The sequence below is a fragment of the Malaya genurostris genome, chromosome 3 (assembly GCF_030247185.1).
Source record: "Malaya genurostris strain Urasoe2022 chromosome 3, Malgen_1.1, whole genome shotgun sequence".
Lineage (NCBI taxonomy): Eukaryota > Metazoa > Arthropoda > Insecta > Diptera > Culicidae > Malaya > Malaya genurostris.
In genome coordinates, this window is record NC_080572.1 from 274,083,411 (window position 1) to 274,371,768 (window position 288,358).

General features: G+C 37.5%; 14 protein-coding genes across 24 annotated transcripts; 5 read left to right on the forward strand and 9 right to left on the reverse strand.

Annotated features, from left to right (window-relative positions):
• Positions 1 to 7,318: 7,318 nt before the first annotated feature.
• Positions 7,319 to 10,174, reverse strand: LOC131437363 (uncharacterized). The gene is made up of 4 exons (XM_058606644.1): positions 9,829 to 10,174; positions 9,574 to 9,766; positions 8,722 to 9,519; positions 7,319 to 8,663 (listed from the first exon to the last, which is right to left on the reverse strand). The coding sequence occupies exons 1-4, from the start codon at positions 9,973 to 9,975 to the stop codon at positions 7,492 to 7,494; spliced, it is 2,310 nt and encodes a 769-aa protein (XP_058462627.1). The 5' UTR covers positions 9,976 to 10,174; the 3' UTR covers positions 7,319 to 7,491.
• Positions 10,175 to 16,151: 5,977 nt separating this feature from the next.
• On the reverse strand, positions 16,152 to 17,017 carry LOC131438569 (uncharacterized). The gene is made up of 3 exons (XM_058608671.1): positions 16,709 to 17,017; positions 16,438 to 16,643; positions 16,152 to 16,379 (listed from the first exon to the last, which is right to left on the reverse strand). Exons 1-3 carry the CDS (start codon positions 16,897 to 16,899, stop codon positions 16,201 to 16,203), a joined length of 576 nt encoding a protein of 191 aa, XP_058464654.1. The 5' UTR covers positions 16,900 to 17,017; the 3' UTR covers positions 16,152 to 16,200.
• Positions 17,018 to 17,237: 220 nt separating this feature from the next.
• Positions 17,238 to 18,438, reverse strand: LOC131438568 (nurim homolog). Its single transcript, XM_058608670.1, has 3 exons — positions 17,978 to 18,438; positions 17,613 to 17,917; positions 17,238 to 17,549 (listed from the first exon to the last, which is right to left on the reverse strand). Exons 1-3 carry the CDS (start codon positions 18,302 to 18,304, stop codon positions 17,414 to 17,416), a joined length of 768 nt encoding a protein of 255 aa, XP_058464653.1. The 5' UTR covers positions 18,305 to 18,438; the 3' UTR covers positions 17,238 to 17,413.
• A 5,416-nt stretch (positions 18,439 to 23,854) lies between these two features.
• LOC131439308 (epsin-1) lies at positions 23,855 to 68,359 on the forward strand. 10 transcript variants are annotated; one of them, XM_058610183.1, is made up of 13 exons: positions 23,855 to 24,006; positions 45,565 to 46,025; positions 46,376 to 46,458; positions 46,540 to 47,001; positions 47,063 to 47,268; positions 47,336 to 47,489; positions 47,554 to 47,829; positions 47,891 to 48,025; positions 48,100 to 48,229; positions 48,292 to 48,554; positions 57,467 to 57,559; positions 57,641 to 57,988; positions 66,645 to 68,359. In XM_058610183.1, coding segments are annotated over exons 2-13 (2,217 nt in total). In that variant the 5' UTR covers positions 23,855 to 24,006; positions 45,565 to 46,024; the 3' UTR covers positions 66,711 to 68,359. The 10 variants fall into 10 exon arrangements, 8 of the variants coding, with proteins under 8 accessions (XP_058466166.1, XP_058466165.1, XP_058466164.1 ...); XM_058610182.1 differs by having other exon boundaries at positions 23,857 to 24,826; XR_009231099.1 differs by lacking the exons at positions 23,855 to 24,006; positions 57,641 to 57,988 and adding exons at positions 36,759 to 37,256; positions 58,306 to 58,406.
• Positions 68,360 to 77,358: 8,999 nt separating this feature from the next.
• LOC131437378 (membrane-bound alkaline phosphatase-like) lies at positions 77,359 to 88,073 on the reverse strand. The gene is made up of 3 exons (XM_058606676.1): positions 87,748 to 88,073; positions 87,372 to 87,673; positions 77,359 to 78,651 (listed from the first exon to the last, which is right to left on the reverse strand). Exons 1-3 carry the CDS (start codon positions 87,857 to 87,859, stop codon positions 77,452 to 77,454), a joined length of 1,614 nt encoding a protein of 537 aa, XP_058462659.1. The 5' UTR covers positions 87,860 to 88,073; the 3' UTR covers positions 77,359 to 77,451.
• Positions 88,074 to 97,180: 9,107 nt separating this feature from the next.
• On the forward strand, positions 97,181 to 107,703 carry LOC131435544 (importin-7). The gene is made up of 10 exons (XM_058603553.1): positions 97,181 to 97,561; positions 98,133 to 99,043; positions 99,111 to 100,146; positions 100,215 to 100,346; positions 104,788 to 104,964; positions 105,039 to 105,175; positions 105,239 to 105,563; positions 105,634 to 105,790; positions 105,861 to 106,004; positions 106,072 to 107,703. Exons 1-10 carry the CDS (start codon positions 97,478 to 97,480, stop codon positions 106,125 to 106,127), a joined length of 3,159 nt encoding a protein of 1,052 aa, XP_058459536.1. The 5' UTR covers positions 97,181 to 97,477; the 3' UTR covers positions 106,128 to 107,703.
• A 7,849-nt stretch (positions 107,704 to 115,552) lies between these two features.
• LOC131434626 (rho GTPase-activating protein 68F) lies at positions 115,553 to 175,573 on the reverse strand. Of its 2 annotated transcripts, none has more exons than XM_058601538.1 (9): positions 175,389 to 175,573; positions 174,548 to 175,046; positions 160,908 to 161,072; positions 154,197 to 154,282; positions 153,977 to 154,122; positions 134,135 to 134,297; positions 117,648 to 117,802; positions 117,359 to 117,561; positions 115,553 to 117,301 (listed from the first exon to the last, which is right to left on the reverse strand). In XM_058601538.1, the coding sequence occupies exons 2-9, from the start codon at positions 174,597 to 174,599 to the stop codon at positions 116,787 to 116,789; spliced, it is 1,485 nt and encodes a 494-aa protein (XP_058457521.1). In that variant the 5' UTR covers positions 174,600 to 175,046; positions 175,389 to 175,573; the 3' UTR covers positions 115,553 to 116,786. The 2 variants fall into 2 exon arrangements, with proteins under 2 accessions (XP_058457521.1, XP_058457522.1); XM_058601539.1 differs by having other exon boundaries at positions 175,166 to 175,573.
• Positions 175,574 to 183,398: 7,825 nt separating this feature from the next.
• LOC131437778 (NADH dehydrogenase [ubiquinone] 1 beta subcomplex subunit 5, mitochondrial) lies at positions 183,399 to 184,247 on the forward strand. The gene is made up of 2 exons (XM_058607342.1): positions 183,399 to 183,558; positions 183,698 to 184,247. Exons 1-2 carry the CDS (start codon positions 183,462 to 183,464, stop codon positions 184,165 to 184,167), a joined length of 567 nt encoding a protein of 188 aa, XP_058463325.1. The 5' UTR covers positions 183,399 to 183,461; the 3' UTR covers positions 184,168 to 184,247.
• A 17-nt stretch (positions 184,248 to 184,264) lies between these two features.
• LOC131437779 (autophagy protein 12-like) lies at positions 184,265 to 185,000 on the reverse strand. Its single transcript, XM_058607344.1, has 3 exons — positions 184,754 to 185,000; positions 184,558 to 184,694; positions 184,265 to 184,501 (listed from the first exon to the last, which is right to left on the reverse strand). The coding sequence occupies exons 1-3, from the start codon at positions 184,857 to 184,859 to the stop codon at positions 184,379 to 184,381; spliced, it is 366 nt and encodes a 121-aa protein (XP_058463327.1). The 5' UTR covers positions 184,860 to 185,000; the 3' UTR covers positions 184,265 to 184,378.
• A 5,538-nt stretch (positions 185,001 to 190,538) lies between these two features.
• Positions 190,539 to 191,810, reverse strand: LOC131435705 (protein YIPF1). Its single transcript, XM_058603856.1, has 5 exons — positions 191,587 to 191,810; positions 191,325 to 191,521; positions 191,060 to 191,251; positions 190,903 to 190,995; positions 190,539 to 190,835 (listed from the first exon to the last, which is right to left on the reverse strand). The coding sequence occupies exons 1-5, from the start codon at positions 191,720 to 191,722 to the stop codon at positions 190,566 to 190,568; spliced, it is 888 nt and encodes a 295-aa protein (XP_058459839.1). The 5' UTR covers positions 191,723 to 191,810; the 3' UTR covers positions 190,539 to 190,565.
• Positions 191,811 to 197,556: 5,746 nt separating this feature from the next.
• On the forward strand, positions 197,557 to 198,161 carry LOC131438309 (probable protein BRICK1-B). The gene is made up of 2 exons (XM_058608218.1): positions 197,557 to 197,797; positions 197,887 to 198,161. The coding sequence occupies exons 1-2, from the start codon at positions 197,680 to 197,682 to the stop codon at positions 197,994 to 197,996; spliced, it is 228 nt and encodes a 75-aa protein (XP_058464201.1). The 5' UTR covers positions 197,557 to 197,679; the 3' UTR covers positions 197,997 to 198,161.
• Positions 198,162 to 198,349: 188 nt separating this feature from the next.
• Positions 198,350 to 199,532, reverse strand: LOC131438308 (transcription factor Ouib-like). Its single transcript, XM_058608217.1, has 2 exons — positions 199,167 to 199,532; positions 198,350 to 199,106 (listed from the first exon to the last, which is right to left on the reverse strand). The coding sequence occupies exons 1-2, from the start codon at positions 199,302 to 199,304 to the stop codon at positions 198,474 to 198,476; spliced, it is 771 nt and encodes a 256-aa protein (XP_058464200.1). The 5' UTR covers positions 199,305 to 199,532; the 3' UTR covers positions 198,350 to 198,473.
• A 1,952-nt stretch (positions 199,533 to 201,484) lies between these two features.
• LOC131437680 (zinc finger protein 345-like) lies at positions 201,485 to 204,518 on the forward strand. Its single transcript, XM_058607183.1, has 2 exons — positions 201,485 to 201,703; positions 201,761 to 204,518. The coding sequence occupies exons 1-2, from the start codon at positions 201,566 to 201,568 to the stop codon at positions 204,125 to 204,127; spliced, it is 2,505 nt and encodes an 834-aa protein (XP_058463166.1). The 5' UTR covers positions 201,485 to 201,565; the 3' UTR covers positions 204,128 to 204,518.
• A 13,689-nt stretch (positions 204,519 to 218,207) lies between these two features.
• On the reverse strand, positions 218,208 to 261,530 carry LOC131436943 (uncharacterized). The gene is made up of 3 exons (XM_058605945.1): positions 261,106 to 261,530; positions 218,927 to 219,529; positions 218,208 to 218,866 (listed from the first exon to the last, which is right to left on the reverse strand). The coding sequence occupies exons 1-3, from the start codon at positions 261,108 to 261,110 to the stop codon at positions 218,524 to 218,526; spliced, it is 951 nt and encodes a 316-aa protein (XP_058461928.1). The 5' UTR covers positions 261,111 to 261,530; the 3' UTR covers positions 218,208 to 218,523.
• Between the last annotated feature and the right edge of the window lie 26,828 nt (positions 261,531 to 288,358).

A 288,358-nucleotide genomic window follows, 5' to 3' on the forward strand; every position in this document is an offset into this window, starting at 1 on the left:
TTCGTTTCTCTAGGCTTCGGTTGAATACCGACACTACATATTTCGGGGGTTTTGCTGAAAACCACAAATTACTGAAAGGACAAATGAAAGAAAGAACACAATTTTGAAACTACTGTTCCGCTTATGTCATTGACTGGACATGGATTTCGTTGAGAGTGACAGTAATTTCTTGTCATTTTCGTCTATTTTGAGTCAATGAAAATGACTTTTATTAGCTCTGGCGGTGAGGCAGTCGGTCACCAGAATGGTTGCCAGGCATATTTTGCCCGCTGGCAGCGTTTAGTCAGCCGTCTAGCAGCCATGCCCATGCGGGTATCTGTAAAATTGATTTATTTTCGGAAGTGAAAAAGTAAAAACATAACCTGACCTCGAGAAAATTGTACGAAAATCACTCATTTCTTTATAACTCCTGTAACTTCCTGATGGTAAGCAAGATATTCAATATATAAACTTTTAAAGCAACTTAAAGTCCATATTTCTCGGGTAATTTTTCGAAAGGTCGTATAAGCAAGTGATAGTTTCTTTTTAATCACTCTCTCTTTCGATTATTGTGATGTGATTAAAAAGATTTTCGTTGATATCACTATTCTGTTTGAAAGTCGAAAGTTTCGGGTATCATTTCATGCAAAGAGTTGAGTGATAAACGTGAAAACCGCTTGGTTAATAATAGAAGAGAAAGTAAACTAAGAGAAACTGTCACTTGCTTATACGCCCTATTCAAAAATTAAATTATTCACTTATCAACAGATCACCACTTTGATAATAGTTTAAAATGTTACATTATCTTGTATGGAGGCACCCTACGTTGATTGAAAATGACAAAAACTATAATGCCGCAAGTCCTATTGATTCACTAATCAATAAAACATCAAATTGGAAGATCAAAAAATTTAGTATATTTGTCATTTGAACCACCCTACGCGCACTGAGCAATTTCAGAAAGGTTCAGCTTCTGTTCATCGGCGAATTTATTCATTACGTATTTGGCAAAGGATTGAGATTTAACGGCAGTGCAAATTCATTGCCTTTCGCAAGGCAAGAAAAGAAAAGAGGAAATCCATATCGGAATGTGTTTGTTTCAAATGTGTCAGTGGAAGTAAGCTGAAACTGAATTAATTTTTCTCAGGCAGTTTTAAGGAAAACGGAAGAGTTTTAGACTACGATTTTCGCTTTTCTTGAATTGCAATTTTAAGCAGAATGAACTGATTGGTTTATTTTTCAACCATTTGAAAGAATGAATATTATGTTAGTAATGACAATTTTTTTGTTAGCCATTCTTCTAAATTGCTTTGATTTTTGCAGAAGGATGCATGCCACAGTTACATGGTTTCTCAGCAGAGGGCTGGTTCAAACACTGCGCAAAACTGCGCTCCTGTTACTTCTATATATCAAATTCATGCTAAATAGCGTTTAATCGGGTTTAATCTAATTATACCATGTGAGTAAATCAACCCTGGAATTAAAACAAACTCTTTTGTCTCCATAATCAATATTCAGAATGTATTATTTTGTTTGCTAAATTTGCATATTGTTATTGCGTATTGTCGGAAATCCATTTGAATATCGTCATCTGGTAATAAACATCGTTGCAAGACTGACAATTGTGACAATGATAATTCAAAATGATGTGTGAATTTAGCATAACTATACAGCAAATGCCATTTCGAACTCATATTGCAATTTAGGTTAAAAAGCTAAATAGAGGCAATTTTTCGCAAAAAAGGTTTTGAGATTGCATTAGATATTTCTAGAACATACATAATAAAAGTCATTGGAAATTTTTTAACGGTACCACGTGCCCAGAGCCGTAGCAATTCAGTTTTTCGTGGGGGGGCAAATTTTTTAGATTAAATTTAACGTATATTAAAAAAAAGCTGCATTACATGCGTATCAAACAATCTAGATAGCAATTTGAGGCACCATATGCCTGCATATTGTACGCGACGAACGTCACTCACTGACAGCGTTTTCAAGTAAACCCTCTAAGATCACTCTGAGAGTGGTTTCGGATTCATTTCTGAGCAGGTTTCAGCAGCCATGAAAATGACAGATCGTTTCATAAAAAACGATGCCATTCTCACAGCTATCGATACAGCAAATGAGATGGATTTGGAAAAGCTGCAGCCTTTGACCGAGTTAGGCATCAAATTGCCAAATGAAATTGAGCTAAAAATTGCCAAAGAATACATTGATAAAATTCGTGCAAAAAATGAGAAATTGAACAATTTGAAGAGGCCGATAGATAAAAAAATTAAGACTGTAATACTGACAGAGCTGTATAAGGTGTGCCAAGGAATGGAAAACGTATACAACCTTTTTGCAACCATTGAAACTTTTCCGTCCGGAACGGCAGTATGCGAATCATCATTTTCGGCATTGACACGGATCATGCGGCCTCAACGTATTAGCATGTCCACTGATAGATTAAACAATTTATCGTTTCTGGCATTCGAGCACAAGCGACTGGATTTTTTAGACGTGGACACAGAAAAATACGTGGTGAGGCGGAAACCGCGTGGTGGGGCAAAGCCCCCCCTTGCCCCCTAGGTTGCTACGGCTCTGCACGTGCCCATGTCTGATTCAGCTCAAGTTTAAAATGCACCTTTTATGAGTAACTCATTAGGTTTTTTACCGTCACTGCTAACCTCAATCGGATGAACACTTTTTGACAGTCCAGCAGTACTGTTTGTAAACAGAAATTTCTTTTGTTTGTTTATTGACAAACTAGATCAGACCATTTACGGTCCGTATCGCATAAATAAAGTTTTAAAACATTTGTTCACGATTGAATGCGGTTCATTTTTTATATTTATTAAATAAAAGTGACTAGTTGCAAAGTGTAAAGATGATTGTTTTAGATGTGCTCTTCGATGCTTTCGCAAGTCTGCGAGAATTTCAAAAGTCTGCACAACAAAAAATGTCTGCAGCACTATACCCCAAATCTGCAGATTTACAGACAAATCTGCAGACCTGGCATCTCTGCTGAACTGTCAAGGATGAATACTTGTTCATTTGTATCGTCACGATAAAAAAACCTAATAAGCGTACGTGGAGGAGTGCGAGCATTATAGAATTAGGTTTTGCACGATGACCACTCGAATGAACTACAGATGAACTGCCGATGAATCAATTTCATCTTTTGACAGCTATCAGTGGTTTGTTTACATATCTGTTAACACGTATTCAAATTAGAATGAACGCAATGATTACATAAACAAACCACTGATAGCTGTCAAAACTGATTCATGTTGTTCATTTTTGTGAGGTTATTTATACTTATAAATGATCGCTTTTACTTCACCAATATTTATATGTATAAAGAAACACAAATATTTGCACACATGCGTACGTATATTAATACATATATACATATATAAGTTACGTAAATGGAGGTTTGGGTGTATTAGGTTTTGCACGAACATAACATAACCACACCAAAATGAACAGAATGAATCAATTTTGACAGCTATCAGTGGTTTGTTTATGTGTTCATTGCGTTCATTCGAATTTGAATACGTGTTAATAGATATGTAAACAAACCACTGATAGCTGTCATAAGGTGAACTTGATTCATTGGCAGTTCATTGGTAGTTCATTCGAGTGGTCATCGTGCAAAACCTAATACGTCTCGCATTCTCTCGAGAATGTGCTGCATGCACTGGGTTCTCGCTCTATTAGATTTTTTATCGTGACGTCACAAATGAACAAGAGTTCATCCTTGACAGTTCAGCGGTACTGTTTACAAACAAGCTTAAACAAAAATCGAAGAGCACATCTAAAACAATCATCTCTACACTTTGCAACTAGTCACTTTTATTTAATAAATATCAAAAACGAACCGTATTCAATCGTGAACAAATGTTTTAAAACTTTATTTAGCCGATACAGACCGTAAATGGTCTGATCCAATTTGTCAATAAACAAACAAAAGAAATTTCTGTTTACAAACAGTACTGCTGAACTGTCAAAATGTGTTCATACGATTGATGTTAGCAATGACGGTAAAAAACCTAATTAGGTTGTGCACGAATTTGGCATAACCTCACAAAATGAACAGAATGAACTTTTTTTTTGACAGTCGACGTGTATTTGTTTACAGTTTAAAAGTCATCAGAGGTTAATCGTTTGAATGTAAAAATTGCAAGTCGCCTCCAGTGTTGGTGATTGCCGATAATTTGACAGAAGCTGCTATATTGCTATCTATATTGTATACAACATTTTCAATCCGGTAGAAGATGCTACAAGAACTCGAGTGTCTCAATGCATGAACCTTGGGAGAATTTTGCTACATTTCTTCGCTCCACTTCATACTCTGAGTATTTCACGCCCTTAAAAATATTAGTCTGATAATGATCGATTCTGTGTGGACTTCCCCAAGAGAGAATCGCAAGTTGACAATTAGAGTTTTTACCGTCACTGCGAACCTCAATCGGATGAACACATTTTGACGGTTCTGCAGTACTGTTTGTAAACAGAGATTTTTTTGTTTGTTTGTTGCCAAATTGGTTAAAACAATTTACGGTCCATATCGCCTAAATAAAGTTTTAAAACATTTGTTCACGATTGAATACGGTTCGTTTTTGAGATTTGTTAAATAAAAGTGACTATTTGCAAAGTGTAAAGATGATTGTTTGAGATGTGTTCTTCGATTTTTGGTTAAACTTGTTTGTAAACAGTACCGCTGAACTGTCAAGGATGAATGCTTGTTCATTTGTGTCGTCGCGATATAAAATCTAATTATCGCAGAAAATCGAATCGATGGTTCAACTTGATGATTCTAATACTAGGTTGCAATATTTCAAATCACTTGTGTGGAGCATTCACAGACATTTTCATAGACATAACTTATACAAAGGTTATATGCACATAGTTAAAATAAGCAGCAATAGTAAAATGATTCTATCGCAATTATCAACTGCCTGTATAGAATCGGATCGCGAAACGAGAATAAAAGGCTATCCGCATTAGGCCAACCCAACCGATCCGAGCTCTCCGGTGTCTCCTTTTTTCTTCTTCGGCTATGGCTGAGCTGCACATCCAGCTGTGTGCATGTGCAGCTCAGCCATAGCCGAAGCAGAGAAAAAGTCCAAGCCGGAGAGCTCGGATCGGTCGGATCGGCCTAATGCGGATAGCCTTCAAGCGACCGTTTGTTGCTTCAGAGAGGATCCCCACAGCAGCGTGCTAACCTTTGATTCTCAGAAATGTCATCGAAAGAAATTCGCTCTCGCACGGGTGTCGATTCTATGTTAAATGAGCCGGGTTTTTTGTTGTTGCGATGATTTCCGTCTCTCTTTGATGGCACTGATTCAATCGTGTGAAAAGTTGCCAGTGAACGTTCTTTGATACGATAAAAGCCATCCTTGGTCGCCTCACATTAAACAGATTTATACAAATACTGTTTGACAGTTAGTTTTCACGGTAGTCAGTACAGGTCCGCCATCTAACTATTTTTCAACTAGCGGTTATTTCGACATTGGTAACCTTAATGTCACTTCTGATTTGACAGAAACTTATTTTTATCCTTCCGTTGAACGAAAATGGTTGTGTATACGCTTGAGAAACGCGTGAAAATAGTGCAGTTTTACTTTGAAAATCATGGTAATGTTGCGGAATGTGTGCCAAAAATCTCTTCTCGGATGAGGCACATTTTCATCTCGGCGGGTATGTTAATAAGCAAAATTGTCGCATTTGAGGCACGGAAAACCGCGCACCCTGGCGGCATCATTGGGCCATTTTTCTTCGAAAATTTGGACACCATTTGGTTCCAACAAGACGGCACTCCGTGCCACACAGCCAACGCTACGATCGATCTTCTGCGCACAGTCTTCGAAGATCGAATTATCAGTCGAAATTCGGATGTCGTTTGGCCGCCTCGTAGCTGTGATTTGACGCCGTTAAAATATTATCTTTGGGGGGCTGCCAAAGAAAAGTATTATGTGGACCAGCCAGAGACAATTCAAACCTTGCAGGACAACATTCGTGCAGCCATAGCTGAAATAAAGCTGCATACAATCGAAAATGTACTAAAAAAAACTGGACCGACCGTATGGCAGACTGCAAGGCCAACCGAGGCAGTCATTTGAATGACATTATATTCCACAATTAACCGGAAGGATTGTACTTTTATATGAAAATTATTGGAAGATAATTTTACCATACGGACGGTATGGTTTATACAGTTCTCGGCGACTATTAAGATTTACCGTATCAATTGTATATTGTGCTTGAAGAAAAAAATCAGAAGCGACGTCTCTCTCGCCTGATAAAATCCCTCCAGCGAAGTTCATTGTACACCAATGCTATGTAGACTGCCATGCAATACATTAATCATTCATAATTATTCGAAATTTCACTACCTCGTAACATTCAGTCTCAAACCCATTGATTCCTAAACATACATTATCAACTTAAAGTGCATACAGAAAGTGATACTCCTTTGTTACGTGCTCCGTTAGTGGAGGCAAGAAAATTTATTCATTTATGTTAAAGCACGTGGTTCATAATCAAGCCAACAAAGTATACATGATGTAACATGGTTCTATCAGTTGATGAATAGCAAATGACAGTTCAACTGACGTCGCTTGGAATCGTCGCTGCGCTAGACTGTCCAGCGAATTGCAGGTTAGTGCTGCTGCGACAATATCTATTTACAGAATTATGTAATAAAAACTTGCGTAAAACTGTTCGTCCAGTAAAAGTTTGCCTAATTGTTGTAAAATGAAATTCAAGTACCGAAATATTGGTTATTTTTATTGATTACCGGATGTTTTCGTCAAAAAACTTACCGAACATCGGAATCGAATCTTATTGTGTAGTTTACGTGCGAACAAAATTTCCTTTTTCTTTTCAATGGACTGTTTTTCAAGAATTGGACTGTAATATGAGAAAAGCATAAAAATTTTAAATTGCTCATCGGTACAAATATTCTAACGCATACGGTTAATAAAGGCAATGCCTCGGGTGTTACATCCCTCTTCTGTAAAAGTTCACAATTCTGTTTGAATAGACTTTTAGCGTACACGAGAACATTGCATGTTTAGTATTACGATCCTACTGACAAAGATCCTACTCAATCCAATTTTCAATTCAAATTTCAGACTCCAAGGAAGATTTTTAGATAATTTTGTCGACTTTATGCGTATCCGACGACTGAACTACATGAACCTCCGGCGAGCGACCGCAACTAGGTTGAAGCCGGGTATAAATAAAAGATATAAAAAAACTACATGAACCTCTACCAACGAAAAAAAAAGACGACTTCTGAAACAGACACAAATAAATAAACTCGAACAACATTTTTAAGTGTTTTATTGTTTTGAGAAATACTGCAACGTGATCGTATTGTCAAATTATAACATTGAAGTGGTAACCAGCTCTGAACACACTACAGATAAAAAGATAGCATTCAAATAGTAGTCCATCACAGATGGACCGATAAAAAAGCGGCGAAAACATAAAACAATATAAAATAAAAATCAGTCTACATCAGTATCACTCGAAATCGCTATCGAACCCACTGGGGGACACCAGAATACGAGTATATCGCTGAGCAATCCTTTCCTGGAAGCATTTCTTTCTCGGAGAAGTTTTCCGTGCACTAGCACCCGATGGAGCGGACCTTCGCCAGTGAACATTCGACGTCGATGCCTGTCCACAATCTCCATCATCTTTGAACCAATTTTCCAACTTTTTTCGCTTAAAGCCAGTAGTGCGTTCGCTGCTTCCACCGCTCTTCGTCGTCGAAGATAGCCGGCTCGCTTCCCGGGTCGGTGTCCTCGGAGATGACGAGTTACGACTACTTCTCGAGAGCCAACCTTGCGGCGTCGTTGTGGACCCCGAAGATGAAGGTGTTTTTTTCGTAACAACTTTTTTCGTTGCACTCTTTGGTGTACGCATTTCCGGTTGTGAGTCAATGATTTCGATGGGATCGTCATTGATTCGATACTCTCCGACGAACTGTATCTCTTGCGAACAACACTTCAACGGTGACATGCAGTCTCTTTCGGGATCGAAACGAACTATGTTTCCAAACGCATTGTTATCGGTAATTTCGAAAACATTGTCCGTACGATTGGGACTACCCTTCCGTTCGGTTACAGTAGTTTCATCGGCGAAAATATCGTTAGTAGAATCGTCTATCGTTGGGTCTTCCCGTTCTGCATGCATTGTGGCATGCAATAATTTTGAAATCGGTGTACTAGAGTTACTTTTAGCAAACTTTGGCATTGCTGCTGGCTCTGCGGGTTGTTCGAAACAAGCAGGACTTTTAAGCAGTAAATCCATCAGGGAATCCTGAGAGTTATTCTTCACAGTCTCGTCGGCTTCCTCGTCACTATCACTAAACAAATCCGGCGATTTTTCTCTGGCCGCTTCGTTTGTACTAGCACTAGAAATCACAATCGGATTCAAGTCACCATTTTCTTTCGAGACTATCTCCACGTCGGTCGATGACGAAGAAGGTGACAATACACGAAATAGTCTACTGATTGAGTAGCAGTATTTCTCTTCCGTTACGGGTTGGTCCCCTTCCGACTGCCCACATGCTAGGGCTTGGCCAAATTCCAAAAAGCCTTCCGAATCGGTTTGATTTTCCGTTGCTTGAGAAGATCGTTCGGTTTCGGGAATTTCTATGTTTTCATTCGCAGGTTGTTGAGGAACATTAGCTGAAATAAAAAAAATAATATAAGCACAAACCGTACGATTTTAATAAAATCAGATCACCTGTAGATTCATGGCCAGGCGATATCCGAGTATCTTCTATCGTTGATTTAGTCTCAGAGTCCGAAACCTCTAACTTAGGCATCTCATCCGTACTATGTTCTTCTAAATCAAACAGTGGTTCACTGTCTGTTGGATTCAAAGCCACGGCATTCACCTCATCATCTTCCTCCTGCCGAACATCATCCGTAGTGCTACGTGTAACATCCCCAACGATAGCCTCATTCAGTCTGCAATCTTGTTGTACACTTAAATCCTCATCGAATTGGAACAGTTGATTGCTGTCACTTTTAGTGACAACCAAGCTAGGCTGCATATCATCTAACTGGCATTGCACATCGAGGCCACTGGCGATCTTCCACGAAGCAAAGTTCGCTCCAAATTCTGCCTTGTCCATTAGAGGGAGATAATGTTTGTAATGACACCGAAATCTTCGTAGCAAAATGCTTCTTGTTAGAAAGAACAGTTTGATTCTTTCAGACTTTAACAAACATCTGCTAGCGGTGAGAGTTTCATCTAAAAACATATCTACAGCGTCTTTCACGTTTCTATTCGCACATAATTTCAATCGTGCAGTCAGACAAGATAAATCATCCAACAGATCGTGTGAAAAGAGGAATATTTTTTTAGATGTAGGCAGTTCTGAAATACCCACAATTTGGGAGTATTTTGTTGGCACAGCTTTGGTTTCATCGATTATCACAACCAGATATTGCCTTTGATCCGACATCAAACAGTCCAAATGTTTTTCTAAGTCGTCAAAAGTTACCAAGACAATTTGATGTTTCTCCAAAGCATTTTCTGAAAATAAATAATTTGCTTATGTGTCAACTTTTAGAAACGAAATCTACTTACCGTCCACCGATAGTATCCCGACATGGAACTTTGTCAGCATCTCCAAATGATACATCCAGTGATGTACTCGATTTAGACCGCTGCATACTACAATACTTTTATCAGCATGGTCAGTGGTTACCGCTGATAAGTAGCCGATGGCTTGATGAATTTTTCCCAAACCTGATTCATCATTTAGGATAACTCCTTTGTTCTGTATTCGAAGCAAACGTTTGTCAGAAACACTGTCCAAAATTAACTATTTCATGTACTTACATGTTTTAAAGCTTGATGAATAAATCGAATACCTTCTAGCTGGTGACTAGTCAGATATTGCACAATAGAATCAGGCACTTCCGTCTTTTGGTCTAGCTTCAGAGATTCTCTGAAAGCATATTTACTCGTAGCTTCCGTGTGCTGCATGACACCGACGTGGTTGTTAAATTGAAAAAATATTCAAAAAAAAACTCATGAAACAGACAACATAACTGATTTCCAAGAATAAGGGATACTAAAACGAACTGACTTCAGTAAAAACACAAATATAGACGTATAACTTCACATGTCGGCAAAAATTTTCAAATTTTAAATTTTAGTGCGGGAAATTCGCGATCTGCTTCGTGGAATGTTTACAAACATTGAAGAGAACAGTGATGCCAGGTCAAATTTTTAAATGTCTGCAAAATGCGCAATGCTCCGAAGTGCTCCATATTTTATATTTAGCATACAAAAAACAACCGAATCATTTGAAAATGATTGCAACTTTTGCAAACTATCTGCAAAGAAACTTCTGTAATCTACAGGTGTGGAAGTATCAGAAGAACTTACAAGAAATCAGAAGATTTACAACCAAATCTTCAATTCTGGCATCTCTGGAACAGAATGATGTATGAGTCATTCCGCACCGGGAGGGAACGACGAAAACGGTATTTAAATGGCATGGTTACACTGAAAAAAGTGCATACGCCTAATCTAAGACAAGACCTGACATCTGGGGGGGCTGCTTTTGTTCCAAAATGGACCAGTTTCTGATTGGCTGATTTTGATGTTGCTACCTGCACATTGTGAAAAGAAAAAACTTTTGCAGGGTACGCGAGCAATGATGCCAAGTATAAAGAATATCAGAAAACAAGTTAAAATTATTAAAATGTATAATTTTAGCTCACCAATGAAAATGAAAATTTTCGGAGAATGTTTCACTTTTTTTCAATCTCATTGGTAATAAATGTTTATAGTGGAAACACTGTGTAATTAAAATAGACATCAAGCCGTTTTTCTGTTTAGTGAATTAAAGTGTAACCAAAAAAGATATGTTAAATTAGTGTAAACTCGAAAGTGTGTTCAGTTTTACGAGAAGAATGAACTGTTGTGTTCCACACTGTGGTCGCATTAAGCATTTCTATCCAAACCTGACTTTTTCCGGTTTCCAAAAGATCCGGTAATACGTCAACAATGGATTCGATTTTTCGTTCAACATGAGATATTTCGTGTTTTGTCATCAAAGCTCAATTAATTGTTTTTAAGCATTAATATATAATAAAGAAATGCATTCACCAAAACATGTTTTATGTTTATTTCAAATCAAAAACCTAAAGTCTAAAAATTTAAATGTAATATTTTTTTTCCTATCATAGTTACTAAAAAATCTGTAAATATGGCTACACTGTAGCCGATACGCTGGTGTTTATTCCACAGGGCGAAAATGACGAGAAGGATGATTCGGAAGGAAGAATAAGAAGCCAGTTGTCAGGTCTTGTCTTAGCGCCTAATCCCACATTATCGAAATCTCGGTTAATTTTTCAAAGGGGCGTATAAGCAAGTGACAGTTTCTCTTTGTTTACTTTCTCTTCTATTAATTACCAAGCGGTTTCCACGTTTATCACTCAACTCTTTGCATGAAATGATACCCGAAACTTTCGACTTCAAACAGAATAGTGATATTAAAGAAAATCTTTTTAATCACATCACAATAATCGAAAGAGAGAGTGATAAAAGAGAAACTGTCACTTGCCCTTTTGAAAAATTAACCGAGAAATGAAGGAATGACCCACACCCTCTCAGCAGGCGGTTCTATTTTGCCCACATTATCGAAATGACGGAATGAGCAATGAATTCTTACTCGACTGCATGATTTTTTAGTGCTCGATCAGCTCAGTGCTAGAATTTTCGCCTGAGTTGGCTGCTCGATCAATCTGATTGACAGTGACATTATAAATGTCATTGAATATTCGCTCATTTTATGAATGTGTTAGTGTGAAATTTAAGTGACTTAAGCCATTTCACTACACTCCAGCTAGAGGAATGGATGATGCTGACTAAGGTAGGCCGTTTTGTTAATTTCCAGCGAGTTTCAATAGTTTATGTTGGGATTCTAAGAAGAACTGGTTATTTACTAGTTCTGTATATCCGAAAAACATGAAGATTCAAATTTGTATATTCAGTTATATAATGTTTTCGTTTAAAAATTAACTGAAAATCAGCACGAAAACGTGCAAAATCAGGAAAAAAAGAAGAAGAAGACGAATTGACAATTCAGTCCGCATCTTCTCACTCAATTCCGAATCAACCGGTTGTAGGCGAACCGGTTCATTCGGAATCGGTTGTTGCACTGGAGTTGGAATTGATTCGGAATCCATTATGATTTCCACATGAAATTCCGAATGAAAATTTCTCGCCGATTCAGAATTGATTCGGAATCCATTCGGATCTGATAATGTGGGTGTTGGCCGTTGAGCGCTTGTTGAACGACATACTGCACGAAATATTCGTTCAGTTTTCTGGAACGGTTTGTTGTTTTTTCTCTTGCAAAATAGTATAAAAAGTAGGTGTTACCTTTATATAGGAACAAAATTTGTTGTTATTCTACTTGAAGTAGAAGTATTGTACAGGTATGTAGTGTTAGTTTAAAAAAAATAAGTGGAAAAAACTTCAGAAATTCTTCAGTCCCAACTGTGATCCAACTCCTGATGTTAAAAATGGCTCAACAATAGACCTCTGTCTGCCGGGTTTGTTGAACGAAAAATATGGTATCCTGCTCAACAGTCTGTTTCAAAATCGGCAAACGAAGGTCTCGTGTTAGCCTCCCGTTGAACGATTAATTGGATGTTCATTAGATCAACGATCCAACGTATTGGACCGTTGAACGTTTTTTTAAGAGGGCGGAAATCATAAATGAATTCCGAATCAATTGCAACTCCAACGCAACAACCGATTCCGAATGAATTTCGCCTACAACCGGTTGATTCGGAAATCTGTCGGAATCGAGTGAGAAGATGCGGACTGAGTTGTCAATTTGTTTTCTTTTTATTCTTTTCCGTTTTTGTTTATTTTCGCGCTGATTTTCAGTTTTTTCTAAATAAAAAAATCATATAACTGATATATTTAAATTTAAATCTTCAAGTTTTTCGGATATACACACTAAGATTCCATTCCGTTGTTCGGTAATTTTTTTGATGAAAACTTTCGGTAATCAATAGAAATTACCGATATTTCGGCACATGAACGTTATTTTACAAAAATTATGCAAATTTTTACCGGACGATCAGTGTTACGCAAGTTTTCAAAAACGAATGCTGTAAATAGATATACAATTCATACGGTAAATCTGAATAGTCGCCGAGTACGGTAAAACTCTACCGTCCGTATGGTAAAATAATTTTCCAATAACCGAACTTCTGTAAATACTGATTGTCGTGAAAACTAACTGTCGAACAATTGATAAAATGTTCAGTAAGAGTCTTTTTATAAACCAAACGAAAAAAATCTTGAAGAGTTCATCGAATGGATTGAGGTACAGGTGCTAAAATTTTTGAAACATTAGAATGACTAAAAGCTTTTTGTTTACTTATAGGCAGAAAATAATTTTGTATCACTTGTCCACTTGCTGCCTACACAAATCGTTCGAGGGTAATTTCTGGTGGACTCGACGGATTGTGCAGTGTTTTGGAAGGTGGAATAAAACCATAGCCACAACAGGTGGGAATTAAATTAAAAATTCAATTTTCTTCATTCATTTTTGTGAACATGTGTTATTTTTTGAAATCCGAAAATAAAAGAATTTTCACCAAAGGAAAACAAACAAACAACAAATTACCGAACAATCAGTTAGATCTATTTGGTTTACAGTTTACGGTAATTAGTTTGACAGTTCAGCAATTAAAAATTACCGAATTCTGCGAAATTTTCTAAGTGTGTACAGACCTAGTAAATAACTAGTTGTTTTAGAATTCCAGCATAAATTGTTGAAATTCGCTGGGAATGCACCAAAAAGTCCTACCTTAGTCAGCATCATCCATTACTCTAGCTGGAGTGTAATAAAATATACACTAACACAATCGTAAAATGAGCGAAAATTCAATGACATTTATATTGTCACGGGTTGATCGAGCACCCAACTCAGGCGAAAATTCTAGCACTAAACCGATTGAGCACTGAAAAATCGAGTAGTCGAGTAAGAATTCATTACTCATTTCGATAATGTGAGGCCTAGTTCAACACTCCCACATTATCAGATCCGAATGGATTCCGAATGGATTCCGAATGGATTCCGAACGGATTCCGAATCAATTCCGAATCGGCGAGAAATTTTCATTCGGAATTTCATGTGGAAATCATAATGAATTCCGAATCAATTCCAACTCCAGTGCAACAACCGATTCCGAATGAATTTCGCCTACAACCGGTTGATTCGGAAATCAATCGGAATTGAGTGAGAAGATGCGGACTGAATTGTCAATTTGTCTTCTTCTTCTTCTTTCCCGATTTTGCACGTTTTCGTGCTGACTTTCAGTTTATTTTTAAATGAAAACATTACATAACTGATTATACACATTGAAATCTTCATGTTTTTCGGATATACAGAACTAGTAAATAACCAGTTCTTCTTAGAATTCCAACATAAACTGTTGAAATTCGCTGGAAATTAACAAAACGGCCTCCCTTAGTCAGAATCATCCATTCCTCTAGCTGGAGTGTAATGAAATGGCTTAAGTCGCCTAAATTTTACACTAACACATTCATAAAATGAGCGAATATTCAATGACATTTATAATGTCACTGTCAATCAGGTTGATCGAGCAGCCAACTCAGGCGAAAATTCTAGCACTGAACCGATCGAGCACTGAAAAATCATGCAGTCGAGTAAAAATTCATTACGCATTCCGTCATTTCGATAATGTGGGTTGGGGAACATTTCGGTAGTAACATGTGATTAGGGCATATCGCATGATAGGCCCTTGCAAATGTTGCAAAATATAATGCTCATTGCTTGGCTACAACCTTCATTTACACAATAATCGATACAATTTCGTAGATAGAAGCCCAGTCTACGAAATTGTGTGCAATATGCTTGAATTTCATGTTTAAAACTTGAGTAATGAGCATTATTTTTCGTAACTTTCAAAAGAGCATAACGCACGATATGACCTAATCCCATGTTAGTACCGATTTTACAATGCATGTAATTAATTTTGACGGTGATGGAGCTTGACTGTGACGGATGGTGACGGACCGTCTGAATCAAGTCCCTGCTAGGCCGCCATGTTTTCGTGACATCATCTTTTCCGCAAAGACGAAAACAACGAAGAGTTCGTTGTTGCTAAATATCTGTGATATTTAGCTGTGAAAGTTGATTTTTTTTATGTTTGATTATAAATGTAATATCGTTATGAAACGTGCGCTGCCAAATTGTAATACTGACTTTAACAATCAATGAAGTGTTGTATTTTACCTCATTTTGTTTACTTTGCTCCCACTGACTTGCTAGCTTTGATGGCCCCGAAGGACTGAGATGTTGGTTACGATAGCACTAGCTGGAGCGCCTTATTGTTGCCACCGGGCTGGTCTGAATCGTACTTATAATAGAACATGTCCCTATCAGCTTGGAGCGGAATCAATCTTCAGTTCAGCAACGCCATCTCACAACGCCATTCAACATATCATGTCAATTGATGGGTGCGCAGGGTTGCTATTTTGGCGCACACAAATTTGACATTTCTCTCCGCTACTTCGTTGTACGAAATTCAAGGCGGACGCGCCTGGGGGCGCCATGCTCGTGTTGCCAATGATTTGTTCGGGAAATGTGAGAGCTTGATATCTTGTTAATATGATGTCGTTGTATATGCAAATCTGTGTTTCAAAATGAAATGGATACCATAAAATAAATATACTACATTTAGGGGTTTATACAAAAACGCATATTTCGTTTCGATTTCTTCGCGTTTCGCCTTCGGCTCATCAGTGCTTAACGCAGTTCAAATTGAACTGCCACCTCCGCCTAGCAGTGCCATATCCTATCTGACGTCTAGGGTGGAAACGAGTGACGACAGACTACTGGCCGCCGCATAAATTTTGTGAACTTTGATATTATTTACAAAAACCAATTAAATGATGTATCAATTGCTCTTTTGTTCTGATTCCTGAACTGGATGGCCAAAAGCTGGTAACTAGAAGAATTTGCTGTAAATACTATAGTAAATTTAAAAGATTCCTTATCGTTGCACACACGAACTGAATCGAATGTTATATGAAACTTGGCTTTGGGGGCTTCGATGCCAAGGATGATTTTCAGAAAAAAATGTAAAATTTACAAACATCTGCATTACTTTATTGAAATAACGAATGTAAAAATAGAACATTACCATCTAAAAATTAATTAAAATTCTTTGAGAAATGTTTCGTCAAATTGTCCATTATCGCTGTTCGCTGGAACTCTACCTCTCTGCGACAGAATCGTCCGAACAAAAACGGACACTGATACAGCACTGTTTCCTGGCAAAAGGTATCCAGCTCGTTATGATAGGATATTTTAAAATCACCCTTCGAGTTTACTGTAAAGAAAATCGTAGTAGAAAAAAAATGCACCCCATCCTATGGTAAAGATCTTACAGCAGAACAGTCCCAACAGAAAGCATGTTTTGTGTGTGGAAGCTACGGAGTACTGACCACCTTCCAACTCCGGTAACTTCCGTACTGAATAGTGACCAACGGCAGTGTTACTGGTGTACGGCCAATGTGAAAGTCGTTCTCTATATTCAACCGAATATTTCCAGTGATCCAGGTTTCCGTGATCAGCAAGTATCTTAAAATCGAGTCTGAAATGAATGAATTCGTCAGTTTTTTTTAAGAACAAGCAACTTTAAAAAGGCATTATACTTACATAGTGGGATTAAGTTTCTTCATTTTGCTGAAATCAGCAATATATTCCCAAACGATCTCCGGTTTTGTACGGCGTATAATTGTGTTAATTTGATACTCGTTGTACGACGATGAAAGTAGATAATACACTACTAGTGAACAAACGGCAACTAGAACAAAACGGCGACGAGCCCAACGTGAAAATGGTAACATTTTTTTGGTATCAAGTTTTAGTCTAAATAAACGGGAACAATTTTAAATTTAATGAAATGATATCAAGCTATCAACGTACAGAGATCTCTGTTCAATTACTGTATCCTACTGACGCTTTTTCTTTCGCTTCCTGTATAGGAGATATCATTGCTTAGTACTCACACCCGCAATTCGTCAGTTTTTGAATAAACACAGAGAGGAAGATGCGAGAGAATGAAAATAAAGCCATTCACATATGTTAATCATCTGAGCAATTCTGTTGTGCAGCTTCATGGACGCGCTCATCAGAATAAACAATTTTCGAGATTTCAAGCAGAAGCACATTTTATGAAATTGTTTTCTCATTAACTTTTTTATTCGCCTTAATGATATTATTTATTCTGGCACATGAAAATGAATATTTTAAGTACAAGGAAATGAAAAAAATAAATTAGCGTTTTGTTTCCACGGCAGTGTTTAGATAAAACTTTTAATATGAATTAAATAGGAAAACTCTAAATGCTGATGTTTTACTTTATTTGTCAACGCCTGCCAACTCTGCTTTCTTGCGTGATAATTGGAATTTCTGGTATTCCAAATCAGTACGGTTGGTGTTCCATGAGAGATACATGTACGCCGTCCACACGATTGCCAACAAAAGTCGATCCAAGCTGTTATAAAAGAACCAATTGAAGATATAACTTCAAAACAAAATGAAGAAATATGTATTTTACCTCATACTATTTGTGATCCACAATACAACGGATAGACCTACGAAGGAAGGATGCCGAAGTCTTTCGTAGAAGCTACGAAGCTCCCGTGATTTATAGCTCATGGGAGGAGCCAAGTCGTTAATATCGTAGTAGATTTGCTTCAAACCAATCATTTCTGGTAAATCCATCAGCAGGCTTCCTCCGTAGATAACCACCCACGATAGAATGTGAGCGGATACAAACGTCCACCATAGTGAAGGGCTTTTGTCCACATCTATATGCCAGACCTGGTAGGATTGGGTCGTTTTCCAGTTCTTTAGCAAAATCTGCAAACAAGCAAAGCTAATTGAGATGTTCAATATTTTAAGTGATGACATCATTTATACCAATAAACAGTACGCGGATGCTATGTTGTAGATGCTTCGTTCGGCCAGTTCAAGTCCCAACTTACGCCAGATGGTTTTAACTGTTTCCAGCTTCATGAAACTATGTTGTATTACAAACAGAACAATCCAAATTGAATTGAATAGCAACGAGAAAAGCGTTGCTTTCAAGAGCGAGTGATCGCTCATTAAATTTTCCATCAGAACATGTTTAAAATCTCGTTGGACTGGAGTGGCCAAAAATACGCCTAGTTTACCAACAGAATAAAACACCGAAAGGAACGAAAGCAGTGATATGATGAAACACACGATTTGACGAAAAGAGAGCATTTTTATCACACTTAGTTATTCGATTCTACAATAATTGTATAAAACATTCAAACAAAAAGTTGATTTACAATTTCAGAATCTATAGAACGCTACACTTAATCCATATAATATAAGCGTCGATCGGAACTATTTAAATAAACAGAATCAGAGATGCCAGGTAAAAATTTCAAATATCTGCAGACAGGGTCTGTAAATCTGAAAAAAAAATCTGCAGTTAGCAAGTATGTCTTGCTGGCTGCAATTTCTTTATAAAGTATGACACGCAAAACTAACTTAGAGCGACCAAAAAAAAAAAAAAAGGTCTCGGAAATTACAAAAGTCTGTAAATATAGACGAAAGTCTGCGATAATTTCCCAAGTCTGCAAAAATCTGCGAGAATTTCAAAAGTCTGCAAAAGTCTGCACAACAAAAAATGTCTGCAGCACTATACCCCAAATCTGCAGATTTACAGACAAATCTGCAGACCTGGCATCTCTGAACAGAATACAAAATCACGATGTTTAATACATCGTAATACAAAATAGAGCTGTGCCCTGAATTCATCGCAGCAGACCGGGTTGCCAATGACCAGATTTACCTATACATGACAGATTTGTCTCATTTCGACAGACGCGCTACCACACCAGATCTTTTGGCAAATTTCACCTGATTTTCAAATTTTATGACTATGAAATACCAGTTTTCTCATAAATCGTTAAATCGTTTAAAATCGTCCATAAATAAAATAAGAAGAAATTAAGTATCTGTAAGGAAATTGGACCAACATGTAATTATATTAATATTGCTCAAGTAGAGTTAAACTTTACGCCTGTTAGGGCTTCAAGTTGCCATGCACGAGATTTTAATTTACTGACGAATTGATGACGAGACGTGGAGAAACAAATACAGCTTTCTTCTGTTTATAAAGATGAAGCCAGATATTACCAAACTTTTTTTTCTGAAAGAACCAGATTTTAATTTTTTAGCACTTGACATCCCCCGTCCCATTATAAATCATGTAAAAATTAGTTAACAAATCGGTAAGGGCCCCTGAGACAAGACAAGACATTATCAGTTCGGAATGAATTCCGAATCAAATCCGAATGTGCGAAAAATTTTCATTCAGAATTTCATATGGAATTCAGCATGAAATCCGAATCAATGCAAAATCCAGTGCAACAACCGATTGCGAATGAATTTCGCCTCCACCCGGTGATTCAGAAATCTATCGGAATTGAGTGAGAAGATGCGGACTGAATTGTCATTTCGCTTTCTTCTTATTCTTTCCCGATTTTGCACGTTTTCGTGCTGATTTTCAATAAATTTTCAAATAAAAAATTTATATAACTGATTTATATAAATTTTTTTGAAATATATTCCAATATTCAAGTTTTTCGGATACAGAGAACTAGTAAATAACCAGTTCTTCTTAGAATTCCAGCATAAACTGTTGAAATTCGCTGGAAATTAACGAAAAGGCATACCTCTGTCAGCCTCATCCATTCCTATATCTGAAATGCAGGGATGCCAGGTCATTTTTTCAAAAATCTGTGATCAAACCCAAAACCTGTGACCGTTTTCCGTACTCCAATAGCAGTTCGAAATCAATTTGGTGAGCAAAAAAAAAAAAGGTCTCACTACCAACACGCTCTGTACCTTTTTCCTCAACCGCTCTGTAGTTTTTGTTGCTAAACTGTGCTCGATTTCCAAAATCTGTGAAAATCTGTGATTTATTCAAGAATCTGTGAAAATCTGTGATCATTTTCAGAAATCTGTGAAAATCTATGTCAGTTTTAAAATCTGTGCAGAAAATTCAAAATCTGTGAAACATAGATTAATCTGTGAACCTGACATCCCTGCTGAAATGTAATGAAATGGCGTAAGTCGCCCAACTTTTACACTACACATGATGCTAGCGTGCAAATTATTTTCAGTGTAAAGTCATTTCGATAATGTGGGTAATGTCATTCTAAAACGATCAATAAGATAATAATGTAAAAAGAACTTTTAGTATAATATTGATGAATATTTAATACATGTTAACACATGTATCACTATCATAAACACAAGCATCTTATGGGTTCTTAAACATATCACACACCATTTCCATTAGAACTTCTGTGTCCGTATAAATATCTAACACGATTTTATGCGAAAAAATAAACATAAAACCTAATTCAAAATTTCATAATATATTATTTTTTTAAATCTAGAAACGTGTGCAACCATATATTTGATAACAACACATAAATAATTATTTTTTACTAAAGTTTGTAAACTTTAATCACTCCAAAATAGCCTCCTGGGGTGTCAATCGACGTTTTGGTATAAAACTTTGAAAGAATATATACTGAAAGTTCGAATTATTCAAGGTCGAATGACAAGAAGAAGTTTAACTAAAGGTCGAAAACCGAATGTGTGAAATGGTCGGATGCGAGAAAAAGTTGAAATGACATAACGTCAAATATAACCATAAGTCGAATGCAACAAACATAAGGTCGAGTACTTCATAAAGCCGAATATGACGGAAGGTATAATACAATAAAAAGACGAACGCTGGATGTGTTACATTGCACATATTTGCTGAATATCAACTGTAATGTTAGCTGTTGAACCAAATTTATCTCCATAGACACGGCTTTAAAACAAAGCGAAAGCAAATTTCATTGATTTGATAAATTGAAATATTAGTGGTTTATTATTGTCATTTCATTCAAAAATACCAAGATTTAGCATTTTGTAGCAAAAAAAATATCTCAAATATCGTTTCTTGACTCCGGGAATAATTGAAATAGGGTACTTCAGTACTTTAAAAATTGGACAGAAATTGCCGATTTTTCATGGATTTACCTTCACCCGCACTGACCAGCATCAATCATAGTAACCCATGAGTCAGCAGACAAAATATGACAGCTCTATCAGTCGAACTCTAACCGTGATAAACCACCGTGGGAAAGAAAATTGGACAGAAATTGCCGATTTATCATGGATTTACCTTCACCCGCACTGACCAGCATAAATCATAGTAACCCATGAGTCAGCAGACAAAATTTGACAGCTCTATCAGTCGAACTCTAATAGTGATGGCAAAAACAATGAAGCATTTCCTCTCAGAAGTGTGCACGTTCAAAGAACGGCGAACCGCCGTGTCGAAAACGGTCATCGTTTCCAGCTGCACCCGTTCCAGTATCTATAACATCTTGGCACAACAATCTGAGATTCGAAAGAAAGTCCGGTTCGGGACGGCCAACGAACCGGAGCGACAAAAAGCTCTAAAGGAAACTGAAGAGGAAAACCGAGGGAAAAGTGGTTAAATCGCTGCGTTTGGCCGGGAGGTCGGTGTAACCGGCCAAACAGTGAAAAAGTACCTGGCAAACATGAACATATATCCATATGAATCGGCCAGTATTAGTCGAAACTTGTTTTCGTTCGGCACGTCAGGAAAGACTTAGCACTTCGATGCTTATTACAAGTGTATTGCAGATAGCAATAACTTTACGTCTGCTTAGCGGTTCAAATTGAACTGTTTAAGTTTGCAGTGAGCAGTTCAATTTGAACTGCTCTGCACTAATGAGTCCAAGACGAAACGTAAAGATAATGAACATATATGTCAGTAAGCGGAAGTCGCATCCACTGGTTTCGGAGCTGCAGGCATTGACGCAGTGGCAGTGGCTGAATAAGATGGTCAACTCGATTATCCCGGCGAATCACGACGTGGCCTACCGGAGGTTACGTCGTTCATCAGGAAATACCATGAGGGCGAAAACGAGGCGTTTCGACCGAATCTAGCGTCGTCCCACTACTCGAAGCGATCGTTGGAGGAGATGGAGCGGCTGAATATCGATGTGATATCCAAATTGGCGAACCCGACCAATGTTCCTCTTACAGCTGCGTCTCTTTTCTAAACCAACCTGAAGCATGAAACCTACTCTAACAATATAGTCGAGAAATTGATACACAAAACGAAGAAAGAACTCAAAACCATGCCTACACACATGGTCAATGTTTCGGTTGACTGCCGAAAGGTCGCTAGCAAGGGCGTATAATTTTTGTGTAAGTCAGCTAAAGTCATTACCTTCCATGGAAGATTTATCAAGAGCAATTATTTGTCTTAATTTTTTTTATGACCATGCTAAAAAAGTTATTTTTTTAATGCAAACGTTAATCGATTTTAATGAATTTCGTCTCGAATATTAATTCTTCTAGTTCCATGGGATGCTGACTTTCGCACGTCCCATGGAACTGCAAGGTGAGATGTATTTACAATTTCAAACTGTCATTTAGATCAACGATTTGAAGTACGGAAAAATTCTATTAAATTTTGCTCTAAACTGTTTCAATAGACTTTCCTGTTTTTATTAGGGATTCAATCAAATGATTATTGATATCAGGTGTACAACTTTGCTTCCGCCGTTTTTTCCCAAAATTAAAAGCTTTATTGCGAAAAAGTGTTTACAGATGTATTATTCAAAGTATTGTCCGTCGCTAGCGACAACTTTCTCCCATATTTCCGGAAATTTTCGGATCCCGGCTCGAAGGAGTCCTCTTTTGACGCTATCCATGAAGCAATCCATTTTTACAACTGTTCGAATGATTGAAATGGTTGACCTGCCAGGCCGTGTGCCATCGAACGGAATAGGTGGAAGTCAGAAGGGGCGACATCTGGGGAATACGGCGGGTGGGGTAAGACTTCCCATTTCAGCGTTTCCAGGTACTTTTTGACCACCTTTACGACGTGAGGCCGAGCATTGTCGTGTTGGAGGATGACTTTGTCATGTCGCTCTTGATATTGTGGACGCTTTTCTTTTAGCGCGCGACTAAGGCGCATCAGTTGCGTTCGGTAGCGACCTCCTGTGATGGTTTCACCCGGTTTTAAGAGCTCGTAGTAAATCACACCGAGCTGATCCCACCAAATTGAAGGTTTTTTCTTTTCCACCACCATGTTTGTCTTCGACATCGAATTTATCATTTTTAAAACGTTGAAACCCCTCCCGACACGTTCTTTTACTCAGAGCAGCATCACCGTAAATTTCTGAGAGCATTCGATGCGCTTCAGCTGCATTTTTTTCGAATTGTAACAGAAAAGTGAAAGTTCCCGCAAATGGCGAGAATTGGGCACATGAACAGACATTTTCGAGCGTGAATAATACGAAAACAAGAACAACTGTCACTGAAACGACAATGAAAATTTGTTAGTCACACACTCACTTTAAAGGCATTATCATCTATGTATTTTAACCAGCCTCAGCCGTTGTACACCTGATACAGTTGACAGACGAGGTATTTTCTCAAGAGCTGAAAAAGATTTACATTTTAATAACATTAATAACTCTTTCGCACGATGTTTTTATCAATTTTGGACCAAAAGGCTTTTGAATGAAATCGCATTTGTTACAGTTCACCGATTCAAGCTCCAATGAATAACCAACACTTCTGGCATCTCTGCTGCAAACACTTTTGAAAAGTCATCGGGCTTTCCTTCCTTCACTTCGGGAACAAGCTTATAAACGTTGATAGTAGTGGTGCGGACGAAAGGGTTCCGCTATCTATTATTCCTTCAAATTTGCTGTATTAATCATTCACTCAACGTTTGAGGCGAAGGAAGAGTTTCCCGAATACCGTTTGTTTTGCGGTGCAAAAGTGTTTTAAAATTGTAAAGTAGTGTCCCGTACTGTTCCAATTGTCATCTCTGCGGTACTGGTGTTCAAAATTACGCATCAAAGGTGAAAAATTCCTCGCAAAATAGGCGATTTTTTTTTTGGTTCATTGTGTTCGCATTTGAAAAAGTGGGTTGAAAAATTTCTGCATTGTGGGCTGGAGGTGGATTTTTTCCGCTTTCATCGCCGTCATCATTAGTGCATTGTTGCCAGGCTTTTGAAGTTATTTTTTTTTTGTTGAACGAATTGAAAATATTCGAATTGATTGGTGAACAACCTGATGCGTGTTTACGTTCCAAGGTGATGTTTTGTTCTATTTGATTGAAATTGTGATCAATTGGGAAAAAAAATTCCATCGCTAACGCTGTGCAGCTGCCAGTCGGATAACACTGATTCCGTAGTGTCAGAGGTGTTTAATGCGTGTGGTTAGTACCTTAGTGTGGGTGTTTCAAGCATTCATGTTTACATACTGTAAATGAAACGTCAAACAGGGTACCGCTAAGTTGGTGTTTGTGCGTACAGTTCGTTACCCATTGCTCAATGAAAAAGACCCGTTTCCTGAGCTAGCCAGTGTTACGTGTTGTAAATAGTTCCTACGCACAGTGTACCGTGAGTAATTACGAGGACAGCGACGTAAAAAGAATAAGTGACATTTATTATAAAACTTAAATACTGAAAACGTAAAGCGGTTTTAATGGATTCTATAAGTACTGAAGTCATGTGTTGATAGATTAGTTATCTATACTTATATTGTGTATATTTCTGCAAGTGCCATTCGATAGATTCGAGGAATTCGCTGTGTGTAAATTGCGGAACAATTACACAGATCATTGTTTTATAGTATCTGCAGCTTTTTATCTATGTAACTCCTGTTCAAATTTTTTTGGTAAGTTTCATGTATTCGGATAAAAATGATTAGCGACAGAACTGCCAAAAATTCCTCCATATTATATTGTTTCCTTGGTCAGCGCTGGTTGAGGGAAAGTGACATACGAGGTTCAATGAAGGTTCAAAGACAAATTAGTCATGATTGAAAGTAAGAGCCTTCGGATACAATTTCCGGTTCTGATTTTCATTTCCAATAACTGAGTTCCTAATCTATCGCCAATCATTGCAGGAAGTCTCGAGCCTGCTGGTCACGTTCCAGTGTGTCCTCGCGCATGAATTTTGCATTCTTTTAAACACAGGAACATCACCTGAACAACTTTAAGCGAGAAACGAAAGGCCTTGAAAAGCAGTTCGACAATGCAATGATGGAAGTAGACTGTAATGAACTTGTTGAAGTTTGCTTTCCTAAGCCTGAAAGCAAACACAAACTCTGCTGGGACTGACTTGTGAACAATGATTTCTTAGGTATGTTTCGCTGGATCCACTCTTCGCGAAATCGGCTCAAAGGAAGATTCATAAACCTGGTGCAGATTTGGTATGCATGCAACAAATCACGATTGATTCAGAAAACTGTTTGTGAATTATGCCTTTTTATTTTGAATACATTTTACAGCATCTACTGAAAATTCGATATTTCTAAGATCAGTTATCATTTTTTTGTCACGATTATCAGTTCGTTAATACTGATAATCTCCTGTAGATATTAGAGTCGACTGCACTCAATTTAGGCACCAAACACGATTGGTCTTGTTATTATTTTAATAATGAACTTTCATGGCAAATTGTTCGGTAAAAATAGCTCCGCAAATGGTTGTTGGACCGAATGTCACCGGCTGTTTTGTTTTCACAAATTGCTGTTTTTTAAACGCAACCGGATTGGAATGCAGATTGTTGTGTTATTGGAGAGCTTGTGCCATGTAAATTTGAAGACGTAAGATGTGGAACTGCAATTCGCATTTTACAACCATAACGCATCATAGCGTATAATTTTCTTTCTTTTCCACTCCCTTTTATGCTTATTTTTTGCGTTAAGTCTGTTTTTCCGCACACACAAACAAAAAATAACATGCTTGATGTAGAAGGCAAAGGCACGGCAATAAAAATAACTTTCCATCTCGGGGAAAGGAAAGGCAAAGGGATTCAAATGAAGGCGAAATCTTCGACGACTCCGAAGATACTGCGATAGATCAGTGGCGCGTTAGGTTATCAGCTTCCGGTGGCGCCAAGAGGATATGTTATGCTGAGACGCAGTCTAGACTTGTCGTTTGAAATTCTTTGACCCTCCCGCCAGATGCGACGTGACCTGGCGAGTGTTATTTTCCAGTCATTTATTTATTTCGTTAGTTGCAAAAGCGACGTTCGTTGCTATGAATAACAAAAATTTTGCTATAATGTGCTGACGCGAAATTTAATATTCTAATTTGTGTGTGATTTGTAAAAATTAGTCCACAAAAAATGAAAATGACAACGTGTTCATAATACGCGTGTGATATTTGTAATAGCCTAATTTCTGAAGAAATGTTTTTCAAAAGCATAGTTCTTATATTTCAATCTCTAGAAAGCCGGTTGCCGAGAAAGTAATAAAGAGTTATTGTACAGTGCTTTTCGAAAGAACAGCGGCGCGAATTTTTTTTCGAGAACAGCATCGTAAATTAGCATTCGTATTTGTTCTCAGTGATTTTTTTTCAACAGTTATTTATTTCATATGACTGGAATTTTTTAAAACAATAATAACAGTTTGAAAGAAAAAGTAACAAGTCTGAAAATTAAAAAAAAGCTTATAAATGGCGTGTTCGAAATAATAGCACCATGAACCGAAAAAAACTATCCAAAGTTATCTGATAACGATAAAATAATTACTTTTTCTCAAGGGTGATGTTTTTGCTGGTATCTTTTTGGCAACACGGTTTTTGATAGGTCACGTGTGAGTCGTGTCTTGTATTTTTGTCAAACTTGTTCGTGAAATACCGGCCGATATGAGGGAGAGAGTGTGCCAAAATTGAACCCTGTCCAACGAATCGTCATTTCATTGCTCACTCTCACAATTTAGCTCAAATATAGCGATATCGGAAGCCTCAGAGAGAGCGGTCAAAAATTTCAAAACACAACTCACAACGATTTCTTGGAGATGGCTGAACCGATTTTAATTAGCTTATATTCAAATAAAGAGTTCTAGGTCTCTAGTCCCATATGATCCCATTTAATTTCATCAAGATCCAATATCATTACATTATCTGGAAATACAGAGAGACGAGTATTGAAAATTTTAATTCGTCATCAGAAATGACGATGAACAACAGGAAAATCTTCTTAGCAGCTACTTCAAAATTGAGCTTTTATAAATTTCTCGCAGAAGACTTAAGCGATTTTTATAAATGAAAGGATGTATGCAAAGGTCTTGAGGTTTCATAGATTTATATTCTGTTTAAATCGAATGTAAATTTCAGCTCCGGAACGGGATAAGGATATCATATATGTTTATGTTTCCTTATTGTCTTGTTTCCTTACCTCGAAATGAGTGAACCAAACGAACAAAAGCCGACACGAAAGAATACAATTGTTGTTGACTTCAGGCAGTGCAAAATTCGACCTTCGATACGAGAACTTGAAGGTTTGCTTAAGGAGCAAATGCAGCTGGACATTAAACGTGTGCATTTACTTCAATGCAATAAGACAAATAATGTTGTTTACATCCAGTTTTATAAAGAGTTGGATGCAATTCAATTCGCAAAAGAAAACAATAATGTGCCTTATGTGGAGCACGAAAACATTAAGTACAACATTCCAGTATATATGGAAGATAGTGCTATAGAAGTGCGTGTGCATGATCTTCACTCAAGCGTCACCGATTCTTATATTCGCAAAACTATGTCCCAATACGGAGTGATTCTCTCTATCGCAAAAGTAAGGAGAAAAAACTTATTCCCCGGTATTCTAAATGGCGTACGTTTATTACGCATACACTTGAAGAGGACTATACCTTCTTATGTGATTTTCGGTCAAGATACAAGAATTCCGTGCAAATCACTTGTTACCTATGACAATCAGATGGCCACATGTCAATATTACCAAAAAGCTGTTCACTACGGTAAGCCATGTGATAAACTGGACAAGGAGACAACTACACCAAAGGACAACGGTACTTCCTTCACACCAATCCTAAGCAACCCCAGTACACCTATGACAGTCACCCTTCAAAGAAACCATCTAACGTATCCCCTATAGAACAAAGTACACCAGCTGCAGTTAACAACTTACCCTCCAACCAACCAGCAATTGCAACCAATGTACAACAAGGTGCATCTACAGCAACTAGCAACGAAAAGAAGACAGAAATCGACAACAATACCATCGATGCGGCAATGGATGACGAGACGAACCACGAACGAAGTTCCCTGGAAATGGAAGCTCCTGTCCCCCTAGAAAAAGGGTGACAACGAGATCCAACTCAAAAAAAAAATTTATTTAAAAAATCGGCTCAATCGGCCACGTAAAGCTTGTACGCAAATAGTCCAGAATAAAAATGTCTTTTAAATAAAAAAAAACAACCTGATGATGCGATATTTTTTGAGATTATCTACATTCAACCACTTCGAATGACGGCAATTGACTGCATAGGTCATTCACGATTTCGCCTGGGTTGGCGGTTCAATGCATACGGCCCTGGTCTTACAAGCCAGTTGTCATATGTTCGAGCCCCGACCTGGAAGGATTTATAGTATCAGTAGGATCGTAGTACTAGCCATGTAATGATTCTGTACGCTAAGAATCGGCTGCGAAGTCTGTTAAAACAGAAAGACCAAATTCCACAAAAGGAATGTAATACCAAGACTTTGCTTTGATGTTTGTGTCATCCTTGCTTTGACTCGTGAAGAACAGAAAAGTCTTCCTAACGCGCAACAAAACTATTCCAATTTGTAGGTCATAGTTGATGGTCTACATATTAACATAGGCGGTTTCTGGTTTCTTGTTACGGAAGAAACGGTCAGAACTCCAGAATGGATGGAACGCATGCGATTCTTTCATGTATCGGTGCGTTGTCTCGAAAACACGTTTTTTTCAGTTATCACATTTATACTTGCTGTCGTTGGTGTTTTTCCGTTTTCATGGCCTTTCCGCCCGGATAATCTATAATGTATAATAATTTCCAACTGAAACCAACAGTCCAAGTACGAATCTAATCACCATAACCGAAAACGCTTCCGAAGTGTACTCGCGTTCTTCTTTTTAGTCCTGAATATGAATATTCACCACTCAGCAGCAGGATTCACTGTTTTTTCAAGAACGAAAATCAGTATGCCTTTCTCATATAGAAGGGTTATGCAATCACTGCGAAAACCGAACTATAATTTGAAGTGATGAGAACTCTGTGGAACTTTGTTCAATACTGTTCTTAAATATAGGGCTTGTCTGCTGGACAGATTAAATCAGTGGTTCCCAAACTTTTTTGGTCGAATGCCCACTTTACATACATTATTATTCCTACTACCCACCAAAATTAAGAAGAAGGGTAAGAAAACAGACAACAGCGAGACATCATATCTAACATATCATTGCCGAGCCGGTGGGTCAAAGAGAGATTCGATTGGTATGATTGATAGGTGTTTGATTACTGACTGTCATATGTCAAGTTTTTTTTCACTGGCGAGTCTTTTTAGTTGTGTTTTATCACATCCGAAGTAGTTCAATTGGTAGAACGATTTCCCCGGATCGAAGAAGGTTGTGAATTAAGAACTGTCTTCGGGAATTGATTTCACTCGGTTTCGTATTTCGTTATTTTCATTTTGTCAGTCATGTTTCTAGTCTGTTTTTTCGATGGGAAATGCATCAAAGCTGAATATTGGGTACGTTACCATGCAAAGTGTGACTTTGGCATATGTGGCCACGACTGTGTATTTTTCCTATCTGCGGAAAAGCTTTTCTAAAAATTTGGTGTAAGATTAAGACAAAAATAACTGGTAGTTTCATACAACCTAGTTTTCACAACTAATTCCACATCATCCGACATAACAGCTAAACGTCAGTAACTTAAATTTGCAAATCACTTCACTTATAATGTATGTGGTGCAAACGTTGAATAACTTTGACTTCGTAATTGAGTCGATCTTCACATCTTTACAAACAGGGATATCTATATTTAAGATACAGTCAAAAATCAGTTCGGGTTTACATCTCATCCAAGTCAGTCGACAAACAAAACCGCTTACGTTGGGGACAGAAGAAACCAAGTACAGTATTGTGTAGTGAACAATAGACCTCGAAAATGAGTGAACCAAACGAACAGAAGCTACCGTCGGTACGAAAGAATACAATTATTGTTGACTTCAGACAGTGCAAAATTCGACCTTCGATACGAGAACTTGAAGGTTTGCTTAAGGAGCAAATGAATCTTGACATTAAACGTGTGCATTTACTCCAATGCAATAAGACCAATAATGTTGTTTATATCCAGTTCTATAAAGAGTTGGATGCAATTCAATTCGCTAAAGACAATAATAATGTGCACTATGTGGAGCATGAAAATATCAAGTACAACATTCCAGTATATATGGAAGATAGTGCTATAGAAGTGCGTGTGCATGATCTTCCCTCAAGCGTCAACGGTTCTTATATTCGCAAAACTATGTCCCAATACGGAGAGATTCTCTCTATCGAAGATGAAAAGTGGAGGAATTTTTTCCCCGGTATTCTAAATGGCGTACGTTTGTTACGCATGCGCTTGAGGAGGCCTATACCTTCTTATGTGACATTCGGTCAGGATACAAGAATACCGTGCAAATCACTTGTTACCTATGACAATCAGATGGCCACGTGTCAACATTGCCAAAAAGCTGTTCACTACGGTAAGCCATGTGATAAACCGGACAAGGAGACAACTATACCAAAGGACAACGGTGCTTCCTTCACACCAACCCCAAGCAACCCCAGTACACCTGTGACAGTCACCAACAACAGCGAAGTATCCCCTTCGACGAAACCATCCAACGTAACCCCTATAGAACAAAGTACACCAGCTGCAGTTAACAACTTACCATCCAACCAACCAGCAACTGCAAACAATGTACAACAATGCGCATCTATAGCAACTAGCCACGAAATCAACAACAATACCACCGATGCGGCAATGGATGACGAGACGAACAACGAACGAAGTGCCCCTCTATCCTCGCAGGAGGAAAATGGAAGCTCCTCTCCCCCTAGAAAAAGGGTGACAACGAGATCCAATACAAAAAAAATCTTTTATTTAAAAACTCAGCTAAATCGGCCACGTAAAGCTTGTACGCAAATAGGCCTGAATAAAATATCTTTTAAATAAAAAAAAAAATACAGTCAAAAATAAAGTCACTGAGAGAACTTTAAATGAGCGCAGTATTTCTAAAGATCTCCATCTTTAGTCTGTCGATGGACGAGATACGGATTGTGTAAACTTTTCATGTTGCGTTTGAACTTCAAAAGTGCACGTGAAGCTTTAAAGTTTTTGATTAAATTAAATGACCCGCTTTGCGATTGAAAGTTGATTTTGTTTTTATGTTTACTGTTTCATTTCGATATTTGCTTCTTGATTTTTGAGATGGCGTCGAAGCAAGAGTAGCAACGTGTCAAAATTTTGCTCGTCCATCACGAAAATCCAAACTACTCGCACACATAGTAGTCTAAATTGAATGATGCGGAAAAACTGGAGGGGTTGAAATCGAATGCCGAATTTAGCGAAATTATCGGAAAGAGTGACTCCAACTTCTCGATCGGAACTCCAACTTCTTCATCCAAGATTTCGCAAACAAACTGGGTCTAGAACCGTGCATCGGTGTCAGCAGGACTGTCGACTTACAAGAATGAGATAACATACAAATCATGCAATTAACAAATCAAGTTATACATACAGGCTAGGATGATGAAACCTACATGAAGACTTTCAGATTTTTAGGGACTTCCTGAACAGGAATATTCAACGACTACTGAAAGAGAGATTTTCAAATACCTCGAGGCAAATAAATATTGCGTATGACGAGCTATCAGTTCTAGATGACTAGATGAGCCACATTCATTACATCAAATGATGTCAAAACGTACCAAATTTTGGTCTCGTGATTCGCGAACAAACCCTAAATAACTATGTAGAGTTTCAATTCCCTTGAAAATTGTTTCAAACGCTAACGCTAACTCATAGATCTTGTTTGCAGCGTTAGCGTAATAATTTTACTTTATTTTTATCGTTAGCAGAATAATCTTACTTTATATTTTACCGTTCAATAGTTTCCTGTTCCGGAAGTTATGAAAATAGTGGTCGAAAGTTCTAAAATGGAACTCAATTAAATGACCCCGAAATTGTTAGGTCGTTTTTTTTTTTCACAAAACGAGATTTAAATGAGCCGGAACTGGAACCGGAATTCAGATCCAAATGAAATTCAGGAATTTTGTATAAGACTGTAAGACCTTTCATTTGAATCTAAGTTTGTAAAAATCGGTTCAACCATCTCCAAAAAAAGTGAGTGACAATATTTGTCACACGCACATCCATACACACAGACATTTGATCAGTTCGTCGAGCTGAGTCGAATGGTATATAACATTCGGCCCTCCGGGCTTCGGTTAAAAAGTCGGTTTCGCAGTGATTGTATAACCTTTCTATATGAGATAGTGAATAAGGTAAAACTTTCGTATGGTTACTCTTCGCAGGGACTGTTTTTCTTATCAAAATTTAAAGGTGCTATCACATAATCACACATGCAAGAAATATTCGGGACTGTTCAAGAAACTAAGCCTCATGGATTGATGGCCAATCGAGCCGACTTTGTCTATACTGGTCCCTTGTCTAATATTTCAAGACGGAGCTCACGCCGAGTTCTTAGATATGACTGGGCCGATATTGATAAACTTCGATTCAAATGAAAGATGTTATGTTTCTACACCAAACTCCTGATCCGGATAAAAGATCTGACATTCTGTTTCGGGATCACGAGGTGACGAGGGTTTAAACTTTCAATCTTAAAGGTTCAAAAAATCTCCTAAATTGGGCGTTAAGCTACATAGCCAAAAATATTTACAGGTGACGCAAATCCACATGATACAATTCATAAGAACGTAATTCGTAAAATTACTGAGTTGTAGACTGAAGAATAGTTCAAAAAGTATCAAACATACCACGCTTTTCCAGCAAACGTGTTTCGGAACCTAATAATATGTCAGAGTGTGTTAGATATGTGTCAGATTTACTCTAAAAATAGAATTTTTGAAGCTCGCATATGTCGGTCTCAGAAGATGTAAATTTACACGAATTTTTCTAGGGGTGTAGCTCAATTTGTAATTTATGTTTAACGTTCGTATATTTTTCTAACGAAAAACATTATATTTCATTATATTCCAGTGCGTAACAGTGAATAAAAAACAAAAGCAGATAGTTTTATCAATGACTGAATGAAAATATTGGAGAAGCCAAATGAAGGAATGAACTCACAGAACCAATTATTTTTTTTGATGATACGCTCAGAGACAGGACCTGCGTTCTTATGCAATCCGTGCATACGCGTTACCATTTCTCCACCCTAAGCTGTGATAGACACGGCTCTACCACAAGACTGGTTCTGGTAAGCGTACATTGAACATGGTCTAAATAAGAGGCTCCCAAACTATTTTGGGTCATGGACCCCTTTACTAAAATTAACTTAGGCCTCAGACCGCCATCAACAAATTCCTTTGAAAATTCAATTTCTTGCTTTTTTAATATTGATGTAAAATACTTCCCAATTTCTGCGGATGGTCAAACAAACACAACTTTTTTAACGTAAATATTTCAAATAACAACTTATATCAAACAATAGGGGGTCGATTTCTAGAAATCGTTGACCCCCATAGTCAGTTTACGTTTACGTCGACCCCCGCAAAATGGATATCGATCCAAAAGGGTCTATATCGAACAATTTAGGAACCCTTGGTCTAAATCCAAGCAGCCTCACGACCGGTATCATATATCCAAACATCTCTGTTCAGACAACAAAAACTAGTCTTCTCGCTCTCTGCCTGTTCTTCCGCTCAACCAACCACTGGATAGAAGAGTAGAGTTCAATTATGTAATGTAATGATCAGAATGTACTGTAGAAAATCGAGAAAATCGGGAAAACCGGAAAAAAGTCGGGAATTTGGTTTCACTGGGAGAAACCGGGAAAAACCGGGAATTATATTGCAAAACCGGGAAAAATATTACTAGCCGCAATCTGTGTAACGGTTTTCAGCACCATGGTTTTCCTGATTCAACAAGTGAAAAGTAGGAAGCAGTACTCAATTTTGCGATTGAGCGAGAAGTGTAGAAACAGCAATTTTCAATCAATATGAAAACAGTGCTTTCTTAGTTGTTTTCTAAAACAGCACAATGAAAGCTCATAATGAAAATAATGGAATTAAATATACAAAACACTTGAATTTATCAAAAATTCTTTGGAGCTTTTATGTTTTTAAGTTTGCTAATGATTGCCCTAGTTTCATCATGTTTTGTCTCAGTAATGTGATCTTAAAACAATACATGTGTTATGCTTATAATTTTTTGAGATGTTGATTTCAACAGAACTCACAAAATTGAAGAAGTTGTCGACTTCGACCTTATCCATCGTTTACAGGGAGTATTTGACTCCTTCTTGAAGAGCTGAAACGGGATTCTGAGGACTTGTAAAGAACCTTAGAAAGGTTTAGAATATGGTTTGATTCGTTCATAGATGAATTCCTTCGTAGCATCACAAGAATGTTGATATCGATGTCGATGAAGGAACAGTTGAAGTTTGTTGATGATAGGAGTGTTCTGAGGTGACAGAACATAGAACTAATTCAATTAATCAATACTTTATTTGAAATTCTAAATGTTGTTAATAGATGGTAGCGTACTACAAATGTGACATTGATCTTCTAGAACCAGATCAATCGTAAAATGGTTTCTTGTAGGAGATAAACTAGTTGGGCTATTTGGAAATAAAACTGGTTAAAAAGCAGCGAAGAGTTCATTATGAAGATCTCGTTTTTCTATTGTAGTTATTTTACTGGGTACTCCACGAGAGGTGCTTCAACCATAATTTAAAACCCTATTGAGAAAAGAAAATAGATCTTGTGCGTTTTTGCAAATCTCCCGATCAACATATGGTATCTGAATTATTTCTCTGTTTGATACTTGTTAGAAAATTTTGATATTTTAACTACTAAGGAGACCCGACTTATATCAGCACTTGCTACTAAAACATCTTTTTGTTATAAACTTGTTACGGCTTGTTGATCGGGATTTCTCACTATGATTCGGGGAGTCAAACTTATTTTAATGACGAAGCATTGAATAATAATTCAATAACCGATGTGTTGAAAAGTGCATCTCATGTGCATCAGATTAGAAAGTAAAAAGGAACCTGAAAAACGACAGCCCAACATCAGGTGGCTTGGTGGAAATCTTCAATTGATTCGATTTGACCAGAATCAATCCAAAATACAAAACGGAAGTCAATCGTTATTAGTCATAACCAAGCGTCACATTTGCAGCAATGAAATACGACTGCAGAGTATTTTTATCCATCGAAGCCCGGCAAAATGAAACAATGTGGATCGAGAAGACGGTTGCTATTTGCTTGATTCGACGCTCGAATATCAGTTTCTTCTTTGCTGTCTGTTGACTTTTGATAACGATAAGATAAATTTCATGATAGTGACTAACCGAGGACATCAGGTGGAAACCGACTTCACACCAAGCACTACGATTTTATAGTTTATAAGAAATTGACGTAGTGAAGTGTAAAAAAAACACAACCATCGATAGTGGCTCTTCGATAGTGCCATCGTTTCCCCCCCTTAGTGTTTCAAGTATAGAACAGTAAGGATAATCCACTTATAATCGTCTCAGCTCCCTTACGTTAGCGAATATCTTTTGTTGAGGGAGCGAAACGTGAAACCTAGTCACGAGTTGTTTCTAGCAAATACTAGACCATAACCTATCCGCCTTATCGAAGGGCCTTTCGAATGCCACTTCCGATCGGTTATTACACCATTGACGAGTCTGTAAAATTGACCACTCATTGTGCCTTTTGTCATATCGATTTTCGCCCACATCAAAGACGAAATCGATACCGCATTGGTTATATTTTTTTGCTTTTTGCGGAATGCGTCTAAATGCGCCAGCCACCCCCATAAGTGTGACAGTGGAAGTTCATGCTGGCTCAGCCAATTACAAGTACGAACATTCAATTAAGTGATGCCAGACTGTCACTTCGTTCGAACGGGGTTCTTTCCAACCATTCCAATTATATCGGAAGTTGCATTTTTGGTATTTGAAATGGAAACAATCTAGATCAGATGTTTTAAGAAAATGTCTACTGGAATATTGTAAATCTGTTGGTATAACAAAAATGAGGAGGTTTCATGCCTGCTGAAGAAAGAGATTAGAAAATGTCAGTTTTAGTAGGCTTTTCTCTGGTCCTAATAAACTAATCATTAAATCGAAAAGTACCTAGAATGTAAAACTGTAACTATTTTGCTTAGAAAGAATTTTTCGTTTCTTCGCATTTTTTCGATCTGGCATCTCTTCACACATTGCAAAACGTGCACATATCGTCATTAGTTCGACAAACGCAGCATTTGTGGGACTTCTTTCGCCATAGGCGATAGCAAGTGTGCCTTCAGTTCGCTCCGCAACGAAGAAAATTGCGACACTATTCGTAACTGCATTATGAGTGTTTGCATCTATTCGATTTATTTTTTCAATGATATTTGAATATTTGCACACTTTCGCAATTCGGTTGAATTTTATCAATTTGTTTTGTGTGTTATGTTCAATCATTTCACACGGATCTGTTAATTCTAAATTTTCTGGTTAAGTCACTAAAACAATACTTTACGTTATGCAATCTGCTTTGGCTGTAGCGAAGACACGCCAAATCCGAAGGTGTTTCAAACAGCCCGCCACTAATTGGATTTGCTATGCGGCACCGGACAAGGCCGTTTTTTCCGCCACGGTCCAACCTTGCCAGTCCGATTTGACCTATCCAACGGGACGCTTTTGGTTTTCCCGTGCGGTCGATTGCCTAATCTTAAATTGAGGTCGCAAAAATCGCCATCGATCGGATCGTGCAAATCGAATCCAGTTGTCTGTGCCGGAGTGATGGTTGTTTCTGTGATGAAAGATCATGTGATTTAATTTGATAATTAGTTGAAAAAAAAATACACAAAAGGTTGAGCAGGAAACAAAAAGTGCCAAAGACACATTCCGTTCGAACGGAAAGATATTTTTGAATATTTGAGTGCAGAAAAGTAGGGCACAAAAGATAACATCCAGTTTGTTTTGTTTACGCCGATGCCTTACAGTTACGCGTTCTTATCGACGTTCGGCTTATTGTTGTGCACTGACGTGATAAAAGTGTGAACGAGAAACTCCAACAGCTTTCATCTCGTACCATTATATACCTGTGAGTTGACCGAAATAATTATCGCGGAATAATTATAGATTAATTATTTTCCGCAAAATGCTGAATTCATGAACGCTTGTGCTATACGCTAGAACTGATTTGTATCTCCATAACTCGCTCCAAATTTCCAAATATGCTGTCAGAAAGTGACATTATTTATTTTATTTGAGTATAATATTTAATATTCCTAATGCAAATTGTGAGGCTTGGGAACTTGTTGGAAATCTCAAAGTAATATCCAAGTAAGTTCTAAATCGTTGGTCTTGAGAAAGAACCCACTCATAAATGACTCTCCCTTGTTTGGGTACCTTTATTTCCTGGAAAGGAAAAGTGAATAATTTGGCCAAAATTGGTGCACTTGATGAGAATTGTATAGCACCTCCAGTTGAAAAACACTTCGCATATTGTTCAGACTGTTTGTTCAACCATTATAAGCTGGATACACAGTTTTAGCGAATCGGGCTTACTGAAGATGTTCGTGCTTGTGAAAATGCATCCACAATAGAAATGTGAAGTATAATCTAGTAGCCACCTTCCAAGCCTGATGTCCCGCCGTGAAGGCACTGTTTTCTGTTCCATGTCGTAAAAGGCCACTAAAACGGGCTAAGCTCGCAAGTCAAAGTGTATTTCCGTGCCGATGACTGAATGGCAACAGGAGCCTGAAAAATGTAGTCGTAAACAAAAAAATTTGTGGGTTTCACCCTTGCGAAGCACCAAACTTCCTCGTCACAGTAAGACTGACTGATTGAAGGGATATACAGAAAGTATGTCCTTTTTTTCGGAATATTTGCCGTATCACCGGTATTCGCCGAGCAATGACTTCATATTCATATTATACAAGGTGGCAAGTGACTGGGAATAACGGGAAAAAATCGGGAGAAATTCGGGAATTCTAGTGAAAAACCGGGAAGAATATTACTAGTTCAAATATGAGTATCAGTTGTTAGCATCATAATTTTTTTGATGTGGAACACATCTTTATTTTCTATATAGGGGTGCAAATTAGAAACTCAAGGAAAAATACACGTAGAAATGTGGTCAGGTTTTAAACACTCACAGCTCAGTATATTTTGTATCAATTATTAATATTATTTCATCGTTTGATTGGAAATATTTCTAAGATTCGATTTGAATGTATCAAGCCACGTATTTTCAATTATAAATGATTGAAATTTTGATTAGTAGCGAGCAGTGTCCTATTTTGTCTGCTAAAAATCTCCGGCATATCGGATTTCCCTGCCATAGACGACGGTTTTGAAGGAGTAAGCGGTATATCAAAGGGAAAGCATCGCTGATTGGTCAATGGATGCAAAAGCGAAGCTGTTGGAAGCACGCGAATCTATAAATAGAAGCAAAATTATAGCTAACGTTTCAGTCCTACGCGTAGCATGCCAGAGGTAGGTTGTTGCTAGACAGCAAGACAAAAAGTGCCATAAAACGATTTGAAGCTTTTATTGGTATGCACGCTCGGATGAAATTCCATGTTATATCGTTTCGCCTGAGAAATCGACAACTACCTCAGGGTAAATGTTGAGTGCGTAAGATTAATTTCTAATTTATATAAGATGGACTCGATTGATAATGAGACGAAGACGAGAGATGAGACGATTAATCGCTTCAACTGAAATCGCAGAATGGTAGAGAAACTTAATGCTATAGAAATAACTGCTTGCTTACAAAACTTGAATACACGCTTGACGAAGAGCAGGTTTCAAAGTCCGTATCGCAAGTATGTACAAAGATATAATTGCATACATTTGGGATATTGGTGTAATTTCGTCGGCTATAAAACAAACAATTTTCGGTGTTGGTTCCCAATCAAGATAAATCTAGACAGACTTTCGTGCAATTGCGGATTCAAAAGTGTGACGATTGATTGAACTGTTTGATTGTAGATCATTAGAAATTTTGGTTGCCTTATTCCACATCAATGGCTCGAACAACCCCATGGGGCTGATCTTTGTAGTTTTTCAATTTCATTGGAAATTGAGCCAACGCCCCATGTTTCGCTTTAAAAGCAGCTTTAAATCAATCAGGAAGCATCGGAGTTCTCTTAGTTGTTATCAATAACAGCACAATGATAGCTCATTTTGAAAAATAATGTGGATTTTTATTCAATTTTTCAATAAGTATTCAACACACTTGCAAAATAGATGGCAAAATCTCAAGGAAACATCGAGAAAATTTTAAATAAAATTATTTAAAATTCTTAGCAGCCTTCACGTCTTTAAGATTGCTAATGATGATCATCTTGAGGCAATACTTGTGTTTGCACATATTTGTGTGAGATTTCAATAGGACTCATAAAATTGAAAAACTATTCCATAGTGGGATCACAAGAACGTTGATATGAATGTAGATGAAGGAGAATTGATTGTAATTTGAGCTTTTGGAATTGATAGACTACTAACTTTAATAATATAATGATTTAAATTATGTTTGGACTTGGAAAAAATCTCAAAATTCCAGAAAGTCGAGTTAAAAAAAATTATGGTACTAAATCTCGACGTTTCGTCAATTCTAAGACTTTGGGCATAAAAAAAATACGGATGTGTAATGTCAGAGACATAACTGGATGTCGTGAATACGAATAAACTTGACACTCTTTCTTTATACTTCCGATTATCAATTAGTTGATCTATTGTGAGAATTGGGCAAGCTTTCCCCTTCACAACTAGAATCTGAAACGATACACCTAAACTAAAGTACAGATTAGTTACATTGAACATTCTGACATACAATTAATTATTACCAAATAACCAGTATAGTTCTTTTATGATAATATATGGAGAGTGACGAGTTGAGCTCGAATCTATTCTGAGTCGGTGCTATGCATTTTATATCAGCAGAAAATTCTACTACAAACTACAACTCGTTGAAAAATGGGCCGTATACAGTATAGTGATGAAAAATTTCACATAATTCTTTGGGTATACAATTACGGTTCTAAATAACAACATATAAAATTTTGATGTCGATTATTACATTTTGGATTTAAATATTACAGTGAAAGAAACTATCACAGGCCAGTACCGGATTAATTACTGGAATTCAGAAGGGCCAAATTATGTAATCCTTAAAGATATTAAACACTGTTTGGATATAAACGGGTTCGAACACTGTTGCGAATTTGGCACTGCAAAAACTGCACAAAGCTAATCAAATTCTCTCAGTTTTGCACTACACTACACGAGCTGAATTGAGCGCAATGATTAGTACAACAACTCTTCTGAAGACAACTTTTCCGTAGAACGTTTCACAAAAAAGTTAGAACAAAAAAAGTGAATTTTCAGGAGCCACCCTACTTTTATTCGGGAAAATTGATGTAACTCGATCAAATGAAAAGCTAGAGAGGTGCTTTTTTCAGTAAAGTTGCTCAACATAAAATTTTCTACAACTTTATTGTACAACAAAATCATTTTTGAGTTCAATTAAGAAAGTTAGATTCCAGATTTCAATCTAAATGAGGACCACCCTAGTAACATTTTTCATCAAAAGGAGCGCCATTTGATTACAAACAACTTTTGTGAAGACACCAACTACAAAAAACTAATATTTAATAGTGAAAATATTTTTGTCACGCTAATTTCCCGTTTCGGACCATAGTGCACTAATGGTTTTAATTACCGATTTACAACGAAGCAATCTTTATACTTCTTTGGATAAAATTTGGAGCCATTAGAAGGGCTGATTTTGCATAACGTTCCCCCTCCCATTGTTGTCCATTTTTCGTTGCATTTTGCTACAATGCAAACGACCAGTAGCAGGATGATGCAATCGATCTTTTTTGAAGGGAAACTGGCACGACCTGAGCGTTTCACGCTTTATACTTGGTTTATTCTTACTAATGTTGGTGGGAGAAATTCATCTCGACATCCAGTTCTTCTGAAGTACTAGAAGAAATGAATAACCTTTTATACTCTAAACTGATATGTGCTTGACTACCTCAAAATCGTCGTCCGGGTGCGAAAAAAGGCAAGCAAATGTGATGAATTTTCCTCATTATTTCCAAAAGTTTTAGTTCATCTGAGGGTATCGGTCATTGAAAAGACGTGCTATAATTTAAACAGCGTATGGCCGTATCACAATTTATTGGACCATGGCCGAAATCCTGACAATGACAATATTGTGTTAGATTCGCTGTGCCATCATGCCGTTTATAATTTTCCCACCGAACTGAGGAACAAAGAGAGCACTGTACAAAATGCTTTGAATTTGCAGGCATAGATATTTGTTGGTTTTCCAGATTGCCAAGCGTTCGGGATTGTTGCTCCTTATTGATTTATTTTCAATCATATGTCTACCAAAAAATAATAAAAACGTGTGCGCTTGGAAGAAATCGGTTACGTGTTATCAAAACGCCTAGATGACAAGAAAAAAGCTTTATGCTTTTCTTATATGCACTACTAATAATGAATATTTCCTATTTATACATCGAGATGCCCAAAAATAACTTCAATCCTCAATTAGCGAGTCTATTATAATGTTCTTGTTTTGACATGGGATTTCTGTTTAAAGCTTAAATTAAAGTAATATTAAAAAACTAAACAGAGGCGATTTGAGCCTACTCCAAAAACCCGGAATTTTTATCTCGCAAACCGGGATCGGTGATTGCAATTTCTATTCAGGAAATTTCATATATCCCTTAGGTGATTTTTCTTCAATATCGAAAGTCCGATTTAGCTCAAATTTTGCATAGGGACTTTTTTCGAGGTATTTAAGCTTTTGCGCATTACCGCTTTACGAAATTAGAGATGACCCCGAAATATTAGACGATCTGAGTCGAATGATTGCCTTTCTATAGAGATAAACGAAAAATTTTTAATCATATGTCGGATGTATTGAAACTGTCAATTTGTCCACGTGTTACATATCACCAGAGATGCCAGCTAAACAATAGGTTTAGCTAGCAAAAACAAAAAGATCGCGCCAATTTTCAAAAGTTTGTGATTTCTGACGAATGTCTGCAAACAATCGAAGTTTCAAAAGTCCGTGAAAAGTCTTCAGACGAAAAAAGGTATGCAGGTTAGCTACGAAATTCGATAATTTACCGACAAATTTGCAGATTTGGTATCTCTGCATGTCACTGACAACTTTTCACGATTTGTCGAAAAAAAATGGGGTGCCGGTAACCGAAATCGGTAGACATTTTGAAAATTACGAAAAAATACTTTGGTTTCGAAAATTTTAATGGCATCCGGTATTGAATCACGAAATAGATCGATTTCACCTCATAAATATTCACACAGACGCTTGTACTTTTTGTTGCGTTTAAAACAAATTTTAATTGCGTGAAAATCAACACAAAAGTTTTTTATGACTTTTATTTTATAGTATCATAAATTAAAAAGCATCAATCCTTTTTAATTTATGATACTATGAAAAAGTCATAAAAAACTTTTGTGTTGATTTTCACGCATTTAAAATTTGTTTTAAACGCAGCAAAAAGTACAAGCGTCTGTTCGCTTTGGTATTCGGCACAAAAAGAACGTGCTGCTTTTACACACACATGACATTTGTCGGAATGACACTATCTGCTTTCTGTCAAAAGTTACAGTGGGATGCCGGCAACCGAACACCTTCCCCTAATAATTTGATTCTGTACATCGCCAAACGAAACACATCAACTCTCATGCGTCAGGAAATGTATTCAGCAATTCATAACAATATTTTGACTTCTGTGAATAACCTACGATTGAAAACCACTAGAAAAAAGCTTGACGCGTTTCAGCTTTTCTCAACCACGACATTCTTAAGATACACTAAACTCTCTTTTACGCAGTTTTTATGCGTTTTTACGCGACTTTTTTGCACGGATTTCCGAAGTTACGCGGTTTTTATGTGAGATTTCAAAGTTATGCGTTTTTTTTTGTCGTGAATACGACTTACTTTACTATGGGGCGCCTTTTCGAAATTTACCCTGTGATAAGTTTTTGATCGTGAATATCTCCTGTTGTGTCTAATGAATCAACATAATTCTTGCGTACAAGAGCATCCATATAAAAGTTGAGTGGTTCATTTTTCCTACCATTTTCTGAGCAACTGTTCTCGAAACAAGACACACGAGAGCAACATCGAGGACCTGTCGTCTCACTGTTTCCCGTTCTGCGAACAGGAAAGGAATTTTAGCAAAGGGACTGTCCGTACACCGCTGCCAGTAGCAGGTATAAAATAAAATGTGATGTGAGAAATAGCGTCATTTAAGTTAAAGCAGCTACTCTGAACGCAAGAGACACCGTCAGTACGATGGCACCGAAAACCGGTAGAAAGACAGCCAAAAAGTCCAGCAAGGCCCATTCAAAGCACTTTTAAGTGCTAAAGATCATCCTAAAGAACTAGTTGAATTTTGTCGCTTTCCAATCATTTTCTGAGCAACTGTTACCGAAACAAGACACACACGAGAACCATCTCAGATCTCAATATTTTCTACCAAAAGATTCATCAAGATGGAAATTAAAATAATTTGTACCGTCACTAACACATTCAATTACGAACGGCAATGCGAAAGCGAAGGTGATGATGTTGAACACATCTTCATACTAGTATAGGGTCTTGTGAAAATATGCCATGCGAAACAGGGTTGCCATAAATACAGATTAATCTGTATTATTATTATTTTTATTAATATTATTATTATCATTATTAGTATTAAAATTACTCTCGCATACCGAAGATCGTCGATAATTCCAGACCAGGCCATTGCAATGGTCTCGTACTGAAATTTCGAAATGCAATTGTCTCGTACTGATATCTTCGAACTTCATAGCTTCAATAAAAATAAACTACAGCAAATTAAAAAGGAATTGTTTCAAGTTTGGAATAGTTGCTGTTCAATGTAACTAATCTGTACTTTAATGTAGGTGCATCGCTTCAAACTCTTAGTGAAAAAGGAGAAAGCTTGCACAATTCATACAATCAATCAACTAACTGATAGTCGGAAAAGTGATGGGAGCGTGTCAGTTTTTTCGTATTCACGACATCCAGTTATGTCTCTGACATTACCCATCCGCCTTTTTGTTTTGTTTTAGAAATGCATGAAACGTCGAGATCTTGTGCAACCCGATTTTGTTTTTAATTCTCTGACACTTAGATTTTTTCAAAAACCTATTCTTCGAGATTACACCAGCTGCCGAATTCCGGTCACAAAATTTCTTGAAAGAAAAAAAAAATGCAAAGAGATTTCGCCTATTTTCTTTATTTAGAATTCCCGTCAAGTTCAGGAAGAATGTTTTTTGATACTTTAAAAAAGAAAAAGAAAATATTTTTTTCATCACCATTTTTGCGAAACAAATCCAGAAAGATAATTCTCTTAGAGATAAAATTCAGTAAAACTATAAAAAATATTACGTAGCAGCTATAGCGGTATTCTTTGTACATTCTCTGCTCCTGTATACCTACAACTAACTGAATTTTCCTCAGATACATTCATCGTACTTAAGAACGAGCGCCAGCTAGAATCGGGGATGTCTCATCAAGCATTAAAACTCTTTCTTATGGAAATACTATTGCACAAAGAACACGTCCAATGATCATACGTAATAAATTTTTGTTAGTTTTACAGAATTTCATCTCTAAAAGAAAAGAAATTCCTTTCTAAATTTCTATCACAAATATGTTGAAGAAAAAATTATTTTCTTTTTCTTTTTCAAGTATCAAAAAAATTCTTCTTGAACAGAAAACCCTTCCAGATCGAAGGTCGAACATATGGCTACTGGTTTGTAAGACAAGCGTCCTATTCATTTAATCACCAAACCAAAACAAAGAAACGAATTGGCGATACCAGAAGCCAGTAAGATTTGTTAGGTCGAACTTATGCTAAAAATATTATCCTATCGTTTGTATAGTGTGCTTCAACTTGTCATTTAACAAACGGTCCTTTTCAGGACCTTCAATTTGTTGCGCTATTATAAGTTTTTCTTCTTAATCAAATTACTCTCTGACATGTTTTCACTTTTATTACTCTCACGCGAGTTACAAATACATCATCCGTAAAAATGTTGGCCTTGAAAAGTTGGCTTGTAATAAAAGTAAAGAAAGAGCATAATTACGGCTGTAGTCCGGTATACTACAGTTTCCGCCTTTCTCAATACCTTTAGCTATGTATCATTTTAGGAGTCTCTCTTCGAACACGGCAGTTATGTTATTGAGTCATCGCTCGAATGTATTCAACAGCTTTAAACGTATTCATGTCATTTCTCGGTTATGTCTCTGATATTACCCATCCATCCTTTTTTCAACAAACCTTAAACAACTATCACATTTCAGCAGTGCGGATTTTAAACTATTTCTTTTTTTTATCTAATTTCAGTGCTGGGTACAACATTACCAATAGAATTTGTTACATTTTCGATGCTGCTAATAATAGTGTGCAAACATAAGAGCGCTTATTGAAATAGTGGCAATGCTCAGTTGTAACGTCGATTAAAACTTTCTGTAGGCTGAGTGTCTAAGTGTCTACTCTAAAAAAAATTGTTTTCAACTCCTGAAAGATCGTCACGGTCGTGTTTGAAAAGGATCCAATATCTACTTGTAATAAGGCAAACGATCACTTTCCGTAACAACTGAATAAAACAAAAGCCGCTTTTGGAACCAACACAAAACTGTAGCAAATCAATCATACGCATCATTGTCCCTTCCTTCCTACCTACCAACCACGTAATCAGCTCGATCGCCGGTATTTAGAGTAACTGTAACTGAGAGTCAAACTGCATCCGCTCTACCATCATTATTCTTCGAGTAGGCCAAGTAGCAGCAATCATTGAGTCACGAGTAAGTTGTAACATTTTAGTTTTGCTCCAATTCAACTCCCAATGTATTGCTCATCATTCCAAATCCTTTCGATCACACATTGGAAACTGTTTGAAAGTCATTGACGCTAGCTTTAACGACTTAAGCTCGATTCACAACGTTCCGTACGAAAACGGAAACGTAACGTCAGCATTAGTTGAATGCTATTTTCATTGGAGACGTTTACGTTTTATTTGACGTGCGGTACGTGTGAATACGATCACGATGATGACGTACGTTGACATTCCGTTGACGTTGTTGATGTATTGTCTGAATCGTGCTTCAAAGTTAGAATACACAAATTAAACTTGTACGCCTTCCATCTGTTCCAGTGAAACGAAACGATACGCAAATGAACGTGGCCGGCATACGCAGGAACATCAAAAACCTTGCACACAACTATTCCGATGCCCAGGTACTGCCAACCTAATCGAGGCTACGACCGGAAGTCCCATTGTCTAATGTTTTTTTCTTCGTTCTTTTACTTTCATTCAAGATCAAAGTTCGCGAGGCAACCTCCAACGATCCATGGGGTCCCTCGTCGACGATCATGGCGGAGATTGCCGATCTGACGTACAACGTAGTGGCATTCTCGGAAATTATGCAGATGATCTGGAAGCGGACGAACGATCACGGCAAGAACTGGCGCCACGTCTACAAAGCACTACTGCTGCTGGAGTATTTAATTAAAACGGGTACGGAAAAGGTGGCACAACAGTGTAAGGAGAATATTTATGCCATTCAGACACTGAATGATTTCCAGTACATGGAAGAAGGTAAGGATCAGGGAATGCACGTTCGCGAAAAGGCGAAGCAATTGGTCCAGCTGTTGAAGGATGACGAACGGTTGAAAAACGAACGTGCGAGGGCACTGAAAGCCAAGGAACGGTTTGCTCGAACGGCCAGCGGATTCGGGTCGGACGGATCGATCGACGGACCAATACAGAAAGATTCACGTGTTAGTATTCGATTGTGGGAAAGTTGATCGGGTGTTTCTAAAAAGTTTGGTTTTCTTACAGCCGCCTAACTGGGGTGAGGGTGAACCAGTTGGAAAGCCAGCTTCAGATATTGAATTCGTCAGACCACAGACCGTCGGAGAGGAAGAATTACAATTACAACTTGCTATGGCAATGTCTCGGGAAGAAGCCGAACAGGAAGAACAGAAACGAAGGAGTGATGATGTTCGGTTGCAGCTAGCACTCAGTCAGAGTGAACAGGACTTTAAGTATGACCTTTAGTTTAGGCTGTGTGTGTGTTTAACGTTTCGTTCATTGGATACTGTTCTGTTGTAGAAAAGATACTCCCAAACAATCCGACAGTGCCCTGGTCGATTTGCTAGATATTTCATTCGGTGCAACCAGTATCTCCAGTCCACTACATCAACCTGGACCCTCGAATAGCAGTGATCCGTGGGGTTTGCCGGTTGCTGGTGGATCAAGACCACAGGTTACCCTAGACATTTTATCTCAATTTCACTGAATTTAGCCTAAATTCATTCGCCCCTTTTCAGACTACTGATCCTTGGTCAAGAACTTCATCGCCACCGGTCGTAGATCCGTGGTTGAACAGCGCCTCCGCGTTGCCACCACCGACATCTAAGCTTCCAATGATGACTGGTGCGGTTGGCGGCTTAGACGCGTGGGCTCCGGTGCGAACACAATCCCCTTCGGTGACGTCCGGTTCGTCGGTGGAAGGTTGGCTTCAAAATGGTGCAGGAGCAACAGCACCTCTTGCTACTAATGGAAATGTTGATCCATGGTTGAACAAATCGACCAATCCTAGCGCGGTGAGGCGGCGCTTTATTGCACAGACTTAGTCAATGTTGAAATTGTTTTTTTTTTTCGTAGCCTGTGACTGATGCGTGGCAACCAAAACGAACAACACCAGTGCCTACGGCTGATCCCTGGCAGCCAAGTTCAAACAACATAACCAAACAAGATCCTTGGGCGCCAGTGGCTGGAAGTACTGACGGAGCTTTTGCTGTAAGTCACCGATGTGCTCTGTATTGATGCTTCATGATCAAATAACATCAACGATTTTTCTTTTCTTCATCCAGCTACCCGCAACTCGACCGTCTCCCGTGGGAGCCATCACCTCGCCGACCTCAGATCTTGATGAGTTCGACATTATTACTAAGAGAAGCAACACTATCAATAACACTGTGAACAACAATCTAAACAACAACGGTATATCGATGACAGATTGTGAATGGTCCGCTCCGTTCCTAACTCTGTTCCATTGTTTCTAGTAGGTTCCCTATTGGACGATTTGGATCCACTATCGTCGAGCAACACCTCCAGTTCGGCTAGTAATTCAGCATCAGCACCAGCAGCAGCAGCGAAGAAAACTCCAGCATCGTTCCTAGGCGAAAACTCCTCGTTGGTGAATTTGGACAACCTGATCAAGCCCGTCTCGACGACTGCGGGCGGTCCCAGCGGTGCAACAGCCTACAATCCATTCGGGGAATCTGCTCCGGTTCAGAAAAATCTATTCCAACAAAATCAACCCCAGGTAAGATGATGATCCATTTGTTTTGACTTTTCTGTATAGAGGTAGGAAATTTAGAATTCTGAGTAAGAAACCCGTACTAAAAGCGGCCAGGTTTTGAGCATCGTCAGCCACTATCGTGGCTTTCCCTAACAGGGACGATACTTTCGTACCCATTAGTTCGTTCTGCATTTCGCATAGCACAGACGCAAATATTTAAGACCCGGTTAGCGGTTCAATGCATAGTGCGCTGGTCTCACAAGCCAGTTGTTGTATAGTAGAGGTCCGACCAGGAAGGATTCTTAGTGTCAATAGGATCGTACTTCTAGCTATGCAATGATTCTGTACACTAGGAATCGGCTGCTAAGTCTGTTGAAACAGAAAGGCCAAATTCCACAAAAGGAATGTAATGCTAAAGCTTTGCCTTTCATTGCGCTTCACAGAACCAGAATTAATAATTGCTACCAATTTGCTCTCCGTGCGGTTCGTTAAAGATGCAGTGCACAAGTGGATGATTTGTGAATTTATTCTGTGTGACGTTTGTTTGGCACAAGAGACAGTCGTTTTTATCTGAATTCTTGTGATTCTTCTCTTTTGAGGTCTTGATCAATACCGCTCATCACTAAAACTAACAATCGAAATGGTCTTTATCAAGGCATCCTAAAAACTGTACTCGAAAGATTTACAAAAGACTAAAATGATCACAAAAAAAAATTCTAGGTGGGATATTTTTGAAACTTTATTTTTGCAAAGTTGGTTTATTCCTCCTAGGGTGAATGTCCGCTCATTGGGCTCAACACAACCCATCAACTTCTGTGCAACACTTGCGCAAACTTTCTTACACATTTTCATTCACTCTTTTATCAAATCGTTGTCTTTTTGAAAACAATTCACAATCGACCAGAATGTTTCCCCATTGCGCAAAGTTCTAGAGAGTTTGGCGGATTCGCCTCCTTCGGTACAAAACCAACATCGTTAGCTTCGAACCACTCAATAACCGGTTTCGCGCAGTGGCAAGATACCAGATCCCGCCAAAATTGAGCGTCACCATTGTTGGTTCGGAGAAAGTACTACAAGCACTTCTAGAGGCTTTATATATTCAGCTGTATGCAGTTGATGCACCCAGAGATCATCTGCCTCACCTAGAATTACTTGGAAAATTATTAGCCCATTCTTTTTCCGAACCTTCTCCGGAAAGTCCAGGCGGGACATACCGACGAAAACCTCCAGGCCGGGGATCTGCTTGGTGTCCGCTTTAATATTTGCTTATTGGGCGAACGCGACGGATGAATTTACCGTTTTGGCCCTCCTCGTGCAAATCCCTCGTATTTCTCTAATTTTTTAAACTAGCAACACTGCCCATACTCACATATAAGTCCCATATCGATTTTCGTCAATTTTGAGTTCGTTTGAGGAATGAAATCTATCCTCAACATACTGTCTGAAATTGCAATCAAAGTTCAAAGTTGAGTTCAATAATTTCATTTGTTGCAATATTGGAATAGCAAAGGTGTATTATCGATATTTCATGTAATAATACCATGATTTGGAATTAGGTGACACAATGAATCAAAAAAATGGGAAATAAAATTTTTATCGTCTTTTTCTCGACTCGACATGCCGATATGCAAGTATGGGCAGAACACAAGTTGATAAATTATTTATTTTGAATAACAGTTACAATAACCTTGGTTAGTACATGTTGAAGACTTGAGGAATGTAAACAGGAAAAAGGTTGGATATTGAACTGATATTTTCACCTTAGTGCAACTGGATCATACGGAAAGTACAGATTCAAATTTTAACTCCAGTACTTCGAATATAAATCCAATGATTCGCTTGCATCTGGAATGCTTAGGCTTCCGGTGATGCCGACAATTCGGTATGTTCGTTAAGTGGTTCGAATGGAAAGGATTGGGCGGCCAGATGACCGACATAACAAACCTAAGCTTCATACTCTGAACTTGTGTGGGCATTAGAATGGGACAATATTGGGATTTCAGCTCCACCGAGCTTTTCGTGTTCCTTTTCGGACCCATAGAAACTATGTAAATTTTTAGATCGATCTGTGAAACTATACTTTCGCGCTCAAGGTTTAAAGTTTACATGGGATTTAGTTTAGGAAACCTGATTCTTTACAAAAGAAACGTCTGGAGATCACCTTATACTTACCTAACAGTTATAGACCTAGGGTGTCCTTTGCTGTATCAAGCATACGTCTCCACATAACTCGGTCCATGGCTGCTCGTCGCCAGCCACTCAAGGCACGGATGCTTCTTAGATCACCCTCCACTTGATCGATCCATCTTGCTCGCTGCGCTCCTCTTCTTCTTATACCAGTCGGATTAGATTCAAGAACCATTTTCACTGGGCTGTCGTCCGACATCCTTATGACATGCCCAGCCCATTATAGACGTCTGATTTTAGCTGTCCGTACGATGGGTGGTTCTCCTAGCAGCTGTTGCAATTCGTGATTCATACGCCGTCTCCACGTTCCGTCTTCCATCTGCACTCCGCCATAGATGGTCCTCAGTACCTTTCTTTCGAAAACACTGAGGGCGCGTTGGTCCTCTGCCAGCATAGTGCAGGTCTCGTGGCCATAGAGAACAACCGGTCTAATGAGCGTTTTTTAGATGGTCAATTTCGTGCGGTGGCGTAGTTTTCTCGATCGGAGGGTTTTTCTATCATCACTCTATCCATCGTTGCTTTGACCAATCGCGTCAGTTTATCCGGGAAACCGTATTCGTGCATGATCTGCCATAGCTGTTCTCGATCGATTGTGTCGTATGCCGCTTTGAAGTCAATGAATAGGTGATGCGTGGGTACGTTGTATACACGACACTTCTGGAGTACTTGTCTTATCGCGAATATCCGTAGTGGCGCGGGTTCCAGTAAATCCCGCTTGGTATGTCCCTACGAATTCCTTAGCTATTGGTGATAGACGACGGCAAAGGATTTGGGAGAGTACCTTGTAGGCGGCGTTCAGCAATGTGATTGCGCGGTAATTGCCACAGTCTAGCTTATCGCCGTTTTTGTAGACGGGACATACCACTCCATCCATTCATTCCTGCTGTAGAATCTCCTCCTCCCAAATCCTAGAAATCATCCAGTGCAGCGCTCTAGCCAGTGCCTCTCCTCCATGTTTGAGCAGCTCTCCTGGCAACTGGTCATCGCCCGCGGCTTTGTTGTTCCTGAGCTTGCCGATCTCCTCACTTATCTCCGACAGATCAGGGGCTGGGAATCTGTCGTCGGCTGAGCGTGCTGCACCCAGATTGATTCCTGTACCGTTCTCTGTATCTTGTGCTTCGCCATTCAGATGTTCGTCATAGTACTGCTTCCACCTGTCGATCACCTCACGTTCGTTCGTGAGAAGGTTACCACTGGTAGGGTAACAAAGGTATTTTGGCCACTTCATATATTTTGGCCCACCTAACAAACTTTATCGATTTCATCGGATTTTATCGATGTTAAGTAACTCATTTTGCATCAATTTGAAGCTAATCACATTAAATTACCTTTTGCGGAAGGGGTTTTTAAAGATATTACAATATTTGGTGGATATTTTTATAAAGTGGGCCAAAATAAAATCAATCCTAAAGTGGGCCAAAATACCTCTGTTACCCTATCTCTGCACATTTCGGCCTGTGGCGTGAGATCACCTTATAGACTCTAGAAATCAGCACATGTGTTATTTTCGTAGGAACTTCGAAGAAAAAAACCTTTGAAGACCGCAAACCAATCCGACATTTGTAGATACAATTATTAAAGGAAAACTGACACAAGGTCCGAACAAATTATAATTCCTCAATATACCTAGCACAACTGCTGCTAGTAGTTACGCGGTTTTTTCACGCGAATTTCCGAAGTTACCCGGTTTTCTTGATTTGTCTTGGAAATGCATAAAACGTCGATATTAGATTTTATTCCGAATATTTTTTTCAGCCATTTGGGGGTCAAAGGTGCACGACATCCTGGAAAGAGCGACAAATATCATATCATACTGTTTGTATCGGCAGGACTTAGCTCTGGTCGTCACAAGCTCCCACCTCATACCTACCCGGTGTCAAATGATGACTGGTGACTCCTGTTTTTAGCAGAATGAGGAGGTGCGGAGTATTAGCAAGCGGTGGGACAGAGTGCAACTGTTGATAAGGAGCTACCATATTACTATAGATGTCTCGATTATCAACCCACTTTGTGACTCTTACTAATATTCTTAACGTGGGAAGTGTGCAATACGTTCATAAATTTTATATTATTACTAGTAACTATCCTATTGCCCTAAGCTTTGGATGATGAACTACAGGGCGCGTATCTTCGCTTGTTATTCAGAATAAGGGCGATTATGTCATCTGGATTGATCACGGAGTGGACATGACTAGTACTGCTTGAAATTGATAATAGGCCATTGGGTGGTTTCAGGCATTCTTATGCCTGGAATTGGTCACCAATTTGAATTATCTTGATCCAATTGAGATGAGTGTTCATCCCGGTTCAGTATGTCGTTCGTATCGGATTGTTTCGAACGAGGGAGGCATTTTGTGTTCTGTGCTCGATCGAGTCCGAGTTTTCCATACAAAAGCATCACTCGATCGAGTTACAGAGTTTGAACTTTTGCATTCGTGAACTTTTGCACTTTCCGATCCGGTTCGATATCGGTACTTATACAAATTGCATTGACGGCGAAACTGATTCGGCCAGAAGCGAGGGCATTCGCCCTTGTTCTGAATGGCGACGTGTCGTTTTTTCGACCGTATTTCATTCGTATTCCTAATAACGCTAGCAAAATCAAAGGTAACTAGGATTCGACCGAACCATATTCGATCGAAAAACTGATGCGTCCAAGGGGAGAGTCGCTTAACACAAACTATATTGTGCCTCTAAAAAAACACGTGATATACTGTTAGTCTAAGTGTGCCACGCTATGTCCCATGAAACAGCTACTTGTCAAAACTGAGCCCTTTGTGTGCCGCAACGGTGCAACTGTATGAAAACGAAAGTGCCAATATTGATAAATGCACCAACGCATTGTGTTAATGTGTGATTGGCACATTGTTCTAAGCGTCCTCCCCTTGGATGCGTCGTTGTTCAGAATAAGAGCGATTAAAGCAATCGTGCCATTGTGCACATACTTGCCCTTATTCTGAATAGCGTCGTGTCGTTTTTTCCCTCGTATTTCATTTGTATTCCCCATAACGCTAGCAAAATCAAAGGTAGATATGATTCGATCGAATCACATTCGATCGAAAAATCGATGCGTCGTTGTTCGGAGTAGGGGCGACTGTGACTTCCCTGGCCAATCTAGTGTTGAATTCGCATCCTTACCTTACATTATATAATTCAACAAACCTACTAACTATTTTTATTATTAATATAGTTCCATACGCTTTATTTTCAGCCATAAACACAGTAGTTAGTAGTAGTTAGTAAACTTCTAAATGCTAAATTTCCCTATTCATCTCCACTATCCCTAACCTAATGTATCTGAAACCAGTGGGACTCAGAGCAGCGCCTGCTGGTGGATGAAGCCGGTGTGCTATACGGTCTAGTGCATATCAACGGTCAGGCTTTAGTAGGCTCACAACCAGCTTGTAGTGAACCTCACTCAAGCAGATGGGCGGACACGGTCTGCCAGGTTGTGGGCTGACAAATTACAATTACAATTACAATTACAATATTTTTTTCAGCCATTTCTGTGACACTTCGATTTTTTTTCAACAAATTTAGAGGATTGTATGCAAAACACGACCGATCACGATTACATTAAAAATGAAATAATTCCGAGGTATCCATAATAAATACAAAAATAAAGATGGTGGTGGATTCACTAAACAGTGACAAATTACAAACTTACTCTACTTTTAGTGTTTAGATTTTTTGCGAATGATCAAATGGACAATTAGATTTTTTCAGAACAATTGATTCTACTCTATTTTGATGCCTTCAACAAATTTTTACATTTGAAAATTTCTGGAAAATATCCTTTAAATGAAAGTCAATTATGATGATTTCAAAGTTACTTAAAAGATCAATTTTGGATACGAACAACCTCAAGATATAAATCTGAACAAATGAAACGATTTTATGTCATAATAATTTTCAAGACAGAGAACGTATAAACTTTATTATTTTGTAAACAGCGATTAGAGAAGATTTCATATATATATTGATCGAAAAATGTGAATGTGAAAAATGTGAACAACCGTCAACCAATAAACTCAGTAATAGTGTAATTTTAATGATTCTTAAAAAGCGTCGATAATCTTCGGAAAGCAAAGCAAAGTCCTGGCATTACATTCCTTTTGTGGAATTTGGCATTTCTGTTTCAACAGACTTCGCAGCCGATTCTTAGTGTACAGAATCATTGCATGGCTAGTACTATGGATCCTACTGACACTAAGAATCCTTCCAGGTCGGGGCTCGAACATACGACAACTGGCTTGTAAGACCAGCGTCCTATGCATTGAACCGCCAACCCGGATCTTCGGAAAGTGTCTGCAAATAGAATCGTAGCAATACGAGGAAGAAAATATGTGACAGAAACCGCAGAACATATTTACTTTAATTGATTTTCACTTTTGCATATTTAAAAACCAATGCATACGCAACGTAATTCCTTAATTTTGTTAATTCATATTGTAACTTGATTTTATTAATACATGAATGAACATTGCCATAGTTACAACGCATGTAGTGATAAGACGCTTGTTGTTGCAAATGATAATTTCACTGAAACTGGCGGTGACCCGAGTCTACTAAGGATTCAAATGATACATGTAAAATTGTTTTGTGCAATAGTTCATACTGCGTAAATCGGACGAGAGTTTGACATCATTCACTGGGACTGTCATTGGCTCGAACCAATTTTTCCATGGTATGTAATTGAAATACTTAAACGACGATACCGCATAAGTTTAAGTTAAATGTTTCCGAATCGGTTGGTAGTTAATTATATGAATTCATCAACAAATTACTGAGTTAGAATTCTGAATTTTTGGAACTGAATTCTTGTCTGGACCTTAATTTCAGTTCCAGAATTCAGTTTGCACATTCAGATCTAAGTTCGGAATTCATTTCCGAAATTAATTTGATTAAGAATCAAAATCCTGCTCTCAGTTCCAGATTTTGGATTTCAGATTCAAGCTCTGAAACTTCCAGAACTCTGGAACTCAATACTGGCCTTTGATTCGAGGTACTAAATTTTTGATCTGGATTCTTGATATGAAAAAGAAACCTATTCTTGTATTCTTCAGAACTGATCTTTAGAATTGGATTTTGGATCTGGATTCTGGTCTAAACTTAACACGTCAACTACGCAGGCTAGATTCAGATTTTGTATATTTTACTTGGTAAACATGTTTGAAAACTTTGATATCGAGTTGTTTGTGGTTATCTCATACTACTGGAAATTCGATCACAATTTGCTAATCATGTCTTCGTTGACGTGGAGAAATAATTAAGTTGATTCGTTGAAAAAACAAGAGAAATTCACGACCTCCATTTGAAACTGAATGATTGATTCTTGAACTGGATTCTATATCAGAAACTGAATTCTAGATCTGGAACTGGAACTATATTCAGGAACTGAATTCTTGATACTGGAAACTCTACTTGAATAACCGTCATCGCGGGTACGAGAAGGCAAATACTTGTAATGAGGTTTCCTCTATGATACTCGTTGAGACCATACATTTCAGAGAACTTTAATTTTCAACTATTTGTGGTTATGTCATACTACGAAAAATTTCATAAATTATTGATCAAATTTCCGATGGCATGTAGTAAAAATTATGATGCCACGTTAGATATAACAAGAGATATTAACAATCAAAAACTTATCACTATCTCAGAGGGTAAACTTTGAAAAGGCGCACCATAGTATAGTGCGATGTATTCACGTAAAAAAATTCTTTAGTTCGGCGGTTTTTTTACGTGGTACGTATCTTCCGTACTTTTTAGTTTTAAAAAATAGGTTTTAGTTGTCTTCGATATTATTTTAGAGAAACTCAAAATCAGAAACTTTGTCGAAGACCTAAACTCTTTATCTCACCCTAGGCATCTTAAGATTCAGAGCACGTGACCTCGATTAAACAATTCGTGTCGTAGAAATCTTCAATTGTTCTTCGCGCCTTTAATTTTAAATTACTGTTGGGAAATTTAAAATTAAAGGCGCACGACTATTTTAAATTGTGTATTTATTCTGGGGCTCCTTGGTTAGTTCATAGCAACTTAAAGAGTGTTGTTCGAATAGATTATTTTCATCATTATAAAGATGTCGCTAAATTTTCGGTAATTGACATTAAATCGTCAACGGACAATTTAAGTGCTACTTTTTATTCGGAACGCCTAGCCGTGTCGTCGATTGAATGTTTACATTTCTCCAGTTCGAACGAAATCTGGAGCCTTCCTCTTGATGGAGCCAATTAATGTCCGCACAGTATAAACGGACACCCATTCAGCATAAGTTTTTGTGGACAAATTGTTAATTTTCAAGCATTATTCGATATCATTGTGGGGGATGTGACGAATGGTTCTGTTTTCAGGCTTCAACTACAAATCGATTGCCAAATCATGGCCTTCTTCGTGAACTTCCTTGGCAAGGATGTTTGATGGATTGGTATTGTGTCTTCTGGTCACATCTCGAGTTGGCTTTAACGCACCTTAAAACCCTGCTGTTAAACTGACGATATCTGGCATCAATTTTTTGTTAGATCCGCTGATTCCTTTCCACCATCAGATTTAACTTGCAGGTTTTTGAGTACTCGACAAACTGTTGTTTTCTGCATCTTCAGCACGTTAGCCAGTTTCGGACCGAATCACTCTGGATTTTATAATTTCTGATTTTATTACAAGTATCAAAAAGAGAAATAGTCTAGATACGATATATTGATCGGGTTGTACGACTATTTCTTTAATGTTTTTTTTTTCTTTTGTAGGTACCGTCCATAAACCAGCTGAAACAATCACCCTTCCCGGTGACACTAAACCAAGACCCATGGGCACCGGTTAACCCAGCAGCAGCGGCGCAAGTAAGTATAGCCCAAAACCGTATGACTAATAACTAATAATTGTACTAAATAATTCGAATACACCACTGCATGTCTGCTAAGTATGGGGAAAATGAAATTATCTTCGGAATAAACCCGTCTACCAATGACAGTAGCTCTCCGGTCGACCTGCTCGATCAAACTGATGTTAACAATAACAATGTCGCTATTGATGTTTCTGATAAAAATAATAAAGCCTCGATGGACATTGAGGAAAATAATACAATTTTTACTGATACTATTCCACCGTCTACGCACGGACCCTGTGACGTACCACTAGAACTTGGTGCTGTCCCAAAAGCGCTTAACGCTTATCCGACGCTGTGCAACAATCCGGAAATAAATTATCTTTATGACTTCGGCTTTGCCGTTGATGATCGATGTGATACTAATGATTTCAAGACTAACCATGTGAGTGAGCGTGCAAAATAGTGAGCAAAATAATAGTATCCAGTCGCTTGGCCCACACACAGACATGACTCTTCGATGCAAATGCTAAACAAAATAAGCTAGATTTTTTTTTCCTAACATACACTTCTATTTACTCTATTACGTATTTTTTCCATGCCGCTCAACAACTACTACAACTACTACACCCTGTAATGTTTACCCTATCCTACACTCATCATCACATCATTACTGCCCTCGAAAACTGTCGAAACCGCTCTCGCCGGTTCTGTTATCATCTGTGCTTGGATCTGTGGTGATAAATGCATTACTAATGCTAGCAGCCTTTGGGTGCCTGGACGCTAAAATAAAGTCTAACCAAAATTGTGCTGGAAGTTAGCCGAAGTGATAGCGTCTAGTAGCCTACTATGTACGGTCTCTGGTAATACTTGTTGTTTAGCTATTTATGTTGTCACTTGTTTTTGGTTTTTCTCACTACATTGTCATCGCTTTTATTATTTCAACTTATTTCAACTCACATCTAACATCAGTAGAAAACTTTTCCTGTGTAAAAAATAGCAAATTGAGTTCGATAATATCATATAAAATAGGAATATAAGTCGGAAACTGGGTACTCATGCTCATTCATTCATTCATTTATAAAAAGAGTATGTCGATAGATGTTGTGACACTTCAAATTGAACGGCTATAGTTATCGGAATGAACTAAATTTTGGCATATTTTCTTAGGCGTTGTAAACGTTAAATTTTGGACAATTTTTTTCACTGTAGATCTTGAATTATTTCACGAATAATTGAAATGTTTTACTTATATGACAGTTATAATTCTTCACTTTAGTTCGTGGTATATATTCCAGTAAAATGACGTTGGTACGCGATCTTAATTAGAACTACCGAAAAAATACCGTGTTTTGTGTTTGCAAATCATTTGATCAGCGCTTGACTGTGGATTTGCAGGTTGTAAGTAAAATATATAGAAGGGTAAGCTACCGACAAATAGACAAGATGGTAGCCATTATTGAGGTAAAATCCCAATCATTCTGTGCGAAATATTACCCAAATTTTCGAAGAAGTATAAAATTTGGCAGGTCATATGTAGTTGCGGTCGAAAATCTAAAAGTTTTGTTTCTACAGGTACTATCAATAACGATTTGTACGAGATAGTTCTGTTTTTTGGCTAGAATTGGCTTCTTGTCATTATGTGAAATTCGTCCTGGAATGGTTTCTGATACAAGAGGTCAAATGCATGCCAAAAGCAGCCACCAAACTCTTCTGATCTTCCCCCAACACAGAAATACTGGGCTCTAGTTAACCGGAAACTCTTCGCAACTGAGAAGAAAGCAACTGGTACCGATGATGAATTTTACAGGAGATGAAGAATCGTCACCGCGGCGATCCCTATTCTGTATTTCGATCGAATCGGATTATTCTGATGGAATGTGAAAATTTGCATTCTGTACTTCGATGGAGTGATGTTTTTGTATGGAAAACTCGAGCGAGACTCAGAATCGGGGAAACGGATTCGACGGAATCCTTGTCGTTCACCATACAAACTGACTGAGGATCTGGCGGTTTTTAGTAAAAACTTCCAAAACAGTTCCAAAAGACGATGGGGGATTGATAATGAAAAGAAGGATTCACGGACATTCGAAAGCCAATTAGAAGAAAATCACAGTGAATTATTCGCTGCTGAGAACTCAAAACGACAAGTTCTACGTAGCGTAGATCCGAATATCCCTTTCTAAGTAAGGAGTGTATCGAAAATAAGCTATCCACAAATTTTGCTTTCAAATTATGATAAAAAACTATATTTTATTCAAACTAAAAATTGATCCTTTGTTGTACGAGCTTAAACTTGAGCATAATGAAAACCGGATGAAATTTAAATTATTCCTTCACGAATTTTCGATCGAACGCTCTTCATCAAGTTCCGGACAAGTGTTGCATCGCATTTTTTTGGACGCTTGAGCCCAATTTTTTTGTGAGCTCCTGCATGTTCCCAACTGCTTACCAGTCTTCTTGAAGATCCTCTTCACGATTACCCAGTAACGTTCGATGGATCGGAGCTGAGGGCAATTTGGTGGATTGATATTTTTCTCAACGAAATTTACACCTTTTTCCACAAGCCAATTGAGAGTGGTCTTGTCATAGTGAGCCGACGCTAAATCCTGCCAAAACAGTGGAGGTGTACTATGCTTCTTATATAAAGGCAGCAATGTCTTCTGGAGACACTCAGAACGATAGATTTCTGCATTTATAGTTCCGGTAGTGGTTGACTTCAAACCACAGGAACATATTGCTTGTCATACCAGTAACACATGGAGTCCCGAGACTAACAATGGAAACAACATGTTTTTTGCAACATTTTTTTTTATTCATCAACATAATCACCTTTTAGGGTGATAGAATGGTTCCAACGTTTTTCCAATTTTTCAATACCATGTTTATAGAAAAATTTATCTTTCGCTTCAAAATAAGCTTCAGTTTCAGTGATGACCTCCTCATTTGAGCAAAATCTTTTTCCCTGGAGCATTTTTTAAGATCAGCAAAGAGCCAGTAGTCACTGGGGGCTAAATCTGGCGAGTATGAGGGGTGGGGAAGCAGATCAAAGCCCAATTCGTTCAATTTAAGCTGCTTTTTGAATCATCGACTCGTTGCTGTTTTTGTTCCATCGAAACCAATCGCGGCAACCACTTGGAAAAAACCTTGTTCATGCTCAATTTTTCATGAAGGATCGTAAATACACTTCCATATGATATCTGTGTCATCTCAGCAATCTCACGGAGCTTCACTTTACGATCTTTCATTATAATTTTTGTCACTTCACTCACATTTTCCGGTGTAACGGCTTCCACAGGTCTACCCGAGCGTTCCGCGTCATTTCTGTCGGTACGACCACGTTAAAACTCGGCGAACCACCGACAAATCGTTGCTTTTGATGGACAAGAGTCCGGATAACATTTTTCAATCCATTGTTTCGCTTGCACGGTGTTTTTACCCATTAAAAACATTGTTTTACCAAAACACGAAACTCGGTTTTTTCCATTTTTTAAACAAACTACAAAACGACTTTACTCCAACCTCGGTAACTCAGCTGTTTCTGGTCGGATCGACTTAAAGTTTTGACCCGTTTCAAGCAAAGGTTAGTACTCTAGAAAGACGTGGTTACTGGTTTACTACGAGCGCCATCTCTGCTTTAGTCTCGGGACTTATTGATCCATGTGTTACCTTTCGACCGAACGACGACAGTAAAGTATTGTGGACCTGGAAGGGTTGTTGAGTCCTTCTTTACACAAGTCTCATCGTCCATCAAAATGCATGCATCCGGACACTGCAAAAGACGCGAATACAATTTCCGGGCCGTTGTTGCTGCTCGCTTCTTCTGTTCTACACTTTGTTTCGAGATTTTCTGCTTCATGTAGGTCTTCAGATGATTTCGCCTCTTGATACGCTGAATCATTCCGACACTCGTTCCTGCTTTTTGGCCAAATCACGTATTGACATTGGTTTGTTCTTCATGATTAGAGTTACCACTTTCTGGTCCAGTTTCGGGTTTGAAGCACCGGGTTTTCTGCCTCTTCCTGGTAGCTCATCCAAAGAATTGGGTTCCCCAAACTTATTAATGATGGTTTTAACACTGGCATGATGAATTCCAAACCGCTTCGCCAATTTTCGCACCCTTCTGACTAGCCATGTGTCCAGAACCTTAATTTTCACTTCCTTTTCAATACGCGACATTTTGAAAACGCACAATTTCAACCGAACAAACAAGTAAACAAAAAAAATGCTGACATCCAAACGCACAGCATGCTGTGATTTGAGCATAAAAACCACCTATTTGTGATGCGTACAAGACAAATGTATGCGGATAGCTTATTTTCGATACACTCCTTATGCGTAGTTTAACGATTCTTCAATCATAGTTTGGCGAACGGTTTCAGCAGAAGGTTGTCTATCACTGATTTTTGTTGACTGTTGCCAGTTTTCTCTTCCCCCAAGACTTTTCTCAAGTTAAAAACGGCAAAAAATCGTGGTAATTGACTCCACAGATGGTGAAAAGATGGAGAAGGCGAAAAGTAAGAAAAAATTAGTTACATCATAAAGATCTAATTATTTCCGAAGAAGATGGTGAATTGCACTAACAATGCAGGGAAATCAATTCGAGATTGCAACAAATCTGCCACGAAAACTGCCCTGGAGAAATCTCGGCGAACAGATAACAGGTCTAGATCGATTAGTTTACAGCGTTCCTGATAGCTTGGAAGGTTGTTAGGAGGTTGTCTCTCCAAGGAAGACTACGAAGAGCAAAGTGAAGAAATTTACACTGAATAGCTTCGATGCGTTGGATGTTCAGTTGATAATATATGCTTTTAAAGTTGTTTGTGATACGATAGATGAAACCAAGTGTCTTGGAAGCCTTAGAGATAATATATTCGACGTGATCCTTGAAACTAAGTTCAGAATCCAACAAGACTCCCAGATCCTGCACAGTCGATTCTCGCTTGAGGACAGTTTCGGAAAAAGCATAGTTAAATACTACGGTTGTGCGTTTGCGAGTAAAAGAGATCACGGAACATTCTGATGGGTTCAATACCCATAATTTTAAGCATTGTACCGAAAGGTTCAAATCTTTCAAATAAAGTAAGAATAAAAAGGGTCCAAGATGGCTGCCTTGAGGTACCCCGGAGTGAGCTCCAAAAGGTGCAGCTGTGCAGTATCCGATTTACCTATCATACTATGACCAACCAGGTACGAATGCAACCAATTCAAAAAAAGATCCATTGAATCCAAGTCTGTCAAGTTTTACAATGGCTATTTGGTGATTTATTGCTGGTTTCCGTCCCAATATCATACGCAGAAGTAACAGGAGCGCAGGCTATCAATACGCCAATTCAAACAAACCTTTCAAACAATAACACAAAAAATAGCTTGTCAACTTCGAGATTTAGAGTTTTGTGGATGCTTGTTTCATGAATGAAAATCTCGGAAGTGGAAGTGATTTTCTTAGAAAATCTCGAACTAATTTTTTAACGAATGATAATGAAATGAACTTTTTCTGATCATGATTGTCCCAACAGCTATATCATTCAGAGTGGTATGAAACACTTTACTGCTCGATATGAAGGAGAGTTGAAAAGATTGGGAAATCCGATGGCTCCAGAGACTAGTTCTTTAACTCTAGAACTGAAGGAGAGGAAAGAAATTTCATTGGCTCAATAGGTGTCGATCGGACATAGGTTCATAACAGATCGGCTGAAAAGTTCGTATCGTTTCTACGAGAGGGCGCCACTAGAATTAAATCCATACCATTTTCAGTTAGTACCAACCTTCAAAAGATACGTGTATAAATTTGACAGCTGTCTGATTATTAGTTTGTGAGATATTGCATTTTGAGTGAAGCTACTTTTGTTATTGTGAAAAAAATGAAAAAAAAGGCGGGTGGGTAATGTCAGAGACATAACTGGATGTCGTGAATACGAAAACAACTGACATGTTCCTTAACACTTCCGAATATCAATTAGTTGATCAATTGTATGAATTATGCAAGCATTCCCCTTTTACACATTTTTCGCAAAAACAAAGAAGGCTTCACTCGATTTCGATTACTGTGAATTTCACACATCGAAAAGTGCACAAATCTAACCAAACTGTTCTAGATTTGCACTGAACTGAGGATATTTCCCTTCGATTTGCGAACAACAAATCCTAATAGTTCCTTAGAAAACTTTTAGAGCCATTAGAACGGCTGATTTTGTGTAATGCTCTCCCCCGTTGCTTTTTCACCAATGCAAACAAATGACTGGCAGCTGTGACGTAATCGCTCTTGTCGGAAGCGGAACTAGCTTTGCAAACTACACAAAATAGATCCGCTCGCAGTGGCGAAAGAATCCAAACTGATCCAATTTTTGTTGAGAGGCTTGTTTTTACCTGATTTCGTTTGTAGCTTTTTCACTAATGGGCGGTCCTAACGGCTATAAAAATAGCCGCATACAGAATTTTTATGTCGATCTTTTCATTTCGGATTTGCATTTCATTGAAAGAAACTATCCGGATACTGTACGGGATTCATTCCTGCCTTTCAGAAGGACCAAATTGTGGAACTCACTACGATATTAAACACTGTTCGGAACATTTTCTCGAACAATTTGTTGTACAGCAGCAGATATTTTGTTCTCTTCCTCAGAACGCGTTCTGATTGGCTGGTGTTGCCATGGGTCAAATGAAACAGTGTTTTCAATAGTGTACTATTGAAATACTTCAATGCTTTTGCTATATACGTTTAAGTTGAAAAATTTCGATTCTTTTGGCAGTTAGATTATATAAATCCTTTCACAGATCACTGAGCTATGAGCTTTAAAAATACGAGAAAGGCAAACGCACCTTATGAATTATTCTCTTTGATACTCGTTTATACCAAACATTTCAGAAAAGTTTAATTTTGAATTATTTGAGATTATGTCACACCACTGCGAATTTTATCATAAAATTGTGATCATATTTACGATGGCATGTAGCAAAAATTATGTTGATTCGTTAGATACAACAAGAGATATTCACGATCAAAAACTTATCACTCTCTCAGAGGGTAAATTTTGAAAAGGCACCCCATAGTAAAGTAAATCGTATTCACGACAAAAAGGAATTTCGTGTGTTGATGAAACACTACTTTTTGATGAAAAAAAGTGCCGCCGATACCAAAAAATGGCTTGATGAATGTTATCCAGACTCTGCACCGGGCGAAGCAACAATTCGTAAGTGGTTTGCAAAATTTCGTACTGGTCATATGAGCACCGAAGACGATGAACGCAGTGGACGTCCAAAAGAGGCTGTTACCGATGAAAACGTGAAAAAAATCCACAAAATGATTTTCAATGACCGTAAAGTGAAGTTGATCGAGATAACTGACACCCTAAAGATATCAAAGGAACGTGTTGGACATATTATTCACGAATATTTGGATATGAGAAAGCTTTGTGCAAAATGGGTGCCGCGTGAGCTCACAATCGATCAAAAACAACAACGAATTGATGATTCTGAGCAGTGTTTGGAGCTGTTATATCGAAATAAAACCGATTTTTTTCGTCGATATATAACAATGGACGAAACATGGCTCCATCACTTCACTCCGGAGTCCAATCGACAGTCAGCTGAGTGGACTGCACGCGATGAACCGAACCCAAAGCGTGGAAAGACTCAACAATCGGCTTGTAAGGTTATGGCGTCTGTATTTTGGGATTCGCATTGTATAATTTTCATCGACTACCTTGAAAAGGGAAAAACCATCAACAGTGACTATTATATAGCGTTATTAGAGCGTTTGAAGGACGAAATTTAAAAAAACGGCCTCATTTGAAGAAGAAAAAAGTTTTGTTTCATCAAGACAATGCACCGTGTCACAAGTCGATGAAAACCATGCTGAAATTGAACGAATTGGGCTTCGAATTGCTCCCTCATCCACCGTATTCTCCAGATTTGGCCCCCAGTGACTTTTTCCTGTTCTCAGACCTCAAGAGAATGCTCGCTGGTAAAAAAATTAGAAGCAATGAAGAGGTTTTCGCTCGACAAATCGTACTACAAAAATGGTATCGAAAAGTTGGAAGATCGCTATAATCGCTGTATCGCCTCTGATGGCAATTATGTTGAATAATAAAAACGAATTTTGGCAAAAAAATGTGTGTTTCTATTAAACGATGCGAACTTTTCAGCCGAACTGTTATGTTCATGTTTTCAGCACAAAATCTACAGATTTGGCCGCATACCACGGCTTTGGAAAAGTAAGATGCAGTCCAATCTTTCCGGAACTATTTGATCGTGCTTTCACCGTTTTTTTTTGAGACACTTAGTTTTGAAAATTCACCATTTATGATTTATTTGGTCTCTGTTTGCTACAAGTGCATATGGCTTGCCAAAACAAGGTGCTTCGTAGCGAGCATCGACAAGTTCTTTCGTTTGAGACAATTACCCACCACAAATTTATTGTTACACGTGAAATATTTCTGTCCCTATAACAGCTTAAAACCTTCATCATCGTTTCGACAGCACTCTGCTGGTTTCCGTCCCAATTTGGGAAGTGCTGAACGTTTCTTAATCCAGAATGTATTGTTTGTCCCTCTGGACTGTCTGATTCTGTTTGAAATAGGACTCTCTGGATTTATTTGTGCGATGTTCCCGGTTTTGGCAAGTAGCTGACACGCTCCTGTTCCTGAAACCTTTGGAAAAATGTTGACACGATTGAATAGAGTATCATCAGCCATCAGTTTGCACAAAGCACGATCACTCAGGATTTGGTGTTTGCGGGAAAAGCATCCATTTCTGCCATTTCGGCCGGAATCTCACTGACAACTGCACAGTTGAGCGAACGTAAACAATACACTGTAAAAGGGAACTAAACGAAATTTTGGTTTATTTCAGTTTGGCATGAAAACTGTTTGTAAGTGTCACAATAAATATCGACTCGCCCTTCATTCATTGGTAACATTAGAATGCTTAAAATTGAACCTTACTCATATTTATATTTATGTTTCAAATAATGTCACATTAGCTTTACAATAACGATTAAGCTGCTCGTTTTCGCCTGAAGTAGTTTAATATTGTTTTTAACCCCGTTTCAATCTTTTTTTTCTCCTACCTACTAAAACACATAAATCCTGTTTTTGCAGAACAACGTTAACAACAACAGTACTCCTTGGATGAACCCACAATCATCGAATCCATTCCTATCGTAAGATTTAGCTAATCAATTGTTCAGCTTACTACAAGAAAAATCTTTCACAATGGTGGTAAATTAATTGGAACAACGTAGAGCAGACTCGGGTAAAAAAAACCAGAAGGCGTATACTTACTCATCCTCTCGAACACCGGAAAACTCGGATAATTCTCCGCCCGATTGATCAACGAAATTATTCAGTATACGCCCGAATCAACTCAATTGTGTAGATGAACAAATAACAAATTGTAGAAACGAAAAAAAACGCGTCATTTCTTCGAGGTCTTTGACTGACTGATAGCCATAGCCAAGATGAATTACCAAAATACACACCCATCCGAACAGCTGATAACTAGAACTAGAATAAAACAAGATCAAACATGCCTTATTAAATGTCTAATGGAAAATTGCTGAACAGGACCTGTTGAATGCTAATTCAATAGCCAAGCTAGCTACTAATTGAAGCGTAAAACTGAAGAGCTAAGTATAAAGGGGTTACCTAAATTTGTAGATTTGGTATTAATACGGTCGTAGATTTTTCCCACACGGTAAAAAAGGTAAACCAAATTTTGAGCGATTTTGTATGAAACAAAAAAAACAAAACATTGGTGTAATAAAGTATATTGCGTAAATGTGATAGCTGTTACCACACTTTTTTTTTAAATGAAAAATCTGAAATTGCAAACGCGCACAGTGGAACTAAATTTCAATTTCACGAACCTAGCATTTTGGCTCTTAATGGTAAAATAATGGCATAGATAGTTCGTAAAATTGTACATCGAAATAAATTTTGAAATGCCGTCATACAATATTGGAAAACATTTGCTACTGGGACCGCTTTGTGGAACTCGAAATGAATCGGTTTGTTTTTTTGTTGTACGATCCCTTGTTCGAAAAAGTCGTATCGATGTCAATTTATTTTTGAATTCATCCAATAGTCAATCATTAAAAGATGGTTTCAAGGATCACCGTAAATCAGTTTACTAGAAGTGTAAAATATAACGACAGCTTTTCAGCGTGACGCGAGGTAGGGATTGTAACCAGCGGGTAAAACAAATGAAGAAGTATGGTAACAATAACTTTACGCGATTCAAACGGCTAATTGTGCATAAATGGAATGCTTCGTCTAGTATTATCGTCGATTTGGAGCTTTATTCGAAAGGATTATAGAGCAAGCAAAATGCACTTTAGCTCAATGCGCGTTCCAAGAACACAGGTTAAGTGATAAAGTATTGTCTCTATTACACGGACGGAATAAATCAAATCACATTTTCAATTTTTCATATGGGGAAAAACAACAAACAAGATTTGATCATATTTATTCTAAATAATATATTATCAACCTTATAAATGAAAACAAGATGGATCCGAAATGATAATATATAATATTTTTGTTAAGCTTGTGTATTAACTAATGATAGTTTGAAAAATATTTTGCAAAACCTAATCCAGGAAAAGATACAAAATTTTTGCTAGGAGCTTCTCTATTTGACCACAAACATGAGTTGAACAACGGAAAGAGGTAATATTTTCTCTACATTTAAGTTAACAACATTTCTGTGGAACACTGATGCGAAACTTGTATAGAAAGAACAATGTTTATATAGAATGGCAGAATAAAATTATATACATATATATTTTTTAAATAAACTGACTTGATTTCAATAACCCCACTGTGTTTTTGTTCTCTCTATCGAAACTCAATTGGCGAGATATCATGTTACTGTGTTTTTGTTCTCTCTATCGAAACTCAATTGGCGAGGTATCATGTTACTGTACAGTGCATTGTTCTCAATGTCACAAGTCATCCTAAATCGGATACTGGAGAAGAACGACGTTACTTACCTCCGGTAGCAGGTGGGATTTCGTTGTGTAAAACAGGCTCCGTACCATCTTTGTGCAGATCAATGAATTTCAAAAGGAGCAGTTCCAGAAATGTACTGAAAAGTCATTAGGCTTCCATACTTCTAATAAAATGAAGCCTTGCACATGTCTTCAATATGACAACTCTATCTTTTTTCACAAATGAAAGGATCAATCCGATTCAATAGTGACTATTAAAAAAGGGCGAATGATTGGTGGTATGCACTTTTTTCTTATCACTGTAGCTTGGTGTCGAAGCAAAAGCACTAGAAAATCGATTGAACACTCTGAAAAAGGATACATTAAAAACAAAAGGTCAAATAGTTTTTCAAAAATTGAAAAAATAACGAATGTATGTTTCATACTTTTGAAACACTTACTTTTCCCTGAATTGAATTGAACCGATTTCCTCAAACTCTCCCAACTAACCAAAAGTTCGGATAAAAGGGACTGGTTTGGCTTAAGCAGCTATCAAAGTTCATCAATAGCATTCTAAGCAGCCCATATTTGAAGTAATTATCCACACTTGAAGGTTCACGCGACGCAGCCGAACGAACTTCTAAGCTGCTTCTAGAATACATTGTTCAGCTTCTATGCAGCAAGAAAGTTCACGCGGAACTTGTTCTGTACTTCGAACTGTCAAAAATTGCAACGTGTTTTCTTAAGCAGCTAGAAAGTTCACGCGGAACTTGATCTGCACTTTCAAATTCTCGAAAGTCCCGCGTGTACTTTCAAGCAGCACGAAAGTGGATTTTTTAAGTAATTGTGGAACTTTTGGTTGCCTGGGATGTATAACAAATGTAAACTTTGCAATCCTTTTTTCAGTCAGTGTAGGACGAGATCTGTCAAATGAGATTGATTTAAATCACCTCTCAGTAGATCCGTTTTTGTTGATGACCCGTATTCCGCCTACTAAATGCTATACTCTGTCTGACAAATGGTCTTCTGATACCATTTTTCCTATGGCGAGTAAAGTGCAATAATAAAAGGTTTCTTCTGGTGAGAAATTATTAATAGGCTGCTACTGAATTTTATCCGGATCCGACTTCCAGTTCCGAAACTACAGGAGGAAGTATTTTTTTCTTTCTCATATAGAAAGGTTATGCAATAGTTTGTTTCGAAATGCTTGGACTTTCAGCAGAACAACGTCGAAAAATTGTGTACAAATGGTGCACAGAACGCGGACTGTCACTGAGAAAGATAGCAAAAATGGAAGGAGTAAGTGAAAAAGCCATGCGAAATGCAATCAGGAAGTTCGGCGAGGATAACACTTTTGAGGATAAACCGAAAACGGGTCGAAAAAAGGGTCCTGCTAACCCTCAGTAGGATAAACGTATACTGAAGGCGTTCGAGCAAAAGAAGGAGATTTCAGTTCGGGATGTGGCCAAAAAAGTGGGCACTTCGAAGTCAAATGTTCTTCGTGCTAAAGAACGCTTGAATCTTCGAACTTATAAGAAGCAGAAACAACCAAAACGTAGTCCGAAACAAGAAGCATCGATCAGGCCGAGGGTTCGAAAGCTGTTTAATACGATTTTTTCTGGAAATTTGAACTGCATATTCATGGACGTCGAAACCTACGTGAAAATCGATTACAAATTCTTGCCGGGACCACAATATTATACGGTGCGAGAAGGGCAAGTGTTAAACTAGTCCGAGACATCGATTGAAGTCGAAAAATTTGGTAAGAAAGCTATGGTCTGGCAAGCAATTTGTAGCTGCGGTAAGATTTCGAAACCCTTCATCACCACTGCTTCAATGAACAGCGAAATATACACAAGGAATGTTTACAAAAACGACTTCTACCCATGATTTGAAGCCACAAGGATCCTGTTGTCTTCTGGCCAAATCTTGCTTCTTGCCACTACTCGAAATCAACGGTAGAATTGTATACTACCAAAAATGTCACTTTCTTCCCAATCCACCAAATTGCCCACAAATTCGACTAACTGGAGAATTTTGGGCATTAACGAAGGCACATCTTAGGAAACATGTCTCGGTAGCCGAAACCATTCAACAGTTCGGAAAAGATTGGAAAAAGTGTCAAATCTTATCGCCAAGAAGTATGTACGGAATTTAATGAGGAACGTTCGCAAGAAGGTGGGCCAGCTAATCTTCAATGGCTAAGTAGCAAATGTTGTGAATAATATTCTATTGTTGTAGTTTAATATTATCAGTATATCGAATAAAAATTGAATATCTAACATTTGTGAATTATTTAAAGCGAAATCAAAGTACGTCCATACTTTCTGCGACAGTCTTTAGAGGATTAAGTGTGTTTCAAATTGTCATTCAAAGAGACGATACAGAAAACGAAAAATCATATACATTGGGCTCAATACAGTTTACAGTTTGAAAAGGTTATGCTAGTTTCTGTTCAAATAAAGTTTCTTGTTTTTATTCAAGAATCGACAAAAATCTTTTTGAAGAATCCCTTTATAATGTTTATGAAACCATTTGTAACATGCAAAAAGCATCATCAATTTAATTCTATACACTGTAGATATGAATCCACATTCGTTGTCAATTTTATTGATGTGAATTAAAAAGTAAAGAAGTTAAAGCTGAAATAAGGTATTTGTTCCAGCTTCAAGTTTAAAAAGTCATAAATTTACTTAAAGTGACCATTCTCCTAGAAGTAACCGTTTTCGAGATATTTAAACTTGAAATTCAAACATTTTCAATGAGTACAGTTATTCTGAAGAGTGCAATTCAACAAGAATCGGAGTTCTTGTCTACATATTTCGAGGGGCAGCTACCACAAACTAACAGATAGGACACTCAAATTGGATTCTTTATTCATTTTAATGGTCATATCGAATATTTCTTTAGTTGAGACAGTACTCGCATATGTCATGATGGCGACACGTTACCCTATCGAAAATAATCAGTCTGTCACTTAGATTGTGTGTGTTTTTTTTTTCATTCATCAACAGAGTTGCCATTCATACAGAATTATCTGTAATGTACTGATTTGTATACGTCCGTGCGGATTTCATGCTGGATACAGATTCAATACGTATTGCCAAAACTAAATACAGAATTGTGCCTACTTCTCATCCTCCAACGCAATACAAAATCGAACCCATGTTTTGTAACGATATTTACTTGCTTCTGGCCTGTCACCACTTAATTTCGGGTGAAAAATAACAACGCAATCAAAAATTGACTAGATGACTACAAGATCATTACATCGCACCCGATAATGAACATTCCGTGCGAAAAACTGCATAAACCAATAAATATCACAGCTATTTTAATACCACAAACCATTAATCGGTTTCACGTACCTAAGAAGTCGTTTTTCTAAACAACGTTGAAGAAAATAAATTGTTGTCTTCAAACAACGTTAAAAAAGTTAAATATATGATCAACATAATCAACCAACAATGTATTGCGACGATTCGTTTTCAAATATTATACAAAGCTTGATAAAATCAGGCATCCCTGCAATCAGCTGATCTGTGTTGACAAACAGGGGAAATCAACTAGTAAAAAAAAAAAACTTTTACATAGCGCAAGGGGTAAACCGATAAAAAATATTTCGCGCAGTTCAATATAGGTAGAACCTAAGACAAGACCTGACATCTGGGGGGGCTGCTTTCGTTCCAAAATGGACCAGTTTCTGATTGGCTGATTTTGATGTTTCCACCTGCACATTGTGAAAAGAAAAAACTTTTGCAGGGTACGCGAGCAATGATGCCAAGTATAAAGAAAATCAGAAAACAAATTTATTAAAATGTATAATTTTAGCTCACCAATGAAAATGAGAATTTTCGGAAAATGTTTCACTTTTTTTTAATCTCATTGGTAATAAATGTTTATAGTGGCAAGACTGTGTATTTAAAATAGACATCAAGCCGTTTTTCTGTTTAGTGAATTAAAGTGTAACCAAAAAAGATTTGTTAAATTAGTGTAAACTCGAAAGTGCGTTTAGTTTTACGAGAAGTATGAACTGTTGTGTTCCACACTGTGGTCGCATTAAGCATTTCTATCCAAACCTGACTTTTTCCGGTTTCCAAAAGATCCGGTAATACGTCAACAATGGATTCAATTTTTTTCAACATAAGATATTTCGTGTTTTGTCATCAAAGCTCAATTAATTGTTTTAAGCATTAATATATAATAAAGAAATGCATTCACCAAAACATGATTTATGTTTATTTCAAATCAAAAACCTAAAGTCTAAAAATTTAAATGTAATATTTTTTTCCTAGCATAGTTATTAAAAAAATCTGTAAACATGACTACACTGTAGCCGATACGTTGGTATTTATTCCACAGGGCGAAAATGACGAGAAGGATGATTCGGAAGGAAGAATAAGAAGCCAGTTGTCAGGTCTTGTCTTAGGGTAGAACTAGTGCCCGCGAAAATTTATTTTCAGAAGAATTTACTGTCTGTTAGTCTGTGGTAAAACCTCACCAAAAATAAAAATCGAACATGCCACGGAAAGTCACTAAAATATTAATGATCGAATTTTTTTACCCGATTCTAACATGTTACCAGGCACGTATCTAGAGGGGGGCCCGAGGGGTCCTAGCCCCTCTCGAAATCCTAAATGCAAACAAAAAAATAATTAATGAAGCGCTGTTGATCCTGCAGATTACACCGTAAGATAGTGGTTTTAAGAGTTTCATTATGGTCAAAACTCTACTACCATCAACAGTGTCAAAACTACATGTAATGAAGGTTGAAACTAGGGCAAAAATAACGACAATAATAATAATACATAACATTGTGCTGGATGATTGGAAAGATTTTGCAAACGAAAAAGATATCCCGAATAGATTTGAAACTAAAAAGGCGGACGCATGCCCACTTCTAATACATGTTTGGCTGGATTCATTGTTATACACCAGTGAAAAGAATGATTATCCGAAAATGGACTGAAAGAGACAAAGGAGGCTCAATGGATCGGAAAGATCCACCTTGTTCACCTGATTTGGCTTCCTAGAATTATTATCTGTTCCCTAACCTCAAATCATCTCTAAGAAATCGATATGAGTTTCGTTTTGGAATTTTAGACCGCTACAGCCAAAGTAAGTTTGTATGGTCAGCAACTAATATAAACTACAAATTTAGAAGATGTTTTTCGTTCTTCACAAATCGGAATTAGTTAGCTATCTTCGATCACCTTGCAAAATCTATCACATCATTATGAAGTCTTGTAATGTAATGAAATGTACACAGAAAAAATTATAAATTTAACAGGTGACATTATTCTACAAACTTAACTTTTCAAATGACGCAATATTCCACTCGTACAGAATTTTACAGGCTCCGAATGTAATTTTCACTCGGCTACCAAGTGCCGCTGTATGGACTTATATGTATCTATTATTCATCAAGCAGATATGCTTTGACGTGCTTTTTGATCTGATAGTTCTTGGTTCAAGTCGCACTGTTGCTATCGATCTTTTGTTTTTTATTTCATTCGAATTCAAACCATGCAATTTTCAACAATCGTGACAACCATGTAACAATTTTACATGTTCTTGAACACAAACCAATTTTATTCAAATGTTCAATAATGAAACTTCCAAATGAAAAAGCACTGTCTGTTAAAAACATGAGTATTCAATCGCGAGCTCATAAACGTATATAACAGTTTGAGATTTCGAGCACTCAAAGCTCTGTATTTCTGTAACCAGAAGCCGGATTCGGATGAAACCTTTCATTTGAATTCATCCTCTCATCGTGAAAATAATCTCAGGTAAATCTATGTGTGTTCTGTTTTGAAATTTTTAATCACTACTTCCGGAACTGAAAACCGGAGAACCGTCAAAGTCAATTCGTTTTCACATCTCATCCAAGTCAGTCGATAAAACAAAACCGCTTACGTTCGGGCCAGAAGAAACCAAGTACAGTATTGTGTAGTGAACAATAGAACGACCTCGAAATGAGTGAACCAAACGAACAAAAGCTACCGCTGACACAAAAGAATACAATTGTTGTTGACTTCAGGTAGTGCAAAATTCGACCGTCGATACGAGAACTTGAAAGTTTACTTAAGGAGCAAACGCATCTTGACATTAAACGTGTGCATTTACTTCAATGCAATAAGACGAATAATGTTTTTTTTTTTTTTTGTTTCAATTATAGAGGCTTTAACATTAATGTCATTCACCTCTTCGGGCCAGAAAAACTTTCTGACCCTATGTGCGGGGTTGGAAATCGAACCCAGGCGGGCTGCGTGAAAGGCATTGACTTACCCATCACGCTATACCCGTCCCCACGAATAATGTTGTTTACATCCAGTTTTATAAAGAGTTGGATGCAATTCAATTCGCAAAAGACAATAACAATGTGCACTATGTGGAGCACGAAAATATTAAGTACAACATTCCAGTATATATGGATGATAGTGCTATAGAAGTGCGTGTGCATGATCTTCACTCAAGCGTCACCGAATCTTATATTCGCAAAACTATGTCCCAATACGGAGAGATTCTCTCTATCGAAAAAGAAAATTGGAAGAACTTTTTCCCCGGTATTCTAAAAGACGTACGTTTGCTACGCATGCTCTTGAGGAGGCGTATACCTTCTTATGTGACTTTCGTTCAGGAAACAAGAATTCCGTGCAAATTACTTGTTACCTATGACAATCGGATGGCCACATGTCAATATTGCCAAAAAGCTGTCTACTACGGTAAGCCATGAGATAAACTAGACAAGGAGACAACTACACCAAAAGACAACGGTGCTTCCTTCACACCAACCCCAAGCAACCCCAGTACACCTGTGACAGCCACCAACAACAATGAAGCCACCAACCCTCCAACGAATCCATCATCATTCCCTATAGAACAAAGTACACCAGCTGCAGTTAACAACTTACCCTCCAACCAACCAGCAACTGCAATCAATGTACAACAAGGCGCATCTACAGTAACTAGCAACGAAAAGAACACGGAAATCGACAACAATTCCATCGATGCGGCAATGGGTGACGAGACGAATCACGAACAAAGTGCCCCTCAATCCTCCCAGGAGGGAAATGGAAGCTCCTCTCCCCCTAGAAAAAGGGTGACAACGAGATCCAACTCTAAAAAAAATATTTAAAAAATCGGCTCAATCGGCCACGTAAAGCTTGTACGCAAATAGGCCTGAATAAAAATATCTTTTAAATGAAAAAAACCGTCAAATTTTATAAAATAACCAGCTTATATAACCTTGAAATTGAAACAGTTTTAAATCAAGTAGAGAAATATTTTCAAATTTTTTTGCATCGTTACTTCTAAAGCCGATTTGAACTTTTCAATACGCATCACTCTGTATTTCCTTACCTAGAAGTTTGATCTCGATTAAATCAAATAACACCTTTCATTTGAATATAAGTTCGTGAATTAGGCCAAGTAATATCTGAGAAATCAATATAAGTTCCGTTTCAATGTTTTTGATCGCTTTTTCCTGTGCTTCCGGAACTGGCAAAGTCAACTGGTCCCTCCCGAAATAAAATCCTGGGTACGGGCCTGCATGTTATTGTATGTTAGTATTCGATTCGTGGGAAAAAATATAAAAAACCAACATTTTTTTCAATTCATCAAGTAAAATCAGAAAATTATCACCATTACTTAGTTAGAAGCTCGTCGCTTATGCAATACAGCGATCGTAGAATGTATCTACTTATTTATTTATTTCGTCAAGCAAATGTAGACTACATATAAATTGTTAACAATGTTTACTTACGTACTACGCATTATTTCTACGACAAAGGTTTGATTTTTGGACAGAGTAAAGTCAATATGTTTGCAGTATTGATTGTAGTGGCGCATTATTCACCAAATTATTTCAAAATGTTGTTCGAATGATGCTTTGTATTATGCAAAACATTGAAAGTATTTGGCCAGGTGTACAAGGAATGTCGGATTGTTTTGCGTCGATATATGACAATGGATGAAATATGGATCCATTACTGGACTACTGACTATTTACTGATCTCAAAATAATGCTCGTCGGTAAGAAATTCAATTTAAATAAAGAAGCATTTACTGAATCGAGTAGTTTCAGAAGCGTTGATATGACTATATTGCAAGCAAGCAAGTCGACCGAAATTTGACCTGGTCAAGACAAAAGCGAATAATCGTCCGGGATGGAAGTTTTTTTTTCAAGGGTCCTATGCACCGAGGGTACACAGTATACATAAGTAAGTGAGTAAATATTCGCCTGCGGTTTAATATCAAACCAAACATAAGTGGGGCAAGAGCAAATGGCAAACTTATGTAAATTGACTAATCGAGATGCGGGTTATAATAGTACAAAACCAGCATGATTACCAGTTCAAGTACAAATCTATGTTTTATCTATCGCTTCATGATGTAACCTATTATGGAGGCTTGTCTCTTCCACACTTCGGGTGATGATGTTTGCCATTATTTTAGATAAGGCTTTTGTTTTTTTGCAAACGTTTGCAATTTGCGAAGCAATTCGAACTTTAGGTATCTATGGCTGGGTGTATAATAAATAGCAGAAAAATTACTGCGTTTGGAAGCTCATGAGAACAATTATCAACATTACCATGAAATACAAATAGTTCAGAAGCACTGTCCGAAAGATTCGTCCGTCATTACACGAAGACTATCGTTGTCGGAGTAACACCTGTAACTTAGCCACAGAAAATTAAAGTGGTGGTCGCATGATAGATACCGTCGCAACGATGCACAGAAATGTAGATGTACCTGAAAATCAAATAATTTCAACACCTGCGCTCCTGTATAGAAAACAAAGACGTAGTCCTACGTCAGAATACGTACGTTGAGACTATGCTATCGTTAGCATTGTCAAAACGATAATAAAAACAGTAGAATTTTGAAATCTTGAAATTATATTTTCAACTAAAGCAAAACATCAACAAATTAAAACACCCATAAAATCTCATCGTAAAAAAAAACACACACACTTAACCCTTACACGCCGTCAATCCATCCCCGATACACGCCGCATACCCGATCAAATGCGGAATCACATTTTGCTCGTACATGCCACTGAAAAGATGCGACCACGGTCCGTAGGCGAACAGAGCTACATCATCTCCGCCGTGGGTCTCGTACTTCATAGGAACTAGTTTCGGATATTGGAACTCTTTATCTGTCACCATATCGTCGGAGAATTTCTGCACATCCCCATTCTCGTCCAGTGAGGGGCCTCCGGGACCGTTGGCATATGATAAAGTCGTATAGGTTTTCTTATGTTTGGCGGAAGTGCTAACCCCTAATATGTCGTGACCGCGTTTCGAGTAACCAGCCAATGTCATGGTGTGGGAATGATCTGCCGTGACAACGATTAACGTATCAATCGGATTGGTCAGCTGTGTTGCCAGCAAAACGGCATCCGAGAACTGAATCGTTTCATCTAGGGACTTACGCGCCTTGGTTTCATGATGAGCTAAATCGATTTTACCACCTTCGACAAAAAGTACATAACCATTGGAATGTTTTTCTAGAGTTTTGATAGCCGCATAAGTCATATCGCTCAGAGAAGGATCTTCCTGGTGGTTGCTATCCATATTATATTTGAGGTGGTCTGGTTGAAACAATCCCATCAGGTATTCGGTTTCGTTGAAATTCACACCTACTAATTCTTGCCGGTTTGTGACATACCGCGCCGAGCCGAGTGGTTTACTGTAGTACCATTCTGAGATCAGATTTACTCCGTCCTTCCGTTGACCGGATTTTCCCGTTGGATCCTTTTCGCTGTTGGGGATAAATTTACGCCGTCCGCCTCCCAGAATGACCTTGAAGTTCCTGCCCGGATCACTTCTTACCAATTGGGCAGCAATGTCTTGACACTGAGAGGGATTTTCTTGCTTCGAGCTCACGTCGGCATCGCATTCCCAATCCCGATTTGCCACGTGCGCATACGTGCCGGCTGGGCTTGCGTGCGTCACCCGCGTGGTCGTAACGATTCCGGTCGCCTTGCCGGCCGCCTGTGCCCAGCTCATTATCGAATCGACGTGATTCAGTGGGTTGTTGCTCCCGGCACAGTTATTGTAGTTCACCGCAGCCGTCACACCGATTGTGGCGTAGTTGGCCTTCACCCCACACAAATAAGCGGTTGCCGAACAAGCCGAATCCGCAACCTGCCTGTCCACGCAGTACGTCTGTTGGATAGAAGAAAAAAACGGAAGGAATCAAAAACAATCGTTTATTGAATGGTTTGTCGGGCAAGTGTTCGCTTCGGTATTCGATGGTAAGCAGGTTACTAGCTTACCCTAAACCACCAGGGGCGGTGTAATCTAAGATATTAAATAAAACTGATAATTTTCAATCACAGCACGTACACATGCTGGTTGAAACCTTGGAATTGAAATTTTAGGCATGAGTGAAGGAAATTTGTTTATATTTTTCGATTTGGTTGGATGAATGTTTTTCCAGAGCACGATAGTAAAACGGATATGCAGCTAACTCGGAACAAACGGCTAAAATACATAAATAAATTTTTAATACAACTCGAGTAATCAGTTCTTCCGTATTCAAAACGTACTGATTGAATACATTGTTTTGCCTTTCTCATTGAGAAAAGCGCATGTAAGTACTTCTGTTTTAATAAAGGGTGATTTTTTTGATGGTATCTTTTTGGCAACACTGTTTTTGACAGATCATGCGTGAATCGTGTCTTGTGTCACTGTCAAACTTGTTCAGTTTGGTCTATAATTTAATCATGAATAGGCGCTGGCAAAGTTGGAGGAAGATTCACTTTTCTATCGGAAAATTGTGTTCAGCGACGAAGTTCATTTCTGGTTGAATTGATACGTCAACAGTAAACCTGCCGCATGTGGAGTGAAGACCAGCCAAAAGCATTGCAAGAGCTACCAATTCATCGCAAAAAATTCACTGTTTCGTGTGGATTATGGGACGATGGCATTATTTGTGTAATACCTGCCTATATGTTGGAGTGAGTGTGCAAAAATTGAACCTTGCGCATGGACCATCTAAAACGGAGCCGCGGCAAACATTGCACAGTGGTCCGGATCCACAATTTAGGGGGACAAAAACATTTGTGGCTTAGCCTTATACTTTAGAGCTATGATGTCTTCGGAACAAATGATCAGTGAAAGATAAGCCATATTTTGAAGCATATGGTATTAGGGTGGTTCTAATTATTAGGGTGATCCAAAAATTATTTTCCGTATGTGTTGAGATAGAGGACTGCATCCTTCGGCAAAATTGTACACGGAACGACCGAAATTAGCTCTGCGCCTAATTCGTATTACTGTTTTTGAATTAGTTGATTTCAACAACAAAATTTCCAAAATAACTATAAAATTAGTTAAAATTTAGAATTTACTGTGCTGAAAAAAACTCTTATTTTTAGAGAATGTGTTTAGTTGGTTAATATTCTGGACACAAACCAGCAATATTTCAATCCAACACGAAATTCTCATTGACAACTAATTTCGTTATTAAAATCAGAAACTTTGATTCTATTTATCTATCACCGTCATTACTGAAGGACAGCAGTGTCAAAGCAAAACAATCCATTAAAAAGCTAAAAGGGACAGTCTTGTTGAAACTGCTCGCAAATTGTTTAGATGTTTTTCGCATGTGCTACGATATATCCCTATATAAATTTCTAAACCGATATGTAAAAATGACGTAAACTGTTAGTGGAAAGTGTATTTATTCAGAATTTGTGCGCAGTTGAAGCGATTGTGGGTAATAATGTTTTTACGCGAAACAGTGAAGTGACTTTCGAATGTTGCACTCTAATTGTATACGTCAAAAGATGTTTTTTTGTATCTTCTCATTCCGGGCTACGCCTTCCGGTGTACTACTTGTATTCGGTTTTTGTTTTCCGAGTGCTTAAAGTTTTCAGTGAGAGAGTCGATTTCGCGAAGTCGAATGAAGAAAACAGCGATTTAGAAGTAAAATTTTCAAAAATAAGTTTATGTTTTGCTTATGTCTTTTTCTCCAATACAACATCGTATTTATACCTGCAAATATAGAAAAGATAACCGCGACTGAATTTTTTTTCGGTCGTAGTGTGCCATCTAGTGGCTAGTAGTCATTACGGTGCCATATAGCGCCATATAGCTGCTAATTGCAGAAACCAATTCAACCATTTATGTTGGTTGAAAACAACGTTTTATTTCTCTAATTCAACTAAAAAATTAGTTGAATGGATATGAAGCGTGCCTTAGCTAAGAAATGACAGCACGTTTAATTGGTGAATTCAACTAAAAAAAATAGCCATTTCAACAAATATTTTATTATTATTAAGAGAATTAGAATTAAAAAATCTAAATTAGCAAAAGTAAGATTTTTTTAGTTGTCTCAAAAAATAACTAACTAAAATCAGAAAATCAACTAATTTTTTCGCCAAAATGCTAATTTCGGTCTTTCCGTGTAGGAAAACTTATATCAAGCAACTTTGCCGAAAACACTATTGTAGTATCTCTAACGGTTTTAGTGTTACAGCTATTTTAATAGATCAACTTAGGGTGTTCCTAAAAAAATCTGATTTTTTGCTCTAGCTTTCTTAATATTCACTTCTCGATTTTGGTGTCTTTGAAAATCTTTTAGAGTTTGTTGAAACCAATTTTTTCATGACTAGCGCATTCAGGTAGCGTTTTCTGAACCGAAGTTATGAGCAAAACTAGTTCAAAAACAGATCATTTTTAAACTGCTATATCTAACATTGGAGCAAACGAAAAAAAAATCGGTTTGTTTCATTTGATAGAAAATACTTTCGAGCATGTTTATAGAAAAAATGGCGGAGGAGATGTTTTTTTAAATTTTTTAAATTGTGTTCAAACATTGGGTTTTTTCATTGAAAAATGCCCTTTCATGTAAGACATTTATTAGCTATACATATTAAAATAAGGTATTGCTGTCTTCTAGCGTGTTAAAATTAAAAATGTTAATTCAGCTGCATAATCGGGAAGATGGTGTACACTCACGTTGATTGTTACTCTATTCGATAATGCTATTACAGGATCAGACGTTAAAAGAAATCGTTTGAATACATCCTCTAGATTCACTAAACGATTGAAGTTCTGCGAATGGAACTGCCTATACTTGCGAATTGATTTATTTCGACTCTCTTGCACTTCCTTACTGTACATACCAATAGGAAGCAAAGCATGTTTTATAATTGCAGTCCCATGCACCAGAAGTTTATGCACGGTTGGCGACAGAGCATACCATCCATACAGCTCCACAAAACGAATTCTCCTGGAAAGCAGGTACCGAAATCTTCACATTGCTGTTTATCAACGTTAAGATTATAAAAAACCGTTCAAGTATATTTCCATTTAACTCGATGATTTGCGCTACTGTGTTATATTCTTTGAAAAATCTACGGGTCCAGATACCATCATTCGAGTTGCCGCCTCCAGGTAATGGTTCACCAATGCTAGACCCTGTCAGCTTGGAGCGAAATCAATCTTCAGTATAGGAACGCCATCACACGGCATCACATTCAACATATCATGTCAATTGTGTGGATGCGCAGTGCTGCTATTTTGGGGCGCAAGATTTTGACGTTGAAGTAGGGAAGCTACTTCAATGTACGAGATTCGATGCGGACTCACCTGAGGGCACCATGCTCGCAAAAAAGGATGTTTCCAATGATTTATTCTGGAAATGTGCGAGCTGGATATCTTGTTAATATGATGTCTTTGATAATACGTAACCCTAGCCGCTCTTTTAATGCCGTTAGAATATTTGTCTCTTGCTCCTTGACATGCTGATTTTGTCGGGACACGCGCCATGTCGGTTTCTCAATGTGCAAACAATAACTCACTTTTAGCCAAAGTTCCATAGATCGAATCATTGCGTGCAGAAGCGAAATTCCAAATTGATATTTGTTTGGATTATTCTCATTTGTTTCAGTTCTTGAAAAATTCAGAGCTTTTCCTGAGCGCTTGCATATGTACCAAGCTTGGGAGTGTATGCCTGTTATGTCGTTTAACACTTTCGTATCGTTCAGGCAGAACACTAGCTTCGTTGATACAAATACTTTCCCCAGTACTGTGGGAGGAAGCTCTGCAATTTCTGCATTTACTTTGTCCACTTCCTGCTGTTAGTTCCGTGTTTTCCTTTTGAAAGATTATTATTCTGGGCAGCAAAGGGAAACAGATGAAGGATAATTGTTGTTCCAGATTATCCAGCATTCTTGCTCAACAATCAATCGCAAGAGAACCAAACAGATAGCAAATATTGTACAGTAAGGAAGCGCAAGAGAGTCGAAATAAATCAAATCGCAAGTATAGGCAGCTCCATCCGCAGAACTTCAATCGTTTAGTGAATCTAGAGGATGTATTCAAACGATTTCTTTTAACGTCTGATCCTGTAATAGCATTATCGAATAGAGTAACAATCAACGTGAGTGTACACCATCTTCCCGATTATGCAGCTGAATTAACATTTTTAATTTTAACACGCTAGAAGACAGCAATACCTTATTTTAATATGTATAGCTAATAAATGTCTTACATGAAAGGGCATTTTTCAATGAAAAAACCCAATGTTTGAACACAATTTAAAAAATTTTAAAAAATATCTCCTCCGCCATTCTTTCTATAAACATGCTCGAAAGTATTTTCTATCAAATGAAACAAACCGATTTTTTTTTCGTTTGCTCCAATGTTTGATATAGCAGTTTAAAAATGATCTGTTTTTGAACTAGTTTTGCTCATAACTTCGGTTCAGAAAACGCTACCTGAATGCGCTGGTCATGAAAAAATTGGTTTCAACAAACTCTTAAAGATATTCAAAGACACCAAAATCGAGAAGTGAATATTAAGAAAGCTAGAGCAAAAAAACTGATTTTTTTAGGAACACCCTAAGTTGATCTATTAAAATAGCTGTAACACTAGAACCGTTAGAGATACTACAATAGTGTTTTCGGCAAAGTTGCTTGATATAAGTTTTCCTACAATTTTGCCGAAGGATGCAGTCCTCTATCTCAACACATACGGAAAATAATTTTTGGATCACCCTAATAATTAGAACCGCCCTAATAACATATGCTTCAAAATATGGCTTATCTTTCACTGATCATTTGTTCCGAAGACATCATAGCTCTAAAGTATAAGGCTAAGCCACAAATGTTTTTGTCCCCCTAAATTGTGGATCCGGACCACTGTGCATTGGCATGAAATCATCTTCAAACATTAAATTATTTTGATAATTCTACTTATTCCGTTCGATCTCGTCGAGCTGAGTCGAATGGTACAAAACACCATGGATCTCTGAGGCTCCGTTCGAAAGTCGATTTTCCAGTAAAAAAAGCGAACTGCATTGTCAATTTGTTTTCTTCTTCTACTAGTTAAATTCGAATGAAAATTTCATATAACTGATTATAAAAATTTAAATCTTCAAGTTTTTCGGATATGTAAAACTGGTAAATGACCAAAATTCCAGCTGTATATTAACAAAAAGGCCTATCTTGGTCAGCATCGTCCATTCATTTGGCTGGAGTGTAATAAAATGGCGTAAGTCGCTTGGATTTTTCAACAAAGTGAACGAAAATTTAATAACTCTTATTATACCACTGTCAACCGGGTTGGTCGAGCACTCAGGAATGAGCACGTGTTTTTTTTTCTTGTCGTAGGACTTGTGTAGGACTAAGGGTGAGAATTCAAAATACGGAAAACAAAACCGCACAAACCCACTTGTACGCGACGGGCAGATTTCCCCCAGACGGCTCTGCCAGAATTCCGACAAAAATCTGGCAACAATGCAACAACCGTTTCTGGCAGAGAATTTCGCCTAGCGGTTATTAACGGTTCTTTTCTGTCGGATTCTTGCCATACAAGATTGGCAGAACCGTTTTGAATCGGTTCTACATTTTAAGCGTTTCGGTTTTATTTTTTCAATTTTTTTTCAAATTGTTCCCAAATAAAGAATCAAACGCTACATCAGTAAAGCTCTGGAAGGCTTGAATTGTAGAAAAATGCATACAAATCATACATCAAATTGATTGTCCAAAGTGTGTGAAACTCAAAAACTACATGAATTTTCAAAATTTGGCAATATATAAGCAAGAAAACCAACACCATTAGTAGCACCACAAATAAATGAGTCACAAACTTGTATTTAGTGCCTAAAACTGAGCAGGCCATGTATCTCAGCCAGAGCTGCTATATGTCACTATCAACTAGCAACTTACTGGACTGCTGCCAACCTGGCTCTTCAAATCACCATATGTTGAGTGTCTGAGATCCGATCTGTCAGAACTTAAAATCTCTTCATATTACACTCACCAGGACGCTCATTGATTGCCGATGCGATTGATATTCTCCTGTCACTGCTTGATTACGATGTGACTAAATATTAATCAAACAGCATACACATTGAATTATATTCATTTACTCCAATAAACTCCGAAGTCCGATAACTTTTTGCGAAGAACAATGCACTATGTTTATGTTAGTACTCTCATTGAATGTTTTTACTGCAACATGGAATAGGAGAATGGGAGGGAAAACAAAAAAGTCGCCTGTCTTTGATTGAGTATACTTCTACTTGGTCATAGAACTATCGCGTATCTCATTTGACAGTCACTTTCGCCGTACCGATTACAGTTGCCGATGATTTTAGTCAGTCTGTCAAGGTCATTTGACATGACTGACAAATTGCAACTCTGATCTCAGCTCTACAATGGAAAGCGATAATTCTAAGGGTATGTTCAGGAGTGTTCTAGTTCTAGATGCATAATTTATGCCAGTTTTGAAATTTGAATCTAGAATTTATAACAAAATAAACTGGCAGCTTCAGCAGCATTTTATATGTGTTTCAAATATAAAAAAAATAGAACGATAGCATATACCAGTTTTAAATTTGACAGTAGAACTGTTCGAATAAATAAAACTAATACGGTTTGCTGGGGATACGTTTGTTTCAGTTTCAGTTATGTTATGGACCACCCATATGAATCTTGCAGCTGCTGAGTTTGCTCTTAACTTGTAAGACAAATGTACTGAACTATATTTTTGTTGTCAGTTGGACTATGGCACGCAACGTGAAAAAAATCCACAAAATGATTTTCAATGACCGTAAAGTGAAGTTGATCGAGATAGCTGACACCCTAAAGATATGAAAGGAACGTGTTGGACATATTATTCACGAATATTTGGATATGAGAAAGCTTTGTGTAAAATGGGTGCCGCGTGAGCTCACAATCGATCAAAAACAACAACGAATTGATGATTCTGAGCAGTGTTTGGAGCTGTTATATCGAAATAAAACCGATTTTTTTCGTCGATATATAACAATGGACGAAACATGGTTCCATCACTTCACTCCGGAGTCCAATCGACAGTCAGCTGAGTGGACTGCACGCGATGAACCGAACCCAAAGCGTGGAAAGACTCAACAATCGGCCGGTAAGGTTATGGCGTCTGTATTTTGGGATTCGCATGGTATAATTTTCAACGACTACCTTGAAAAGGGAAAAACCATCAACAGTGACTATTATAAAGCGTTTGAAGTACGAAATTTTAAAAAAAACGGTCTCATATGAAGAAGAAAAAAGTTTTGTTTCATCAAGACAATGCACCGTGTCACAAGTCGATGAAAACCATGCTGAAATTGAACGAATTGGGCTTCGAATTGCTCCCTCATCCACCGTATTCTCCAGATTTGGCCCCCAGTGACTTTTTCCTGTTCTCAGACCTCAAGAGAATGCTCGCTGGTAAAAAATTTAGAAGCAATGAAGAGGTAATCGCTGAAACTGAGGCCTATTTTGAGGCAAAGGACAAATCCTACTACAAAAATGGTATCGAAAAGTTGGAAGATCGCTATAATCGCTGTATCGCCTCTGATGGCAATTATGTTGAATAATAAAAACGAATTTTGACAAAAAAATGTGTGTTTCTATTAAACGATACGAACTTTTCAGCCGAACTGTTATTTCATTCGCCCATTCGCATTTATCAAAAATAATAATGGATCGAAATTACATTATCAGTTCAAGCAGAGATTTGAACGAAGAGTATGCGTTTTGCGATCTTCATTCATAGACAACTGACATTACTTGAAAATAACAAATTTGTTCAACTAACTGATTATGCGAAAATAATAGATGAATTATCTGAATGAAAAACTTTTAGTGGAAGAATTAGAATTTTCTAATGGGAGGGTTCTCCGTGCCGTGAACTTCTGGATGCCAGATTTGAACATTTGTCTTAATAATACCGATTTTCAAAGAAAGTGACAGATATTTTTTCACGTCGGAAAATTGTAACATAATTTGAATTGTTATTAACATTTTCCGGCTATTTTTGTAAGAGGTGTAACAAAAGAACGGCATCTAATGAGATCACCTGAAATTTTAGGATCACAAATTAAGCATACCGATTTGATCATTCGTTTCAAAACTGATTTTTTTTATTTTATTGTGACTATTTATTCAAAATTTCTTTGAACGAATCAATTCACAATCGAATGTGTAAAAACTGAATAAAACTCAGTCGTTGCGAAGAAGCTTGATGAGAATCATAGAAACTGTCATTAGAAATTGTATGATAATTTTCTCAAGTACAAATGTTTGGCAACAACGCCGGCAGGCATGAAATTCCAAACAATTAATCGAACGTGTCGTTTGAGTCAATTAGTTTTGATTCAATATTTAAACGCTCTAAAGATTATCGTTGCAATCAACGTAACGAAACGAAAGAATAACAAATGAACTTTCGTTTCAGATTAAAACCATTCAATTGTTCTTTACTACATGCGGTATCCATCGGTTGCAGCAATATTCGCAGTCAGTTACAATCTCACACGCGAATGATCTGGTTCAATGCCAATGTCATTGAATATTGAACGGAGAGAAACCAGCAGTCACCATATTAAATTTTTTTTTCATCCTACTAACCTTGATTAAACCAACATCAGGAAACTCCTCGAAGGAAAGGCGCGACTCTTCGCCTGGTTGGCCTTCCATCTGGCCAAGGTACATACGGCTGGCGGCAAGTGTCGTGATGGACATGCCATCCCCGAGAAAGAAGATTACATTTTTGGCTACATTTCGATTGGTTCGTTTGAGCAGTTGTTCTTTTAGTCTAAGCTGCGCTCCTACTTTCCAAAACTGAGCGGTATTCTCGTAGTCCGAAGCGGTAATCACACGTTTCTGGCGCGCTTTTTCCCCTTTCACAGAACTAACCGGCGGTGGATGAACTGCATCGAATAAATAGAATTGTTATATCCAAACAAAAAATTAAAAACACTCCATAAAAAGCAGTGAGCCATACTTTCATCATCAATTCCTGCGACGTAATCGAGAAATGCTTGGGTTCGTAATCCGAGAGCACAACTTACAATTATCGATAGAACAAAACAGACACTGATCACTGGGAGGTACATTGTTATCACAAAGGCATTTATAATCTTATTGAAACCGGCTCACGCTCAACAGGCGTCTGGGGGCTGATCGATCGCACCTCTCTGATGGCTAATTGCTTCCGATTAGAGTAGAGCAGCCGTTACTGCCTGTACCGAGTCGAGTCGAGTCGAGGGAGGGAGAAGTGATTGTGCTATGAAAGATATGAAGTACTCCGGAGTCCTAGCACTGTGTGATCGACTGTGATCGCGTCTATGGCAATTCTTTTATATAGTGGCACAGGTCGACCCTCTCTCCCACACCACTCAATCTTCAATAATGAAGGAGCAGAACAAATTAAAATAATTATTTATGCATCACAAGTAATTCTCAAAAACCATAACCCGCAGATTTTTAATGTGCATTTGAGTACTCGAGTTTACACAAAAAAAACTGTACCAGCAAAATTTTGCGCCGGTCAAAACATGTGCTGAGTGGATTTCGGTTGAATCTCTCTTAAAATAGGGGATTTTCTCTGAGATCACTTGAAAGCCATATCCAGATGATATTCCCCAATATAAACAGTGAGTACAGGGGGTAAATCAAACAACAAATGCTTGATTTTTTCACATACTCAAAGTTTTTAGTTAATATTTCATCGAGCTTTCCAAGAACAAGTGGACTAGTGTTTATTTTTCTAAAGGTTTCTACCTTGTGATGAAACGCTTGTAAAGTTATTCTTTGTAAATTGTAAATTTCTTAACACTAGCCTTGGTAGGCTCGCGAAGAATATGATCGCCATAGCCATGCTCGTCTCCAAGTGAGCTGAACAATGAATTATATAATGGGTGATTTTTAAAAGGTATATGATTTCTAAAAAACACAACAAATTTGAGAAAATAAAATCGATAGAACGATCAATAAAATTTAATGTTTGAAGATGATTTCATGCAAATGTTGGCGCGGATCCGCTTTAGATGGTCCATGCGCAATGTCAAATTTTTGGCACATTTTCTGCAATATATCGGCCGATATTCCACGAATAAATGTTTCAATATTGTCCTCCCGTGTGTCAATCGTAGCTGATTTATCCCTAGGACAGGACCTGACAATTGTTAATCCACTTTTAGGACCAATTTCGGACCAGCTCGTGATTGGTTGAAATTGACATAAGCAAGTACAAGTTGTTGAAATCAATATTACTGCAGGGTGGTAGAAAAAGTGTTGTCAGTATCGTCGGTAACAGTGTAGCTTGATATTGGATATTTTATTTTTCGGATCATCTTTTCAAAATTATTAATTTCAATAAGATTTAAGTTCAATTTGTTTTTAAGTCTTGTTAATGTGGAAAGTATACGAGTACATTTAACATCACTGGATGATACAATGAGAAAGCCTGAAATCACGAAGTGTGATATGGACGGATACTTCTGTATGTTATTATTTTTCTCAAATAGAATATGTTGAATACTAACAGTTAGTTAACAAAACTGCAAGAATTAATTACCCAAAATTGAGTGTTTTAGAAAAATTTTATTAAGCTGTTTCAACTAAACGTTTTCTTCAAAATAAACATCTGATCAAAATGAATCCACAGCTATATTTTTGACCGATATAATATTTGTCTAAGTGTTTTCAAATGATAAATAATTGCATGCTATAAGGGGAGAAAGTTTTCAGAATGAATAATTATTTCTACTGGCAACAGTGATCGCGAGGAATTTATTATTTACAGCAGGGAGCAACCGGAATAAGAAGAAAAATATTTTTTTGGAAAAAGAAGCCAGTTGTCTGGTCCTGTCCTAGGTTTATCCCTAAAACAAGACCTGACAACTGGGGGGACTGCTTTTATTCTAAAATGGACCAGATGTTGCTACCCGCACATTGTGAAAAGAAAAAAACTTTTGCAGGGTACGCGAGCAATGATGCCAAGTATAAAGAAAATCAGAAAACAAGTTTATAGGTATGTATAATTTTAGCTCACCAATGAAAATGAAAATTTTCAGAGAATGTTTCACTTTTTTCAATCTCATTTGTAATAAATGTATATAGTGGCAGCACAGTGGAATTAAAATAAGCATCAAGCCGTTTTTCATTTTAGTGAATTAAAGTGTAACAAAAAAGATTTGTTAAATTAATATATACTCGAAAGTGTGTTTAGTTTTACGAGTAGAATGAACTGTTGTGTTCCACACTATGGTCGCACTGAGCATTTCTATCCAAACTTAACTTTTTCCGGTTTCCAAAAGATCCGATAATACACAATGGATTCGATTTTGCGTTCAAGATGAGATATTTCGTGTTTTGTTATCAAAGCTCAATTAATTGTTTCTAAGCGTTAATAGGGCAACGGCTCCCTATTTCATCTGAGCTCCTATTTCCATCTCAACTCTTTACCTCACAACTTTGAACATGAATAATATTTTACAACCTACCGAAAGCAAACTGTGAAATGTTTTAAAATCATTTGAAAAGCTATTGTCACACTTTCCTATTGAAAGAAATGGTTTTAAATTCTTCGGTGATAGTTTTTTTCATAAAAAATAAACTCACTTTTCAATTTAGGACACATTTTCGTCTCAAGATTTACAGTTCGTCATGTTTCTGAATATCTACTAATCGAATCGTCTCAAAACATGATCACTATTTCGCATAATTACACTACCATTGAATGCTGGATGACTTCATAATTAGTTATGTTCACTTGCCACTTGTTTAGTTAACGATTAAAAACTTCAAAAAATACCCGACAAGCAATAAAAGTCTTCGAAAATATGAGATGAAAGTTTTTCACTTCGTTCACTTGATTGTGCTTTGTTTTCATCTCATTTGGTTTCGCAAAGTTGCCAAGTTATCTCACAATGTTACAAAACAAAAATTGTTTATCTTCTTCAAATTCTCATAAAAAGTATGTTTTTGGTATCCGTGACATTAGTTTAATTATATTATTGATATTAATATTTCAATAAAACTGTTTCAGCTTCGAATATTACCAGAAAGAACGTGTTAAATACTAATGAAATAACCATTGTGGCAAATCTAGTAGCACTGGTTTCATTCCGCTATACGCCAACATAACGCTGTGAAGTGTGTGTGTGTTTCATCGGCTGTGCACAGAGATGCCAGATATTTTCATAGAAAATATGTATTACTTTGCATAGAAAGTCTATATCTGTTCTATTTGTTTTCACTAATAAAATGATGTTAAAAGATAGTTCTTTAGATCTCCGTAAGCCATTGCCCCATTAATTAGATAATTCAAGGAGTAAATTTTTTACCAATAATAATAATGTGGAAAAATCCTGGTGGGTACGGTTGTATCGTTTGAGTAGTATATCAGGCAGCGGTGAGGCAGTCGGTCACCAGAATGTCTGCCCAGCCATATTTTTCATAGCTGGCAGCGTTTAGTCAGCCATCTGGCAGCCATGCGTATGTGGGTGAGAGTGTAATAGTGGAATATTTTGTTTTGATTGCTGTCGCCATTGCTAATTTATAGGATGAATAAAAGATCAACGATAGGATGGATAAAAATCCATTGAGATGAAATTAGGAGCAGAGTAGTGAAAACATCATTAGTGTTTTTAGATGTTTTATAAATATTAGTTGAATTTTCAAGAGATGTGAATCAATTCTCAACGTGGAGCAAAGCGAATGAATCAGTAATATGAAATAATTACATTGATTTTAGTGGCTAAATCGGGGTTTGAAGGCGATGTCCTTACAAATGAGATGAAATAGGGAGCCCTTACCCTATATAATAAAAAATGCATTCACCAAAACATTTTTCATGTTTATTTCAAATCAAAAACCGAGTCTAAAAATTTAAATTAAATATTTTTTTTTCTTAGCATAGAGTTACTAAAAAATGTGTAAGTATGGCTACATTGTAGCCTATACTTTAGTATTTATTCCACAGGGCAAAAATGACGAGAAGGATGATTCGGAATGTCTTAGGTTTATCCTTGTAGAAATGTGCCCTAACATGACGAACAAGAAATAGTCCAAGGGCGTTTACACGATCTAGGCGTCCAATTGACGTACCCAAAACGTAAGATAAACTGTTCACCGAACGCAGCTCTCGATTTGGTCATTGTTTCGCTTGCCGTGTGGGATGTGGCACTGTCTTGTTGAAACCATATGTCAGGCATGTCCAATTCTTCCATTTTGGGAAATATTTAAGCGAAAATGCAAAAAAAAAACAAAGAATTCATATAAATTTGGGTAAAGCTGTTTAAAATTGAAAAGGTTATGCTAATGTATACCCTCTTTCCCAAGTTTCATCAATATAATATTCTGATAATTTCTGATTTATATCGTTTATTTATCCCCGGTTTTAACCTTCTGATGATTTGTTAAATTGTACAATTAATCATTTACTGAGCTTCAGAGAAACAAATATTTTGTGAATTTACATCGACACATACATCGACATCATGCACACATTTGGAGCAGGTAATAACATAAAGTTACTTTGCAATTTTGTACGTTTCAATATAATTTAATCGCAAAACTAAGCATTAAATTAAAGATACAGTTCTATTCATTAAAAATGCAATGCAATTATATTTAGTTTTACATCGATGTTGGTTTTCAATCAAACTGTCAATGTCATGAAAATTTCATTATTTCTTTCTGTGTTGCCAGTAAATAACAAATATCCCGAAATCAGCAATGTGTTCGAACAGTGAGTTAGCTAGTACCATAAATTAAATAAACATAGATTTCCCACTGTACGGTGGCACTAACAGCACCTCTAGTGAGAAACGGGTGTACTTTTTTCCATTAGCTACTGTGGTTATATTAAATGCGCAGGCAACTTTATGCATGCATTTTAGGAGCATTCATGCACCCATTTCCCACCAGACGGCGCTTTTGGTGTCACGGGTTGCTCACCTACAGTACCATTACACTGGGGAATCTATGTTTATTTTATTTATGCTTTTACCGACAATCTGCGAAACTCTCGCCATCTAATGTCATATGTCAATTTTACATCCCACCACGTCACCATTTCTTGAGGAACTAGAAAAAAAACACGAATTGTGTGAGGGAAAGGATTTCGATATTTCACAAAAAGATACGTGAAGAAGATTCAACGGTCTACCGAGTAAGTGAAATTAAAAAGTATGTATGCACTTTTCCCAGGTGGTAGTGATCGAAATGTGCACACTTAAACCCAATTCTCGAGCTCGGTAAATTAACATACCGAAACAAATCGGCAACACACAATTTCACTGATTGCTAAGTAATTAATATTATGAATTCCGAGATTCGTTAAGTTGATTTACAGATATTTTGGCAAATTACATCTCCGAGATTTGGCAAAATCTTCTGCTGAACTCATCGGTGATTAATAAATATCCCGAGATTAGCAAATGCGTTTGCCGAAATTTTGAAGTATGTGTTAGCTTTTGCCGAAATTTGGCAACACATCTGTCATTTACGTTCTACATTTCCGCTTGGCACTACGCAGTTTTATCTGACAAAATGGTTCGGAGAAAATTTCTGGTGATCACAAGAAAAAAATGGAATTGGTTCGAAAAGAAGACGGGAGAATCTACAATCTATTCAGAAAGTATAGTAACTGTAAGTTATTGTTGATTATTTATGGAAAGCTATCTTACAGATCCTTCTTTCCCTGTCGGAAAGTTGTTATAGGTTATGTCGAAGTATTTCAACGGCGTGTCAACCAACATATTCGGCGCTTAGTGTGTGAGGACAAGTAATGTAATGTATATTTTTTGTGTGTTCATACGGAAATGAAATGAATTCTTGACCCCCAATTGATTTTTTACAATAAAATAAAAACCCTTCTCAATCCACCTAGTGGTGTGATAATGCCTTTCTCTTCAGATCTCGAACCTTCTTAGTCCACTTAGTGGAATTTTCATATATCGGTAGTAACATGTGATTAGGGCATATCGCACGATAGGCCCCTGCGAATGTTACAAAATATAATGATCATTTCTCGGTTCTACAACCACCATTTACACAATAATCGATATAATCTCGTAGATAGAAGCCCAATCTACGAAATTGTGCGCAATATACTTGAATTTCATGTTTAAAACTTGAGTAATGAGCATTATTTTTCGTAACTTTCAAAAGGGCATATCGCACGATATGCCCTAATCACATGTTAGTACCGATATCTTGAAAAACCACCATAGGGTTGGGTGGGGGTGCATGAAATTTTCGAAATCGAAAAAAAAATTTTGATGCCAAAAGTCTCAGAATTGCATGAAACGTCGAGATTTAGTGTCATCTCGAAAAAATGTTTTTTGAAAAAATCGATTTTTGGGACAATATCAAAAATTTTTCAGTCCCAGAAAGTCGATTTTTTGAAAAAAAATTATATTTTAGATAACACTAAATCTCGACGTTTCATGCAATTTTAAGATTTATGGCATCAAAAAAAACATTCCATTTCGGAGTACTCCCCCCTATGGTGATTTTTCAAGATCGAAAATTTTCAAACTTTAACCGCTGGGCAGCACCCCTTATCCATGTCCGATTTATCTCGAATTTTGCATGAGGACTTTTTTCGAATGCTTGAAATTTTTAACAATAGCGCTTTACGAAATTAGAGGTGATTCCAAAATATTGGCACCTTTATATACATTAGAGCGATAAAAAACAACGTGTTTTGTCGGTTACGTCACTTATACAATCATATCTCCGGAACCAAAAGCCAGAGCCATTTGATCTTTGCACTTGATCAATGGCCCGATAGTAGCTTTGAAATGAGCATAAGTTTGTTAAAATCGGTTCAGCTATCTCTGAGAAAATTGAGCGCGTATAAATATCTTCGAAACGTGCACACACTCACAGACATTTACCGATCTCGTCGAACTGAGTCGAATGATATATAACATTATGGGTCTCCGAGGCTCCGTTCAAAAGTCGGTTTTCCAAGCAATTCTAATACCTTTCTATAGAGAAAGGCAGAACGTATTATTTGTTTACTTTCAATTGCTGAAGGTTCAGTAGTTAGTAAATCTCACATCGTTTCTTTTTCCGAGCATTAGGTAATGGTTATGCCGAACAGATAGTAAACTTTTTTACTGAAAATTTCGGTAATAACTGACGTTTACCGAGACTCCGCGGTTTTATCTTTTGCCGAGATGATTACCGAAGACATCATTATTTTTGAGATTTTTTTAAAGAATTATCGTGCAACAAAATAAATTCGAATGTTTTTGCATGATAAAAAGCATCATTCAAACAACATTTTGTGATTTTATCGTGGAAAAATATTGAGAAATAAGCCGGTGAAGAGGTATTTTTGAGAACGCTTCCTTAAAAACCTGATTTGCGGTGTCCACTGTATCTCAGCCACAGACTAATCAGAAGTCCACAAATCAAAGCAGCATAGATAGAGTAAAAATTTTCTAGACCAAAACGTTTCTGTTTGATTTTGTGATTTTTTTTTAGGTTTTCAAAGTGAAAACTACGATTTTTGACGAAAAAATCTGCCATTTTGTAGCTGTAAAACCTCCCAAAAGTAACAAACAACGAAAAGAAAAACGTTGGGGTCTGGTTTTATATATGTAGAGAGTGTGAGCAAAATTTGATAAAAATTGGTGCAGTAGTTTTTGAATGACGATGGACACGGACTTTCGAAACCTGCTTTCGAGAAAAACGCGTTTAAAGATTTTTATATATAAAATCAATGGAAACAATTCATTATCCAAGGAAGCCCGCAGGGTTTAAGATTTTCAAAAAATAATTTATTTGCTTTTATAATTTGTTATAAAAGAATGTTTTGTCAAGTTTTTAGGTCGATCGAAGCAGAAATCTTGGGCATGTGCGCCGAGCTTTTGCTTCTTCGTAGAATGAGACAGCCATAGATAAAGGTCCATAACTTCCAAAGTTTCGTTCCAATAGGCTAGAAAATTTCACAGAATATTCTTGAAATGTTCTACTATAAGAAAATATAAAGAAAATAATAAATGATTTTTCAAAAATGTTAGACCCTACCCGCCCCTTAACTAATCAGAAAGATAATGGAGGGAAACGTTAACCACTTAGTCGTTTGACAATTCTGCTGTCCGAAAACAATGCTTCATTTTTTCATAATGGCATGTTTGATGCATTGTGTCTTTTGTATAATTTGTGAAAAAAGTCTAAGTATGCGTTTTGTTGATTTTTTACTTTATATTTAGGAGTAATAATTTCTTTAAAAGAAAAACAAGAGTTAATGGCTATGAGAACTCCACCTCTAGATATTTTTTCTGACTCTTTCCTCGCAGCTACTTTCAGTTCCTAGGATTACGCCGAAAGGGGAGGTTATTAAGTTTCGATGAATTTCTTTCATTTTGGCCGTGCTTTTCATGTGGTTGAAATTTTGGCTGCATACCAAAATTTTAGTCACATTTTGTCTAGGCAAAGAAAATTTTGAGGATGTGAGAATTGGCATATTATCGCAAAACTGAAATGTAGAGGCGCTGCTTGTTTAGAGATGATACTTTCAGCAAGAGCTGTCAAATCGGTAGGAAAATTTCTAATTACTCCACCTTTTCAACGATTTCTTTTGAAAACGGGCAAATTCATTTGAAAAATCGTAGTAGAAGTTGAGGAAAAAGTTTTTACTCTGAGGTGGTAATGTTGATCTTAGTTCATTGTGCGAAATCTACCGTTCATTCAGAATAGAGCATTAAACTTGGTTTGATGCCATTTTTCAAATGCCTGGAAATAACAAATAAAGTATCCAAAATAAATTGTACTCGATCGCTATACATTCTAGTCCTTGAGAAATCATCATTACACTAGTTTCTGTATTAAAAATGTTGATCCGAAAAAAACCTAACCTTACCCAATTTCACACATTTCTGAAGATTTTCCATGTTTAATCGTAGTTTACACTAACAAAAGGAGTAGTAATCACTTTGAAATCAATTATCTTCTACTCCGAGTGTACTTTTATTGCTGATATCTATTCGTACTATTGAATAAACGATAAAAATGTTGCAAATCACTACTGCCGATATGAAAATTTCCGAAAAAATCCTCCTTTTCTTGGTTCCATTTTTCATTGGCAGATGTCGCTACCGGTAAATCAGCTTTGCGACAATGTGCCAATACTTATTTTACTAATTTCTGGGTCTAATCCACCGTCAAAGGGTCATTAGTTCCGAAAATTCGACTGATAGATGCGGGTCGTTATTAGATATTGTATTTTATTTGTGTTGAACGTGCATGTTTTACAAGAAAATATTTTATATTTGCAGTAATTTCAATCAAGCGTTAACGCAGTTGGAAAGATGGATTTAGCAACATATTCCCGGCATTTGGCAAATGTGTATATGTGTTGCCCTGTGTCAAAATTATCGTAACAGTGTGTGCGTAAATTGCGAGCAAAATTTTCGCCGTCTATCAAAAAACCACACCATCGCCGATTTGTTCGCAGTGTGTGAATCACGGCAGTCTTTAAAGTTTTTCGTCCTAGCGCGGAAGTGTAGACGAAACTAAGTTCCGCGTGTGTCACTGGAAGTGCTAAATAAGTGCACACAGCGTTTCAAACGGACTGAAATCGAAGATAGGGATTTTGTGTGGCACGGCAGTGGTTTAAGCCTAGTGTGCGCTATTGTTTACCGCGTGCAGTGCGGATATTGTGTATCGGAACGAACCACCGAACAGCGGTAAAAAATTAGCAAACAAAGATGGATAACGCCAAGATCTGCGAATTACTGCGGGCCACAATCGAGCCCAACCAACGACTCCAGGCGGAAGAACAATTAAATCAGGTAAAGCACCACCCGAAACCATGTGCTCTGCCATTTGCACGGGCGGATTCGAAGTTTCGCTGTTCTACCACTTTCCGGAGCGTCAAAACATTGTTGCTCCCCTATCGGTACGCTATTCGGCCCTCTAAACGCTACAAATTCCGAGCAATTTCGCTTCTGCTCCGTCGAATTAGCATGCACAGTGAAGGGGCATTGTTGCAAATTGTTAATCATGTTTCGTATTTCTGGCCATTTTTTTTGTCATCCTTGTTCGGTCGTTGTGTGCCGATGTGTTGGTGTGATTGCGTGACAGACCAACTTGGTTATTTTGACGTTGCGGTTTGCGTGACGCACAGTGTTGCCAATCAATTTGATTGACGGGATGGGATGGGATCATGCTTTCGTTTATCAACGAATTTGTATTATTTTCCAGTTGTTATTTATCCGATTGCATTCGATTTATAAAACAAACCGTTGAATGTTAATCGAAAATTATGATGTTTGATGAATTTATCGCAGTTAAACAGAAGTTGGTTAATCTGATGAGAATTTTTCGACTTTAACGACTAAAATGTGTTTCACAATCTTTCAGGTCCATAAAATCATTGGCTTTCTGCCGAGTCTGCTGCAGGTGATCATGCAAAATGATGTGGACAACCCTGTTCGCCAGGCCGGTGCCATCTATCTGAAGAATTTGATTACCAGTAGCTGGCAGGACCGGGAAGCGGAAACCGGCAATCCGATTCCGTTCTCCATTCACGAACAGGATCGTGCGATGATTCGGGACACGATCGTCGAAGCCATCGTGCTCGCCCCGGACATAATTCGAGTACAGCTGTGTGTCTGTATTAACAACATTATCAAGAATGACTTCCCCGGACGGTGGACCCAGGTGGTGGACAAAATAAGCATTTATCTGCAAAATCGAGATGTCAATGGATGGAACGGAGCTCTTCTGTGTATGTATCAGCTGGTGAAAAACTACGAGTACAAAAAATCGGCTGAGAGAGCTCCCCTGACGGAGGCCATGAATTTGTTACTACCTCAGATGTACAACCTGATGTTGAACGTAATCAATGATCCATCCGAGCAGAGCGTTCTAATGCAGAAACAAATTTTGAAAATTTACTACGCCCTCACACAATATGCTCTGCCGTTGGAGGTAATCACGAAGGAAATCTTCTCCAACTGGATGGAAATTTGCCGTCAGATCCTGGACCGTCCGGCACCCGATTCCGCTCACATCGACGAAGACGAAAGGCCGGAGATGCCCTGGTGGAAGGTGAAGAAATGGGCCTCGCACATCGTTCTCCGAATGTTTGAACGCTACGGCAGTCCGGGGAACGTTGTCTCAAAAGACTACAACGAATTTGCTGACTGGTTCCTGCAGACATTCACCAGTGGACTGCTCAATGTGCTGTTAAAAATTTTAGATCAGTATCGAAACAAAATCTACGTTTCCCCGCGGGTGATGACCGACACGCTCAACTACATCAAACACGCGTAAGTATAAACGAGCCGAAGATGATGGTTCCAAGCCGAAAATTATTTTCCATTCCACAATTCGCAGTGTCTCCCATGCTCACTCGTGGAAAATGTTGAAACCGCACTTCATCGCCATCATCCAGGACGTCATTTTCCCGCTGATGTCATACTCGGAAGCCGACGAAGAACTGTGGGAGGCCGACCCGATCGAGTACATTCGCCAGAAGTTCGATGTGTTCGATGATTATACCACTCCAGTTCCGGCTGCTGAGACGCTCCTGCACAATTGCTGCAAAACACGGAAAGGTGTCCTACCTCAGGTCATGCAGATCATCATGCAAATAATCAATGCGCCGAATCTGAACGCCAAACAAAAGGATGGTGCTCTGCATATGGTCGGTTCGCTAGCCGATGTGCTGCTGAAGAAAAAGATTTTTAAGGAACAGGTCGAAAATTTGATAATGCAGTACGTGTTTCCGGAGTTCAATAGTCCACATGGTCACCTGCGTGCTCGAGCCTGCTGGGTTTTACACTATTTCAGTGAAATCAAGTTGAAAAATCAACAAGTTTTGGCGGAAATTATGCGACTTACCTCGTCTGCGCTGCTGAACGACAAAGAGCTTCCCGTCAAGGTGGAAGCGGCGGTTGCCTTACAAATGTTCCTCATTTCACAGGACAACGCGTCCAAGTACTTGGAAAATCAGATCAAGGAAGTAACCATGGAACTGCTGAAGATAATCCGCGAAACCGAGAACGAAGATCTAACCAACGTGCTGCAGAAAATTGTGTGCACCTACTCGGATCAGTTGCTTCCGATTGCGGTTGATATCTGTCAACATTTGGCCACCACGTTCAGTCAGGTGCTGGAGGCGGATGAAAATTCCGACGAGCGGGCAATCACGGCTATGGGGCTGCTGAACACGATGGAAACGCTTCTGAGCGTAATGGAAGAACACCCGCAAGTGATGCTGTCGCTGCACCCGATCGTCCTGCAAGTCGTCGGTCACGTCCTGCAGCACAACGTGAACGAATTCTACGAGGAAGCCTTTTCACTGGTGTACGATCTGACCTCCAAATCGATATCGCCCGACATGTGGAAGTTACTTGAGATTATCTATCAGGTTGGACGGTTTTCTAACAATTGAAAAAAATTTCCAACAACTAAAATATTGATTGTTTTTATTTTCAGCTATTCCAGAAGGATGGAATCGACTACTTCGTAGACATGATGCCAGCCCTACACAATTACATAACTGTCGATACACCTGCATTTTTGTCGAATCAGAATCACGTCCTCGCCATGTTCAATATGTGCAAAACGGTAATTAGTTAACGATCAGCATAAAACATTAATTCAAAGGAACTTATATGAACAGCTAGCATCTTGGGGTTGTTCAAACTTATGATGTGGAACAAGTCAATCAAATTTGACTTCGACTCTTCAGTGCGTAGCAATTTATGATGAACTGCTAGCACGACCTGACAGCTCAACATAAACCGCTTGGCTGGCGTAAAGTTAATGCTACTTGCAAAAAACTTTTTACTATTACATCGGAGTGTAATGTCTAAACTGACGTCTCGGACGAAACAAGTTTCGGCTTGCTAGCCGTATAGATTGTGTTAATTTGAAGAAAAAAAGAAAATTTTTTTTACCCCCAAATTTATGCTTGGTACTCATATCCATTTTGATTTGATTTTCTTAGTTCAATAGTAACAAACAGTTCTCATAATTCATTATTGATGTGCAATCGTAAAAGCGCAATCACTAATGGCTTCGATCGATAAGGATACGGATGTGATACGAAACTTTCAGTTTACGTATAAATATTCGATGAACAACGTAACGCGGATGCAATTATTTTTATTGCAAAAGTTGTTGCTTGCTCACGTGTCTTGATATTCAACAACTTTACGCCAAACTTGTGTTCAAAATTTTGCATGTATGTGGCTATAATTACTGCATTAGAAGTCGCTTCCGTGTTGGCGATTCAATGCATAGGGCACTGGTCTTATAAACCAGTGGTCGTAAAATGCTTTTCGAGTGTAAAATGAAATGGTAACCATCGAATTTCACAAATTTTAAAAATTTGTTATATTTTCAAGATTGAAAATTTTTCAAAGTTTTTAATACTTTGGAACACATCTCAATACATTTCAAATAGTTAAAAATCATCGATAATCGAAAACTCAAATTAGAGCCGCAACTCTCCATTTATAATTCTGGCCGGAGAGAATTTTGGTTATCGAGTTAATGTGCATGCCTATTCATTCAAACTTGCTCACTACCAACAGCGAAGACAATAAAGGCACTTGAAGTTGAGCAAGCAAAACTTCACATGACTAGGTACGACTGACGAGGACATTTGATATGCAATGTTCAAACTCACTCATCAAATATTTAAAAATGGAAAATAGGCAATGAACTGTAATAGGCTATCTAGGATTATGTACCTAAAGGTAGGATTTAATTTTTTTTGTTTCGATTGTAGAGGTTTTAATCTTAAGGACGTTCACCTCTTCGGACCAAAAAAACTTTCTAACCCTATGTGCGTCCCCAGGATTTAATTGAGCTTTAAATTCTGATTATCAAGCTTCTCGCGAAAATATTTTAAATTATATGATTTGATCAACAACTCGGGATTTTAGGAAGTTACAAACTACAATTACTAATATCTAGGTTTTGGAATAATCATTCACCGGTGAATGAATATATAGATTCCATTGCATTATGAACGAACAATTCCACCACTCACAATGAGGACGTCTTTCCATCCAAAAAGAACCACACAAACAAAACGCTAGTGGAAGCAAATATATTCCACATATGCACAGATGGTACAGCGTGCTGGTATTAGAGTCTTCATGAAGCACAGAAGCCGTGAATAGAATATTCTCTCTCGTAGTCTGAACGTCGTTCTTCTCACAAAACAATTCATATTAAGCAAACTCTCTTCACGGGGCTAGGAAGTGATAAAGATTATATATTCAGTTTTCGCTAACAGACTGATGACTGGCTCTCCGAACGTGAACGGCTGTTTATGATGAATTTATGCCACTAAAACTGTTGCATATCACTTATTTAATTCGTGTCAAGTTAGTAGAGGTAAGAAATAAGTAGCCGGAGCGAAGGATTTTATTTATTTATTTGTCGTCAAACTATACTATACTGCTATCGATATCATTGTCGTCAACCAGTTCGGCCGCGTTTTTAATTTGCTCCAAGAGCCGCGGTGCGCGAGTTTATTTTTTTGCTTTTTAATCAAAACAGTATTGCTTTTAGTTTATTATTCACTGTGACCTGCGAAATTTGTGCTTTGGATACCACCGTCGACTCGGTTATGTGGACATGTGTTGGATGCCCACGAAAATTTCACGCCACCTGTGTTGGAGTGTCTATTCAGCGGGGTTCACTGCGGAGAAGGGATAGAAGTGTTATTGACGTAAACTCTTATATACTGCCGTGCTGTGAGTACTGTCAAGAGCTTGTTAATGCAAAAATGGACCGCGATAGACTAGTTGAACAACAAAAGCTTCTTGAACGTCAACTTCATTCAAACACGGAAGTTGTGCATAAACTTTCGATGCAACAAGAGAAGCCAAGCTTAGTTCGTGAGGCTATAGATGCCCAAAAAATATTGCTTACGACTATAAAAAATGAATTGATTTCAATAAACAAAAATATCAGCTTGACCGGCAGTGTTGTTGCCATTAAAAACCATGTCCCCTCATTGTTCGATACAGCAATGAAGGAAAACGTGTACAATGACTTAAAAAAACTGACTTCCGAATTATCATCTGAGTTACGTGATATGAATAACGAGCTAAACCATATCAACCAGCTATCTCTTGATACTGCGGCCAGCTGCACCATGAACGTAAGTTCGACATTGGCCATTGACATTCTTGACGAAATCAAGTCTTTGTCAGTACATTTGGTAGCAGCGAAGAAAATGGGCAAATACCAGTGTCCAATGCCTCAGGCCTCAGTTTGGCGGCAGAATTATGCAAAGTAGATAATTCTGGATGGCGCTTTCTTGGCGCTAAAAAAGTATGGAAATCGGACTGGAGTGACTACGATGCGCGAGAATCTAGAAGACTACATCAGCAGAAACAAGTTGCAAAAGCTAGAAGTCACGAAAAGCAAAAAAAGTTATTCAAGAATTTGAAAATGGACAAAACTGTATACAACAGCAGCAACAATTTAAGAAATCATAGTAATTACAATGAGAATTGCAATATTCGTGGCACATGTTATCCTAGTAATGATCATCTAATACGAAGACAACCCAACAGACAGAGTGCTTCTTGCTGCTGCGAAATACCGCTTTTCCAAACCGTTTGCAAATAATAGACCAACCATTCAATTCCAAAGAGGTGAGATATTGAATCCATATCCAGCGAATGACTCACGACGATCGCCGCTACGATGCAACCCGATGAGTCTAAAAGGTGCGTCAGCTACTTTGTACGGCGCGCTCAATTCTCAGCACTGTTGTTTTCGTCGTCATTGACACACCCCTTAGGAGAAGAAAACGACGACAACTCTATTGATTATAATGCTTATCCAAATGCTGCACAATTTAATAAGTCATCATTGGAGGTCATAGTTTATGGCCAGAATTTTAATAGAATGAAAAGTGCGTTGAAAATGACTGAAATTTGTAATAAAATATTAAGTAGTTCTTATGCAATAATCTTAGCTACAGAAACAAGCTGGGATAAAAGTGTTAGGAATGAAGAAGTTTTCGGCAATAATTACAATGTGTTCAGAGATGATCGCAATTTACAAATGTCTGATAAGAGATCGGGTGGTGGAGTACTAATTGCTATTTTTACAAAATTTAATGCTGAGATCATAACCACTAGAAAAATTAAAGAATTCGAGCACGTGTCGGTGAAAACTCGTCTGGCAGAGGAAACACATATTTTCTGCTCAGTGTATTTTCCCCCAAACAACACCCGTAAAGAAATATATGAAAAGTTTTTCCAGATTGCTGAAGAAATCAAAACTAACCTTCCTTCCGAAGTGAAAGTACACATTTATGTTGACTTCAACCAACGTGACATTGACTTTTTCCCAGACTCTGAAAATGAGAGCATCCTACTAACAGCTCGACAGTTATGTCTGACATTACCCACCCGCCTTTTTGTATGCCAAATATCTTACAAATGCATGTAACACCCAGATCTGGTGTAATCTAAAAAAAATGAAAATGCAAATTTTTCAAGTGTCAGAGTGCCTTAAAAAAATGTCGGTATAACACCAGATCTCGTCGTCTCATGCATTTTTAGGACAAAACAAGAAAACCGCGTAGCTTCGGAAATCCGCGTAAAAAAACGCATAAAAACAACGTTAAAAAGACAAAAAAGGTGTCTTGTACTACGAGCTTCTCAAACCAGAGGAAATACTACTTGCTACCAACAACAATTGATGAAATTGAACTAAATTTTGCTCGAAAAACGACCAGAATGCTTCACAATATATGAGAAAGTCATCGCCGCAATTACAGAAAACGGGTTAAAAACTTCATTTCTGAACTCAAATGGGAACTTTCACCTCACCCGCCACGATTCCCAGACTTGGCCCCTTCCGACTATCATTTGTTTACATCGTTGTCTCACGCGCTTACTGAGCAGCACTTCGAAATGGTTTCAAGACCCAAAGAACAGTGTTGTGAAGAATCCCGTAATAATATATATGAAAATATGAATAATTTGTGCAAGGTTAGATGGATTAAAACAAGTTTTTTGTTTCTCTCTAGATATTGACAGGCAACACCACGGAGGAGGCAGAATGCAGTGCCGCTAAGCTGCTCGAGGTCATCATCCTTCAATGCAAAGGTCGTATCGATGAGTGCATTCCGAGCTTCGTTGAAATGGCACTCACTCGGCTGACACGAGAAGTTAAAACATCCGAACTCCGGACAATGTGTTTGCAGGTGAGTGTCTCTGTTCGAGTGGAGAAGGATAAGTTGTGACAAAGGTGTCATAAAACCGTGTTTTTTTCTGGCAGGTCGTCATAGCCGCTCTTTACTACAACCCGCAACTGTTACTGCAAGTTCTTGAAAAAATCCCTCTTCCGGTCAGTAACGAATCGATTGCATCGCACTTTATCAAACAATGGATACACGATTCCGATTGTTTCCTAGGGTGAGTTGAACATTTTGCTTTAAAAAACGTTACCGAACTGATAATGTTAACAAAACTTCACAGAATTCACGATCGTAAACTGTGTGTGATTGGACTGTGCACGTTGATTTCGCTCGGAGACGGCAAACCGGCGGTGTTGAGTGACCTGAGTGAAATGATCATTCCGACGCTGATACTGATATTCGACGGGCTGAAACGTGCGTACGCGGCCCGTGCGGCCGAGGGCGAAGAGGAAGAAAGTGAGGACGACGATGACGACCTGGAGGACGGCATTTCCAGTGACGAAGACGAAGTAGACGAAATGGGACCGTCGTATTTCGAGCGAGTGGCCAAAATGGCTCAGGATAAAGCCACCGAGCAGGGTTTCGAGTTGAGCGCCACAATTAAGGTGTGTAATGAATATCGATTGCTCTTTCTCAATTCCTCAAGGCGCCTAACAGGAAATGATTAAATTCTAGGATGCTGATTCGGACGATGAAGACGACGACGATGATGATGACGACTCTGGTGACGAAATGGATGAAACGGCACTAGAAGGATTCACCACTCCGCTAGACGACGATGATAACCCAGAGTGTGTGGATGAATATATCGCATTTCAGGAAGTGATGACCAGTAAGTTTTATTAGTTTCTTACTGCAATTGACACTTCTCTCGTCGTTTTTTTTTTCCTGTATTTCGACAGATTTACCCAATGCCGATCCAAACTGGTACAACATGCTTACCAGAAACCTGAAACCGGACGAAGCGAAAGCATTGCAAGAAATTCTCGTACTTGCCGAACAGAAGAAGGCGGCAAAACGTTCCAAGGAGATTGAAAACAGTGGAGGTGTGACAAACAGTTTGTCTGTTCACGACTTCGGTTTAATTTTTTCTAAAATTTTCTCATTTTGCAGGATACCAATTCACGCAGCATCAGATTCCAAGTTCGTTCAACTTTAGCGGTCAATAGTAAAAAAGCAAACCGAACAGCGCAGCGACAAGAGAAACGAATCTTTTTTTTTTAAACGAAAAGAGGTTGAAACTATAAAACTGTACATTAGGTCGATACACAATTTTAGGGAAAAAAGCAGAAGAAAGTATAATCGCTAGGTTTACTAGGAACATATTGTATTTTTGTCTTTAAAGAAGAACAAGAACAAAAAAACCATCACTACATTGGTTAGAAAATTATAACACATAACAAATTTGCAGAAAAAAAAGGGGAACCGGATAGCGGAACCGAGCTGAAGGTTGACATGCGTTGTTAAACAAAAAGAGAAAAAAAAGGAAAGTGTCGTTTTATTGCGTCAACACATCAACTAAAAATGCAAGAAATAGTTATGCAAACTTTTGAGGAAAAAGAAAAAAATCAAATCGCTTCGGAAGCACATGTTGACACATGTTTTGTTTTGTTCTTATGTGTTATGACTGTTCGAGTTGTGTTGAGCCAAACAAAAAAAAATAGCATCGGAATGGATAAGTGTAATAACCAAGCATGTGCATGAATTCAGGGATAAGCTTGCATTAGGCAGCACACACACACACACTTTTTGACGCAAGGCATTGAATATGTATTTATTTGAAAGTTTACACACCGAAACCGACCAAAACGACCGAGCACCCCCGGTTCGTCGAACGGAACCTTTCATTCGGAAACATTCAAAATTCTAATTGTATTCTACGTACGTTCGGTACCTGTGTCTCTGTACCAGTGGAAAGGATTTTTTTTTCCCCTTTCAATCAGTGAAATCTTCAAATTAACCCAGTCTAATTTATTACAACACCTGATTCGACCAGATAAAAAAAATGTCTTGTTTTATTACTATAAGAGATATCGCCTTGTCTTTCCCTGAAAGAAATTACGAAACGATCGTACTGCCGAAGGACACCCGAAAGTATAAGGTAAGGCCACATTTAAATCTAGCCATAGTATATTAGGCATCAATTTATTTTGTCAAGACGTAACTGTGTGGCAGAGACGTACCTAGGACAATTTGCGCCCGAGGTTGAATATGATTCGCCACCCCATCGTGGGAAGGATAGCTGCTTTTGTCCAAGATTTTCGATTTTTTTATAGTAGTAATTAGAGTGCCTATAACCAGAGTGACGACAGCTGTTCGTTTGGAATGACAGTTTCCAGTTCCAAACAAGCAAACGACCTGTCAATCACAATCACCTCGATTCTGTATTTCGATCGAATGCGAAATTTTGCATTCTGTTGCTCGATCGAAGTCGAGTTTTCCATACAAAAGCATCACTCGATCGAATTACAGAATGCAATTTTTTACATTCGTTCGAATAAATCCGACTCGATCGAAATACAGAATAGGGGTGAATGTAAAGCTTACGACACTGGATTAAATGTTTCGAATCTCGACCATTGCGACCGGAACACGTCACTACCCTAATGATAATACCCTAGTTTTAAGTTAGTCGTTAATCAAGATTAGAAAATACCCTCGGCATCTTAGAGCTTTAGCAGTGTGCCTTTAAATATATTATTATTGAATAAAAAAAATAAATGTTTCGAATTGTTGCCAACATCATGGACGATAAGTTGTCACTCCGGGTATAGACCCTCTAGTTGTAATATGTTGTTTATATTGAGAGAGTTCTCTCTTCACGAGAACCCAATATCGCATGATAGGTTGCAACTCCGGGCAGGTAAATGGATTTATGCCATTACACCAACATCTTTGGCGTAGTGACAAGATGCCAAATTATATCAGAATTGCGATGGAGTGTCATGGCTGTAAAGGAAAGGTAACAATCTCTTCTTTAGGCATTCTTTACGATATGTTTCCTTGTTGAACGTTCCGGTAATGATGAAGCTTTGGCTTGCTCGATTGCCTACCAAATCAAACAGTTTTGGAGGAAGTTTGCTTGTTTCTTTGTCTTGAAATGTTCCTCTATGCTTTTCCGTTGCATGGCAGTATGAAAAGACATTCCATATTATCACACAGAAAAACTTCGTCAAATATTCGCGATACAACTTGCAAGCCGTCACATTGGCCCTTATTCTGCGAGTCGAGTGACGTGACTCGACAAATCTCACCTCACTGTCACATGACTGTAGTCACCCTATTCTAGGAGTCGACTCGGGTGACGTGACAGGTTCATTCTATGGTGAGTGAGATGGTGAACCTCAAGTGACGAACGATTCATTTCCCAAACGTCAAAACGAGTGGGAAATGTTGCCGGTTGTGAGGTTAATTTTGGAAATGTTGCCGGTTGTGAGGTTCAAATTTTCTCGATATAAATTTTTAGTGTTGAATTTGTTTTCGGATTCCGGTTTATTTTTTTCGAATCACGAGTTCCGTTGCCGTTAGTTAGTATGAATTGCCGTTAGTTGGTATGAATAATTAATGTCGATAATCCTGGAAATCGCTACAAGTTACTGGCCTTAATATATTTCTGAATCGTTTGCAACGATCGGTCTTATTTGCAAAGTACGCTTCTGAGGAGCGATATATCAACTGTATAATTTGTTTATTTGATTTAAATTAGGTATTAAGTTTACCTACATTGCAGTCCAGACCACTGTCACTCACTCGAATAAAATGCTTACCGGTGGACAAAGACCCGTTGTAACATTCTTGTTCAAGTTGAAAGGATCGTACAGGATTCCTAATTGTATTCTTCCCAGCTAATCTCTCAACAATATCGAGTAGTTAATAATGGCTGTGGTTTAGGCAAGGACGAGTCCAATTAAAGTGTTGGTTTGATTATGGTACAGTGTGCTGGTATTAGAGTCTTCATGAGGCACAGATGCCCTGAGTATAATTTTCTATCTCGTTATCTGAACATCCTTCCTCTCACAAAATAATTCATACCAAGCCACTATGCTGAAGATTGAATATTCAGTTTTCGACTGACTGATGATTGGCTTTTAACGGTCAAATGTTTCTGAGAGTTTCGAATGACTTTGGGCCACATAAACTGTTGCATATCATTTATTTAATTCGTGTCAAATTAATACTGGGTAAGAATTCTTAGTTACACTTAAATATTATATATAGTAGCAGGAGCACAGAATAAGCGATGACGATTTGGCGATCTCAGAAAATACTTAGCATTAGCATTAGCATTAGAGACCGCCCGTGTGTTGCTACTCCGTTATTGATCTGGACCGATTGAGATTGCAAAATGATTTTTTGAAGTAACATGTTTGGGAATAACACATTGTTTCACACTGTGCAAACTGTATTGAACCATGCATGCTGATCAATACCGACGCCGGCCACGTCCGAATGCAGATCTACTTGGGAGGGAAAGGATTGTTAGTTCGATGCATGTTGCTACTAGGAACAGAGGAATCCTCTGCATTCCCACATGCATCACAGGAGAGGATACTTTGTTAGTAAATGTTTTAATAATGTTATCATGTGTTTATTGCTCTGGGTAGCCGGCTACCAAGAATGTTTTAAAGTATTATGGTTTTATGTGTTACTTTGTGCTGGCAATATAATGCACGAAACAGTCAATCTCCGAAATTGACAAAACTCCGGACAGCCGGCTGTCGAGTATGCAGTCACTACCTTTCGCGTTTTTTAGTCATGCAAAAAAAACACATGCGGATTGATAAAAAAAAAGGTATCATCTCACTGCTAGGTGGATTAAACACGTTTTTTATAAATGAAACTACGTGATACAAAACAAATGAGCGAATAGGATTTAGACAAAAAAGTTGATTCATTGCATTGAAATATTCTAAACAGTTATTATAAAATCATTTTAAATCACCAAACAAAGGTCGACAGATTTCACACGCGTCTTGATTCTTTATTATTTCGGCTTTATTATTTTGATTATTTATTAAAATTATTAATTGGTTATATTAGTTGATCTGGGCAGCCGACTACCGAGAAAAATATTAATTTACTGTTTGAAATATTAATATTAAGTGTTTTTTACTATGTATTCAATATACCGATATATGTTATCTCTGTTATTAACTTTGTAATAGAAACGGATTTGCGCAATGGTTGATTTTTATCATTCATTTTATAATCCTGAAAGACAATCAATAACATGGAAGAAGAAATCATTCCTAATAAAACTTTTCTCCGAAGCTAGACGGAAATTGATAGGTTGAATAAAGAGATGATTTAGTAAAATAGAGCAATCAGAAGTAAAACATTGAAAATATCTGATAACTGAAAGGAAAAAGAAACTCCTGCAATTGTCGCCTTTTACGACATGGAAGCAGGAACCCAGTGGATCTATTCTTGGTTCATTTTTTTCCGCCGGATTCCACACGGCATCTAGGCTGGTACAGTCCGGAGAGAGCTAATAGGTACTATCAATCTCCTAGTGGACCCCAGCCCAAGATTTGGCGATCTCAGAAAATACTGCAAACAAACTAGCACTTTGTCTGCTAGCTACTCGAGAGAAATCAACTCCTGCACTCCTGCTACTTCTACAAAATCAAATTCCTGCTAAATAACTTTTAGTTGGGTTTAATCGAAATAGTGCATGAGACTAAATCAACAGTCTGGATGAAAAATAAATATATAATGATTAATATTCAGCATGGAATATTTTGTACATTTTTGCAAATTTAGACCTTAATAAAAAGTTTTATGGTCTGCCGTTGACTTTTTTTTATGTCACTTCGGGTTCTAGAACAACAGGGCAAGTGTGTTTAAAATGTATTCTTCCATGTAGAGCAAAATGCAAAAAAGACAAACTTCTGTAAACTTGCCTTAAAGCTTTTTATAAATTATATAGGTTGTGCTATATGCTTAAACAACTTTCCTTGTTCAAAATTCAAAGCTTTTTTTTCCTTAGTAACATTTATGAAAACATGAGTTATATGAGAAAAGCATCATTACACCACATTATGTGGGTTAAAACAGTTTTTTTACAATAATCTGTGCTTTCGCGCATTTCGTGAGTATTAGTCCTTTCATCCCAAAGTGTTATGAGCCTAGTCCATCGTGCTCATAAAGTTGTATATAATAATTTTACAGCTCAATCTCTCTTCTAATTCTCTGGAAGTATACATTTATCCTAATGTATGAGAATTGAATTGTTCATAGGAAATCTAAAATGTAACAACCTAATTGGTACAATTAATTTTGTTGTTTAATAACAACATCAAACCATGTTAAAAAAGTCAAAGATTTGAAATTATCTAAGATTTTTCGGTTAATATTCCTCCTGTCACTTGCTTTACCGGTACCGACTTTGAAACTCACTGCGTAGTGACTCTTGTCACCCAGATTCGACTGCAAGAATACGGTGAGTGTTCATTGAAATTCACCCTGGTGACTTTTGTCACTTCATTCGACTGTCAGAATCGCGTGACTCGGGTGACTCGACTTATCTCACCTCACTCGACTCGCAGAATAAGGGCCATTCTGTTTATCATAAATACAGAATCGGGGTGTATACCTTGCCGGTGCTTGAATGCAGAGCCGTAGTGAGATTTCTCATCGACGGGCGATTCATCCCCGACGTCATGAAGGTGCACACTTACCGCAGTGCCAACATTGATTCTGACCACTATCTTATCGCGGTTTGTATGCGCTCAAAACTATCGACGATGCACAACACTCGTCGCACAGGTGCGTACGTTCGTACTGCAGAGGTGATCGACAGATTGAAGCAGTACTATGACGAGCATCTGAATGGCGAAGCACAAGATACAGAGAACGGTACAGGAATCAATCTGGGTGCAGCACGCTCAGCCGACGACAGATTCCCAGCCCCTGATCTGTCGGAGATAAGTGAGGAGATCGGCAAGCTCAGGAACAACAAAGCCGCGGGTAATGACCAGACAAGCTGCTTAAACATGGAAGAGAAGCTCTGGCTAGAGCGCTGGACTGGATGATTTCTAAGATGTGGGAGGCGGAGATTCTACCGCAGGGATAAAAATCCGTCTACCAAAAAGGATAATAAGCTCGATTGTTGCAATTATCGCGCAATCGCATTGCTTAACGCCGCCTACAAGGCACTCTCCCAAACCCTTTGCCGTCGTCTATCACCAATAGCTAAGAAATTCGTAGGGCCGTACCAAGCGGGATTTACCCGGAGCCGGCGCCACTACGGATCACATATTCGCGATAAGACAAATATTCCAGAAGTGTCGTGAATACAACGTACCCACGCATCACCTATTCATTGATTACAAAGCGGCATACGACACAATCGATCGAGAACAGCTATGGTAGATAATGCCCGAATACGGTTTCCCGGATAAACTGACGCAATTGGTCAAAGCAACGATGGATAGAGTGATGTGCTACGTCCGAGTATCTGGGACGCTCTCGACTCCCTTCGAATCTCGGAGAGGGCTACGGCAAGGTGATGGACTCTCTTGTATCTTGTTCAATATTACCTTGGAGGGTGTGATTCGAAGAGCGAGGATCGAAACGAGTGGCATGATCTTCCGAAAGTCCGTACAACTTTTTGGCTTCGCTGACGATATTGATATTGTGACACGTAACCTTGAGAAGATGACGGAAACCTACATCGGACTGAAAGCTGAAGCTAGGCCATAAATGCGTCAAAAACAAAATACATGAGAGGAAAATGCTCTAGAGAAGAAACACTACGCCTCCCACCACGAATATTGATAGACAGTGACGATATCGAAGCGTGTATTTGGGCTCACTGATGACCGCCAATAATGACACTAGCAGAGAAATTCAGAGACGTATTTTGGCAAGAAATCGTGCGTACTTTGGACTCAGAAAAACCCTTCGATCAAGAAAAGGCCACGAGACCTGGACTATGTTGGCAGAGGACCAACGCGCCCTTAGTGTTTTCGAAAGAAAGGTGCTGAGGACCATCTATGGCGGAGTGCAGATGGAAGACAGAACGTGGAGAAGGCGTATGAATCACGAATTGCAGCATCTGCTATCGAACGGACAGCGTAAATCGGACGTCTACGATGGGCTGAGCATGTCATAAGAATGTCGGACGACAGCCCAGTGAAAATGGTTCTTGAATCTAATCCGACTGAAACAAGAAGAAGAGGAGCGCAGCGAGCAAGGGTGATCGATCAAGTGCGGGGTGATCTCAGAAGCATCCGTGCATTGAGTGGCTGGCGACGAGCAGTCATGGACCGAGTTATGTGGAGATGTATGCTTGATACAGCAAAGGATACCCCAAAGCTGTTAGGAAAGGTAGGTAAGTACGTCGAAAAATAGACATATTTTCTGTCCTTGCCTTTAATTAGTCTAACTGTGACACGTAGTTTTTAGCTCCGCAAGGGCAAAGCCCACGAATGATCCGTTTACGACACCCTTTGTTTGGCTCCTGCAGTCATTCAGCCTTCACGTCGATCGATTCGAAATATTTCGATCGAATGTGCAATTTCCGTTCTGCATTCCGTTCGAGTTGGGTATGAACTCGAATTTCGACGATCGACTTGCGTACGTATTAGTTATTTTCGATTTAGAATCATTCTAATTTGTTTATACAAGTGTGACGGTTTCTTTTACTAAGAAATTAATAATATAAATAATATAGAACGTGTAAGTAGTGTTGACAGCTTTGATAGTTAGTGTTCGAAATTTCAACTGTTCACGAACGAGAGTCGATCGAATCATACAAGTCGAACGGAATGAAGAATTCAAAATTCGAACTCGAACGAAAGTGAAGATTCGTTCGTATCACAAATCCGTCGGATTGCAGAATCGGGGTAATTGGCTCGAAAATACACCTTGACTTGCGAGCTCCCCCTTTAGTGGCCTTTTACGACATGGAACAGGAAACCAGTGGATTAATTCTTGGTTGAAATATTTCCGCAGGATGCCACACGGCTTACCTGTTTGGTGGACTTATAGCACCGGGGCAGGTGGACCGTAGAGCCATTAATTTATCATTTCATTTCAAATCAATTGTTTTACAATCGAAAACAAAGTTGTTTGAAATCGGTCAAACTGTTTGCCCGTTCCACTTCCAAAAATACTCTCATGACCATCTTTAACGTGTAAAAAGTGCATGTGCCAAGTTTGCTGCTATTTTACCGAGTTGTTTCGGAGTTATGCCGAAACATACAAATTTTGTGTCTGTAGATCTTCCTTTTTAGAGACACTTGTTACCTTTCCACGCGTATAAATATCCATACGATCATCACTGAGTTCGTCAAAAAAAAATCGAGTGTCCCTGCTAGGAACACTTAGTACATCTCTCCTTATGGCCACCTCTGAAGCGCAAGAAGTGCCTGTGCCTGGGAGTTCTTCATATATGTACAGATTTTTTCTAGAAGATAATTTCTGACACGAATTTGGGCTGATAATTTCTGGCACAAGTTCATTCAGCTTGATTCGGTTAGTTCACAAATGCGGGTTTTAGCTCGACAACATTTCCGATACCCAGACAGAAGTATCAGCGAAAATACATTTGAACTTAATCATTGGTCACTTTCTGGAGATAATAGAACAATGTGGATAGACAAAAACTGCGAAAATTGAGCGGAGAAAAAAAAGCGTTTTGTTGGTTACGTCTCCGGATCCGGAAGCGACAGTCGATTGGTTTTTGAATTTGATTCACAACCCAAAAATAGTTTTCCAACTAAGCCTAAGTTTGTTAAAATCGGTTCAGTCCTCTCTGAGAAAATCGAGCGGAGAGAAGTCTCCGGAGCTCCGATCAAAAGTTTGAATTTTCAGCAAATACATTTCCTTTCTATAGAAAAATTCAAAATAATTACGAAGCGCAATGAAAACAAAGAAGGTGATCGATAGCAGTGTTGGTACACTGAGGTTTATTTTTACGCGGGGGATACGTACCACGTAAACAAAAACCGCGTAACTTCGGGAATTCGCGTAAAAAACCGCAAAACTAAAGAAAAAAAAATTGTTGTTCTCAAATGTCTTAGAAATGCATGAAATATCCAGATCTAGTGAAAACTCAAAAAAAAATTTTTTTTTGAGAAATTCGACTTCGAGACTTAGAGAATTTTAGACCGGGTAACTTCGGAAATCCGCGTAGAAAAAAATCGCCAAATGGAAAAAAAATTATGCCAAATGTCTTAGAAGATTACACCAGATCTCGACGTTTCTAAGACAAAATATGAAAACCGCGTAATTTGGAAGATACGTGTAACTTCGAAAATCCGCGTGAAAAAACCCGCGTAACTTCGGAAATCCGCGTAAAAAAAGCCACGTAAAAAGAAACCACATTAAAAAAAACCGCGTAAAACACCAGTGTATTATTATTGTGGATTGTTGACAAGGAAGTGTTGCAATTTTCTTGATACCGGTGAAAAAGAATTTCCATTTCGAGGCGGATATTTATAAGGTTGCTATGTTACTGAATAATTTTCGCAGTTCAAAGAAATGTTTTCCATGGCAACCGAGAAACACCTCCTCGACTGTGTATTTCGATACACAAAGAAAATGGTAGAATTATTGTCATCATTACAGTGAGAAAAAATAATCAATGTTTTACATACTTCATTCAACCGCTTTTTATTTTTAATTTTTTTTTAGTAAAATCTCTGTACATGATTTCTGAGTAATATTTTCAGCGCTCATTGCCCCCCAAAAAACTTCAACGGTTAACTATAACTTGCCACATATAATGTAATTCGTTTTAGCAAACGATGTTTGAGAATCTATTCGTCTTTTCGCATCTTGCTGTCGTTATTTGTTTTTTCTTTCTTTTCTGCAGCACCGCTAAGTATATATTACGTGTTCTCCAATTTTATTTGGTTGTTATTTCAATAAAACAAAGAGATACCGGACTAGAAGCGGAAAATACCAAGATACAATGGGTTTTGAGTTCTGACAATCGTGTGACACTATTTTACGGCGGAGTACAATAGTATAGTGATAGTTTGGAACTGGTTAAAATGTTTTTTTTTTGTTTTTCTAATTGAGCTAATAATCCTACTGAAATTGATATATTCCCAGACTGTTTGTTTTCGCTTCGAATCGATTTTTCATAAGAGGTATGAAATTATTTCACTTGTTGATGGTTGATAGATGGACGCGAACCTCCCGTACCTGCTGTGTCTCCGTCACTTAGCAAGAATTGAGTTTTTTTTCAAAATTCCATTTACTAACAAATTTCCTTCACCATATTTATCAAACGGGGAAAGCGTACGTGTTAGACATGCAGGCAGATGTGGACAGAGTTTTCCTGTATGATCGTTTTGGCGCACCAGGATGTCCGCAGACATAATGATGACAGATGCCTGAGACCGATTCAACAATTTTTTTGTTTGTTTCTATTTTAAACCCATTCTTTGGTTTTGATCCGCTGGTCGTGATTTCAAACGTGTGCAGACTCGGCTGCGTATATATAAATTATTCAAAACATCCTTAACAATTTACTGTAATAATGACTATTAATGTTTCACTTATGATTATTAGTTACACTGCTTAAAACTCTCATTTTCACACACATCTGCAGACACATATCCTGAAAAAACTGGTCACTGTTTTATCACTATAACACGAGAGAATGTTCTGTTTGAGAGTACACACAAGTAGTCAGTGTCACATCGGGAGGTGAAACTTCATTAAACCAGAATATGGACAGGAAACAAACTACTTGTGCGTCTTCCATTAAAATGTATACATCCAGGAACGGACCAGCGCAAATGCACATCACATGCCTCAACGATAAAATCATTTAAAAAAAAAGAAACGAACTAAACTTAAATCAGCCGCTGTTAATCGTAGCCTCCATCTTTTTTGTTGATATCCACAAAATAGATATCATCCTGATGCTGCAGAACGTAATCGATGAAGGCATTGATCGGTCCGATCTCATCCAACGACATCTGTGCCTGCTTGGGCCACACCAGATTGGGACCGAACACGATCGCCAGATTCGACGACGTCATCTTGTTGAAATCTTTCCGCTCCATGATCTTCCCCAGGAACTCGACGATGTACTTGAACAGTTCGTAGTTTTCCTCCGGTAGTTTCTCGCGCAGAATTTGCTTCACGTTCCGCGATCGTTGCTCCTCGGTGGTCCACTCGGTAAACTGAACGATATCTTCGTACAGCTCGTAGGTGAGTAGCGGTTCCTCCAGTTCGCGCAAAAACGTTTTCAGTAGCGCAGCCGCCACGTGAGTGTCTTCGTTCGTCAGATTCACCTCTTCGCCTTGGTTAATCTTTTCACGCAATTCTTTTATTCGGGTATAGTTGCCCGATCGCCGGAAGATGCCTTCGGTATCGATAACTGCAAAAGGAAAAAGGAATTAGAATGAGCCGAAAGTAAACGGATCAGATTACCTACCGTCTGAGAGCGACAGATGATCGACACATTTGCGCACGATCGGTGGAATGCAGTTGAGGCAGGCACTGTTCTCGATGATGAACTTCAGGGAAACACCGAACTGGTTCGTTTTCGGGATGTGTTCCATCGAACGGCTACTCTTCAGACTAGATTTGCTACCTCGCAGCGTGTACCGGGTGCTGTTGTTAATTTTCTCATCGAATCTGTTTCGTGGTTGGTGGGAAGAAGAAACATGGATGTCAATGGTTAACAAACAGACTTGTCACTGCCGCATATGAAGGGAACTTACTCTCGCACAGTGTCCGGCACTTTGAGCGCTTGTAAACCTAATGACTGCTTCAGCTCATCCAGGCTGGACGTGTAGATGAGCTTGCTCTTGAACTTTTCGCTGATGACCGGTCTGAAGAAAAACCATACCATTTTGATGAAGGTCGTTGGATGTACCTGGAAGAAAATCACAAAGACAAAATTGCCGTAAACTATGTTTTTAAAGGCCAGATTCTACCAAAAGTTTTACTATATCGTAGATGAAATATATTATAAAGTCAAATGTCTCTACCGGGCGAACAATGGATAGAGAGAGAGATAGATCCTTGAGTGTTGTAAAACTTTTTTTTGCCGTCGAATGCACGTGGTCTACATGCACGGGGCGATGTTGCATCGATTTGTACTGCATCTTCAAAGTAGCTTAATAGCAGAAATCGAGTCCTGTCTATGAGGGACATTTTTTTTTGGCAAGTTGTATTTTTATTTTTTCAATCTCTTACCTATTCGGTATTTATCACAATCAAGTTTTACTACTAGGTATGGAAGTAGCATAGCGAAAAGAGTTTATTTAGAATTTCAATAAATATATCTCGCTATATTGCTTTTCTATTTTGACACTTGTTCGAATCAAGTTCAAATAAAATGGTTCGAGTTTACTTTTAGTCACCAGTGACTGTTTTAGTGTAAAAACCTTATCGAGGCATAAATTTGAGAACTTTAAACAACTCAATCGAAAGGGCATAGCATTACCAGAATAGCAGAGTACTTTACTATCCATCCGTACAAAACAATTGATTTGTCATACTGAAGACGTGTGCAAAATTTCATCCAAATTGGAGCAAGTCGATCACAATTTTGAAACCTTTTCGGCTGTTAATTTCTGAAGTTGAACAAATGAGAACAAGTAGTAGAGAAGAGCGGAATCGAGTGGGGTAAAAACAAATAATTAAGGAAAACTCGAATCAAAGAGAAAGGAAAAATCGCAGTAGGCGTGCGCATAGGATGTGAAAACAAATGTTTCGCTCCCGTTGAAGTTTTCGAAATGGATACGAATGTTTTTGTCGCAAAATTGAATTCTGGCTGATTGATGAAGTGATTGTGGTAAACATAGACCAGCGAGTGAGTTCTAGTGATTGCGAAGTACCGATGAGTTCATTCCAGGTGGAATTAAAACATTTTGAAAATATGAAAAACAATAAATTCATCTTACCGAAATTTCTTTCAAAATTTCAAACACACGGGTAAACTACAATATTTCTAATAATTTTTTTCACCAGCATAATAAGGGTCTTGGTATAAGGTCTGGGATTCGCACAACGTAAGCGTAAAAATCGAGTTTTAAAACAAACAAACATCGTGATTCAATGCACAAACCGAATTAGAAAACTACGAGGATCAGCCCCATGGGGTTGTTCGAGCTATTGATTTGGAACAAAGCAACCCAAATTTCTAATGATCGACATTTTCAATCAAGCATTTCAAGCTAAAATATGAATGTTACAAACCAATTTCTCCCTTCAACAAAAACAATGATCTCTGTTTGATTTGAATCAAAATTTTGGTTCAACCAAACGAAAAATAAATTTGTTCAGGCTAAGTTTATTGTTGAAATAAACTAACTATTTATGCATGTCAACCAAAGTTGAGTTAATGTTATCGGCAATGTCCTTGTTGACTCAATCCTGCTATACCTTTTGATGAGGAATAAACTTGGTTCAATTGATCTATGATCTTATTTGTGTAATGGTACAACTAAATTTACTATTTAAACGGATCATATTAGTTTCATATAAACCAGAGAAATTTTTATCGCGCGCATAAACCAAAGCAGTCTTTCATTTCCTAGGAGGTTTTCAACAATTCAAGTGTACGTATTAATAATTAGGAATAATTTAGAAATTTGTATATCATTACATAACACATTTTCTTTACATAAATTATTTGATGACGAATCTTTATTTTGGCCGGACTGATGGAGCATCGAACCGATTTGTGGAATGTGAATGACGAAAGGTCTTAAAAATTTTCAAAATGGAAAATAATTGTTTTTTCAGGAATTTTAAAACGAATACAAATATAAATAAAAGTGGTATCAAAAACTACCTTGTAAATTTTTAGTTTGAAAGAAATCATTTTATTCTTAAAAACAAACAAAAATGTATGATTTCAACAAACAAAAGCGTTAGTTGAAATAGCTAAATTTAAGGTAATTTATTTCAACTAAAATTTTTGTGAATTTAAACCGCAACAATTCTGAACTTTATCTAAAGTTCGTTCATTCATAACAAGTTTTTCAAATTGAATTCACTGTGAAATTGTTTGTCAAGAAATTGACAGGAACGCACAAGTAAAATATTTGTTGTTTTTATCAAAATGTCGTTCCAAACAAACTAGCTCACTGAGTAAAATTGATTATCATGTTTAGTAGTTTCAAGCAGCAATGTTTTCTGAATCAAACCAGATTTTCTTTTGTCACTATTTTAACAAAAAAAAAATAGTGGCGTGAACCCAAATTCGGTTATATTTACAATTTTTTTCTCTGTGTGTATAAGTAAAGTAAGTTGAAGTAAAAAAATTCAATGAGAGTAACAGATCGGCTGAAAAGTTCGTATCGTTTCTATGAGAGGGAGCCACTAGAATTAAATCCATACCATTTTCAGTTAGTACCAACCTTCAAAAGATACGTGTATAAATTTGACAGCTGTCTGATTATTAGTTTGTGAGATGTTGCATTTTGAGTGAAGCTACTTTTGTTATTGTGAAAAAAATGGAAAAAAAGGAATTTCGTGTGTTGATGAAACACTACTTTTTGATGAAAAAAAGTGCCGCCGATACCAAAAAATGGCTTGATAAGTGTTATCCAGACTCTGCACCGGGCGAAGCAACAATTCGTAAGTGGTTTGCAAAATTTCGTACTAGTCATATGAGCACCGAAGACGATGAACGCAGTGGACGTCCAAAAGAGGCTGTTACCGATGAAAACGTGAAAAAAATCCACAAAATGATTTTCAATGACCGTAAAGTGAAGTTGATCGAGATAGCTGACACCCTAAAGATATCAAAGGAACGTGTTGGACATATTATTCACGAATATTTGGATATGAGAAAGCTTTGTGCAAAATGGGTGCCGCGTGAGCTTACAATCGATCAAAAACAACAACGAATTGATGATACAGCAGAAGAAGAAAAAAGTTCTGTTTCATCAAGACAATGCACCGTGTCACAAGTCGATGAAAACCATGCTGAAATTGAACGAATTGGGCTTCGAATTGCTCCCTCATCCACCGTATTCTCCAGATTTGGCCCCCAGTGACTTTTTCCTGTTCTCAGACCTCAAGAGAATGCTCGCTGGTAAAAAATTTAGAAGCAATGAAGAGGTAATCGCTGAAACTGAGGCCTATTTTGAGGCAAAGGACAAATCGTACTACAAAAACGGCATCGAAAAGTTGGAAGATCGCTATAATCGCTGTATCGCCTCTAATGGCAATTATGTTGAATAATAAAAACGAATTTTGGCAAAAAAATGTGTGTATCTATTAAACGATACGAACTTTTCAGCCGAACTGTTACTAACATAAACATAAATTGATAAAGTTCATTGTTCTTTGCAAAAAGTCATCGGACTTCAAAGTTTATTGGTGTAAATTGATTGATTTCAATGTTTATACTGCTTGATTAATATTTAGGCACATCGTAATCAAGTAGTGACAGGAGAAATGAAGATAACATCAATCGCATCGGCAATCAACGAGCGTCCTGGTGAGTGTAATATCAAGAGAATTAAAGTTAAGACAGATTGGCTCTCAGACACTCAATATATGATGATTGGTCGAGCCTGGTTGGCAGCAGTTCAGTGACATAAGCTTTCCAATGTTCGTCGTGCAAAGTTGCCAGTTGATAGTGACATTTAGCAGCTCTGTTCGAAATATTAAAAATAAAAACTGAAAGAGGGAACAATTTATATTTATTTTGTAACTGATGTTTCAGTTATCATGACTGGTTTAGCTTTCATCCATTATCTTGAGCCAATTCGAATGTCTACATGAACACACTTGAGAAAAACGAATGAAGGACGGGATGATGCTCATTCGGTGCATATGCGAAGGGTGTGTGTTAGAATGTGAAGTTTACTGCGATAGAGTGCTCGTCAGTGTGTGCACACATTCGATTTCAAATGAAATGAATGAAGTTTTACCAAATACAAATTATTATTTGTATTTGGTTTTACAGCACTGCTTGCGATACGGATTTCGATATTTAAGCTTCTCTTCGCCAAGCACGTATTCAAGTTTTGTATGCACGCAGTTATTTTTATATTTTCACTACCATTCTGCGATTTGAGTTGAAGCGATAAACTTTTTCTCGTTATTAATCGAGTTCATCTTGTATAAATTAGAAATTAGTCTTGAATACTCAAAATGTACCCTTGGGTAGTTGCAAGATACCAATTAAAGCTTCAAATCGTTTTATAGCGCTTTCTGTTTTGCTGTCTAGCAACGACCTACCTCTGGCATGCTACGCGCAGGACTGAAACGTTAGCTATGATTTCGCTTATATTTATAGATTCGCGTGCCTCCAACAGCTTCGCTTTTACATTGATTGACAAATCAGAGCGATGCTTTCCTACTGATAATATCAATTTGATATATTGCTCTTGAACGTCTTCTACGTTAGGGAAATCCGGTATGCCGGAGATTTTTAGCAGACAAAATAGAACACTGCTAGCTATTAATCAACATTTCAATTATATATAATTTAAAATAGATGGCTATGAACATTCAAATCAATACGTAGAAATTGGTGAAATAATATTACTGATAGAAACTAAACTGACTGAGCTGTAAGTGTTCAAAAACTGATCACATTTCTACTTGTATTTACTATTGAATTTGCACTCCTATATAGAAAACAAAGATGTGACCCACATCAAAGCTCGCCAACAAAGGACACACCTAGTCCGTCACCGTAAGTATCGATAACTTTTCGGTTCCATTTCATTTAGTTTCTCTTTTTCCAAATACCTTTCATTATTTACCCTGGGTACTACAAAACCTTGAGATAGATTGAATGATGCAGTCACGGTCCCAGGGCTTGTATGTATCCTTACTCAATGGAGAAGGATGCACACTAATGGTGCATGGGTGATGTCTGACAAAAAGAGGCACAATACACAATACATGGATATGTTCCCTATTCTGAGTATGCCGAACTTGTCAGACATTGCTCATGCTAGAACAAATACTACGCTTTGATCTATGTAAGAGAAGCGATCTACTAATATTTTTTTTTCTTTTTGCCTTTCTCATATAGAAAGGTTATGCAATTACTATGAAAACCTTTCTTTGAACCGAGGCCCGGATGGTCGAGTGGCATATACCATTCGACTCAGTTCGTCGAGTACGCAAAATATCTGTATGTGTGTATGCGTGTGTATGTAACATTTTTTTGCACTCACTTTTCTCGGAGATGGCTGAACCGGTTCTCACAAACTTAGATTCAAATGTAATGAGATAATTGTCCCATACAAAGTTCCTGAGTTTTATTTTGATCCGACTTCCGGTTCCGAAATTACAGGGTGATTAGTGAAAAAAATCCTATTTCAAACTACTTCCTTACTTTTCTCAAAAATGGCGTGATCGATTTTTACAATCTTGAAATCAAATAAAAGTTCCCATAGTCCCGAATAAAACACCCAAATTTCATCCGGATCTGACTTCCGGTTCCGAAATTATAGGGTAAAATGTGTTAAAAATTTGATACCGTCACTTAAACAGGCGAAACAAAAAAACGCAAAAAAAACTTCTAATCTGGTCTCAAAACTACACAAATTGGTAGCCATTATCAGTAGGCAACTAAAAAAAAACGATTTCGGCTATCCTGATTCTCGGTCTCCAGTCCCGGAAGTACCGGAAATAGTGGTCATATATTCCAAAATGGATCTCACTCACTTTTCTCAGCGATGGTTTGACCGATTTCCACAAACTTAAATTCAAATGAAAGGTCTCACGGTCCCATAAGGAATTCCTGAATTTCATTCGGACTTCCGGTTCCGGAGTTATAGGGTAAAGTGTGTAAAATTTCGTACACCATCACTTAAACAGGCGAAACAAAAACTGTAAAAAAATTTCTAAACTGGACTCAAAACCAATATTCTCAATCTTAAGGTCAAATGAGAGGTTTTATGGTCGTGCCAAAAATTACTGCATATTTTCGGATACAACAAAAATTTAAATCGTCGTCGCGAGCAAAGCACTGTTACATTCTGTATGTTAAACTAGCTAATCCACAAACAATCCCTTGGTTTCTTTCAAAAATCGAAGCGAAGCATTTTGAATCCACCACTGAGTACATTCGTTACTATCACTCAATTCTATACTAATGCTCCACTCACTCACCAATCATACATACATTTTTTTCCACTTTCAAGATTGTAGATTGAGTGCATTTTTTTTTATTTTATTTATGAAATTTTTGATATATTCTCATGAGTAACATCGACAAAGATAGAAACCATCAGAGCAGATTAGAAAAGTTAATGTTTAAATTTGTTTGTTTATTCGAAGCAGGAAAAAGCCCGGTGGAATTAGTTTCTTGTTCTCCAACAGGTACAAAGCCTCCTCTTCTTTAGAATCAGCAGATTACAATGATACATTTCACTTAAACATAGTATTTCTAAACTAATTATAACTAATTAGATAGTGACCCTAGGAACAATTTCTTGACGTTTCGTGATAGATTAAAGTCGAATGAATTGGAACATTGGTTGAATATACGGCACATGCTGGAAAAAGCCTCATTATACCCATAATTAGTTCTAATATAGGGGATCCTAAGAAAAGACGAGTATCGAAGATTACGGCGATGGATATCTATTTGTAAAAGCTGTAAGAACTCGGAGCAATCTATTCTTGATTGGAGGAGATCTGCCACAGAAGTAGCCTTGCTAGCATCGCGACGAACAGATAACAAATCGAGATCGATCAGTTTGCATGGTAACTTGGAAGGTCTCAAGGGTATCTCCAAGGAAGCCGACGCAGAGCGAATCGAACAAATTTCCGTTGGATTGCTTCAATGCGTTGGATATCCAGGGTTGTTACGAAAAATTTCAAAATCAAAACGCGCAAAATCCGCGCGAAGTCAAAAACTAAAACGCGCTAAATCCGCGCGAAATTGAGAACTGAAACGCGCGATGTTCGAGTGAAGCGTTAGACAACTATTTATATGCAGGTGATAATTTCCGCAGAACTTGAAAATTCACTTAAATATAATTAAAAAATCTGCATAAGTTTGTCATATGAATGCAATAAATAAGTCATACAACACGTCACTTCGAGAAACCCCATGAAAATAATTGCATTTTTATTTTACATCTTTTTCGATGTTCTTAGTTAATTAATAAAAAATAAAAATGGTTACAATTGTGATATTGAAAGAAGTTAAACAGATTTCAGCGAAGACACTTTTTTTTGTTTCAACATCTTGCTCGGCAAGCATTTCCTTCTTGGTAAGAAGAATTTTAAGGTAGACCACATCAGGGTGACATGATTTACTCTTTTTAATTTCAGTTTCAATTATAATAGAGCCTTCTCCTGTTGTCAGATTTTACTCTAAATGTCATGCTTCTCCTCCTTATCTTTTGCTCTTTTATTTGGATCAGGAAAAAGTCCACTAAAGGTAGTTTCTGTCAAATTTGTTCTCCAGCAGGCATAAAACCTCCTCATCTTTTGCATCAATAGATTACAATCCTACAAATAATATGTTTTCCTTAAATCTAGTGCTTCTATAGCAACTAAATCAAATGAGACAATAACATGAGGAACGATTTCCTGATAACATTACGTGATAAATGAAAGTCGAAAGAATTGTAACATTTATTAAATATGCGTCACATGCTACCAATAGGCTCGTTATATCCATAACATAGGGAATTCGAAGAAAAAAATAGAATCGAAGATTACGAATGTCTAATTGTAACAATTGCAATTACTCTGAGCAATCGATCTGCGACTGAAGTAGGTCTGCCACAAAACTAGCCTTACAAACATCTCGATGGACAAATAATAAATCGAGACCAATCAGTTTGCAGCGGTCATGGTAACTCGGTAAGTTTAATGGATATATTCATGGAAGACGTCGGAGAGCTAATAAGACAAATTTGTGTTGAATCGCTTCAATGCGTTGGATATCGTTTTGGTAATAAGGTGACCAGATAACCGCAGTATATTCGAGTTGAGTGAACTAAAGAGCAATACGGAGCTTACAAGCAATGTACATCAGAGATTTTTTTAGTAACGCGAATAATGCATCCTAAAAGCTTAGAGGTTTAGAACATAGTAAGCTCTATGTGCTCTTTAAAAGTTAACTTGGATTTCAAAAGAACACCCAGGTCCTTAACAAACGATGCGCGTTCGAGAACAGTTTGTGAAATATTATAGTCGGACTTGAATACAGAATTTGTGCTACTAAAAGAGATGACGGAGCATTTATTAGCATTTAAAACCATTTTGAAATATGAAAGTCATCGGCAAACGATAGTTTCATACACTTGATCGAAAAATTTGGATCGTTGAGATACAATAAAATTAATAACTGTCCAAGGTGACTTCCTTGAGGAACTCCTGAGGTAACAGCAAATGGTGAGGTTGTATAGGCTCCTATTTCCACTATCATTTCATTACCAGTTGGATATGATCGAAGCGAATTCAAAAATGATCCGTTTAATCCCAGTCTCAAGTAGATTGACTTGGAGATCATTATGTGATGATTGATTTTGTCGAACGCAGCAGCGAAATCGATGTATATAGAATCTACTTGTAGTCGTCGTTGTAAAGAAGGTATGATGAAGGAAGTGTAGATTACTAAATTTGGGGAAGGATTGGAATACTATACCCTTGTTCACATAGGATTTCTTCCATATTTCAGAAAAAATTGCAGAACGCAAAGAACAATTGAAAATGTTGGATAGTGGAACCAACAAACTATTAGAACAATTTCTTATCACCACGGATGGAATCCCAGAACTTCTTCGTTTCTTTTTTTGTCAGACTTCGCTTCGTAAACCTGTCGTGCAAATTTTGCTTTAAGAATGCGATTTTTATCATAATCAAAATTTGTGACCATATTATTGAAGAATAGTATTTCATTTATTACGTTCTTTGCATTATTGAATGTGTTTTCACTGACACGATATCTTCCATCAGACATCAAAACCCTTGAGTCATTCAGTAATAGCCGTTCAACCGAGAAGGTTGTGTATAGAAGCGTACAGTTTAACAACGCTGGTTAGTTTACACGCGTTAAATACGACAACGGTTGAACTACAGGTAGAGACCTGTTGGCAGCAGCCGTTAAAACGTAAAATCGTGCTGCATAAGAGAGCCCTAGTGCTGGGCCAAGCTGGTGAAGGAAACAACAAAGGGCGTTTCCCAAGCTCTACCCAGGCCACAATATACAGCCGCAAGTGCTGAGCAGGAGAGTGCAAAGGCACATTGAAGAAGAAGAGTGCAAAGGCACACAGAAGCAGGAGAGTGCAAAAGCACACCGGTGCGAAGACACTTCGGTGCAGAAGCATATCGGTGCGGAGCACAAGGAAGAAGGAGACAAGACAACTCGGTCTTTCCACTGCCATACAACACGCAGGTATACACCGGTGACCTGCGCTGGTTGCAGCTGGCGAAGACAAAAGTAAATCGGAAATCGAGTGGTGCTGGATGTCAGGTAGCAGTAGCATCACATCCAACAATCAGCATCCAACAAGAACATCTAGAGCAACGAGGATCTACACGGCAGTGCAACGGAGATAGACAACAATTTCAAGGTAGAAGTTTTTTCTTTTCCTTTTGATTGAGTACTGTGTAGTGTTGGTTTCATTTTTCATTTTAAAGTTTGTTTAAAAATTTTAATGTGATGGATGAATCCATGGATGTAAATCCTAGCATGAATCCTATACCCCCACGAACGAAAAAATATCAGGAGAGCTCTTCTGGGCCTTGGATAGTCTTTTTTAGACGTATATCAAAGCCATTAAACATTTACCAAATTTCTAAAGGTTTGACATCACGATACTCTTCAATCAAAGAGATCATAAAAGTAAATAACGATAAAATTCGTGTTGTGGTAAATAATTTGAAACACGCGAATGATATTGTCTCTTCGGAACATTTCATTAAAGAGTATAAAGTTTACATACCCTCCAAAGATGTCGAAATTGACGGTGTTGTTACCGAAGCGAGTCTTTCGGTAGATGATTTACTCAAGCATGGTGTTGGTCGTTTCAAGAACTCTATGCTTGAGGGTGTGAAAATACTGGAGTGCAAACAACTGTACTCAGTAGTTTATGAAGAGGGAAAAAAAGTTTATCGCCCATCAGACTCGTTTCGAGTGACATTTGCCGGATCTGCGTTGCCGTCCCATGTCTATGTCGATAAAATTCGCCTCCCTGTTCGGCTTTTTGTTCCAAATGTAATGAATTGTACGAACTGCAAAAAATTCGGCCACACAGCTACTTACTGTAGTAATAAACCAAAATGTATTAAGTGTGAAGGGCCTCATAAAGATAATGATTGCAACAAGGAAATTGAAAAATGTATTTAATGTGGGAATAGTCCTCATGATGATATTTCAGTATGCACTGCATTTAAAGTGCACAAAGACAAAATTAAGCTTTCTTTAAAAGCACGGTCTAAGCGCACATATGCAGAAATGCTTAAAACGGTCATTGATGTCCCCCCTTTGGAAACCGAAAACGGGTTTTCAAATCTAGAGGAAACAGAGGACTCTGACTCTGACGAAAATAGTGAAGGTAATTCGTTTATCACTACCCAAGGGTCAGTTAAGAGAAAGAAGTCTTCTTCCAAATTACCAAAAAAGACACCTAAAGTTTCATCTTCAAAAAAAGATCCCCGTGTTAAACAAAAAAAGTCAAAACCAAAGACTGTGCCTCCTGGTTTGTCAAATTCACAAACCAATCCAGGATCTAGCACAGAAAAAGGTAATAATCCTGTGGGCTCCATTTCACAGCCACCAACAGGATTACTGAAGTTTTCGGAAATTGTTGAATGGATTTTCTCAGCATTCAATATATCTGAACCCTTAAAGACCCTCATAATGGCATTCCTTCCAATAGCTAGAAATTTTTTGAAGCAGTTATCAGCTCAATGGCCAATTGTCTCAGGTTTTGTATCTTTTGATGGATAATTTATCACCCGCCGCAAATGATACAATCACTGTCCTGCAGTGGAATTGTCGAAGCATCATGCCAAAACTTGATTCATTTAAAATTTTATTGCATAGTCAAAAATGTGATGTATTTGCTTTATGCGAAACATGGCTTACTTCAAACATAGCTTTAAATTTCAATGATTTTAACATTATACGTCTCGATAGAGACTCTCCGTATGGTGGAGTGCTTTTGGGAATTAAGAAATGCTGTTCCTTTTATAGATTAAACATCCCTTCAACTTCTAGTATAGAAGTTGTTGCTTGCCAAATAAACATTAAAGGCAAAGATATTTGCATAGCTTCGGTTTATATTCCTCCAAAAGCACAAGTTGGACAGCGACAGCTTAATGAAATGGTTGAAGCCCTTCCTGCTCCACGATTGATTCTGGGGGATTTAAATTCGCACGGAATGATGTGGGGTTCCGTTTACAATGATAGCAGATCATCTTTAATACAAAACATTTGTGACAATTTTAGCATGACGGTATTAAATATGGGTAGCATGACACGGATCCCAAGACCTCCGGCACGCCCAAGTGCATTAGATCTATCTCTTTGCTCAACATCAATTCGACTAGATTGCACCTGGAAAATATTGCCTGATTTACACGGTAGCGATCATTTACCAATCATCATCTCAATTAGCTGTAACAAATGTATTGCTAATTCAGCTAGTATTCCATATGATTTGACAAAAAATATCGACTGGATTAAATACCAAAGTAGAATCTCTAGTATTTTGAATTCAATGGAAGAGCTCCCTCCACTTGAAGAATATGACTTCCTCATTTGTTCGATTCTGGAGGCAGCAGAACAATCCCAAACTAAACGCTTTCCTGGGCCAACGACTAACAGAAGGCCTCCCAACCCCTGGTGGGACAAAGAGTGCTCAGAGGCTAAACTCGCAAAACAAAATGCTTGCAAGACGTTTCTAAAACGGGGAGGAGGAACTCCTCAGAATTTTGAAAAACTTATGTTTTAGAAACCAAGTACAAGAGCATACTTCGAGCCAAAAAATGTAGCTATTGGAGACATTTTGTCGAAGGTTTGTCAAGAGAAACCTCAATGAGCACTCTTTGGAATACGGCCAGACGAATGAGGAATCGTAACGTGGGCAATGAGAGTGATGAATACTCGAACCGATGGATATTTGACTTTGCTAGGAAAGTTTGCCCAGATTCTGTTCCTACGCAAAGCATTATACGGGAATCTCCTCCAAATAATGGTTTTATTAATAACCCATTTTCAATGATGGAATTTTCTATAGCACTCTTGTCTTGTAACAATAACGCCCCTGGGTTGGACAGAATTAAATTCAACTTGGTGAAGAATCTGCCCGACCTCGCAAAAAGACGTTTGTTGGAATTGTTCAACAAGTTTCTTGAGCAAAATATTGTTCCGCCTGACTGGAGACAAGTGAAAGTTATCGCCATTCAAAAGCCGGGGAAACCAGCTTCCAATCACAACTCATATAGACCCATTGCGATGTTGTCCTGCATCAGAAAATTGTTCGAAAAAATTATTCTACGACGTCTCGACACTTGGGTCGAGACGAACGGTTTGTTGTCAGATACTCAGTTTGGCTTCCGTAGAAATAAAGGGACGAATGATTGCCTTGCATTACTTTCGTCTGACATCCAAATTGCCTTCGCTCAAAAGCAACAAATGGCATCTGTATTTTTAGACATTAAAGGAGCATTTGATTCAGTTTCCATTGATGTTCTTTCAGACAAGCTCCACCAACATGAACTTCCAGCGGTTATAAATAATTATTTGCACAACCTTTTGTCAGAGAAGTGCATGTATTTTTCACATGGCGATTTGGCAACATTCAGAATTAGCAACATGGGTCTCCCGCAAGGCTCATGCCTCAGTCCGCTCCTCTATAATTTTTACGTGAATGACATTGACAGCTGTCTAGTAACCCCATGTACACTAAGGCAATTGGCAGATGATGGCGTGGTTTCAGTTACTGGGCCCAAAGCTATTGATCTGCATAAACCATTGCAAGATACCTTAGATAACTTGTTTGTTTGGGCTGTTCATCTTGGTATCGAATTCTCTGCGGAGAAAACAGAGTTAGTCGTCTTTTCAAGAAAGCATGATCCCGCGCAGCTTCAGCTCCATATGATGGGAAGAATGATCCAACAGGTCTTAACTTTTAAATACCTCGGGGTGTGGTTCGATTCCAAATGCACGTGGGGAGGACACATTAGGTATCTGATAACGAAATGCCAACAAAGAGTAAATTTTCTTCGAACAATAACAGGATCTTGGTGGGGTTCTCATCCGCAAGATCTAATAAAATTGTATCAAACAACGATACTTTCAGTGATGGAATATGGATGCGTTTGTTTTCGTTCCGCTGCAAACTCTCATATTATCAAACTTGAGCGAATTCAGTACCGTTGTTTGCGAATTGCCTTAGGCTGCATGCACTCGACACATACAATGAGTCTTGAAGTTCTGGCGGGAGTTCTTCCATTAAAAGATCGATTTTGGGAGCTTTCATCACGCCTGCTAATAAGATGTGAGGTGCTGAATCCCATGGTAATTAATAATTTCGAACGACTAGTCGAGCTTCGATCTCAAACAAAATTTATGACAGTATATTTTAACCATATGTCACAGGAAATCAACCCTTCAAGATATATTCCTATCCGTGTCAGCATCCTAAGTGCCCCTGACTCAACTTTATTTTTCGATACATCCATGCAGCGTGAAGTGCGTGGAATCCCGGATCATCTACGCTCGACGGAAATCCCAAAAATTTTTTCAAGTAAGTTCAGGCATATTGACTCTGAGAAAATGTTTTACACGGACGGATCGCGAATTGAAGAAGCGACAGGGTTTGGTATGTTCAACAATAATGTTTCGGCCTCATTCAAGCTTCAAGAACCTGCATCTGTTTATATAGCAGAGCTAGCAGCAGTTCATTATAGTTTGAGTGTAATCGTCACATTATCTCCAAACCATTATTTCCTCTTCACAGATAGTCTGAGTGCAATTGAAGCCATTCGCTCAATCGCTGCTGGCAAAAATGAACCGTTTTTCTTGGGTAAAATAAAACAGTGTCTGAACGACATATTGAATAATAATTATCTAATCACTATAGGTCCCGGCTCATTGCTCCATTCCAGGCAATGAAAGAGCCGATAATTTAGCCAAACGTGGTGCTATTGAGGGTGAAATTTATGAGCGACCGATTGCTTTCAACGAATTCTATAGTTCGTCTCGCCAAAGAACACTTGCCAGCTGGTAAGCATCTTGGGATAGAGATGATCTGGGTCGGTGGATGCACTCAATTATTCCGAAAATATCGACAAAGGCATGGTTCAGGGAACTGGATGTGAGTAGGGATTTCATTCGTGTGATGTCCAGACTCATGTCCAATCACTACACGTTAGATGCACATCTCCTTCGAATTGGGCTCTCCGAGACTAATCATTGTGCTTGCGGAGAAGGTTATCGGGATATTGATCATGTCGTTTGGACATGCGTGGAGTATCGTGATGTCAGATCTCAACTAATAAATTCTTTGCGTACCCAAGGTAAACTATCCAATATCCCAGTTCGAGACATTCTTGCTTGTCGTGACCTTTCATACATGAAACTTATTTATCATTTCATAAAGAAAATTGGAGTTTCAATTTAATAAAGGCCCCTTTTAAGACTTAGTTCTGATTTCAGCTGCGTCCATGAGTTCAACCAATAGCTAAATTAGAATAAAAATTATGTAATGATACAAACAAACTCGAAACAGTTTATGAAATTATCAACAAAATGTCTGAAAATAACAGCTTATTTTATAATTTATAGAAGTTAATCGTTTGGTTCAAATAATATTTCCGAGTAGATTTCATAATTAATGACGAGTTACCTAAGATGATATTTAAGCTATAAGAGAATATGTTTTAATAAATTCAAAACGTTGTGACTATGTTAGAATTAAATTAGGATAAGAATATTATGTAAAAGTGATGCTACGGCGAAGAAAAACTTATGTAAACTGCCTTAAGAAATAAACGTATTTATGGAAAAAAAACCCCTTGAGTGCGAAAATCTTTCGATTTCTGCATTGGAATGGGAAAACGCAATCACATATATCGAAAAGTTTTTGTAATTCCTGGTAACATCTCTGTTGAAATACTAACTTGTATCACTCGAGTTCGAAGAGCATAAAATCTAAATTTTGTCCACTGAACATTTTCTAGAACCGCCTTCTAGTAACTCACAAGCATAAAAAATTTGCAAAGAACTTTTTTTATTCGAACAAATGATTCACAAATATGAAATGATGTTTTTTTTAATTCGCGCGAAATCCGCGCCATAGCATTAAAATCTTAGCAGAAACCGCGCTAAATCCACGAAAATCGCGAAATTCACGAAAACCGCGAAATTCACGAAAACCGCGAAATTCGCGCGATCATAACAACCCTGGATATCGTTTTGGTAGTACGGTGACCAGACAACCGAGGCGTATTCGAGCGTAGAGCGAACTAATGCACAAAATAATGCTTTCAAGCAATGTACATTATCTTCCCTCATAAGTCTTTTCTTAAACCAAACAATAATCACGTTATCGAATTGAATGGCTTAGAATTGACATGGTCTGATCAAACAAAATATGTAGGTTTAACTTATGGCAAAAAACTAACTTTCAAGGATAATATAGATGAAATCCAAGAAAAGTGTTCAAAGGTAGCTATGATTAAATGTTAATATCATTTTATAAACAGAAATTCTAAGATATGTCTTAAGAACAGCCATGCTTAATGTAGTGCCAATTTGGTCAGTTGTTGTTCCAACAGTAAGAAAACGCTTCAAAGGATTCGGAACAAAATTTTGAAAATGATTTTGAAGCGTCCTCCCTGGTTAAGTACAAATGAGTTACATAGACTCACAAATATAGAGCCATTCGAAGTAAAGTCACATAATATCATAAGCATATTCCGACAAAAAATTGTGACAATCTTCAATTGAATCAATATCACAGAAATCCGGAAACAAATGATGTCTTAATTGTAATAACCGAATCATGTACACGAGGCTCGTGCCACTATTCCTACTTTCGAAACGTGCGAATTACGAAACTTGATCACAAATAGCACTTGAAATTCAGATTCAGAAAAACTTTGACGGAAGCGAATGGTTTTGGCGACCGATACGCCTACTATGATTTGTTTTTTTTTTCTTTTCAATTTTCATCTGATTTCCGAGGAACACGAGGCTTTGTTGAATCATCAATTGACAATTTTTTGAGTAATGAACATTCAAATAAACACTTACCACGTATAGCTTCTTAAGGTTCTTTTTGAAACTTCGATCCAGTTCTTTGTAAGAGTTCCACAGAAACTGCAGCGATGGTTTGCTATTATCCTTCATGCCTTGGTGAAAGTACGCAATGATATAATCATTCTGGACAAATTCTTCCATCGACTTGATGATAAAACTGTTTGGATGATAAAAAATTGAAAGAAAATGTGTGCCACTTATTTGTTTTATTCGGAAGGGTTTCCTATCTACGTTACACACCTATTATTAAAAAAAACCTATGATACAACAGTATAAAATCGTTACAAAAGAAAACAGGTACACTGAATCACAATTTAAATTTGGTACACTTGTTAATCGCACAAGTCACTGTCTTATAACTCTCTGAACGGTTGCTCTGCTCGAACTGTGAATCGAGATCGTTTAGGCACGGAGGACAAGCTCACACACAGTTCTGTTCGGTCACGGATGACGAAATTAGTAGCGTCGCGGTGGGAGAGACACACACACATCGACACATCAACGAGAAAAATACGATACCACAATATAGAAAGTCGGAAAACGGGAAAATCCCACACGCGTTGTCTCCTGTATCAGAGCCTAGCCAGCGTTGAGATGCTGCACGCGATCATTTCAAGGGATGGTCGGTTTTACAGGCAGGATGGAAACGTAAAACAAAACTTGGAATTTTTGAAAACTGCAGTTCGGCTGCACGCGAAAAATGTAATTTTCGTAATTTGTTAACTGAAAGGAACATCCCCAAGTCGGTCATGATCCAATGAGTGAGCAAACGATTCCACTCAGGTACATCAACTTGAAAGCGTACCAGGAGAGCACGGACGTGGGAGGATCTTCGGAATCAATTTCCACTTACTCTGTTCAGTTCGGATTAGCCGAACAGTACAACCACCAAATAACACTGATTATCACACACCCGTTTATTTTAATGCGATTACGCAAAACATAGACAGGGAGAAAAGTTTACCGGAGGGCAACCGCTTAATTTCGTTTCCTGCTGACAGACTTACGGTTGTAGAGTGGCCCTCTCCGTGCCAAGTGTTTACCTTTTTTTTTTTGTTTCGAGGAAGTTTGATTTTCTTGCGAAACGCGTCAAATGAGAGTGTTGAACGCCGGTCCACCATCATGGCATCGGAAAATTTGCGCATCTGTTTTGCGTCTTCTCCGTACTGCTGCTGTCCGGTGTCCGTTAGTTGGCCGCCGGGATTCGCGGAAAAATGGTTGAAATCACGAACAGTTGGTTGGGAAGTGAAGACACAGTTCCGATATCGGGGTCAAGATTCTAGTAGGGACAGCTGCTCAGAACAGACGTGTGCCGGCGAATGTAAACAGTTGTTTTCGATCAAATTTACATGGGTAATTCCCGTGTTTACGTTGGACTGCGTTGAAACTGCGCGAATTAGTTCAAAAGTAACGGGTGATGGGTTCGCACGAACGATTTATTTTACAAACGATAAAGAAAAATTACAAAACTCAATCCCGTTGGTTTACGGTTTACGAATGGTTTTTCTTTGAAAAAGGTAAATTTGTTTTATTTGATTGATATTGGTTGAACAATAGTACCGAAATAGATCTGATCGCTAAGCCATAGTATTGCGCAAAGTTGCGGATTGATATTTTCAGCAACTGAAAATGTGTTACCACCAATGATTTGTTTTAGTCTTGCTCAAACTTAGAGCCGTCTTGAGCTAGTTTTGAATTTGATCAGTATCAAACGGGGAAATCAGATTGAAAAAAATGACATGCGAATACAACTATGTGATGAAAATCTCGAAAATGATACCGCAGAGACGGAACTCGAACCCGTAGCTAGCTCTTCACCGGGGAAATTGTTTTACCAATTAAAGTGTCCTACCTTTGAAAACACATGAAGAGATGACCCAATTGATTAGAAGAACCAAGCATGCTTATCTATGGTGGCTCAATATAGACAATTGTAAATATTTTGACTTTTCGAAATATTATTTTTAACTAATTGGTGAATCAATAGTAAACAAAATTTTTTTTTTGGCATTTTTGGTGGGCGTACGGATATTATATATGGAAAATTATGAAATTTTGGACTACTGCCAAGTAGTCTGATTGATGAATCAATAGAAGTTCGAATTAAATAAATTTGCATACTTTATGTGAATGTAGGTAGAGTGGCTCAATGTGAAAAATTGCAAATTTTTATTTTTTTGCTTTATATAAAAATATGGGAATATTTTACCTTTTACTAATTTAATGTTTAATTGATAGCAATTGGAATATTAGAATTTTAAGCATTTTTTTCGGTGGTAACGCAGCTTTATATGAGAAATTGTGAGTTGTTTTGGCAAATTGGATGCTGTATTGTTTAATATATCAATAGTAGTGGTGGTGAACCATAGGATTTAAACATGCAAACATTTTTTTTGCTTATCAACTGAAATAGAATATAAGTTTTGATGCTGTAGGTAGGCATGTTATCGAACCATAAATAATAAAACTACGCATCGAATGGAGCTCAATTGACCTTCGCCGATGGTCTGCCAACTGAATGGTTTGGAATATATTGCTCCGCCGAACAGCAAGCGAACTTTACCGTAAACCTAATGCACAGCTTTTGCATATTTTTGCTAGGAAAATATTTTGAACAAATATGTACAAAGCATTGGTGTTTGGTGTTTTTTACCACTACTGGTATGGAATTGGAAATAGTATAAAAATTACTATTTTCTATATTAAGCCATACAGCACTCGCTGAGAATATTCAAAATTAACTAACTTTAATTGCAATTAATGCACTAATGAACATAGCATCGAACATGCAAAAGTCAAAATGTTCATATTGAACCACCGCTCGCTAAAAACGTCCAAAATCATCAAATTCTACCTGCTCATCAATGATGATTCTCTCATCAATTGAACATTAAAACAGCATAAATCAAAATATTTTCAAATTTTTATATTAAACCCCCCTACGATCGCTGGAAATTCTCAACATTATCTTATTTGAACTGCTATTGATTCACCAATCAATAGAGCATCGAAATGACATGATTCAAAATATTTTCCATATACAGGTTACGCTCGTTGAAAATGCCTGAAATAACTTAATTTTATTTGCTATTTGAAAAAGTAAAAATAATTCCCTTTTTTCTATTGAGCCACTCTACGTTTACTGAAAATGTCTAAATTATAGTCAAAAAGTTTACTAATTTTACATATTCAGCCACCATACACTCGCTGAAAATGTTCCAAATTATTCAATTCTTATTGTTATTGATTCTATAACTAAAAACCATAAAATTTGCAAAAGATCAAATACTTACTATTTTCCATATCGAGCCACCCTACGCACACTGATAATGTCCAAAATAATGCCATTTCAATTGCTTTTGATCGTTTTATCAATCGAGCAAAGAATTTTTTTTGTGCTGATCACGTGTGCATTGATAATTTCAAAACCAGGATGCGAGACTTGAAATCAACAAAGCATCGTATCGAACGCAGTTTACTCGACCCTCGCCGATGGTCCGCCAACCGAACGGTTCGAGACAGATTGCTTTGTCGAACACCAAGCACAGAACACCTTCGCATTAAACGAGGGAATAGTTTTCGAACCTATCGCATGCTTACGCTCGGTGAACATTTTTGAGTAAATTTGCAGAAGCATCGGCGTTCGGTTCGCAATTTACCACCACTGCCATCAACTAATGGCGGAACATGCAAGGAACGACCGAAATTAGCTCTGCACCTAATTTGTATTACTGTTTTTGAATTAATTGATCTTAACAACAAAATTTCCAAAATAACTATAAAATTAGTAACAATTAAGAATTTACTTTGCTGAAAAAAACTCTTATTCTTAGAGAATATGATTAGTTGGCGAATATTCTGGACACAAACCAGCAATATTTCAATACAACACGAAATTCTCATTGACAACTAATTTTGTTATTATAATCAGAAAATTTGTTTCTATTTATCTATCACCATCATTGCTGAAGGACAGTACAAAGAAAACAAAAATGAAATTGGTTTTATTAAAAAGTTTATTAGACAAAAACTCTTAAGAAGTGTCAAAGCAAAACAATCCATTAAAAAGCTAAAAGGGACAGTCTTGTTGAAACAGTTTGAATATTGTTTAGATGTTTTCCGCATGCGTTACGATATTTTTTTTTTTATTCAATATTATAATATAATTTTAAGGCACACTGCTCAAGCTCTAAGATGCCAAGGATATTTACTAATCTTAATTACGACTATATTAAAACTAGAATAGTATCATTATGTAATGCCGGTGAATTGGATATTGCATGAGGGTCTTCCATATGGCGTTTGCAAATATCCATGTTGGCCGCATCCTTCGGTCCGTGTGGGTCCGCGGGAAACACCCCCAGGCTACGAAGGCCTGGCGGGTGGCCCGCATGCTGGTTTTCGACTGGAGCGGTCTTCCCTGGACGATGATGGTGATGTTACGGAAGAGATGAAGAAAAAAAAAAGTAAATATTGTGGAAACGGGGTAAAACAGGGGGTGTGGGGACAAAATGTCTGAAAACGATAGAGATCTAATTAGTTGCCATCGAGATGGTGAAGAGACAGGGAAGGGGGAACGAAAAAGTTAGTGACAAAAAAAAGATCTTGTTAGTTCCAATGAAGATGGTGGACAGGGACGGGGATCGAGAGAATCGGGCGGATGTCAGTGTCGAACCTGTAGGTGGAGTTTATACTTTCTGAACGAGGATAAACACATTACACTTGTATATCAATGTGTTTAAGGTACTGGTATATGAGAAGCATATATGAACTATCCCGACTCGCCAACACATCACGAACCGGAACCTCAGGCGGTCTACCTCGGGCCCTAAGGGATTCCAGTAGCTTCGACCTGGCGTCACGATACTCTACGCACGACCACACGACATGCTCGATGTCCTGATAACCGTCGCCACAGGTGCAGAGACCGCTCTCCGCAAGCCCAACACGCCGGAGATGTGCGTTGAAGGTGTAGTGATTTGACATGAGCCGCGACATAACACGAATGAAATCGCGACTCACGTTCATCCCCCTGAACCAAGGTTTCGTCGATACCCTAGGGATAATGGAATGTAGCCATCGTCCCAGTTCGCCATTGCTCCATGAAGTTTGCCAACTTTCGAGAGTTTTCTGACGAGAGATACTGAAAAATTCATTGAAGCAGATTGGTCTTTCATAAATATCACCTTCTAATGCGCCCACTTTAGCCAATGAGTCTGCCTTTTCATTGCCCGGAATGGAACAATGCGAAGGGACCCAGACTAACGATATTAAATAAGACCGTTCAGATAAAGTACTCAAATGTTCCCGTATTTTCCCCAGGAAATATGGGGGACACTTTCCTGGCTTCATTGCCCGGAGAGCTTCTATTGAGCTTAGACTGTCCGTGACAATGAAATAATGGTCTTTGGGCAAGGTTTCAATGATCTCGAGGGTGTACTGAATAGCAGCTAATTCTGCGACGTAAACTGAAGCCGGATCACTGAGTTTGTAAGAAGCGGTGATGTTTTGATTGAAGATGCCGAAGCCTGTGGACCTGTCGATGTTTGATCCGTCAGTGTAAAACACCTTTTCACAGTTGACTGTTCTAAATTTATTATAGAAAATATTTGGGGCCACTTGAGGGCGCACGTGATCCGGAATTCCATGAATTTCTTCTCTCATGGATGTGTCGAAAAACACAGTAGAATCAGAAGTATCCAAGAAATGAGCACGGTTGGAAACAAACGAAGAAGGATTAATATTCTGAGCCATGTAATCAAAATACAAGGACATCAAACGGGTCTGAGAATTGAGCTCGACAAGCCTTTCGAAGTTTTCAATCACCATCGGATTCAAGATATCGCATCGGATAAGCAATCGATATGAGAGATCCCAGAATCGATTTTTCAACGGTAATACGCCCGCGAGCACTTCGAGACTCATCGTATGAGTCGACTGCATGCAACCTAAGGCAATACGCAAACAACGATACTGAATTCTTTCCAGTTTAATGAAATGGGTGTTCGCGGCGGATCGGAAGCAGAAGCATCCATATTCCATTACGGACAATATCGTTGTTTAGTACAGCCTGATCAGGTCTCCTGGGTTTGCACCCCACCAAGTTCCGGTTATTGTGCGAAGAAAATTGATTCTCTGCTGGCATTTTTGTTTCAGATACCTAATGTGACATCCCCAGTTGCCTTTGGAATCGAACCAGACCCCGAGATATTTAAATGTGAAGACCTGAGCTATGGTTTCACCCCCTAGTTGAAGCTGTAGTTGCGCAGGTTCTCGCTTCCTTGAAAATACAACCAGCTCAGTTTTCTCCGTAGAGAACTCGATACCCATTTGAAAAGCCCATGTCGACAAGTTGTCGAGGGTATCTTGCAATGGTCCTTGGAGATCGGCAGCTTTGGGTCCTATAATAGACACAACGCTGTCGTCGGCAAGTTGTCTTAGCGTGCAAGATGTGTTGATACATTCATCAATGTTGTTTACGTAAAAGTTGTATAAAAGGGGGCTTAAGCATGAGCCCTGAGGAAGACCCATGTAACTGAATCGTATTGTCGACAAATCACCATGCGCGAAATACATGTATTTCTCGGACAACAGATTATACAAAAAGTTATTCAAAATTGGTGAAAGACCTTGCTGATGCAGCTTCTCAGATAGGATGTTTATGGAAACTGAATCAAAAGCCCCCTTGATGTCTAGGAAAACTGACGCCATTTGTTCTTTACGAGCAAATGCCATTTGAATTTCGGTTGAGAGCAACGCAAGACAATCGTTCGTTCCTTTGCCCCTGCGGAAGCCGAATTGTGTATCTGAAAGTAAGCCATTAGTCTCGACCCAATTGTCTAGACGAAACAGAATCATTTTTTCGAACAATTTCCGGATACAGGAAAGCATAGCAATCGGCCGATACGAATTGTGATCGGAGGCTGGTTTCCCTGGTTTTTGAATGGCGATAACTCTTACTTGTCTCCAGTCATGTGGGACAATATTATCCTCAAGAAGTCTATTGAATAAATTCAATAAGCGCCTTTTGGCAGAGTCAGGCAAATTTTTCAACAAGTTGAATTTGATTTTGTCTAACCCCGGAGCTTTATTGTTACACGATAAAAGCGCAAGTGAGAACTCGACCATCGAAAAAGGTGTTTCGTTTCTGTTAGATGAGGCGACGCGCATGATCGTCTGTTCCGGAGCAGAGTCAGGACATACTTTTTTAGCGAAATCGAATATCCAGCGGTTAGAATATTCCTCGCTTTCGTTCGTGGTGTTTTTGTTGCGCATTCGTCGGGCTGTGTTCCAAAGAGTACTCATTGATGTTTCTCTCGATAATCCGTCTACGAATCGACGCCAATAACCGCTTTTCTTCGCTTTAATCAAGCTTTTCATCTTAGCGTCTAATGCCGCGTAGTTTCTAAAATTATCAGGTGTTCCGTTTTTCCTAAACTCGATAAATGATGAAGTTCTCTCCGCGTTTAATTCCGAGCACTCTTTGTCCCACCACGGGTTGGGAGGACGGATGTTAGTTTTCGCGCCGGGTACACGTTTCGTCTGAGCTTGAATCGCGGTGTCGAGAATCAAGCCAGCCAAAAACGTGTACTCTTCCTCCGGAGGAAGTTCTTGTGTTGTTTCTAGTTTCTCAGATATCGAATTTGTGTAGCATTTCCAATCAATATTTCGTGTGAGGTCATACGAAACATTGATTGTCTCCGATGGTCTTAATCCATAGGCGATTGAAATCACGATAGGCAGATGATCGCTACCGTGGGGATCAGGGATCACCTTCCACGTGCAGTCCAACCGTAGCGATGTCGAGCAAAGGGATAAATCCAGCGCACTTGGTCTTGCTGGCGGTGCAGGAATTCGTGTCATTTCTCCCGTATTCAAGATTGTCATATTGAAGTTGTCGCAGATATCAAGGATCATAGCTGATCTGTTATCGTCGTGAAGACAACCCCATCCCGTACCATGAGAGTTAAAGTCTCCTAAAACCAACTTCGGTGCGGGAAGGAGCTCAATGATATCACTGGGTCGCTGATGCCCAACCAAGGCTCTTGGTGGAATATATATGGAAGCAATGCAAAGGTCCTTGCCTTTGATTGTAACATGACATGCGACAACTTCAATACCTGGTATCGATGGGAGGTTAATGCGATAGAAAGAATAGCACTTTTTGATCCCTAAAAGTACTCCTCCATAGGGATCATCTCGATCCAGACGAATAATGTTAAAATCGTGGAAGTTTAAGGGTATTTCAGAAGTTAGCCAAGTTTCGCACAATGCAAATGCGTCACATTTCAGATTATTTACTAGAAATTTGAAAGGATCTATTTTTGGGATGATACTTCTACAATTCCACTGTATAACAGTGATTGTATCCGTGACCTCGGTGGGTGACTTAGCCATCGAAGGATACGATCGCTGAAAGAAGGGGCCATTTTGCAGTCAACTGCTTCAAGAATGTTTCAACTGTAGGAATAAAAGCCATTATCAGGCTTTTAAGAGGTTCAGAAATATTGAAAGTAGACATGATCCAGTCCACAATATCAGAGAATTTAACAAACCCAGTATTTGGTAAATTCTCTGACTGATCTTTAGGGACTTTCGGGGGTTTTGAAGTCCCAGGAAGTGATGGAAATTCTTGCTCGGAATTTAATTTTCCAAGGCCTGGAGCTTTTTTCTCTGGTTTTTTGCCATCACTACCAGTTGTTGTAATTTTTCGAGACCCATCAGAGGACATCTTCGAACCCTTACTAGGGAGCTTTTGAGAGGATTTATTTCTTCTCTTTCTAATTGATGAGCTATGAGGGACAGCCGAAGATGTACCTTCGAGGGGGTCATCATATTCGCTCTCGTCAGTTGACAAGTAAGCGTAAGGATTTTCGGTAGGTGGCGTAGCACATTTCAACATTTCCGCAAATGAGCGTTTGGAATGTTGCTTGAGTGAACGCTTCATTTTATCCTTACGCAATTTATACACGGGACAATCAGAGAGGTCATGCGGCCCCTCCTTACAGTAGAGACACTTTTCATTGTCTCCACTGCAGGAGTTATCCGCATGACTCCCTCCACACTTTATACACCGGGATTTATTGCAACAATGGGATGCTGTATGTCCCAATTGTTTGCAATTGGTGCAGTTCATGACCCGCGGTACATAAAGACGAACAGGTAAACGAGCTCGGTCCAGGAGGACGTAATTAGGCAAAGCCGAGCCAGCGAAAGTCACCCGATACGAGTCTGATGGGATATAGGACTTAATCCCATGCTCAGCGGTCGATACTGAACGCAATTGCTTGCAGTCCAGTATCTTAACGTTCTTGAGTAGGGGGTTTTTAAATCCGCCTGCCCCATGCTTAAGAACGTCCTCGCAAGTCAGACTCGGATCGGTGATCACGCCGTCTATCTCGACTTCGCGAGCTGGTACGTATACGCGATACTCCCGCGTGAAATTCTCACTTTGAACGATCTCATTAGCCTGTTTTGCACTGGCTAACAAGACCCTAAGCTTGTCCGGGCGTACTTTTTCAATTTTTTGTACAGTATTGTATCGCGAGGACAGGTCATTAGAAAGTTTTAGAAGGTTCAGTTTTTTACCATTCGCTTTGGTCCGGATGTAAACCGCATACGGTCCGGCCGAGAGTGCAAGCCCATCGGGATAGCTTCTAATGCGCGATTTATTGCCATCTGAAGCATCCATCTGATCATCAAGGGGAAGGTCAGGCAATTTGATATCGCCTGTCATGTCACGGACTTGTGTCCGTGCGGTCAGATTCGGGGTGCAATTGAAGTGGTATTAAACAACAGAGAAAATAAAGTTTTACTTAGCTTAAGCTCCAAAACAGTGAACGGCTGCCAATACCCAGTCCGAGGCAATGGGTAAATATTCCTTCCAGTAGAGTGCAAAAAACCTCTTTCAGGAAAAAGCACTTTTTTTTTGTCTCTCACTACACTGTCCAATGAAACGTTTCTCTTATTATCACTATATATATTTATCACTGTTCCTAATGTACAACGATATATACGCAGCGCCCAGCGCTGGCGCTGGCTAACGGTACCGCACGCAGTGCTGCTTCACACAAGCTCACAGTCGGCCTTGAGAACGGATTAATTCGAATTATCACTGATGCAAACAATAGAATACGGAATGACCTTGATAACGGAATAAAACAATTCACCACGCGATTGGAGAAAGCCGAATTTACGTCCGATCGATCCGATAGTCACGGCACGAATGATGCGTTACGATATATCCATATATCAATTTCAAAACCGATATGTAAAAATGATGTAAATTGTTTGTGGAAAGAGTGCTCAAAGTTTTCAGTGAGAGAGTCGATTTCGCGAAGTCGAATGAAGAAAACAGCGATTTAGAAGAAAAATGTTCAAAAAGAAGTTTTTGTTTCGCTTATGTCTTTTTCTCCAATACAACATCGTATTCATATCTGTCAATGTAGAAAAGATAACCGCGACTGAAATTTTTTTCGGTAGTAGTGTGCCATCTAGTGGCTAGTAGTCATTACGGTTTTATCGTTTTTTCGGTGACAGAGCGCCATATAGCTGCAAATTGCAGAAACCAATTCAACCATTTATGTTGGTTGAAAACAACGTTTTATTTCTTTTTTTTTAGTTGAATGGATATGAAGTGTGTCTTAGCTAAGAAATGACAGCTGAATTCAACTAAAGGAACAGCCATTTCAACAAATATTTTATTATTATTAGGGGAATCAGAATTAAAAATCTAAATTAGCAAAAGTAAGATTTTTTTGGTTGTCTCAAAAAATAACTAACTTAAATCAGAAAATCAACTAATTTTTTCGCCAAAATGCTGATTTCGGTCTTTCCGTGTGCTAACATGTACTTTGATGTATCGAAGATACGCTCTAGAAGGAAGAATGAAAATCAAATTTTTATGTTTCGACTGAACACGTTCTGAATTTTAATAAGATTTAAAATTCTGTTCGCAGTTCGTGTTCACACTTCATCCAACACAGTCGAAAACCACTTAAGGTCCAGACGACAGAAACAAAGACTATGCAGCGTAGTGAACAATAGAGCATACGAAATGGGAAAATACGACTTGCAAAAGTCTGAAACTTGGCCTTCAAGACCAATTTCAATTTTTATTGATTCCAAGCGCTGCAAAGTTAGACCAGCAGCAAACGAAATTGAAATCTTACTTAAAGAACGAATGCAACGTTAACGATGGTAGTGAGATTCAATTTAACAAGGCTTCTAACTCTGTGTACATTATGTTTAAACTTGGACGAGATGAAGTTGCACTCGCTTCGATAACAACGAGGTGCACAGTGTCGAGTATGACAATGTTAAGACAATCGTCCAAGTACCAAGCATTTTTTCAAAGGTCTGTATGTTTTTGGTTTTGGCAAATTTTTAAAGATTTCCATCGAAATTTTCCGAAAACCAACCGCGCGCATGGTACTTGGACGATGGCATTAAAAACAAAATCCCGGTACGTGGTTAATGGTTCCATAGAAGCGCGTGAACATGACTTTCCCCTGCAGGTCAGTGGTCATTTCGTTTGAGAAAATATGTCGCAGTACGGAGAAATTCTTTCCATCGAAAGGAAAATATGGGGGAATTTTTTCCCCGGTATCCGGAATGGCGTGCGAGTGGTACGATTTCATCTTACGTGATTCTTGTTCAAGGTGGAAGACATCCCTTCTAATACGCTGATGACCTATGAGAATCAGCTGATTACATGTAAGTTTTGTGAACAACCCTGTGCGGTAAACTCTGCACTGAAACTGCGAAAATAACATCTTTAACCAAAGCCAAGGACAACCGTTCAGGAACGGTAACTAGTGAACCAAGTACTTTTGTTCCAAAAACGCTTTCACCTTCGAACCAACTAGCAACTGCAGTCAATGTACAGCAAGGCACATCACAACAACCAGAAGAAAACGGGAATGACTCACAATAATACGTTTGACAACAACAATAACACCGACGATGCGGCAATGGATGACAAGGAGAGCCATGCACAAAGTGCCCCTCAATCCTCGTTGGGTGAAAATGAAAGCTTCTCTCCCCCCAAGAAAAAGGGTGACAACGAGATCCAATATTGAAAATAATATTTTGATTTGAAAAATGGCCCATCGGCCACGTAAAGCTTGTAAGAAATTAGGCCTGATTCAAATTCAAAAAAGTGTGTGTGTGTGTGTGTGTGTGTGTGTGTGTGTGTGTGTGTGTGTGTGTGTGTGTGTGTGTGTGTGTGTGTGTGTGTGTGTGTGTGTGTGTGTGTGTGTGTGTGTGTGTGTGTGTGTGTGTGTGTGTGTGTGTGTGTGTGTGTGTGTGTGTGTGTGTGTGTGCACTTTAAGAAGATATTTGAACGCGCTCAATTTTCTCAGAGTTGGCTTAGCCGATTTCAACAAACTTGGGCTCGTTTGAAAGCTACTGTCGGGCCATTGATCAAGTTCGAAGATCAAATGGTTGTGACTTTTGGTTCCAGATATATTTTTTAGATTAGCATCACTGTTCTCATACAAATAGGCAACGCAAATGTCAAGCACTAGTTTGGAAAAATGATGCTGACTGTGTGACATAAACAATGAAGCATGCTTTTGTGAACTACTCGAATCAATCTGAATCAATTGGTGTCAAAATTGGTATCCGAAATTATTTAATAAAAGTATGAAATATATTTTCATGAGACTGTTATGAAAAAAGAGAAAGGGATTATCACACCACTAGGTGGATTAAGGAGCGTTTTTTCAGTAGGTCTGATTACTCTATTGTCTGAAAGTTGTTTGGAAAGTGTAAAGTGACGTCTCTACTCAGTATTATTTGGTAAATCATCATTATTAGGTTAACTCCAGAACAACACTCCAATTCTCTTTAGAGATGAGGAGCATTTTTGGTTGAATAAATACGACAAAAATCAAATTTGACGTATTTGGAGCAAAGGTAATCTATCCTTATTTCAATACAAAACCATGATCCATGAATTTTTGTTGCCATATCTTCAAAATATGGATGTGAACGAAATGCGGTTTCAACAGGATGGTGCCACTTGTCATACTGCGACCGAAAAAAGAGAAAGTAAAATGTGCAAAATGAATAAAAAAGGGGCACTCGAATTTCTCCGAAAACAAGCTTAAGTTCAAATGTATGGGCTTTCAATCCCGCATAACCCTACCGATTTTTATCCGGAAACGACATCCAGTTTTGGAATAACAGGTTGATAAGTATAAACATTTAAATTTCAGGAGCGTGTTTTTATGCATGGCAAGGAAAAATCGAGGCCAATATAATACATTCAAATAGCCGTATAATTTTTCATTTATTAGGCAGCAGGGCTTGCATATTGAAGCAACGAATATGAACGAAAGGGTTTCACTATCTGTGCTATTCACACACATTCGTATGTCAGGTAGAATTCACAGCGCAACCCAAGCCAGGAGAGCTGCTTCGTTCGTTCATTAGTTCATGAATATGCCCGCTTGCTGAGACCTATGCTTCATGAGGTTAGCATTTGATGAATGGTTCTCATATTGTAGATGCCTATGAGGAAACTAGTTTCATAGCTTTTAGTTCCGATGAATATTAATTTAAAGAACATTGCTTTTAGTGTTTCTAGGATATGTACACAGTGTAAACTGCCAAGAAACAAATGGATCGTTTTGAAATGGGCTCAAATGCAAAATTTCTGCTATAAAATGTTTAAAGTCTGTTTGAAATGTGATCAAATTTGGTCTTGGAATGCGAACATTATGTTAAAAATGATTTCTGTAAACCTACTTTTTAAAAATAAACCGTAAACATTGCCTATATGACGTTGCTTCGCGTCTTGTAGCACACCGTGAGGCATGGTCTTCTTTCTCGTACAATACTAACGAGAGTGAACCCTTCATTTCATTACATTGTCATAGATTGCTTAGTTCATGTGTTAACTGAGAATGAGAGCACAGACAATTTACTTGGCAAGGGGAATTGGTCTGCTCAGTAGCATATACTCTCACGCATCCAGTTTCTCTCTAATATAGGTCTCTCATTCAGCTATGTCAAGCAAAGTGTTCACCGCAGATATTTTTTGTTGCTTCGTTCGTTTGAGGATTCACAATACAAGCCCTGTTAGGCAGGTATGGTTAGTTTATGATCAAATACAATTTTTGTTCCCGGTTACGGAGGTACCGGAAAAGTGCTTCTGTGCTCTTCATACGAATTTCATACGAATATCACATTGTTTTCCACATAGATTTCAATTGAAACACAGTTGACCAAATCAAGTGTTTTGCACACACATTTGGGCTCTACTTATTTTCATTAGGAAAAGAAGTGTTTAACACATGTAGTTCGATTCAATAGCAAAACACTTCACATCCAAAGGAAAAACACATCAAAGCTAAGTGAAAAATAATCTGATCTGGCATCTTAATGAATTTGCACATGAAATCTTCAAACAAACCGCTTTGGTTATGTATTGAAATGAAAAATCATATTAAATTGAAGTGCTATTCACATTACATATGATCCTACAAATTTTTATCAGTGTAGTACCAATTAATTGTGGAGCTTTCATGTCTTCAAAAGAAATTTGTTTCAAAAGGTTCGCTTATTTTTACAAACATCACGAGAATGCATGTTTTTAGAAAAGTTGTAGGCCTTATTAAAAAACGTGATTAATCCACCTAGCAGTGAGATGATACCTTTTTTTATCAATACGCATGTGTTTTTGCATGGATATTCTTAGGTGTTTTAGTTCTCATGACATTATTTTAATTATCGTCGTTTTAAACGACAAATTGAGATTTTAATCACTCATTACCCTGTAATGCCGAAACTGCAAAACATATCGAATTTCAATCTTAGCGTGTGACAATCGATTGAACATTCCATGAGATGTCGAAGTAAGTTCCACTTTAGAGTTTTTCGTCATTATTTATGGTACTTCCAGAGCCGGTATTCAGGAATTAGCATAGCCCAAAATGATTCGAATGGCCATAAATTATTACGCCAAACAATTTACATGAAATTTATAAACTCATCATCTGTAATTCCAGAATCGGATAAAATTCACCGATTTTGTATGGGACCTTAAGTCCTGTAATATTTGTTTATGAAGTTCGATTTGGTCTTTTTTGAGAAAATGATTGAGCTTTGAGAATCGATTCGATACTGGAATCGGAATTCTAAAATCGGTGTAGCCGAAATCAGTTAAATTCACCTGAGGATTGTGTAGACATCTTTGAGAAATTGTAGTGCGAATTAAAATTTGGGGGTACATTCCGAATCCAAAAACGAATACCGTTCAAACTAATATAAATTTATTTGGTAATCGACTATCCAAATCTGCACCTGATTAATTTATGTGAAATGGACATTTTTATACTAATCACCCTGCATTTTCTAAATCAGAAGTCGGATCTAAAAAGTAAGAGGTTTTATAGGATTTTAAGACCTCTCATTTGAATCATAGATGATTCTTAGATTTCATTAGAATCTTAGATCGGTTCAGCCATCTACGAGAAAAATTAATTGCATTATTTTAATTTCGTTTCACATATCATCCTGTGGTTCCGCAATCAGAAGTCGGATTCAAACGTAATTCAGGAACCTTGTTTGGGAGTATACGACTTTTCATATGAATCTGAGTTTGTAGAAAACGGTTTAACCATCTCCGAGAAAATTGAGTGAAATTATTTGTCACACACGCATTTGCTGTTCTCGACTAACTGAGTCGTATGGTATATGGAAGTCATGTTCTTCCAGCATTTATTGCTGTAAATAGTTTAAATCAATATAATTATGGAATTACTTCCAACTCGATAATGCTGGTATCATCTGGTTTACATATGCCATATTCGAAAGATTATGTTGCCAAAAATGAATCGTGCTAAAATTGGTCCGAGGCAAATTGTCATAAAAAAGGATGCTGTACACAGTCTTTTTGGTACTTAGAAACAATTATATGTAACAGTATAAAAAATCGTGTTTCATGTTGCTCCCAAGCATTGCTTTTTCATACAGCGCTCAAAATTCCTTCTACTGGAATAAGGCTTACACAAAAATATCGATGTCTCCGTTAAAAATGGACGGATTTTAACAATCTATGGCTTGTTGGATAGGTATTACCGAGCGAAATCTAAGTCTGGAAACATATTCTGTTTTCAAGGTCAAATGTGACAGATACTGTCAAAAAACTGAAAATTTTGACGTAAAACTTCGTATAACTCAAAAAGTAAACATCCGATCTCAAAACCATTCAATAGCGTTCTGGGTGACGGGGAGACCTTTCATTTGCGACTAGTTTGATCAAAATCGGTCCAGCCATCTCTGAGATCTCGACCTCTTAGTTGACAACACACATACAGACACACACACACACACATACACACACACAGACATTTGCTCAGTTCGTCGAGCTGAATCGATTGGTATATGACATTCGGCCCTCCGGGCCTCGGAAAATTTTTCGAAAGTTTGAGCGAATTCTATACCTATTTTTTATATATATAAAAAAAGGTAAAAAGCAAGCATGCCGAAGGTTTCCATCAAAATTTTGTTCAATGGTTTCTTAGAATTTTTAAAAGTTCTGCTCGAAAATTGTCACAACTTAAATAAATTTATATGGAAACACACTTTTGAAAAAGTGTACCAAAACACGCTCTAATATAAATGCAATATCGATCAGAGTAGGCGAGAAAACAAAAGCAACTGAAAATTTTAGACAGAAGTAAAGATAGTTATCCAAAGATGGACGAAGCTTTCAATGTTGTCTTCAGTTAAATATTGTTAATCTGCTGAGCGGCTTGTAATTCTTCATTTAGGGGTTAACCTAAGTTTGTACTTAGGGTACATAACCGTTTTTACTTTTCTTTACGTTTCAATTTAGACTCATCAGTACAGAGCAGGTCAAATTGAACTGCTTTATGCAAACTTAAACAGTTCAACTTGAACCGCAAAGCAGACGTAAAGTTAATACTATTTGCAAAACACACAAATTCAGAAATTCCGTATAAAACCGTAAGACTTTTCATTTGAATCTAAGTTCGTAATGATCGGTTTAGGGAGAGAAGTGAACCCTTTTTGCTGTTTCCGGTACATCCGAAACTGAATACCGAAGACCGGTAAAGGCGAAGTGGGTTTGTATGGACAGCAGCAAAGATGATTTATAAATTAAAACAGTTTTGAGCCTTACTGAAACAAATTTCCTCTCTTTTGCTTCGCCGCGAAGGTAGAACATTTTTAACACTCTTCAGCCGGTAATTTCTGAACCGGAATTCAGATCCAGATGAAACTCAACAATTCCGTATGGGATCATAAAAATTTGAATCTTAGTTTTTGAAAACCGGTCGAACCATCTGTAAGAAAAGTGAGGGAGTTCCATTTTGGAGTATAAGACTACCCTCACCGGTGCTTCCGGGATCGGCCATCTCTGTGGGAAGTGAGTAAGTAATTTGAAATTAAAATTTTCAGAATTATCACCCTGTAAATCCGGAACTGGAATCCGGAATTTGATATGACATTTCATTTGAATCTAGGTATGTCAAAAGCGGTCCAGTCTTCTCCAAGAAAATTGAGTGCCTATTTTGTTACGTACATGACATTTGGTGTACTCGTCGAACTCAGTCGAATAGTATAAAATATCGGGTTTCACAGTGATTGCATAGGCTTTCTATATGAAAAAAAAGGTTCGACCATCTCAGAGAAATCGAAATAAGTTTTGTTTTTGAATATTTGACCACTATTTCCAGAGCTTCCGGAACTGAAAACTGGGAACCGGTATAGCCAAATCGGTGTAGTCGATTCGACATTTTCAAAATAAAATGAGGATCATTTACACCACTGCCGATTATAAGTTCAGCAGTATGTGGCAATGTCAACTGTCCGAAGTCATCACTGGGATGCAGTAGAATATTCCGGATAATAGAAATACATATCACTATCAAATATACACGCTGGAGGTATTTCACGTGGATTAGTATTGAATTACTATTCGATATACTGAGTTTTAGAACATTGAAGAGATTTTTTGGTAGCACGGTCCTTGAGCCCAAATTTTCTTACAGAAGACAGGATATTCATAGTTGCTGTGTGACAGAGACGAAAGAGTGACATTATTCGCCACGCACTGACACGTTCGTCTAGTCAGTCATAACACGTCGGATAATAAGTTCCCGATCTGACAGACAGATGGCGTCACTAGTAAAAATAATTCTTAGGCGTTCAGAAGAAACATCCATAATATGTCCTGTGAAAACTTCATGACATTTGGTTTATTAGTGTATTAGTTATTGTGCTTTCAGTGACGCGACTTTTGGAAAGTTAGAAACAGTTATCGGGGTTCTGCTACAAGCAAATTAACCATTATTCACTAGATGTGCCATGTTCTGGTCGTCTAAATGTGGATCTGTTATTGCACGAACGTCTCAAAAGTTCATTCCATCGTTTTGGAAAATCGAAAAGTTTAGTCACAGGATGTAGCTGGCATCGTGAAGATATCAAAAGGAAGTACTACCTTGATAAGAAAAAGTTCCCGGATTCATCACCAATGATGATGAGAGAAGCGGTAGGCCATCGACATCGAAAACCGACGAAAACATCAACACAAAATCAAAGAACGGATAACCGCAGACCGCAAATTGACTATTAGAAAGATGGCAGAGGAGTTGGACATTGTTTTTGGATCCGTTTAAGACATTTTGGTTAATGAATTCGTCGAAAAAGACCAGATTTGCGGACAAACAACTCGTGGATCTTGCACCACGATAACGCTTTGTCCCACAATGCCATCATTATCCGTGAACATTAGGCTTAAAACGAAACGAATACCATAGCATCCACCGAATTCACCTGATTTGGCTCCCTGTGACTTTTTCTTACTTTTTACTTTTTCGACTCAAGAAACCGCTCCGTGGAACGTGTTTCAGCACCCGAAATGAGATTATGGAAAAATCGCAGATGACTTTGATGGCCATACCGAAAACTAAATATAAAAGTGTGTTGCAGTCTATGGGTAGTACTTTAAAGGGGACAATATCGAGCTTGCTGGAGAAATATGCATCGATTGATGAGGTCACCGCTGAGACTGAAATGTTTTGATACTAAGGAGAAGTCGTCGTATGAAAGAGGTACAGAGATCTTCGAACTCCGTTCAAACAGTTCTAGTTCTCTACAAGTGTTTGTGATGAATACCTGTGGTCAATTCTGTTCTTCACTTTGCGATTGAATATATAAAAAGTGATTCAAAACTTGTAGCAAATATTATATATTCAATTGATCTTACGTCACCGGAACAGCAGACAAGCGTTATCTAAAATACTTGAAAGCACCATTTTCATCAAAGAATTGATAATGATACAATCATATTGATTGATATTGGGGTTATAAACCACCTCCCAAGAAATAGTCAGTTGTATCAAAAATATGTTAAGGTAATATTTTTCAGACCTTGTTATCGAAATCTATAGTCACTTCAAACTAGGTTCTTAAAAATGCATTTGTCGCTAGCATAAGACTAGAGTTATGGTTTTGCTAGAAATCTACTCAATAATTCAAATCGGTGCAGAGGCCATGATTTAGCGCTAGTTTTCAATTGATTTCCTCGAGTTAGCATGAAATTTTAATCGATAGACTAATGTCCATTTTAGACTAGCAAAAGCGTCATACTTTTAAAACCGATTCAGTACAGCATAAATTCAAAACTTGAAAATAAAACTACGAAATGCAGCGTCTGCAAGTAGACCTTAAATCGACAGCCGTTTAGCAGTCGTCTATCATGATAGATTCAAGTGGTCGAACTGATAACGAAACCCTGCCGACGACATTTTGGTTTTATCAGTTAAAGGAGCATTTGATTCAGTTTCCATTGATGCTACTCACTCGATAAAAATATTCGTATTCAGATCTTTCCGTTCCGGTAAACTGCAGGCATAGATGGCAATTATGGGCTGTCCGTGTTTGTCCGTGCCGATAAATTCGATAAATTTCCTTCGTTTGAACTCTTTACGTATCGCATTCTCGTCGGGCTAAAACAAACATAAAACATGAAAACAACATTAATTCTGCGGGTTGTTGGACAACCGATTTGATCGGTTCTTACCTCAACCATTTTCAGCTGCTCCTCGTAGTTGTCCGGATCGAGTGTGGTTTTGATAATTTCGTCTGCAGAAACCGCTTCGAACTCGCCTGATTTCGGTGTCAGCATGGAATAGAAAGAAACAGAGATATTGGTATCAGTGTGGGAATTCAGTGGACTGTGACTGTGAGCTACGTGTACGTTTGTGTGTAAAGTGACTGGTTTATATGAGGCGAATTGTGGCAGCTCTGAGTTATAAAGGTAAAAACTAGGTACCCCTGAGTATAGTGCAAGTGCTTCTTAGCAAACTGAAATTTTCTTATATACAACAGAAGCCTAGGGGTGGTTGCACATCAGAATTAATTGAAGGATTAAATCTAAAGTGAGGATTTATTTTCGGTTTAAAAATTGTAACTTTTACTATTTTATCAATCCACTTCGGAATAGTTTCACAATAGTTCTAAATCGGAAAACAATGTGATAATTGTTAATTGTATCAAACTAAGCTTACATCAATCACCCAGAGACAGAATGATGACAAATAGAGAAAAAAATAATTTTAAATGTCTTCACCTGTCGAATTGTAGAACAGAGATAGGTCTATAACTATAACAGAGTAATTTTCTGACGTGCCGAACGAAAACGTGTTTTCGACTATTTCTGGCCGATGCAGGTATGGTCATTTAGGGGTTAGCCAAATTTTGTGCTAGGGCACATAACCGTTTTCATTATTTCTACGTTTCGTCTTCAGAACGTCAGAAAAGACATTGCACTCCGTTGCAAAACAAAAAGTGTTCTGTAAGTAGCAGAAACTTTACGTCTGCTTAGCGGTTCAAATTGAACTGCCGAGTTTAGCACTAAGCAGTTCAATTTGAACTGCTCTGCACTGATGAGTCAAAGACGAAACGTAAAAATAATGAATAATTTGTTGCTAATTAGTTACGGTAATTTTTAATTTGTTGCTGATAGTAGATAGTTTGTTGCTAATAAGTTACCAATTAATTACGGAATTTGGAATTGTTGCACAATTTTTTTTCGATTTGTTGTCAAGCTCGACCCAGTAAACAGTTTGTTGCTAATTAGTTTCTAATTAGATACGGTAATTATGTATTTGCTGCTCAATTTTTTTATTTTTTCGAGTACTTCGTTGAGTTCATATGAAGTTGACAAAGCACCTCTCCTAAGTAAGTTTGAAAACAAGTCGAAACCCAAAGGATAATTTGTTCCTAATAAGTTGTTAAATAATTACGGTGGTTTTGAATTTGTAGCTCAATTTTTCTTTCCAGTACTTCGTTAACTTCATATAAGTTCATAAGTGAAGTATTCGAAGAAAATTTATAAAAAATGTGCAGCAAATTTTAATCTACCGTAACTAATTGGCAACAAACTATATATTGGGTTTCGATATGCTTTCATGTTTATTTGGGGGGTGGATGCTTCGTTAACTTTACATGAACTTAGTGCAGTACTTGATAAAATGAAAAAAATGAGCAACAAATTCAAAACTACCGTAACTAATTAATAACCAATAAGCAACAAATTATCCACTGGGTTTCGACTTGTTTTCAAGCTTATTTGCGAGAGGTGCTTCGTTAAATTCATATAAAATCAACGAAGTACTCGAAAAAATAATAAAAAGTTGAGCAACAAATTCAAATTTACCGTAACTAATTAGCAACAAATTATTCACCTATTTGCGTTTTCATCGGCGAGAGGTGCCTCGCTAAGTCCATGTTCAACAGATCAGTTTGACACCGTCTCCCAGAACTTATGAATCATCGTTTGAAACCCATTTGAAAAGCAAGGGTCTCAAAGTACTGCCTTGAGTAGCTCTTGATTTGCTATTATCAAACATTGATTTTTCAAAAAGATACAAGCTTAACAAGGACATTAGCTGTAGTCAATTCTATTACCAGAGGCATCAGTCTTCATGCAAGCAATGCACTTGAGAAGCAGGATACTGGTGAGATCGTTCCATAGAGATATTTCACATTTTTCATATTAACAATGTCTATACTGTTATACTTTTCCTTGCGAAAAATCGGGCTAGACTAAACTCCGTCGATTAGTATGCGCGCGAGAAGTTTTCAACCGTGCAGAAGTTTTTAACCGTGCAGATACATATTAATACAAAACGTGATAAAATTGCAACGTATTCTCAGTAGCCGGCTACCCAGAGCAATAAACACGTGATATTTTTCGAAAATTAGCTAACAAATAACTCCTTCCTGTGATGCATGCTGAAAATGCAGAGGATCTCTCGATTTCTAGTAGCAACATGCATTGAACTAACAATCCTTGCTTCCCATATAGATCTGCTTTCGGCAAGTTGAATTTAATTCTGTCCAACCCAGGAGCATTATTGCTACAAGACATGAGTGCTATAAAAATCCAACATTGAAAAGGGGCTATCAATGGAACCATTATTTAGAAAAGACTCCCAAATAATGCTCTGCGTAGGAACAGAATCTGGACAAACTTTTCTCGCAAAATCAAATATCCATCGGTTCGAGTATTCCTTACTCTCATTTCCTATGTTACGATTCCTCATTCGTCTGGCCGTATTCCAAATTGTCGCAAATATTATATATTAAAGATGATCTGCTATCATTGTAAACGGAACTTCACATAATTCCGTGCGAATTGAAATCTCCCAGAACCAATCGTGGAGCAGGGAATTTATCTTCTATATGTTTCATCAAAATTTCTCAAAATACTGAAAATTAAAAAAGTTTAGACACTAGACAGAAGACTTCTTTTGCATAATAGTAGACATTTGAATTCAAGTTCATAAAAATCGATTCAATTATATATGAGAAAATGGTGTGAGTTCCAGTTCAAACATCAAATGTTATGAGCTACAAACTAAAACAATTCCAATTCAAATTTAAATAAATTTTCAAAATTTAAAATATGACGGGCCTAGTACAACCTAAAACAGTTCGTATGGCCATTAACTAACATGATCTTCAAATTGGAACAGTTTTTAGGCCACCTTTGAAGATTTTTTTACGATTTTCTATGTGGGTTTGAAATTTTGAAAACTTAGCACCTTTTAATGTTAGAACTGGGAGTCGGAATTGGATACTTTTAGGGGCCTATCAGTCCTATTACTTTGAATTTGATTTTATAAAAATCTGATGAGTTTATTTGGCAGTATACCATCCTTTTTTAATATTTAATAAGGCGCACTGCCCTTAGCTTGGCTTCCAGTGCGTCAATCGTTGCTGGTGCATCCTTGTAAACATGATCCTTAACATAACCCCACAAAAAAAAAGTCCAAAAGCGTTAAATCACACTATCTAGACGTCCAATGGACGAGCCCAACCGTGAGACAAAATGTTCACTGAAGGCGGCTCTCAATTTGGTCATTGTTTCGCGTGCCGTGTGGGATGTGGCACCGTCTTGTTGAAACCATATGTCAGGCGTGTCCAATTCTTCCAATTGGGCAAAAAAATCATCAATCATACGGTAGCGCTCGCCATTCACAGTAACGTTCCGCTCATCGTCGCCTTTGAAGAAGTACGGCCCGATAATACCATCGGCCCATGATCCACACCAAACAGTGACTTTTGCATTGGCAACTCTTGCAATGCTTCTTGCTGGTCTTCACTCCAGATGCGACAATTTTGCTTGTTGACGAAGCAATTCAACCAGAAATGAGTTTCGCCGGCGAACACAATTTTTCGACAAACACTCTCTCAACCGAGCATGAATTTTGATTGTGAAATTCAATCATTTGCAAGCGTTGTTCGTTCATAAGTCGATTCATGATTAAATTAAAGACCAAACTGTACAAGATTGACAGTGACACAAGACACGATGTACGTGTGATCTATCAAAAACAGTGTTGCCAAAAAGATACCAGCAGAAAATCACCCTTTATATTAATTTTGGGTACACCGGATCTTCGTTTCTGATTTCGGAAGTACCGGAAACAGTGATCATGCACTTAAAACCGGAAATCACAACAATTTCTCAGGAACGGCTGAACCGATTTTCACAAGTTTAGATTCAAACGAAAAGTATTTTGTTCTTATAAGTTGATAAAGAATTCTATCAACTTCAGGCTTTCGGTTCCGAAAAAACAGCGTGAAGTGTGTATAAAACTGCAACCCGTCATTTGGAGCGTGAAACCAAAAAATACGAAAAAAATATTCTAAATTTAGATAAAATTTGTTTCAATTCAAAGGTCATAGTTGCTGGTTGCTGGCCAAACGAACCGAATTCAGCTATACTTATTCTCAGTTCCCGGTTCCGAAAGAGACAGACATAGTGGCCAAAAATTTCAAAATCGTAACTCTCTCCATTTTCTCAGAGGTGGCTGAGTCGATTTTCATAAACTTAAACTCAAATGAAAGGACTTACGATCTCATATAGTTTACATCCTACAGTTCTTCGTTCGAATCCGACTTCCGGTTCCAGAACAACACGGTGAAGTGTCTTTAAAATTAATATCGTCATGTAGAGCAAAAATGCAAAAGAAAACAAAGAATTTCTATAAGCTCAAAACTTTTTATAAATTGAAAAGGTTATGCTAGTGTATGCTCAAATAAACGTATTTGTTGTATTTGTTTGCATATGTTTTATACACTCAGTGCCCATCTTGGTGGTATCCGCTAGCTGGCACACCATTCCATGATTTGTTTTGACACTGTCCTTGTTAACATGGGACTGCGGACTTCATGGCTGTTGAGTTTCGGTCACCGCATTTGGTCGATCTACATTTAATTCGCTCTCACTCTACACGGATCAAGCACCTTCAACTGATAGGATCATTGTTATGGAATTGTTATGGAACATTTTTTCTTATTTAATAGGTATTGAGACCAGAGTGAATAGCCATATTTAATGCTATTGTAATGCTCCATAAGACTATATCTATTTCTAGTCATTAAATTAGGTTACATGATTATTGTTTTGTTCAATAATAATGCTGAAAGATAGCTCATAGTGTTCAGCCACATTTAGTGAAAAAGAAGTATCTATGATTAACTTCATAACACAACTTTGAAGGGAACCCTTTTGCATGCCACCGTTTCCAGATTCCAGTATGCATACGTCCCATCGATAAATCAATCCCTTTTTGAAGTAATGCTTTCGAATCAAGTTAAATGTGACTAAATAATCAACAAATCACCGAGACACAAGCGCTTCACATTAGATACGAAAAATTTATTGTCGATAATTCTTAATTGGCTTGCTAGTTACCGTTGAAAGAAAATCAACAGCTAATTGATATTCAATATACTGAAGCGAACCGCACACAATGCATTATCCTTCGAGCCAATGAATGTAACTTTCAATTTTTTCATCCACTAACTAATCAAACAACTTGCCTCGCTCACAGTTCGAAACTGACTGTGGAAAAAATGGTCGGGTCATATATTTATAGATTCTCTTTTGCGCGATAGTTCGTACGGTCGAGAGGATGACATCATTATGGCAAGCTCTGCTTGGCTCGTGAAAACATAGGTCAATTCAAACCGATTTTTGAATGGTAGACTATTGAAATACTAAAACGACGATGCCTCATATGGTAGTTAAATTATATAAATCCATAAGCAAATGACCTAAGTTATAAGCGTTTAAAATTTGGACAGAAAAAGGTTGCGCGGCTAGATTCGTATGTTTTTAATTGACACCCGGCTCCGCTTAGAGAAGAGTAAGGCATTTTTAATGCCAAAAAAGGTTCGATTCAACCAGCTATAAAAGAGGTCCCAAGAATTGACTTGTCGCCCCCAAAAACCGTTGCACCGTTTTAATTGATTGCTCGATGACCAAAATACAACCGATTTTGTCACATTCTAACAGCAACGGTCGTCAGTTTGATTCCTGCAGAAACACTTGTCAAATGTTTGTACCCATAATCCTTCACTTCTAATTACTATTGGCTTACTATACTAGAGTAGTTACTTTCAATGTAGAGAATGAATTTCTCAATATTCGTAAGACATTCAGCAGTTGTTTGACAAAGTGTGATTATCAAGTAGCAATTCGCCCATAGAGGCGCTTCGAGCATCCCAGTAATCTCTAATGGGCTCTTGCGTTCGAGCTTGCATACAACCATGTGTGCAAAATTGTACGCAACGGTGATCTACACAGATTTTTCTAATGAGTTTTTACCCGTACTCAACCCGAACATGAAACAAAATTGTCTATTTTCGAATCATATCCGAGCCTGGTTCGAACACCCTAAACTCAATAATCAAATACATGAAAGGAAACCGACAAAAATTCTCTTGTATTTCAAGGATTCTAAGTGTAATTTAAGTTAGAAAATTTCCTTAAAACACTTTGGTATTAGCGTTTCAATAGTCAAAAGTGTCTCCAAATCCAAAATCATGCGAATCCAGGACAATAAACCGCCAAACAGCTAAAACCCTTCCACTTCCTGATTAAAAATGTAATGCAGCTGTTTGATGCACCAAACCATGTCATGGTTTCCTCTACCAGCCAGAATTATCTTAATACACGTGTTCTCTCCTTCGTTCCCGGTTCCGCTCTAAGTGCCACTAATCGTCCGCGGCACCGAAAAAAAAATAAGAAAAATTATGTGCGAACAATTTTCAAGAGTGGATAATTTTTGGCACGTTCTACCTATATTCTCGGAGCGCTCAAACCACAGTTTACGAGTTGCTTCTCAACGTCTCTGACGTCTGCCGCATTTTTATTGCATGTCCGGTTCTCATGACGAAGATAGAAAACTTCCTCGCGTGGGATATGAAAACTTACCGGAGTAGTTGTCCTCGTCAAAAATGACTGTGCCTCCGGGTTCCGGTGCCGTTTGCGACAGTTCCGTATCGTCAAACTCGAGATTCGGTTCATAGTCGTGCCAATCGGAGAGACTCGGGTGGGGATCCTCGCCGGTGTCCACCATGGGCGGATTCATTGCAGCACCTGTTGACAAAATGAAATTGATGAAAATGATTGTTTTCTTCGGTTCACTTCAAACATTAGCAATTGAAAATTGTTTTTCAAAAATTCTTTCCATTGTATTGAATATGGCTCAATCGCGGTACGGGCCATTGAATATTCATCTCAGTGTGTACAATTGGATGTCAGAGTGCAGAAACGAGTTTTACTTAAACTTTGCGAACAAAATTTTAACCCGTTATTTTTCTTCCAATCCCAAAATTTACAACTGTTATAATTATGGTAGATAAGTATTCCGCCTTCTTATTGTATTAAAAATGCGGTAAATCATTGAAATTGACAGTTGTTTGGTTACATTTGTTAAAACAAAAAATATTCACGATATACTTTCCATGATTTTTGCACGACATAAAATGTATTGATTCCAGAGTCCTGAATAGAACGTCTTATATTGTTGTTCGTTGAATGCTTCAAACCAAGCTTGTGAGATTTGATCAATGGTAGAAAGCGTTTTGCACGGTACTCTACCTTGTGGAGCTTCGAGGTCATTGTCTGCATCTGCAAATCGCTTGCCAAAAGAAAAAAAATGTCGATCAGAACATCTCTGTATAACTTGAAAACACGTGTACATGGGATAAAAAGTCCCGGACCTCTCACAAGCATGACGTGAATAGTTTCGAACCGTGTATATTCTTGTTGAGAAAAAGCCTCTAGATGGCCAATTCCAAATTTCATGACAATCTATTTGAATAACAGCTGATCGGGTCAGATGAGTTCAAGTTTTCATCAAGCTATGGAAAAAGATGAGTTTCGTGTCCATGCATAAAATCAACGATGAAATTGAATAATTTACGGTACTGATTGGTCTACCATCCCTCGTATTCTCCAGACCTGCCCCCAAGCGACTATTATCTATTTTCAAACCTGAAAAGATTTCTCCAGGGAAAGATATTCTCTTTAATGCTGAGGTCATTGCTGAAACGGAAGCCTTGACGAATCTTTTTTTCCCAGAGCATAAAATTGTTGGAGGACCGATGGGACAAATGTATCGCTCTATATGGAGATTATACTGAAGAATAAAACAGTTTTTGTTTTAAAGTGTGTTATGATCAAAAATTGGTCAAACTTAAATGTGTTTGAATACGTCAAACTTGTTTATTAAGACATCAAAGCATGCTTCCTTTTTTGGCAAAGGCCAGCGATCAGTACGTTCGGGAGAATATGTCGCGGTACGGTGAAATCCTTTCCATTGAAAGGGAAGTATGGCGGAATTTTTCCCCGTATCCGGAATGGCGTGCGAGTGGTACGTATGCAACTACGTAAGACAATTCCATCTTGCATCATTTGTGGTCAAGGTGGGACACATCCGTGTAAAACGTTGATTACCTATGAAAATCAGCTGGTTACATGTCAGTTTTGTGAACAACCTGCACACAACGGTAAACCTCGCACTGAAACTACGTAAACGACATCTTTAACCAAAGACCAGGTCAACCGTTCAACAACGAAAACTAGTGAGCGCAGTACTCCTGTTTCACCGTCAAACCAACAAGCAACTGCAACCAACTGCAACGAGCTCAAGACTGCGAACATCGAGGAAAACGAAAAGAAGACGGAAATCAACAACATAACCACCGATGCGGCAATTGATGACGTGACGAGCCACGAATAAAGTGCCCCCCAACCCTCGCAGAAGGGAAATGGGAGCTCTTCTCCTCCTAGAAAAAGAGTAACAACAAGATCCACTTCAAAAAATTCTTTATTTAAAAAATCGCCTAATTTGGCCACGTAAAGCTTGTACGCAAATAAGCCTGAATAAAAAAAATCTTTTAAATAACAAGAAAACATTTGTACAGAGCTTTCTTCATTCCTTCTGAAAGTGCACGTGAAACTCTTAGTACGGTGGTAAAATTATAAACGGCATGATGGCACAGCGAACCTAAAACAACATCGTCATTGCCGGGGCTTCGGCCATAAAATTTTACATGAAATCATTAGAAGGACATATACCTGAGATTTAGAAAAACCGTTCGGCTGCCACTCTTCTAAAACACCTTTTTTTTAGCTAATGTATCAATAAATAATAGGTCTATAGTCGAAACAAAAAAAAAACAACAGATATAACTGAAGAACGTAAATACGAATAAAACTGGGATTCTTCTTCCACTCTACCGAATATAAATAATCGTTCGTATTAGTTGTTTGATAGTGCGAGTTTTGCAACTGTACCGGTGCATCTACACAAAAAATATGAGACTCAATTATGCTAAACATATTCTACCACACAAATGAAAATGATATAGAACAACAAACTATATCATATGTGACTCTTTTTGTAGATTAACATACATTTATCTAGACCAGAAACTGAATTCTGAACATTCATAAACTGGAACTAAATCAGGGATTCTGACCAAGAATTTCGTTCAGTTCAGCTCTAGAACTCTGGAACTGAACGTATTTTCAAAATCCTTCCGAATTTAAATCCAAAACTGAATTCTGAACCTGAATTCAATTCCAAAATCTAATTCCAGAACCCAAGCTTCGAATTCAATTCCATCATGCACTTTATTATATCTTGGAAATGAATTCTAAAACTGAATTCAGGAATTGAATTCTGGTTCGGAATTCCGATCTAAACTTTTGTTTCAGAATCCAGAACTAGAATTTATATCTCGGATTTCCTGTATCAGAATTCTGGAATACGAACTCCGAACTTGAATTAAGGTACTAAATTTAAGGCCATCGTCCAAGTACCATGCGCGCGGGTAGTTTTAGGAAATTTTCGATGGAAATTTAGAAAAATTTGCCAAAACCAGAAACATACAGACCTTTGAAAAGTTTTTATCTATCTGCAGGGCAAAAATGGCTGAAAAATTCGGAGGATTTTCCGAGTCTTATCAAAAATAGCTCTGAAAAAATGAGTTTTATTGTGATCTTTCATTCATACGCGATGATATATTTTTTTTTAAATAAATCTTATGATGGCTACAATAATTACATTCGGACACATTTTTGGATAACCTTTTCACGCTTTTCATAGAAAATCATCGAATTTCAACGACATCGGTTATATGAAATTCGTTGATTTTCCATGAAAAGCGTGAAAAGGTTTTCCAAAAATGTGTCCGAATATGATCCTTGTAGCCAGCATAAGGCTTATTTGAAAGAAAAAATTTCATACCATCGAATTATTTTTTCAAATAATTGTGAAAGATTACAAAAAAACTCATTTTTTCAGAGCTATTTTTGATAAGACTCGGAAAATCCTCCGAATTTTCCAGCCATTTTCGCCCTGCAGATAGATAAAAGCTTTTCAAAGGTCTGTATGTTGTTGGTTTTGGCAAATTTTTCAAAATTTCCATCGAAAATTTCCTAAAACCACCCGCGCGCATGGTATTTGGACGATGGCCTTTTAATTCCTATCTATTCTAATAACCATTTCTTAAGAACAAGGTTTCGGAATCTAGAATTAGGAATCTAGAATTAGGTTTCCAGAGTAATTGTAATTTTGATCCCGTATTCAGGAACTGAATAATGAAATATGACTTATATGTGCCCGACTAAGGAGTATATCGAAAATAAGCTATCCACAAATTTTTCTTTCAAATTATGATAAAAAACGACTTTTTTTCAAACTTCGAACTCTTGCATGTTCCCAGCTGCCTTTCCAGTCTTCTTGAAGACCCTCTTCACGATTGCCCACTAACGTTCGATGGGTCGAAGCTGAGGGCAATTTGGTGGATTGATATTTTTCTCAACGAAATTTATACCCTTTTCCGCAAACCAATTTAGAGTGGTTTTGGCATAGTGAGCCGACGCTAAATCCGGCCAAAACAGTGGAGGTGTACTGTGCTTCTTATAGAAAGGCAGTAATCTCTTCTGGAGACACTCAGATCGATAGATTTATGCATTTATAGTTCCGGTAGTGTAAAAATGGTTGAATTCAAACCACAGAAACATATTGCTTGCCATACAAGTACTTTTGACCGAATTTCTCCACTTGAATCGACCTGTCCGCATCGCTCACATCCTCCCCAACGACGACAGCAAAGTATCTGGACCTGGAAGGGTTTTGGAGTCCTCCTTCACATAAGTCTCATCGTTCATCAAAACGCATGCATCCGGACACTGCAAAAGACGCGAAAACAATTTTTGAGCCCTCGTTGCTGTTCGCTTCTTCTGTTCTACACTTTGTTTCGAGATTTTCTGCTCCTTGTAGGTCTTTAGGTGATTTCGCCTCTTGATACACTGGAGCATTCCGACACTCGTTCCTGCTTTTTTGGACAAATCACGTATTGACATTGATTTGATCTTCATGATAAGAGATACCACTTTCTGGTCCAGTTTCGGGTTGGAAGAACCGGGTTTTCTGCCTCTTCCTGGTAGCTCATTCAAAGAATAGTGTTCCCCAAACTTATTAATGATGGTTTTAACACTGGAATGATGAATTCCAAACCACTTCGCCATTTTTCGCATAGTAAAACCCTTCTCACTTAGCCATGTGTGTCCAGAACTTAAATTTTCACTTCCTTTTCAATACGCGACATTTTGAAAACGTAGAATTTCACCTGACAGCCAAACGCACAGCATGCTGTGATCTGAGCATAAAAAACCATTACAAATACATGCGTACAACACAAATGTATGTTGATAGCTTATTTTCGATACACTCCTTACCTCAAACCGATGTCCGGGTGCGAAAAAGACTAGCAGGTTTATGAGTTTTCCTCATTGATTCCAAAACTTCGTGTTATTTATGGTTTTTATTTATGACAAATTTTGAAATGACGCCCCATAGTAAAGTAAGACGTATTCACGTCAAAAAATTTAAATGAAGAAATTCGGCGCACAACTGAGAGCTTCTTCGTTCGGTTGCGGGACTTGAGATTTGTTTACCGCTAGACTTCGGAACCGACTGTTAATTTGTGAGAAAATTGCAAGGTTTCAATCCTACTAAAAACTCCAACTAGTTTTTGCTCGCGCTACTCTACAGCTCCTCAAATCAATGACTAGAACTGCTGATCTGTAGGTCTGTTAAAAAACAGTCAACTTGAAATGTATCGACCGCCACGTTTGAAGGTTAAACATTCGACGTAACCGCAATTGCCTCTGATCACTTTCACTCAAGTTCCCAGGAAGGGAGGAAGAGAGGGCATGGAAAACGGTGTTCTGAAACAGAACAAATTTCATAACCCAGCAGTACCCGAACTACAGTTCCGTGGCAAAGGCACCTAACGCACCCAAGCACTTTACTCACTTCCTATAGGAACAACAACAGCTGACTGTCTGGCAAAGATTTTGTTTTTTGTTTTTCGCTTCCGGACCGTTAAAAGCACCTGTTTCGTAACCGATTACTTCTTCTATGTTAATTCTTCATCATTCCGACCGACAGCGATCGACATCATCTGGCGGATGGTGCGGAGAGTGGCGTTGATGCATTTCGCGCAAACACGCGCTTGGTTCAGAGAGAAAATTGTGTTTACCATCAGTTATTACTTTCATGCTTGAGCCGTAGACCTATTTCGGTCGCTTCTCCGCTGCTCTGTTTTGTTTTATTGGTGCAAATAATGGCAATTTTTATACATAGTTTAACACTTTTAGTCGCAGAGCCCAGCGGCGAAAGAAAGAGAAATGCATTGTTGCAATTTCCCAGCCCAGAGTGAGAGCCGTTCACTGAAGGGCTTAGACGCATGGTAAATTATGTTCGAGTTAGATAATCACTTTCCGTGCCGTTGTTTTTTCTTTCCATAAACTAACTATCGCAATATCTTGTATTAACTGACGATATTAGATTGGTTACCGGCCGTAATGCTGTAACAATAACACCCCGCAGCATAACGCCTCGGACAAAGTAATTATTACGCATATATCGGTGGTTGGTTTATCGAAAAAGTTAATGTACTCAGCTGCGGTTATCGAAAATAAATTAGCAAAATCGTTGAATATTCTTCTCGGGGTTATTTTTAGGTCCGCTAGTGTACGAAGAGTGGGCTGGCAGGAAAATGGAAAAATTATAATGACGGGAAACGGGTAATAAAAAGCTTTCGGGGTGTGGCGTTTCACGGGAGTGCGAATTGCTATAAAAGGTTCACCAGAAATATCATCACAGTAGGCGCAATGTAGGTTTTTAACAAATTTCGTTGTCATTTACGTTATGAAAGCAGTACATTTTGCAGTACCGGTGGTAACGTGTCGGCACAGGGAGGCACCGTTCAGCACCGTAGTTTTTCTACGATCAATCATCACTCAATTTGTTTCTGACTTCTATTTCTGTCTGTTGACAGTTACATTTCAGAATATCCCGCCATGGCAGCGCAGGTCCTTTCAGTAAGGAACATCTGCTTGGCATTCAGCACATCCATCCAGCTGGACTTCTGCACTGAAAACCTTGAACTTCTACGTGATGGTAAGCGGTCATATAGTTTTCATACCCGGAAGAATAAGGTTACACAAAAGTAAACGTAATTCAATTAGCTTCCTTGTCATAGTGCGTAGCGAATGTGGGCTTGTTATCAAAAGGCGAACATAATATCAGCATGTCATCACGTGTGATGCTGTCAAGAAGTGTTTAGTATTTACAGTATTGTAATTTTCACTGGCGGTTAACAATGATTGCGATGCGACAAGATAGCGACAAAACGCAGCAAAGATAGTGAAACTGTCATTCGCATCGATTCAACCCCAATTAGATGGTAATAACAGAATTAAAACAACTGGAGTAATTTATTTCAGAAATATTTTGTAACAAATTTTGAAATATTTTTGGTTGGTGAGCTGTTAAAATAACAAAAATCATAACATAAAAAGACTCTAGCGGGAACAAAATCGTAACAGATTTTGAAACGTTTGTATCACAATTATTATTGAATTTGATATAACTACAGAAGTCCGAAAACAGAAATTATAACAATAGTTGTAATAAATTAGATAGCAAATTTAACACAGAAAAACTATATCACAGCCAACTTTTAGCATCGTTTCAATCCAAAATTGTTGAATGATTTTTTTTATTAAATGAGTAATTTATTTAGTAATCTGGTTTTTTGCTTTAGTTTTTTGAAATTCTGATCATTACATTTCGATATAAAGCAACAGAAGAACTCATTTTTTCCAATTAAGGGCTGAGGCCAGTGTGTTTTAGGACGTTTTAAAGGTCTATTTTCACGCTTCAAATCTGATTTTCTCAGAAACGGTGACGAATAAAAAAAAAAATCCAACTGACAATCTCTTAGAAAATTAGTTTAGATTATTCTGTGAAAATTTCAAAATGATTGTTTGACTTTAGCGGTCGGGAAAGTCTTTTTTTTCTGAAGGAAGAATTGCATAGCTGATAAATTGAATATCTCGCCTTCAAAAGCATGGATCAAAAATCTATCCTGACAATGACTAGATAATTTAATTTAGATGCGATTAGTGCATAAAAACATATATGTTGTCGCGATAAAAATTAAGTGAATGTTATTTTTGTAAATGTAAGTCGATTTCTATGTCGGCACCAATTTAGTTCCCTGGTAATGTAACGAAACATGAGAGAAATAAAATCGGCTCAAAAAGGCTGACAAGCAAGCGGCAGCTTTCTTGGATTTTATGTGATGTAGTCAAACTTGTAACCGAAAATATCAAAACTTTCTTGACCACCCGGCAACATCGAGAGTCATTTTGCACATTTGCGAGAGAGCATGGAGAGAAATGTAATACGCACAGCGAGCCACGTCGTTTTACGCGACCTACTGGCCTAAGCCCTCATTGAACGTTATCATAAGTCTCGCAAACATCATAACTGATTTTGTTATTATATTGTTATCATAAGTTTTAATTTTCAACTGTTTTTATTTGTTAAATATCTCAAAATAACACAAATTGTTGTACATATCAACTGTTGATATCCTTGTGTTATGATTTTGTTATGCGCATCTGATCGGGTCGTGAGCACAAACCAGAAAAATATATTCTTAAATTGGCCGTTAAAAGAAAATCGGTTTTTATTACCCGAATAATTATACAATGATACTTCGTATTCATCGACGTTTTTGTCTTCAAAACTACGTGCTTCACTCGAAACATTGTCAATATCAACTATAAAAGTGATTGTAGGGTAAGGGCTCCATATTTCATCTCATTTGTAAGGACTTTACCATAAAAACCAGATTTAGCCACTAAAATCACTATAATTATTTCATAATTCGCTTTGCTCCTACATTGAGAATTGATTCACATTTCTTGAAAATTAAACTAATATTCATAAAACAACTAAAAACATTTATGATGTGTTCACTACTTTGCTCCTATTTCATCTCAAAGCATTTTATTCATCATATCATTGGTCCTTTATTCATCCTATAAGATAGCAATGGCGACAGCCATCAAAACAACCAGTTCGCCTGTCATCCAAGTCAGTCGATAAAACAAAGCCGCTTGCGTTCGGAACAGAAGAAACCAAGTACAGTATTGTGTAGTGAACAATAGAACGAGCTCGAAAAGAGTGAACCAAACGAACAAAAGCTACCGCCGACACGAAAGAATACAATTGTTGTTGACTTCAGGCAGTGCAAAATTCGACCTTCGATACGAGAACTTGAAGGTTTGCTGAAGGAGCAAATGCATCTTGACAATAAGCGTGTGCATTTACTTCAATGCAATAAGACAAATAATGTTTTTTACATCCAGTTTTATAAAGAGTTGGATGCGATTCAATTCGCATTCGCAAGAAGAGGCCTATACCTTCTTATGTGATTTTCGGTCAGGATGCAAGAATCCCGTGAAAATCACCTGTTACCTATGACAATCAGATGTCAATATTGCCAAAAAGCTGTTCACTATGGTAAGCCATGTGATAAACTGGACAAGGAGACAACTACACCAAAGGACAACGGTGCTTCCTTCACACCAACCTAAGCATCCCCAGTACACCTGTGACAGCCACCGACAACAATGAAGCATCCCCTTCAACGAATCCATCAGTATCTCCTATAGAACAAAATACATCAGCTGCAATTAACAACTTAGCCTCCAACCAACAAGCAACTACAACCAATGTACAACAAGGCGCATCTACAGCAACTAGCAACGAACTTAGGACTGCGAAAAATAAGGAAAACGAAAAGAAGACGGAAATCAACAACAATACCACCGATGCGGCAATGGATGACGAGACGAACTACGAACGAAGTGCCCCTCAATCCTCGCAGGAGGGAAATGGAAGCTCCTCTCCCCCTAGAAAAAGGGTGACAACGAGATCCAGTACCAAAAAAAAATCTATTTAAAAATCGACTCAATCTGCCACGTGAAGCTTGTACGCAAATAGGCATGAATAAAAATATGTTTTAAATAAAAAAGCAATCAAAGCAAAACATTGCACTATTACACTCTCAGGTTCAAATGTCAGAATTCTTCTTAAAAAGGGCCTAATGCCAACTATAAGACAACACACGATATTTTTAGAACCAGTTTTGAATCATTTCGACGTTTAAAAATTTGTGGGTTTTAAATTTTACTGTGCAGTTAATTTGGTGAACTATAAAAATAAATGAAAAAAAGAATTGTTACTAAAAAAAAACAAAATGCAGAGCCTGAAATGCCATTTATACAGATTTATCTATATTGTATAGATTTTTTGCGTTCGCATAAGCATTTAAACCAGAGTACAGATTTTATACAGATTTCCTTGATTTAATACAGATTTGTACAGGTTCATAAAAAGTGAGAAGTAAAAAATTAGACTTTTCTCTCTGAGTTTTTATTCAGTGATTCTTTAAAAGTTTATTAATCAACGGACAAATCACATGTTAAAATGGAAATCTTTTGTGCAGATATTTGATGATGAACACTGATAAACATTTATATTAACATTTTAAACATATTTGAACTATATATCTATAAAATTCAATTCTTATTGATAAAACAAAATTTCCTCGGGTATAAATCATAAAAAAATAATCATCATTTTTGCACATTTTTTTCAGAAGTATCGTTCAACAAAATAAATTCGCATGTTTTGCCTTAGATTCAAATGAAAGGTCTCGTGGTCCCATACGGAATTCTTGAATTTCATCCGGTTCCGACTTCCGGTGTTCAATATTGTACACCGTCACTTAAACTGGCGAAGCAATAGCCGTAAAAAATGTTATAAACTGAACTCTAAACCGTTATTCCCAATCTTAGGGTCAATTGAAAGGTCTTATGGTTCTACCAAAAATTACTGCATATTTTCGGATGCAACAAACATTTAAATCGTAATTTTGAGTGCGTACTAGTAGACTTTGTATGTCATGTTAGTTGGTGGTTTAAACGATATAATAATAAACAATATATATTGTTGGTGGCCGTACGAACCGACTTTGATTATACCGGTTCTCGAGTTCCGGTGCCGGAAGTGCATATAATAGTGAACCCACTTCGTTTTCTTGAGGATGACCTACGCAATCGAAGCACTGTTTTATTCTGTATGTTATACTAGTTAATGCACAAACAATCTCTTGGTTTCTTTCAAAAATCGAAGAGAAATTTTTTGAATAGAATACCACAATATTATATGTACATGTAAAAGGCATCCTTTACACCACTAGGTGGATTAAAACAAGTTTTTTTTTTATTTTTGTATACATTTTTCATAAGCATTTCCCATGCTATACCTTTGAAGGATTTATTGGACGAGATTTTGTGTAAATTTTTCTCGAAACGACTTCCAAAATTCGTCAATTGCTTCAAATTGCAAGTTCGTTTATTTATTTGAGTCCAAACGTCTTCAATTGGCCCAAACGCGATTCGAATTATATCAACCCAGAGTATTAAGAAATTTCAAATTATTTGCATTTGAGTAACTATGAACAGTTTCGTCCAATGTACTTGAACCATCCCGTTTGTCTTCTGTTTTTAAATTACATCGAAAGAACCGAGATTTGGGAACTCATCCACATGTTTTACCTATTCGAATGACTCACTCTCTTGCTCATAAACTGTCAAACTGATTTTGGTTGTGTTTTGCTTGGATCATTTGGGACTTTTAAGAGCTTAAACTGCTTAAAAGGTCGAAGTGTACGTGTGTACCTGTTTTTTAGAAAAATCGAATATAGATATAAGTACAGAAGTTAAAGGATAAATACAGAAAATTTTAGAACAAGCACAGAAAGTACAAAATAAAGTGTATATTACCGATAATACCAAATCAAACTATGAAGCATGAGCTTTTCGAAAAATTTTCACGGATTTTTCTTTCCAATGCCCTTCTTAAAAGTAACGCTAGAGTTAAAGTGGCGTATTGAGAATGTAAAATATCCTTTTTGGTTATGAAGAATATTTATGCAAAATTTTAGCCAAACCAAAAATAAACTAAATCGACCATCGACTTCATATGGAATTACCTAAGAGTAGACAAACCCAACTAAAAGCGGTAAACATACTTTCAGAATAGAGGGAATGAATCGCACGGAGACCACTTCTAAATCCATTCATCATCATTCATCTTTCTCTACATTCTTAGGTACATTTACGAATGTTTACCTACTGCCGTTCTACATCAGACCCTGCTCACTATTGGAAAGAGAATTGGGGTGTCATTTTATTCGATAATGACATCATCGCCCGCCCCTCTCTAATCGAAAGCAATGTAACCTACCTACCTACCTACCTTCTTGAGATTGTTTGTTCTGTTGGGGAAGGAAAATACAGGCCTAGCTAAAAATAGAAAATATTTGGACAAGAAATCATTGAGCGTTTGTAGAAACCGGGAACCTAGTCTAAGTCTAGTCGGCGAGAGTATCGAACATACCGATTCAAGTAAGTTGTTTTTTCGCATGATAACTATTTCGTTTTTTCGTGCGATTCCATCATCGTTTGTGTTAACTAAATTGGCAACCAACGAATTCGTTCAAGAATTTGAAAATTTATTAACGGTAATCAAGAAACGATTGAATTCGATCAAACAATCGAACTACGCTTTCCTTGCGGATTGCAAAGCGACGATCAAAGGTTAGGTATCTTTCATTGTGAACTCGAATAAGTTTCTGACAGGTCATCAAAAGTATTTTATCTTCTACCCTTGGCATCTTAGAGCTTAAGCAGTGTGCCTTAATATTATATTATATTATTGAATAAAAAAAAAAGTATTTTATCTTGGTTGACAAGGAAGGCGTTAACTGATGTGACTGAGTCTCGAGATCTCCTACGCGCTCTGGTATCAGATGTAATTAACCTATTGTTGATTTTAATTTTCTTTCAACGCTTGACGTGCCAACCACAAAGTTTTTGTTTTTCATTTTTCTTTCATGAGCAGGGGCATAAAGATCCGCGGCAATTGAACCATAAAGCGTCTGAGCTGCCCATTTCATTTTTTGTGTGTTTTTGGTAGGGTTTTCGTCTTCACCGATCGGCGCGAGTCTCGATGAATTTTAATGAGCACTGATCTTACTACCTTCTCGCATTCACAGAAACTTTCTTGATTCACCAAAACCAGGTGACCACTGGAGCGAAACGATCGCGGGAAATGTGCGACGTAATACGATTTTTAAAGGTCTGTTCCGGCATGTCACTTTGAGTGATACTCGCTGGTCGGAATGTGCTGGGATGGCTCTTCAGGGTGTTGTTTGATGTTGGAAAACCACACTTCCGATTGATTTCGACTGTTTCAATCAAGCCTTGAATGTTGGAGTTGATCAAGCCTTTCGAAGTCCAGTTTTAAGTGCGTACTTCAACAAGCCCTCGAAGCTGACGATCGTAATCTTTAGCATGAAAGAAAGTCGAAGAGAGGAGAGGAAACTTGTCAGCATACTGCCAGCCATGCAAATGCAGCGCTGGTTTGTCGCGCTATGCTTCAATCATTCTTCCATATCTTGCCATAAACAGGGTCAATGGCTTTGGAACGCAACGTTTTAAGTTTCCTGTTAGCTTACGGGAATTTCAATTAATTTGTTGTTTTTATCGTCAAGGGTTTGCCACTGTTTGCAAGTAAAAATGTAATCAATGTAGTATTGAGAAAATAAAGATATCATGTAGTTCCCGGCACACCTCACGTGTCACACATGCATCGAACGGAAGCCAAAAGCCGGGCACAATAGAAGCATTCATTTATCATTCGGCATGTGATTCCCCCTTGTGCATCGAGTCTCTTGAGTCTCAGTCTTGAGCGGGAAATTCTCTTAGGAACGTTGTTGCATACGGCCAAAAATAATCTAAATTTATGACATTTGTGTATCGGGAGGGGAAAACACTTAAGAAATCGTAACCGTAATTGCAAACGAGAGCCAACAACCTGCTGGTGTTTTGAAATAAATTATAATATTAGTCGTATAATCATTTGACGCATTCTCAACATTTCTGTTTATTTTTCAGTGAATCGATCAAACTAAAATCACTCATGAATATGTTAATCATAGCTTTCCACATCTGTACAGTCACTAGTCACTGGTGAGATGGATCTTCGAGAGAACATCTCCACAGTATACCGTAGAAACGTAGGGACCACTTTTCGGAACAAAGAAGGAAAAAAAAGCAACGCTCACCTGGAAACTTCACGGGCAAATTACGGTTGCTTTTCTGCTCGAATGTTTCCATTGTGTTTCGAACAGTGCTTTGACTGGATCCGTCACGAGGTATGTTGTGTTTGCGCAAATGTCGAGCGAATGCCTAGCACCTTTCCGAGCAGGTAGCGAGCGCAGTGTGTACTGAAGAATGATTTTTTTTTCTACAATTTTTCTTTTCTGGACCACAATTGCCACGTTATCACTTATCACTGGGAATAAACAATCATTCTTCGAGATTCTTCGTTCTGTTTCGCTATTCAATTTGCATACACCATTGTCGCAAACTTCTTTCCAACAAACAGTTGTCCCTGGTCTTGTGGGCACGAAATTATGAGTAAGCCTTCAACAAAACAACGATAGACAGAGTTTTGCTCATCACAATGTTCAATTACCACTTATTTCTACTTCGTCAACGTGAGTCATTCACACTTCTGCTGCGGAACGGTGACTTTCGATGGTTAGTAGAACCTAGGACAACCTGCAGGGGAAAATGATTGTACTAATTTCAACCAACCAATCTAAATTGCTACGCTAAAACAATCCACTATTCCGCCTTGATTTGCGAAGGCATTGCCAGTTGGAAAACATTACACCAACCATATCCTCCTCTCGTGTTCCAGTAGGCGATTATCAAGGTTGTGAATAAAAAAAAATGCTTGTCTGACGAGTCAAACCAAAAATGCTAATTTCCGTCCCGTTCACCTTTGCCACTTAAAAGAAAACGGAATGTGTGCTTCGAAACTAGGTGCCAACTACATCGAATTCTTGTAGGTAGCAATGCATATTTTATTCTGCAGTTGTTCAAAAAAAACCAACTCACTTTTTCACTTTCAGCACTAACGATTACTATTGCTAACCGCACTACAAAGCGCACACTACGAACACGAAATCGTCTCTCCTCTTGAACGCGTAATTTTCATTTGACGCGATAGTTGCAGATGGGTGTTGTACTGAACTGAAGGACGTACAATTCGACATGCAAACAAGAAACGACCGATCAAAAGGCAAAAACAAGTTTTCGTTCGATTCGTTTTGTAGTTGTGTCTGTGTGTAAATTTCGGTTTGACGTTTTCGTCACGCAGGGTTGTTTCCGCAGTTGCTACACTGTACTATAAAATTGTCCAAATTGATGAGCGAGCATACTCGCGTGTTTTCGGGATGATGTTTAAGAGAATCAGCTATTGAAGAATCCAACCAACTCTTTTGCGATCGCTGCGCTGCCCGAGTGGCGAGCTTTGAACTAAGCGATGGTGATAATTTTCAGATTTTGCTTGAAGATTCGAACAAAATGCAGGGTTTTTATTTATTTTTCTTATGAATCGAATACTTACATACAAAAACGTGTGAAAATTTGGTAAAAAAATCGATCATTAATGATTCAGTAACTTTGCGTTGTATGTTTGATTGATATTTATGGAGAAATCGTAACATGAAATACCAAATTCGAAGAAGTGAGGTTGGGTACTGTTTTCATATCTGGGATATTCTTTGTTTATTTGGGTTGGATTTTGAGATTAATTGATAAATTATGATCAAAAAATTTTTTGGCTAATCTATTTACTCATGTTTTATCATCTAAATCAAATCTGTGTGTGAACTGAAAATTTCAAATTTTATCCGAGATTGTCAAGAGTATAGGACAATTTGAAATCATATGTTTGATGACAACACGTGAATAATCGTTTTTCTTACCCATATTTGTAAGGTTTTGCCATCTGCATTATTTCAAATTCAAGTAAATTGAAAAATTCGTCAAATTTTTCTAAATACAATACAAATCAAAACAATCACCATAACGCTATCTCGTGGTGACCACGCTAATTGGATTGTTCAATAGTGTGCCTGTTAGAAAATCGATTTTTTTTAACAAATCATGTAAAATAACAGTACACAAGACGTGTTGGCCGGGTTGGCAATTCAATGCATAGGGCGTTGGTCTTACAAGCCGGTTGTCGTATGTTCGAGTCCCAACCTGGAAAGATTTTCAGCGTCAATAGGATCGTAGTACTAGCCATGCATCGATTCTGTACGTGAAGAATTGGTTGCGAAGTCTGTTGAAACAGAAAGGACAAATTCCACAAAAGGAATGAAATGCCAGGACTTTGCTTTGCAATGGTTAAAAAACTACACGTGCTAGAATGTGTGCAGGTGCGTTCTTAAACCTCTCAATTTTCGAACGCGTTTTTTTCTCAAAACAATTTTTTTAAAGTGCTCCCATAACATCTCAAAAACTATTTGATTGTTTCTTTTTTAAAATTTCTACAACATTACCAGTCCATGTGAAACCTCAAATTGTACTAAAAAACTACAAGGATCAGCCCCATGGGGTTGTTCGAGCCTTTTATATGGAACAAGGCAACCAAAATTTCTAACGATCGACTTTTTCAATTAATCGTCACACTTTTGAATTCGCAAATGCACGAGAGTCTGCTTAGATTGATCTTTATTAGGAACCAACACCGAACACGCGAACCCAGAATAAAGACTCTATTTGTTGTGATTTGTATTTGTTTTGTAGTCGATGAAATTACATCAATAGCCCAAATGTATGCAATTATATCTTTGAACACGCTTGCGATACGGATATCGATATTTAAGCTTCTCTTCGCCAAGCTTGTGTTCAAATTTGCATGCAGGCAGTTGTTTTTATAGCGTTTCTCTACCATTACTACCATTCTGCGATAACTTTTCTCATCATCAATCGAGTTTATCTTATATAAATTAGAAACTAATCATATGCACTCAAAATTTACCCTGGGGTAATTGTCGCGCGGAACGACATAACATGGAATTTCATCCGATCTTGCATGACCCAAGATGAAAGCATACCGATTAAAGCTTCAAATCGGTTTTATGGCACTTTTCGTCTTGCTGTCTAGCAACAACCTACCCCTAGCATGCTTCACAAAAGACTGAAACGTTAGCTATAATTTTGCTTATATTTATAGATTTGCGTGCTTCCAACAGCTTCGCTTTTGCATCGATTGACCAATCAGAGCGATGCTTTCCCTTTGATATATCGCTTACTCCTTCAAAACCGTCGTCTATGGCAGGGAAATCCGATATGCCGGAGATTTTTAGCAGACAAAATAGGACACTGGTTGCTATTAATCAACATTTCAATGATATACAATTAAAAATACATGGCTATGAACATTCAAATCATTACGTAGAAATATTTCCAATCAAATGGTGACATAATATTAATAATTGATACAAAATTGACTGAGCTGTAAGTGTTCAAAACCTGACCTCATTTCTACGTGTATTTTTCTTTAGTTTCTAATTTGCACCCCTATATAGAAAACAAAAATGTGATCCACATTAAAATACGATTTTTTCATTAGTTTTTGTATTATGACTTAAAATTGTTTTAATCCACCTAGTGCTGTAATGATGCCTTTCTCATATGTCTCATATTCTCATATATAAATGCTTACTAGTACAACCTAGAGAGTGAAACATCACTCAGGTCGGTTGGGCCATCTCCAAGGAAATTGAGTGATTTCCATTATTGCAGGTACTTCCGGAACCAGTATAATCGAAGTCGGTTGAAGAAAAGTTATTGGGATCCATTTTTGAATATATGGCTACAATCTCCAGCCGTTAATCCGAAAAGCGGGAACCTGGAAAGACGAAATTAATTTGTTTAATGGTCTACTGACAATGACTATTGATTGGAATAGTTTTGAGGCAAGTTAAGAAATTATTTTACGTTTTTACTTCGCCACTTTTAATGACGGTACCAGACACTCCGAAGAAAAATCGGAATAAAAAGTGTTCGTGTGAGATGTACTACCAATAACCACAGCATTGAGTGTCCCCTTGAAAATGATACAAATAATCTTTTTGAGCAACACTGTTTTGGTTGCTACGAAGTCACCTTCGTCGCCATGCACCTCGAATAAACAAACATGCAAGAATGGAAATGGACATTCAGGTAAAAGTTACAATTATTGCAATATTTGTTTCAAATAATTTAGCATTTTACTTATTTTCTTTCCAATGCTCTTACTATTTGTGCAAATAATAATCTGCTCGGTGGCGGAATCAGTGGTTGCAGCCTGAAATATTTCGTGAAATCTGGAACTATGCAATATGACGTGTGAAGAAGTTCGATTCAAATCGAATAGACAGGACGTCTTTTTAGATTTCATTAACGATCATGGATTAATAATTGATGCCAGTTACGAAAGCGATTCTCCCGAAGCGTTATAATAAATATCTACAAAATGTTGATGAATTTTTGTGTCCTCTTCGTCGAAACTTAGTGTTTGACACATAATAGTCATTTCAAATATCTTTATCGTTAATGTGAACTGATTTAGTCTCTACACAAGGAGCTTTACGCACATCATAAGAGAGAGAACAGAACAATGAAATAAATTCAAAGCAGATATATATTAGAAAATAAATTCTGAACGTTCCGCAATTTCAGAATAGCTCTTTTCCTTTTAATTTGTAACATCTTCTGATCAATAACAAGACACGATAACCATTATTAATATGTACCTCAACAATTTCAACCAAATATTTTTAACGAACTGATTTATATATGCATTAATATATCTTTATAAAACTTAGCACTTATACTACTGAGCATGATAGAGGCTAAATTATTTGGTGTTAAATCCGTTGTGCCTAATCTCATTTGATTTTACTAATATAACATCAGGTTACAGTCAGATATAATTGAACACTCAAGAATAATAAGTGCCGTTGTGACACAACAACGGTGGCAACGATTTACATTAACTTTTACCAAAAAAGATTTTTGTCGTTATCTCGGGTTTTTTTTCTGTTTTTATACTGCCCCGTCAATTTATTAGGGTTAAGTTTCGTTCTACGCGATTATTAAATGCGTAACTAAGGTTACGGTATCTGTTTTAAAAAATACAACAGTTCAGTCTGGGCTGCCAGTTTCAAACTTATTTCAAACGGTTTGATCTTGACGTTTCGAGTTACTGAGGGGTAGTTAAATTTGTGAGACAGTTTTTTTTGTGGCAGATCGTGTAGTCGGTATGTTTATGTGAACGACCTAGCATTTGGACCTAAATTTGTGAAAATCGGTCAAGCCAAGGCTGAGAAAAGTGAGAGAGACCCGAATAAAAAATATTGTAGAAAAACAATACGATTTGCTGTTACAAAACCTGCCAGTATTTTGCTTTGACCATTGAAAAATATTTAAATGCATTGTTACACACTATTCAATTAATTGTGAATATGCTTTTTACAATAGAATGTATAGGTTGTTAAGTATCGTAACAATTCAAATCATAAAATTTTCTCATACAGGTTTTCTTGGAAAACCATCAAATGTACAGTTTGCATATTGTTTGAAACACCACGTGTACAATAAGTTCAATTGTAGAATCGTAGAAACAATATATTGAATCGTTGGAAATGAAAAAAATCTTGTCAAGATACAATAAAATGTATTGTAACTCATATATCTAATTGTGAGTCAATTGTTTATGCTGTAAAATCAATGGTTTAATTTTTTACGGGGATCCATTTCTTAATATATGACCCCTATTTTCGGCGCCTCCAGAATCGCAATCCGGGAATCGGTTTGTTCGATTGTCTATTGATAATGGTTACCAATTAAAGTTGTTTGGAGGCCAGTTCAGATTTGTTTACGTCTTTAGTTTCGCCGCTTTAACCCTCTTGTACGCGGCGGGCAGATTTCCCCCCAGACGGCTAGCTATGTCTGCCAGATATTTTTGCCGGAATTCTGCCTGGCAACAATGCAACAACCGTTTCCGGCAGAGAAATTCGCCTAGCGGTTATTAACGGTTCTTTTCTGTCGGATTCTTGCCATACAAAATTGGCAGAACCGTTTTGAATCGGTTCTACATTTTAAGCGTCTTGGTTTTATTTTTTCAATAAAAAGTACATATGAAAGGCAATAAGTTATTTCCCTTCATATATACTAATTATGGAAAATGTTATTGCCAATAAGATTGCTATCTCACTACCAAACATAACCATATTTCAATCTCGTTTACCTCGTCTCAAGATTCGTTTTTTGTATGTACATGCGGGATTGACGAACATCAAATGAAGTCGAATAAAAAAAGAAAAAAAGGAGGATAGAAATAAACAAGACACGTACGGCGAGATGACGCAATTTCGCCTGTAAAATTTCGACAGCTGCCGGAATGCAGCCAGCCTTCTAACGGTTGCCTCACAAGCGGGAAGTGACGGTGTAAAAGTTTTAACACACTTTGCCCTATAATTCCGGAACCGGAAGTCGGATCCAAATGAAACTTTGTACAAAACCATTAGACCTTTCATTTGAACCTGTTTGTTGAAATCGGTCACGCCGTCTCTGAGAAAAGTGTTACATACACACATACACACAAACAGACATTTTGCGTACTCGACGAACTGATTCGAATGGTATATAACACTCGTTCGTTGGTTCAAAAATCGGTTTTTTACAGGTATTGCAAACCCTCGGCAAAAATAGATTTGTTTTCTTTGAAGCTCCCCAAAAAAATTGTTTTCAAATTATCTTTCTTCATTCTAGTTCCAAACAGAGGTATAAATGATGAAAAAATCATCATCATGATGAAAAAATCATCATTTTAGCAATTTTTTTTTCGAATTATCGTTCAACAAAATAAATTCAAAAGTTTTGCATAATAATGTATCATTCGAAGAACATTTTGTGAATTTTTGAAGAAAAAATATTGAAAAATAAGTCGGTGAAGAGGTAATTTTGAGGACGCTTCTCAAAAATCATGATTTTCGGTGTCCACTGTACCTCAGCGAAGACTACTCAAAAGTGAACAAATCAAAGGAGAATAGTTAGAGTGTGTTCAAAATTGGAAATGCAGTAGTTTTTGAATGACGATGGACACGGACTTTCGAAACCTGCTTTTGAAAAAAAAACGCGTTTAAAGTTTTTTATTTCTAAAATCAATAGAAACAATTAATATTCAAGAGAGCGCGTAGGGTCTAACATTTTCAAAAAATCATATATTTTCTTTTATAATTCGCGCCGAGTTCTTACTTCGACGCAGTATGAGATAAGCAAAGATAAAGGCCCATAACTTGCTGTGCTTTGTTCACAGAATATTCTTGAAAAGTTTTACTACAATAAAATACAAAGAAAAAAATAAATGATATTTTAAAAGCACAACTTTAATGCAAATTGCATAAAAGCCGCAAACGATTTTTATGTCAACTGCCTGGGACTAGATTTCGATGTTTCGTGTTATTCTAAAACTAAATGAGAAATCAACATTACGTTGGAAATTCGCTTGAAAACTGCATAGCTTTTAAAATTTGCATGAAATAAATCGTATATCTTTGAATATTCGCATAAAAAACGAATAGCTTTGGATATTTGGATATAAATATCTATAAATATACGTCGACAACATAATGCATGAGAACATAATGCACGTTCTTAGTGCATAGTGAAGAAAGGAAAACGATAGCCAAGTGAAAATGGCCCTTGAATCTGGTCAGGGTAGAGCCGACGACACGACCTGCCACTCGCTATTTAAAACTGTATCGCAAATTTAACTACCCCTCAGTAACTGGTAATGTCAAAACGACATTGCTTAAGAAATTTTTAAAACTGGCAACACAAATTGATAGATTATTGATTTTGAATAATAGTTATTGTAACCTTGGTTACTGTATATTATAGACCAAATGAATGTAAACAAAACAAATCCCGAATCATTTTTCATATGCGAAATAAATGAATGGTAGAAATCGTTATCCTAGATCATCACCTAAACCGAGCGAAGAGAATAAATTACTCACAATGACGCGTAAGTTAGCGACTGAAAAAGCAAAAGCTTATCTACTCAAGGATGATTTAATTTAAAACAAATGATTGAAAACTGCACTAAATAGTTTACGGCAGGATAAAATATCTTGATGGAAAAATCTCGAGGTTATTCGATGAAGAACTAAATCAAAGAGAATGAACTAACAGTGGCATTTTTTTCGGATGGCATTTCCAACTTATGTCAATTGGCAATTGTTGTATATCTCATATATTTCCATATATTGTAGACATTAGAAAACACACAAATATATCTTGCAATTTGGCTTTGTAATTGTTCTTTTTTCTAAACAATGAATTTAATGTATTACAAAACAGTTTTCAACTATCTTCTTAGAGGCTCCACTACCGCCTGAAACAAGGAGATGTCGACTGGTTAAAATATATTGGAAAGATTACTGGTGATAGTAAACCTTTATTGGGAGCCATTACATCTATTATTGAACCACTAATAATTTTTTAAACTATTCCAAAAGGCAAATTGATTCACATTTCAAACCTGTTATGCACGCTTGCACGTATCTACGTTCTCAAATTGTTTGTTTATTTATTCTTGGACTCCATAGCAACTTGTTCTTAGTAAATCGAACAGTGTTGCTCGAGAAGATTATTTCGATCATTCTCAAGGGGTCACTATATTTATGGTAACTGGCGGTGAATCGTTAACGGACAATTTTCATGTAGATTTTTATTCGAAGTGCCTGGTCGTGTCGTCGGTAGAGCAAGGTGGATCGAACAAGTGAAGAACGATCTACAAAGTATCCGTTCTTGAAGAGTGGCTGGCGACGAGCAGCCATGGAATGAGATAGATGGAAATCAAGCCTGTACAATTGATTGAGCAGGAGGTTTCAGATTTCGGCAAATGTCAGGACTAACTTTTCGAAATAAATTAGCTAATAATATGACGAACGACCGTGATCTCGCAAGAGCTTCACCGTGAACAATTCAACCCTGATTGTTTAAAAGTGTCGGTGTTTTAATGACTTTTTTTTCATAACCGTGTAGTTATTTTTTTTACTTTTTTTTAGTTAACTCTGATTGTCAAATTGGTGACAGAAGCAAAAGGTAAAAATCCAATACCGAAAAATGGCGATTTGGAGTTCGCTTGCACGTTCAACGCAATGCGCGGCTCAATTAAGTGCTTTGATTAAAAGTCCAGTTTTCTGCAATGCTGGAAAAAATGGTAAGATATCTTTAAGTAAAACGTGCATTTATCATTTAACAAGTTGCGATTTTTGCTATCGATTTGATAGTTGATCATATCTGTTATGCAATGCACGGTACTTACTCCAATCAAATATCAAAACATTGAATTATTTCAGTATTGGTGCAAAGCAGAGCAATGTCCGGACATGGACCCAAAACATTTGGAATTACGCCTTCGAGATTTCAATGGCATAAATTTAAGGATATGTTTCATTTCTATATCATGCTTGGTTTGATCCCAGTCGTTGCAGTGGTTTTTTATACCAATGTTTTCATCGGTCCAGCACAGCTGACGGAAACTCCAGCTGATTATGTACCGAAACATTGGGAATACCACAGCCATCCGATTACGCGTTTTATCGCCCGCTATATTTTGCCGAATCCTCAACAAGATTATGAGAAAATTTTGCATATGCTGTACGAAGAAAATGAAAAAAGGGAAATGCTGGAATTAGAGAAGCAGGTTCGTAATAAAATGGCTGAGCGCAACGATTACCAGTCCTACTATTATCGCCCGGCAATCGGAAAGTATCACCGGGTTGCGAAGGAAGCAGCAGATTATCTGGAATCTATCCGCGGAGATTAAACTGCTATTTTCGTTTTGTAGATATATTTATAAATAAAAAAACTCAATAAATTAGGTGTAGCTGTTGCACTTCAACTAAACTTGAGAATCGCTTAAATTACGTTATCTGATGTTTTTATTCGTTTTCTTTTACACATGTTTTCTTAAAACTAAATGACTTAGGGAAACATTTAAAACGAGAACAGCCAATAATGACAAGGGTGTGCTTTTCTTATCCCCACGCTTGACTCTTAGCGTAATGAAGTACCAGTTTTCCGTTGGCACCGTAACATTCATACAGATTTTTAATTATCTGATCCGGCGAGGGAGCAAACGTTTGATTAATGTACAAAAACTGTAAAATAAATCAAGAATAAAATTAATGTATTTAGGCGATGTAACACAAGTTACCAATTTTTCTCCTGGTTCCAGTTTCAAATATTTGTGAATGAATTTGATTATAGCGCTAATAGATTTCTCCTGATCAACAGCCCACTTTTTCTGTTTGAGTATGGGAGCATTACCAGTAGCATGTAGAATAATGTCAACTGCAAAAAGCGGATAATTTAAACAACATATTACTCAGTAGCATTGAAATATCCCTTACTTTTTTTGATCTCCTGTTTTTCGTGTTTTTGTTCTTGGCCCAAAGATAGATTTTCAACGTTCGAAGTGAGTTCTTTATCTATCGATTCGGCTGCAGCTTCCGTCATTGTGTGATACTCTTGGAAGTGGATAATATCGAATAATTTAGTATTGTTTTGTGGCAGGGTAGACAAAAATCTGATTCAGAGAGAAAAACTCGGAATGTTGTTTACAAAAAATTAGTTGATGCGCACGGTTAAAATAAAGTACTCATTAATGTGTATTAAGGCCCACTTCCTACACGCAGAGAAATTGAGCATGTTTAAAATAACAAAACAGTTAGTAGTTTTTTAAATTTGATTTATATTCATTTCAAGCTAGAATATGATTGTTTCAAACCAATTTCTCCCTTCAACAAAAACAATGATCTCTGTTTGATTTGAATCAAAATTATGGTCCAACCAAACCAAAAATATAATTGTTCCGAATGAGTTTATTGTTGAAATAAACTAACAATTTTTTACATGTCAACCAAAGTTGAATTAATGTTACCGGCAGTGTTCTCGTTGACTCAATCCTGCTATACCTTCCCGTAAAAAATTAAACCATTGATTTTACAGCATAAACAATTGACTCACAATTAGATATATGAGTTACAATACATTTTATTGTATCTTGACAAGATTTTTTTCATTTCCAACGATTCAATATATTGTTTCTACGATTCTACAATTGAACTTATTGTACACGTGGTGTTTCAAACAATATGCAAACTGTACATTTGATGGTTTTCCAAGAAAACCTGTATGAGAAAATTTTATGATTTGAATTGTTACGATACTTAACAACCTATACATTCTATTGTAAAAAGCATATTCACAATTAATTGAATAGTGTGTAACAATGCATTTAAATATTTTTCAATGGTCAAAGCAAAATACTGGCAGGTTTTGTAACAGCAAATCGTATTGTTTTTCTACAATATTTTTTATTCGGGTTCACATCTAGAAAAAACTTGGTTCAATTTATCTATGGTATTATTTGTGTAATGATACAACTAAGTTTACTGTTTAAATGAACCGTGTTAGTTTTATTACATGTAAACCAGAACAATTTTTTCTCGCGCGTATACACCATTATTGACATTATTGTCTCCCACGGAAGAAGTTTGTACGCGTTTCATAAGTAAAAATTGATCTGCTTCTTTCATGGCCTAAGGGTACAAGTGTATGTATTGACGATAAAGTATATTTTAAAAATATGTATAACATTACATAACACATTTTTTTTACCAAAAATATTTGATGCAGGTTCTCTATATTGGTCGGACTGATAGAGCACCGAATCGTTTGGATGCTATAAAAATTAAGAAACAGGGCTTTACAATTACATACAATGGTATGTGAATAATTCGATCGTGTAGCAACGGGAATGACGAAGCGTCTTAAAAAATTTCAAAATTAAAAATAATTGTTTTCTAGAAATTTTTAAACCAATCTAAATCGAAATAAAAGTAGTTTTAAATATAACCTTGTAAATTAGTTTGAAAGAAATCATTTTATTTTTAAAAACAAACAAAAATGTATGATTTCAACAAACAAAAGCGTTAGTTGAAATAGCTAAATTTAAGGTAATTTATTTCAACTAAAAAGTTTGTAAATTTAAAGCGCAACAATTCTTAACTTTATCTAAGGTTCGTTCATTCGTAACAAATTTTTCAAATTGAATTCACTGTGAAATTGTTTGTCAAGAAATTGACAGGAACGCACAAGTGAAATATTTGTTGTTTTTATCAAATTGTCGTTTGAAACAAACTAACACACTGAGTAAAATTGATTATCATGTTTTGTAGTTTCAAGCAGCAATATTATTTATATCAAACCAGATTTTCTTTTGTCACTATTTTAACAAAAAAAATCGTTGCGTGAAACCCAAATTTGGTTATATATACAATTTTTTTCTCTGCGTGTACGAAACTAAATAAATACCCAATAAAAAATTCTACAGTTCTCAAAATGTGCACTCTCCCGACAATTAAATCTTAATTTTGACCTCGACGAAAATGATACCGAAAATTATTTGAAATCAGGTAAAACTAAAATTTTTGTGATAATAAAAACAACTTTATTCAATGTTTGTCGATTATTCGTAACAATAAATCCCCCCAGAGAATCCTAACACACACGGGATAAAGATTCTCGTAACGCTGATGTACCGCATGAAGATATTGATTGGATTCCGGTATGACATATTTCTATGAATGTTCGAATTTTTATTGAGCCATTATTTTCGTTGTAGCCGGAATTTGATTTTCTGCGGGAAATCAATTTGGAAATTGCATGAACGTACATCCAATCTACTGTGTAAATGCACAGTATTTTCTTTATTCAGGGGCGCACCGATGAAATTTGGCGCCCGGGGCAAAATTAGAATTGCTGCTCGGCTTAGTGAGCAAAACAAAAACAGCTGAACTCCATCTCCGAAAGATGACTTGGACGAGCAAAAAAAAAGGTTCAAAGGATTGGTTTACTGCCCCCTGAAAACGTTGCGCCCGGGGCAAGTGATTCCTTCGCCACCAACCCACCCCTCACCCCCCCCTAAATATTCTACTTGTGCCTTCCTGTCAATCTCTTGTCAAACAATTTCACAAAGCAAAGTCTTGGCATTACATTCCTTTTCTGGAATTTGACCTTTCTATTTCAACAGACTTCGCAGACGATTCTTAGTGTACAGAATCATTGCATGACTAGTACTATGGATCCTACTGACACTCAGAATCCTTCCAGGTCGGGGCTCGAACATACGACAACTGGCTTGTAAGACCAGCGCCCTATGCATTGAACCACCAACCCGGGCCAATTTCACAGTAAATTCAATTTGAAAAATTAGTTTGTAATGAACGAACTCTAGTTTAAAAGTTAATTATTTTTAGCGGTTTGAGCTTGAGCGACCACCCCTGGTTGCTACTCCGTTACTGATCGGAATTAACTGAAATTGTACAGGGAGTTTTTAGATGATCCGACATGGGACTGGTAAATCATCCTTCAATGTACATCTTCTGGTAATCCCAGAAATCATTGATCAGTACCGGCGCCGGCCAGGCCCGAACGTTGATCGTCTAAGGAATGGGAAGGGATGTTAGTCCAACACTTGTTGTTACTAAAGGCCGTATATACTATTGCGCACTCCACAAGTGTCACGGGAGAAGGATATTTGTTAGTAAAAATTTCAGTACTGGTATTATACGCTCGCGACCCAGTATGTTCCGGTTTCAAGATGCTCGGATGCACCACTAAACGCACTGACTTCCCGAGTGAACGTTTCAACAATATCCTATATTGAAGTCCCGGGAAGTCTTGATTCACAGCTCTTATTCGAGGAAACTGAAGAAAAATTTGCATTACTATCGCGTAAAGAATAAAAACTTCCCTATTTTTATAAATGAAACTAGGCTCAATTGGTTATATTGATTGATCTGGACAGCCGACTACCGAGAAAAATATTAATTTACTGTTTGAAATATTAATATCAAGTGTTTTTTACTATGTATTCAATATACCGATATATGTTATTAACTTTGTAATATAAACGGATTTGCGCAATGGTTGATTTTTATCATTCATTTTATAATCCTGAAAGACAATCAATAACATGGAAGAAGAAATCATTCCTAATAAAACTTTTCTCCGAAGCTAGACGGAAATTGATAGGTTGAATGAAGAGATAATTTAGTAAAATAGAGTAATCAGAAATGAAACATTGAAAATATCTGATAACTGAAAGGAAAAAGAAACTCCTGCAATTGTCGCCTTTTACGACATGGAAGCAGGAACCCAGTGGATCTATTCTTGGTTCATTTTTTTCCGCCGGATTCCACACGGCATCTAGGCTGGTACAGTCCGGAGAGGGCTAATAGGTACTATCAATCTCCTAGTGGACCCCAGCCCCTTTAATTATTTTTAGCGGTTTGAATTAACAAACTTTTTAGTTGAAATAAATGGATTTAAGTTTAGCTATTTCTACTAACGCTATTTTGATTTGGTTTTAAGTATGAAATGATTTCTTTCAAATTAATTTGCAAGGTAATTTTTGATGCTATTTTATATCGATTTATGCTCAAATTCAAATTCTTCAAAAAATTTTACATCGAAGCCCGGGTATTTTGATTAGTATCCAATGTTATTTTTGTTTCATCAGTCCGGTCAAAAATGAGTTATTTAATGTTATGCAATTTTCAAGAATATTATAAATAATCAGTACATACGCTTGGATTCTTTGAAACCCTCTATGGAATGAAACTTTATTCGCGAGAGAAAAAATGCTGTTTATTCACGCGGAAAAAATTGCTCATGTTTAAAAGAAATAAATTTAATATGGTCCATTTAAATAGTAAACTTTGTTGTCTTATGTGACCTTCGGTCAGGGGACAAGCTACCCTCGGAAATGTAACAAAGAGGCGGCTTCGCTTAACTTTAAGATAATAAGTTGTGTCAAATGAAATAATCATAAAATTAATGTTAGGTTGTTTGCAACATTGTGATGGAATGCTAAGTAAAATCAACATAAAATCGCATTAGATTTGCCATGAAACAAGAGAGAACAAAAAATTTCCAAAAGAGGTTCGAATGTTGATGAAATGCTAACAAGATTGGTCATCATTCTGGATATTAGTCACATTGGATCTGCATCACACTTCATTCCCCTAATCAGGTAACAATCATCCATTACTCACCACCGAACAACGATATCACAAAGCAACGAATTTCATTTCCAGCAATAGTCTTACGTTGATCAGCAGTTTCAAGATGAATTGGTTTGCTATCGCTGCTTGTATGCTAACATACTTGTACGTTGTTCATTTTGGTGAAACCACCGGCATCGAAGAGGTATATTACAATGAAGTGCGGCTTGTTCGGTCAAATTTTTAACGTTCGTTTTGTTTTCAGCCTAATTCAATACAGTATCGCCTTGCAGATATAGAATCCCGTGTTTATCGAACCGCAGTTTGTATTTCAGGACGCTGCTGGCGCCGGAATTACCAGACAGGCCCCATTAACCGTGCCCTGTTGCCTTATTGAAGAATATATAAGTAACTGCGAGATATAAGGAATGAATTGTTCTTAATAAATTCTAAATTAATAAAAAATAGTGTACACACTAAGACAAGACTGGTACAAACTTGGTTCGCTCGTTTCTGTGAAAAATATCCACGTTCCAAAAACTCAAAATTGAAAATTTGTATTGTTTTGTAAAATTCGAAAGTCCTTTTAAATCCAAAATTAAAACAAAAAAAAATTACCGATTACAAATTTGCTAGATAATTCAATTTGGTTTGCAAAATTGTTTGGGAGTTGTTTGACAGCTCAACAACATTTTTATTACCGAACGTTCAGCGATTAAATCCGGTAAAAAATTACCGAAATCTGCGAAATTATAGTATAGTATAGTAGTTACACTTTTAGCGAAAGTGAGTGAAATTGTACTCACTTTAGAGTAGCAATGAACGAGCGTGTACGAATTTCGATGAGGAGTCGCCTGACGGCACAATGCTCGCAAAAAATAAATAAAATGTAAGAGCTGGATATCTTGATAATACGACGTCTTTGATTATAAATCAGCTCTAATCACCCCTATCCCTATTTGTACTTCGATCGAGTCGGATTATTCCGATCGAAAGTGAAAATTTCGCATTTGATCGAAACATTCCGATTCGAACGAAATTCAGGATCGTGATGAATATCTTTACTTCGGCAAAGTTGATTTAAATGGCATGAAATTGAACAATTAGATATTAATAAAACAAACCGTTTTATCATTCCATTGACTTTATTCCATTACTGAGTATTGGAAGCATTTTTATGTGCGATAACTGATGCAACTGTCGCTTTCAGTTGGTCCACCGTATTCACGGTATCGATCGAATTGGATGGATGAAAAAAGTACAACATGAATCCAGCGGCCAGCACGAAATGAATTAATGCGATAGCCGGAGTTATAAAGATGGAATATTTAGACGACCTTATCGCTGGCATCAGTACCCAAAGCAAGGCAAAGCCGGATAGAAAGGTAGCCGTTGCAACCAGGAGCCATTGAAAAAGGGATATCTGTGGACAAAAGAACGGATCGATGTTTCAACGTATTCAGATGACGATATGACTAGTGTATACACACCTGAATGGTCCACAAAATCGAAACCGGAATGTAGATCGCCAACGAGTAACCATAAACACACACTAAGGAAAGAAGGCTAGGGGTATCAGTTTGCTATAGAATGAAAACAAAGTCATGAAGTTGAGCTTCGCTTACACAAAACTAATATTTTAGTTACCTCCTCTATATCTAAATCGTCCGGACGGACGCTCCATTTGAGCAGGGCCCATAACGCAAATGGTACTAAGCTCGTATACACGATGATTACAGTCGCAGAAACGGACACAAGGTGGAAATTATACCGCCAATGATGATTGCCACTATTTTGAAGATAACTCGCCATGTTACCAGAGATGGCAATAGTAAAAATCTAATAATTTATAGTCAAAAAAATTACAACATAGAAAAATTTCAAAATATAAAAAACGATTTATTTTTATTACCAATGTTATCACGATCCACACTGGGCCATACAGATCCGGATTAGTGGCGATGTTTAACTTCAGATAATCTGACGGAGCCCGTTTTGGAATGATTGAGGTTGCTATTCGATCTACCACGGTCATCGTATCAACATCGAAGAACTTTTGATAGAACTCGAAACTTAGCATAGACAGTCCTTTAGGAGTGGTAGTGTTTTCTGAAATTTGTATTCCCTTTCTCAGTGCACGAACCACAAAGTATTTGAAATCGATGGAGTGTTACCTTCCTCAGATGGAGACTCGCGATTGGGAGATACTTTCTTTGGCGAATCAATGTTTAGCTGCGCACTATTCGAATTACCTTCCTGGATCAAAGGAAACTCCTTGAAAGACAACAAATCGTCCACGCTTGGCTCCATTGTACAATCAATTCGCAGAAACAGCGAACGTTTTATCGATTGATTGTTCGGTTTTCTCCTGTAATAACAGCTGGCAATGCAAAGTGACACATAGTCCAAAACACAATGAAAAATGCTATACCTGTTTCGTTCTTCTTTGAACTCTATTCGTAATAATCATTATCTGCACCGAAAAAATCACTACGAGAAATTATGAGCAAAAATCTCGATGTGGTATTACAATGTTATGAATTTTTAGACTAGCGCTAAAAATTTTGATAGGGACTTTAAGCCACACTAATATTTATAGTACAAATGCCATATACCTTGCACATCAGGAAAGCCAAGTTAATTATTTAAGCAGGTTTTCAAAATGTTGTGCATTTAAATTAGTGCAGTGACAGTGGAAAAATTATCGCATTTTATTGAACAATCCAATCAGCGTGGTCACCACGAGATAGCGTTATGGTGATTGTTTTGACTTATCCGATGTTTTTAGAAAAATTTTTGACGATTTTTTCAATTTACTTGAGTTTGAAAGAATGCAGATGGCAAAACCTTACAAATATGGGTAATAAAAACGATTATTCACGTGTTGTCATCAAACATATGATCACAGACTAACAGACAGGACACTCAAATTAGATTCTTTAACCATATAAACGGTCATTTCGAATATTCCTTTAGTTGGGACAGTACTCGCATATGTCATGATGGCGCCACGTTACCCTATCAAATACATCCTGTCTGTCATCTTGACTGTGTTTATTTTTTTCATTTACCAACCAAGTTGCCATTCATACAGAATTACCTGTACTGTATTGATTTGTATACCTCCATGCGAATTTCATGCAGGATACAGATTAATTACATATTGCCAAAACTATATACAGAATTGTGCCTACTTCTCATCCTACAACGCAATACAAAATCGAACCCGTTTTGTTACAATATTTACTTTCTTCTGGTCTGCCGTCACTTAATTTCGGGTGAAAATTACCAACACAATCAAAAATAGTCTAGATGAACAACGTTGAGTAAAATACATGTTTACCTTCCAACATCGCTAAAAAAGTTAAATATATTATCAACGTAATCCAATAATTTATTGTGACGATTCATTATCAAATATTATGATGAAATCTGGCAACCCCGCAAGCAGCTGATCGGTGTTGACAAACGAGGGGAAACCAACTAGTAAAAAAACTTTTACGTAACACAAGGGGTGTACCGATAGTAAATAGTTCGCGCAGTACAATATAGGTGGAACTAGTGCATCACTAAAAATGATTTTTATAAGAATTAACTCATACTGTCATGTCTGTTAGTCTGTGATATGATTTCAAATTGTCCTATACTCTTGACAATCTAGGATGAAATTTGAAATTTTCAGTTCACATACTGATTTGATTTAGATGATAAAACATGAGTAAATAGACTAGTCATAAAACTTTTGATCATAATTTATCAATTAATCTCAAAATCCAACTGAAAAAACAAAGAATATCCCAGATATGAAAACAGTACCCAACCTCACTTCTTCGAATTTGGTATTTCATGTTACGATTTCTCCATAAATATCAATCAAACATACCACGGAAAGTTACACACTTAATTTCGTTCGGTAAATCTTGCCTCTTTTGACGAGTTTTGAACAGCCGAACTACCGAATATTTCCATTCTACTGATATATCAGCACAAATGAACATTTGTTGACAGCAGTACCTCAAGGTACCACAGTGATAAAACGTGAATTTTACCGATAAAATCACCTACCGAGATTTGAACAGCTGAGGTCGGTAATCCAATTTAAGTGTGTACTGAATCATTAATGATCGATTTTTTTACCAAATTTTCACACGTTTTTGTATGTTAGTATTCGATTCATAAGAAAAAATAATAAAAACCCTGCATTTTGTTCCAATCTTCAAACAAAATCTGAAAATTATCACCATCGCTTAGTTCAAAGCTCGCCACTCGGGCAGCGCAGTGATCGCTAAAGAGTTGGTTGGATTCTTCAATCGTGCAATTGGCACATTGTCGTAATGCTGATTTACCGGTAGCGACACCTTCCAATGAAAAATGGAACCAAGCAAAGGAGGATTCTTTCGGAAATTTTCATATCGGCAGTAGTGATTTGCAACATTTTTATCGTTTATTCAATAGTACAAATAGTTATCAGCAATAAAAGTACACTCGGAGTAGAAGAAAATCGATTTCAAAGTTAATACTACTACTTTTTTCAGTGTAAACTACGATTAAACATGGAAAATCTTCAGAAATGTGTGAAATTGGGTAGATTAGGTTTTTCCGGATCAACATTTTTTTAAACAAAAACCAGTGTAATGTTAATTTCTCGAGTACTAGAATATAAAGCGATCGAGTACTATTTATTTTGGATACTTTATTTGTTATTTCCAGGCATTTGAAATTGGTATCAAACCAAGTATAATGCTCTATTCTGAAAAAACGGTAGATTTCGCACAATGAACTAAGATCAACATTACCACCTCAGAGTAAAAACTTTTTCTTCTACTTCTACTATGATTTTTCAAATGAAATTGCCCGGTTTCATAAGAAATCGTTAAAAAGGTGGAGTACTTAGCAATTTTCCAACCGATTGGACAGCTGTTGCTGAAAGTATCATCTCTAAACAAGCAGCGCCTCTTCATTTCAATTTTGCGACAGTATGTCAATAGTGAAAGTTAAATGCTCAAAAAATGTGAATTTCAAAAATGTTCATTTAACATTTGATAATAAGTACAATCTTTAAATATCTGGGGCGTTCATCAGAAATCTGTAAATTCAGGTATAAATCTGCATAAGTGGCATCACTAGTTTTCATATACTGGACTTATTTGTATATGTGTATTGTGGGAAACGGACTGTGCGAATATTTTTTTTCGCAGGAGTCTAATCAAGTATGAAATGCGCAATATAACCAAATACAAATTATAATACGGAATATTCGGACAAGTTTCCGAGGATACGTTATTCGCTAAGCGGTACACTGTCAGAGTGACAGTGAACTTTGATGAAATGTTGAAGAAACTGGAACTACTGGAAATTTGGATTCATGATTTTGAACATAAATCATATTTTTCTACGTACTTGAACAAAACTGTGAAATGTTTTAAAATGTTTATTTAAGTTTATGTCACACTTGAGCCTTTGAGCGGACATTATTATCAATTAACAATGATCATTCGATCGAATGCATCCAGATTAAACGGTTGTAACGGTTTTCACAGCATAAACAAATGATTCATAATTAGATCTATGGATTACAATACATTTTATTGTATATTGACATTTTGTTTTCATTTCTCGGTTAATTTTTCAAAAAGGCGTGGCAGTTTCTCTTTGTTTACTTTCTCTTCTATTAATTGCCATGCGGTCCACGTTTATCACTCAACTCTTGGCATGAAATGATATCCGAAATTTTCGACTTCCAAACAGAATAGTCATATCAAAAAAAATCTTTTTAATCACATCACAATAATCGAAAGAGAGAATGATTAAAGAGAAACTGTCACTTGCTTATACGCCCTAATGAAAAATCAACCGAGATTTATGATGATTTAAAATTGAATTTATTGTACAAGTGGTGTTTCAAACAATATACAAACTGTACATTTGATTGTTTTCAAGAAAACAAGTATGACAAAATTTTATGATTTGAATTGTATCGTATACTTAACATTTCATACATTCTATTGTATTTATTCATTCATTCGGATCTGATAATGAGGGTCTCAGTTAACTCGTATGGAATTTTTTTCGCTGAATCTCGGCAAAATAGTTGCCGAGATTTGCACAGCCGAGTACTCGGTAATCATCTCGGCAAAAAATAAAATTGCGGAGTCTCGGCAACCTCAAGTTTGACACAAGTCAGTTCTTACCGAAATTGTCAGCAAAAAGTTTACTGTTTGTTCAGCAATTTTCGAGATTCCAGTTATTGATAGTAAACAAAACAAAATCAGTTCTATTTTTTGAAATTATAAATATTCATTGTGTGGTCATACTTTCGTTTTATTCTCGTATAAACGTTAAAATATACAAAAGATGCTAAAAAATAAAGAAGATTAATGAATTTGTTACCGTTAGTAGGGTAACAGAGGTATTTTGATAACTTCATATATTTTGGCCCACCTAACATACTTTATGGATTTAATCGATGTTAAGTAACCCATGTTGCATCAATTTGAAGCTTATCACATTAAATTACCTATTGCGGAAGGGGTTTTCAAAGATATTACAACATTTGGTGGGTATTTTTACAAAGTGGACAAAATTACCTTTGTTACCCTATTCAATGCCTATACTTCGAAGCAAAAAGCGTTGAAAAAATTAAAAATAGTTAATCCATTGGCTCGTATTTCACGCATAACACAGTGAAGGCCGTGCAAAAACCAGTAAATGCAGATCCGATCCAATTCGGCTGATATTACTACCAGTCGTGGTGTATCGTAATTCGGCATCCCGTAATAAATTCTTGACAGAGAATTCCGTAATAACTTCTTGACAGTAAAAGCAGGCGATTTCTATAAATAACAATTTGTAGTTATTATACTCATTGAAAAGGTAGTAGATTTTCACATCTTTCTTCTGGACTACTTCCAAAATATGCTTCATTTTTTCAAGTGATCATCGTAAAACCTTTTCAAACCATTGCGTCAGAAAATAACTGCTTTCTTCCAAGCGAAAATGTAAAGCTGACACATATTTCGAAATTTCGGCGAATGCATTTTCTGATTCCGGCATAATCGTTATTCACTGATGAGTTCAGTAAAAACAGACCCTGTCAGCTTGGAGTGAAATCAATCTTCAGTTCAGAAACGGAATCACATTCAACATATAATGACAATTGTATGGGTGCTCTGTGCTGCAATTTTGGCGCGCACGAATTTGACATATCTCTCCCTTACTTCTATGTACGAGATTCGATGCGGACTCGTCTGAGGGCACCATGCTCGCAAAAAAAAAAAATGTTACCAATGATTTGTTCGGGAAATGTGAGAGCTGGATATCTTGTCTTGAGATGATGTCTTTGGTAGAAAGTTATGCCAAATTTCGGCAAAAAGATGCACTTTGCCAAAAAATCTGCAAATATTTCAAACGAATCTCGGAAAACATAATATTGATTACTGAATAATCAGCAAAATTGTGTGTTACCCATCTGTCTGGACATTTTACTTTACCGAGCTCGAGAATTTATTTTAAGTGTGTAAGAGTTACGTGTTTTATAGTTTAAATACCGTTCCTATTAAATTCAGATACCAAAGAATTGTTTCAAATATTGGTTGAAGTCATATGGAGATATTCTCAGATTTTCGTTGAAGTCAATAAGATTTTTACTATTAAAACTATTAAAAATTTATTTCAGAAAAATAGCATTAAAAGTTAAATGGCAGAAAAAAACCGCCTGCAACCGATAACATCGTGGGAGAGGGGGAAGTAATGCTGACAAAACAGGGATAGTTGGAATATTAATTCTAATTAAAATACTAGTTAATAACGGTTTGAATTGAACTGCTAGGCAAAGATGGCAGATCAATTTGAACTGCTTTAAGCACTGATGAGCCGAAACTCTTTGTATTGTAGTAAAAGATAGTAATTAAAAAATATTTATCGCTAATTTTCAAACTACTTACACTTCAAGGACTCACTGTTCGCTATTTTCAAGGTGGACTTTTTAACACCGGAAATTCACGCAGATTGTTTGACGTTTCGTCACGTAAAATACTCAACTCGACATTAGAAATCATTTTACGTGATTTTGCTAATAAATCAAACGTGAACTTTTACTTGAGTGTATGATTATTTGCTGCGTTGGTGTGTGTGTTTGCGCAGAATTGTGACGTTCCAATGACATTTGGGTACCGATTGTCGCAAAATAAACTAAAATCGTACAAAATTGGTGTTATCTTTTGTTAATTTTAAAAATTGTCGCATTCCCTTAATTAGCATACGCACAAATGGATGCTCACCGGGAAGCGATTCAGAAGCAGATCCACCAAGACTGGGCAAACCGGGAGTACATCGAAGTCATCACCGCTAGTATCAAACGAATCACCGACTTCCTGAATTCATTCGGTAAGTAGCGAGACAAACAGCAATAGTGAATTCCGAAGCTACACAGGGATAGTCAGATTGTTTTATATTTTCATTCGTCACACCCGTAGATATGAGTTGCCGATCGCGGTTAGCAGTATTGAATGAAAAACTCACAACACTGGAGCGACGAATCGACTACTTGGAAGCTTGCGTGACGAAAGGGGAAACACTGCAATAGTAGATCCATGTTTCGATCTGGAAGTACGGACTATGGAGGGATAACTTGATGATTAAAACTTATATTCTTAGATGGATTTCTAGAGCTAGAGTTAATCGATAAGATAATCATAATATACGCAAGAATGACTAAATATATATGAATTCCTTAGACAGGTGGATTAAAGTTGTGAACATTGTTAAATCTTTCGGTTTTCCGTTTCGACCCCGATTATGTATTTCGATCGAATATAAAATTTTCATTCGGCATTTGAATTGAGATATGCGAAAGTAAGATTCATGTGTTAGGATTCGATTAGTAGTGTAAAACGAAAAACTCATTCATAACATTTGCAATGATATATTTTAGTTACTGTCTAGATTTTGCTCACTCGGAGAAAATTGAGGAAGCTTCATATTATTCTTAATAATAAAAAGTTTGCTTTGAAATAAAAATTATTCAAAGTATTACAAAAGCTTGTAGCGAATATTTTCATGATCAACCCATATGGTGAATACTCAGCGTGTGCTTTGTTAGGCTCATTTTCGAGATAAATGCTTCTCCGCATGTTTCACATTTGAAAGGTCGAAAATCTGGGTGCATCCTCATATGTTTCATATAACCATTATGAGAGGCATACTTGAAATCGCATACTGTACAAATAAACTCAACATTAACCTTGGGTTTGCAAAACTTTTTGATGCGTTTTGTTTTCTGACCAGGAGTTCCGCTCAGCAGATTAACAGTATTCTCGAAAGCATGCTTTGGATCATGTATATTCATTTCGCTTGTAATATCGGTTTGACGCATTTCATTGTGATTTTCAAAAATAATCTGGTTTTCATGTTCATCCTGAGAGTCATCTGCCAAAGGATCTTCCTCATAAGGTTCAAAACCTGGAAAACCACAATAAAGATTCTCTAACTGTTCGCTACCACCCAATTCAGGCTGTAGTTCCATCGATTTCTCTACTGGTGAGTTGGTTGCGACAAGATCCTCTTGGCCAGTAATATGGGCGCGTTTCAGTACACCATCCGTCTTAAGGCAGCGCTCCCGAAATCGCACCGCATTGGATAAATCAGTCAAACAAGAGCTGCATATCGACTTAGAGAATGAATCATTTTCTGACACCTATCGAAAAACAAAAATGTTTACAAACTTTTATCAAAATATTGTTTACACCCCGCTTACGATAATTCCCCCACAATCCACAAGCAGATCGCAAATTTGGCTTGCAAACTCATCCAAAGTAACGAAAATATTTATTTTGTCACTTCGCTTCTTCAAGCAACACCGGCAACATTGCGACAATTCCGAAATTGTGGACATTTTTATCGTCTGCCACCTAATCTGCAAGCTTAGAAGCTATATTAAATTGAAATTCCACTTGTTTGTCAACTTTTAACTCCTTCTGCTACGCATAAACGCTTTATTCTACACTGCTGCTGATACTTAACTGAAAGCGTTCTATTTATTATGTGCCTCTCTGTCTTACACATAAAGATATAGGTGGGTAATAGTTCCTGAGTTTAGTAGTAGTGGTGTTACCTCAGCATGAATGCCTTGTAGGTGTCCCTCTGAGAAAACAAGAGCGCCACTGCCAAGTTATATTTTTTAGCCACCTCGGTCCGATCATCAGCATGGTCAACGTTGCCACGTCATTTATTCAAAAATCTGTCTAACTTAAAGATTTATCTGGATTTGTCTAGGTACACTATATGCCAGGAAATTTTGACCTGGTTTCATTTTCCGTGAGCAAGATAGTAGAAAAAAAGGTCTCACCACCTATCGTCTAGAGGCCAAACGCGTAACGATCTGGTCAGAGCTGACAAAAACTGTTAAATTTGTAAAATCTGGCAAAAGATCTGGTTAGTTAAGGTGTCTGGCGAAGCGAGAAAAATCTGGCATTTGCCAGATAAATCTGGCAACCTGGCAACGCTGAGCATGGTTGTCGGACTGGTAAGGTTACTTTACACACTAAACTCCAAACGAATTTTAAGAATTTCAAACATAAAAAGTGTAACCAGAGTTGAACTGAGTCGTGACTATCATTACCACATCAGAATGTCAGTCACGAATTATAATCATTGTCATTAGCAGTTGAGCGTCAATATAGTGAGATGATGAGAAAAACACCGATTTCGGTACGGTGCGGTTTACCCATTCTGAATGTTCTCGTCTGTTGCAAACCTTGTTCGATTTCGCAGCCGCTCGTATAGAGTTCGAGACAGGAATTTTTGCAGTGGTTATTCGCATTGAACATACCCCGGAATGATTTAACGCGAATGTGGAACGAATATTTATGCAGCGATCATCGTCAAAACCTAATTCGCGATGATTAATGTGTATTAATCGACGCCTTGGTTTTCAAAACCTCGTGCTTTAACCGATTGTGCTATTTGTCTACTCTAAAAAGTTGGTCGTCTTTGACAGATATACATTTGTTGATGCTTTCGATGAACAATGAAATAACAATTGTCGCTAAGGAATTTTACCAGTTGAAAATGCAATTGGCCTCAATCCAACAGCCGATTACTTTATACATGAAAAGGGAACATACTAAGCACAAAATAATCATTATGTACGATTCAGACGATCCGTCTTCTTTTGTCACAGTCAATCTCCGTCACCGGCACCGTCAACATTAATTACATGCATTCTTATGGAGCCATTCACACGTAACGTCACCGTCATGGAACGTCTTGACGGACGGAGCGTGTGAACGTTCCGGTAAAGAAATTATTAAACTAATTTTGACGGAAGCTGACGTTTCGGTGACGGTGACGGAAGGAGGCGGATCGTCTGAATCGTACATTATGTCAAATAAATAGCACACGCCGTAATCATACGCATTATCAATATGAATTAATTATGAAAAAAAATATTTTTTTTCTGGCTTGTGGTCTCGAAGGGGTTGAATCGATGCGAATGACAGTTTCGCTATCTTTGCGGCATTTTGTCGCTATCTTATCGCATCGCAATCTTTTCTAGCCGACAGTGAAAATCACTATATGATGTCTGTGGTAAACTAATACTAGTTCACCACAAGCTTTTCTTCATCTCGTATAATGCTACATTGATCATCAAGCTCGTATGTCCAGCGATGCCAACCCTACGGATTTATCCGTAGATCTACGGATTTATGCCATTTCTACTGATCTACGGATGAACCTCTTGAAATCTATGGATTTTGCATTATTTCTCCAGATATCTAGAGGAAATAATTAAATATCGCGTTTTTTTCTGAAAACGGTCAATGAGGCATCTATCGAGTTTCACTTTGAAGAAAAATTCTGGAAGACTTGCCGCTAGAGAAATTTTCGCCTTGTTGATTTCAATACTTAAAAAATTTCCCTTCAAAGTTTACGCACGGGGTTAAATAAACGACATAATAATAATAATGTTATGCAAATATATGAGTTCGAGTACACTTGAAACTAAATCTACGGATTTCTCCTCAGGGAAAAGTGGCATCACTGCGTACGTCAGTTTTGCATCCTTCATGTTTCTGCCTGGACTCTGGTGGTTAGCAAGGAAAACATCAGTCTCGCACTGAGTCGTAGTAGAAAAGAATTTCTAGCTAGTTGAAAATGTCGGGTTGCCTTGCGCTTCCAGGATGCTGCAGATGTTGCCTGGAAGAGCAGACTGACTCTATCGATCTGTACTCTACTCTGGAGGAGTTTAATTCTCCGATACGTGACTTGCTAGAGGACTGCAGTGGAATCACGGTATGTAATCGGAATTATTATTTTTGTTGTAATGTAAAAAAAAATGATCGGTTCCAGATTAACGACGATGATCACTTTCCGAAGAATATCTGCAGTAACTGTTTGGGTGATTTATCTAAAGCAACACGTTTTCGAGTGCGATGTTTAAAGTCTGAAGAGATACTGAAGAATATAAAAATTGACATCAAAGAACCCCGAAAGTATGAAAACGAGCAAGTAGTACGTGACGACGTGATTGATCCGGTGGCCAAATCAGATGACTTGGATGAGGATCAATGTTCGAAGCGTAATGAGGACGATGTGACAGAGGAGAAATGTGAAAGCATAGGAGAGGAGCAACCAAATTTAGAAAAAAATCAAATGATCCAAGAAAAGCAACATTTGCAAGAGTCATCAAAAATTGAAAATGAATGTACACCATCGGAAGATGAGAACACCAAGCGGAACCTTCGTTTACTTGAAAAACAAGACGACGGCGAATGCTCACGTCAGTTTGCAATAAACGTTAATGAGTTTCTGAAGATAGAAGAGAAGGTAAACATCGGAAATGAAGATCTGCCAACCGAACAAGAGACGGCTGGATATCATTTGAATGATTCTGACATAAAGTTAGCCAAGGACGAAGCAGTTGATGAGGGTACTAACGAAAAGGCAGATAACTCAACGGTTCAATGTAGCGTATGTAGACAAGAGTTTCAGGGCAGCGATGAACTGCACCGACACATCCGAATTCATTCGGAAGAAAAAATGGAGCTTAAATGTTACATCTGCTGCAAGAGGTTCACTCTTAAGAGCGCTCTGATCAGACATCGGCGCATTCATACGGCCGAACGTACGCATAAATGTAATCAATGCGACAAAAGCTTTGCTGCGAGATTTTCCCTCATAAGACACATGCTTATTCATAGCAACGAACGGCCACACAAGTGTGAAGTCTGTGGCAAAGGATTTAACATGAAAACCACACTTAAAAAACACCGAATGATGCACACCGGCGAGCGACCGCACAGCTGCGACATTTGTGGAAAAACTTTCACGACATCCAGTTCCTGCATAAAGCACAAACGCATTCACACTGGGGAACGGCCATACAAGTGCCACCTGTGTACGAAATCATTTATTTCCGGTAGTCAACTGAAGGTTCACATCCGTTTTCATACCGGTGATAGGCCATACAAATGTGAGATCTGCGGTAAAGGGTTTACCGTTGCACATTCGTTGAAATACCACCGGCGCAACAGTTGCATCAGTGCGATTAAAATCGAGGAAAGCAAAGATAACAATGTGACACATAAATGCGAAACTTGTGGGATGGAGTTCGTGAAACTGGCATTCCTCAAAAGACACATGCGTCAGCATTTGAACGATCAACCGCTGAATTGTGGAACTTGCGGTAAGATCTTTCTGAAAAGAGCCGTTTTACTGAGGCACATGCTTTCGCATAGCGGCGAAAAGCCACATAAATGTGACGTCTGTGGAAAATGCTTCAGCACAACCTGCGCCCTCAAACGTCACCGGCGAGTTCATACGGGCGAACGACCACACAAATGTGATTTCTGCGGTAAAGGATTTATCACGCGAAGTGAACTAACACGTCACAGGCCAGTTCACACGGGCGAAAGACCTATAAAGTGTGAGATTTGTGGCAAAGGTTTTATCACCAACAGCCATCTTAAGCTGCATAAGGCCAGTCACGCCAACCAAGGTATCCTGGAATGTCATGTTTGCGGCAAAAAGTTTACCATCAGAAGAAATCTCATTCGACACGAACGAAGGCATGTGGCAGTTCGAGCGCATAAATGTGAAATCTGTAAAAAAGGCTACATCACGAGGAGCCTTCTCAAACGCCACATGCTCAGTCATTCGAGACCGGCAAAGGAACGTGCCGCCGACGAAGACGATAAAGGTCCTTATAAGTGTGACATTTGCGATGTCAAGTTTGAAAAGGGTACCCTTTTCCGGCGACATGTTAGAAAACACGAACTACCGCACAAATGTGACCTGTGCGGTAAAGGATTCACGATCAGATCGCTTCTGATGCGACACAATCTTTCGCACACCGGCGAGCGGCCACACAAATGCGACATTTGCGATAAGGCATTCAGCACCACTTTCGCGGTAGCCAGACACAAGCGAGTACACACCGGCGAGCGGCCACATAAGTGTGACATCTGTGGTAAGGAATTCATCGCCGGTGGTCAGCTGACACAGCACCGGCGCGTACACACGGGCGAACGGCCCAACCATTGCGATATCTGCGGGCGCGGATTCATGAACAACACACTGCTCAAACGGCACAAACGGTCTCACGCGGCCGATCGGTTGCACGAATGTAACGTCTGCGGTGCGGAGTTCAATGCGGCCATCGATCTTTCCAGACACAAACGGTCCCATGCCCAAGAAAGTGACAGTGAGGGCCTGTAGATTACGCACAGGATAATAGTTTTTAAGGTTTTTAAGGTTTAATTTAAATCCCAGTTTATTTCTTTTAAATATTCTGACATTCGAAAAAGTTTGTTTTTTATTTCAAAAATTATATCAAGATTAAGATAAAGTGTATAATTTATGGAAGATTCGAAAGGTTTTCTTTTTCAGAAAAAAAGTGCATGAGTAATCCAGCTTGAAAAGCTTTCTAGTCGAAGAGATCTTCAGCTAGTATTTGGTTTAAAATTTCCTGCAAATGCGAGCGTCATAAGCAGATTTATTTAGAAGCTAAATACACGAATTGTACACTGCCAGAGCTGACAAAATGGAATCCAACATTTTATCGGTATGGTAGTAGCATTTTTATCAATAAATACTGTAACTAAAGAAATTTTGAAATTGTGTCATTGTGTACATATTGTATTTTCAATTGGAATCGAAAAGCAGTCAAAATTACTTCCTTGGGCAATCCAATCTAGCGTTAAGAGACTGACGACCGAATTTGTACCGTTCTTTAGAAGCTTATGCAAAAAAAGGAGTAAATGTATCATTTTCAAGTGAAGGGTGTAAGCTAGTGTGATGACTGTTTTTTAATTCTATTTTTGGGACTTTTTTTGTATTGAATACGACTTTACTTTACTATGGGGCACATTTTCAAAATTTACCCTCTGAGAGAGTGATAATTTTTTGATCGTGAATATCTCTAGTTGTGTCTAAACTCATGAAGCAGCTTGCAGTTGACTGAACAGGAAGTAAAGCAAGTGCATCATTCCGGTTCATTCAGGTCCAGAGCTCAGTTCCAGTACAAATAATTCAGTTCAGTATTGAATCAATTGCAGGACGTTTACAGAGTCAGTTTCCCTTCAAAGAAGATCGATTGTATCATCCTGCTGCTGGTCGTCTGCATTGGAGCAAAACACAACTAAAAGGATGGGAACATCATGCAAAATCAGCCCTTCTAATGGCTCCATCTGGTATCTAAAGATCTATAAAGATTGCTTCTCTGAAAATCGGAGGTGAGAACGATCAGCTTAGTGCAAATCTAGAATAATTTGGTTAGCTTTTGTAAGTGCTGCTTAGCACACGCGACCCAACTAGCTCATTTAATTACAATCTCAGGGTCGGCTACCGTTTAAGGGAGGACTCGATCAAACCGAAACTTACCGGTTAACAAAGCGAACTTATGGAGAAATGACTCTGGAAATGCGTTCTGATTCTGAATAAAAAAATATATTTTTTACAATAGGTTCGTTTATTGATGGATTCCAAAATTTCAGTACGGCGGTGTACGATGAACGGTGGGGCCCATTGATGAACGATGAAGAGAGAAAGGAGAATGGCATACCTGGTGAATTTCCGGCGACGTGCGTGGCGGACGACAGGTGGCGTTACTTCTGGTGTTCACTGTTGGTCGACGTACACACTAAGATTTTATTTCGCTGTTCGGTAATTTCTTTGACGAAAACTTTCGGTAAACATCAGAAATAACCGAATTTCCGGTATACGAGTTTTAGTTTACAAAAATTATGCAAATTTTTACAGTACGATCAGTTGCACGCACATTTTTCTACAGAATTCTGTAAAAAAACCTGTTTTAATCCACCTAGTGGTGTAATAATGCCTTTCTCATATCAATCATACTATCATATATAATACTGTGGTATTCTTCAAAATCATTTTCTTCGATTCTTAAAGGAATAACCGAAATCGGTTTGTTTGACCGTCTACTGATAAAAACTATCAATTGGAAAACATTTGATGTCGATTTAGAAAAAAATTTTAGGTTTTCCCCATTTTCAGTGATGGTATACATTTTTTAACCCACTTTACCCTATATTTCCGGATCCGGAAGTCGGATCCGCATGAAATTCAGGAATTACGTATGGGATCACAGGACCTTTCATTTGATCCTAAGTTTGTGAAAATCGGTCGCGCCATTCTTGAGAAAAGTAAGAACACATATTTTCTGTTCTTTGCACATTTTACCCCATAACTCCCGAACCGGAAGTCGGATCCAAATAATATTCAGGAATTTTTTATGGGACCTCAAGACCTTTCATTAGAATCTAAGTTTGTAAAAATCGGTTCAGCCATCTCTGAGAAAAGTTAGTGCACTTATTTTCACAATTTTTTGCACATTTTACCCCATAATTCCGGAACCGGAAGTCGGATCCAAATGATATTCAGGAATTTTGTATGGGACTACAAGACCTTTCATTTGAATCTAAGTTTGTGAAAATCGGTTCAGCCATCTCCGAGAAAAGTTAGTGCAAAAAAACGCTACATACACACATACGCACATACACACACACATACACACACAGACATTTTGCGTACTCGACGAACTGAGTCGAATGGTATATGACACTCGGCCCTCCGGGCCTCGGTTCAAAAGTCGGTTTTCACAGTGATTGCATAACCTTTCTATATGAGAAAGGCAAAACGCAAATGATTCGGGAAATATGAAAAGTCGTCGAGTACGGTAAAAAACATACAGTCTGCACTGTAAAATAATTTTCGATTACCGAACTTCGGTAAATATAAAATTCAACGAAAATTAACTGTCAAACAGCAACCATTTTGAGAATTTTAAACGCGTAAAATTGAAATCATTCTTAAAAATTGTTTTATCCAGTGAAGATGGAACAGGTAATCGAGCGGTTACAGGAGGAAGACGAACGCCTTATTGAAATTTTCTCAGTAAATATTCTTTAATTTACTAATATTTGATTTTTTCAGGTCATAATATGTTTTTAAGCCGGAAGCATAACCCCGGGTATGTATCTGGATTACATCGACACGTAAATAATCATATAAAAAAGGACACTTCTCAGCGTCTAACGTATTTTTGATTGCACTTTTTGGAAATGAAATGCGCATCCATCCACATGCTCGAGGCACAAATATACACACCGGCCGTATATTCTATCATATGGAATACATAGCCATTAAACGTCGACGTATTGAAGGATCTCTGGATCAAAATATTGACTGCAGTATGGCAGATAACATTACAGAAAATGAGAGTATTCAGGAATTGGTATATACAGGGTGATTTTTTAAGAGCTTGAGAACTTTTTTAAACAATAAAACGCATAAAATTTGCAAAATCTCATCGGTTCTTTATTTTAAACGTTAGATTGGTACATGACATTTACTTTTTGAAGATAATTTCATTTAAATGTTGACCGCGGCTGCGTCTTAGGTGGTCCATTCGGAAAGTCCAATTTTGGGCAACTTTTTCGAGCATTTCGGCCGGAATAGCCCGAATTTCTTCGGAAATGTTGTCTTCCAAAGCTGGAATAGTTACTGGCTTATTTCTGTAGACTTTAGACTTGACGTAGCCCCACAAAAAATAGTCTAAAGGCGTCAAATCGCATGATCTTGGTGGCCAACTTACCGGTCCATTTCTTGAGATGAATTGTTCTCCGAAGTTTTCCCTCAAAATGGCCATAGAATCGCGAGCTGTGTGGCATGTAGCGCCATCTTGTTGAAACCACATGTCAACCAAGTTCAGTTCTTCCATTTTTGGCAACAAAAAGTTTGTTAGCATCGAACGATAGCGATCGCCATTCACTGTAACGTTGCGTCCAACAGTATCTTTGAAAAAATACGGTCCAATGATTCCACCAGCGTACAAACCACACCAAACAGTGCATTTTTCGGGATGCATGGGCAGTTCTTGAACGGCTTCTGGTTGCTCTTCACTCCAAATGCGGCAATTTTGCTTATTTACGTAGCCATTCAACCAGAAATGAGCCTCATCGTTGAACAAAATTTGTCGATAAAAAAGCGGATTTTCTGCCAACTTTTCTAGGGCCCATTCACTGATTTGCAAGCGTTGCTCGTTAGTAAGTCTATTCATGATGAAATGTCAGAGCATACTGAGCAAATAATAATGCATGAAAATCATAACCTCAAAAAATCTGAGCAAATACTAATGCATGAAAATCCTAACCTCAAAAAAATCACCTTTTATAAAAATGAAAGAAACGTTAATAATCATAAAATTATAGCTCTGTATTTGATTTGTTTTTCAGGTGTTTGAATTGAAGATAATTGTTCCTAACCAACAGACAAGGAATCAAGTTATTGAATTGTGGACCAAAACGTTTATTGTTCGTCAGCAATCCCGAAGTCAAGGCAATATATACGACATTATGCTGGACCTTCCAGTATTCACAGCCTATGATGGTGAATTAGTAATATTTTTCGCATTCTGCCAGATTTGAGTTTAAGAAGTTTTTTTTTGTAGATCACAAGTGATTTTAGAAAATTGAAACCTGAGTCCAAAATGTTCACTGAGGTTTGGCCAATATATGAACAAAAAATTTTGGAGCAGCACAACGAATGCAACGAATTCAAGGATTTGAAAGATGGTATAGTTATAATGTACGTCAAATGATATTATTAATCATTTTGAATCGTTCTTCTTTGTCTTACTAGATTTTATTCAAGCACTGGCAATCGTTCGATTGAAAAGTCCAGGAAAAGCTGGATGAAAAAGCAAGAAATAATCCTCTAAAGGGGTTTGTCGAATGGATTGAGGTATAGATGCACATGTTTTCGAAATATTAAAGTTCTTCAAATTCTTTTGTATGCTCATAGGCAGAGGATGATTTCATAACGGTATGTCCATTATTGCCAACACTTGTCGTTCGAGGTTAATTCTTGGTGGACTCGATAGACTGTGCAGTGTGTTGGAAGGCTCTGGTAATTCCTGTAAACCAGTACAGGGTCCGGCACTCGAAGTGTAACAACTTCAGACCGCTCGCGCAGCTGACGCACGGGCATCAGCTCTCTAGAAATTTGCTAAATGACAGTTCGGAGTTGTATTGTTTACAAGCGCAAGAAAGCATTTTCCAGCATCCGCAACAGATAATGGTTTGGGCCGCTGTAACCGCAGATGGGCGCTCTCCAATCGTTTTCATCGAGCCTGGCGTAAAGGTAAATGCGACATATTATCGGGAAAGTATGTTGCTTTGAAGCCGTGGGCAGACAAACATTTCGGTGGCAGACCATGGACGTTTCAGCAGGACTCGGCACCGTCTCACAAAGCTCGAGTGAACCAAGAATGGCTGAAAAACAACGTTCCGAACTTCATCACGTCCACACAATGGCTCTCGAATTCACCAGATGCGAATCCAATGGATTATTCTCTTTGGGCCATTTTGGAGAGCGAAGTCTAAACTAAAAGATACACCAGTCTCGAGGCGCTGAAAAAAGTTATTGTCCGCGAGTGGGCCTAAATACCTGCAAGTCACATTCGGCAACTTGCGATTCGTTTTTTGACCGTCTCAAGGCCATAGTCAAGGCAAAAGGTGGTCATATCGAGCAAAAGTGAATTGATTCTGAATTTTGTATTATTTTTACACATTTTGTACTTTGAATTAAGTAAAAGTAATTTTCCAAACTGAATTTATGGCCTTTTTAATTGATTACACTTCGAGTGCCGGACCCTGTACATGAAGTCAGCGTTTGAAATTTTTATTCAATTTTTTTACGTGGTGAACATATCACCGGCAACAACTGATAAAAAAATTTCTTTCTTTCGGAACTTTATTGGGAAATGAAACTGGAACAATTTTTTTTCACACTTTGCAGTGAAAAATCATGGAAAACACATTTCCAAAATAGAAAAGCGTAATCGATGAATGAAAAGTTGTATTTATTTGGAAAATCCGAAAACCTTCTAAATTAATTTTAGATTTTAATTTCAACCAAAACAAAAAAAAATTACCGAACCATCCGTAAGCTAACACTACTGCATTTACTGAATGTTCGGTAGTCGTTTGACATGTCAACAAAATTTCCATTACCGAACGCTCAGCAATCAATTGAATTACCGAACTGATTACCGAACGGTCAGCTGTTGAAAATTCGGTAAAATATTGCCGAATTCTGCGAAAATTTCTAAGTGTGTAGTCTGCATTCCGACGGATAACCGTCCCAGCTGCTTGGAGATGTATGCCGATCTATCCAGGCGGCTAAACGAGGGACGCCGGCCTCGTATAGTTCAGTCATCGGAACTCGTAGGGTAAACGGGTTTTAACGTGCACCTCCAAGAGTCATAGGTTTTACAGGCCCGCCGGTCAATGGTTTCACAGGCACGTGTCTATTTCAAAATAGAAAGCTAAAGTCCCTAGCTAACATTAATTAAGAAACTAAGTTGATTTATTTGATTGAGAAAATTTTATTATCAATTTAGTAAAGTGATAAATTTTGGTGATTTCAAAAAAGGTTATCGGCACCCAATGAAATTTCACTAAAAATAGGAAAATAAAGGTAAAGACTGCAATTATTCAAAAAAAAAAAACGGAATTTATTCTTTTCGGAGGCGTTTTGGACAAAAGTCTTCATTGTCTGATGGTGACTTCGTCTTAGCTCTCTTGGCCGATAATTTGAATGGTGGCGCCTTTGGTGTTGATATGGCCGGGCTGCCACGTTTTTTCTTAGCTGAAGCATCTGATGTATGAGCTGCTAGATGTTTGGCTAAAATTTTAGCTTGCTTTGTCTCGACAGCAGCCTCTTTGCTGCTATGATCTTCAAATTTATCGAAAAAATGGGGTGCCGGTAACCGAAATCGGTAGACATTTTGAAAATGACGACAAAAAAACGTTGGTTGTGAAAATTTTGATAGCATCCGGTATTAAATCACGAAATAGATCGATTTCACCTTATAAATACCCCTTACCCTACCAATAGTCCAGCGCCGCTTTTACGTATTGTTGGGCCCAGTGCAAGATTAATTTGTGTGCCCCTAGCAAACTGAATGACCTTTTCTTTTGCTCGGTGGGTCCCGTCAAAGGCGCCCGAAGACCGTGGACCCGGGAGCACATGGTCCCACTACCCTTCCGTTAAAGCGAACCTGCAATAGTCATCTCATTATTATTTTACCGCTTACTCAACTTCCAATCAACGAATTGTGATACAATCAAATACAATATCTTTGCTTCGGCTCTAAGGAGCATTACCGTAGAAAAAATAGTTCGAAAACTGTTCAATACTGCTGTTATAGCTTCGCGAAAACTCGAAGCAAATGCCCCTAATTTCATTTTATTCTTGAAATCAATCTGTCGAACAGAGAGAACAGATCTTACTCTAACTAATGGTTTTCGTATGACTACTAGAGCCAAACACTCCCACCGAAATCACCAGTGATCTTTCTCTTTTGCATTTCCGTTTAACGACATCGAAGAAAGCTGCTTTTGCGTTTTACAACAATGGGTGTTTTCCTAAGATTGTAAATTGCCGCTTAGTAATAATTTTGACCTTATTGATTTCTGACGTGCGTTGAAAATATTAACGTCTTGGATACGCATTCGGCTACTACGATCTCCTCCTTGGACTCAGCTTATTAGGCATTGGCATAATATTTAAAGTCAAGCAGACAAACGACATACGTATGCTCTGACGTATGTATGGTCGAACCTGTGAGTCTGTATTTGGAAAAACTTTTCCGATGCTTATTGCAATATGTAGACAACAAACTAATAAATAATGCCACCTACAATAGCACTAATGACTCATTACAGTGCATGAATCGCGGGCCGCGTTATGCAGCTAAAATTCGCTTGAGTCAAATACTGCTATCATTGGTTGAGGCCGGAGTTCCCCTTAGTAACTCTCTGTAAAATGTGTCCAATAATAATGTTTTTATACTTATTTTTGACCGGAACTACAACCACGGAAAGCCCAGAACTGGTAGCCGCTTAGATAATTTGTTATTTAGTTTATGTTTCATAAATAATTTGTGTTTTCCAGAGCACCATCCAATCAGTTCCAACTGAGCTACGTACTTTCCTAAGGACTGGAATAGAAAACATGAAAAATGAGCTGCCTCTTTCTACAGAAGCCCCCAAAACTGTTTGTGGTCGTGTTCATTTATGTGGGTCAGTTTGCTGCAAGCAAGGAAACTTTCCTTAAATTAATGAAAACAAAACTGTAATGTAGAAAGTGGAACGTATGTGATCGCAGTGATGACATACCTTCATCATTTAGTGTTTAATTTGTATATAAATTGTGATAGCTTTGTTGAAATACATATTTACTAGTGGAAAGTAAAGATCCGGGTTTTGATTTGGAAAGGCCCTGGTCTAGCAAACCCAGGCTCCGGATGAACTCTTAGTGTCCGTAGAAACGTAGCGCTGCCCATGCAATTGCCAATTGTACCCTTACGGGTTGGCTGCGAAGTCTGTTGAAACAGAAGGTCTAGTTTCGCATTGGAATGCAGTACCCTGAATTTGACTTGATTTAAAAAGTGGTGCAATTGTAATCGAGATACTTTACGTTACAGATTAAACGACTAACAAAAACAAAAATTACCAACTTGCAAATTATAATTATTTACGAAACGAATTATAGAAAAGCTCGTCTTTTTCGATCAATTTAGTCACAATATTTATACACAAAATGATCTTATAATTAATTTTTTTCGCCTATAGCGAAATTTTTCTATCTTTGTTTCAGATCAAAATCTTTGGCGTGAGCGTGAAACATAGATCAGATATAACAATTGAAAAAATATGCTTTGACACCTATCAAAATGTATTCCTGAAAATGCAAAAATACGAATATTTTGCATTATAATTGAGAAAAATTGGTATCATTTGATTTTTTTTACTTGTTATACGTCGTCGCCATCATTTTATTAACAGTATCAAGAAAAATTCAATTTTTCCAAATTTTTTGTAAGACTCAATTTAAGTGTATTTGTATTGTGTTTGTTTACCTTTTTTATAATAAATAGGTATAGAATTCGACCAAACCACAGAAATGTTTTTCGAAGTGTGGAAAAGCATATCAGTTTTATTCGTATTCATGTCATCCAGTTTTATCCGACGACTTCCAGTGCGGACAAAGCATGGTTTGCTGGTTTATTACGGGCGGCCAGATCTATGCTGCGTTCCTCAACAATAGTCGACAGAAAAACTTTGCGTTTCGTTATGACGATGGTCTTGACGGAAATAGTCTTGGGAATTGATACCATTCCAACTCAAAATGAACATCTCAACAGAAAGATAACCACCGTTGCCTGCCGCCCCTATCTCCATCGTTCACAGGCAAGGATAAAGAATGAGGTAGAGAAAAAATGTTGATGTCTTACCTACTCTTCTGTGTCATTATTCACTTTCATAGGTCGACGCGGAATTGGAGATTTGGATAGGTATGATGTTTAGGGTTCTTCCCAAGCTAGCGAAACGACCATGGTATAAGTTGGAACTAAGAATGAAGAGTTGGTTTATTATCTACTACTAGTTTCATGCAGTATTGATGATTGCCGATAATTTGACAGAAGCTGCTATATTGCTATCTATGTTGTATACAACATTTTAAATCCGGTAGAAGATGCTACAAGAACTCGTGTCTTTCAATGCATGAACCGTAAGAGAATTTTTCTACATTTCTTCGCTCCACCTCATGCTCTGAGTATTTTACGGCCCTTAAAAAAATTACAGTCTGATAATGATCGGTGCTGTGTGGAAGAATCGCAAGTTAACAATTATCGCAGAAAATCGAATCGATAATTCTCATACTAGGTTCCAATATTTCATAGACCTTGTGTGGATGCTCTATACATGTTCATAGACACAACTTATACAAAGGTTATATGCACATAGTTTGACTAAGCGGCATTAGTAAAATGATTCTATCGCAATTATCAACTGTCCATATAGAATCGGATCGCGAAACGAGAATGAGCGACCGTTTGTTGCTTCAGAGAGAATCCCCACAGCAGCGTGCTAACTCGTAATGCTCAGATCGGTCATCGAGAGAAATTCGCTCTTGCACTGGTGTCCATCAGGGCTCGTATTGTGAATCCTCAAACGAACGAAGCAACAAAAAACACCCACTGTGAATACTTTACTTGACATAACTGAATGAGAGACCTATATTAGAGAGAAACTGGTTGCGTGAGAGTATATGCTTCTGAGCAGACCTTCTGCTTGGTAAAGTGCCTGCGCTCTCAGTCTCAGTTAACACATGAACTAATCGATCCATGGCAATTAGGTTTAGCACGATGACGACACAAATAAACTACCGATGAATCATGTTCATCCTTGACAGTTGCCGGGTACTTGTTTTGTTTTGCGACTGCAAGTTAATAATTGAAAAATGACGAAAAAGTGCCTGTTAAAAACGTATTCCACAGTGAAAAGAACTAAAAAGATTGCCCTGTATGCGTTTCCAGCATCAAGGAGCGATATATGTATGAATCTGTTTAGTGTGAGGCGACTTGCAATTTTTACATTCGAACGATGAACCTTTGTGAGGTTATCGCATGTTCGTGCAAAACCTAATGCAATGAAATGAAGGGTTCATTCTAGTTAGTATTGTACGAGAATGAAGAACTTTGCTTCACGGCGTGCTACAAGATGCGGAGCAAGGTCACACAGGCAATGTTTACGGTGTTTTTTAGTGTAGGTTTACAAAAATCATTTTTAAGCATCACTTTTGTACTCCAAGACCAAATTTGATCACATTTTAAAAATATTTAAAACATTGTATAGCATAAATTTTGCATTTGAGCCCGTTTTCAAAATGATCAATACATTTCTTGGGAGTTTATACTGTGTATATATCCTAGAAACACAAAAAGCAATGTTTTTGCCTTTCTCATATAGAAAGGCTATGCAATCACTGAAAATCGACTTTTTAACCGAGGCCCGGATGGCCGAATGTCATATACTATTCGACTCAGCTCGACGAACTGAGCAAATGTCTGTGTGTGTGTGTCCGTCCGTGTGTATGTGTGTGTGTATGTGTGTGTATGTAAAAAAAATATGCACTCACTTTTCTCAGAGATGGCTAAACCGACTTTCACAAACAAAGATTCAAATGAAAGGTCTTATGGTCCCATAGCCTGCTATTGAATTTCATTCCGATCCGGCTTTCGGTTCCGGAGATATAGGATGACATGTACCAAAAAATGAAAAAAATATGCACTCACTTTTTTCAGAGATGGCTGAACCGATTTTCACCAACTAAGATTCAAATAGTCTGTAAAGCTACTGTGAAATTTCATCCGGATCCGACTTCCGGTTCCGCAGTGATGAGCGTCAAAGTTTTCAAATCGCCACATAGAGTGACAATATGTACAACACCGAAAGAAGAAGAAAACACAAAACGAACAAGGCGTGCTTTGTTCTATTTCGTACACGTTGTGTAGTGATGTCAATAATAATAATAATAATAATAATAATAATAATAATAATAATAATAATAATAATAATAATAATAATAATAATAATAATAATAATAATAATAATAATAATAATAATAATTATAATAATAATAATAATAATAATTATAATAATAATCCTACTACATGTTTTATGCTGCTGATTCATGTTGTTTAGCTTTACTTACATATGCACAAGTAACAGAAACGCAGGTTCGTTTCGTTTGTTAGATTTCGTTTAATTGGTTTAATCGAAATATAGCATAAGATAGTAAGTATAGGTTTAACTACGTTCAAAACTGTTCCAATTTGTAGGTCATAATTGTTGGTTGCAAACGAACCAACTTCGGCTATTCCGTTTATCTGAATCCGGTTTCGGAAGAATTGTAAATAGTGATTAAAAACTGCAAAAAGGATCTCACTCACTTTTCTTGGAGATGGTCAAAAAGATTTTCACAAACTTATAGGTTCAAAATAAAAGTCTTACAGTTTCATACGGAATTCCTTAATTTATTGTGGATACTACTTTCGGTTCCGGAACTACAGGTTAAACAGGATTTATAGAGTTTGTGAGATTAGGTCCGAACAAATTTTCCTATTTCTATTCAATAAACAGTTGTTTTTGCGAATTTCACGATTATATTTATGATGTAATGAGTAATATGAGAAAGGCATCATTACACCACTAGGTGGATTAAAATAGGTTTTTCAATTAATATTCATTGGAAGTAAAAGTTATGAATCTAGTTTTCTCATAGGCATCTTCAATATGAGAACCGTTCATCAAATGAAGCATACTCATCAGCTGGCGCACATATTCATGAACTAATAAACGAACGAAGCAGCTCTCCTTGCTTTGGTTGCGCTGTGAATTCTACCTAACATACGAATGTGGGTGAATAACTCTTAGTGTGAATCTGTTTTGTTAATATTCGTTGCTTCAATTTGCTAGCCCTGGTGTCCATTCTTTGTTAAATGAACCATGTCGGTTTTGATTTGCTGTGATGATATCCTTCTCTTTTTGATGGCGCTGATTGAATCGTGTGAAGAGTTGGTAGAGAGCGTTCTTTGATACGATAAAAGCCATCCTTGGTTCCATGTAATCACCAATTTATCATACAGAAGATCGGTAATGATGGAAAGACTTCATGAACCAATCTATATGAATACAGCATACACACTAAGATTTGTTTCCTTTGTTCGGTAATTTTTTAGACGCAAACTTTCAGTAATCAATAGAAATAACCGATATTTCAACATGAATTTTGTTTTAAATTGTCCAAGTGTATAGTTTCCGTAATTCGAGTCTCACGTCTCCACTCGAAAAATAGACCAAAATACCTTAACTTAGCACAGCATCACAAAGGTACAGGAACAAAGACTTTATTCTTTTTATTTTCTTTTATTAAAATGAGAAAGTTAGATAATGAAAAATTCTGACGGGAGCAACAATTTTTCACGTCCGAAGCGGACGCCTACTGCGACCGTCTTCGACAGTCGACAGAAAAACTTTGAACGCAAGTCCTGCAAAAAACATTTGTTTCAGAAGAATTGGCGAAGTTTTTGTCTCGTTTTCATGTCGGTTTTGAATGAAAAAATTGAAAGATTTTAACCAAATACAAATTATAATACGGAGTACTCCGACAAATTTTCAAGGACACATTTTGCATCGTGCGGTACATTGTCATGATTCACTGTCAGAGTGACAATGTACTTTAACGAATTTCCTATAAAACTAGCAACACTGAAGGGTAAGAACAAGTTCACTATAGTTACTGTTTATTATAGTGAAAAATATGTAAACATATTACTTACATATTTTGATCCTTAGGAAAACTATGGAGCGAAATTTCGGACGAACCTGTTCGTGTGTCACTTCCCTCTACTAAGCAACTTCTCACCATTTCGAAAGCTTCTCGGTTTATTACCCGGCGATATTTAGACTGATTGTTGCAGTTTAATACAGCAACGATAAACAAACAAGTTTGTTTTGCATCGTAGCAACTAGCATAAAGCGTTGCCAGAAACAATCTCCTTTCACATTTTCACACTATCGCAACGAAAGGGAGATATTTGCTAGGCTTACTTGTTCATGCTGTGAACCAAACATTGGCGATTCGTTTATATGGGACTTAGGGGTATTATTATTTGTATTCGTTTTAACTACGAGTTTGAGGCTTTTTCTGAACGTAAAAACTTATGTGAAGTGATTTATCGTCATTTGTGTATTAATATGTTTAGTTGTGTGAAACTTGTGCACACGTTCTGAAAATGAATCATAACAGTCCATCATAAATGTCATAAATGTACTTTAGAACCATAAAATATGCGTTGAGTGAAACTGTCATCCAATGAACACGCTCACACACAAAACTAGATTTATGAAAGAATTGAATTGACAATAATGCTTTAAAGAGCTGTTAGTCCGAGTAGAAGGTTTTATAGAAGCTCTAAAATCTATTATATTATTTGTCAGAAGAGGTACTTATTGTAGTTGTCGTGAAACTGGTAGTGATTGCAGAACCAATTATGAAGCTATAAATTATAATCAGAACCATAAGGCATTCGGATTGTTATTTGGGGAGGGAACCTATCGTTTCAATTGTGGCTTCCATTTCCACCATTGCATTGTTACTAGTGTTCATTTGGGCGACGTAGCCTAGGAAAAACATACCAAGGAAAAACATACCAACCTTTCCGTGTACTTTTTTTTTTTTCCAAAATCAGCTTCAAAAGATGGAGTATTGTATAAATGAATCAAAAAGTTTCGTATAAGGTAACTAACAATACGTTTATTCTAGAACTGTGAATCTCGGAATAAAGTTGTGACCGCGTAGGAAAACTGTCTCAAATGATGGTATGATTGTTTGCCCAAAGCAAAACAAACCCTTGTACGAATAAATAATAAAATTAAACTTTTATTCAAACCATATTAGTATCTAAATATTAACAAAATGGTCACCCCCGTGAATGCAGCTGTACGGAAAAGGTCCCCGGCGGGGACGATTCCGAGAGGTCGAGGTGAAACGTAGAACAAACAAAAGAGTTAAATTGACAAAGAAAGCACTGATATACAATCAGAAGACATAGAGTGATAGTGTCACAGTAATGGCAAAAGACCTCAAACTTTGCTCTTCCTAATCCCTAAAACCTACTGTAGTAGTACTGCTATGCCTAGAGCTACGCCTGGAACCCCCAATTGACCATTTGGGTTCTACTTCCGCTCGTAGCTACCATAATCTTCGTCCTCATCGTAACGTTGGGTGGTTGGTGCGTAGCTCGGCCTTCTCTGCTGCAGTGAAATGTTGATTTCCTCTGGATTGCGGAACGCACTCTGATGAGTTGGGCTCGGGGAGGACACTATCCGGTAGGACGGTGTCGTGGGGCTGTTGTACACCGGTTGCTTCCGAATGGTTTGCTGCTGGGGAACATGATAGGACTGGGGCTTCGACTGTTGTACTGGTTGACGACGTTCCTCATGATTCCGCTGCTGACGTTCGTAATCGTAGTGACGTTCGTCCACGTAGAAGTTCTCCGGATAGTATCGCTCCGAGTATCTAAAAGTGGCAATAATTAGTTCACGATTGACGATTGGTTAGCGTATTGGAATCAAATACCTCAGAGTAACATTGGGTTTTGTCATGTGTTCCTCCATGTTCAGTGGTTTGTAGAGATAGTCATTGACGAAGTGATACTTGGACGACTGCTCGCAGATGTTATCATTGGACGGTGGCATACAGATTAGATGCACCTGGTGGAAAGTGAATCCTTCCGGACAAATCCACGAGTGTTTCTGGTTTTCCTGGCAATAGTGGAACACTTCACAGGCTAAACTTTCGTCCGCATAGTATCCGGTTGTTCGTCCCGTGCAGTGGAAATCCGATTTCTCCAACAGTAGTGACAATCGATCGGGTTCTTCTTCGGCTTCGAGTTCTTCACTCGAGTAACCGGCCGGTTTTTTGTTAGTTTTGCTGTTCTGCTGAGCATGATGCTGACGACGATTGTAAACCTGCTGAGGTTCTTCCTCTTCCTCTTCTTCGGAACTGTACTGGGCCGAGTAGGACGGACGCGCCCGGTACGCTACGTTTCCGCTGGCCGCTGGTGACGCATCCGATGTGTCCTCCTCCGAACTGTGCACATTGCTGACCGTTTGGGCCTTGTACTGCTGCTGGGCAGATACGACACAGATGAGTATTGCCCCACAAAGTAGCTGTGGTAGTCTGTTTGGAAGAGAATTGGAACATTTGTAAGTTGAAGTCATTGAACCAGGATCAGTTTTATTTCAGAATCAGGAAATTTCAAATATTCATGTCTTGTTTTAAAGTTCACAGAATCGTATTTCGCTCACAACGGGTACCGATCCTGTTGCAAAACACATCAAATCAATTATGACACTCTTCGGAGCTCAGCGTTTTCCACACGGAACCACCGAAATTAGCTCTGCGCCTAATTCGTATTACTGTTTTTGAATTAGTTGATTTTAACAACAAAATTTCCAAAATAACTATAAAATTAGTTAAAATTTAGGATTTACTGTGCTGAAAAAAACTCTTATTTTTAGAGAAAGTGTTTAGTTGGCGAATATTCTGGACACAAACCAGCAATATTTCAATCCAACACGAAATTCTCATTGACAACTAATTTCGTTATTAAAATCAGAAACTGTGATTCTATTTATCTATCACCGTCATTACTGAAGGACAGCAGTGTCAAAGCAAAACAATCCATTAAAAAGCTAAAAGGGACAGTCTTGTTGAAACTGCTCGCAAATTGTTTAGATGTTTTTCGCATGTGTTACGATATATCCCTATATAATTTTCTAAACCGATATGTAAAAATGACGTAAACTGTTAGTGGAAAGTGTATTTATTCAGAATTTGTGCGCAGTTAAAGCGATTGTGGGTAATAATGTTTTTACGCGAAACAGTGAAGTGAGTTTCGAATGTTGCACTCTAATTGTACACGTCAAATGATGTTTTTTTGTATCTTCTCATTCCGGGCTACGCCGTCCGGTGTACTACTTGTATTCGATTTTTGTTTTCCGAGTGCTCAAAGTTTTCAGTGAGAGAGTCGATTTTGCGAAGTCGAATGAAGAAAACAGCGATTTAGAAGTAAAATTTTCAAAAAGAAGTTTATGTTTCGCTTATGTCTTTTTCTCCAATACAACATCGTATTTATACCTGCAAATATAGAAAAGATAACCGCGACTGAAATTTTTTTCGGTAGTAGTGTGCCATCTAGTGGCTAGTAGTCATTACGGTGTTAACGAGCGCCATATAGCTGCTAATTGCAGAAACCAATTCAACCATTTATGTTGGTTGAAAACAACACTTTAATTCTCTAATTCAACTAAAAAATTAGTTGAATGGATATGAAGCGGATTGGAATGGATTGGTGAATTCAACTAAAAAAATAGCCATTTCAACAAATATTTTATTATTATTAAGAGAATTAGAATTAAGAAATCTAAATTAGCAAAAGTAAGATTTTTTTAGTTGTCTCAAAAAATAACTAACTAAAATCTGAAAATCAACTAATTTTTTCGCCAAAATGCTAATTTCGGTCTTTCCGTGCATTTATCTGCCAACCGAACCGATAACCTTTTGAATCTTCCACCATTAGAGTGAGTAGCGAAAACCTTCATCATTCCTGTGGTTACTCCACTTGGAGTTGGAGACGTGAAGTTGCAGATCTTGTTATGATTAAACGAGCCGAAAGAGGTTAATGCAGTCACGATTTATGTTCACAAATGCCCAGGCTCCGGTCCGGTAAAGAAGATTCGCATTTCAATCAAAACGTTTAATGTTTAGAAAACGATTTAGTTTATTATTAGAAACCTGTCATGGTAATAACAGTTTCAATTGTGTTCATGGACGGTTGTAAAACGAAGGACTCTGATATATGCATGTGGAATAAAAAAAACTGTTTCAATCCGCCTTGTGGCTTTCTCATGAAATTCTTTATCTCCTATAAATTACAGCAAAAATAATCAAAATACTACAAATTTAAAAAAAAATATAACCTAGTTTTGAAGACTTCTTTTGCATAATACTACTACATTTGAATTTAAGTTAGTGAAAATCGATTCAACTTTATTGGAGAAAATGAAGTGAGCTCCATTTTAACCACAATTTTCGGAATTTCCGGAACCGAAAACTGGATACCGGTATAGTGAAATTCGGATCATTGGAGCATCAGATAATATGAACTATAAATTGAAAGTTGTTAGCCCAGTTCAAAAGAAATTCCCAAATTTTATGCACCTTCAATTTAAATGGTGGTTTTAAATAAAAGGACCGGTCAAGTATAATTAAAAACAGTTCATTTGGTCATAAACTAACATGACCTACAAATTGGAACAGTTTCGAGCACATTATTTTACGATATTCTAGGACAGTTTGAAATTTTGAAAACTTATCACCTTGTAATGTTAGAACAGGAAGTCGAACTTGGATATTTTTATGGGACTATCATACCTGAGAATTTGAGTTTGATTTTATGAAAATCTCATATGAGTTCATTTGGTCCTAGATCTGAGAACTAAAGAAATTTATTAGTCAATTTAAAGTATTTGCTATTCATCACCTGTTTATTTATGAATAAAAGACGGGTGGGTAATGTCAGAGACATTACCGGATGACGTGAATGCGAATAAAATAAATGGTTCAGTTTCTTTGATATTAAGGAATCTGAATTTTGGACCTTGGTTTCTGGAACCAAATTTTGAAGCCGACTGCTAGAACTGAATTTTGAATCTGAATTCTCAATTTTGATTAGTAATGTACTCTGGACCTAGATTCTACAGCTCAGTGTTAGCTACGGAATTCCGGTTCAGGATTCAGTTCTAAAATTCGGATCCCGAACTCAGCTCCGAAATTCAAATTAATTCAGTTCAAAAATCTTCAGATTCTATTTCCTGATTTCAGTTATTCTTCTAGATTGTAGAACTGAATTCTTGAACCAAATTATAATCCTGCACTGAACTGAATTTTGAACATGGATTTTGGAGTGTATTTTTGAACTGAATTCTGTAAATACAATTGAATTTTGAATCTGAATTATGATTCTAGATTTCGGTCTTAAGTTCCAGAACTTCAGGTTCAGAACTCAGTTTAAGGATTCTGATACTGAATTCTGAACTCCGGACAGAAACTTTGAAACTGAATTCTGGTCTGATACGCATCTTCAGTTTCAAGATTCAGATCTAAGCCCAGAATTCATTTCTGAAATTTAATTCCAACGCCCAGGTCTAGAATCGAGACCATGATCTCAGTTACAGAATCCAGGCGCAGAATCAAGTTCTAAAATTCGGTTTCAGCTACAGATTCAGAATTCTGGAACTGGATTCTGGTCTTAGATTCTGGACGAGGAATTAAAGTTAAAATCTGGATTATGGAAATGAAAAAGAAAATCTGGTCTTAGATTCTGATTCTGAAATCCATAAGTGAGCTCTAGAACTGGAATTCGAACTGAGCTTTAGAACTGTTGTTCGAACTGAGCTTTAGAACTGTTGTTACCACATGCTACTGAAAATTCTATCACACATTGCTAATCACATCTCCAATAACGTGGAGAGAAAATTATGTTAAATGGAACAAAAGGATCACGATCGAAAACTTATCACTAACCCATATAATAAGCTCTTGAAAGGCACTCCATAGTAAAGTGATTTTCTAATTAGAATCTATAAGATTGTAAACCTTCACTAAACTAGTTATTTCTACTTCCGATTTGCATATTTCAAAAAATAAGTGATTTTAAAAGTTCTTTAGATAACATTTAGAGCCCTTCGAAGGGCTAATTTTGTAGACTGTCCCCCATCTTTGTTAACTTTTCATTGTATTTTTCTCCAATGCAAACGACCAGTAGCTAGATGACGCAATCGCCCTTGTTTGAAGTGAATCTCACACTGCAAACGATGCACAAAAAAACCGTCACGCAGCAGAACTGAATGCTTAATTCTGCATCTAGAACTAAATTCTTAAATTTAATTTAGAAGCTGAATTTTCGATACTGGAACTGAAACTGAACTGTGGACCTCAACCAACCGAAATGATGCACTTGCTTCATTTCCTGTTCAGTCAACTGCGGTAACGCAGAAATGAAATGTTGCTTACTACATCAAAATCGTCGGCTCGGGTAAGAGAAAGGCAAACACGCGTCATAAGTTTTCTTCTTTCATACTCGTTGATACCAAACATTTCAGAAAAGTTTACTTTTGAATAGTTTGTGATTATGTCATACAATTGAAAATGTTATCATAAATTGATGATCATATTTCAGATGGGATGTAGCGAAAATGATGTTGATACGTTAGATACAACAAGAGATATTCAAGATCAAAAACTTATCACTCTCTCAGAGAGTAAATTTTCAAAAGGCGCCCCATAGTAATGTAAGTCGTAATCTCGACAAAACGGGTGGATAATTTCAGAGACATAAATAGAAGACGCGAATACTAATAAAACTGACATGCTTCTTTCACATTTCCGAATATACATAATCATCATCAATTACAGAGTATTAGTTAATCAACTGTGTAAATTTTGCAACTTTTACTGTTTCACTTTCAGAGTTGTAACGGTGTATCTATACTAAAGTATGTCTATTGAAGGCAAACATACTCTACCTCACACCTTAAAACAATACAACAATACAACAAACAATGACTTAGTTGTTTTTGTAGGTTTTTCGTCAGCGAAGGAAAACTTCCAATAATTGGGGATATTTCAGTATTTTTTGCTACACATTATTTATCTATTCAAACATGCATGAACTGGAAATGAATTTAAAAACTGTTCAGTAACAACATTTAGGTTCGAAATCCAGATCAATGAATTTCATTAATTTAGTTGTAGAGTTTCTTGAACTGAACTTATTTTCAGTATTTAGATTACGAATTTAATTCTAGAACTGAATTCTGAACTTGAATTCCGAATTTGAGGAATTGAACTCAGTTTAAAAATCTAGTTCCAGAACCCAAGCTCGGAATTCAATTCCAGTATGCAGGTTCTGAATTCTGAACCTAAGTTCTAAAAATGAATTCTGAAACTAAATTTAGGAATTAACTTCTGAAACTGAATTCAGAAAAATAATTCCGAAAGTTTATTCAGGAAATAAATTATAGTTCAGAAGTCAGTTCCAAACTACTGCTTTGGAGTTCAGATATGAAATGTTATTTTAGAATCCAGATCTAGATTTCATATCCTCAATATTGTTCCAGAATTATGATGTTAAATTACTGAATCAGAATTCTGGGTATGGATTCCTAGCTTGAATTAAAGCTCTAAATTCAGTTTCAAAATCTAGTCAAGGAAGCAGTTCCAAAAATCTAGTTCCAGAATCTAGAATTAGCACTCAATTGCAGAGTCTACGTTTTCACTTTTGAACCTGTATTCTGAAACTGGATTCTAAGAATAAATTTTAAGCCTTAAATTAAGTTTCAAATTCCTTAAACCATATATTAAGGTCTGAGGACAGAGGGTCACGTGTTGAGTTTTAAATCGACCACGTGGCTCGCTAAATTCCCCCCATTGTTTTACTCTTGTACTCTCTCGTATATGAGCAAACTGTACCGGGTTGCCAGCATACATTTTATTATTTTGACGAGAAGTTTTATCACATTAATCTATCGTATGGGTAGGACATTACATGGATTCCAATGAACAATGAAAAAATATTCAACTTTCACAAAGATTGAATGTCTGTGTGTTTGGCAGCCTTGTCGAGCCAATTTTATTTCTCTCTCCTTTTTCAGAATGCTATCAGGAAACCAAAGCGGAAAAAAATGGCGGATGCATTGAAACTGACTTTGTTTCACAGAAAAATTCAAGACTTAATTTTTTTTTTTCGCGATAACATATATGTTTTTATGTACTAATCGCATCTAAAATAAATTATCTAGACTTTGTCACGGTAGATTTATGATACAAGCCTTCAAAGCCGAGATATTCGATGAACAATTAGAGGTATGTATTTCCGAGCGTTCCAATTTTCAGCAGCAGCTGAATCATTCTGAAAATTTCACAGAATATTCTCAACTAAATTTCGAAGACATTGTCAGGTTGGTTTTTCTATATTCTGCACCGTTTCCAAGAAAATTTAATTTGAAACGGGAAAATAGCGAAAAACCTACCACTTTACGGTACTGTCCTCAGCCCTTAAGTTGAAAATTTAATCATAAATTTCTGATCATATTTCTGATGGCATGGAGAAAGAATTATGTTGCAGCGTTTAGTACAACTTGAGATATTCATGATTAAGTTCTAGCCATTCTTCCTCAGGGAAATTTTCAAGAAACGCCGTACAGTTAAGTAAGACGTATTCACGTCAATAATACACTGAAAAAATGACGTATTCACGTCAATAATACACTGAAACCGCATAACTCTGAAACTTCGCATAAAAAAACCGCATAACTCTGAAAATTCGCATAAGAAAAGTCGCATAAAAAAAACAGCATAAAAAAAGACCGCATAAAAAAGACCATAGTGTACTCTGGAAATTGACATTTCCATTCAAAGCACCAGAAGATGGATCTGAATAAAAATCTGGGTATTCTTATGGTATCTGAAGAGATCACTCAGTTAAATCTAAGATTGTGAAAATCGGTTGTGATCTTCGAAAAAAGCTACTCTCCGAGAAGATTGAGTGACAATATTTGTCATACACACATATTGCCATTTGCAAAATTCGTCGAGCTGAATCGAATGAAGTATGATATTCGGCTCTTTGGGCCCGGTTGAAAAGTCAGGAGAGTAGGAAGATGGGGAGAGGGGCAAAGCGGAGATATTTTTGGTAAATTAATGTTTTCACTTTTTAAACGAAATATTTATTGCGTATAAAAATTTCCATAGTCTTTAAAGACTTATAACCCTACCAAAAACATTTTATAGATGGGTGATAGAATTTTCATTTTTCGTACCGAGCTTGAGTGGACTTTTTCCGGTTTCGTACCCGAATATTGATATTTCTAATTTCCATCAAGAGATTCATGTCGTCTGCAGATATGCATAAGCGCAGTATGCAGTGCCGTTATGTATGATTTGAGCCATTGTAATAGTCTGTGTTCTATCCCTGTCGAATATATATATTGGTATGTTGATAAAGCGAAAGTTTCGACTTGGGTGTCAGAATCCATTATATCCAGGGAGAAAGTTATAAATTCTAAACGATTTGTTGTGGTTGAGCGACCTTAAAAAAATCCATTCTGTTTGTTTGTTATTACATTTGTAGGAAAAGTTTTTCGTTTACAATTTTTTCAAATAATTTAAGAATGGCTATTCCACTGTAGTTTCGGATATAAGATTTCGAAACAGATTTGAAAATTGGAACATAAAAAGCTGATTTCTATGTTTCGGAAAAAATGTATTTTTTTAATAATAAGTTGACAAGTTTTTGTAGTGGTTCTAAGAGTTCTTCTGCAAGATTTTTTAGGAATTTATGTTGTATTCTGTCAGGTACAGGTCTTTTTGAGGCTTCTTGGTTTTTCAGTGCAGTCAAAATGATATTTAACAGAATTGGGATTTAAAAACTCTGTTATGAATAAAAAGAATTCACGGTCAGATTCAGAAGAAGATGTATATACCTCATAAAAAAATAGCAAATTGGCAGATATCAATGTTCTTCTTTTCTACATGCCCATCGAGATGCATTTGAGGTGGGAAATTGTAGCTTTTTAGTTTCGTGTTGATGTAGTTGAAAAAGTTTTTTGGACATGGTTTTATTCCGTCTTCAATTTTGCAGTTATCTTGTTCGTGTACTTCATTAATGACAATTTTAAGTTGATTGCAAAAAGCTAATCAATTTTACAGATTAGCCTCAATTTTATTTTGTTTTTAAATGTCATGTGCTTTCTGTTTTTTTTTTATTTTTCAGGTGTTTGAGTTGTAGAATTACTGGAGTCACGTATTACTAGCGCCGGAAGAGAATTTTTATTTTCGTTTTTATTGACACAAAACCTACTGCGATACACAACTAAACAATGTGTAAAGGCTTAATAAAAGCCGTTATCAGTTTTTAGACGTGCACAATATCACTTAGAAAAACAGAGCACCAGTCTATTTAACTTAAGTTCAAAAGTACCATATTTTGTTTAGATTCGCTTCACACACAGAATGAACTATGATAGATGGCAGTACCGCTGCTTCCATGACGCGAATTGTCAATCCAAGGTAACTTTAAAAAGCCACGATAAACAAACTCGGTGCAACTGCATTCGTCATGGCTAGCTTCGATCAAACCCAACTGGACCAAGAATCGCATTTAACTCTCACGCGACGAATACGACATGCAATGCTGACACTTCACCTTCGGGATGCAGTGTGCGGTGCGGCACCTACTCGAAAGATGGCTACTTATCGTTTAGCTGCTTCTGGTGTTGCTGCAATTATGCTCCTCCTCCGCCTCGCTTAATACTCGCTAATGCTAACGACTTATTTGTTTTCGTATAGTTCTTCGCCCTTACTTACACTCTATCACCTCGTCGCGTCAGCAAAATAGCTCTTAAGAAGTTAGTAAAGGTCTCATAATCGTAATTTAACTGGTGTGCATGAGCGTATTCGATAGCTTCGTTGGAACTAAGATCCGTGGGAGAATTCCAATGCCCGAAAAAAAACTGGTACTGAAAACAGAACAAGTTCGTCACTTGCTGATCTCGATCGAAATCTTTCTTCTGCTGTTTTGAAACTGCCACCACAGGGTGATGCTTCGGTTGTAAGTCATTACCCTCTCAGCAGGCCGTTCAATTTTGTTGGTTTTTGAGCGCTTGTTGAACGATATATTGCACGAAATATTCGTTCAATTTGCTGGAACGGTTTGTTGTTGTTTTTTCTCTTGCAAAAATAGTGTGAAAATTAAGTGTTACCTTTACATAGAAAGAAAATTTGTTGTTATTCTACGTGAAGTAGAAGTATTGTGCAGGTATGTATTGTTAGTTTAAATAAATAAGTGGAAAAAACTTCAGAAATTCTGCAGTAAAACTAGTCCAACGGGGCTCCAACTCCTCATATTAAAAATGGCTCAACAATGGACCTTTGTCTGCCGGGTTTGTTGAACGAAAAAAATGGCATTCGGTTCAACGGTCTGTTTCAAAATCGGCAAAAGAAGGTCCCGTGTTGGCCTCCCGTTGAACGATTGATTGGACTTTCATTGGACCAATGATCCAACGTATTGGACCAATGAAGGACCACCATTGAACGTTTTTTTCTAAGTGGGTAGTTTCAAACAACCGGTACACGAGTTTCGCGATTTATGCAGCATGGGCCCAACACTGGTTCTATACGGATCGAGCGGGCTCTGTATGGCGTTGGCAGCAAGGTTGATCGAGCGAAAAAAGTGGTTGAAATCGTTTATTATGTAACATTGGCAACCAATAAAATATATGCTTCTGCAGGGCACCGTGGTAGGAATATCGTTATTGTTCGCAATCTTCACTCGCTTGACCGTATGAAAAATCGAACGACTTTTGGCCGGTGAACTGGCCACAGGGTCACTGCACTCGTCAGGTTTCATTCTCTTTCATCGACATGACATGCTGCGTTTCTACTGACAGTAGGATTTATCGATTCAGATCGGAGTGCCATTAGTATTTCCTGGTGGTTGTTATTGTTATTAAATTGAATAGAGTCGAGCACACGACATGGTTTGGGCGATGTATTATTCAAACATACATAAAGACTAGTATCATTAGGTCGTTGGGATTCGAAAGAAAATATGAAATACTGTACTGAAACAATGCTATCGACCAAAATGATTTCCAAAAGTACATTTTGAGTAGGAGAATAAAGAGACATAAATAAACACATATCTAAGTGCTGGTGAGTTGGACGAATTTACCTAGTTCGGTACAAAATCGTTGGCTTCGTATCACTGCATCATTGGTTTCAGGTACTGGCACGATGCTAGATAGTGGCAAAATAACGCGTGATCTTCGGGGAACTAGAGGAAGGACAGCAGGAGCTTCTGATGGCATTTTTTTTATATGTCGTTATGTACGACTTGTTGAATGTGCCGCACCCACAGTTCGCCTGCAACACCTAGAACTTTTTGGTACCTTCTGCTATTGGAACATCTAGGCGGGACTTTCCGACAAAATACGCCAGGCCGGGGATTTTTTTTTTTTTTTCCAAATAAAATTTTTATTAGGCTCATTTGCTTTAGCTTAACGTGGCCGATTGTCTTGTTGTTAGGGAGAGAGAAAGGGATGCCGTATTACGGGGCGGCATACTCCCCAGTTAGTAAGGGGACATAGGGAGGGTGGGACCTACACAGTATTGAATTGAAATTTGAATACATCATTGGTTTGTGGCATACATCTTTTAGACACATTTTGCGTTCGATGAATCTTCATGTTTTTCAGCTTGTAGCAATGAAGAGATTATTCTGGATTGGGATGCTTCGTTGGTGTGTTCTGACGTTGATGTGACGTTTTTGGGTAGCTTCTAGAGTTGTGCAAAACAGCTCATTTTGGTGAGCAGCTCCGAACCGATCAGCTCACCAAAGTGAACCGATTCGATGTATCAGCTCATTAGCTCTTTTAGTTTGAACTGAAGGTTCATTTTGTGCGCCGTTTTTCTTATACACCAGTTTTCTTTCATATGTATGATCGAAGTTGAATCATTGATTTGCAATGATGCAATGAATGCAATGCGAATTAATTTATCTTCAATTGATGTCGACTAAATTGATTCTCTTCAAGAGCCGAAGATCCGTTCAGCTCGTAGCAAGTTCCCTTCGTCATAATGCGGTGAACTGGATAGCAAATGAGTGAGCTGGTGAGCTGCGGTTCTTTTGAAAAGAGCTGTGAGCTGTCACCTCACTTCAATGATTCGATTCACCGTAACAGCTCAGGAGCGAGTTGCCCATCTCTAGTAGCTTCCAGCAACTCAGTCAGTTCAAGGCAGGTGCATGCTCCGAAGCATCGTTTACACAGGCCATACTTCCAGCAACGTAAAGAAGAGTGGGGTAGAGCTGTAGACGAGAAAGAGATAGGGAGAGCACTAAATTTGAGCATTGATAGTTTTCAAGAAGTTATAGATGAGAGTCATATAAGGAAGATTTCGAGTTGCCAAGACGTCGCGGACTGGTACGAAGGGTGGTATACCTCGGGCCCGAAGGGAACCTATGAGTTGGGACCTGGCATCACAATACTCGACACATGTCCAAACAACATGTTCGATGTCATGATAACCCTCACCGCAAACGCAGACACCACTCTCAGCGAGCTCCACACGACGGAGATGCGCGCTGAACATATAATGATTAGACATGAGCCTTGACATTACACGAATAAAGTCTCGGCTCACGTCTAACCCCCGGAACCAAGCTTTCGTCGATACCTGTGGGATTATTGAGTGTAACCATCGTCCCAGAGTTCCACTATTCCATGTATTCTGCCAGCTAGCTAGAGTTTTCTGACGACAGCAACTGAAAAATTCATTGAAGCAGATTGGTCTTTCATAGATATCACCTTCTAGTGCGCCCACCTTGGCTAACGAGTCCGCCCTCTCATTGCCCCGTATGGAACAATGTGAGGGGACCCAAACCAAGGTAATCTGGTATGATTTTGCAGATAAAGCACTCAATTGTTCCCGTATTTTCCCCAGGAAATACGGTGAGTGCTTTCCAGGCTTCACTGAACGGAGAGCCTCAATGGAACTGAGACTGTCCGATACAATGAAGTAGTGATCTGTGGGCAGAGTGTCAATGATCTCAAGGGTATACTGAATTGCAGCTAGTTCTGCGACGTAAACTGAAGCTGGATCACTGAGTTTATAGGAAGCGGTGAAATTTACATTGAATATACCGAAGCCAGTGGACCCGTCTAGATATGATCCGTCAGTGTAAAACATTTTGTTACAGTCGACTTCTTTAAATTTATTATTAAAAATTTTTGGGATCTCTTGAGGGCGTACAGGATCCGGGATTCCACAAATTTCTTCTTTCATGGATGTGTCGAAAAACACAGTAGAATTAGAAGTATCCACAAAATGAACACGATTGGGAACAAACGAAGAAGGATTTATATTCTGAGCCATGTAGTCAAAATACAAGGACATAAAACGGGTTTGTGAATTAAGCTCGACGAGCTTTTCAAAGTTTTCTATCACCATCGGATTCAAAATGTCGCATCGGATTAGCAGTCGATATGAGAGATCCCAGAACCTGTTTTTCAACGGTAAGACGCCCGCCAGCACTTCAAGACTCATCGTATGGGTTGATTGCATGCAACCCAAGGCAATACGTAAACAACGATACTGAATTCTTTCCAGTTTAATGAAATGAATATTCGTAGCGGAGCGGAAACAGAAACATCCATATTCCATTACTGACAATATCGTCGTTTTGTACAACCTGATCAGGTCTCCTGGGTGAGAGCCCCACCAAGTTCCGGTTATTGTACGAAGGAAATTGATTCTCTGTAGGCATTTTCGTTTCAAATACCTAATGTGACATCCCCAGGTACCTTTGGAATCGAACCAGACCCCGAGATATTTAAATGTGAAAACCTGAGCTATGGTTTCACCCCCTAGTTGAAGCTGTAATTGCGCAGGTTCTCGCTTCCTTGAAAATACAACCAGCTCAGTTTTCTCCGTAGAGAACTCGATACCCATTTGAAAAGCCCATGTCGACAAGTTGTCGAGGGTATCTTGCAATGGTCCTTGGAGATCGGCAGCTTTGGGTCCTATAATAGACACAACACTGTCGTCGGCAAGTTGTCTTAGCGTGCAAGATGTGTTGATACATTCATCAATGTTATTTACGTAAAAGTTGTATAAAAGGGGGCTTAAGCATGAGCCCTGAGGAAGACCCATGTAACTGAATCGCTTTGTCGTCAAATCACCATGCTCAAAATGCATGTGTTTCTCGGACAATAGATTATATAAAAAGTTGTTCAAAACTGGTGAAAGACCATGCTGATGCAACTTCTCAGATAGAACGTTAATGGAAACTGAATCGAATGCCCCCTTGATGTCGAGGAAAACTGATGCCATTTGTTCTTTACGAGCAAATGCCATTTGAATTTCTGTTGAGAGCAACGCTAGACAATCGTTCGTTCCTTTGCCCCTGCGGAACCCAAATTGTGTACCTGAAAGCAATCCATTTGTTTCGACCCAATTGTCTAGACGGAAGAGAATCATTTTCTCCAACAATTTCCGAATACAGGAAAGCATAGCAATCGGCCGATACGAATTGTGATCGGAGGCTGGTTTTCCAGGTTTTTGAATAGTAATAACTCTCACTTCTCTCCATTCGTGTGGGACAATATTACCCTCGAGGAACTTGTTGAATAAATTCAACAAGCGCCTTTTGGCAGAGTCGGGCAGATTTTTCAACAAGTTGAATTTAATTCTGTCTAACCCCGGGGCTCTATTGTTACACGACAAGAGCGCAAGTGAGAACTCTACCATCGAAAACGGTGTTTCGTTTGTATTCAATGTCGCGACGCGGGATATCTTCTGTTCCGGAACAGAATCAGGACATACTTTCTTAGCGAAATCAAATATCCAGCGGTTAGAATATTCCTCGCTTTCGTTCGCGTGATTTCGATTGCGCATGCGACGGGCCGTATTCCAAAGAGTGCTCATTGCTGTTTCTCTCGTTAATCCGTCAACAAACCTTCGCCAGTAACCGCGTTTCTTAGCTTTAATCAGACTTTTCATTTGAAATTCTAACGCCGCGTATTTTCGATAATTATCTGGAGTTCCGTTCCTTCTAAACGAGATGAAGGCTGAAGCTTTTTTCGTTTTCAGCTCTGAGCACTCTTTGTCCCACCATGGGTTGGGAGAACGCATACTAGTTTGCGCGCTAGGTACTCGTTTCGTCTGAGCTTGAATTGCGGTGTCAAGAATCAAGCCAGCCAAAAATGTATACTCTTCCTCCGGAGGAAGCTCCTGTGATGTTTCTAGTTTCTCAGATATCGAGCTCGCGTAACGTTTCCAATCAATGTTTCGTGTGAAATCGTACGAAACATTGATTGTTTCCGATGGTCTTCCACGGTTGGTGATAGAAACTATGATCGGCAAGTGATCGCTACCGTGAGGATCACAGATTACCTTCCACTTGCAATCTAACTGTAGCGAAGTCGAGCAAAGGGATAAATCCAGCGCACTTGGTTGTGCTGGCGGTCTAGGGTTCCGTGTCATTTCTCCCGTGTTTAGAATTGTCAAATTGAAGTTGTCACACAGATCTTGGATTAACGAAGAACGATTATCATCATATAAGCAGCCCCATCCTGTACCATGCGAGTTAAAGTCCCCTAAAACCAGCCGCGGTGAAGGAAGAAGTTCTATGATGTCTGCAAGCCGACGATGCCCTATCGAGACTCTGGGAGGAATGTAGATAGAAGCTATACATAGATCTTTGCCTTTAATATTAATTTGGCAAGCAACAACTTCAATTCCCGGTGTCGAGGGGAGGTTAATACGATAAAATGAATAGCACTTTTTAATCCCTAAAAGTACCCCTCCATAAGAGTCTTCTCGGTCCAGGCGGATTATGTTAAAATTATGGAAGTCGAGGTTGATGTTAGAAGTAAGCCAAGTTTCACTCAAGGAGAATACATCGCAATTATGAGTATGTATTAAGTGTTTGAAAGAATCAAGTTTTGGGATGATACTTCTGCAATTCCACTGAAGCACAATGATCATATCTTCGATTCTCAGTGGTAAATTATCCATCAAAAGATACGATCGCTGCAAGGAGGGGCCATTGTTCAGTCAACTGTTTTAAAAATGTCCTTACTGTTGGCAGTAGAGCAGTTAGGAAGCTTTTCAGAGGATCAGTAATATTGAAGGCTGTTAATATCCAGTCCACGATATCAGAAAATTTCAATAATCCAGCGTTTGTTGGATTTTCTGGTTGTGCTTTGGGGTCATTCGGGTTTTTTGATGCCCCAGGAAGTGCTGGGTACTCCTTATCATCCCTAAGTTTTTTGAACCCAGGAGGTGTTTGCTTCGGTTTTGAGTCAGCACTTTTTGTTTCCGTTTGGTTCTTTTGTGACGAAGAGGACAGTCTGAGGCCTTTACGAGGAAGCTTGGGAGAAGCCAGATTTTGTCTTTTCCTGCTTCCTTCAACCTGTGTGTAGGAAGGTCCTTCGCCTGGGTCATCAGAGGTATCCTCTTCAACTGGCAAGATTGCAAACGGGTTCTCAGGGGTCGATGGAGTGGTTCTTTTTAAGATTTCCGCATAAGAACGTTTGGAACGTTCTTTCACGGATCGCTTCAATTTCTCCGCACGCTGTATGTACGTAGGGCACACCGAAAGATCATGAGGATTCTCCCCGCAGTAGCAACACTTTTCCACTGCTCTTCTGCAGAGATCGTCCTCATGGGCCTCTCCGCATTTGCCGCATCGCAGTTTGTTGCAACAATAGGTTGCCGTATGACCTAGCTGTTTGCAGCTTGTACAATGCATTACCCGCGGTACATACAGCCGAACAGGTAGACGAACTCCACTCACTACCAAATAATTTGGAAGTGCAGATCCGGCAAAAGTCACGCGAAATGAGTCCGATTGGTAAAATTTACCATCTATCGATTTGGAGTGCAATTGCTTGCACTCCAAAATTTTCACTGGTTGAAGGTCGGGGTTTTTGAAGCGGCCTACCCCGTCCTTCATCAGATCTTCGATTGTCAGACTTTCGTCACGGACCACACCGTCGATCTCCACCACATGAGACGGGACGTACACGCGGTACTCCTTCGTGAACAACTCGCTGGTAGCAATCTCGTTTGCTTGCTTCAGGTCGGACACAACAACGCGTAACTTGTTTGGCGAAACCTTATCTATTGTTTTTATTGCCGAGAAATGTTTTTCCAGGTCCCGAGCAATATTTAAAACTCTGAGAGACTTTAATTTGGGCCGGAAGTATACCACCCACGGACCCCTCGAGCCATCGTCCTGGTAAACTTTTTGGCGAGCAGGCAATATCTTAGAGGGAGATGGAGGCATCGGAGAGGGAGATGGCATTGGAGAGGGAGATGGTATCGGAGGGGGAGATGGCATAGGAGGGGTAGATGGCATCTCGGAAGCAAACTCAGCCTCTAAATGTTCTTCGTTCATTCGTTCAGCTTCGCCCTCCTCCGAGACACCCCCACTGTCATCAATATTCATATTTAAAGTGCGGGAGTAAAGAAGTCTCCCGCACTTGAAATGAGAAAGAAAGAAATAAAATGAAAAGAAAATATATGAATAGTAAAAGTTGAAAGAAAAAGTTTGAGAAAATACTTAACAGTATGTCACGGTAAGCTGTTAGGTGAGTTGCTCCTTCACTCCTTCGTTGTGCTTCAGCGTGACCTTGACTCAGGATTTGGCTGCTGCGATGCGGGTAGCAAACAATAGAAATAACTGCTGCCCGAGGATAGCACAATAGCGTCTACTGTCGATACCGATACAAAACCGGTGCACAGACAGAACTCACTTGCGGGGATGCTACTTTTTATCACTTTTATTTAATGCCTATACTACAGCCTCTGCTGTGATAGGCACCTTCGTCTTACCGATGTCGATTGTTAAAAAAAACGCGTGTGCTCACTTCGAACATTCGGTTACGAATGAGGCCGGGGATTTGCTTGGGGTCCACTTTAATGTTCGTCCAGTCATTCATTACAGTGCATTTCGGTTGCATCAATCACTCGTGGTATAGCTTCCTGGCACGAGATATTTTTTCCCACCGGCAGCTCGCCGCTCGTCCGAGTGGATCTCCAGAATTTGAATACGAACTGCCTCGCGATCCACCTGTGGGACGGGCCTACATTTTCCACGACTACGTCTCAAGTCCGAGCTTTTCTTGCTAGGAAGTTATTTCGATAGCAACTTGACATATTGTGACTAAGTTTTGAACTAGTATTTGTAAACATTACACTATAAACTAGTTTTTACGTTTCGTCTTCGACTCATCAGTGCATCAGCAGATTATGTTGAACTGCTGATGCAAAACCCCCGGATCAACATAATCCGCTGAGCAGACGTAAAGTTAATGCATTTTGCAAAACACTTGTTTGCGCCGAAGCGCTATGTCTAACCTGACGTGCCGAAAGAACGAAACAAATTCGACGGTATACTGACCGCTAACAAATTTTCGATCAGCAGTTCAACATAATCTGCTGATGCACTGATGAGTCGAAGACGAAACGTAAAAATTAGAAATAAGTCATGTGCACTTTGCACAAACTGGCTACCCACGAGGTACCAAACTCCTAAATGACGAAAATCTGTTAGCGGTCAGTATGCCGTCGAATTTGTTTCGTTCTTTCGGCACGTCAGGTTAGACATAGCGCTTCGGCGCAAACAAGTGTTTTGCAAAATGCATTAACTTTACGTCTGCTCAGCGGATTATGTTGATCCGGGGGTTTTGCATCAGCAGTTCAACATAATCTGCTGATGCACTGATGAGTCGAAGACGAAACGTAAAAACTAGAAATAAGTCATGTGCACTTTGTACAAACTGGCTACCCACGAGGTACCAAACCCCTATAAACTAGTTGAATGCAACATTTAATAAGTTTTTACCCATGTAATAAAAAGACTCATTTTTATCGAATACTGTCTTTAGTAGAAGATCAAGACCAAACAAGTTTAACGCCAAATTAGTCTCGAAAATGTTACGATAGGAGCAGTTTCCGAACACTAAGATACACTATAATACAAACCGAGAACTACTCAACTAGAGCAATATTGGTTCATTTCGATGGATGCCGCAGGGATATGACTGCCGATTGAAACACACATTTTTTGGCAAAACTCAACTTTATTCAACAACATAGTTTCCTTCAAGAGCAATTCCAATCATTTCAATTCTTCAGCTTCGAAATAAGCGTTTTTTTTCTGTGATGTCTTATTTGTAGGAGTAGCAAAGTTCTTTCCAAAAGCTTCTTTTTTTAGAGTTGAAAACAGATAGTAGTCGCTGAGGGCCATACCTGGTAAATATAGTAGGTACAGCAGCAATTCAAAACCTAATTTATGCAATTTTTCCGTGGTAGCGAGCAACACGCGTATTATCTTGGTGAAAGAGCATATGTTTTTTCTTCATTTGAAGTCGTTTCTCACCGACTCCGTTCTTCAAACGCATTAATTGACCAATGTAACGTTCGCTCTTGATAGTTCTCGATGAACATTAGAAATGGTCCCAAGTGCAAATGACAGTTTCTCTTGGTTTACTTTCTCTTTCAATTATTATGGCAAATTCCGGAAATTTCCAACAAATTCTACAGTGCATATCGAAAATTGATGGTTTTTGCTGTTATCCTATGTGAAGTGTTAGATGGAAAGATAGCTGATTGGACCGTAATACTCGAAAGAGAAAGTAAACAAAGAGAAACTGTCATTTGCACTTAGGACCTTTTCTCGTGTTTGTCTTCAGTTACCCCTTTAAAGGTAGTCGATGAACAAAATTCTGTGAGCATTCCATACTAAAGCGACCCACATTTGTTTTTTGGCCGCTTTGGATGGTTCTCACTGACTGCAGTCCACTCGGCTGATGACCGTTTTGACTCCAGAGTGATGGATCCTGGTTTCGTCCATTGTCACATATCGCTTTCAAAACCACCAACCACCGTCAATAATTCCTGTTATTAAGCTTTGGAACGATACTGTCAAAAATGTGCCTTCCAAACAAACAGCTTTCGTCACTCTGCACAGCAATAATAAAAAAAACTCACTACGGATGTGAGGCGACTACGATGTAATATCACAACAATTTCAGTGTCGTTCTAAGGGTTGTACACAAAAATATGCATGATCTCCACAATTAGAATCGTATTCCTACTGGATTCAGTCAAGCTGATGTATGATTTATCTGCAATATTTCTAGAAAACAAAAAGTTATCGCATTTGATGTTCAGTACGTCTAAATTTCTTTCACGTCGATTGTGAATCATATCGAGGTTGTAACCATTTTTTTTTCTACTGTATGGTTTAATCCGACAAACCATGGCACATACTGCACACGCGATTTCCTTCGTCAGCCAATTAAATCAACTGTCATTTCCCGGTGACAGGTAGCGAAAAATTTCCGACGATTTATTTGCAAATTAAGGAATGAATTGTAACTACCGGAAACCATGACAGTGCATTTCTCTTGTTGTCATTTCGGGGCCACTTAACATTTCTCCGCTTGCTACGTCGAGAGTGATGTATGTGATTAGAGTGTTCAGTGCATGTCTAGAGAGTCTAAATCCGTGTAGGACGTGACAGCACAGACACTGTCGAAGTGGTGAAATGGAAACTCCCGTATATTAGCGCGATTGCCGATCGATTAATATGCGGTAATAAGACGGAAAACATTTATCATTTGTTCGTTGCGAGCATAGAAGCAGAAGCAGATTTTTGCTGATTATTTCATAACTTTTCGTCTTACTTTTGCGCGAGCAACCGATACTGGTTTGATAATCGAGTCAGCCTCGTAGTCATCTGTCATTCTTCTATCAGGAAATTTCTAACTTACAGCACAAAATGGAAATTGTTACGATAACGATTTACGGCTGCCGACACGTGGACCGGCGAGGTTATGTTTCAGCACACTTTTCGCCGCTGAACAAGCGGTCACCGCCGTCAAAGTCGAATTGCAATGCGTATATACCAGCTAGCTCAAGCCAACACGAACGCATAGTGAATGCTACACATCAAATGGCGTGAGGTGAAATGGATCCATTCAATTTGTGTGGGCTTTTACCGTGATACCGCTCTCTGGCACTTGGTTTGGTTGGGAAGGAGAAAAACGAGGGAACATTGACACGCACGTGATTACAATCGCGAATCAGACAAATTCAAGCAGAAAACTACTCCGGCTATAAGGCCATTCATTTAAGGCTTTGAGTTGTTTCAATTGTTATGTCCGATGGTAATTGAAATACACACGCAGCGAAACAAACAAAAATTGTTTTTGATTTGGATTTACAATATCAGAACAGACTAAATAAAAAATTCGCTGTCGGTTTCAAATAAACATTATGCAATACTATGTACGTTGTTGTTTTAGACTATGTGATACATTTCTCTGCGTGTACAATCAAACAATACTAGACAACCTGTCAGATTAATGTCAAAATTGACAGGCACATGAGAGCTTATTAATTTTCTTTCTTCGAATGCTTTTTCATCATGATTTAATAATGCATCAACGTAAATTGTATTCGCATCTCATGCTTGCAAATTATCGTACATTTTCGTTCATGTAGCAAATTATTGATTTTTTCTTACTGTTTCGGTTATGGTTGAAACGTGATCTCCGGTAACTACGCTACGTCCGACTTTTTTTTTTAGTCGTCAAAGGAGGAATTGTTAATTATGGCATGTTTCCATGTTTAGTGAAAAATACTCTTCACTGAAGTATACACGCTGGCAATAGGCTGCGATCGGAGGCAACACGAGCATGACTGTTCTGTTTGTTGGAACAGAAAAAAAATGAACTGAGAGCACTTCACAGGCTCATGGGAATTGGTCGAACGAATATTGCATAATAATAAAAACAAAGATCACAAAAGAAAAAAAAAAATGGAGCACGTATGATCTACCTCCCGGAAGCACTGGGCTTGCAGACCACATTCGAACTGACGAGGAAGTTTATTGGCGGCTCCAGTGAACGTATTAAAATCTGTGAAACCTGATGATGAGGTCATTGTGAATTATGCACTCTTCTTCCTTACCATCCGGAATGATCGGGGTTTAATGTTAAGCTGAAAGTTAATCTGACAACGTCAGTAGCATTATTGTAACAAGTCGAAATTTTTGTGATAGAATCTTTCATGAAACATAAACACAAAAAGTATTAACTTTATTCAAACCGTGAAATGTCGAATCGAATCATGATAAGGGCAAATTTGGAAATTGAATAATAACAAATGATAAACTGTCATGATTGTTTCGGAATAAACCAAAATTTCAACGATTATTATAATTTTTAATGTCGTTTGTTTGGTCTACTCAGTTTCTTAAATCCTACCGGATAACAACTTGACAGCTCCCATTACATTATTCTCAAGTAAAAACCAGAGGTTTCGAGTATTTTCAGACAGGGTTGCAAAAGTCTGTAAATCCTCTATCAAGTATGAAACAGAAAACCGGTTAGGCGAGCAAACAAATATATAAACAAAAAAAAGCCGTGGCGATTTCAAAAGTCTATTAATTCTGACGAAAGTCTGCGAAAAAACTCAACAAAAAATGTCTGCAGACTTGGCATCGCTGGCATTTCTGAGTGTAACAAAAAATTTGGTTCTCTGGTTCTCTCAAAGCCATTTATTATATTTTAAAAGAGTGCTGTTATGATTTGAATGATTTATTCATTTCGGAACAAAACTATATTCTTCAGTTTATTTTGCATTAATTGCTTCGCACAGTCAAAATTTCTCTGAAGTTTTAAGAAATAATCCACACATAGTTTTAATAGTTTATTACCATGATTGTTCACTTAGAAGTAACGCAGTTTTTTACGCGGGTCGGGAACCCCTGACTTCCTAACTTACGCGGTATTTTTTGGGCGGTACGTATCACCCGCATAAAAAAGATTTCTATTAGGTTTTGCACGAACATGACATAACCACAGACTAACAGATATGACAGTATGAGTAAATTCTTATAAAAATTATTTTTCGTGATGCACTAGTTCCACCTATATTGTACTGCGCGAACTATTTACGATCGGTACACCCCTTGTGTAATGTAAAAGTTCTTTTACTAGTTGGTTTTCCCTCGTTTGTCAACACCGATCAGCTGCTTGCAGGGAAGCCGGATTTCATCATAATATTTGAAAATGAATCGTCACAATAAATCATTGGATTACGTTGATAATATATTTAACATTTTTAGCGATATCGGAAGATAACCATTTATTTTTCTCAACGTCGTTCATCTAGACTATTTTTGATTGTGTTGGTAATTTTCACCCGAAATTAAGTGGCGGCAGACCAGAAGCAAGTAAATATTGTAACAAAACGGGTTCGATTTTGTATTGCATTGGAGGATGAGAAGTAGGCACGATTCTGTATATAGTTTTGGCAATATGTATCAAATCTGTATCCTGCATGAAATTCTCATGGACGTATACAAATCAATACATTACAGGTAATTCTGTATAAATGGCAACTCTGTTGGTAAATGGAAAAAAAAACACAGTTTAGATGACAGACAGAATGTTTTTTGATAGGGTAACGTGGCGCCATCATGACATATGCGAGTACTGTCCCAACTAAAGGAACCGTTAAAATGATTAAAGAATCTAATTTGAGTGTCCTGTCTGTTAGTCTGTGACATAACCTCGCAAAAATGAACTAATTTTGACAATTATTAGTGGTTTGTTTATGTGTTCATTCTAATTTGAATACGTGTTAATAAATATGTAAACAAACTACTGATAGCTGTCAGAAGATGAATTTGATTCATCGGCAGTTTATTTCTGTCGTCATCGTGCAAAACCTAAGCACAAAATTTATAACAAATTTTCACATAATTGTATCAAAATTATACTGAGGTCTTATAAATTCTTCAAAGTTCTCATAGCCTTAAAAGTTCTCAAAGTCCTCAAAGTCTTTAAAATCTTCAAAGACTACAAAAAGTCTTGAAAGTATTGAAAGTCTTTAAAGTCTTCAAAGTCTTTAAAGTCTTCAAAGTCTTCAAAGTCTTCAAAGTCCTCAAAGTCTTCGAAGTCTTCAAAGTCTTCAAAGTCTTCAAAGTCTTCAAAGTCTTCAAAGTCTTCAAAGCCTTCAAGGTCTTCAAAGTCTTCAAAGTCTTCAAAGTCTTCAAAGTCTTCAAAGTCTTCAAAGTCTTCAAAGTCTTCAAAGTCTTCAAAGTCTTCAAAGTCTTCAAAGTCTTCAAAGTCTTTAAAGTCTTCAAAGTCTTCAAAGTCTTCAAAGTCTTCAAAGCCTTCAAAGTCTTCAAAATCTTCAAAGTCTTTAAAATCTTCAAAGACTACAAAAAGTCTTGAAAGTATTGAAAGTCTTTAAAGTCTTCAAAGTCTTCAAAGTCCAAAAAGTCTTCGAAGTCTTTAAAGTCTTCAAAGTCTTCAAAGCCTTCAAAGCCTTCAAAGTCTTCAAAGTCTTCAATGTCTTCAAAGTCTTCAAAGTCTTCAAAGTCTTCAAAGTCTTCAAAGTCTTCAAAGTCTTAAAAGTCTTCAAAGTCTTCAAAGTCTTCAAAGTCTTCAAAGTCTTCAAAGTCTTCAAAGTCTTCAAAGTCTTCAAAGTCTTCAAAGTCTTCAAAATCTTCAAAGTCTTCAAAGTCTTCAAAGTCTTCAAAGTCTTCAAAGTCTTCAAAATCTTCAAAGTCTTCAAAGTCTTCAAAGTCTTCAAAGTTTTCAATGTCTTCAAAGTCTTCAAAGTCTTCAAAGTCTTCAAAGTCTTCAAAGTCTTCAAAGTCTTCAAAGTCTTCAAAGTCTTCAAAGTCTTCAAAGTCTTCAAAGTCTTCAAAGTCTTCAAAGTCTTCAAAGTCTTCAGAATCTTCAAAGTCTTCAAAGTCTTCAAAATTTTCAAGGTCTTCAAAGCCTTCAAAGGCTTCAAAGTCCTCAAAGTCTTCAAAGTCTTCAAAGTCTTCAAAGTCTTCAAAGTCTTCAAAGTCTTCAAAGTGTTCAAAGTCTTCAAAGTCTTCAAAGTCTTCAATGTCTTCAAAGTCTTCAAAGTCTTCAAAGTCTTCAAAGTCTACAAAGTCTTCAAAGTCTTCAAAGTCTTCAATGTCTTCAAAGTCTTCAAAGTCTTCAATGTCTTCAAAGTCTTCAAAGTCTTCAAAGTCTTCAAAGTCTTCAAAGTCTTCAAAGTCTTCAAAGTCTTCAAAGTCTTCAAAGTCTTCAAAGTCTTCAAAGTCTTCAAAGTCTTCAAAGTCTTCAAAGTCTTTAAAGTCTTCAAAGTCTTCAAAGTCTTCAAAGTCTTCAAAGCCTTCAAAGTCTTCAAAATCTTCAAAGTCTTTAAAATCTTCAAAGACTACAAAAAGTCTTGAAAGTATTGAAAGTCTTCAAAGTCTTCAAAGTCTTCAAAGTCTTCAAAGTCTTCAAAGTTTTCAAGGACTTCAAAGCCTTCAAAGTCTTCAAAGTCTTCAAAGTCTTCAAAGTCTTCAAAGTCTTCAAAGTCTTCAATGTCTTCAAAGTCTTCAAAGTCTTCAATGTCTTCAAAGTCTTCAAAGTCTTCAAAGTCTTCAAAGTCTTCAAAGTCTTCAAAGTCTTCAAAGTCTTCAAAGTCTTCAAAGTCTTCAAAGTCTTCAAAGTCTTCAAAGTCTTCAAAGTCTTCAAAGTCTTCAAAGTCTTCAAAGTCTTCAAAGTCTTCAAAGTCTTCAAAGTCTTCAGAATTTTCAAAGTCTTCAAAGTTTCAAGGTCTTCAAAGCCTTCAAAGTCTTCAAAGGCTTCAAAGTCTTCAAAGTCTTCAAAGTCTTCAAAGTCTTCAAAGTCTTCAAAGTCTTCAAAGTCTTCAAAGTCTTCAAAGTCTTCAAAGTCTTCAAAGTCTTCAAAGTCTTCAAAGTCTTCAAAGTCTTCAAAGTCTTCAAAGTCTTCGAAGTCTTCAAAGTCTTCAAAGTCTTCAAAGTCTTCAAAGTCTTCAAAGTCTTAAAACTCTTCAAAGGCTTCAAAGTCTTCAAAGTCTTCAAAGTCTTAAAAGTCTTCAAAATCTTCAAAGTCTTCAAAGTCTTCAAAGTCTTCAAAGTCTTCAAAGTCTTCAAAGTCTTCAAAGTCTTCAAAGTCTTCAAAGTCTTCAAAGTCTTCAAAGTCTTCAAAGTCTTCAAAGTCTTCAAAGTCTTCAAAGTCTTCAAAGTCTTCAAAGTCTTTAAAGTCTTCAAAGTCTTCAAAGTCTTCAAAGTCTTCAAAGCCTTCAAAGTCTTCAAAATCTTCAAAGTCTTTAAAATCTTCAAAGACTACAAAAAGTCTTGAAAGTATTGAAAGTCTTTAAAGTCTTCAAAGTCTTCAAAGTCCAAAAAGTCTTCGAAGTCTTCAAAGTCTTCAAAGTCTTCAAAGCCTTCAAAGCCTTCAAAGTCTTCAAAGTCTTCAAAGTCTTCAAAGTCTTCAAAGTCTTCAAAGTCTTCAGAATCTTCAAAGTCTTCAAAGTTTTCAAGGTCTTCAAAGCCTTCAAAGTCTTCAAAGTCTTCAAAGTCTTCAAAGTCTTCAAAGTCTTCAAAGTCTTCAAAGTCTTCAAACTCTTCAAAGTCTTCAAAGTCTTCAAAGTCTTCAAAGTCTTCAAAGTCTTCAAAGTCTTCAAAATCTTCAAAGTCTTCAAAGTTTTCAAGGACTTCAAAGTCTTCAAAGTCTTTAAAGTCCTCAAAGTCTTCAAAGTCTTCAAAGTCTTCAAAGTCTTCAAAGTCTTCAAAGTCTTTAAAGTCTTTAAAGTCTTCAAAGTCTTCAAAGCCTTCAAAGTCTTCAAAGTCTTCAAAATCTTCAAAGTCTTCAAAGTCTTCAAAGTCTTCAAAGTCTTCAAAGTCTTCAAAGTCTTCAAAGTCTTCAAAGTCTTCAAAGTCTTCAAAGTCTTCAAAGTCTTCAAAGTCTTCAAAGTCTTCAAATTCTTCAAAGTCTTCAAAGTCTTCAAAGTCTTTAAAGTCGTTAAAGTCTTTAAAGTCTGTAAAGTTTTTAAAGTCCCTAAAGTCTTCCAAGTCCTTAAGGTCTTTAAAGTCTTTAAAGTCTTCAAAGTCTTCAAAGTCTTCAAAGTCTTCAAAGTCTTAAAACTCTTCAAAGGCTTCAAAGTCTTCAAAGTCTTCAAAGTCTTCAAAGTCTTCAAAGTCTTCAAAGTCTTCAAAGTCTTCAAAGTCTTCAAAGTCTTCAAAGTCTTCAAAGTCTTCAAAGTCTTCAAAGTCTTCAAAGTCTTCAAAGTCTTCAAAGTCTTCAAAGTCTTCAAAGTCTTCAAAGTCTTCAAAGTCTTCAAAGTCTTCAAAGTCTTCAAAGTCTTCAAAGTCTTCAAAGTCTTCAAAGTCTTCAAAGTCTTCAAAGTCTTCAAAGTCTTCAAAGTCTTCAAAGTCTTCAAAGTCTTCAAAGTCTTCAAAGTCTTCAAAGTCTTCAAAGTCTTCAAAGTCTTCAAAGTCTTCAAAGTTTTCAAGGACTTCAAAGCCTTCAAAGTCTTCAAAGTCTTCAAAGTCTTCAAAGTCTTCAAAGTCTTCAAAGTCTTCAAAGTCTTCAAAGTCTTCAAAGTCTTCAAAGTCTTCAAAGTCTTCAAAGTCTTCAAAGTCTTCAAAGTCTTCAAAGTCTTCAAAGTCTTCAAAGTCTTCAAAGTCTTCAAAGTCTTCAAAGTCTTCAAAGTCTTAAAACTCTTCAAAGGCTTCAAAGTCTTCAAAGTCTTCAAAGTCTTAAAAGTCTTCAAAATCTTCAAAGTCTTCAAAGTCTTCAAAGTCTTCAAAGTCTTCAAAGTCTTCAAAGTCTTCAAAGTCTTCAAAGTCTTCAAAGTCTTCAAAGTTTTCAAAGTCTTCAAAGTCTTCAAAGTCTTCAAAATCTTCAAAATCTTCAAAGTCTTCAAAGTCTTCAAAATCTTCAAAGTCTTCAAAGTCTTCAAAGTCTTCAAAGTCTTCAAAGTCTTCAATGTCTTCAAGATCTTCAAAGTCTTCAAAGTCTTCAAAATCTTCAAAGTCTTCAAAGTCTTCAAAGTCTTCAAAGTCTTCAAAGTCTTCAAAGTCTTCAAAGTCTTCAAAGTCTTCAAAGTCTTCAAAGTCTTCAAAGTCTTCAAAGTCTTCAAAGTCTTCAAAGTCTTCAAAGTCTTCAAAGTCTTCAAAGTCTTCAAAGTCTTCAAAGTCTTCAAAGTCTTCAAAGTCTTCAAAGTCTTCAAAGTCTTCAAAGTCTTCAAAGTCTTCAAAGTCTTCAAAGTCTTCAAAGTCTTCAAAGTCTTCAAAGTCTTCAAAGTCTTCAAAGTCTTCAAAGTCTTCAAAGTCTTCAAAGTCTTCAAAGTCTTCAAAGTCTTCAAAGTCTTCAAAGTCTTCAAAGTCTTCAAAGTCTTCAAAGTCTTCAAAGTCTTCAAAGTCTTCAAAGTCTTCAAAGTCTTCAAAGTCTTCAGAATCTTAAAAGTCTTCAAAGTTTTCAAGGTCTTCAAAGCCTTCAAAGTCTTCAAAGTCTTCAAAGTCTTCAAAGTCTTCAAAGTCTTCAAAGTCTTCAAAGTCTTCAAAGTCTTCAAAATCTTCAAAGTCTTCAAAGTCTTCAAAGTCTTCAAAGTCTTCAAAGTCTTCAAAGTCTTCAAAGTCTTCAAAGTCTTCAAAGTTTTCAAAGTCTTCAAAATCTTCAAAGTCTTCAAAGTCTTCAAAGTCTTCAAAGTCTTCAGAATCTTAAAAGTCTTCAAAGTTTTCAAGGTCTTCAAAGCCTTCAAAGTCTTCAAAGTCTTCAAAGTCTTCAAAGTCTTCAAAGTCTTCAAAGTCTTCAAAGTCTTCAAAATCTTCAAAGTCTTCAAAGTCTTCAAAGTCTTCAAAGTCTTCAAAGTCTTCAAAGTCTTCAAAGTCTTCAAAGTCTTCAAATTCTTCAAAGTCTTCAAAGTCTTCAAAGTCTTTAAAGTCGTTAAAGTCTTTAAAGTCTTTAAAGTTTTTAAAGTCCCTAAAGTCTTCCAAGTCCTTAAAGTCTTTAAAGTCTTTAAAGTCTTCAAAGTCTTCAAAGTCTTCAAAGTCTTCAAAGTCTTCAAAGTCTTCAAAGTCTTCAAAGTCTTCAAAGTCTTCAAAGTCTTCAAAGTTTTCAAAGTCTTTAAAGTCTTCAAAGTCATCAAAATTTTCAAAGTCTTCAAAGTCTCTAAAGTCTTCAAAGTTTTCAAGGTCTTCAAAGTCCTCAAAGTCCTCAAAGTCCTCAAAGTCTTCAAAGTCTTTAAAGTCTTTAAAGTCTTCAAAGTCCTCATACACTTTTTGGAAAAATTCAAATTGTTGTGATAAAGTAAAAATATGAACGGCCCCAGATGACTTCCTTGAGGAACTCCGGATGGTAACAGCGAATGGAGTGATGCAGTGTTATAAAATCATAATCTTATTAAAAAACATGAATTTGACTATTGGCTGACTGCTTCATAGGCTTCCGACTATTACTTATTTCGATCGATGCTTGCAGGTTACTCAATCTAAAAATCCCAAACAGCAAATTCCGTTGACCTGCTTAACTGCGTTGTAGGTTCGACAAATGCTTCAATACAGTGAAACCACAATGATGTCATTGGACTTGCAAATGGGTGCAACTTATTACAAAACCTAATTTCTAACCATTCCCCTCCAGTTGTCGGTTGCAGACATCGACAATCGAGAAGCAAATTGTGTGTACATAAAATACTTATCGACTAGACGTTAAGCATTAATTATTTGTCATTATTTCAACCATCTCTTTGATCTCCAGTTCGGTATGGCGGTTGTGGCCCACCTTAGGACAGGCTTAACTTTCATGCCGGCTCGAACGAATGCGAATTTTTCAACTGATCAATTTGGGTGGAGCCCTCTGACAATGCTCTGATGTGTTATGAAACTCTGCATACTTGTTTCGATGAAATAATTTTCTGCAGAAAGATTTTAGCGGTGCTATGAATTCCGACCGAATGATTGAATCCGTATGGCCCCGTTTTTTCGCATTCTTCGACAGCGCGTTTGCACCTGCTGATCGTATCTTGTTTTTCGCATAATAGTATATAATGATATTTTATAACTAAATCGGTAATTTAATTCCAATTCAGCAGAAAACCAAACATCTATCCGGCCACTTACATCTCAAAAGCGATCGCAAAAGCTCGTAACAAGCTAATCTAATTTGAATGCTGATGGTGAGGCATTTATTTGGTCCGGACTTATTTTCTCAACAGTAAAAAAAAAAATGACTGAGAGGGCGCACAGGAGAAAAAACTTTCACCCACGGTGAAAACATTTTGCGTTATTCGAAGGAAAATAATGTGAAAATGGTATACTATATTGACTGTTCCGGTTGCTGGTGCGCGGAGCCTGGAAAGAAGGTGCCCCCAACAGACAGGAAGCGTAGCAGTGAAATAAAAAAAACTAGACCTGTTATGAGAAGTCGGAACGAAACGTTCATCATCCGATCGGCTCGGCAATGAGAGTGGACAGGCAAACGAGAAAAAAAACGACTTCATGTTGTTTGAGATTCTCAGGATGTTGAACGAAAGCAAGTCTTCTTATACAATTCCGTTCCGATACGAATAGTATTTTTCTGGCAGCACGGGCTTGGTATTTACAGTCAATCGAACGGTTTCAAATTGATCCAGTTGTCACTTCCGGTCGCAGCTCCTTTTTGACGTTTGTAGATGTAATGAAAGAATCCTTTTTCCTCAACCTCAGTTTCCGTCGGACATTCCTAACATCGGTCTTCCGTTTCCTTCCTCGTGTTTCAGTGAGATTGTGACTAAGTTTTTTTTATTATAGAAAGTTATTCGGGAAGTCAAGGACTACACACTTAAATTTGATTTAAATCAGCTATCAGCCTTCCGATCCACGCTCAGGGTTGCCAGGATCCGGAAAACTGTACTCACGGGCAGGTTTTTGTGTCGAAAGTGATCTACCGTAAACTTTTTACCACGATGACCATGCGTTTCGTGAAACCGTAAAACAACACGCTCGCGGAATGCTTACTGTTTCGACGCCATCTTCGATTGAACTGACAGCAGTAGAGCGAAAAAAAATCATGCCATTTATTTCTAGGGAGTCCAGAGAGCAATTCTCTTGGTGGGAAAAAATTTACGCTCCTTCCTATATTAAAATCATTCTCATTTCTTATTTAACACCCGTTTAACATAGGATTAAATGAACAGCTGTTCCATTGGAATTTACTTTTGCATTTTTATACCGCTTTTTGAAATTAGTCCTATTTTAATGCATCATTAAGTTGATGCCTAAATATTTCCTTTTTTAAAGTTTTACCTAACTAGAAGATTTTTTCGGAAGTAAATTGATGACATATGGTGATAACATATCACTCAATAACTCCAATCGATTAAATTCATCGATGTAATCTCCTTCAGGGGCAATACAATCATTACAACGCCTCTCTAGCTTCTCGATGAAGAAAAATTTGTCTTTTACCTCGAAAAAAGCTTCATATTCAGCAGCCGATCGCAGTAGGCGTGTGCGTCGGAGGTGAAAAATTTTCGCTCCTGTCAAAAGTTTTCGAAAATCAACTTTTTCTCATTTCAATAGAAAATGTATTGCATGAAGTCTTTGTGATTGTGATTCTTTCCTAGGGAAAATTTCAGTTTATTTTCCATGTGAAGACGTGTGACTCGAATTATTTATGTTGTATTCATATGGACTGGTTCCAGAAGTCTTTTCATCACATTGAACTCCGGATTGGATAGGAATGGTGTAGTCAATTAGTTTGTTCTAATTTTTATTTGATTTTTTGCACTTTTTGATCAAACCCAACTTTTTTATTTCAACCTATACCATAATTGTATTGGTTGCTCCAACTCTGCAATTTTCAATAGAATGATGAATCGTCTTAGCAACTCTTATTCGTCAACCTTTTTTTTTCAATTCAAGGTCATTTTTCCTAAATTTTGTCGTGAATACGACTTACTTTACTATGGGGCGCCTTTTCAAAATGTACCCTCTGAGAGAGTCATCAGTTTTTGATCGTGAATATCTCTTGTTGTATCTAACGAATGAACATAATTTTTGCTACATGCCATCGGAAATATGATCACAATGTTATGATAAAATTTTCAGTTGCGTGACATAATCTCAAATATTTGATGATAAAATTTTCAGTTGTGTGACATGTCTCATTTGACCCATGTCAACACCAGCCATTCAGAACGCGTTCTGAGGAAGAAAACAAAATATTTGCTGCTGTACAACAAATCGTTCGAGAAAAATGTTCCGAACAGTGTTTAATATCGTAGTGAGTACCATAATTTGGTCCTTCTGAAAGGCAGGAATGAATCCCGTACAGCATCCTGATAGTTTCTTTCAATGAAATGCAAATCCGAAATAAAATAATCGAAATTAAAATTCTATATGCTACTATTTTTATAGCCAATTAGTGAAAAAGCTACAAACGAAATCACGTAAAAAGAAACTTCTTAACAAAAATTGGATCAGTTTGGATTCTATCGCCAGATGTATTGTGTGTCGTTTGCAAAGCTAGTTTCCCTTGCGACAAGAGCGATTACGTCACAGCTGCCTGTTCTTTGCATTGGTAAAAAACAACGAAAAGAGGACAACGGTGGAAAGCATCAAACAAAATCAGCCGTTCTAATGAATCTAAAAGTTTTCTAAAGAACTATTAGGATTTCTTCTTCGCAAATCGAAGGTAAATATCCTCAGTTTTGTGCAAATCTAGAACAGTTTGACTAGATTTGTGCACTTTTCGCTGTGTGTTGGTCGTGACAATTCAAAGTACTTTTCAGTGCTACAGATCATTATAGAGAATTAATTGAATTTACTAGGTTCCCTTCGGGCCCGCGGTATATCACCCTTCGTACCAGTCCGCGACGTCTTGGCAACTCGAAATCTTCCTGATATGAATTTCATCTACAATTTCTTAAAAACTATCAATGCTCAAATTTAGTGGTATAAACGCTTCAAAGGTGGCCGTACAAGCTTGGATCATGATGAGATCCCTGACCGCCCAACAACATCTGTTACTGAAGAAAACATTGAATCGGCGATGCAAATCGTGTTGCAAAATCGTTCTGTACCGATTGTAGAGATTGCTGTGTTGTTGGGTATCTCTTATGGATCAGCCGAACACATTTTAACTGATGTTTTGGGTTTGAAACGCGTTGCTTCTCGGCTGGTGCTAAAAAAGCTGAATTTCATTCAAAAACAGTGTCGTGTTGATGTGGCCAAAGAGATGATTTCCAACGCAGATAGTGACCCCATATTCATCGAATGCATCATAACTGGTGATCAGGTGTGGATCTATGAATATGACGTCGAAATCGCACAACAATCGACCGAATGGCGCTTCGAAGGCGAGCCGTTGTTCTAAATTTTCATCCATTATACAAATCGCCACACGAAAATTTTTCAACTTCTTTGTATAGACGCCAAACAAAAACTAATCGTACAATATGCGTCAAAATTTGACAGAATGTGTATAAAAGTGTTGCCAACGTTGAGAGAATAAAAGTTTACCGATTGGACAAGCGCGGGAATTTTAAAATGAAAATTCCGGTTCTTTTATGATCATAAGGTAGGCGTTACTGAATCAATTTTGGTTGTCGTCTGGTGGCCATGGCTGCCCAGGTAGCCAAAAGGCCGTGCGGGATACAGTGAACTATCAATAAAAATTCAGCAGGGCCAATGGAAAGCAAACAAAATAAAATTAAGAAGCCAGCTGTCGCGTCTTGTATTACGAACAGAGTATTGATAATACTTTTGAAGCCATTACTGAGCTTGTACAGTATTTCTTTTTCTAACACACGCAATTGTTCTGAATCCATTGTTTTGGACATGAAAAAAGTAACTTCACTTAAATGGCTGTCACTTCTTTCTGACTTATCGATATGTAATGAAATTACACATATAGTCTTTTTAAAGTTGGTCATAAACGCCATATGGATTTGACAATGATAGCGCCATCTGTGCGTCAGTCACAAGACTTGTTGAATGATGTGTTCTGTTGTTCGATAAAAATTGACATGTGCAACAATGACTGTTTTATGTGAAACACATAAAATGCGTATACATTCCATTTACATTTATTTGACATTCACTTCAAAATGATAAGAATTACTTATGACACCAAATTCTATATAAATTTCACTTGAATTTGCTTTTGTTTTACATATAGATATCAATTGAATCACGACTTTTCAAATCAAGTATTTTTCATTTAAATACAAGCCGCATACGAATTCATGTTTGAGAAAGATGTGTTAAACACATGTAAGAAATGTGTTAAACACAATCGATTGGAAAACATGTTACAATCAATGGAAAAACATATCTCAGCCGAGGCGAGAAACAGTGAAACTAGCATTTAAGCAATTTACACATGAGTTTCATGTTGGAATAGCTTGGAATATGTTTATATGAAAAAGGAAATCAAATTGAAGGTTTGTTTCACATGAGCCTGTCGTGTGTACTTTCATCAGTACACTATTACTAAGTTCTTCGATTGATGTTTACTGAGCCAGTATTCCTTGAAAATTTGGATGGAGCCTGGTGATCTTGAGTTCTATCTATGCTTCGTCCCTCAGACCAATGTATGAATCCATCATCATCGCAAAGTAACTTTTTTGCATTTTTAACTCCGTTAGTAAGTTTCATTGATAATTAACCTAAATACTGGGAGACTTGTTTGAGTAATTTGTCAAATCCGAAGTTCAAAATTCCGAAACTATGAATCAACCTCGAAGAAATAGTCTAGAAAATCTAATCTCAACCAGCGACTAGTAAAAGAGTTAATCAATTAGACTTCCGAAAACTATCATTGGTTTTGCGTAACAATCACAAACCAGATATTATCTCACATAATCGCGAAAACACCACTTAAATCTCTCACAGATGCTATGCTAATCTGCTGAAGATGTAAAGGCAGCGGCACAACCATTTCTGGTTATGCGTGATGGCAAGCAATGCGTCTGCGAAGGCTTCCTCCTCCGGTTGCTGCTAATTGTTTACCATCCAACCGATCAACCAAGCCAGCAATCAACCGATCTCCGTTTCGCCCCACTCGTGGGTAACGTTTGCAATGACCTTCCCATGCATTTCTCGGTTCAACGGAACAAGACAAAACAACCGGCCTGTTCGTTGTGCAGCGCAACACCCACGGGGCAAGCTCATCGCGCCCGCTGCCTAGGAACGGAAGGGTGTTCACGGGTTCCATTATTCTGCCGAACGATGCGACCTTTTTTTCCCAGCTACTTGCGAGCTACCGAGTCGGTACTTAGGCTGCGGCCCAGTTGTACTGTGCCAATTGGTTATGCCCTCCACAGTTGGGCTGCAAAAATTGCGGGACATTTTGCCCGATCGGTGGCTGGGGAGGAGGAAATTTCGGCCGGCTCAATTAGACTCCAAACTGCTGCCGCCAGTGTACTGCTAATGACAAAAGGTAATCTGTTTCTTCACACTCCAGCATGTGTTTATTTGACTTGAAAATATTGTTGCCGGTACGCGAGTTGCGCAAACTACACCACACCAGCTAATGGGCGCACTGCCACTAGTCAAAAGTGACATGCATTCAAGGGGGATGCTTTTTTTTTTGAAGCACTCTTCCTTCGACTTCGTTTCGTTTCGTGCGATCCGTGCGCGGAGATGAAAAGTGGGACGAACATTGCTGTAATACCAAATTGCTGCCGGAGTGGATCAGAAAATTGATAAATGTGTTGCAGCTGGTTACGTTGAAAGGATTTTTTTTCGAGATTGTTAGAGCCGTTGCGGTTTTGCTTTCAATTTGACTAGCTGTTGTAAATTACTTATCTTTGTTTTTCATTATCGTGATCGGATAACCGAATCAAAACTCGTAGCTCGTATTGGTAGGAAAAGAGCATAATTAATTAGTGCTGAATCTATATATTTCATATCATTTTTTATTTCCATTACAGAGATTCAAACCAAGTCCGGCCGGAAACACATTCTGATCCTAATTCTCTAATAAAAGTTCGCAGCAAATTATTCTGTCAGTTCTCACTTCAATGCCAACGCAAAATAAAACGAAGAAGATCCTAGCAAGCCTTTTAACTATTAATGGTACTATACAAAGGAAGGGGTTTTGTTGGGTTCGTTGACGCAATCACTATCGTTGAGGCCCAAGCAGTAGTAAGAACAACAAACGCAATCATATAAACTGTTTTTGTTTCAACGCATGCTTCGATATTCTTTTTATAAAGACTTCAGGCGACACGACTAGGCTTTTCGAAGAAAAATCGCAAAAAAAGTGTTTGTGAATGATACTGTGTTTAAAAAAAAACTTCTCAAGCAACACTGTTACGGTTGCTACGGACTGGTTACCAAGATATCCCAGCAAAGTAAATAAACACAAAGTGATTTTTCTTCGATCGTCAACAAACGAAAAATCTTTTAGTAGATAATATCTGAAACATAATCGCGAGATTGACGAAGAACTGCAGTCGAGCTAAATAAAAATTTTGTGTGCTTACACTACTCAAAATTCTTCAGTAAATGTTTCGAGTCTGGGGAATACGTTCTTCGTGATATTTATGGGGTTCTGAAAAGGACCATTGGAGAATTTTACGATCTGAAAAGGACTATTGATTACATCAATAGATAATATCGTAATGTTGTCATTATTATTTCTCCGGTGTTTTACACTGTTTCATGAACTTCCCCCAAATACAAAAGAACCAGGAGCTAGAAGTCGGAGTAAAAATTGTTCGGCAGTTAGCACATTGTCAAAGTAAAGCCATTCCTTTGGAATTTGACTTTCTGTTTCAACTGACTTCGCAACCGATTCTTAGCGTACAGATTCATTGCTGGCCTAAGATCATACTTCCACTAATGAATCCTTTCAGGTCGGACTTGTAAGACCAGTGCCCTATGAATTGAGCTGCCAAAAAGGATCTTCTACTCGAAACAACCGCTGCATCCATTTTAATTTTTAGTTATGAAATATCAGTCCTGCAGTTTGTTTTGCAATAACAGTTTTTATTGAAGCCTTTCCGCGTAAAAGTTTTACGTGGCCGATCGACTCATATTTTTGTTACATACGTATATTTTTTTTACTATTGGATCTCGTTATCACCCTTTTTCCATTCTAGGGTCGCTTTGTCCGTGGCTTCATCGTCGGTGTTGTGTGTTGTTTCCGTTTTTCTTGTTGATCGGAGCCTTGAGTTCGTTGATAGTTGCTGAAGATGCGCCTTGTTGTATATTGATTGCAGTTGGTAGTTGGCTCTAAGGTGAAAGCGTTTTTGGAACAAGAGCACTGGGTTCACTAGTTACCGTAGCTGAACGGTTATTCATGGCTTTGATTGAAGATCCTTTTCAAAGTTTCAGTGCAAGGTTTACCGTAGTCTACATATGGCTAACAAAACTGACATGTAACCAACTGATTTTCATAGGTAACCTGCGATTTACAAGGATGCCTTCCATCTTGACCTCATAAGATGGAATCAACTCATTCAGTCGCATACGTAACACCTGTACGCCATTCCGGATACCGGGGAAAAAATTCCGTCATACTTTCTGTACGATGGAACGAATTTCTCTGTACTACGACACCCTGTTGATTTGAATCTCACTTACGTCATGAGCGTCTTGATGCATTCGTTGTCTTAGTAAGATTTCTAAATAGTTTGCTGCTGGTCTAACTTTACAGTATTTGAAATCAATACAAATTGAATTTTGGTCTTGTAGGCCAAGTTTCCGGCTTGTGTAAATCGTATTGGCCCATTTCGTCCACTCTATTGTTCACTAAACAGTGTTGTCTTTATTTCTGTCGTTTCGACCGTAAGCAATTTTCGACTGTGTCGGATGAGATGCGAACACGAATTGAGCTTGGCAGTTGGTTTTGTTCACATTTCTCAAGTCTTCAATATGCAGTAACCAAGGTTATAGTAAACTTTATTCAAAATCAAAAATCAAAAACACGTGTGGCCAATTTTCATATTTTTCCAAGCAATTTCGTTTTGACATTTCCAGGTAGTTAAATTTATGTTTAGCATCTTCAAATTCCTAAATCAATTGCCAATTTTCATGAACAGCAAAAAAGTAGCAAAATTTCAGATTGGCCTATTATGACGCTTACCTTTTCACACTTAAGCTATCCCAAATTTTGACAGATGTGTCACACATTGAGCAAGTAATCTCACATCGAGATGGCGTGTGAATACATTTGTAACGTGGTAGCGTACGAGATAGATTACTTCCAGAGGAATGCTCATACCTATTATTATTTCCACCACTGTACGTTACGAATCATGTTCGATTCGTAGCATTTTTTTTTGATTTCGTTGGTTGGAAAAAGTAGAAATTTTTTTTTTAATCGTTGTAAGTTGCATTTACTACCGTGTTGCAAATATCTGAGTAATCTTATGTCACTGGGATGACACAAATCATTCAGTATGTAGGATTTGGGATTAAAGTGAAAAACATCTTTTTGCTCTCAGATAAGTCAAGAATTCAGCTGAGTGTATCCTATTCAAAATTGTATAACTCCTGCCATTTTCAGCCAATTTTTACAAATAAACAAGTATTTTTGATACACAGAATGTAGCTCTTTCGCAGGCATTTTGCATAACATTGGTTAGCGTTTCTGATAATAACGCAGATTTTTTCGCTCTTATATTAGTTTTGAGTTTGTCAATGTTCTTCGGCTTGTAGGAATAAACCTTACTAAGATATAAATCTATTGCAGGTACCACGATTAAGAAATCATGAAACATGTCTTCTCATGAGATTCATATCATGAACAATAACTAATCTCTCATTAAAATTTTCATGATATAAATCATTTTGCTCATGATATCATCATAATAATAGGTTTGATCTCATGAAAAGATATGTTTAAAGATTTTCATGATTTCCTAATCATGGATTTTTATCCGTGTACTTTTTAAGTAACCTTATAGAAAAAAAATCTGATCTAAAGACACCGAATATTCACACTTCCGAATATCAATTGTTTTTTTTATTAGTTGTGTGAATTTGGTAACTTTTACAGCTTCGCTTTAAGGATGGTAACGGTGCATCTATACTAAAGTTTGGGACCGGGTCATATCGCCGAAAGCCATTTCGCCGAAAGTCGTTTAAATTGTGTGCCTCCAACTAACTGAATGATCTTTTTTTTGCTCCTCAGACCGTAGGCCCGGGGCACATGCCCCCCCTGCCCCTCTGTAGAAACGGCCCTGAATATCTAGAGTTCATATCTAGAATGTTGTTCCTGACTACTGAAGTAGAATTCCTGAATCAGAGTTCTGGATACGAGTTCCAAACTTGAATTAAAACACTAAACTTATTTCCAAAATCTAGTCTTGGAACCAGTTGCAAAAATCTAGTTTCAGAATCCAGAATTAGAATTTAGTTGCAGAGTCATAGTTTAACATTTTGAACCTATATTCTGGAACTAAATTCTAAACCTTGAATTAAGTTCTGAATTCAGGTGAACCAGAACAGCGATATAAGATCGTGTGCGCTGGATTTGCGTATTCCATCTAGTATTGGAGGAAAAAATCAGTAAATCCGGATAACTTATTTTACATTGATTACATGTTTTTTATATGAATAATTGCGTAATTTATGTAAGGGCGATTTTTCGGTGTTTAAATGAATTTTGATTATGTAATTCAAAAATGTAGTCCAATCCAGCGTAAAATATTTGCACTCATTGAAGTGCCTAAATGCATCTAGGAGAAAACATCCCGGTCGAAAAAGGAAATGTAAAATGTTATCATAAATGAAATTTTGCTGTAAGTTGTTCTCTCATTGTTCGTAGAAAAAATCTAACACAATTCATGCATAGAATTCTCCAAAATCTGTCGAGAAAAGAGACTAACTGATGGCAAATAAGTCACATGAGTGTATTGAATGTGAATAATGCACAGAGTTTGTACACGTTTTGCAAACTTTGGGTGCGTTCTGAAAGTTCAACTGAGTTCAATTTGCGCAGGTTTTTAATGATTTAACCCAGTAAAATTTGTTGGCCGGAGTAGATCCGGTTTTCGAACCGATTGATCACATTCCTCTATCATCATATGATAAAGCTGGAAAAACTTTCTGCAATATTAATTTATTGGTGGAAAGCCCCTACTTTCTTAAAAATCTGTATAAAATCACTATTGATTGCTAAACCCGTATAAAATTCAGTAATTTTTACCAATGTTCTTGAAAATCAGTAGAATACTGAAAAATGCGTATTTCTGGTAACCCTGGACTAGAAAATCGGAAGTAATATGTGTCCGACAACCTCAAAAACATCGTCCAGGTGCGTGAAAGGCACTTTGGGAAACAATGAAACCCTTATTGTTTCCAAAAGATTGAGAAAACCAATTTTTTTTTGTTATTTATGATTATCTCACACTGTCGAAAATTTAATCATAAACTGCTGACCATATTTCTGATAACATGAATAAAGAATTATGTTGTTACGTTTAGTACAACTCGAGATATTCCCGATTAAATTCTACCCATTCTTCCACAGGACGAATTTTGAAAAGGCGTTCCATAGTAAAGTAAGACGTATTCACGTTAAGAGTGAAGCTGCATCGTCAAGATGTCGAAAGAAAATGTACTCGCAATTTTGCATGAGAACTTTAAGACGAAAAATTTGTTTGCAATGTGTGTGCCGCGTTTTTTTTACAACCGATCAGATCATTGTAATGAAGGCCATTCCATAAATTTAAATTCGAACTGCTACCGCATCCACCATATTCGCCAGATTCAGCGCCTAGCGACTACATTCTCTTCTCTGATTGGTAAATATAGCTTCTTGAAAAGAGGCTTTTATCAAAAGAGAGGGTCAGAACTGAGACTGAAGCATTTCTTAAGGATTAAGAAGACATCTATCTATATAAAACAAAGTTGCAAAATGTATGTATGGGCATCAATCAAGAATGGCTGCGCGGATTTACACAATTCTATTTTTATGTTACCCGCTTCGACTTTCCCTATAATATAGCATATAAATAATGAGGGAAATTCTTTGAGAAAGTAGAAACAATCTGGAAAATTGTTCTATATGGAATTGAAAATTTTCCACTCAATGCATGTTAGATCTTTGATGATTGGTGCGTATCGAGTTGTGCAATGCTTGGCTACTGAGCTGTATTTTATGGCTACACTACTGAGCCTACTTGATCCACGTGCTCCACTATTTCAAACCACAGTTCAGTTTCCGGTGATGATCCATAGATTTCCATTGTTGTAATGCGTTTGAATAACAAAAGGATTGCCGTTAAATCTGCCGCCTAACTCAACTCTAGAAACTCACGTTGAATCGAATAATTACGTTATAAATCACAAGCCTAAAAATAAACGGATTCAATCATCAAGGCCACAGAAAGTAAGAACCCAGAATAATTTCGACATATTACAGAAAACAAAAATAACATTTCGCTGAACTTTTCCGCATGCCGTTTGACAATTTAGACATTAGTCATTTGTGGCAAATCAACCGATTGTTCCAACAATTTTTATGAGTAAAAAGAAATAAGAGAGTGCTTGCGTTTTATTAGATTAACTTGAAGTAAAATGCGAATAAACAGATCCTTTGAAAATATCCCAGTCAGAATATGATGAATTCTTGATTGCAAGAAATAATTTGAATCTAGATCTGAGTTTTAGGAGGAACGAAATTCTCCGGGACAGCTAGTTTTGGTAGAAAAGCGATGTAGAAATGTTGGCATGCCGTTGGAATAATTATTTTACTCTTCAAGGAAAAAACATTGATGGATAAAATCGAAATTTGAGAAAAGAAATGCGTCAGATCAGAGGCTTTTTAACTGATGTTATCTGTAGAGGGAAAATGGTAGAATTAAAGGAAAGGATATTTTTTCGGCTTTTTGCTTTTGAAGCCTTTTTTTTCTAGGACGTTCAACTGAACAAACTATTTTCCACGTTGTCGATAAATTTTTTTATGCAATATGACTTATAGTCGTCATGAACTCAGTTAAGCGAAATTGTACTATATGGAATGAAAAGTCCCGGGCATCTCCCAGAAAAGATGTAAATAGCCTCTAAATGACCCAATACCAAATTTCATGGTAATCTATCCACTTGTGTTCGAATAACAGCTGATCGTGTCAGACGAGTCCTAGTTTTCATCAAGCTGTGGAAAAAGACGTGTTTCGTGTCCCAATAAAATAGCAAGGGTGAAATTGAATGATTTACGGCACGGGTTGATCCACAATCCCCTATATTCTCCAGACCTGGCCCCCAGCGACTATTATCTATTTCCAAACCGGAGAAGGTTTCTCCAGGGAAAGAAATTTTCGTCGAATGCTAAGGTCATTGCAGAAACGGAAGCCTATTTCCAAAGCCTTGACAAATCTCATTTTTTCAAGGGGCATCAACATGTTGGAGGATCAAGTCAAGTGTATCACTCTAGATGGAGATTGTACTGGAGAATAAAAAAGTTTTCACGGTAAAAATACGACTTTTTCTTTGTTAGGCCCGGGACTTCTTATTCCATGTAGTATACTTATGAATAAAATAGAAATTTGAAAAATAAAAACGTCAAATCAAAAGCTTTTTGACCGATGAGTTACCTGTTCACAATATGAGAAAGAATGATAAAATTAGAGGAGAGTATTTTTTCCGGGTTTTTGCTTTTAAAAGCTTTTTTTCTAGGACGCTCAATTAAAGAAACTATTTTACACGTTGTCGATAAGATTTTCGTTCGATATGACGTATGCTGCCCATACTCGCATATCAGTCCCATTTCGGTTTTCACCAATTTTGAGTTAGTTTGAGGAATGAAATCGATCCTCAAAATATTCTCAGAAATTGCAATAAAAGTTGAGGGTTTGTTCAGTAAAATTTGAAAAAAATATCAGCTCATGTCTGTCTGAATGACGTTATAGATGAATGAAAATAGGAAAGAATATTTCAGAAAAAGAACTAATTAAAGATTTCTCCGAATTGGAGAAAATTGCGGATTCCAATTCCGTCTCTGAGGGAATTTTTTTCGCAAATTTCCATTATTGCTATTCAGATTAATCTATCTTTTTCCGAGAATATTTCATTTTGTGTTTTCACTCGTACTTATTTTTTCGTTCATTATAATTAAAAAGTTCAGAACGAAATTGTTTCTTTTGTTTACTCAAACTAGAACTAGGTATTATTAAAATCTTAAAAGAAATACGATTTTTTTAGAACTTTTCTGGTAGAATTTACAAAGTTTTGAATGAAGTCATAATCTTATTTTTACTTTAAGAATCAATTTAGATTTAGTTTATTTTTTGTTATCGTTCCAAATGAATCGTCAACAGCGCTGTTAGTAAAAACATTAACAAAAGGAGAAAGAAAAACATTTTGCAATTATACTAACCGCATTTTGATGGTGTGATGGAATTCTCTCCGGTGGGTATCACAATCCTCGATTGATCCGGCACCGATTTATATCCTGTGCTGCTACACCGTCCGACAGATTCAACACTAGTCGCGTCAATAAAATTCACTTTCTTCTTCGTTATGTTTTTCCCCAACAAACCGATTCGATTCGTTTGATTTGAATTTCTATCACTTCTGTTCCGCTGCTTGTTCTGCGCGTGTTCGCTTTTACCTCACTCTTGGCACGGTAGTCGGCAGTATTTGAGATAACTTTTCCACTTTCGATCACGTTCACTTTCGGTCTGATCCAACAACGGAGACGGTCTGGTGCCGACTGATGGATGGTGGTTCCCGCTTCTTGGGCTCAGGCTGTTTGTTGGTTGTCGGTTGCACTTGAGCAGCTAAGACCCCACGACGATAAACAACAACAACAACAATTGCAAGGAAACCGAACCGAGACGAACAGACTTGAGCCCACTCCGAACAGTTTGGGTGGAAGCAGAAAAAAAATAGTACTCACTTTTGCTGCGCTTTCGGCATGAACATGAACGCGCAACGAGATGCATGAAATCGAGCACCTCCACTTCAGTTTTCCCACCCTTTCCTTTTTTTAGTCCCCCGCACTTGTGATTTTCCGCGCGCTAATTATGCTTTGTAGTGCTCATAATCATTATAACTAAACGAAAGCATGCCGTTTCGGTGCTTTTCTCCTTTTGTTTACTCGTTGCAGTTGCAAACATCCAAAAGAAATCTACATTCACCTGTTTGATGAAGGTGCGCCTGGTGACTCTTCTGTGTTAGCAACTAAATCCCTCTTCGTTAGTGTCTGTTCTCTGTCGGAATGTTCTGCCAAGTGGCAGTAGTTTCTAGTTTTTATATATCCAAATCCCACCGCAAACAAACAACCAAATTGTGATGGCCAGCGATAGCCAGTTTAACAGTAAAAGTGAACACTATCGATTTCAATACCGTGACTTAGTTCGGAAAATACATTGATCGATTTCAGCCGAAACATCTAATTTTACGCCAGTTATTTCTCTACGACAGATAAATACGTGTCACTATTTATATTTCTCACACTGTTGGAGTTGCAAATTTATTTCAGTCATTCATTTTAACCAACCTACGAAATCAGATGCTGGCAGTACAATTGACGAAGGCTACAAACTTCCGCTATTTGAAACTAACTCTGACACAATGAAAAAAAAACTTCTGTTTGTCTGGTATTTACGCAGTTTACGGGTTGATTTTCATTAAATGAATGGTACAATTTCGTCGAAAAAGTTAGGCATACAAATATTTGCTACTCCGTTTTTGATCAATCCCGGAGGCCACGTCCGGATGCAGATCTACATGGGAAATGAGGGCTTGTTAGTTCGATGTATGTGCTACTAGGATCCGAGGAGTCCTATGCATCACAGGAAGGGGCAGTGTGTTAGTAAATGTTCTAACAATACTATCCTGTGTTTATTGCTCTGGGCAGCAGGCTACTGTGAATTTGAAACGGTTACTTTTCGGAATTCGTAAATCTGCAGACAGCCGGCTGCCGGAAGTACCGTCATCTTTTTAATAGCCAACCGTTACAGAAAAGACATCAGCAGATCGACCTATCAATCGCATAACAACGCGTTTCACGATGCGATTTTTTGACGGTATCGACTTCCTAATCAAAATATTGACGTACGGTCTAAAGCAGTGATTCCCAAAGTGGTCTCCATAACTTACAAATGGGCACAAGCTCAATTTGAGTGATCAGTAAATGGTCAACAGGCGGGAAACGAGTCGCTGTTGAATTGAATTCATCTTGCACGGAAGCGAATGAAAGACGCTTGATCCAGTTATGCAGAGAGAATATACTTTTACTATGATCAATTTCAATATTGTGAGTCAATTTCAGTGAGTTTGTTTAGTTCAGTGTACATAGGTTTTAGTTTAAGTTATAGAATATGAACTGAATATTTTTAATAGTGAATAGAATATGACTTGATTTCTGGATTGCTCACGTATAGTTCCCTTAATATAATTTAGTTCAATTTGTAAATCATAAGCAGGGTAGCGTAGAAAGCACTTATAATAGCTGCGACTAAGTAGAAAAGATTTTCGAGATTCGATATTTCAAATTTTGATATCTCTGTTTGGATCAGTTTACAAATTTGAACAAGCCAGACTAATAATTACAAGACAAAATCTGCACACCTAGTAGTTTGTTTGCATGTTGAACGTAGCTCTCTCTTAGATTGCGTTGTAGAATGCTATGCTCCATTATCCAATGGAAAAACAGACTCAAAGTATGATTGGTAAAGTTGAAATAACGAAAAACGAATATGGCGACACAAGTTTTCAGAGATAGTTATCAATTCGCACCATTTCCATTGCGGGAAAATCGTTCTGCCAACTGAGCTTCTGTGGATGTGGTGAAATATAGCTCAAATTAACTGCAAGCGCGTCTTCCAAGTTTCAGTTAGGAGAAAACCCGAAAAAAACCTGTTTTAATGCACCTACTGGTGTAATAATGACTCTCTCATATAACTCATGTTTTCATTAATATTACTAAGGGACTCTTCAAAAACCAAAAAACGCATACTTGGTTAAGTTTGCGCATCTGTACGGTCCTTTAAGTGGAATTTCATAACGTACGCGGCGAATAAAATCATTTGAAAATGATCAACATAACATGTTCTCACATGCTGAAATCAGAACTAGAAATTTTCATTGTTTAAAACAGAATCTTAAATGCTACAGAAATGGCAGAGGTGAGAAATGATTTTTCTTACAAGAAAATAATTTTTCGCATAACCAAATGATCTTGTAAATAATTTATAGATGATTTTACAAGTGGTTATAGGCCTCCCGTTACCTATACTTCGGTAACTAAAGGACTGATCTAGATGAAATTCTACATCAACTTAAGGAAACATGATTTGAATCTGAGTTTGGAAAGATAAGTCTAGCCGTTTCTGAGAAATTGGAGTGATTTCCGGATTGGAGCACACGAACACTTTTCCGGTACTTCTGAATCCAGTTAACCCAAAATCAACGTATTTGGCATCAATCAACCATACTTGTCTAATTAAAGAATTATACGGCTCTTCAAATGTATTTGGCTTGATTTTTCTATGCTCTTGAAAATAAAATTATTATACTTGTCAGCCTATAAATCTGGAACCGGAAGTCGTATCCGGATGAAATTTGGTAGGATAATATACGATTGTGATACTTTCCATTTGAACCTAAAATTGGATAAGCGGTCATTGAAAAAATTACAATTTATTTTTCACATTTTACCCCGTAACTCCTGAACCAAAAGTCGGATTCGGATGAAACTCAATAGCAGGCTGTGAGGTCTTTGTTGAAGAAAATCGGCTTAGCGGTCTCTGCGAAAATTGAGAGCACTTTTTTCATTATGTTTGCACATTTTACCCCGCTACTCCCAAATCGAAAGTTCGATCCAAACTAAATTCAATAGCATGCTATGGAACTAAGTGATCTTTCATTTGAATCTAAGTTGTTTGTGAAAACCTACAGAGTGAAACAGTACTCAGGTCGGTTCGGCCATATTTGAGGAAACGAAAAGAGGTATTTCTGAAACCCAAATCTGGGAACCGGTGGTTCGGAAGTTGGTTCGAGAAAAGTGACTTCCATTTTTGAGTCTATAACTACAATTTTCGGTCATTCATCTACTGACAATGACTACCGATTGAAATAGTTTTGAGGTAACTTTTGAAATTATTTTACTTTTTATTTCCGGTGCTTCCGGAATCAGAACACGAGAACCAGCATAGCCGGAATCGAGTTGTTTGATTGTCTATTGACAATGGCTACCGATTGGAATAGTTTCGAGGTAAGTTAAGAAATTTTTTTACGTGTTTTGTTTCGCCGCTTCAAGTGACGACATCCAATTTTTAACAATCTTCACCATATAATTCCGAAACCGGAAGTCGGATCCGTATGAAATTCGGAAGTTTTGTATGGGACCATGAGACCTTTCATTCGAATCTAAGTTTGTTGAAATCGGTCACGCCATCTCTGAGAAAAATGAGGAAGTAATTTGAAATAAGAATTTTTTCACTAATCACCCTGTTACTCCAGAACCAGAAGTCGAATCAAAATGAAACTGATAGGGCAATTGTACATTTTCATTTGAATCTAAGTTTGTGAGAATCGGTTCAGCCATCTCCGAGAAAAGTTAGTGCAAAAAAAACGTTACACACACACAAACATTTTGCGTACTTGACGAACTGAGTCGAATGGTATATGACACTCGGCCCTCCGGGCCTCGGTTCAAAAGACGGTTTTCACAGTGATTACCTAACGTTTCTATATGAGAAAGGCAAAAAATAAAGAAATAAAAGAATTAGTTGATTAATAAATAAATGAATAAATTAATAAATAAATAAATAAATAAATAAATAAATAAATAAATAAATAAATAAATAAATAAATAAATAAATAAATAAATAAATAAATAAATATACAAATAAATAAATAAATAAATAAATAAATAAATAAATAAATAAATAAATAAATAAATAAATAAATAAATAAATAAATAAATAAATAAATAAATAAATAAATAAATAAATAAATAAATAAATAAATAAATAAATAAATAAATAAATAAATAAATAAATTGAAAAAATAATTGAATGAGTACATTTGTTCCAGAGTAACGTAATTGGTTGAGAGGTAATTGTTCGAGTCCTTCTTCAAGGCGATGCTTTTTCGCAATTTGGCTGTTCCGGTAAATTTTATCTGTTACTGTGATAAGAATAGGCATCTAATAATCAGAATATGATTTAATTGATCAAGAGCAAACTCTTGCTCGTAATAAGCTTGTTAATAAGCTTGTTCCTAGAAGTAGCCGTTCTCGAGATAGCAAAAGCAAAAGCAAAAGCAAAAGCAAAAGCAAAAGCAAAAGCAAAAGCAAAAGCAAAAGCAAAAGCAAAAGCAAAAGCAAAAGCAAAAGCAAAAGCAAAAGCAAAAGCAAAAGCAAAAGCAAAAGCAAAAGCAAAAGCAAAAGCAAAAGCAAAAGCAAAAGCAAAAGCAAAAGCAAAAGCAAAAGCAAAAGCAAAAGCAAAAGCAAAAGCAAAAGCAAAAGCAAAAGCAAAAGCAAAAGCAAAAGCAAAAGCAAAAGCAAAAGCAAAAGCAAAAGCAAAAGCAAAAGCAAAAGCAAAAGCAAAAGCAAAAGCAAAAGCAAAAGCAAAAGCAAAAGCAAAAGCAAAAGCAAAAGCAAAAGCAAAAGCAAAAGCAAAAGCAAAAGCAAAAGCAAAAGCAAAAGCAAAAGCAAAAGCAAAAGCAAAAGCAAAAGCAAAAGCAAAAGCAAAAGCAAAAGCAAAAGCAAAAGCAAAAGCAAAAGCAAAAGCAAAAGCAAAAGCAAAAGCAAAAGCAAAAGCAAAAGCAAAAGCAAAAGCAAAAGCAAAAGCAAAAGCAAAAGCAAAAGCAAAAGCAAAAGCAAAAGCAAAAGCAAAAGCAAAAGCAAAAGCAAAAGCAAAAGCAAAAGCAAAAGCAAAAGCAAAAGCAAAAGCAAAAGCAAAAGCAAAAGCAAAAGCAAAAGCAAAAGCAAAAGCAAAAGCAAAAGCAAAAGCAAAAGCAAAAGCAAAAGCAAAAGCAAAAGCAAAAGCAAAAGCAAAAGCAAAAGCAAAAGCAAAAGCAAAAGCAAAAGCAAAAGCAAAAGCAAAAGCAAAAGCAAGAGCAATAGCAAAAGCAAGAGCAAGAGCAATAGTTGTGAGGAATCTGATGTGATTCAAGTATCCGTTTTCAAAGAAAAATGAAATCAAAAAAGTGTTTGTTATAAGAAGTCATATTTTAAGTCTTCTGCCGAATCAGCTAGCATTGTATATGTTATATTATCAAATAAAATATCTCCAAACGGCTTAGAGAAGCATCTAGCTATGTTGAAACTAAAGTTTGAATACTGTCGTCTTGAAGCGTTACGAATACTTCTGTTAATTTTGCTTCACACGACAGTGTCCCAATTTCAACTAAATTGGAGCAAAAACCGAAACAAGTTTCATAAACTTATTGCTTATGTGCAAAATCCATTCGTTGTGCCCAGTTTAGAGGATGAAACACCGTGTGATACCGAAACCATAGTTTATTGGAATGTGTGAGAATTTGCGATGCTTTGAATCGATTCGAACCATCCGAAACGGTCAATCAGTGTCACTCCATTCTACGGTACCGTGGTGTGCGGATTGACTTCCGTAGCTCCGTGCTTACGAATCTCGATTAGATCAGCCCAACGCAGAGAAAAAATATTTATGTGCTAAATTTTATATGTTGATTGTGCAAAAGAACTGCTGATTTATAAGCGCGACGGGGCGATGATGGCCAACGATGGACGCTGGCCAAGTTATCGGTTTATTTAATCGACACCGTCCCGATGAAAATGACGGACACAGACCATTAAAAATGGTATCTATTGTTGGTACAGTTTTCAGTTGCCTCTAATGGGCCTCATCGAACGCCTCCCCGAACAAGAAAGCGTCGAGGCATAATGATCGTAAGTTATTGCAAAGTAACACATGTCACATAAAATTGCTGGTTTTAAATTCGCTTGAAATAACGCTTGAGTTATGGATCGTGGAGATCTTTGGTCCTCGAAAGCATGGGCGGATAATAAAGCCAATCCGCTCTGCTCCGAGGAGTGTGTTGCGTAATGTGAGTTGCTCTGCTTTAGCGATCGCGACCTTGACGGGACTAGTTTTACGATCATCGTACCAGAATCCGGCCCGTATTAACGGTCCCTCGGGCGATGAATCGAACCGTAGCAGTTGGCAGATAGGCGATATTAATATATACATTCAGGTCTCCGTCGATCGACCGCGGAGTTACCAACCTTTTGTGGTGCCCTAATAAAAGGACAATACAAATAAGGGGCATTAAAAGCACTGGCCAACATTTTGTGCATCACTTTCACCTTCATTGTATCTTCCAAGACAAGCCCCAGTAATGAATACTCTGCTCCTGCTTACAACATATGAGAGCTGTGAAAAGCCCATTACCGCATGAATTTGAGATGTGCCCCGGCCTTCCGCGAATATTACGGGACTGGAGATATCAAATTACCATCGATTGTGTGCCGTAATGAGAAAATTGTCGACAATCAGTAGGCCTTGTTTGTTCGACAGTTGAACTTTACGTCGTTCGATAAACACCTTCGTTGTTGCTCCGTTGCAGATTATTAGTGGGATTCGGTCAATTCTCAACTTGCCCCAGAGGGGACACTGTTATGCATAGGTATTTAGAACGTTTTAAACTAACATCCTGCGACATACTCCTTTTAATTTTAGTGCCAAGTGTTTCAACGATTGCCTTTCCGCTGTGCGGTCGACATCGGCTCGAAGGGTGTGTTGGGCGGAGGCCTTTCTCTTGCCATTACTTACTTACTTACTTACTGTTTTTCTTGAAATGCATTTCCATCAGATCGCGGTACGCCAATCATCACGATAGGCAATGGAGGAAGCTTTATTATATTGCACTTTTGCCGCCGGTTGGCTTCACGATGAAAGTGAAATTTGATGTGCGGAAAGAAATTATGAATGCATCGTCGAGAAAACAACGGAGCTATTTTATTTACGGGTGTCCACTGCGCGGGTGGATAAAGTGTTTGATGAGTTTAGGTGTTAATTTAAAATAATGCTTCATACACCGGATGGGTGAACATTTGGATCAATGTGTGTACCACCTACCACCCGTGGTTTGATCATGGGTGATTGGAAAATCTTGTTATTGTGATATTCAACTATTCAACTAACTATTCAACGCGAAAAGAGAAAAAAAGTTCAAGTCCGATATTCTACAACCGAAATATTTGCGTCATAGATTTTGTCGTGAATACGACTTACTTTACTATTTTTTGATCGCGAATATCTCTTGTTATATCTAACGTACCAACATATTTTTTGCTATATGCCATCAGAAATATAATCATGATTTTTGTGATAAAATTTTCAGTTGGACATAATCTCAATTAATTTTATGTCTGACATTTTATGTCCGACACTTTTACGTCGGAATATTTTATGTCAGCAATTTTTCATTACAAATTTTAACGACAGAATTACATTATCTCGAGTAGTATTTCGAATAGTTTTTGAATAGTTCTCCCTAGTAGTTTTTTTTGCAGATTTCGAGCAGTGTTCTTCGAAAAGTTTATCGAACAATCACTCCAATTTTTTTGGAGGGTTTTTTCAAAGCAGTTTTTCAATCACATTTCGAGCTGGCTTTTGAATTTTCGAGTAGTGTTTCTTAAGTAGTTGTTCTAGTAATTTTTAACAAGCAGTTATTCCGAGCAGCGTACTTTGAGTAGTTTATCGACCAGTTTTTCCAAGCTGTTATTTGAAAGGATTTTTAGAGCATTTTTTTCAAGAAGTTATTCGAGCAAATTTTTAAAACTGTTTTTCGAGCAGGGATTACGAGCAGCTTTTCGAGTAGTTTTTACAAGCAGTTTTTGCCTTACGAGCAGTTTTTCGAGCGGGTTTTCTGAGATTTTCGAAATTTTTTTTCACTTAGTTATTAGAGTAGTTTGAACAAGTAGTTTTTTGTGCAGTTTTTCAAGAAGTGTTTTCGAGCAGTTTCTCGAGTTCATCGAGCGGTTTTTCTCAAGTAGTTATTCTGGTAGTTTGAACGAGCAGTTTTTTCATGCGGTTATTCGAGCAGTCTCTTAGAGCAAGTTTTGGAGAGTATTTTGTCGAGTAATATTTCCAAGCTGTTATTTGAGAGAGTTTTTAGAACAGTTTTTCAAGCAGGTTTTCTAGCTGGCTTTTGGATTAGTTTTACGAGCAGTTTTTCGAATAGTGTTTTTGGAGCAGTTTATCAAGCGGTTTTTCTAAGGAGATTTCCTAACTTTCATCTCAAGTAGTTACTCGAGTAGTTTTTTGAGCAGGTTTTCAAAGTTTTTTCGAGTGTTTTTTCCGAGCTGTTTTTCAAAAGTAGTTATTCTAGTAGTTTGAACGAACAGTTTTTTGAGCAGTTTATTCAAGCTGTCATTCGAACAGTTTTTTCAAACTGTTATTCGAGCAGGGATTACGAGCAGTTTTTCAAGCAATTCATCTAGTAATTTCAACAAGCAGTTTTTGGATTAGTTTTATGAGCAGTTTTTTAAGTAGCGTTTTCAATGCGGTTTTTCTAAGGAGATTTTCGATTTTTTTCTCAAGTATTAATTTGAACGAGTAGTTTTTTTTAGCAATTTTCAAAAAGTTTTTCCGAGATATTTTGCTCGAGTAATTATTCTAATAGTTTTAACGAGCAGTTTTTCATGCAATTATTCGGGCAGCTCTTATGAGCAGTTTTTCAAGTAGGTTTTCGAGGGCTTCTGGATAAGTTTTACGAGCAGTTTTTCGAGTAGTTTTTTGAACAGTTTTTTTTTTAAATCGAGCTGTTTTCCTAGTTTTTTGATTAGTTGTTTTTCGAACGATTTTTACGAGAAGCTTTTGGAGTAGTTTTTTTGAAAAGTTTTTCGAGCAGCGTATTTTGAGTAGTTAATCGAGCATTTTTTTCAAAGCTGTGACATGGGGTTTTTTTTAAGCAGTTTTTAAAGCAAATTTTGAGCTGGCTTTTAGGTAAGTTTTGCGAACAGTTCTTCGGGTTGCGTTTTTGGAGCAGTTTATCGAGTGGTTTTTCTCAAGTAGTTATTCTATTAGTTTGAAAGATCAATTTTTCGAGAAGTTTTTTCAAGCTATTATTCGCGCCCTTATTCTGAATAATGACGTATCGTTTTTTTGATCGTATTTCATTCGTATTCCTAACAACGCTAGCAAAATCAAAGGTAACTAGGATTCGACCGAACCATATTCGATCGAAAAGCCAATACGACGTTATTCAGAATAAGGGCGTCGAGTAGTTCCTTCGAGCAATTCTTCGAGAACGATTTTTCTGAGCTGTTTTTCTATAGTACTTATCCAAATAGTTTAAACAAGCAGCTTTTTTATGTTGTTATTCTAGCAATTCTTACGAGTAGTTTTTCGAGCAGTTTTTCATGCTATTATTCGAGGGATTTTTAGAGTAGAGATTTTCGAGCTGGTTATTGTTTTAGTTTTACGAGCAGTTTTCGAGTAGCATTTTTGAAGCAGTTTATCGACCGGTTTTTTCAAGCAGTTTTTCTCAAGTAGTTATTCTAGTAGTTTGAACGAGCGGTTTTTTCTTGCTGTTATTCAAGCAGTTCTCACAAGTAGTTTTTTGAGGGGTCTGCTTGAGCAGTTTGTCGAGCAGCTTACTTTAAGTAGTTTATCGAGCAGATTTTCTAAGTTGGCTTTTAAGTTAGTTTTGCGAACAGTTCTTCGAGTAGCCTTTTCGGAGCAGTTTATCGCGTGGTTTTTCCAAGTAGTTTTTCGAGCTGTTTTTCTCAAGTAGTTATTCTATTATTTTGAAAGATCAATTTTTTGGAGAATTTTTTTAAAGCTATTCGCCCTTATTCTGAATAACGACGTATTGATTTTTCGATCGAATCATAGCTACCTTTGATTTTGCTAGCGTTATGGGGAATACAAATGAAATACGAGGGAAAAAACGATACGAAGTTATTCAGAATAAGGGCGATTATTCGAGTAGTTCCTCCGAGCAGTTTTTCGAGTTTATCGAACGATTTATCTGAGCTGTTTTTCTATAGTACTTTTCTAAGTAAACCGGTCGATAAACTGCTTCAAAAATGCTACTCGTAAGAATTGCTCGAATAACAACATAAAAAGCTGCTTGTTTAAACTACTTGGATAAGTACTATAGAAAAACAGCTAAGAAAAATCGTTCTCGAAGAACTGCTCGAAGGAACTACTCGACGCCCTTATTCTGAATAACGTCGTATTGGTTTTTCGATCGAAAATCGCTACTCTAAAAATCCCTCAAATAATAGTTTTTTTGCAGTTTTTGTAGCAGGTTTTCGAGCTGGCTTTTGGAGTAGTTTTACGAGCAGTTTTTCGAGTAGTCTTTTGGAGCAGTTCATCGAACGGTTTTTCTGAGGAGATTTTCGAACTGATTTTTCTTATGTAGTTATTCTATTCCGCAGTTTTTCAGGTTGTTATTTGAGTAGTTTTTACGAGCAGCTTTTCGAGCAGTTTTTACGAACAGCATAGTTTGAGTAGATTATCGAACAAATTTTCTTGCTTGAATTTTAATTCGAGTGGTTCTTTAAAGCAGCTTTTCAACCAGTATTGGCTTTTGGAATAGTTTTTAAGTAGTCATTCTAGTAGTTTGAACGAGCAGTTTTTTGAGCAGCGTATTGTGTTTCCAAGCTTTTATTTGCGATGGTTTTTAGAGCAGTTTTTTACAGTTTTATGAGCTGGACTTTGGATTAGTTTTGCGAGCAGTTTTTCGAATAGCGTTTTGAAGCAGATTTCGAGCTGTTTATTTAAAAAATAGTTATTCGAGCAGCTTTCGGAGCATTTATTGAACGTTTTTCGAACAGCTTGTCTCAAGTAGTTATTTGTGTGGTTTTAACGAGCAGCTTTTTCAAACTGTTTTTCGAGTAGATACTCCAGTATTTTATCCAATCTTCATTTGAGGGGTTTTCAGAGGAGTTTTTTGAGATGATTTTTTGAATTTAGTTATACTAGCAGTTTTTTCGAGTAGCGTTTTTGAAGCCGTTTATCGAGCGGTTTTTCCGAGCAGTTTTGCGAGCTGTGTTTTTCAAGTAGTTTATCGAGCAATTTTTTGATTAGTCTTACGAGCAGTTTTTCGAGTTATTCGTATAATGATTCGAGCAGTTTGTACGAGTAGCTTTTCGAGCAGCGTATTTTGAGTAATTTATTGAGCAGTTTTTTCAAGAACTTATTCGATCGGTTTATAGAGCAGATTTTCGAGCTGACTTTTGAAGTAGTTTAACGATCTGGTTTTTGGAGCAGTCTTATAAGCAGTTTTCTCGAACAGTTTTCCAAGTAGTGTTTCGAACAGTTTTTTCTCAAGTAGTTTTATGAGCTGGTTTTTGAAGTATTCGTACAAAAAATTCTTTCAACAGTTTTCGAGCAATTATTCGAGCGGTTATTTGGAGTAGTTTCTCGAGCTGTTTTTTCAGGTAGTTTTACGAGAAGTTTTGTTGAACAGTTTTTAAGCAGTTTTTCTAGCCATTTTTTTCGATCAGTTTTTATTGATTATAATCGTGTATTAGTTCATGCTTGCATAAGTGGTATATGGAGAATTGCGAAGAAAATAAAGAATACGAAACAAAACGATCAAATAAAAAGTATTATCGCAGATTTTGTCTGATTGTAGGACTCTTGAAAAGATTCAACCTGATGCAATAGTCTCCATTTCCAACACAGTCGATCTTTGGACAAACACTGACAATTAGTCACCGGTCGAACAGCAGTCTGATCGACATTGACACTAATGGCATAACGGTCTCTTTAAGTCCAAGTTGAATTGTATTCGCATAATTGCATACCAGTTGGTGTTCAAAACAGATATCCCACAATCAATGATGGAAGGTGACCAGGGCCACCCAGGTACCCAGCTTTTGAACCGAGTAGAAATAAAAAAAAACCGCTGTGTTAATGACCTACCGTGCAGATCACCGCTAATCGAATTCGTCGATATTGATGAAATTCAGAAGAACCTCTAAACCCCTAAAAAAACGGTCGCTCGCATTCAATCACCCGGAGGGCACTCACTAGCCAATACAACGAAAGTCTCCGATCACGACGATACTCGAGTGTTTCAAAGAGAATCACCTTGGTTCTACGAGGCCATGCACCCCACCGGCTGGACCGGGAGGGTGATTGATTTTAATGACCACCCAGCAATGTCGCGATCACTCGAAACTGTACCAAACAAACAACCAAACTCTTCTAGCAAACAATAGCCCGGGGGCGTCGTCGACACCGAGTTATTGCTGTAGCAACTAGAGTCACAACCAACCGTGCCTATCAGATATGTGTTAAATCTGGGGGGAGTTGATTTTTCTAGTGATGGTAGTTTATTTATTCGACCATTCATGACTGAATACAGTGGTTTTTGAAGAGGGAGAACAATGAGAACTAACATGTGCCCAATGGAAGGGCATTGTGCAATGTGGTCAGATGCAAACGAGACACTAGAGTACGCTTTCAAATAAACCTCTGAAATATGGAATTCAGTTTTTTTTTTAAAGTTGGCAACTTCTAACGGGAAAGTTACCAATCCTTGGCCAACCTAACATAATTATTATAGAAAATTACTGAATATGTAGGCATATTGATGAATCCATGGCAACAACCACTTTTTCCAATCATTGACATCAATATCTGTCTTCATTTCTTAGCTTACTTTGTTCGGTTTCATAAATTAACCGCAAATCGTTTGCAAGACCGTAATGTTCTCGTTAAAACTAAGGTGTCCATTTCATCACCATAATTTTTTTTCGGAAAATCGAATAATAATGACCGCAAATAATGGTCAGAGACTCGAAAACGGAACTCACTTTGCTTACTGAGAGATGGCCGAACCGATTTTCACAAACTTAGGCTCAAATCAAATTGAATTTCCTTGATGATGATTTCAAGTTTACCTGTCAAAATGCAAAGGGAAACAAATTTTCGTTTGGTAAACCATTTTAAATACTTTACAAAGTCATTCAAACAAAAAGTTAATTTTAGTGCGAGAAAAACCATTTTATACTTCTGTTATTTTTGCATCTCTGTTTGAATAATAAAAATTTTCAGTTTCGGCTATGTTGATCATTTTCAAATGATTCTATTCGTCGTTTACATTATAAAATGTTACTTGAACTGCCATTTGCAGTTGGGGGCTTTTGTCGTAGGACTATCGATTTGTTTCGGTTCGGTCGAGGTTGTTCTGAATAATATATATAACTAGCTGAATGACCCGGCGTTGCTCGGAAATGTTTCGGGAAGAAAAGGCCGAACAAAATTCCCGAAGTTGTCCTACTTAGTGTAATACTCTGAGCAGTTTTATGTTGCTATTCAATCAATTTTACCTTACACTTCCCATGTTTGGGGCACTTGCTGCACTCCATCTTTCTTAAAATAACCTTTTAATCTACATTGACATAAAAGTAGTATCTGTATTTGTCAAGATGCATCGTTTATCGTAGAATAAATTTTATATTGAACTCCCCTTTTAAAAAGTATCGATTAATTCATTAAAATTACCAATAGCAGTACTACTTAATTCGAACTAACGATAGCAATACTATCTAGCACAATCTTGACATTCTTGCCCCTCTCTTATTTGATAAAAAATCAAGATATCCAACCTAGTTACGTATGGTGAGTTTGAGTTGTTTTGGAGTTACGTTCGATTATATTAACAATTTGAACACAAATATCCTTAAAACCATATTTGAGATTTTCAAAATGTATGTATGGTTTTAAAAAGTATCAATTCTCTTTAAATAAGATAAATTTGGACATGGCCTCCTCAAATTAAGAACGCTTGTCCTAATGATCATCTCTGAAGAGCAAGAAGTACCTATGCCAAGTTTGATTGCAATACGTTCAGTAGTTTTGCAGTTATGCCTCTAAAAACATTACACCCCCCTTTTTAAAGGTACATCCAACCCCCACATAATTATACATACGGAATGCAAAATGTTTGTATGGTTTTCAAAAAGTATCTATTCTCGTCAAATTAGACACATTTTTCCATGACCCCCCCACCTGTTAAGATCACTTGCTACGCTCCCTCCCCCACAAAAATGCCCTTATGACCATCTCTTAAGAACAATAAGTATCTGTACCAAGTTTGATAGCAATCCGTTAATTAGTTCCGGAGTTATTACATTACAAACATTACACCCCCCCCCCCCTTTTTAAAGGCACTTGCTACATCCAGCACCCATATAATCATATCTAATAAAGGGTGATTTTTTAAGAGCTTGAGAACTTTTTTAAACAATAAAACGCATAAAATTTGCAAAATCTCATCGGTTCTTTATTTTAAACGTTAGATTGGTACATGACATTTACTTTTTGAAGATAATTTCATTTAAATGTTGACCGCGGCTGCGTCTTAGGTGGTCCATTCGGAAAGTCCAATTTTGGGCAACTTTTTCGAGCATTTCGGCCGGAATAGCCCGAATTTCTTCGGAAATGTTGTCTTCCAAAGCTGGAATAGTTACTGGCTTATTTCTGTAGACTTTAGACTTGACGTAGCCCCACAAAAAATAGTCTAAAGGCGTCAAATCGCATGATCTTGGTGGCCAACTTACCGGTCCATTTCTTGAGATGAATTGTTCTCCGAAGTTTTCCCTCAAAATGGCCATAGAATCGCGAGCTGTGTGGCATGTAGCGCCATCTTGTTGAAACCACATGTCTACCAAGTTCAGTTCTTCCATTTTTGGCAACAAAAAGTTTGTTAGCATCGAACGATAGCGATCGCCATTCACTGTAACGTTGCGTCCAACAGCATCTTTGAAAAAATACGGTCCAATGATTCCACCAGCGTACAAACCACACCAAACAGTGCATTTTTCGGGATGCATGGGCAGTTCTTGAACGGCTTCTGGTTGCTCTTCACTCCAAATGCGGCAATTTTGCTTATTTACGTAGCCATTCAACCAGAAATGAGCCTCATCGCTGAACAAAATTTGTCGATAAAAAAGCGGATTTTCCGAATGGACCACCTAAGACGCAGCCGCGGTCAACATTTAAATGAAATTATCTTCAAAAAGTAAATGTCATGTACCAATCTAACGTTTAAAATAAAGAACCGATGAGATTTTGCAAATTTTATGCGTTTTATTGTTTAAAAAAGTTCTCAAGCTCTTAAAAAATCACCCTTTATATGCAAACTGTTTCTATGGTCTAAAAAAGTATCAATTCTCGTCAAATTAGACAAATTTTCTCATGACCCCCCCTGTTAAGGACACTTACTACGCCCCCTTCCCAATTAAAATACCCTTATATCTTCTCAGAAGAGCAAGAAGTATCTGTGCCAAGTTTGGTGGCAATCCGTTCAATAGTTTCGGAATTGTGCCGTTTCAAACATTACACCCCCCTTTTTAAAGCCACTTGCTACATCCACCCCCCGTAAAGTCATATCTAATGTATGCAAAATGTTTCTATGGTTTTCAAAACGTATCGATTGTTGTCAAGTTATATGAATTTTTTCATGACCCCCTCCTGTTAATTACACTTGCTACGCTCCCTCCCCTATAGAAATACTCCCTAAACCATCTCTGAAATGCGAGTAGTACCTGTGCCAAGTTATGGCGTTACAAACATACAAACTTACATCCATTTTTATATATATAGATATCGCTTATTTGATTAGGTTTGCGCATGATAAAGAATAGTTATTTAACACACTTTGGAATTATTCTTTTTAAACTCCAAAATAATCTTAACCAAACCGAAACAAATCGATAGTCCTACGACAAAAGGACCCAACCTCGAATGGCAGTTTCTCTTTGTGTACTTTATCTTTCATGATTTACCGGATTGATTTTGTATTTGGTGCCTTACTCTTCGCAAAACTTTTAAGTTTAAATCACAAACTTTCGATTTAGATTTCGATATTAGTTAACATGCACAAAGTTTTATTCAAATCGGATCTAATCGATTATGGTTTTGCAATTTGTTCTGCTGTTAATTTTTGAAATATTTTCTTTTGATTATCTGCAGAGATAGGAATCGAACCCAACCCTCCTGGGTGTGAAAGATGGTGGTCTTACTCATCATTCTATGAGCGTTTCCAACTGTGCCACTTTTCGAATGTCATCGGAAAGCTCAGAATATTTCCTAGTGGATATATAAAAATGAACAGATTTTTTCACAAGCCTTCGACACATCCCAAGTAACAATTTTTGTTACGCTAACTTATTTCTGACTAGTTTGCTTCTAGAAATTTAAGTTATTATTACTAATATCTAACCACTTGTGTGACACAAAAAGCGCAGTTTCTACTAGTTGTTAAGTCGGCTAAAAATAAGTTGTCGTTACGTTGTAATACCATACTGAAATAACTAATCATTCCATAACTTGAAAATAACTTGTGTTCAAGTAAACTAGTTGAAACTTAGTCACCATCGACATTATAAACAATGAATGGATCCAGAGAACTTTTCTATCAGCAATAAAAAGTTAGTTAAGTACTTAAAATCACAAACTTGATACAAGGTAAAAATTTCACAACGATTTTAAAACTGTCGAGCGGAATTCAATTTTAATTAACTGTTTTTTTTATGCGCCTTCAATCTAAATTTGTTTATGAAGGTATGAACAATAAACAACGAAAGAACTCTTTGTTCAGATTGCTCAAAATTAATCCTAGTAGAGTGATTTCTCATTATTTTAAATTCATATATTGTAATATAACAATCGATGTTTAATCCATATATTGTTTTCTTCGAGTTTATGATAGTGCATAGAATAAAAATGACTATTCTGCCTTTCATTATTTTCCCCAAAAAAGTAGTTTTGAAAAAAGTAATATCCTGGTTTTATTTATGTTTTATACACTTCCTGCGACCCCACAGTGTGATCGCCATGTTCAAGCCAACAAAAGTTTTTTTGGTTGTATTTCCGTTATCATTACGTTGGAAAAACCTATCGATAGCTATCAGAATCTTACGTATTTATAACGGTTTCGCAACCTTTTTTCATCTAGTAGCTTAAACCATAACTGTGATTAAAGATATGTTAGAATCAAGTAACGATAACTTACAAATGATAGTTAGTTCAATGTTTATGTTATGAAGAAATACTATCGTCACCTTGTTTTAACCAGTATAACATAAAAAACATGTCCGTGCTCTTGTTGCAACATAGTTGGGCTAAGTGGTATCAGAACTAGTTACGGGTTGCAACTATTTGAGTCAAATAAACTAGTATCTAGAAGCATAGTTGTTATTAAAGATATGTTTGTATTAAATAACGATAGCTTAAAATTTGTAATTAATTCAATATGACAAAAATATGTGGTGATTTGAAACCTAAATAACTATTTCGTAACTAGTTATGTTATGAAGAAACATTGTTCTCACCTTGTTTTAACCAATATAACTTAAAAAACATATTCGTGCTCTTGTTGCAACATAGTTTGGACTTAGTCGTATCAGAACTAGTTGCGCATTGCTACTTGGGATCAGTGCACTAGCAGTTTATGTTTAACTGCTAATGACACATGGCGAAAATATAAACTTCTGATGCATGAATGAGTTGTATGGCACTTCGAACTTCACGTCTGCATATCGGTTTATGTTGCATCGCTAGGTGGCGTTATAAATTTTGCACTGATGCTAATGCACTGATTTCTTAAAGACGAAATGTTAAAAAAAAACAGATTTTCAAATATTCTGTATAATAATATTAGTGACGAACCTATGAAAATTTACGTATCGGGGCAAAATATGATTTGTCGACCAACCCCCCCCCCCCCCCCCCCCCCCCCCCTCTCAAGCAGCTATCGGTTGAGGTCGGGTTCCTTCAAACCAATTTTAGAAAAAAACATTAGTGTACTTCAATGCTGTTGTAATACATGTTTAAGTTGAAATATTTTGAATTTATTTGAAAATTAAAATAATGTTCATAAAATAGCAAAAACCACTTACGATTACTTTCACTACTCTGCTCCTAATTTCACCTCAATGGATTGGATTTTATCGTTGGTCCTTTATTCGTCTTATTAATTAGCAATGGCGACAGTAATCAAAACAAAACATTACACTATTACACTCTCAGGTTCAAAATGTCAGAATTTTTCTTAAAAAGGGCCTGATGCCAACTATAAGACAACACACGATACTTTTAGAACCAGTTTGGAATTATTTCGACGCTAAAGAATTGTTGGGTCGTTTTCTTATACATCACAAATTTTGTAGTAAAGTTTATATGGTAAATTTAAAAAAAGGAATTGTTATTTAGGCATTTTTGGCCAACTTATATTGGACCTAGTGCACTATATTCGCTCAGCTATTCTGACTTCGAATTACATGAAATACTTCGAACATGCTAAGAACAGTGTTTTGAAAAAAATACATAGGACACCTGAAAGAATAACTGCTGAAATTAGCCATTTTTTAGCTTTATTTTGTTTAACTTCTATTCATATATATGAAGAATAATGTATGTATGTCTGTTTGTAGCTGCTTAACTTCAAAAGAACACAATATCGCATATTTGGCGGAAATTAATACTTTTTGAAGATCTTATATACTTATTGCACTACTCAGATACGGTTTCTCATATAGAAAGGCTATGCAATCACTGTGAAAATCGACTTTTTAACCGAGGCTCAGAGGGCCGAATGTCATATACCATTCGACTCAGCTCGACAAAGTGAGCAAATGTCTGTGTGTATCCGTCCGTGTGTGTGTGTGTGTATGTAACAAAAATACCCACTCACTTTTCTCAGAGATGGCTAAACCGATTTTCACAAACAAGGATTCAAATAAAAGTTATTATGGTCCCATAGCTCGCTATTGAATTTCATTTGAATGTGACTTCCGGTTCCGGAGTTATATGGTGAAAATTTGATAAAAAGTTTACACTCAATTATATCTGGAACAACTCAACCGATTTTCACAAACTAAGATTCAAATGAATAATTATTATATCCTAAAAACTTGTAGAACATTTTATCTGGATCCGACTTCCGGTTACGGAACTAAAGCGTGATAAGTGGAAAATTACCAATTTTATTAGTATTTTTCCAAGAACGATGGTTAAAAACAGGTTCAAATCCCATAAAACTGTCTGATAAATTCTTCTAAGTTGTAGAGCTTGTTAGTTTGTGGGCATGACAACTTAATTAACTCTTTTCCTGTTCCGAGAGCACCGAAAGTGGAAAAGAAAAACTCCTAAAACTAAATTCACTTTGATTTCTCTGCGATGCTTGAACCGATTTTCACAAATCTTGATTTGAATTAAAGTTCATACTGTCTTTAAACCTACTGTGAAATTTCGTTGTGTAGTGATGTCAATAATAATAATAATAATAATAATAATAATAATAATAATAATAATAATAATAATAATAATAATAATAATAATAATAATAATAATAATAATAATAATAATAATAATAATAATAATAATAATAATAATAATAATAATAATAATAATAATAATAATAATAATAATAATAATAATAATAATAAAATAATAATAATAATAATAATTACAGGAACGGTAGTTGAGCGAAAATTGTAGCTGGTATCAATCGTAATGATGTGTAAAACTATATTGGTCATCGCTTTGAATTTCGAGATATTTAAGATCATTGTAAAAAGTCTCATCTTTTCTTAGGTCATCTATCTACAGTTTTCATCATAACTTTGGGTAGACAACCATATTTTTCGTTTTTTTCAATGCATTTTATTTCTGGAAGTAGTACCTTTCCAATGGTGAACAAATTTTGAAGATCGGTTGGCTAACAACAAAGTTATGACTCGGTAAAGTTGAAGTGTTCAATATTTTCTATGCGAAAAGAAAATTGAAAAGCAGATAGGGCATATTGGGAGCGTGAAAAAAACTTGAAACGAGAAAAATCAAATTTTCATTGGTTTTTCGTTACCAATCGTCTACTACAAAGTTTTGGAATCAATCTACGAACTTTACAAAATTCGAGGGTGTAAAATTTATTGAGATTCGTTGAAAAACAGCTGAGCTATGACAGCTCAAAGTTACTTTATTTGAGGCTCGGTATTTGGAGTGTTAAGCAGAACTAGTGCATAACTTCTTTGTAGACCGCATCTACGTGCAACTCTAGTCGGTTAAAATAAATGAATGGCATTCCGCAGCTTCGCATGATGTTCAAAGTTTTGGCACCGCCATCGAATCGCAATCGTCTGTGATAGTTTACGACCTGTGGTGACAATTGGAGCAATGATTTCTCGTTAAATTTAATGAAACTCAGACACTTCGAAGCAAGCAACTAACCGAACGTTTTACCTTTGGTCAGGACAACCAACCAGGCAAGCATGTGGTGACATAACCGCACTCAAGACCTGATCTTACGGCGACCTTTTCGGCAGTCGTAGTCTGAGCTGGGAACAGAACCGGTGCTCCGAAAGTGGGCCTCGCGCGCGCGCGACCCAGTACCCGTTTAACGATCGCTCTAGACAGGACCAACGGCCCAGCGGCATGCGGTGCGTGTTAGTATTATGCCACTTGATCCAGCCTGGTCTCCGTGAACAACGCGCAAAACGATTACCATAATAAGTGGTTGAAGTATTTTTCATCCTCCCACCATATCGCATCGGCGAAGAAAGAATCGGTGGCAGCGGTGGCGACGAATTCCCTTTCGCGCGATCGAAATGAATCAAATTGATTGATGGCCTGCTAATTGAAGTCTGTCTTCTGGAGAAAAACTAGCATTTGTTCGTGTGTCGTACGCGGTTGAAAGAAAAAAAAACAACAGACGAACGAACGAGTTTTAAAAGCAGGTGGCTTGAAGCATATTTTTGATAAACGAACCGATCCGTGGTACACCAGGTTTTTCGGTCCCTAAGCAGTTGAGTCAGTTAACTCGTGCTGCCGAACTGTGAGTACTGCGTGATACAGAAGACGGCGATATGGAGAAAGATCATTGTGGGCCAATCCTGTCTGTGGTTTGAAAAGGCAATTTTGGTACTGCTGTTTATTGCGCTATTGATCCAATTCCGTAGATAGCCAAGCGATAACCAGATCAGATTACACCCGAGTTGGAGTGGATTATGCAATCGAGCCGGTCAAAACTCGAACAAGTATTCGGTATGTCAGCAGGTAGATCTGATGAACATTTCGAAATCGTTGTGGTTTGTTTTGGATTTATTTCTCAAGGACTAACGATGAAGTGGTTTGCCTCCTTAGTATCAAAATCCGAAATGTCTAGCGTTCACACCTTAAAATAATCTTGAAACTTACTTTAGTGTCCAGTTTTATTGCTCACGGAAGCAATGGGGGATCCTTAGTTTTGTTTTTATTGGCCACCAAATTTCGAAATTTCAGTATACCATAACTTTTTTTATTCAAAAGTATACCATAACTTGATGAATTGAATTAAAAGGAGGGCTCCTTTTCATTCAGTTCATTAAGTTATACAATTTATGTTTGATTGCTTGGTCGGTTGGTCGTCAAATTGTGGGTTGCTACACACAAGCTCCTATCTCATGCCTTCACGTGCCTCTATTAGTGACTCTATTGGTCGCTCACTCGCACGATACGGACAGAATTCCCCCCAGACGACGGGCTGTGTCTGCCAGAATTCTGGTAAGAGTCAGGTAACAATTCCATAACCGTTTCCGTCAGGGAATTTCACCTCACGGCTACCTACGGTTCTATTTCTGCCAGATTCTTACCTTAGTGGACTGGCAGAGCCATTTTGAATCGATTTTACATTCATTTTAGCGCCTTTGGTTTTATTTTTTATTAGGGCAAAGGACTAACTGCGCAGATCCCGAAGCGCCACCACGTGGCGCATAGTGACTCCAGCGCGATTCGGACTATTGGAGCATATAAAGCTTGCTTCAGATAGAATTGGAACAAAGACAATTGCCTGTATTTCAGTTATTTATTATTGAATTCAAGATCTTTTTTTTATACAAATGTAGCGTTTTCTTCATACTTTTAAAAAAATACGGATAAAATTATTCGTCACGATTTCGAAGGAATTCTCGAATTTTTCCTGAGGCAGGAGCTCACCTTCCTCGTCCATCGTTTTAGCTATCTTATTCCATCAGGTCGTCATCTGATTGATGTAACACATGAATCAATAAGTCCCGAGACTAACAATGGAAACAACATTTTTTTTGCAAAATTTTTTTTTATTCATCAACATAATCACCTTTTAGGGTGATACAATGGTTCCAACGTTTTTCCAATTTTTCAATACCATGTTTATAAAAAAATTTATCTTTCGCTTCAAAATAAACTTCAGTTTCAGCGATGACCTCCTCATTTGAGCCAAATCTTTTTCCTGGAGCATTTTTTTAGGATCAGCAAAAAGCCAGTAGTCACTGGGGGCTAAATCTGGCGAGTATGGGGGATGGGGAAGCAGATCAAAGCCCAATTCGTTCAATTTTGCCATTGTTTTCATCGACTTGTGGCAGGGTGCATGGTCATTGTCGAAAGTAATCGCGGCACCCACTTGGGAAAAACCTTTTTCATGCTCAATTTTTCATGAAGGATAGTAAATACACTTCCATATGAGCTTCACTTTACGATCTTTCATTATAATTTTTGTCACTTCACTCACATTTTCCGGTGTAACGGCTTCCACAGGTCTACCCGAGCGTTCCGCGTCATTTGTGTCGGTACGACCACGTTTAAACTCGGCGAACCACCGACAAATCGTTGCTTTTGATGGACAAGAGTCCGGATAACATTTTTCAATCCATTGTTTCGCTTGCACGGTGTTTTTACCCATTAAAAACAATGTTTTATCAAAACACAAAACTCGGTTTTGTCCATTTTTTAAACAAACTACAAAACGACTTTACTCCAACCTCGATAACTCAGCTGTTTCTGGTCGGATCGACTTAAAATTTTGACCCGTTTCAAGTAAAGGTTAGTACTCTAGAAAGACGTGGTTACTGGTTTACTACGAGCGCCCTCTCTGCTTTAGTCTCGGAACTTATTGATCCATGTGTTATTTGACAACCTTTCCCTTTGCCTTGAGTCTCCTCTTCATGATTGCACAGTATTTCTCAATAGGGCGGAACTGGGGGCAGTTGGGTGGGTTAAGGTTTTTCGGAACAAACTGGACCCCTTTCTCTGCATACCATTCTTGAACGACTTTGCAATAATGACAGCTTGCCAAATCTGGCCAAAACATTACGGGATGGTCGTGGGATCGAATGAACGGCAAAATTCGGTTTTGGAGACACTCTTTTTGGTATAGCTCCGATGTCATTATTATTATTTGTAACGAATTTTTCGTTTTTTTTTTGCCACAGCTGCAAATGCCCTGCCAAATCATAAATTTTCTTGCAAATTTATCGGCAAAAACAAATTTAAATTTTGCTGAAACATCCCCCCGAGCCGTTGCCAAGTAAAATTTTTGACCTGGGATTTGCCCGAAGTCAGCCTTGACATAGGTTTCATCGTCCATCAGAAGACACCCGTCGAACTTGGTCAGCACCTGGTCATATAGTTTCCGAGCACGAATTTTGACCACACTATTCTGTTTTATGGTCCGAGTTGGCTGTTTGATAGCTCGATACGACTCGATTCCTTCCCGGAGTCGAATTCTCCTCACGGTACTATGGGCAGGCCAAATCACGGTCCGACAGATTAGGATTCCTCTTAATTGTCTTCAAAATCTTACCACGCAGTTTCCGGTCGATAGTTCCACTCCGACGATTGGCTTGAGGCTTCCGAATCGTCTTCAATGTTTCCTTATACCGTTTGATAACGCGCCATACGTATACGGTATTTCGGGGCAATTTCAGTTGTTTAGCTAGCCTAGATGCAGACCACAATGGATTTTCCAAATAACTGTGCACAATTTTTGCCCTTCTTTCGGCTTCCATGTTGATTGTTTTCAAAGTACAGTCGATTTTCGGAGTGTCAAAAATCATACGTGAAGCTAACAAAATTCCCGACACGTGGGCACCAAGAACTTCCAAACCAGTCCACCAGGAGCGCCACAAAAAAGCGAAAGTTTGTTCCAATTCTAAATGAAGCAAGCTTTATGAAGGGGATACCTTCATTTTATTTTCTTCATTTACATAAACGCAACTGGTATTTTGAACACAATTCGCATTATCTGATAAAACCATATTGTTTGGTGGGTTTTTATCACCAAGTGGCCAAGTATCATATACCAATCGATTCATCTCGACGAACTTCACAAAAAGGTCGAAATCTCAGAGATGGCGGGACTAGTCGCAAAGGTCTCCTCGTCTGCCAGAACGCAATTGATTGGTTTTGAGATTTGATGTTTACTTTTTGAGTTATACATAGTTTACTGTGCTTAAAAACTCAGCTATCCCATGTTATCTGCAGTAATTGCATCGCATAGTTATAAGCCATAGATTGTTAAAATCCATTTACTTTTACCAGAGTGCTCAGTGATTCCAATCACATCAAAATACATTTAAATTTGGGTTTCAGAAGCTGATTTACCGACTTCAGAAAAAAAAAATGTTGGAATTGTCCCCTTCCTTGGATGTGATTAAAGCTGTTATTAATCCACTTAAATGTAAGTGAGTTATAAGCGATGGTGGTAAATTGCGAACCGAACGCCGATGCTTCTGCAAATTTACTCAAAAATGTTCACCGAGCGTAAGCATGCGATAGGTTCGAAAACTATCCCCTCGGTTAATGCGAAGGTGTTCTGTGCTCGGTGTTCGGCGAAGCAATCTGATTCGAACCGTTCGAATACACTGAAGTCTTTTTTTATGTGAATTTACGTACCGCATAAAAAAAACGCATTAAAAAAAACCGCATAACTCTAAAAATTCGCATAAAAAAGTCGCGTAAAAAACCGCATTAAAAAAGATCGCATAAAAAAAGAAATTTCAAACAATAAACTAAATTAAATTCAAAATTTATATCATATTGTACTGCACTGTAGAAATTACTGAACTAGTCGGTTGTTTTAGAATCTTCCCGTGCTGGCCAAACAGTATAATATTTACCCAATCCTCATCACGAATAACTGATCAGTCGTCAATACATAAATTACTGAACTAATGGCGGGACGTTCATCTGTGTTAAAGTCGGTAAAAATATTACTGAGTTCGGTAAAGGAAATTAGGTGTGTACAAATTAATTCGGTAAGCATATTTTTACCGAAATCATTACCGAACGTTCAGCTGTTGAAATTTCGGTAAAAAAAAAGTACCGAGTTCTTTAACCCGGTCCCAACGTGACCATATGGTAACGCAAAAGGCAGGTCGACTTTTTAATGTTTATCTACTCACGAACGCAACCAAATGTGACAAATAAGGTATTTTAAGGTTGGCAACACTTGTATCTTTTCATTGATATATAACAAACGTCATTGTGTGTTCAACTGTAAGCCAGACAAGACGTTGATTTTTTTTTATTTTTTTTGAAAGTGAAAAAAATCGATTTTTTCCAACATGTCCAAGTAAGTTATGATATTTTTTGTATATTTATGATCAGAATTTGATAAATTATATACCAAACGATAGATATTGAAATATACTTTAAGTATAAAACATGTTTGGTGTAAATCTAAAATACTTTCGAAACGATATATTCTGTTAAAGTAATGCGTTACCATATGGTAACGTTGGGGCCTCTAGGGTCCGTGTTGAAGCGAACAAAAAAAAAAACATTTTACGTGCACTTTTTCGTACAAATGCTTGTATGTTCTTGTATTTGTTTACATTTCAAACAGAAAATTGTCATTGAAGAATGCTGTCGACTATTTAGAACAACTAATCGAAGAAGACGAAGATGAAGATTTTATGCGAGATATTGATTGTATTTACATTGAACCTCCCGAAAATGACGGCAATATTAGTGGTGAAGACGAAGCCAATGAAAATGAAGGAGGTACAATCGATGCATTGTCACACAATCAGTTGAATGCCTGTTGTGAGTTAGTTTTACGAAACGGTGTACACACTAAAACACTCAATATTGAAGAGCCACTAGAAAACGAAAGTGAAATTGTTGAATATGTTCTCGTTGATGTTATGAATGAATCAGCATACAATTTATCAAATGATCAACCATGTCAAATGATTGAGCATGTAATAATGGACGTTTCAAGTGAAGAAGATGAGCAAGAAATAGTAGTGGAAACTGTCCAATTGCCTGACATTGAGCCCTGGGTCAAACGATTGAGAAAAACATCTTCCATTCCATCGAACGTTCCGTTGCCCCCCTCAAACAAAGACACAACTTTCACGTGGCGAAAACAAGGCGAAAGCGCTGCCATTCCAGTGTTTTCCTGAACCGAACTTCGACGATTGCCGTGATGTACAATCTCATGAGCTATTTGAACGATTTTTTGACGATGATTTGCTACAACATATTTGTGATTGCTCAGAACGATATTCCGTGCTGCATTTTCAGAAACCAGTCTCCATTACGGTTCCAGAGTTGCGTGCTTTCATCGGCATTCTATTGGTGACAGGATATAATACAGTTTCGAACATCAAAGCATACTGGAATAGCTCAGCTGATCTCCGCAATGAAATAATATTTCAGACGATGCGACGCAACAGATTCCAAGAAATACTTCGTGTGCTACATTTTGAGCCGGATTTGAATGCACCAAGAAATAACAAGGATAAATTTTGGAAGCTGCGTCCGATTATGGATCATTTAAAAGCGAACTTTCTGAAGAATTTGACGAAAGCATGATCGCTTATTACGGTAAACATGGCTGCAAACAATTCATAAAGGGCAAACCCATTCGTT

Bases quoted from the DNA above. Each gene is read 5' to 3' on its own strand.
- LOC131437680 (XM_058607183.1), top strand. From the start codon at position 201,566: ATGTCGGGTTGCCTTGCGCTTCCAGGATGCTGCAGATGTTGCCTGGAA. The intron at 201,704-201,760 runs GTATGTAATCGG...GATCGGTTCCAG, and splicing joins AGGACTGCAGTGGAATCACG to ATTAACGACGATGATCACTT.
- LOC131437778 (XM_058607342.1), top strand. From the start codon at position 183,462: ATGGCGATTTGGAGTTCGCTTGCACGTTCAACGCAATGCGCGGCTCAA. The intron at 183,559-183,697 runs GTAAGATATCTT...GAATTATTTCAG, and splicing joins CTGCAATGCTGGAAAAAATG to TATTGGTGCAAAGCAGAGCA.
- LOC131436943 (XM_058605945.1), bottom strand. The intron at 218,867-218,926 runs GTATTTGATTCC...TGCCACTTTTAG, and splicing joins AAACCCAATGTTACTCTGAG to ATACTCGGAGCGATACTATC.
- LOC131434626 (XM_058601538.1), bottom strand. From the start codon at position 174,599: ATGGAAACATTCGAGCAGAAAAGCAACCGTAATTTGCCCGTGAAGTTT. The intron at 154,123-154,196 runs GTAAGAACCGAT...TGTTTGTTTTAG, and splicing joins AGCAGCTGAAAATGGTTGAG to CCCGACGAGAATGCGATACG. The intron at 117,562-117,647 runs GTAAGTTCCCTT...ACCACGAAACAG, and splicing joins GTGCCGGACACTGTGCGAGA to ATTCGATGAGAAAATTAACA.
- LOC131438309 (XM_058608218.1), top strand. From the start codon at position 197,680: ATGGATGCTCACCGGGAAGCGATTCAGAAGCAGATCCACCAAGACTGG. The intron at 197,798-197,886 runs GTAAGTAGCGAG...TCACACCCGTAG, and splicing joins CGACTTCCTGAATTCATTCG to ATATGAGTTGCCGATCGCGG.
- LOC131438569 (XM_058608671.1), bottom strand. From the start codon at position 16,899: ATGTTACCATTTTCACGTTGGGCTCGTCGCCGTTTTGTTCTAGTTGCC. The intron at 16,644-16,708 runs GTAAGTATAATG...CATTCATTTCAG, and splicing joins AAGAAACTTAATCCCACTAT to ACTCGATTTTAAGATACTTG. The intron at 16,380-16,437 runs GTAAGATCTTTA...TTTTCTTTACAG, and splicing joins TCTGTTGGGACTGTTCTGCT to TAAACTCGAAGGGTGATTTT.
- LOC131438308 (XM_058608217.1), bottom strand. From the start codon at position 199,304: ATGTCCACAATTTCGGAATTGTCGCAATGTTGCCGGTGTTGCTTGAAG. The intron at 199,107-199,166 runs GTAAGCGGGGTG...GTTTTTCGATAG, and splicing joins TGGATTGTGGGGGAATTATC to GTGTCAGAAAATGATTCATT.
- LOC131437363 (XM_058606644.1), bottom strand. From the start codon at position 9,975: ATGCAGCACACGGAAGCTACGAGTAAATATGCTTTCAGAGAATCTCTG. The intron at 9,767-9,828 runs GTAAGTACATGA...CTTCGAATACAG, and splicing joins TTCATCAAGCTTTAAAACAT to AACAAAGGAGTTATCCTAAA. The intron at 9,520-9,573 runs GTAAGTAGATTT...ATTTATTTTCAG, and splicing joins CGGGATACTATCGGTGGACG to AAAATGCTTTGGAGAAACAT.
- LOC131437378 (XM_058606676.1), bottom strand. From the start codon at position 87,859: ATGTACCTCCCAGTGATCAGTGTCTGTTTTGTTCTATCGATAATTGTA. The intron at 87,674-87,747 runs GTATGGCTCACT...TATTCGATGCAG, and splicing joins CGCAGGAATTGATGATGAAA to TTCATCCACCGCCGGTTAGT. The intron at 78,652-87,371 runs GTTAGTAGGATG...TCTATCCAACAG, and splicing joins CTGATGTTGGTTTAATCAAG to ACGTACTGCGTGGACAGGCA.
- LOC131435544 (XM_058603553.1), top strand. From the start codon at position 97,478: ATGGATAACGCCAAGATCTGCGAATTACTGCGGGCCACAATCGAGCCC. The intron at 100,147-100,214 runs GTTGGACGGTTT...TTTTATTTTCAG, and splicing joins TACTTGAGATTATCTATCAG to CTATTCCAGAAGGATGGAAT. The intron at 105,176-105,238 runs GTGAGTTGAACA...AAAACTTCACAG, and splicing joins GATTCCGATTGTTTCCTAGG to AATTCACGATCGTAAACTGT.
- LOC131439308 (XM_058610183.1), top strand. The intron at 47,830-47,890 runs GTGAGGCGGCGC...TTTTTTTCGTAG, and splicing joins AATCGACCAATCCTAGCGCG to CCTGTGACTGATGCGTGGCA. The intron at 48,230-48,291 runs GTATATCGATGA...CATTGTTTCTAG, and splicing joins CAACAATCTAAACAACAACG to TAGGTTCCCTATTGGACGAT.
- LOC131438568 (XM_058608670.1), bottom strand. From the start codon at position 18,304: ATGCTCTCTTTTCGTCAAATCGTGTGTTTCATCATATCACTGCTTTCG. The intron at 17,918-17,977 runs GTATAAATGATG...GCTTGTTTGCAG, and splicing joins CATCCGCGTACTGTTTATTG to ATTTTGCTAAAGAACTGGAA. The intron at 17,550-17,612 runs GTAAAATACATA...CTTTTATAACAG, and splicing joins TGGATCACAAATAGTATGAG to CTTGGATCGACTTTTGTTGG.
- LOC131437779 (XM_058607344.1), bottom strand. From the start codon at position 184,859: ATGACGGAAGCTGCAGCCGAATCGATAGATAAAGAACTCACTTCGAAC. The intron at 184,695-184,753 runs GTAAGGGATATT...CGCTTTTTGCAG, and splicing joins AAAACAGGAGATCAAAAAAA to TTGACATTATTCTACATGCT. The intron at 184,502-184,557 runs GTAACTTGTGTT...TTTATTTTACAG, and splicing joins TGGAACCAGGAGAAAAATTG to TTTTTGTACATTAATCAAAC.
- LOC131435705 (XM_058603856.1), bottom strand. From the start codon at position 191,722: ATGGAGCCAAGCGTGGACGATTTGTTGTCTTTCAAGGAGTTTCCTTTG. The intron at 191,522-191,586 runs GTAACACTCCAT...TACAAATTTCAG, and splicing joins CGAGTCTCCATCTGAGGAAG to AAAACACTACCACTCCTAAA. The intron at 191,252-191,324 runs GTAATAAAAATA...ATAAATTATTAG, and splicing joins TGTGGATCGTGATAACATTG to ATTTTTACTATTGCCATCTC.